Source organism: Nansenia antarctica (assembly GCF_963989245.1).
Source record: "Nansenia antarctica genome assembly, chromosome: 3".
Taxonomy (NCBI): Eukaryota; Metazoa; Chordata; class Actinopteri; order Argentiniformes; family Microstomatidae; genus Nansenia; species Nansenia antarctica.
Genome location: NC_137688.1, coordinates 56,789,722 through 57,078,079, shown reverse-complemented (window position 1 = coordinate 57,078,079; position 288,358 = coordinate 56,789,722). Strand labels below are relative to the sequence as shown.

Sequence of the window (288,358 nt, the reverse complement as noted above, 5' to 3'; positions counted from 1 at the left end):
TAATGTGTGTATTAATTTCCAAAGACGCAGGACTTGGGAGTCTTGGTTGAGGTCAGTGTGTGAGACGGAGCTTCAGAGCGAGCAGTCTGAGCACACAAACAGCTTGTCCTGAGTGGCCAGCCTCCCATTGTGCCGGAGGAGGAGAGCGGGGAAGTTGCAAAACAGCCGCTCCAAAATGGTCCTCCAACAAACATACAGACGGACAATCTGGAACAAATTCTGATCTGACGCAAAAAAAAGAGAAGCTTGGTGGAATTTGCAAATACTGCCCATATAAATATAAGCGATTCAAGAGGGAAATTTGGAGCAATGTGGGTTTAAGACATGCTTTATTTGAGATGCACAGGAGCATTATGAAATAACTTTATCTATTTTGCTGGACTTCTAGTAATGAAAAGAAAAAAATAGTTTCTCAATTGTACTTGATGCAATAGCTTGTTCAACCTAGCAATGTCCTCTCAGTTTTTAGAATATATTTTTCTTGTATGATAAATTGTTGTGCCAATTAGAATGTATTGGCAAGTCTATACATATTTATTTCCCTAATGTTCCGGTGAATATTAATTTCCCTCATTATTTGTGCATTATCAGTGCTCAATCATTCATAATTCAATAAATGCTAACTAATTACTTCCATTTGGGACAGTGTGTAGGAGGTACTACTGGGGTTGTTTTTAACTGCCTGAAGATGATCACCAGCATTAGTTTCAGGCTGCATGTCAATAACTGTATAAAGCCATCCAAGGGCCTGTGCAACCCATAGTACTATTACTACATCGTACTATGTATGACTGCATACTCTCAGACTTCAAAATAAATCTCACTGAATTCCTCTCAGATGAGCTTCGATTAACTTTTACCCCATTAATCTATTTATTCCAGACTCTCTTAATGAAAGAAAAAACTATATTTAAAAAAAAAAAAGCTTGAAACTAGATGACTGAATAAATGTTACCATCGGTTAAATGCTTTAAATTAACCTACAAAATCTGTCTTTTAAGGAAAGCACACTACAACTACTAGCTACTGCCACCACCTCTACTTGACATTCTCCATGGCTCAAGAAAACAATGGTCATTCTATTGACCATTGTATAAAGCTTTTGGCCTGTCATTTTCTCTAGCCTCTAATTAAATCAAAAGAGGCTGTCCAACTCATTGTTAGGTGGGCAAAGTCAATGGAGACCTTCCCAATGTGAGGACCTGTGACTGTTTGCTTGGAGAGTGACTGCTCAATGAGTGGGTCACATGCTTGACAAGGCACAGGTGCCACACTTACACATCATGGCCTAGCCCATCAATCCTGAAGCCTCCTCAATAGGCCTAGGAGCACTTAATCAATGCCTGTCAATGGGACAAGGTTTCTCACTGTTAAAGTGCAGTGGACTGGTGTAATAGTAGAGTAGTAGAGTAAGACCTTCACTCACTTTTATGTCACTATAGCCCAGGTACCAATGAGGCAGATGCTGACATTTGGGCATATCTTGCACATTGATTTTGATTTCATTTCATTTGATTTATTAGGATCTCTTCCTGGGGTCCACACAGAACATATATAAGACATCTACAAGACCTCAGCCCGTTCACTCCGCTCCTCCGCCTCTGCTGGCCGACTGGCCCCACCACCTCTACGCCAGTCACGCTGCCCGGTCACGTCTCTTCACTACACTGGCTCCCCGTTGGTGGAATGAGCTTCCCACGGCTGTCAGAATTGCAGAGTCACTCCCCATCTTCCGCCGGAGACTGAAGACCCTTCTCTTCAGGCTACACCTTAACTGTCCTCCTGAGATATCTACTACCCCCCAGCACTGTGTCTCCTGAGACACCTGCTTTCCCCTGTACTGTGTCTCCTAAGATTTCTACTTACACCCTTGTACTGTTTCTCCAGTGTCTATAAAAAATAAATCTTTCTTTCTTCTTCTATCACGACGACTACCAATGGCCCGTGGCCTGAGCTAGATTACTCTTCCTGTTACAATTGGTGAATTGATGATTCACTTGCTTAGTCAAATGTATCGATTGTAAGTCGCTTTGGAATAAGGCGTCTGCTAAATGCCCAAAATGAAAAAAAATGTAAACATCATCATAAAAACATATAACAAAGAAGAATGACATCAGAGCATATAACAAAGATTCTCTTCAGGACATTAGAGAACATTTAAAGAAATGTTGAACTGAAGGACCATTGATGATTAATATACCACACTGTATGTACAGTAGGTTACTCAGCATTGCTTTACAACAGACAGGTTGAACAACAATTTGAAGTGAAAACATATCCTGTGTGATGGCCAAAGATTTAAGAAGGTGTTGAGAAAAACCGAAGCACAAATAATCATCACTGTTTGTAAAAACGACCAAAACATGAGGGCTTTCAAACTATGATGAAGAACTGAAGTGTTAATGGCTGCTGTCCTAGACTGATGTAACAAGTCCTTGATTTATGGTACGAGTGGCAAAAACATTGTCATGCCCTCTACGTTTCCTCCGCGGCCTGGGTAGGTTTTATCATTTCAATCACTATTGAAACAGTCGAGTAAACAAACACTTCATCCGTTTAGTGTAAGACAATGGCGGCGGCGGTGCTGTTCAGAATCCAAATCTGTGAAATGTTAATCGCTTTTCATGGTCTGAGCCTCCTTGCTTTTGTCCTCAGCGGGACTCCCACTGAGTTCCGTGACTTGATTTGAATAAGTGGCAGAGTGCTGGCACCTCGGAGGAAAGTGAGCTGTTTGGGTCAGACTACAGGGGGAGGAGAGGACCGTTACAGTTCCTCCAACCCTGCTGTCAGAGCCGAGTTATTGATGCCCATGCCACCACTGGCTCCCTGAGTGATTGCTGGACAGACGTCGTCTGATTGATGTGACAGACGATTGGCTTGCTTTTTGAAAGTCCACACCCTCCCTCCCTCCCTCCATCCTCCCCCCTCCCCCCTTCCCCCCTCTCTCTGGAAATACAGTGTGACTGTATTTTTCATTAAATGGAACGTAAAGTGTAACTGTAGGGACTAGGCTTGTTCTACAGGCCGGCTGACACATGCAGGTGATTGATAAGGTGGGTCCATCGATGAAGAAGGACTAGACAGCACTGAGGCCTCCTTGTTTATGGTTCAAACAACAACAGAGGAGAGTCTCTTATCTGAGAGCCCTGGAAATTAAATCAATGATTAGTTGTTAGAAGAGGGTGGATGGGTCTTCTTCTTCTTTTTCTTTTTCTTTTTCTTCTTCTTCTTCTTCTTCTTGTAATTATTTGCATCTCAAAGAGGCCATGAACATCACGAATCACACTCAATTAAATCACACTGGATGTCAGTTGGTTTGAATATAGATAAGTCTGTACAACATGTTGTCAAGAGGCGTCTGTAAAACTCCCTGATTGAGCTGCGCTGATTGTCAGTGCCATTGTGGAACACATTTGTGTCGCAATGTCAAGTTCTTTCATTCACTGTGTCAGAGTCCTGAGTGATCCACTATTACAAGTTATCTTATCTGTTGGAAGCCAGCCACTGGTGTGACAGTTTTCACAGCCCCTTCAGATAGAGAGGCAGTCCCCCTGGTGCCAGTAGAAACATGTCAGGAGCAAAGGGTTATGTCATGTCTACATACGCAACTTAACTACAGTACGCCTTGAGCAATATTGGCATGTAATATGTTTTTAATTAGCCTGGGTGAACTGTAGAATCGAGAAGCATTATTGCACAAACTACTCAACATCCCCTTTTCAGTCAACAAATTCAAAACCTCATCATAAATGTTGTATCAATGTGAAGAGTTTCCTATACCATGACCGATCAGCAACAAGGAGGTACGGCCTATACGGTAATGACTTGGACAAGCATATGTCGTTTTCTATTTGAGCCATGCTATCACCAGATGTCTGCCATACTGACTGGCGTTGATGCAACAGTCATGCAATAAATAAGACCACAGGATGAATGCTGCTCAAGATGTTGACTCGCACTGTACCATCTGGACCCTGTATAGAGCAATGTTGGCAGATACACGCTTAATACACAAGATAAAAAAAATAAATGGCAATTCCTCATTAACATAGGAAAAGCTGAACACTTGGCATTGTGCTTGCGCAACACTGCTATAGGCTCCCAATCACCAGCTGGTTTGAGGATAATTAGACCATAGGTTGAACTCTGTGCACGTTTTCATGGGCAGATGGATGCCTGAGTACAAGCACATCCAGAGAATGATTGCTGTACCTCTGGTATCGGCCATAGATGAATATGGGCAAACTTTGAGGGATGATGGAGAAAACCAAAAAACCTTTACAATGCTGTTGGCATTGGCCAGTGCTCAGGCCAGACTTCCCATGGGTTCCAGACTGAGTGAAGGTCTTCCAATGTTTCTCTTTCCCAGTTGTCTTTTTTGGTCAATGTCTTTTTTTGGACGACATGTCATCTGTTTCGGTTTTAGGGTGAACGGTTTTAATCTATCCATTTTATTGGAGGGTTTGAGTGAATAAACAAGTGAAGAATTCCACAGTGTTTTTTTCGTAAATCTCCTCAGATGCTGCTTATCATGGCAAGGTTATGACCAAGTATTTCAAATGTCCTAAACATTGGCATATGATTTTGTATATGTAGAGAAAATGGGAAACAAACACATTTCTTGTGAAATGTCATTGTTGAAGCATCTTCGTGCCCGTCACTGCAATATGATAATAGGTTTTTGACAACTTTCCTCCTCGCTGAGGCTCACCTGTTGCCTGACTATTAATAGTGAGAGTCAAGGGAAACAAAGTACTTCATGAGCTGTGTACAGAGCATAGAGTTGTGTACTGTACCAGACAATAGAGACAGAAATCTATTGAGAGATCACACCAGAATACCAATTTTATTCTCATGATTAATCAGACCACAGATATTGATACTGTGGAAGATGTGGAGGATCTATGAAAGATGACTCAGTTCTGAAGGAAATTCTTCTTTTTGTTACCTCTTTATGTTTTCCTCCTCGAGCATCAGAAAGGAAAATAAATCAAGAAGAGAAATAACGACAGATGTAGGGCAGAAGAGAGGAGATGCTTAATCAAAGTGCCATTTTCAAGGAAGCACAGAAAAAAGCTGGTAATCCCAATTACTGTCATTGTCATCTGTAGTTTGAGGAAAAAGGTGCCTTTCATTTTGCATTACAGTCAAATTAAATTACATATATAATGAAAACTAATATAAAATAATAATAATAATAATACAGTTATTCTCCACATGAAGAAGTCTGTGATTTCAAAATCATGTTGCTATGTTGGATCATGTTCGTGAGTATAGCACATGCATTTTCTCCTTTCAGTATTCCTATTAACATTAGAAGCAGATTGTAGCAGCGGTGCATGTCAAGGCGATCCACAGGCCACTCGTTGACACCAGCTACATCCCATTTTTCAATGTCAATTTACCAGAGTCACTCATGGAACGCATGGAGTGCCAGAGTGAGGAGAATGAAACAAAAGTCTTCTCCAAAACCTCCATGACAATTCATCAGCGGCGGCTCTGAGAGGTTTCCGCCAGTTTTATCAGCAAACAGCCAATGAATATGCAGTTAAACAAACAGCCATCCAGATATAAGACCACCGTGGCTAACGCTATTATGTCCATGTCCACGGCTTGCCTGTCGGAAGAAAGCGCCAGCCCCCGTTTGAGGAACTCTTATGGGGATTTTACCATACCAGAATTCTGATCAGACTTGGATTCCGTCCCAGAAACCAGAGTTAATAGCCTTTCTCTCCATTGAATAATGCTTTGAATCTCTAATGTGGCTTGTATACGAGAGCGTAGTTTAATGTGCCTCTGAGAGAACTTCATTTCCAATAGTACAATGCAAAGAAGTGCACTGATGCACAGACTAAGGTAAGAACTAGCAGAGGGTAGCATTGGGTGAATAGACAGTATTATCTTCAAATTGCATCAAACTGCACAGTAGACCTACATCATAGAGCCTAGTGCTCTGTGATGAACTCTGCAGTGATAACGGTTACATATACAATGAAAATGGAATGTATTTACACTTGCATGAACATCAATAAACAGTACCCAATATGGATGCCCAATAGGGACTTCTTAAATATGGATGCCCTAGAGGGATTCCTTAAATCATGATAACAGCAAGGAGAGCATTTTTGTCTAACTCCTCTCCCTCTGTTACATAAGAAATTCAACTTGCAGAATCCAGAATAAACATATCACAGGTGCAAAAAGGACTGCAGTAAGTGCCCCACATACTGTAGCTGTAAGGCAATCAATAAAATATCTTCCTGCGCTTCACAACAGTGGGAATGAATGAATAAATAAAAGGACAAATAAATTGAATTCATTTCAAAGAATTCATTTCTGCAAATATGCTGTGCCAGATGGTCCTTCAAACTCAGACAAATAATAATGCTTACATTGAAAATAATACACAGATTTTTCTTGATGTCAATCAACACAAGTTATTCTCCATGCCTGTCAAAAAGTTACAGTTCAATATCAAATCATTTAAATATCAAATAAGCACTGGGAAGATTCTCTATGATACAACAAATTCTGCTGTTTTCGAAATGGCCTTATTTTCTCCTCCAGATTCAAGCCCCTTCGCCTGGGACAGGCCACATGCCACACATTACTGTAAAGGCCACCTGTTGAAATGGTGGGTGGCTAATTCTAGTAGCGATTTAAGACACATGGCTGGGTGTTACACTCCATCTGACAGACCACCCTACACCCTACACTTTCCAACCTCTCCACTTCATACCCCCCACCCTCCACAGCCTGCACCCCCCAGCCGGCACCCTGTTATGGCAGCTCCCCTGATTGATGGAGGAGCCACACTCAGGGTTAATTTACACTCATGAATTATGCAAGCAGTGATGCCACTGCTCCATTCTGTGTCTCTCCAAGGGGTGAGGCTTTTTGCATGGTAGAAATCAAGACATTTCCCTTCTACTCACCACTGTTCAGTACATGAGGAGGAGGATGTGGAAGAGGGGGAGGGCACTTATTTCTTTTCATATTTATTATTGATCTGTTGAAAATAGTAAATACCATGAATTAATAACATACATAACTACAGGACATTTTCAAAAATTCCCATTTCAAATAGTTTTTTCCCGAAAAACATGTTTACCCATTATTTTAGAGGTAATAATGTTAAAATAGTGAATGCCTAGTCGAAATGATATTGTTTACATTGGCTACTGTACTATTGTTGGTCTGAGCAGATAGAATAAATTAGCTTAAATGGACATCTGCTTTTGACACTGTCGGGGATTTTCTGCCGTAAAAAGCAATAGCCTGGTTTTAATAGGAACTCGCTGTGGCTTGCAGACTATGACATCACTGAGCTATCATTTACAGGGTGCCACTTAAATTCACTGCCTCCTGTACATTACATCAAGGATATCTCAAAATAAGATTTAAAATGCCACACTTAAGTGTGATATCTTTAACTCTCATTTTGCTTTGCATATAGTCAAATTATCCATCTCACTCATAAAATACACTTGATAAACATGAACTGTAAACATACTGTAGTTGTATTACTGGTGGGACATTTCTGACAAGATGGGTGGAGTCAGTCACACACCCCTTCACAACCCCTCCACCCCCTGCCTAACTTTGATCTTCAGAGTCGGGTGGGGCGGGCCCAGTGTGTGAAGCCCCTGGTGGGGGAACAGGCTGGTGATTGATGGAGTCCGGCCCAGTCAGAGGCACAGGAACACCCCTGAAAGACAACATGTGCCACTCTTTTTTCTCCATGGTAGCCCTCCTGCTATTTCTGTCCCCTCTACCCTGAGCCCCCATTTTTCATAGATGACAATTGTGCCGCTCAGCACTTTCCCAGTGAGTGCAGCTTGTCACTGTGGGCAGGGACTCTCAAAGGACAATGTCTCAGAAATACATTCAGTCAACAAAACTCACATCTTAGTTTAACCATGGTGGTAAAAAAAAAAAAAAATGTTACATACAAGACAGGAATACAGGATTGGTGTATTTGAATGGCTCCGCTCTTTTGAGAGCTCCCTGCCTGGCAGTTATAAATTACCACAACACATACGTACATGTACATTAAATATCATGGCAGGGAGCCCATACGTCTATCAATCCCCAAAAGATACTGTACAGACTGCAGACAGCAGAACCAAAACAGGTGGAGGCTGGGGGTGGTGGTGGTGGTGGGAACAAAAACAATAGCAACTCTCTCATGCACACACTGTAACAACCAACAGTACAGTACCTGCAACAATATTGTAGCCTACAGAGAAGTGTGTACTACACACACTGTGTAGACTGACCACTTAAATAGGCTGCCATATCAACATGTAACATGTGATTGTGTCATTGGGTGCATACATACACAGACACAAGCCAGACAGCTAGCACAGACTCAAGAGTGTCCTGGCTGAAGTAAATGTCCTCCATTGACTCTATGCTCAAGGCCACTTCATCCACCAGAGACCATAATGAATTAGTATCTCCTCCCTTCCTGTACACCTTTCACTATCAGGACATTTCTGAGGGAAAAACTTGAATCTACAGGCAATCTTGAATATTTCAATGATGGTTATATGAATGTGCATTCATATACATACAGTATGCAGGAAATGTGTGATCGGTGTCAAAAAAGTCAAGCCAAAACTTTAAAATATTATTTAGCTGTTGTCATTGACTACATGGTCTGATGGATTCAATGAACATGATGGGTTTTGAATACCAGTGTATTTTCACACCCAGTAGCAGCTGTCAATTGTGTACCAAGGCTGTGGTTAATATCTGACTGATAGACCACCAATCTCCCCTCTGCAAATGTGTTGTTAAAGTCTAGATATTGACATGGTTCATAAATCAGAGGCAATGAATTGCCAGCTGCTATTTTTACACTCTGACATCTGACCTGGCTGGTTGGGAGCATATCCTAGCGGGTGTATTGACCTGGTGTTATGTGGGTGGAAATGGTTGAAGCTGTGTCGCACGCACACGCATATGCACGCACACATGTGCACACACACACACACACACACACGTGCACACACACACACACACACACACACATGCACACACGTGCACACACACACACACACACACACACACACACACACACACACACACTATAAATGAAGACTACTTGATACTATAGCAAATTAATTACCGTAAGTGAAGTGAGGAAGTCAGGCATGAACATACTGTATAGTATCTTTTCACAAAACCTCCACATTCCAACCGTGCATGCTGTAAACATAAATACAGGCAGAAAAGGAAGGTGGAGAGTGAGAGATGAGGAGATGTTTCCAAAGGGGGGGCTAAACATGCCTGAGTATCATGACAGATCACACGCTCTCCCCTCTCCCAAACACCACATCTGTCAACAAGCAATACCTTCGTTACAGAGGGAAAAAAAAGATGGGATATAGCGAGATGTCTCCCATCTGTCCACAGTCATTATGCTTCCCATTAGGTACGACATCTTCATTTCTTTGTAGAGGCTCTGTGACTAGATTGAGCTGACTGGTGTGCAGTGATGAAGAGAGACAATAGACAGTCAGGTGTCCCATCCCATTCACTCTACCCTGCCATCCATTTTCATTAGGCATGTCAAGAGATACAGATTTTCTATTGGACCTGGAGATAATTTTCTCCAAATGGGAATAAAGTTATAATGTGGCGGTGTGTGTTGAGAGACGAGAGGGGGATCTGTGTGTGGTTATGGCAGATTTTTGCCTTTCAGAAAAACCTCTGGGACAAATGCCACCCATCTTTGTTTGTTTATTTTAAGTATTTCTCCTTGGATGAGATAATGCTTCATTGTTGACCTAGAAATGTCATCTTTAGCCAAATGTATGCATTTGTCATAGTGTTCAGTTGGAAAAGACAGAGCAAATACAATTTATTAATCTCTGCTTATGGAAATTAAGACAAACTCAAACTGCAGTTACAGTATACCCCACTCGTTCCACATCAGAGTTCAGACTAACACAAAATTGCATGTGAACGATTTCCCCTGTTTTATGATTAGGCCTCAGTTACTCAAGTTATTACAACAAATTGAACACCGAAGCTAATGAACAATTGCATTAATTATTTACGCATGTAACCATGAAATCCAAGTTAGGCTCATTTAGTCGTGTTACTGCGCTCCACTTTGTCTGTGATTTCATCTGACCCTGACCATTAGAACGGCTTTCTTTATGATCAGGACTTCAATGAACACTTGAATCTAGATTTAGATTGCATAGCTGCCTGATTTATTCAATTGTTACAGTAATTGCTTACTTTAACAGCCTGCAATTCCATTCAGTTCCAATGTGTTATAGTCTTTGTAATTTGCTTCTATTGTAAGCAATATATTTAGTCATTCGTTCTTAATTGATGTGGTCAATCTCTTAATTATCCTACACAAATAACACTCCAATCGTTTTTTGTTTTTTTTGTTTTGTGTAACTAGCGTTCAACCATCTCTGGGCTTCTTTCATACTACAGTACACCACTCATTGCTGATGTCTCTCAACCACTGGCTTCAAAGCCATCCCCTGGTCACATGCATTCATTCCAATGAATGTGTTGTGACCATGCATGACTGCTGCTGACTGGAAATTATTGGACATCTTGGTCATGCTATGTGGAGCGTACACATGCAATGCATCTGCAGTTCACTATATGTGCAAACTATTGGATCCATAACGTACATAATGTAAACCCCACATGAAAACACTTGCATGGAAATGACAATATTTTATCAACAACTTGAAGTAACTCAAACAAATGAGCCAACAAAGCTTTTTCGAGCGCAACTCGGAACTGCAAGAGCAAATTGGGTTGGACGCGGTGGTGAACATTTGAAAAGAACATGTTACTGTAAATGAGATTTTCTACACTGCTTGCCCATGACGCATGCTGTCATTTTCCATATGTACATAATTTCTTCATGTTCCCAAATCATTTGAACAGAGACTTATGATGATGAATGGTTTCACAGGCTTACCTGAAGAGACATTTCCCAGATGGCCAGGGGATGGTTTAAAGTTGGACCTATTGTAAAGCCCTTTGTAACCTGGCGACGGATGCAAGGGGAAAATAGAGCATGCAGTGCATTAGCCAACAGAAACAACTGATGCTGCTGTCACAGGAAACGATGACGTTGGAGCACCACGGCTGCCTGGGAGGCATGTGTGGGTGAGAGGAGCCAGAGCTAGGATACACAGGCTAATTCACAAAGCAGGTGCATTATGTCCCGGGTTATTTGTTTTGTGTGTGTTTTTGTGTGTGTGTGTGTTTTTGTGTGTGTGTGTGTGTGTGTGTGTGTGTGTGTGTGTGTGTGCGTGTGCATGTGCGTGTGCGTGTGTGTGTGCGTGTGTCTTCACTCAGGCAAATAAAGAACAATGAAGCATTACCGGTACACCTGAATTCAGGTTTAATTTAGAAATGTGATGAAAGTTGCAGTTCATAGTGTCTGGCGAAATTCCAGGCAGTGTTTTGAGAATGAGAACTCTCTTTAGTATGGGATGGTAGCTGGTTGCTGCGTATTGAGGGTAAACTATGACCCCTTGTGTATGGAATAGAACCATACTGTAGGTGTACAATGGTAAAACCATGAGTCCATGCCTTTGGACTGCTCTATAGCCTAAGACTGAATGAAACCTCTACATCAAAACATGTCACTGAGTTCTAGGAAAACAGATGTATTACATTAGGCAGCAAACTATGACACTATTTGTACAGCTACATCAATAGAATTCACCAGAGACCCGACCCATTCATCTGTGACCCATGTTGCAGATGGTGGCATGCTCTCACTGGGTCAATGCTTTTGTGTCAATATATCTATTTCTTCATTCAAATCAATCCGCTAATTAGTTTAGAAGGTCATGTATATTATCAACCTATGTTTTGCAATATGTCACGGAATGGCGTGATGCTGGTTTGGTAATTCCATCTGTGGAAATTTCAACGCATATATTCTACAGTACTGTACACTGTATGTTGTAGCCTTGCTTGAACTTGTGTTGTACTCAGTTACCTTTCACTTCATATCAACCTAAATGTGATTGTTGTTCTTTTGCAGTTATTTCAAACAAAACCATGTTCATGAGAAAGAAATACTATTCTGTTGATGGTAGCTAAGTGTTATTGTAGAGGGAAAATTACTAGTGACTTGTTCATTCCACTGTCTGTGTCTTTACCATGGGAAAAGAAGCTAAAGTATGTGCATGTGGGAATGAAAACGAACCCTACTCATAGGGCACATCATTCAGAAAATATAGCACATTTGTCACAGTACCCATCTTGCCCTGTGAAATGTCTGTCTATATATCACAGGGAGACAGACAAAGACATGAGTGCATGGCACATGGAATCAGTTTCATGGTCCAAAAGATGGAGCCTCTTTCTCTTATCTATGACAACCTTTCTGTAGCCTGAATTCCTGCATCAATACAAGACAGTGAGACAGCGTAGAGTAGCAGGGTACAGCTGATGTATGGTACTGTTTATAGACATGGACATCCCCTTTTTTTTTTTTTTTTTTAACTTAAGACAGTTTTTTTCTCTCTTACCCCCAAATCCCCTAGAAACATGAGACCATCCCCAAAATCTGGCAAATTGTTCATACCAACAACATGTGTCATTGGTTATGAAGGATGTCTTATGGATCACTCCACCATCCACAGGATAGTACTGTAGGCTAGACAAGACACTGGAGACATGTGATATTATATAGATATAGTGTGATATTATGGATATTATGTGGAATTGTGTGTAAATGTGTTGAAAGTGACAAACTGTCTAAATGAAATCTCTTACTTTAAATTATCCTGATATATGGACTTGGGTGAGCCAAATATGTGACCTTACATGATTATTTTCATCACATATAGACCAAAACAATGACAGAGAAGCCAATGAAATGAGAAGATGTTGATTTCTGCTATCAATATAGCCATGCCCCTGAGCGAGCGCTGAGTCATGATTGAGCCCAGGAGGGGCGAATTGTAACGTCGCTAGGTTACAATTCAGGGTTTTATTCTAGATTTCATAAACACATAGGACCGATACAGTTCATATAAAAAGTATTACCATTTTCTGCTGTGGTATATGGTGTTGAGTGGGCCACATGTCAGGATTTTTAGCACCTCGTTAAAAGTCAAACAGACCATGAATTATGTATGTATGAAATATTGTTCCTCTCTCCCTCCATTTCCAGGGGGTATTGTTTAGAGCAGAAACAAATCAAAGAGCACTTCAACTTAGGTATCAATTTAGGTAGCGGTTAACAAGCATACAGACGATAGTGAGGGAATCTGAATCAGGTGAGAGTTATCATATACATGAATAACATAGATAGCCCATAAAGGCAGTAAGTATTATCATCGGAGTTAGTAAGTGTGATGATTTGAAAACCTATGTGGATGTGCTGTTAGGAAATGGAGTGAACCCTGTTGTAAACTTAAATGGCTTTAAGTCTTATTCGAAATCCATTAGCACTGGGCAAATCACACTGTTGGGAGCTCCTTGGACCAGGCACCCCGTAAATCACAGCCCACCCCACAGAAAAAGGTTCAAGTTTGGGGGTTAAGCAGCCAAACTCCCATGATCTCCTCAGGTCATTCCCCTCCTCTTTGAAACAGACAAGCTAGACCATAGATAAACAGTAGCATTATGTGACATTCTTGTAGAGGGGGGCACAAGGAAACAGACTATTTATGTAAATTGTGTCATTTATTTGGAGTGCTGTGAAATTGCTTATTTTAGGAACTGCTTTGGTGATGACTTAGCTCAAGGAATGTGGTGGAGAATGAGTGGGGGTCTTTGCTCTCTCTCTCTCTCTCTCTCTCTCTCTCTCTCGGAGAGAACACATGACACCCTATCACTCTGAGGAAGAGAATTTCCTCTCAGGCTCCGAGAGGTTTACATATGAAGTGTCCTTGAAGTGCTATGCTAGTTATCTGCAGGACACAGGACACATTTATCAGTCGCCAGAAAATGTGTTATGGCATGTGATTACATGTTTTTAATCCACCATCACAAACATGGAAAATCAAGTACCCTTGAATACTTATACTGTACACTAAACTGTATAATATTATACATCTATGTTCTAATGGTTAGCTAAAGAGATAATGAATTATCTGGCCAGTACTGGAGAAGTGATACAATGGACAAGCAGTATATTGGACTCCAAATACTCCCTGAAGTTGCAGAGTTGCAGAGAAATCAGAAACGTTAGTCATACAGCAGCAAACATAATACTGACTTCAACCAATACAAGGCATTAATTCATCAAGACAGGTTGTTGATGGAGAAAGACATGGTAGTAGTTGTCTGTGTGGCAAACAAATTCACACATGTGAGTTTAGTCATGTGTTGAAATACCGGGGAGAAGCACAGAGAGAAAATCCACTTTGCATTGCAAAACAAAAACATTGCTTGTCAGTTGAAAGAAAGAGAGAGAGAAGGAGGAGGGAAGGCAACACGTTGTCAAAGCTTATGCCTACAGAGAACCCATACCAACAAATTGTTTGTGTCAGCTGAGGGATGGAACGTAGGCCCTGTTGTGGTTTGAAGTATAGATCAATGTCAAGCATGAAGTCGTAGCTTTGGCGTGGGGGGGCGTCTAGAATCTAAATGACAGCAGACCCTAGTGATTGGATAATGCTTGAGACCATTGAGAACAGCAGTAAAAGCCATGTGAGAGCCACCGATGGGAGAGGTGTCTAGTTTCGACTGGGCAGGGTTGTGTTCAGAGACTCGGAGCACATGACTTCAGGGTCAAAGGCTCAAGTCCCGGGAGGGACACAGCTGTCTCACCACTGGGCCTCCCTCTCCCTGGCTGTGTTCGGAATGGTATACTAGCATACTGCATACTAGCATACTCAATGAGTATATACTGCATACTACCTACTAAATTCATAATAAGTATCCGAAAACCAGCCGACCATTATGCATACTGCATACTGCCTCCCAGAATGCATTTCGCCGGGAGCGGCGAATTTAAACCTCCATTTTAAACCTCCATTAGCTAAAATATGTAATTTTGGCTTTACAAGTGTTAACATGTCATTTTATGAAGTTTTAATATGTTTTCAGGCGAGAAAGTAACCACATATATTCCCAAAATGTGTCCAGTTTACCAAAATAACCTGTTTATATATCTGATCTGACAATTTTTTGCGTCTTCTGTTCGCTAGCTGCGTTCGTAAATTCGCCCTGGAAATATGATCAGCACTCATGGAATGCCTCTTGTCCAATCAAATTACCTGGTCCCTTTATGACGTTGCACCCAGTGTGCGCTCCGGCGCTCTCAGAGCGATTTTAACTTCTCCCTTCATCCAGGACACCTTGTGCATAGTCTACCCACAAATAGAGTGCTTATATAATAAAGTTCCATGAACAAGAGTGCTCCAGGCACAGGCATATGGATGCTTAGGGTCATGGTCCTCTTGCTCACGGCCATACCAGTCTGAATACGACCTGTCGTAAAAAGTTTGGGATAGCAGCGTGAGCTCTTGGAATTTGTTTGTGTGCATGAGAGTTAAGTGTTTGAATATTTGCGTAGTTTGTGTGAGTGAAAGGAGAGTTAGTGTGTGAGAGTTTCAGTGGCGGGCGGTGCATTTCACACCTAGGCCTTCAGTGATGTCCTACCTGAATTATTCCACCTCTTAATACCATCATTATGACGCCATGGCTCTAGAAACTATACATTTAGACAGAAACGCAGTATAACCGGGCGTTGCCATTGTTATTATAGCGGCACCTTGTCTGGGTGTATTCAATTCATTGCATGAAAACGAAAGCGTCAGTTATTTCCCGAACTTTGCGGTCTGTCGATCTCGATAGGAGAACCGTATCGAGGTTCCATTTAAGGATGGTTATCTTCCTCGTGTTCATACGGTCACGGGGGTGTGTCGTTTTCCATGGTAGCAGCCCGGGAAGTGGTTAGAAGATCGCATTGAAGCCCCACTTACTCACACAACTGAGCCAGGCAACACAACACACATATCTATGGACCCCAGGGTCGCTCCGTATGTCTACATCTCTTGCAGAAAACATTAAATGCTTTGTACTCACCAAAACAACTGATTATTTGAACACAAAATCCATCCTCCTTTCTTTCCTCAAGAAGACTTCAATGTCTCTGTTGTACAGTTGATACCAATAAGTCATTTTCTACATGGATAGCGTCGCTAACGTCGGGGTCGGCCGTTCTCTTCTGATTATGTCTAGCTTTTCTTAGAAGGTTCTTCTTTGTTGTTATAATATCTGCCACCAAATCTACCTCTTCTCCTCCTTCAGCCATTGTGGCTGCTTGTAGAACAAGTTCAGTTTGCTAGCTCCGCCTCCCAATAGTTTGTATCCAATCAAAAGACGTGTAGGTGCTGATCAGGTGCTCCGCCATCCAGCAGGCCCCTTCGTCGGATTTGCTTGGATTTGCTCGCCAACTCGAGATCTGACTACGGCACGCCACAGTTCTTTTCTCGTTCACTTTAAATTACAATCTGTACTCGCGCCACTGTTGAATCTGCAGGCGGGCAGATTTCTTGGTACCCTGGCAACACATTATGGCTGAAATATGATTGGATAAAAGCTAAAGGCCAGCCCTCCAAATGTCTGGAAGCAGCGCAACCAAGAGGAAAGCTATGAAATGAAGAGAATAGACTACGGGAATAATTTAATACATATTTGTAGAAAAAATATATCAAAATTAAATGTATATTCTGATGATGTTTAGGCCAGCAGAGAAGGCCTTGCTGGCCCTGACGGCCCACCACTGGAGAGTTTATTCCCCCAGCAGCTTGCTGTTAGGGGGGATATTTTTTTTTTCCGTTTTGTTTGTACTCGGACGGCTCAATATGGTAAAGGCACGCGGAACGACAGACGACACGGCTAAGAACACGGACACAGGCAAGGCGAAAGAAGGAGAGAAAGAGAGAGAGGAGATGGAGAGACAGAAAGTGAGAGATGAAATAAGAGAGGAGAGAGAGAGAATCGCGAGGAAGAAACAGGCGGCGGAAGCGAGGGCGCAAGCGGAGAAAGAGGAACGAGAGGGAGAGAGGAGAGAGGAGCGAGAGGTGCCAGCCTACAGCAAGGAATTGACGGTGGCGGTGGAGCTGGTCGGCGAGGAGAAGGTGACCATGATGGCGCTGCTCCGGGCTACGAAGGAGGTGTGCGGGCTCGTCGTGGGCTGCAGATACATAGGATTAAATAAGTACGAGATCACGATGAGCCATCCGAAGGGGAAAGAGAGGCTGCTCGACGGCTTCAAGATCAAGGAGACGAGGGTCATGGCGAGGGAACTGTGCGGGGACGAAATGGTGGTGTCCTTCATCGGACTGCCGGTCTACACAAAGGACGGGGACATTCTAAGGAAATTAACAGACTGGGGGGTGCACGCGGTCTCCCCGATAAAGAGGAGGATGTGGCCGGGGACCAGCATATGCGAAGGAACACGGTTTGTAAAAGTGAAATTTAATGATGTTGTAAAATCGCTGCCGTACTCGACCAAGTTCGAGACGGACAATGGGTCTGATTTTTTTCGGGTGATTCATGACAGACAGGTGAAGGTGTGTAGGATGTGTCTGCAGCCAGGGCACATCCTACGGGAATGTCCCGAGTTCAAGTGCAGAAGGTGTGGGCTCAGCGGGCATTATGCGAGGGAATGCGCGACTTTTGAAAACAAGTGCAGGGGGTGCGGGGACCTGGAATCCCAATGTAAGTGTAGGGAGGAGGAAGTAGTGACGAGTCCATCCACTGTTTTTAGACAGAGGGAGGAAGAAGGGAAGGGGGGAAAGGGGGGAGAGGAAGAGAAGGGAGAGGGAGAGAAGGGAGAGGGAGAAGAGGGAGAGAAGAGCGAGGGAGAGGAGGAAGAGAAGAGCGAGGGAGAAGAGGAAGAGAAGAGCGAGGGAGAGGAGGAAGAGGGGATGGAGGAGGGAGTATCGTTGACAGCTCAGACTGTGTCAGAGACTCAGAGCACGAGGTGGCCGGGACTGACAGGAGAGAGTGGGATGGGGGGGGGCATGGGGTCGAGCCTCGACAGCTTTATGGGGGTAACCCAGGCATCGGAGTTGCAAGGGAGCGCACAGACGACCGGGGGGAGAGGTTCCCAACAAGAGCCTTTGCCCCCGAGAGTCGCGCGCCCGAGAGAAGCACAAGAGGCAGGCAACAAATCAAAGGAGGGAACCCCCATGAACTTACGGATACGAGGGGCCGTATCCGTAAGCCCCCCCCCGAAAGCATCTGAAAAGATGTTAACAAACAGTGACGATGGGTGCGGGGAGCAAGACGAGTCTGAGCTGTTGACGATAGTGGGAGGGAGGAAGAGGGCGCTTTTAGCGGGGAAACTAAAGCGCAAATCAAAGCAGCAGAACGTGGAGGGAAAGAAGAAATGAAATAAAAAATGGCAGTAAACATATTTATCCTCCTACACTTGTTTTCAATGGTCACGCTTTCCTCCATAAACATCAATGGGCTCAATAACATGGGGAAGCTGGAGGAGGTGCTGGTGACTTTCACATCTGATGTTCTGGTACTGCAGGAGACAAAGTGGACAGACACCAAAATGACAGAAATCAAGGGGAAATGGAGGGGTATGCTGTTTACAAATAATGGGACGAATAAATCATGTGGGGTAGCGATATTAATTAAAGAGAATAGGGTAGAGAATGTAAGAGAGGTTTTGAATGACGGGAAGGGTAGGGTAATAGGGATATAATTTAATATAAATAATGTTATGTTTAGATTAATTAATGTGTATGCACCAAATAGAGAGGTTGAAAAGAGGGATTTTTTTGTAGAACTGGGCTTGCACTGCACAGGGAATTGTATTTTGGTGGGTGACTTTAATGTATTTTGCACTAAGATGGATGTTTATAGAGTAGATAGTTTTAAGACAGATTCAGCTAGGAGAGGGTTATTAGAAATGATAGAGCAGAGACATTTAATAGATGTATGGAGAGTTAGGAACACAAGTAAGAGAGAGTTTTCGAGAAGACAGGTAGTTAGTGGAGTTTTGAAGCAGAGTAGAATAGATTTATGTTTAGTGTCACAGGGGATAGAAAAGGAAATAGGAGATATACAACACAAATTCACGGGGTACAGCGATCACGCAGCAATCACGTTTCACTTAGGGGGTAGGCACACAGGGAAAGGGGGGTGTGTGTGGTGTTTGAACACGAGGGTATTAGGGGAGAGTGAGTATAGGGATATGGTGAATGAGCATATTAGTGAGCGAATGAAGTGTGGAATGTATGAAGAGAATGTGTGTGAATGGTGGGAGTGTGTTAAGAGACAGGTAAAACAATTAAGTATTAGTTATTGTAGAAAACGAGGTCAGGATAGAAAGAGAAAAGAAAGTGTATTGAGAGGGAGGATGGATGAGGAACTAAAAGAAATAGACAGGGACCCAGATAGAAGCGTAGTGAAATACATGGAGATTAGGGGGGAATTAGAAGCGTATGAAAAGGAGAAGTGTACAGGGGCTATAGTTAGGAGTAGGGCACAGTATACAGTAGAAGGGGAGAAATGCACAGCGTTCTTTTTAGGGTTAGAGAAGCAGAAGCAGGGGAATTGATTGATTGATTGAAAACTTTATTAGAAGATTTGCAGAAGTAGGTACATGAAAGTACATATTACATACAAGGTCAACTAACAGGATAAAAACCCAAGAAATCCACTGGCTTATTTCAATTGGGGTCCTTGATTCTCAATTCATCGTTACATGTAAGACAGACAAAAAAAAACTAGTACTATCTACAAGATAATACAGACAAATAACTAGTACTATCTACAAGATAAATATACATCCATCATGGGAAGAACAATACAACAAAACATTAGGTATGTACAGCGGGTAGGACAGGTGGGGACATACACCACAGGTGGGGGCGGGGGACAAAACACAAAGTATGTACAGTGGGTAGTTCGGGTCTTTTAATCTGATTTTTGATTTAGAGGGTCCAGTTACGGATTGCAGCCTCCTGTAAATGTTTTTTGAGAGTGGTTTTGAAGGTGGGCAGTGTTTTGCACTCCTTTAAGATTATAGGAAGGGCGTTCCACATTTTTACTGCATAGTTTGCAAACGAGTTTAACCCCTTGTTTGTGGTGCAACGCGGTTGAACGTGGTTCGTGGAGCTTCCTCTGGTATTGTATGTGTGGACGTTGTTCACTTTTTGGAAGTATGTTGACAGGTACTTGGGTGTCTTTGTGGTGTAGCGTATCTTGAAGACCAGGCCCAGTGCAAGCTGCTGCACTCTGTCAACTACTCGTAGCCAATCAAGGCTAAAAAAATGAGCAGCGGTTAGATGTGTCCTAGGGTTGAGGCCTAGCAGAAGCCTAACCAGTTTATTTTGGGCTGTCTGGAGTCTTGTTTTATGGGCCTTTGTGGTTCTATAGTACCATGATGTTACGGCATAGTCGAAGTGACATTGAATGAGAGCTCCTGATAGGGTCCTCAGTGTGTTTTTACTGACAAGTGAGGATATCCTGTACAAGAATCTAGTTCTATGGTTCACTTTTTTGATTACTTTTGCTGCCATTTTATCTCCGGAAAGATTTGCCTCTAAGATGGAGCCCACGTATGTAATATCCTCTTTTCTTGTGATATTAATGTTACCCACTTTTATTTTAAAATTTTCAGCCTTTCTGAGTTTAGATGGGGATCCGTATAGGATGGTTTCAGTTTTACCTAGGTGTATTGATAGTTTATTGTCAGCTAGCCAGATGCAGATTCTACTCAGTTCAGTGCTTAGCGCTTTTTCCACCTGCAATATGTCCCTGTCAGAGACCAGCAGAGCCGAGTCATCCGCGAACAGGAACAAATTGCAATCACATGCTGATGACATGTCATTCACATATATTAGGAACAGTAAAGGTCCCAATATGCTTCCTTGTGGAACGCCGCAGGTCACTGGGAGGGGGGGGGACAGTGTTCCGTTCACACTAACCACCTGTTCCCTCCCCTCTAAGTAGGATTGCATCCAGCTCACCGATGTTCTATCGAACCCAATTGCTTTCAGTTTATCTAACAATATGTGGTGATCTACTGTGTCGAAGGCCTTCTGGAAGTCCAGCATGACCATGCCGCAGTACTTGCCCGAGTCCACCTCATGGTTGATGTGGTCGTTCAAATAGAGAAGGCATGTGTCAGTGGAATGGGATGTTCTGAATCCTGATTGAAATTCATACATCAGATTTTTTTCGGTAAGGTACCTATCAACCTGTTCATAAACTATTTTTTCCATAAGTTTCGAGATGGAATTAAGAATAGAAACAGGTCGGTAGTTGCCTGGGTCTAATTTGCTTCCTTTTTTATACAGTGGGGTTACCCTTGCTATTTTAAAGTCAAGGGGGACGTGTCCCTGTTTGATGGAGAGGTTTATTATGTGGGTGATGATTGGGGTAATGGAGGCAGCTGAGTCTTTTAGAAATCTGGCTGGAATATTGTCATGGCCCGTGGCCTTTTCTGAGTGTAGAGCGCCCAGCTTTTTAAACACCTCATCGTTTGACACCATGGAGAGTTTAAAATCATCTTTGCGTACACCCAGTTTATTGTAGAACGCACGGATGTGCTCTACACCATAACGCCCTGAGTGGGGTGGTAGATTGTTAACTAATTTAGTGGCTATGGTTGTAAAGAAAGTGTTTAAGCACTTAGCCACATCCAGCTTGTCTGTAAAGAGAGAATCTCCAGATTTTATGCTGATGTTTGTAGACCTGGTTTTGAGTTTTTGACTGCAACCTAGTTGGCTATTAAGTAGCTTCCAAAGGTCACGTGGTTTGTTTAAGTTTTCTTCGATTTTGTTATCGAGGTATTTTTTCTTAGCAGATTTGGTCATGGTAATTACCTGATTGCATAGTTTGTTGCATTGTTTTTTTATTTTCTCAAAGTGGGTTTTGAGATCTTCGTTTAAGTGTTTCACTAATTTTGATTTGCATTTTTGAACTTCAGAGCATTTTAGGTCTCTGACTTTCATAGCATTTAGAATGTCCGAATTCATCCATGGTTCCGATCGGGCTTTAACCCTGGTGGTTCTCATGGGGGCTATACTGTCAATAATATTTAGGAATTTGGTTTTGAAACCTAGCCATGCCTCCTCAACCTGTGTGCTTTTTAGTTCATCTAACCAGTCTTGATTCTCCAGTTTATGGTTTAAGGCCTCACTAGAATAGGATTTAAGGGATCTAGTGGTTACAGTTTTATGACCGCCAGCCTTGGGTTTATGTTTTTTACGAGTGCAAAAGATCATGTAATGATCACTTAGCCCACATACAATAACCCCACTCTTGGAGATTTTGGACTCATCCGATGTTAGAATGAGATCTATGGTGGTTTGAGTAGAAATACACACCCTAGTGGGTTTGGTAATTTGTTGGCGGAGTCCGTGTAATTCAGAAAACCTAGTGAAGGATTTGAAGACGGATGCTTCATTTCTGAGCATGTCCGTGTTCCAATCCCCAATAAGAATCTTTTCCACACAGTCAACGTCATCCAAGCACCCCTCAAGAATATCATAGAAATCATTCTGATCGGGAGGTCTGTAGATAGTACCAACCAGCACCGGTTTTGCTTTGTTAAAGATAATTTCAACCCAAACAGATTCTAATTTGTCACGATTCAGGTCATACCGGGTGTTAAAGATAAACAGTTTATAAACAGATAAACAAAGAAAACATACATAGAAGAGATAGAGAATGAGAAAGGGGAGATAGTGAAGGACTATGTAGGGGTTTTGGAGACAGTGCAGGAGTATTATGAGAATTTATTCAAAAAAGGTAGTGTAGACAATGACAGTGTAGGAGAAGTTTTAGGGACAGTTGAGCATAGGTTAGCAGATAGTGACAGGGAAGGGTGTGATAGGGATTTATCAGAGGGGGAGGTCACCTTAGCCATTCAGAGCTCAAATAATGGCAAAAGCCCGGGCTCCGATGGCTTACCAGGTGAATTCTACAAGTGTTTTAGTGCAGTGCTTAGTAAGATTTTGTTGAAGGTTTATAAGGAAATGGAAAGGGTAGAGAAGGTTAGTGAGTCGATGGCAACAGGGTTAATTACTTTATTATACAAGAAGGGTAGTAAGTTACAGTTAGGGAATTACAGAGGGATTAGTTTATTGAATACAGATTACAAAGATTTTAGCCAATAGGATTAAGTCAGTAGTAGGGTCCATAGTGTCATCAACTCAAGCGTATAGCATACCAGGGAGAGATATAGCGGATACAATAGGGTCAGTCAGGGATACAGTGAAACACATGAAGGAAGAGGGAGGGATAGTGTTGAGTGTAGATTTCAATAAAGCTTTTGATAGAGTAGAGCATGAGTTTATGTTTAGGACGTTAGAGAAGTTTGGGTTTGGGGAGAGGATAGTTCAGTGGATTAGGTTACTGTATAGTTGTGCAAAGAGTAGGGTAAAGTGTAGTGGCGTTTTGACAGATAGTTTTAGTTTAGAAAGATCAGTTAGGCAGGGTTGTCCGTTGTCCAGTCTGCTGTATAGCATTACAGCATAGCCACTGGCGACGTTGTTAAAATCAGACAAACACATTCAGGGTATACATATTCCAGGGGGTGGGAGGAGTTTAATACATCAGTATGCAGACGACACAAACATAACAGTTAGGGATGTAGACAGTGTGAAGAGAGTAGTCAAGTTATTAGAAGTATATGGGAAAGAATCAGGGGCCAAAATGAATGTAGAGAAGTCAGAAATACTGTGTGTAGGGAGTGTAGACATGAGTGAATGTGATATACCTTTGAAAGTGGCAAAAGGAATGATAAAAGTGCTAGGAGTGAATGTGGGTGTGAATGAAAAAGAAGCAAGGGATGTAACATGGACAGGGATTTTGAACAGGGTGAAACAAACACTGAATTCATGGAGAAGGAGAAAACTGAAACTAAGGGGAAAGGTGACGGTAATAAACTGCCTGATCCTATCAAAGGTGAACCATGTGTTGAGTGCACTAGATTTACCTTTGTGGGTCACGAAAGAATTGAATGGGGTGATAAATAGTTTTTTGTGGGATTGCAAGCAGGCACTAATTAGGCACAGGGTGTTAATAAATAGTTATACGAATGGGGGGTTAAAATTGATAGATATAGAAGTGAAGAAAAGGGCACTTGGGGTCAAAATTGTGAAAAAGGTTTTGTATGGTAGGGATGAATATTGTTGGATGGGTTTCTTTGAGGATTATTTGCACAGATATGGAGGGTGTGGTGTGAATGGTCTTTTAATGGTTTTTAATAAACCACGGTATGAGGGAATGTCACTGTTTTATAGAGAGGTGTTTGAGGCATGGGGGAAATATTTAGAGCAGGTAAGGTACAAGTGTGTAGGGAAAGATGAGGTTTTAAATCAGCCCATCTTTTTTAACCCCAAGATAAAGTACAATAGCAAGATGATAGTTAGTAAGCACTTTGAACAGGCAGGGTTTAGACAGGTAAAACATTTAGTGTCAGAGAACAATTTCAAAACAGAGCAGGAGATAGTGCAGGGAATAAGGGCAGTGAATAGGGATATAAGAATAGGTGGGATTGCAGGAGTGTATAATAGAATTAGGGACAGTATAAGTAGGGAATAGAAAACGTTAATGTTAGGACAGGGAGAGGCAGGTGAGGAAAAAAGGATGGTAGAATTAAGGGTAGAAAGGAAAGGTTTAGAGGTCAAGTTTGAGGATGTGAAAACAAAAGGGATATACATGGATTTACTGGGTGATGGGTTGGTGAGGCCAGCGTCAGAGAAGGTGTGGGAAAGGGTTTTTGAAGGTATTGATGTGGGAAAGGTATGGGCAAATTTGGGTGTGAAATATAATAGCGTAGAATGTGAGCACAATGATTTTAAGATTAGGCACAATAGGGTTTACACAAATGTTGTATTGCACCAAATGGATAGGAATGTAGGTAGGGTATGTGATGTATGTAAAGGGAGGGATGAAAATTTTGACCACTTTTTTGTTGAATGTCCAAGTTTGTCTGTCTTATTTGTGAAAGTAAAGGGGTTGTTAAGTGTACACTGTGGGGTTACCGTCATGAATGAGATTGAATGGAAGGAATTGTTATTGTTTGGGGTGGTGGGAAAAAAGAAAGAAGTGAACGTAGATTTGGTAAATTTTTTGTTGAGTCACGTAAGGTATGCAATTGTATGTAGGAGGAATGTAGCACATTATGAGGGGAAAGTTACCAGGGTGTGGGAGTTGTTTGTGTCACTATTTAAAAAGGATGTTAGGTTAGTGCACACACTGGGGAAAGCAGATTTTTGTAAACACTTTGTCAATAATATATATTATATATATTATATATATATATATATATATATATAATAGCTTTGCTTAAGGTAACTAATGACCTTAGGATAAATGCAGACTCGAAAAAACTCTCGATTCTTGTACTCTTAGACTTAAGTGCAGCTTTTGATACGGTAGACCACTCCATACTTATTGAGAGACTTGAAAACTGGGTTGGCCTCTCAGGTCCGGTCTTAAACTGGTTCAGGACTTACCTGGCTGACCGAAACTACTTTGTAGCCCTTGGTGACCATAAGTCAAAAAATTATAGCACAACCTGTGGAGTTCCCCAGGGGTCCATTTTAGGACCATTGCTTTTTAGCCTATACATGCTACCCCTCAGTTCTGTTATCAAGAAGCATAGCGTTAACTACCACAGCTATGCTGACGACACTCAGCTTTATATCTCAGTAACTCCCAACGACTACAAGATGATCGACCACCTGATAGACTGTATTGCCGATATTAATATTTGGATGACACAAAACTTTCTCCAACTCAATCAAGAAAAAACAGAGGTATTGATCATTGGCGAGAAAACTGGGAGAGAGAAATTATCTGCACACTTGAAAACACTAGCTCTTAACACTAAGTGTCAGGCCAGGAATCTTGGTGTCATAATTGACCCAGATCTAAATTTTGAAACTCATATTAATAACACTATTAAAACATCCTTCTACCATCTAAGAAACATCACTAAGGTACAATCATTTCTCTCCCAGGCAGACACTGAAAAATTAATGCATGCGTTTGTTACTAGTAGGCTAGATTACTGTAATGCTCTCCTGACAGGTCTCCCCAAAAAAATGATAAATAGACTACAAATGGTTCAAAATGCTGCTGCTCGTGTCCTTACTAGGACCAAACGGAGAGCGCACATCACACCTGTCTTGAGATCACTACACTGGCTCCCTGTCAGTCATAGAATAGACTTTAAGATCCTTTTACTAGTTTATAAATCACTTCACTGTGATGCACCTAATTACATGGTGGACATGCTCATAAGATACACACCAGCTAGACCCCTACGGTCTAGTGGCACGGAACTTTTAATAGTGCCAGAGGCTAGGACAAAGAGATTTGGAGGATCAGCTTTTAGCATATATGCTCCTAGATTGTGGAACACCCTACCTGAGGGCCTGAGGTTGTCTAAAACTCAGGACATTTTTAAGCGTGACCTCAAAACCTACTTATTCAATGTCGCCTTTTGATACTAAGGGAGACATTGGACATTATAGAACTAGGATCACTAGGCCATTACACCATACTCGTGTTTTGAGATTTGTGTTGACAGGAAAATGGACCCGGGTGCTGATGAGGCACTGTCAGCTCCAAATAGCACCTAGAACAGTACTGGAACCGGTACAAGGGTGTACCAGGACCACCATCAGGTTGTATTGCTGTCATCTTTATTGTCTCTATTGTGTTGTTGCATCATAACTGTGCTTAAGTTTCTCTTTTGGCAGGACCTGTGACCATACTGGATGCAGAACGATGCAAATACAACACTAAATTTATGGACAGTGTGTACGCCGATAATATGCAAGGAATTTTTCCTGGATACATGGTGTACAGGTTTTTGCCCTTGCTTGCTTGCTTTGTGCCGGTGGTCCTTGGCCTCCCCTGGGGGACCGCTGGGTACTGGTAAGCAAACTGGCTAGTAGTCGCTCTATTGGTAGAGGGCTGCAAGGGAATTTTTCCTGGCTACATAGTATACAGGTTTTTTACTTTTGCCTGCTCGCGGCTCTGTCAGTATTGATTGATTGATTGACTGATTGACTGAACATTTTCATTGTGTGAAGCGCATTGAGTTGCATCTTGTAAGAAATGCGCTATACAAATAAAATTTGATTTGATTTGATTTGAATAGCACTTTGGTGACTATTACGGGATCAGGGATGTTAGGTTTTAATATAGAGGATTAGTATCTGTGTTTGGTTTTGAGTCAGTGTTTATGTTTGTTTTATGTTTTTTCTGAGTTGACCAAGGGCTGCCAGGCATAGATAAGACCTGGTATGCTACTTGGTCTCATGTTGGTTTGTCTATTCTGGTTTAGGTTTAGGGTTTAGGGTTAGGGTTAGGGTTGTGTCTGTCCCACTTTTTGCGCTGTCTGTCATGAATCACCCGTTTTTTATGTGTCATATCCTTTGCTTTATCATTCTTTATCAATCATCCCAGTCCCGAAGAAAAGCACGGTGAGCTGCCTAAACGACTACCGCCCGGTGGCACTCACACCAATCATCATGAAGTGCTTCGAGAAACTAGTCCGGGCCCACATACTCACACGCCTCCCGCCCAACCTGGATCCATACCAGTTCGCCTACAGAGCCCACAGGTCCACAGAGGACGCCATAGCGACGACTCTCCACGCCACTCTATCCCACCTGGAGAGGGGAAACAGCTACGCGAGACTGCTCTTCGTGGACTTCAGCTCCGCCTTTAACACCATCCTTCCAGACAGGCTAGTGACCAAACTACTAGACCTGGGTCTATCACACTCTATATGTGCGTGGATCAAGGACTTCCTGACCAACCGCCCCCAGAGGGTGCGGGTGGGCCCCCACACCTCCACAGCCCTCAGCCTCAGCACTGGGTCACCCCAGGGCTGCGTGCTAAGCCCCATCCTCTACAACCTCTACACCCACGACTTCACCCCCATCCACCCCAGCAACTACATCGTAAAGTTTGCAGACGACACCACCGTGGTGGGATGTATCTCGGGGGGGGACGAGGCGGCGTACTGGGATGAGGTAGAGCAATTGAGCAAGCTGTGCAAGGTAAACAACCTGCTGCTAAACAAGTCAAAGACCCAGGAACTCATCGTAGACTACAGGAGGAAAAAGTCCGAGATCCTGCCCCTGCTCATCGACGGAGAGAGCGTAGAGATGGTCTCAAACCTCCGTTTCCTGGGACACATCATACGGGATGACCTGGCCTGGAAGGACAACACTAAAGGCACCATCAAGAGGGCACAACAGCGGCTATACACCCTGAGATGCCTCAAGAAACAACACAGCAAGCAGGAGATGCTGGTGGCCTTCTACCACGGCGCAGTGGAGAGCATCCTCACCTTCGGCATCTCCAACTGGTACCACAGCTGCACGGCAGCGGAGAGAAACGATCTACAGAGAGTCGTGAGAACAGCACAGGGGATCACCGGCGCCACCCTCCCCTCTCTGGAGAAGCTGTACGAAACACGCTGTCTCAGGAGGGCCTCCAAGATCTCCAAGGACCCGACCCACCCTGGGCACGAACACTTTGTCAAGCTGCCCTCGAACAGGAGGTACAGGACCCCGGCCGCTAAGACAAACAGACTGAAGAACTGCTTCTACCACAGGGCCGTCAAGGCCCTGAACACAGAAAAGGCCTAAGTTCTGGGCCCAGGACAAGTCCGGACGGATTGTAATGGCAGCTAGTGCTGAGGCACAAACATGTACATTTTCAAGCCTGCAAACTGTGACACTTTAAAAAAAATGTGAAAAAATACTTTCTTGTGCAATATGACAACCCTAGTTGACTATCTGTGCAGTATAGTACAGTGGATTGTGTACATAGCCTCTATTGATGTAAACCAGCTCTTTATCTTCTTGTGATTTTATGCATCTATGCTTTTTCCAAAATGTGTTTCTTTTTCCTTTCTTAAACACCAGGGGAGCCTCCCCTCCTAAATTTCGTTGTTTGGTACCTGTACTGTAACAATGACAAATAAAGTCTATCTATCTTTATTGTCTTTTTTGTTTGGATTATTTTGCGTATGGTTTATTTGTTATGTTGACGTTATGATTTTTCTGATTTGACCAAGGGCTGCCAGGCATAGATAAGACCTGGGGGGTCATTCCACTAAAGGTGGATCAGTATAGCGGCGCTATAAATAAATGCGGCGCTCAGGGAACTCGAGATTGGAAATCAAGCCTCAGGTGATTCCTCGAACGAGGATCAGCCTTGTGTCATCAGTGTTCACAGAAGACAGGCTTACAAATCTTCGATATGGGCGCGTGCACGCAGACATAAAAAGCCCTGAAGTGTCGATCTGTCGAAATGAAGATACTCCACTCTGCAGGGGTACTACATTTGCGCAGCATTCCGAATTATTGATTTTTATGAAGACGGAAAAATAAGATGTAAAATAGTGCAATACTGCCGCAATTAACAAGGCGAGGGAAATGGTTTGGCAAGAAATTGCTGACCGATTAAATGCGTAGGTCATACTAGCCCCAGTTATTGTTATATGTTCATATTTTAATAAATGAATATTACTACTGTGGTGATATCCGCAGCAGGCTACAAACCATCATATCACCACAATGGCCTAGTGGTATTGACTGCTGCCATAGGATTTAATCGTCATTTTATATCAGTGGTTCGAATCCCTCTTCAGGCGCACTTTTTACTGCATTTCGTTGTCTGAATCTAATCTAAAATCTCATCTAAAAAAGTATTGTAGGCTATAAAATTATGGTGCAGGCTAATTTACAAGAACTGACACGATTACAATGGTGTTTGAAACCTTTGCATGAAATCTTCGGTTAAATGTAAAAATAAATAAATATGAATGACTTAGTCAAGTCTCGAACTCGCAACCTTTGGAACTCCAGTCCGCAGCCTTAACCACTACGCCAGCCAGACTGCTGTGATGACAGCAATGCAAGTTGAGACAATAACTTTTTTTACACTCTTTTCTTTATTGATATATCGATTTATCTATCACACTTTCAAAATATCAAGTTATCTATCACACAATCAAACTATCTATCGATCGATCACACTTTCAAAATATCAAATTATCTATCTATCACACAGTCAAACTATCTAATCTATCTATCTCGTGTGAAGTGGGAACTAATATTTCCTAGGGAGGAACTATCGTTCGGGATGTAGTTTCCGCCTGTGAGCCTTTTTTGACGCGCGTCTCACTATAGCCTGTGTTTTAGCCTGGTCGCGACCAGGCTAGTTATATCTGACTCAGAAGGAGCTCAACCAAGCAGCGAATTATTTGAGCCAGGTTGATGGCACCGAACGCAAGCTAACATTTTCGAGGCTTAAAACTTTATCGAGGCTTAGAACTTTATCGAGCTTCGTGGAATAGTATGCTACTTGGTCTTTTTTGTTGTCGTCTTTTGTCTATTCTATGCAGTGGCGGGCGGTGCATTTCACACCTAGGCCTTCAGTGATGTCCGACACATTCCTACCTGAATTATTCTACCTCTTAATACCATCGTTATGACGCCATGGCTCTAGAAACTAGACAGAAACACAGTATAACCGGGCGTTGCATCACCTTAACATAGTCAGACAAGTACAACAGAGTTATATTAATATTTCCGAAGCATTTTTAATCAATAAATCCGCATTTACAATGAAGAGTGTTAAACTAACATCTTTAAGATCGCTACATTACCCACGTCTGTCGTCTCGTCCACCATAATAGCGACAAAGGGTGCCTTTTTAATCTCCATTTTGATCTCTTCTCCCATCACTTAAGCAATAGCAAAAATCAGGTCGTTTTGTATTTTGCCTGACGTCCCAGTAAACACTTTGTTTGTGGACAGGTGGTAATGTAAATCTGGGTTTTTTTCAGCCAGAAAAGAAATAAGCTCAACGTAGTTTCCTCTGTTTGTGGACTCGGTGCTTTCATCGTGTCCCCTAAATGATAGTTATTGTTTACCCAAAAACAGGACACAATCGATCAGTATTATCGATCAGTCAACGAAAGCTTTCGTTGTGATGCTCCGTTTCCCTGCGCACTTTCAGAAGTTTCACATCTACCGGCATATACGCATCTCAATAGTGAATATCAATAGTGCGTATCAATAGTGCGTATCAATAGTGCGTATCCAATCAAAAGACGTGCTGGGTGCTGACATCATTGAGCCTTCCAGCAGGCGCCGTTGTTGCTTTTGCTCGCATCTACGTAGGTTTACTAGGAACGCCACAGGTTTTCTCGTTCCAACGTAAAGTTACAGGTCGAATCCGCGGCACCGCTTAACGTGCAGGCAGGCAGATTTTGGAGCCCCCTAGCAACACATTTTGATTGGATAAAAGCTCTAACATAAAGGCCAGCCCTCCAAATCTCAATCGGAGACTGGAAGCAGCGCAACCAAGAGGAAAGCTATGAAATGAAGAGAATAGACTATGGGGAATCATTAATACATATTTGTGGAAAAAATATATTAAAATAAAATGTATATTCTGATGATGTTTAGGCCAGCAGAGAAGGCCTTGCTGGCCCTGACGGCACACCACTGATTCTATGTCTGTCCCACATTCTGTTTTGTGCTGTCTGTCATGTCTCACTGTGTTATTTACGTATCGTATCTGTATGTGTTTTGTGAATAATGTAAATAACCAACTGAACAAATTATCTGTGAAATGTATTTTTGATAATAAAAGATAAAAAATAAATAAAAATACGCCCGATCTCGTCCGAACTCGGATGCTAAGCAGGGTTGGGCCGTGTTGGTACCTGGATGGGAGACCGCCTGGGAATAGGCGGTGCTGTAAGCTTTTCGTTCCTCCGCGTTACCGAGGAGAGGCGCGTGCAGCGGCCGAGGAGAGTGCACTCTTTCCGGATAGACATTTATGCATGCTCTCGGGGTCTCGAAACATAACTTCCCGGGGTGCCAGTGGGTTGGTTGATGGCTCAAAATGACCGTATAGCGATGGTGGAGTTAGCAAAGTAGTATTGTGTTTTTACCACCTTCCTAGCCGGTGTTATTCACGGACAAATACGGTGCCTGGGGCACACTCTTTGCGGGTTAATAACGTCGCTTTACCGGGGCTTACGGTGAAAATTCAAATGTGTCCGGACAGGGGAGAGGGGCGGGATCGTAAATCACTTTGAATGGAGTCGATTGGAGACCCCCATCGATGTCGACACTGCTCGGAGTGAATTTAAGCATTTGACTTATGTTGAACTCCCTGTTCATTGAGTTTACTCCCGGTTCACATCTCGGGGTGGCACCACGGTGGTTCAGTTCACTCACTCAACAGAAATATCGTAACATAATTACAACACGTTGTAAAATGATTTGGGGGGCCAACATCTTTATCTAGCTCAAGTAACTAGCTTACTATATTGTTGTCTTAACAGTTGGTAAAATAACATGATTAAAATAAATATATATGAGCGATAACATATCGTGGGCAAGCACTAGAACCAACTTGTTCGTCTGAAGCTACAATACTGGGATCATTCATGATTGGGCTACAAACAGTCAAATACTAGGTGAACATGTGTGTAAGACACAAATAAACTTGGATTTCATGCATTTCAAGTGGCATATTTGTAATCACGACGATGTAGTCATGTCTAAGAATGCATTTCACCATGTTAATGTTAATTATTGTTAATACATGTTAATTCCCAGTATAGTGAAAATACCACCGCTCATCCGTGATCAGACTTACCTGGGGTGCTGCAGCTGAAGAGTATCAAATAGAGTGCAAAAAAGCAGCATCTGCACACTCAAATATGTGCAAAAAACGATGTTTATTGCAAGCTTTCAACAACAACTCGTCGTTGTTGCTTATCAGGCCTACCACCGTGGTGTCGTCTGAGAACTTGATGATGGTATTGGAGTCATGCACAGGCACACATTTGTGGGTGAAGAGGGAGCAGAGGAGAGAGCTCAGCACACAGCCCTGTGGGACACAGGGTCAGGGTGGAGGAGGTGTGGTTGTCAAGCTTAACAAACTGGGGGGTCTGTTGGTCAGGAGGTCCAGGGTCCAGTTACAGAGGGAGGTGCTGGTGCCAAGGTCACTGAGCTTGGAGCTTGGTGCACCAGGCTATCGGACAATGTAAACAAAAGCTGTATGACAAGTTTGTATGATGCAGTTTGACGAGGCTGAAAGCGCACAGGGTTGCCAGATGGGATTGACAATTTACAGCCTAAACTTTCTATAACCTCAAAATCAAGTAGCCCATTCGGCGGTAACCCGCCCCATCTGGCAACCCTGGACGCAACTCTGCAACCCTGGACGCGAAATGCATTTTGGGAAATAGGACCTGAGCTAGTGTCCATCGTAACCGACTTCAATTTTCACGGAAGTAACTGCTCGCCTACTAAATTTCTCGCATACTCAAATCTCGCATACTGTACAGTGTGAACGTACTACATACTCAAAATCTACGTCATATCTAGTATGAGTAGTATGCTAGTACGCTATTCCGAACACAGCCCCTCTGTTTCTCTTGGCCTGATCAACATCCAACTGTCTCTGCCAGGGCCAGGGACTGATACAATAGAAATCACTCTGCTGATTGAGATTGAATTGTTTTACTTAATTGTTCTGTATATTTTTTCTCAAATCAAAGAATAAAGAATCTTACGCAACTTTATATTGGTGTCATGTAACAGTAAAGACAATTTAAGTAGTTTTGCCTGCAAACACAAAGAAGGGATTCCACAACCCGTTTGATAGACAGTTTGATTACCCTCCCGATAATTAGGTTAGATTAGATTAGATTCAACTTTATTGTCATTGACAGAGTACAAGTACTAAGACAATGAAACGCAGTTCAGCATCTAACCAGATAGTGCATAGTGCAAAAGCCATAAATGTATGGATAGTGCATGGTGAGACAGTAGGTATTACATTGAGTAAATATATGAAAGTAAATTAATATAAAGTCAGTATATGTGCAATGAATATGAATATAAAAAGTAAATATACTATGAGCATGAATATCAATATGATATGTACAGTAAAGATATAAGTACAGTGTGATATGTACAGACAAGGGCGAAGATATGTACAGTTAAGATATGTGATATGATATGTACAGAACAATGGATATCAATACAATATGTACAGTTAGGGTATATGTATGTACAGTGTGGAAAAACAGCAGGGGTGCAAAAGCTGGATGCAATGTTCCTTCTGTTGGGGGGTGGAGTGGGCTGGGTGGGAGGGTAGATGTGGGGGCAAGGCTGCCGCAGGGAGTTTAGCAGCTTGACAGCTGCAGAGAAGAAGCTGTTCGCAAGCCTCCTGGTGCGGGAGCCGAGACTCCTGTACAGCCTCCCATGTGGGAGGAGGGCAAACAGTCCGTGACTGGGGTGAGAGGTGTCTTCCATGCCTCGCGCCCTCCGCAGACACCCACTTTTCCTGGAGGCCTTCCATACCAGGGAGTTGGTGCACCAGTGATGTATTTGGCGTAGATGTTGGCGGCACACCACCCCACCAGGTGCTGAACCTCCTCCCTGTAGGCCGACTCGTCGTTGTTGCTTATCAGGCCTACCACCGTGGTGTCGTCTGAGAACTTGATGATGGTATTGGAGTCATGCACAGGCACACATTTGTGGGTGAAGAGGGAGCAGAGGAGAGAGCTCAGCACACAGCCCTGTGGGACACAGGGTCAGGGTGGAGGAGGTGTGGTTGTCAAGCTTAACAAACTGGGGGGTCTGTTGGTCAGGAGGTCCAGGGTCCAGTTACAGAGGGAGGTGCTGGTGCCAAGGTCACTGAGCTTGGTGACCAGCTTGGAGGGGAGGATACTGTTGAATGCTGACCTGAAGTCAATGAACAGCATCCTTACACAGGTTATTGTTTTTATCCAGGTGAGTCAGGGCAGAGTGTAGGGCCGTGGAGTTGGCATCCTCTGTCAACCTGTTCTTATGGTAGGCAATCTGGTGGGGATCCAGTGTGGAGGGTAGGTGGTCTTTCAGGTGAGGCAAGACCAACCTCTCGAAGCACTTCATGGTGATGGGGGTTTGTGCAGCGGGGAGGAAGTCATTTAGGCCTGCTGCAGTGGGGTTCTTCAGCACCAGCATGGTTGCTGACTTGAGGCATATGGGGACAACTGAATGATGATGCTGAAACTCTATACAACATTAGATGAATCTCCCCTATTGGGTTTTCTGGTTCATAAGAAAATATGTTCAGTCTATGCATGTCACTTTGCCAAGACTGACTTACAGCCTGGTGAATCTTTTGTGACATGAAATCCTTTAAAATACAAAGAGCAGTGAGCAGATTGGACCTTTGACCTTTTGCAATGACAAAGTGCTGCTCTTGCCAGCGCCAAGAACTACATTTAGGTTGTGACTACGAGATGAGTCACTGTTTTGTCAAACACAGCAATTTCCTGCCATTTTTGTGTGTGGCACACTCATCTACTTGAATTACATTTGCAAAACTTAAAACATTTGAATATCTAATGGCTTACGACAGGCGTGAAAACAATCTCATACTGAACAAATAAAGGGAATGAGTTAATTTGACATTTAGCCATAATATAAAAGTTCACCTGTAATTGGAGCACATACTACATTTCCAAGATTCCTTTGCATTTTTTCCTTTGGTACGTTAAACAAACCAGGGGAAAACTTCACTGACATCCTTGGCCATGCAAACTTATGACTGACTGAATGGTGTCAACAGCATAATCTCAGCGTCTTAACATGTGTACATAAGAGGAGGTGTCCATGATGGAGACTGTCATCAACATATACATGTTACAGTACATGAGCATGTGAGGCAGAGGGAAATACTGTAAAAGCTACAGCGCATTAAGTGCAGTGGCTAAATCATATCGTGATTAGTCTCTGGGAAGTCATTAATACTCTGCCTCACTCCCCCTGCAGTTCCAGCATGCGTAATTTCATTTACTATGATCATAACGGATGAGAGGGTCTTCCCAGCTCATCTGTGGCAAATGAATGGTTGCCCTGAAGAATATGCAGAGCAATGCTACAGTCATTACTCTGTCTCACTGTGACCTTTACACAGGGAATACCGAAACATCTGGTATATGTTCTCCTGACAGTTTTATTTTGCCCTGAGAAAATGACTACTTTTGTATTGCTGTATATTCTTCCTATAATAGTGAAATATATATAATACAGTTTGTCAATGTTCTTTAGAGGGAATATTGTAATGCATAGATGTAATACATATTTTAACTAAAAAATATCAGCTGATATGCTCCTCTATGCCTAAAATGGTGTATTAGTATTCAGCTCCTGTGATTTTTACATGGATGTCAAATTTAGACCTAGATCTGTAATTGGGATTGCAAAATGAATCATTTAGTTAACATACACCCTGGTATGGTATTATTATTATAATATTAAAATGATTAAATATGGTATTTAGACACCACAACCAACACTACATACTTCTCAAGATAAAAATATACTGATAAGCAATTTGTTCAAATGCAACCCCTATACAGTATGTGCCTAATTCCGGAGATCTCTCGAAACCAGACAACTACCGAGGCATCAGTCTGACATGTAATCATTGCAAAGATGTACAATCTCATGATACTGAACCGGATACGGTGCCATCGACCCTCACCTGGGGGAAAACAGATAGTAAAAATAGTTTTCGAAAATAGTTTTCGAGAGGAGAGGACCACCGGGGCCCAGATCCTGGCCTTAAGGAGAATCATTGAGGAGGTGAAAAAGAACAACCTGACTGCGGTACTGTGCTTCATTGATTTCAAAAAGGCATTTGACTTGATTCGATACACAGAGGCTCAATGATGAAGATATTTAAGGCCTACGGTGTCCCTCCCAATCTACTCCGAGCCATAGAGACCATGTACACGGGTACAAGAGCCAAGGTGATGACCCTAGACGGCAACAGTGACGAGATTGACATCCTGGCTGGGGTGTTGATGCTCTTCATCATAGTCCTGGACTATGCACTCATGAAGGCCATCAGTGGACGGGAGCAGGAACTCAGCCTCACTATAACACCTGGGAGGTCGAGACGACACCCCGCCGTAGTCCTAACAGACCTGGACTACGCGGACGACATCAGCCTGCTCTCTGACCACTTAGAGCAAGTAGACAGAGTGTGCCAAGGTTGGCCTTCGGCTAAATGCCAAGAAAACCGAGGTAAACTCCTATAACATCCTCCTGGACCATCCACCTCTAACAACAACAGGAGGCATTGCTCTGAGGGAAGTCAATGACTTGAAATACCTGGGCTCATGGGTCAACTAGTCCGAGCAAGACCTTAAAGTGAGGAAGGCACTTGCGTGGAGGGCCCTGAACAGCATGGCAAGTGTGTGGCACTCTAACATCCCCCGACAAATCAAACTCAGCTTCTTCTATGCAACAGTACAGTCCGTTCTCCTATATGGCTGTGAATGCTGGACCCTGAAGCCCACCCTGCAGAAGTCCCTATATGGGCGCTACACCAGATTGCTGCATACAGTACTTAACATCGACAAGAGCGAGCATGTTATCAACAAGCATCTGTATGGGGGTTCACCAAGGGTGAGTGAGAAAATAGCAGTCAAATGAGGCTGACAGGTCACTGCCAGAGACACCAGGAGCTGCCAGCCAGAAAACTGGTGGTGTGGGAGCCAACATACGGGCATCGATCACGAGGGTGTCCCACGTGACATGTCCCACAATAACATAGGTGGACGTACTCAAGAATGATGTGGGAGCGGAAAGTACTGGCGAGCTAGCCAGATGTATGGAGGATCGGGATGACTGGAAGCGCCGATGGAGGGCTTGTCCGAGGACGACCTAGAGAGATGTACACTTCAGTTTGTGAGATTAAACTTTTCTTGTGTACAATATGATAAAATATTGATATCTTGTGGTGGGAGGTGCTCTAATTTCTTTGCAATCTTAATACACTGTACACTGGCGATTGTTTAAACAGTGAGAACTCTGAATTGTTGCTCCAACTGAAAGTTGTCTTTTTTACATTTCAAGTCATTTGAGTAATGCAACCATTCTTTCTGCATTGGCTTATGCCAAGCAGACAGACATATTAATCTTACTCTTCATACTGTAATGAAAGATACATGTCACAAGAAAGTGAACAAGATTTAGCTCTGTACTTCAAATTCAGCATGGTTTTCATCAACTTTTACATCATCTGTATCCAGCTGATACAGGCACCTCTCCTTTGAGCATGAAAGCAAAAGCAATGAATGCATGCCAAAAACAATCCTTTACATCAGTACTTCTGATTACTAGGAAAATAACCAATATCCCAGCTGAGCCAACAACCGCATTCTGAAACACAAGTTAGATATTCATACAGCGTACTAGAGGTGTGTGTGAGCATGCATGCGTGTGTGTGTGTGTGTGTTTCTGTGTGTGTGTGTGTGTGTGTGTGTGTGTGTGTGTGTGTGTGTGTGTGTGTGTGTGTGTGCGCGCGTGTGTGCGTGCCTGCATGCATGCCTGGGTGCTTCTTTCCACCATTTTGTAATGCTGATTATTTTACTCTTGGTTGGTCGACATACAATGGGTACTGACACACATTCTGTGTTTTGTGATGTTGAATTGTGGTAATTATTATGTATGTTATACAAAAGAATTTGATTGCAAGCACGATCATTTCGAAGAAATTGCAAAAACGATTCAGTGCATGGATTATCAGATTAGAGACGTAGAAGGGTGCGTAACAAAAGAGCACTGTATCTCACAGCTGTGTACTATCAGAAGAGTTCAGAAATAGCTTTGTGGGCATGAAGAGCATGCTGTGAGCTTCCTTCCTCTCCAATTGACAAATGTTACATAAATTATTCAAACTTAAATAAACATCTGGACCAACCATGATCATTCAGTGGATGCATTTACTTCAACCTTTTCCCCTAACAATAACGGTCATCAATGAAGGTATTGCTGACAGACATCTCTGGTATAATAGACAGTTATCTCTGTTGAAAATAATTGTGAATCGTGTTGTTTCTTTAATTTGAATAGGACTTGTTCAAAGCAGGCAGTATATTAGACAGTTTACTTACTCTATGAGACCACATCATCACAAACTCAAATAAATGTTGCCTTTATTCACTCTATTAGTAAATGAACCCCAGACCATACTTATGTTGATATCATTTGGGTTTTTAATCTCAAAGTAATTACTTTCCTCCTCCTATTAAGTTAACATTAAACACAATTGAATCTCCCTACTTCTCAGTTTATTTTATACTTGGAAAGTTTATTAGTGCTTGGAATCCATTATGCTTGTGCTCTCCATTGATGTCATTTTAATGAGTGGAAGTTGTGGTTTGCTGTAAAGAGCAGACATGGCACTTTTTATTTTTCCACCATTCACCCTGGATGCTGTTTTGTAACAGACTGAGGTGATTTTACATATTCAAAGGGCTGATAAGCCATGTTCAATTGTGAGATATTTTATAGCACTTTTTTTTAAACTATGCTAAGAGTTATAATGGCTGCTTTGATTGCAAAAATGTTTGCGAAACCGAACTATAGGCTGTGGTTTAATATCCATAAATCAAACGTTAAAAAGGGGCCTTTGAAGGAGTTGTGATGGGGTGGTTGTGATTGAGACACTTATCAGACACTTTGATGGCAGTCTGACACTATACAGAAAGTATTTTTGTTTGTCTTGAGAAATGAAAAGAAAAACGTATTAGAAACATCAGCAAAGAGTGACACAGAAAATGGCTAAGAATTCTAAGCAAAGACACCCTGGAGGAAAGTGTGAATGGGAAAGTCAGACTTCAAATGTGTCAGTCTTGTTTTGTGGTAGTGCCCATAATTATTAATTAAAAGAATATTAAAATAATTAAAGGTGTATCATGATGAAAATTACAGTGGTACTAATTCTTCATTAGTGGATTAGGCAATTATGCAAATGGAATGTCATGAGAGAGGAGGCAACCAAAAAGTAGTTTCCCTTTAAATCCTCTGCAGAAAACAGTTAATTACTGTCTATTATTCATTTAGAAAAGAACAATGATTTGAGTTATTAGTCAATAATGAGTAGTCTTGCAGTTAGACTGGTTGCAGTGGCTTACTGGTATTACCCAGGTAAGTGCTGGGATTTTCCTTACTTCCATAGTTGTTTTATTAGTTGTGGCTAACATTAGCAAACGTTAGTAGTGGCTACTGTATTTATACAACTCTGAACCACTCTAAGGTGAGCCTGACTTGAACCCTTTGGAATATACGACAAATTGCATGTAGTTGTTAAAATATGAGTTATTTAACTCATTCTCTATTCCCACGATCCTTCTTCTCTAACAGTAAGAAAAAAACAGAGTTTGTGGTCTAGATTATGGTTTAACACATCTATAACATTAATTAGACACACTTTGAAACATCTCATAGAACTAAAATTGATATTTGAGTAGCATCAGCATTAGAAACAGATTTTCAATATTAATGTAGATACATTTATTTATGTGATCGATTGTTTTTGCTTAAATGTGGTTGTATGGCATGTTTCACAATATACTGTAAATATAACTCCCTACACATTAAACAGCTATAGAAGCTTGGAATAACTACATATACCATGATGGCAATATATACATTTTAAAGTAATGTACTGTAGTTATCTAAAGAGTAATGTATACAATAATTACAGTACTTATATCTCTGACACAAACGCGCACACATGCACACACACACACACACACACACACACACACACACACACACACACACACACACACACACACACACACACACACACACACACACTATAGTATATAATAGAATAACAATAGTTATTCTAGATAAGTAAAATAATACCGTATGTACAATTCAATATTTTAGTGCTGCCAATCTACATAACACACAGTGTATCACTAATAATTCTGTGATCATGTGATCTGTGATCACCCATGCACAAAGGTGAAAACATCTCTGAGACCTGTTGAATGTTACAACGTGTGAGTACTGTTTACTTTTGAGGGAGCTGGTGTATTTAAACTCCATATTATTGAAGTGAGGGTGGAATTCACTGGAAAAATTAATTAATAACACGGTATTCTTCTCTAAATGCTTGTCTTGGATTAGATGAAGTTGGCTTTAGATACCAAGCAAAAATGATTCAAGCATGCCAGACACAGTAAAAGAAGAAACCTATGTTTTCTAAAAAACATACTGTAATAGCCAAAAAAGTAATCCTTATAAATGTATGGATCTCACAACATGCATACATTACTTGGCTGTGGACCTAGGTATGAGAGAATCCATGAAGGTGCATGAAGGTTATTGTACACTTGATATTGTTTTATATCAGGATCCAACGATAACATCACTGGAGCATAGTGTGTTCTGGGTAGTCTACAAAGCATGTGCACAATAAGCAAATGTAGCATCAAGATAAATGTCCACCTGAACACACCAAGAGGAAATTATGAAATCCTTGCCTCAAGCTCTCAGGCCTTTAGCAGTGCACCCCTTGTGAGAGATTCCCATTGTCTGTAGTAATAAACATGACTAATCACTTAAAACCTGGCCACGTCCCTTGATATGTGCCCTTTGCGCCGTGTTGCAAGCACAGCGAGGTGAATCTCATCCCTCTGAATTTTATACACAAACATCCGATTTTTTCACCCAACAATCCTGGTAAATTAATTATTCATTGGAAAGCGCCCCCTCCATCTGTGTGGTGCATACAAATCCATGCAGTAATGACCTATATAGCATTTAGGAGAGAAGCAGAGAGACTTTTTCATCAACTGAACTTAAGTGAAGTGTGACCCTCCTATCCGTCTGACTTTGTCCTCACCCCATGATTAAGAAATAACCCAGATTTCACAATCGCTTTTACAGAGTTCAGAGCTGACAGGGTCGGGAATGGTCCCTCGTCAGCAGATCTTTATTGTTGTGTGCATTTTAAACAAAAGAGCTACTAGCTGGATAGTACTAAACTCCCACTGATTGATCAGAAGAAAAGCTTCCCCTGAGCTAAGCTTTAAATCTCGTCACACACATAGTCCCAGCTGCTGCCTCACATACCTGCTATAAAGCTGGTGACAATCAGCTACAGCCTCCCCAGGCTTCGTTGGAGTGGGAGTTCTGCTTTTTTGCATAAGAGTGTGTGAGATCAGTGGTAAATCCAATGTAATCTCCCTCTAAGCTACAGACCTGCTCCAAAAGCCCTCATGAGAAAGAGATGGTCTGCTATGACTGGCCCTTTCATCGAGGCGAAGGAGATTACATCTGAGGAACGTACACTCTTTTCAAAGTTTTTCCTCCGAGTTCAAACACAGTTTAATTCTAGTCACATCCGCATCAAGCAAAGACATCAGAGACCTTCAAAACTAACACTTATCTGGAGAAGACCTATATTTTTCTAAAATAAGCAGCACAGTTGGGTGCATTAGTCATGCTTGCACCTTAAGCAACACATTGAGTTTTGCTGCATCCCCACTTAGGTTGTTCGTGCACACACTTGAATTCTGATGCTAAGCCAAGTTTGAAATAGTCTATCTGTTTCCAAAATGAACAAATTCCAGTCATATGGTTGTTTAAAAGGGGGCTTCACACCAGAATGACTTCAGATAAAACCTACATTTTAATGAAATACATTTATGTAGCTCACCTCTTGTATCCTAATGCTGTAGTGAAGAGCTTTTCTAGCTACCGGTACTCACAATTAAGAGAGGTAGACCATCCATTTAGCTTGGGGAAGAGGAAGGAATTCTCTAATTCTTATGGCCTTCACCAACATTCCAACACTGCAATTTAAAATGAGATAACGCACTTATGATTATTGTTCACATCCAAATGCTTTGTTTGTAATTGTAAATCTCCCTCTTTTTGCCTCTTGCCTCCACCAATATTAGGTCACACTCCCAATATGATGATCATACTCACTCGTTTTGTTTTCTAGTCAGAGGCTCTCTCTGGGTAGGATGTGATATAGAGTAGATTTATAGTATGCAGGCACACACAGACAGGGACAGACAGGAGCCCACTGGGGAACATCCCAGCCCGCGGTATTGATGGAGCTTTTTTTAATATGAATAATGATGGAAACCTGTCAGCGATGATGGATGATGGAGGAGATAAGCAGTCGGAGGGGTTTCTCCGCCTCACCACTCATCTGTCTCTGGAACAGCTGCTGTGTGTCTGCCAAGGGGTTAGGGTGTGGCAGGTCGCAGGGGGACCTGATCTGAGCACCACATCCTCACAGACCCAACATCCAACATCACATAACATACATAACAGGCTGTTCAGAGGAGTGCCAGCTCAGCAACAAGGCTTATACGAGCCAGTCTGCTATCTCTCTCTCTCTCTCTCTCTCTCTCTCTCTCTCTCTCTCTCTCTCTCTCTCTCTCTCTCTCTCTCTCTCTCTCTCTCTCTCTCTCTCTCTCTCTCTCTGTTCAATGACTGTAACTCATACCAATGAGGCATTGGTGGTTTAAGGTGGTTTAATTACTCTGTTATGTCCAATTAGTCTTGTAATCATACTGCTGTAATTGTAGCAGCAATTGCAGCTTATACTACAAAGCAACATCCGTCACAACACATTGATTACATCTAAGCTGGATGGTCTTCATCTTTGGTCTCATTGTGTAAAGCTATTCTTTTTTTTCTTGTGGATGTAATCGTCATTAAAGTGGTTTATTCATCATTAGAAAACGCCTGAAACATATTTTTTGCATGAAAACTGTAATGAGATCCACCTGGTTACAATTGGAAGCACATTGGATAAGCACTCATTGTTTCATTGCCAGCAGTCAAACACAACACACTGAGACAAACTTCATAACACGTCCATGGTGGAGACCAGAAATGTCAGGCTGCCAACTGTTTTTTTTTTGTCAAACTCCAAGTCATGTTTTTGAGAACTTCATGTAAGCATTACAACAAAACATTCAAAAATCAAAAAGATAAAAATGTGTTATTTTGATGTCAATAATGCGTCATTTTCATCCTGCTTTCCAGAGATCATGTGGATGCCTCCCCCAAAGCCTAAGACCCACAGCCCAGTCTAAGATATTTCCCACCAGGCTGCTGCTCCCTGGTGCTGTTTTGATTACTTCCCTGACACGCTGGCTTTGTTAGTGATCGCTGTAGAGATAGGATTATGACAGCCATGATCGATGGCATAATGAGAACACTGGAACAGTCTCAAATGCACAGAGACTGGCGTGTCAGGCAGGTCAGGGCTGACGCTCTGCACATGGCCCATAGGACAAGACCGGCACCTTGGAAGACGCACCATAGCTTCATGACACTGGGAACCAAGAGAAATCATCCCTTGCTTGTCCCTTAAAATAACATAAAGCAAACCCTCCTTTGGCGACAGAGAGCGTGTGTATCACTGACATGGAGACAATGGAGCAGAAAACTCATTACCCTTGCATATCCTGGGTCTTATTTGTCACTTGCTGGCAGTCTGGTACCTGTTCTCACAGAATACCCCCAGGTTTGTGTTGTAGATTATCTTTCTGTCCGAGGGGAGGAAAACACATTTCTGTGAGAAGCTCTCTGTCTCTTGCAGGGTGTCTCTCCTGATGACAATCTCACAAAGTAACCCTGATGTCATTTCATTTAGCAATTTGAACAATGCTTTACTGATGCACAAGTGAATGGCGCTAAGCTACGGCATCTCATTCCTTTCCCCCTCTTTACTGGAGAGAAAGTTTATTTTTATTTTGTTCATAGCTATTTTTTTTTCTGTGTTTTGCTGGGTGTCATGTAGAGGCCAGATATTTAAAGTAAAGAGAGCTGGTTTCTGAAGTAGTGCTCAAGAGAGATGCCTGCGTAATTCCACCAGGCAGATGAATAGGATCTTTCAGTCTGCACCGCTGTCAATCCGATAGCTTTGAAGTGTGCCAACTTCACAAGAGATCCCAACAAAAAGGGAAAAAAGGGGATGGGGGGGGGGGGGGGGGGGGTGGATCGGGGGAGAGAAAGTTGATGTCTGTATTCTACATGAGAATATGATGCAGCTTTTCCCTCAACTTTTCTGAAGACTTTATTTATGTGTCTAATGAGTGCCAATGTGGTGCTGGAGGAAGAAAAATGGCTGAAATGTTCCCGTAGGCCTGTCACTATGGAATTACTGCAGACACAGAAAGCTGTTATTTAAATTTGCATTGGTAAATATTCTGATGGCTGTTCTGGCCAGCTTCATTCAAAGTGCAGGGTTGTTGAAGTGGGTGTTGGAAGGAGCATGAATCAGCAAGTACACTGAAGATGCATGGTGTTACTCCCTTCCTTTAGTCACATGTAATGCCCTGCAGCTTCTAAGCAATGACCCATAATTTACAGCACTGAAAAAGTGGACATTATTATTATTGTTATTGGAATAGAGCCTCCCTCTTTGACTTTGAATAAATACTGTACGGTTGTTGTTACGTCCACATGTGTCCTTGTTGTGTTTCCTTCCCTTCTGTGTTCTCCCCTGTCATTCTACATCCAGGTGTCGTCAACTGGCCAATCTATTCCCTCATTCATCATTCTATTCCCATCCAATCAGAAGGCTGCCCATCCTCCAATCAGAGGGCTGCCCGTCTGGTTTAGTTTATTTTCTATTTGTATTGTCACACACTAGCCATGGGAAACAGGCGTAGGTGAGATACCCTTGGGTATACATTACATCACGTAGGCTAATCTATGTTAAATACATTAGGCAAAGGAGCGGCTGTCATTATGTAGAATTGTCATCACTGGTAGGGTCACACTTTATTCATTTGTTTCTTTGGGTTGACACCGCTCATAGTCTACCTGTTGTCCTATGGCTTGTGTTTTTGTACCTCACCACTATTTTCGTATTAAATCATTGCACTTCGTGTTGTGCCTTTTATTAGTTTTTTCCTGCCACATTACAAGTGGCAACATACACCCTTTATGTTACAGCTCCCCCCCTACACCCCCTAGACGTAGAGCCATAAGATCTGGGAGTTTGTAACAGTTGTATAGAGGGAAACACAATTTCGTTTAAGACAGATGGTGATACTGAATACTATAAACCCCAAAAGATAATGCTGTTCACCAAATAATTAATCCATGGTCTTAATTAAAATGATTTTGTATTCAAGCTATAATATTTGGCTTAGTTCTTGAGAGGTTATATTCCCCAAAAGATCACAATTCACAAACCATTATTATATCACTAGAACTATCTACCTCAGTGAAGGCTGGTGGAGGTAGAAATTGGAGGACAGTCTTATTGTAATGATCGTACCATTCCTCATACTATTCCTCATAGTTACATTACATGCATTGCAATGAGCCCACCCTCCGATTTCTACCCCCACCAGCCTCCCCTGATATATATATATTCCATCCACACTGGAAACTTGACTCTAAACATTATGGATTTACATCACAACCTTTCTAAAAACCAGGGGAACAAAGAAGGGCTGAATAAAATGTCTATAATACACATTGATGTCACACCAGGCAGCCCTGTCAATGCATTTTTCAGCAGGAAAAGTCTGGCATTTCGGTCCCCTGATTGACAGTGCGGTAGAGACAGAACAATACACAGCACCACAGTGAACAGCTATTAATATGTGACATTTTCTTCTTAGAAATATACGGTCTGTGGTGTTATATTTTTATTTGTTGTCTAAAATTATAGTTTGCTGCAGCACATTCTTTATAACAAAGGTTACTATATCCTTTGGTACATCTGAGCCAATTGAAGAGATACAATAGCATTAGCACTACAATAGCATGATGCAGTCACTTATACAGTAGGCACTTACTAAACAGAATCTAAATAGAGTCCTGTGGTTGTACATCAGTGCAGCTTGATTTTCAATTAACATGCAGTCTGTCGAATATCTGCCATTGGTTTAGTAAATCAGACTTACGGGAGATTGCTTCTGACTTATCTCGATAACGATTTGGCCAATAATTGCCCCCCTTTTTCAAGCCAATTTGATGACATTAACCTTCACCTTCAACTGAATGATTTTTCTTTTAGTAGGTTAAGGTTCTTAAACATAAGATTACAGTATAGCAGGAATTACACTATTGTGCAGACAGCTGAATATACTGAGACATACTGTACTAATCGCCAGCTTTTCTGTTCTGTGCAAATAAGGTGGAGGAGAATGCTCATGACCAGAGCCACCTGGGACCCATTCTCAGGACCCATTACCTTCCATCTAGGTGTCCTAATTACCATTACCCAGAGATACATCATTCTACACAGCAGTCAGGAGAGATTAGTGAAGTCATAGAAACCTCTCTGTTCCACTAGAAGCACAAGTAAATGCTGCCAATTGAACCAATCAGTTCAAGATTTAGTGTAATTTGGACAGTTCCGTAGCTATACAGATACACATTACATGTGTACACATTACAGGCAATGATAGCCAAAGAGTGAATATCCAAATCTAATCAGTGAACTCATCAGCTCATGATTGACTGTAATTCAGACAGTTCCATAGCTAGTCGGCTCATATTCTAGAGGCAGCCAGTTAAGATCATCCCTGGCCCCTATGTGAACCTATCAGCAGCATTGCTGATATGTCTGGGGAGTGACAGAGTGGACTCAGGATGACTCCTGGGATTGTCACAGGGTGCAGCTGAGGGCCTGTGGCAGCTCCTGGCCTTGGGGAACCCTGTAGACTGACAGTGTTGAGATGCAGACAGCAACACTTACTCCAGGGCAGGTCCATGGCCGTGCGGTCAGCGGGAGGCAATGTGGTGAGGTGTCGGATCTGCCCAGGGTTGCACCACAAGGTTACCTATCACAGAGACAGACAGAGACAGACTGAGAGGTTAGAATCAGTATGCACCCTGTGGTGAGAGCATGTGTCCGTCAAAACATTGTTGGCAATATAATATTATTTAATGACAGTTAAGACTTTCAAACTAAATACAGTTCCTTGCGAGAAAGAACGCTCATCTTCAGTCTTGTCCCGAGAGCACTCAGACTTTCTTGTAAAATCTAAGATTGGGGTTTCACAAGGACAAGGTTCCTTCATCATTTCCATCTGTGTGAAGGGGTACATGAAACAGTCACCTGTGATTTATAGACAATGATGTCAGCTCACAGGCACCAAGCTGCCACCGGTCAAAGGAAACCAAACTCCCTCATAGATGGAACATTCAAATCTTAGCCTGATGAGCCCAGCAACCCTCAGCTAACCTAGACACTTTATCTTCCAAAGGACTGTGATGTGTTTGCTGTAAATACACATGCATCTTACAGTACATTGACCGACTTGTTAGATATTACCAAGGCCTAATGACCTGGCCTGAGGCAGCCACTTTTGTTTGAAGGGTGAAATGTGTTTCTCCTCACAATAGAGAGAGTGGTAATTTGAGGTGTGCTTCAGTCTCTATGCCATCTCAAACAGAGCCCTGCCTAATTGGATTGAAAGTCTTTAGATTCCAGTCAGCCATACAGACAGCTTAGCAACCCCCCACCCCCCCACCCCTCCCCTATCCAACTCAAGCAGGATTCAGGTGTATTCCAGAGGGACAATTGGGGGGGCTCAATACAGCTAATGAAATAATTTCAGTTCAGTCAATTCTACACTTAGTGTCTGCTCACTTAATTATCCTCCAGGTGTCCCATTCTCACCATTTGCCCAGGTCTGGCTCAGTGAGCTGCCAACTCCATCGCAGATGTGCAAACCTTTTCTGCATGTGTAACTGCCAGTTACCATTAAGGTGTTTATCTTCATCTTGTTCAGGTTCCCTCTCGTCCAGGCCTGCAACAAGTTGACAGATTTCAAACTCCACAACTGTTTCTGGAAGAGACAAAAAAAAATCACAAGGTGTTCCATTTTAGCATGACCTCAAATTAATGATTGGGTTCAACAAAAGCATTCACACATTCCAGTCAATTAACATTTCACGTGGGTTCTGTCCGTTTCTCCTCTGGCATAAATGTAATGGTTTTGGTCCCAAAATACTGGTTAATTCTACCCAACACATTGGAACTCCATTTCAAGGGGATTCATTGTTTCTTAGGATTCCAGGCTAAGATTGCTTGTGGGGAGGTAATTCCAGGCAGGTTGCAATAGATCCCCTTGAAATGGAGTGAGTCACTGACTTTAATTTAATTTTAAAAACAGATAAAGGACTGTGATTGATAAAACCCTGGATAGAATTCATCTCAACGCATTGCTACGAATTGCAGGTATTAGGCTAAAGACTGCAATTCACAAGTAATGTAATGACTTAACAGTTTAGGGAGGAAATCTGTAAGGACTTAAAAAAGGCTTTAGATAATGTCACGGTAAGATACGACAGGGGAGCTGTCTTAGATCTGTTTTACTGTATCTTTGTAACTGTTTTGTGAATATTACATGTAAAGAGCAAAGAGCCAACCATTGTTCACTGTATAACAGAAACTTTCAGCAAATCCCATATCATACAGCGTTTTCCTCTCTTTGAGATTTACATTTTAATGTATTTATCAGTTAGTTTTCTCCTATAAAAATCATTTCTAAAGCAGGGAACTCTACTCGTGCCATGTTGGACAGCCCCCTATTGCGTTTGTGACAGGGGCTTTTGTACCACACTGGGGATGTGCAGCATATTACTGCCACTGGCACCGTCTCCACACAGGCCCTGCATTTCAAATTAAAATCACAACACTCCTCATGAAACAGAAGAATACAGGTCACCCAAGGGTCTGGTGCATTTTATTCCGCTTGTCTTCCGTTTATTTTATTTACGATGACAGGTGGAGAATTCCCCCTTCTTTTTCGTTCAACGGACAATGGGAATTGTGCGTCGTGTAAATGTAAACCTTTGCAGAGGTTATGTTTCTTGTGAAAGATATTGTAGCATTCAAAACATTTTGAAATACAGTAGCATTAAAAAGGATGTCGTGTTCCCGACAGCAGACGTTTCTATTCCACGGTCATCCATCATTACAAAGCTTTCTGGTCTGTACAGTATGTATCTATTCCACACAATGACAAGGTACAACTCACCAGAAATGGTCAGAAGTAACCTACAGTTCATTTCAGGGGACTAGATTCTCCATTCTGTTCAGTACAACGATGTGTTCATCTGACATCCTGATTTGTTCAATACTTCCATTAATTCGGGTTGTGTAAGCACCATGAAAGGTTAGCTACAAGGAGTGAGCCACACACTTGAGTGGGAGAGAGCAAGGCTGTCCATTGAAGGCGTCTTTGACAGAGGAGAGTTAGCTATTAGATACGTGCAAAAGAGATTAGGTTGTTACTGAGTTGCCACACAACATTTACTGCTTAAGACTATCTTTTTATAGTTCCTCTCCTGCAGAGCTTGTCTTGGGTCATCCTTTCACTCCTGTAATCCATAGGGAGCATTTCTTACTCTATTTAAAGGGATAGTTCACTTGTTTTGACATCAGTCAGATGGTTCATTACCCTGAAAGTAGTCCAGGGTCAGGAAAAACTGAAATCCATGGTTCAGAGTTTAAATAGCCACTACTAACGTCAGCCACTATTAACTTTAGCTAACTATTAACTTTAGCTAACAAAAAACAATGGGAGTGATACGGACAATTAGACAAAGTAAAAAAATTGCGTGGCCAAATCAACTAAAATGAACTGTCTAACTTGGTTGGTAGTTGCTTTGAGTTTGATTTGGCCACAACTATTGAACTTTGTCTAATTGCCCCCGTCACTCCCATTGCTTTTGTGTTAGCCATGGCTAAACTTAGCTGAAGTTAATAGTAGCTATTTAAAACTAAAACTCTGAACCATGGATCACAGTTTCTCCTAGCCCATGGACTACTTTCAGGGTAGGAACCATCTGACTATAAGGTGTAAAGTGATCTATCCATTTAAGTGAAATTCTGACAAGGGGATTAACCAGTGTAGGATTAATCACTTTAAAAAGATAACTTTTAATTATTTTTTCTCCCTTCAGACAATTGGAATCTGTGTCACATTATAAAAAATGTTTTTTTTACTCTGGAAAGACATACTGTAACAAATTCAAGGATGTCTGGATTTCATCTTCTTGTGATTTTCACTGATATCTAAAATGTGTTTTGATATTGACAGTATATGGTTGACTTTTATTAACATGCTGCACTGTATAGAGCAAGTGAGCAAGACATTAAATAATCTTACTAAACTTGAGGATATGTTGTGTCTTTCAAGGCTGTGTTCACTCTTTTTGCTTGTTTATGTGACAGTGTTTCTGTAGCCATTACCTGTGTAATGTAAATGATCAAAACAGTATTACATAACTAGTCAAATGATTAAAGATAAATAGATGCGTAGCATGCCTGTGCCATGCTAACATAGTAACAGGCATTCAGTGGTGTTAGATAGTAATTGCTTTCTCTCAGCCAATCAATAGAAGGACAGGCACACAATAATACATTGATCAGTTAGAAAAGCAATAGTGGTAGATAGATGGCCTGAGATGGCCCTGCACAACATTGAATCTGTGCGTGCAGCATAATCTACGTAATTGCTGTAGCTGAGGCTGTATGCAGACTGGTCTGCCCTCCGCAGTCTCAGGCTTGCCCACTAAGGGGAGGGCAAACTTGGCATTACTGCTCTAGTATTGTAGAAAGGTAAATCTTTGCAGTCAAATAGCATAGGTAATGAACTCTGACTCTGGCTGTAAACCGTTAACATGGGCACCGAAATGAAAAGCACACACGAGGCTGAGGTTGCTGCTTGCGGTGTAAACGGGGCCTTATTGCGCCAGGCAGGAAATATCTCCTATAGCACTCCTTAGTGCAGTGTGGTTGTAATAGCCTGTTGCTAAAGGAGCTTCTCTGCTCTGCCACAGTGTCATGTAGGGGATGGGAGGGATTGTCCAAGATGGCCAGGAGTTTGGTCCTACCCCTCCTATTGGCCACCTCCTCCACTGTGTCCAAGATGACACAGAGGACAGAACAAGCTTTCCTAATAAGCTTGTTCAGCCTCTTGGTGTCACCTTCCTTGATGCTGCCCCCCCCCCCCAGCATACCACCGCGTAGGACTACAGCACTGCGCTGGTCACCACTGACTGGTAGAACATGTTCAGCAGAGTCACACGCCAAAAGACCTGAGCCTTCTCAGGAAATACATCTGGCTCTTGTACAGGACATCTGTGTTACCAGTCCAGTTTATTGTCCAAGTGTACCCCCAGGTACTTGTAGCTCTGGACCACCTCCACGTCCTCTCCCTGGATGGAAATAGGAGACAGGGGGACCATAGTCCTTCTAAAGTCCACCACCATCTCCTTTATCTTGCTGATGTTGAGCAGCAGGGTGGTTCTGCCCACACCACTCAAGAGAACTGTCCACCAGTCCTCTTTACTCGGTCTCCTGGCCTCCACTGACACATCCCACAATGGCGTCCAAAAACGTCTGCAGATGTCAAGTGTCTGTGTTGTGCCTGAATAGAGGTAGAATAGAGGTAGTTATACCCAACCCTGGACTTGGAGAATCTTAGGCTACGTTCACACTGCAGTGAAATGTGACCCAAATCCGACACAATTGCCGACACGTGACGATCTTTTCAGTTTGTAAAACGTCTTTGAGTGTCTAGAAAAGAGCTATATAAGTCTAATGTATTATTATTATTATTATTATTATTATTATTATTGTAAACAGTGCGCTGTCCTTCTGCACATGCGGGTCTGTTCAGGGCCGTGGAATTTTCACACGGGAGTCAATGTAGGTCTAGGTCAAATATAAGTCACATTTTAAAAGTAATGTGAACTGCCAAACCCAAAAATCGGATCTGTGTAAAAAATCGGAATTGAGCATCAAGACCTGCAGTGTGAACGTAGCTTTAGTGTCTGCTGGTTTTCATTCTTGATGATAGTATTCAAAATTTGATAACAAACAGATGTTATCAGAGTATATTGCATTCCTCCTAAGCTATCACTGTACTATCAATCACCTCCAATTGTATGAAAGATTCAATCTTAAATGGTGCAACAGTCTTCACAGCCCGATATATTGGTAGTATTAGAAGGATTTGGATGCATATGTTTGCTAACACGAGACAGTGTGAAATGGAAATGTTCTTATTTGCAAATTGAGATGTCTCAAAATAATTCTGACAGCCTAATCAGTCGCTGGGTTGGAGCGGAAAAAAGGAACAAGTTTGGCACGCAGGACCGTCCTCAGAGGAACCATCATAATCTCTTTTTCTGCCTTCCAGCCTCTGAAAGAGGATTCAATAAATATGTGATGGGAGAGAGAGAGGAAATCTAACACCTTCCCTCAGTGAAATGCTCCATCTCCAGAGAATATTAAATAGGTTAAAGATGTATATACTGTCCTGCAAATATGAAAGTATACTCAGACTATAACATTCTCAGTATTATCAGTACTAACCCGTGGCTCTCATCTGATCTTTGAGTAGTCTACATCAACCAAAAGGAGACAAAAATAGTGGCTCCCTGCACAGCATCGCACACAGGGATGTCAAACTTTCATTTTCCAGACAGATACAGCCCAAGTCATTTCAGAATCAATTAGAGCCGGTGCCTGCACCGTCCCATGAGTTAAGGGGATTAGTCGGTCACTTGCTCAGCTACACGACGCTCTCTGTCTGTGTTCTCTCAGCTTTTACACTACGAAATGTCTTATATTAGATAGCACAGAGGCAATCGGAGGCAGCAACAACAACAGATGGTAAATAATGATGGTTTAAAGCAAACCGACTGCTTGTTTCCCTCTCGCCTTCTACACAACACAAACGCCCACGAGCAATAGCCACCTTCAAACTAGCATGCTTGTCTGTCTACTCAACCTCATACCTTTTTTAGAACACCACCATTTTATGTTAAGATAAATTCTTTGTGAAAAAGGATTAGGGGATTACAGCGCTGTGACACTCGTCTCCAAGACAGAATGGGTCAGAAGTTCAGTGCTACCCGGGGGTATGGGGCCTGCTCAGCCCTTTCCAAAAGCCTGGGCTGTGATGCTCTGCCAGTGCAACTGGGTTGCCCACCAGCCTGCCAGAGTGAAGAGCTCTGTGCCTGGCAGGCGATAAAGACACCCTGCTGTCAGTCGATAATAGAAGAGGATCCCGAGCCTGACTCACTGTCCAGACCCCCAACACACCACACACACACACACACACACACACACACAAACTCACACAAACTCACACACGCATGCATGCATACACACAAATGCACGCACACACACACACACACGCACACACACGCGCAGACACACACAAACTCACACACACACACACACACACACACACACACACACACACACACACACACACACACACATAAAGACGTGGCCAAAAGACATTCAGTTTCTCTTTTTTCCCTGAACTTCAACTTAATAAGAAGTTTTGGAATCTAATTCAGACCACTCATAGTAGTGAATCAAGAGTAGCAGTAAATATCTGTGTATCTGTCTGTGTGCCCCATGTTAACTTACAGCATCTACTGTTAATGGTTGGACAATGCTGTATGATGTGCATGGTAATACACTCACCGAACACTTTGTTAGGAACACCTGTACACCTTCTCATTCATGCAATTATCTAATCAGCCAATCACGTGGCAGCAGTGCAATGCATAAAATCTTGAAGATACGGGGCAGCAACTTCAGGTAATGTTCCCATCAACCATCAGAATGGGGGGAAAAAATGATCTCAGTGATTTTGACAGTGGCATGATTGTTGGTGTCAGACGAGCTGGTTTGAGTATTTCTAAAACTGCTGATCTCCTGGGATTTTCACGCACAAGTCTCCAAAGTTTACTCAGTTAAAACATCCAGTGAGCGGCAGTTCTGCGGACGGAAACGCCTTGTTGATAAGAAAGGTCAACAGAGAATGGTCAGATTGGTTTGAGCTGACAGAAAGGCTATGGTAACTTAGATAACCACTGTACAATTGTGATGAGCAGAAAAGCATCTCAGAATGCACAACACGTCGAACCTTGAGATGGATGGGCTACAACAGCAGAAGGCCACGTCGGGTTCCACTTCTGTCAGCCAAGAAGAGAAAGTTGAGGCTGCAGTGGGCACAGGCTCACCAAAACTGGTCAGTTGAAGACTGGAAATACGTAGCCTGGTCTGATGAATCCCGATTTCTGCTGAGGCACACAGATGGTAGGGTTAGAATTTGGCTCTAACAGCATGAATCCATGGACCCAATTTGCCTTGTCTCAATAGTCCAAGCTGATGGAGGTGGTGTAATGGTGTGGGCAATGTTTTTTTGGCACACTTTGGGCCCGTTAATACAAATCAATCATCGCTTGAATGCCACAGCCTATTTGTGCTACCCCCTCATGGCCACCATGTACCCATCTTCTAATGGCTACATCCAGTTTGATAATACACCATGTCACAAAGCAAAAGTCATCTCAAACTGGTTTCATGAACATGACAATGAGTTCAGTGTTTATCAGCGGCTTTCCCAGTCACCGGATCTGAATCCAATAGAACACCTTTGGGATGTGGTAGAACTGGAGATTCACAGCTTGAATGCGCACCTGAAAAACCTGCTGGAATTGTGTGATGCAATCATCCATCTTGTGAAATCAATGGCACAAAGAATTTAGGCTGTTTGAGAGCAAATGGAGGCCTACCCAGTATTAGTATAGCATTCCTAATAGTGTTCAGTGAGTGTATATTGCACAGGTATTTCACCATTCTGCTAAATGAAGTGAATTTTAAGATTCAACCCATGGAGGGTGGTGTGTTGAAGGCATACTGAAAGGTGCAGCTAAAACAGATTTCCAAAACATGGTTTAACTTGTTTTTTTAAACGAAAGACTGAGTCAGAGGCATCTACAGGTTTCCTTTTACATAACATGAACTCTGTAGCTGCCAGCTTCTGAAACACATTTATCGAATGTTAACAGTGAATTCAAAGGCAAATATTCTAGGTTTAGGCACGGATGTGTGGTATTTTTGACCGGAGATACTTTGATCAAGGGCTATCGATATGGACACCATTTCCATTTCAGTTCGTATTGACAGTTTCGCATAGTAAATGGCTGTTCTGTGGATATACAGTAGCAGCTTGTAGAATGGATGTGTTCTGTGAACACAGCCTGGGGTTGTCCAACACCCTCTCTGTGACCCTCTGGAGAAGCCCTCTTACTGAGAGAGAACAAAGAGAACATGTACATGTACAGGGGTTCTCTTCAAACAATATGGCCTCTATTTGAATAAATGAGGGCATCATATGCTACTGCATGGTCATGCTGACCAGTGTGCTGTAAAAAATGCCAACACAGTCTCCTAGTGAAATGTGCATGCAGAAACGATAGTACATATACCACCATAACAGTGAATCTGCAGATTACTGTAGAGTGAAATCTGCACATTTCAAGTCTTGGTTTTACACCCTCTCCAACTACCATCCCCAACCCCATCCCCATCCCCACCTCCACTTCCACCCCCAACCAATCACCTAGCGAAGCAATATTTATTCTGTAGCCATCTGCTGGTTTCTATTGCCTGATAGAGTATGTATTAGTGCTGTCCCAAACGACTATTTTTCTAACGATTAATCTAGCGATTATTTTATCGATTATTCGATTAGTCTAACGACTAATTTATCGATAAGTCTAACGAAAATTTTTGTACTGTAAAAAAATAAATAAAATAAACGTATTTGTCTCCACCTCACTGCTATGTTTAGCCAACTTGAATGCCAACATGGCCATTTAGAAGTCTGTCCATCACCACAACACATAGCTAGCTAACGTTACTCTCGCTGCTATGTTATGATTAGCTAAATTGATGCTAACGTAGCATGCGAGCTACGAGCTAGATAACGTACAGTAGGTGCTCGCACCACAATGACAATAGGCTACCGTAGCTAGCCAGCTACATAGCTAACGTTACTAACACCAGAAGACAAGACATACGAACTGTGGTGTACATTGCTTGTGTAACATTAGCTAGTAGCTATCCATTTTTCACTCATACACTTAATTGTCTCGCCTGGTAAAATAAAGGTTTAAAAAAAAAAGAAAAAAAAAACGCCATTTTGTTTATTTACGACTAACCGACGCATATTACGCTAACCGACGTATTGACGTAGTCGATGACGTCGACGACGTCGAATAATCGTAACAGCCCTAGTATGTATACACACACACATAGCAGGAAACTACTATCGTGTGCACGTGCACCAGGGTTGCCCAAAGGCCACTCAAGACCCACCCACAAGGCCTAAAAACTACCGCACATACCCTATAAGTGACTGGCCTGAAAGAAGATTATCAATATTGCTTGCTTCTTGTAACCACATTGTGTGATTAGAGTAAACATGTCTTAGTTGAACAGGTTCACAAGTCTATTAGGTTTTTTCTATGGTGATTGCACTAGGCGTGACAAACTGTAGCACCACTTTGAGTAGTCAATTAGCTTGGAGTTCTGTGGTTTGAGTCAGTCAGTAGAGTACTGTAGTTTGATTCCGTCACCATGTAGCTGTCTGGGGCAGGAATCAGAACCAGAGCACTGGAAACAATGTGCATTCCATTAATACAATTCTACCCAAATCCCTGAAGGGACATCCTCTCCAATTCCCATATTGAAATATTTCTGATCCTATTGCTAGACTACCAACATGGTCATTTGCGACAGCATGCTCAGCAGTTATTTAGCTTGGTGCCCTTTTCTGAGAAAATTGCAGACACAACCCTGTACTTTAGCTGTGCTGTCTCCGGCTAGCCACTCCATAAGTCTATCCTAAAGTAGCAGAAGCTGCTTACCATTCCTCTCACCCAGAGACACTTAGGTTAAGTAGCTGTTTTGGCTGGAGGTAAGTCTTAAACCCTTGAAAAGAAGGAACCACCTGCTAGCCATTGTTACCCCCACAGACGGCCTTGGAGAGCCATTGAAATGCCATGTTACCAATGAAAAGGTGCCCCCACACAGCCAATCCAAACAATACGCAGGAAGCCCATAACATTAAACCTGCAATGTAAATGGTAAGTGCTACAGTATCTTATTATCTACCTGCTGCTTCTTCACACTGAGCAATACCACTTCCTTAATCTACTTATATCCGTGGGGAAATGTCTTAAGCTGCACAAGAGGAGCAAATCAAAGCCTTTACCATGATCCCCCAGTGTGTGTGTGATGCCCCGCTCGTATCCTTGGAGATTCTTGTGAAGATAAGTATCTGGACCTGCAAACACAACATCACAGGGTAGAGGCCTCTGTCAATCTCATATCCACCTCACTGTGTGCAGCACTTCACCGGGTGCCCTTCTAACCTACCCAGTAGAGACATTTTAAAGAGCCTTTTCAATTTGAATATATTCTCTTCTCATATCAATGATGATATTGCATGTGAAGTACATCTCTGCAAATTCTTTAAATGTCTTACAGTGGCCATATCCTCTCTATACAACACATTGTGTGTGTGTGTGTGTGTGTGTGTGTGTGTGTGTGTGTGTGTGTGTGTGTGTGTGTGTTTGTGTGTGTGTGTGTGTGTGTGTGTGTGTGTGTGTTTGTGTGTTCCAGCCCTTTAAATGAAAGTTAATGGCCTCATGAGTCATTAAAAGGCTGGCTGCCTATATCACTATCAATGTGACTATAATCTCCTGTCACCATGCACTGTAGCTTAGTAAACAGATTGATGGTTTGACAAACCAAGTGCAGGAAATGCCTGCGTCACCACAATCTGATCGCCCCAACTTCAGAGGCCAAACATCCACTCAAGTGGCTCATATCAGCTAATGGAATCGAGTAGCTGTTTCTGTCAATATGCTGCCAAAGTTTGAGATTATCTTCACATTATAGGAGCACGTTGCCTGTGTTCACATGATAAGACTGAGTTACCAAAAAAATAACATCAAAGTGAGACAGCTTGGAGGATCACACTAAAGTCACTCTCCATAGATACAGAATTACCAGACATGTATGGCGACTTTTTTCAGGGGACAGATAAAAAGAGTCATGGACCATCTTTGTATCTCAGTCACTCCATGGGAATAGAAGAAAAAAAAATGACAACCCTGTATTTGACAATAGAGGGCTAATAGGTAATTTGTGAACGTAACGTAAGTATGGATCTGTACTGGTAGGTATGAATTCTCAATGACAAAATGAAAGGGGAGCATGTCTAACATGTCATCTATAGTATTATTTACCCTTGTAAAGTGAATCCGCTGGCAGATACCCTTATCTTGGATAAATGAACAGCAGGGCTTTCATCTTGCATAACACTGTGAGAGATATCATGCAGAAATTAAACCTAAAGATAGATCAAGTGTGGGTGTTGTGTTACATGCACTGATGTGTTACTGACAGGGGACAGTTATTACGTTCACTTCTGAGGGATACAGGGCTTCAAATGTCATTATACAATACCAGAAGGTGTACCCGTATGGTACGCACAGATGCTATGATACAATTGCTACACTCTATGTGAGTCCATTGCCTACTCACAGTATTCAAATGTCTTATTCTTAAATCCATAATCCCATTTAATCTTCATTTATTTGTACACCTGTGTGTAGTAACTGTGTAATTCATTCATTCATATGCTTCATTACAATTCAATCCAAGTGCATATTCATGTTTCAAGTTTCAAGTTTCAAGTTTTATTGTTATGTCACATTACACAAGTGTAAGACAATACAATTCTTAGGCTTCAGTTCCTTGACATTGCAGCATAAAAACAATAAGGCAATAAGGGAAGATAGTCAAGATAAATAAAGTGCCAATAGTTACAAGACATAAGTGAGACAATTGGACAAGTGACAAGTTGTGGGAGACAAATAAAATAAATAGACAGACAGGACACAATTTAGCAGTACAAATAGTACAAAATAAAATAGTCCAGAGTAGAAATGTCATGAGTATTGCACTCGGTGGCAGTGGGTGTAAGAGGTAGTATTGAGTAAAGTGACTGTGTGCTTAAGCACACCGTATACATGGGATGTGCTTGGGAATAGTAGTGATTTGTCTTCAGTAGACTTGTTTATGAGCCTGATCGCCTGGGGGAAGTAGCTGCTGGTTAGCCTCTGAGTTTGGCCCTGAGGCTCCGGAAGAGGCTTCGTCTCATGTTTTAATGTTTTAATGTTGTTGTCTCTCTCATTAAGATAATAGTAATATGCTCAAAAGTTTACTTTTATGCTGACATTTTTCAGATAGAGTTCACCTTAGATGAAGGAGTCATGCAAAGTTGAACACCATATCTTTCTCCCACAGCTCAATTCTCATTAATGTCAATTTCATAGTGCTGGCCCTAGGGCAAGTCACTCCTAAAATGTGTGTCAAGAGTGAGACGACATATTCAATACACTTCTTGACATCAAAAGAAGTCCTTAGATAACATAAAATGTTTATAATAAGGTTTTCGGGGGACAACTTTTGCCCTTTTGACTGGATGCATATGCAGCACTGCAGAATAGCAAGGAGACTGGATTGAACATGATCAAGCATTTGAAGAGAACTTGTAGATATGACTGCTCAAAGTGCTAGCTGATAGAGGGGTTTAAAACAATTGGCAACAAATAAGATTGGATGGTTCAATTTTACTCTTACTTCTGACATCACTTCTGCAGACACATATTGATTCAATATAAATAATGTATGTTAAAACACTGCTAAATAATGAATAGGTTGCAGTGTGCGTTCATGATACTAGAGTAAAACAATTATTAGGTGAATGTACGGTCTTGATCTGAAGTGATCTTTTGGTGTGGGCCCACACAATAGGGGAATGAAAGAGACCTTATTATAGCACTTTCTAACTCTATGCTTTCTCGCTGTCCCTTTTATCACACATGCTTTTACTAAAGATTCATATTTTGACAGCATATGCAGCTGTGCTCTTCAACTTTGGTTGCTATGGACACAGTAAAGTTAGGAGAGTTGCATGTAACACTGTCTCTCTGCCATTTATCCTGGGGCGGGGGGGATCTCACTTAAGGGGAAGATGTTTTTTCCTCAAACCTGTGTTAGTCCAGAGGGGAAGGGCCGTGTTGATGGGAAAATGTTTCTCCGGATCAGCCGGCCTGGGAGACAAAACAGACTACAACCAGCAAGCAGATGAGCCTGGCTTGACAGGTCATATGAACACAAGCACAGTCACAAAGAGTCTACAGTTGAACATTGTGTGGCATCACTTCTCCTTCACAATGAGGCTTAGTCTGATGTGTAATCAGGGTATGCAGTCCGTATACATGTGCGTATGCATGGTGTTTTTGCCACTTGGTATTTGCAGAAACTAGAAAAATTTGCATTTGGAGTGTTTTTGATTTGAATTCTCACTTGTCATGATTCCATTGAGATTGCATTCGAAGTAATAACAACTTTAGAGTGCTTCTTCTCTCAAAGACTTTTTCATTCCAAATCTGGTCTGAACAACATCCTGATTCTGAAGTGTTTACCTACACACTTTCCCTCGTGACACTCTGGCGGAAGTTTATCAGGTGTTTTTAACCGTTTGTAATTTCACTATGCCAGTGTTTACATCATTTTTACATGTAATTGCTACCTTGTGAATGCCCAGGCAGAAAACTCAATCCAACAGGAAATGCAGTGTATTGTATCCCATTTCCAAGTCTTTTAAGTGGAGACTTTTTTTCTGATTTTCATCATGACAGATTGAAAGGAAGTCATCTGGAATAGTTTGCATGGCATGTAATGATTGCTAATTCAGTCCCTATGTTGATTGATGGGGTAAAAACTATTTAATTGACATCAGAACGAGAGAGGAAGGGAGACGGTGAAATGGACATTGAAATAGGGAACAGAGATGAGATGCTGATTATAGGCTAAGAAAGACGTTATGCCTTGGTTTCTCTGTGACTGATCAAAAGATGAAACAATACTAACAATTTGCTTACAGTGCGCTTATGTCCACTTCTTGATATAAAAGCCGCATGTTGTTTGGAAAAAGTTTGTAGTGAACTATGACCTTAACCCTAGCAGGGTTATACTGCCCTGTACCAGAGCCCAGAATGATCAGCTTATTACCGCTGTTGGCAATCAAGGGGCTTAATTGTAGTGATGGGTATTCACAAAGGAGTGTTTACATACACGTTTATGTTGTGATGTCCACATAGTGATCTTTATGATCTCCAATTTGATCTCTCAATGCTGTGTTGCATGTATTCTGTTTAATGTGATGTTCCACTTCTTTCAAAATGGTTCCTGGTTTAACCTTGATCTTGGGTGTAGTTGATTAGCCCTAACAGTATGTTGCTTCCTTAGATACCAAATAGTCATATTTTCAGTCCCATAGGATCCCATTCATTATGGAAAATAAGTCCAAAACAGCTTACCAAGCAGACATTCTAATCCAATTGCAATCAACTACAGTACAACCAAGGTCAGTGCTAACCAACACCCAATATCCAGACCACACCAGGAAAAACATTTAAAAAGTAAAAAAGAAAAATATCTATAAGTGGCATACCACATTGAGAGGTCCTGCAGTGAGTGACAAGGGATAGAGACGGTATAGAAAAATCTACATTTTGTCTTCTATCCAAATCCTACCTCTGAATTCTCTGTTGCGTTCCCTGACCCCGATTTCTGAGTTTGCAGCTATGATTAGGATCCCCAGAGGATTTGGTTCTGATGCCGTCTGCAGTGAGCCAACAAGGCTCCGATTTTCAGCTCTCCGTGGAGGCAATGGATCCCTCTGGATGCACATTTTCCAAGTCTGGCTCTAATTGTAGTTGTTCAAGGTCCTGCCCATGTCATGGCACATTTTGCTCAAAAAGTTCACCCCAACAGAAAAGGACTAGCATGATCATTGACACTCATAAAAGAGTTGCGTCTTCCTTATTCATACAGTATATATCAATTCTTACACCCTCTCACCTTGTTTTGTTCGGAGTTTAGATTCATAACACTTTGTTACACGCTTTTTGTACTATATCTATAGGGCATATTATTTATCTTCAATATCTGCCATCTAACATTCAAGGAGAGTGTTTGTGCTCTACTACACATAATTCATAGGATTAAAGCACATAGACCTCTAGACTATAAAAAGATCGTCCTTCACTTGGGTATGATGAATGGCTGGTTCCTCCGGTTCTCATTTTATTTTGAAGGTCAATTATTTTTCTAATATCATAGGCATACAGTACATTAAAGCCTTGTTCATTTTGTTCACGTCCATGAAAAAAGAAAGAAAGAAAAGATCCCATGGATATTAGTTGATTAAGATCCAAATGATTTCAATCCTTTAAGTAGTCCCAATGTGTAAGAGGGAGTTGTGGAAACACCACTGTACTCTCTAATCTTTGATTAACATCATAAGAGAGAATGTGTAAAACCTAGATCTAAATAATCCTTCTTTTCTTTTATATCGGATGACTTCCATCTAAAGCAAGAGCTAAAACAAACAAGTGAAGTCAATCACTTTAGTGCAGTCAATTCTAAACCCAAGCAATGTCTGTTGAGTTTGTACACATGGTGACAAATGACCAGAAGTAGTTGTTTATCATCCAGGTAATTAGGCCATTACAAATGACACAGCTCTCAGGAAAGCATGGCTTGTGTTACTGACTATGTAGTCGTTTGCACGCCTGAAGCCAAGCGGCTTGAAAAACACCATGCAAAAAGGAGAGAGAGATCAATACTATTTTAGCTCAATTAAACTTGCATAACCACTGGTCCCAAAGCTGAAGGTGTGGAGAGAGCAACAGAACAGTCGGCAGGCGACACACAGTATTGGGTCAATTACTAGCTTCTTCTGGGTTATATAGGGATAAGGAATGCAACAGAATTTGTTTCATTCCCAATTTCTCCAACTAAGGAAACAAAAAAATGGTTGATCTAATAGATTAATTGTTTGTTATAAACATATATTCAGGGGGTATATGATGACATTGTATGATAGACTGAATTGACATGATAGATTGAAGTGAATGCTTGGCTTCATGCATATTTCAACACAGAGGCAGCAGATGGGATTGTTTAACAAAGGACTTTTTACTTTTCCTGTCTAAGGGGAAACACAGTCTGATTGATGAAGGTTGATCATCAGATTCATTCAATATTCACAGCCAAATAATTATTTGGAGTGAAACAACTTGTGCAGTCCTATCTATTTTTTCCCTGAGATTACATTTTCCCTGAGATTACATTTCAGCCGCACATTATGTTTTTTTCTGAGTGGGGCATATTTTTCTTTGTATTGGATAGAGTTTTTGAAGATAGGAAAAGTAAAGTAAGGAGAAGAAGGCATGTCAGCAGGGCATGGGCTGGATTCTAACCCATGCTAACATGGGCATATGTATGCACTGTAGACCGCGGTGCTACACCACTGGACCATCCAGGCCACGTCATGTCATGTTTTTAAACAATCACTGTCACTATTCTAACCCATACCCTGTTTTATGAAGAATTACTCAAATATGAATGCATAAGAGTCCGATTTATCCTCACTCCTTTCTTTCACCACACTAAACCACAGATAATTAATCAACATGATTAAAGAAACAGTACTCATTTTCACTGTGATATTATTCATGAGAAATCTCCAAGGCACACCTATTTTTCAAAATATAAATTCATTAGTAATGAGTTCAACCTCGTTCTACACTTTCCTGATATTTGTCCATTTGAAAACATTGTCTAACCTACAATGGAACTTGATAAATGACTAATTTAATGTAATGATAAATGATGCAGAAATGGCTTTGGTTAGGTGCCCATTGGAGGTATTACTTTTTAATTTGATTTATTGCATTTTACTCTGAGCATATGTGAGGACACACCCCTATACTACACACCTACACACACACACACACACACACACACACACACACACACACACACACACACACACACACACACACACACCTACAACACACACACACACACACACACACACACACACACACACACACACACACACACACATATGCATACTGTATAGATACACACATCCCTGTGAAAATAATGTTTTATCATGTGGCAATTCCTTTGAGGTATTATACTGTAGGTCCAAAAAAAACGTTTACATGAAGAAATTGCAACCTACCACCACAGTCAAATAACCAGGGGCCTACAAAGGAAAACGTTCTGCGCAGAAATAGTCCTACTAATACTTTCCTTCTCTTGTGGAGAAAACCATCCAGGTGTACAGCTGCCTAGGCCTATATTCAAGCATTTCCCTTAGAACATTACTCCCACAAATTAGGTATTGCTAGTCAGCTTAGTTTTCTCCTGAGAGATAAGGAATGGGTGGCCAGTTAGTTTTGAAGAAAGACAGTCTGTCAACCCTGAAGGCAGAGGAACTGACGAGCTGACCAATGGAAAAAGGAGAAAAAGTGGGACAGAGGCCAGAAGAATCCACAGACACAAAACTCCCTCACTCCTCGCTCTCTCTGCCTTCCTCTGCCTTTGATAGGGGATGCTGCAAAACAGTGAAGGAGCTTGAAACAAGCTGCACATTAATATTTTAAAAAGGGCACCCGCTACTTTTGATGCGCAGACCATTATGCAAATTAAGCAGTAGATACAGGTCCCAGCAGAGAATGTGTTGCTTTATACTTTGTTCTGGAGTTTTTTCTTGATAAATGAAAATGAGCTATTCCCTCCGCAACCCTGTTTGTCGCATGAGGGAAAGTTAAACTCCTCCGCCTGCAACATGTGTATGGGGAGGAGGGGGAGGGGGTGGGGGTGGGGGCGTGGGCGGGGGCGGGGGCGGGGGATATCAACCGGATACCGGTTGTTAAATCGTGACGTGTTTCCGGGTCCAAAGTTGGCTGAGGCGCTGTCTTCGAAATGCCGCAATAATAATAATAATAAATTATATTTATATAGCGCTTTTCCGAGGCTCGACCGCTGTAGTACACTGGTATTCTGGTGCGGAGAATTTCTGGTTTGGACCCGGAAATTGCAAAACGTCACGTTTGACGTCAGACTTAACAACCGAATAGGTATCTTTGATATTAAATATATCTTTGATAAAATATTAATAACATAATTGTACTCAATTTTCCATAATGGTATGAAATATTGTTGTTTTAAATTTTCACACTATATTATATGAGTGGGCAGAGAAATACACCATAGCGTTCATTCTACTGTGAACATATAAGATTCCCTACCTAGTGTTACAGTATATATACTTTTTTTTTTCAATCACACTTCATATGGTGGTTTCGATTGTAGCTCACAATCCTAAATAAGCTCTTGTGTTCCTGGATTTATGGCAGCTTTATTCCCCCCCCCCCCCCGTGGTGTGAGGTAGCAGCTATGAAAAATGTAGAGTGGACACCCGAAGATAATGGGTTTAATGTGAATCAGGTGTACTTCAAGACATTCGTGTAACTCAACATTCCTTTTAGGTTCACTGATTTCTTTTTCTCAATCCTTCCGGACAAGACAGTCAAGAATCTATTTACAGGCATTTTTAACCACAAGCTTCTCTTGCTGTGAAAAAAAGATCTTAGCTGAGGCCCAGTCATGCATAAACATGAACTCTGGCAGTGCTGCCACGTTTTAATCTACTGTTATTCAGTTTATGAAGAAAAGTATATATTTTAAAGTCAATCCTCCTTATGTCTCATGCAGTATATTTGAAAAATGTCGATATGAACAAAAGTCACTCATGCAAATGTGTTCTTTTCACAATTGGTTGAGGGAGTTGAGGTCCTCTGAGAATAATACACTTGGCAGTGGTATTGAATTTTATGACTTATGTATGTATTTATGTAACTATGTGAGTTCATGTCAACTCATCGGAATAATCAATTGGAAAAAACGATAATGGTAAAAAATCATCATGCTGAATAACCGTGATGATGATGCATTTTTTTTGCAAACCTTTTTTTTAAAATCCTGAATTCATGGCCTCCAGGGTAATTTAATTTAACCACTCTAACATTCTATCCTTTTTGTGTGTTTTAACCACGATTTCATGTGTTAAACATCATGAAAAGTCTTAATTTCACATTTCTGCGTATCCCTCCATCAGAGGGATAGATTGTAGATTGTGACCCAGACTAAGCTGGTTCTCTATTAGTTTTGTGCCAGAGTTAATTTTCTCTGCAGTATGCTTAGTACTGGAATACAAACGATTCACATGTGCCATGTCCAACAACCTTTATATTTGGTGTGTGTGTGTGTGTGTGTGTGTGTGTGTGTGTGTGTGTGTGTGTGTGTGCGTGTGTACTTGTGTAGCTGTAATTTCAATGTAAGTGAGCAAAACACAGAAAGACCAGAAAGGCTTCTGCAACTGGAGAGCATGTTTCTAGGTATCCAGATGGTAAAGAGTAAAGAAGATCTCAGGGATGTCACTGGACCAAGGGATGGTTGGTATTCTTGGTAAATTAGACTCATATGGCGAGGTTAAAGTTACTGTATGTATTTGGACAGAAATGTTTTTGCCATGGTAGGTGACCATCATACTGTCCTCAGGTTATTATGACTTATTATGTGATCACCAATGAATTTTCACCCCTGTCATTGGATGTGTACAGATCACAGGAGGAAGGTGCCACAGTGTGTTTGCTGTATTGTCAAACATGCCTCCACTGCTCTCTGACATCCAGCTGTCCCCTAGAGGTTGAAGGGTTTGTGAGGGTTGATACCTGGGACCAAGGGGCTTTTACTCCTGTCAGCCAATCAACAGATAAACGGCAGCTCAGAGTCCCCGCTGAGAGCAATGCAATCCCACAGAGCACTTCTGCAGCAGAGATAGGCAGCTCACCTAGGGAAGAGAAGACAAATAAACAAATAAATAAATAAGATAGTGAAAAAATAGTCCCTCCCAACTGAGCATTTTTGCCTTTGCTCAAATGGAGACTGTTGGTGCAGCTGACTACAGCAGGATCTCCTTAAAGGATGGCTGGATGCTGCTTAAACACCCCTCTTACTGCAGGACTTGAGCACATCTCTCTCTCTCTCACCCTTCTCTCTCTCTCTCTCTCTCTCTCTCTCTCTCTCTCTCTCTCTCTCTCTTTGACTGTAAAACTGCCTTGGCTAATTGAGAGTCTCATTTACAACAGACAAGCAATGTATTCATTATCAGAAATTGAACACCAAGAAAACAGTAGGTAATGATGTATTTAATGATGTATTTAAACCTGTAATAATTATGATCATATACCAATATTGAATCAGAGGCATCATCCAAGAGAAATATGACATATGTAGTCTTTAAGTTTCTCTCATGCTTGTCCTGTTCTAATTTTCACGTTTAATTTCCTTCTCTGCTTAGCTCGTAGCATGCTAGGAGACTTGTCTCATTACAAATGATAGTTCTGACAAGCAGAATTGCTCCTTACAAGGTTTTTTCAGCATTTCATTATACCTGTTACAGAGTCTAAGTTAGCACGTCAGCATTGTTAGCTTTTTCTTCCTGAGGAAGGCTTTCTTTTTGTTTTACACAATGAAAAAGACAAATGAAGGCATCTTATTGCTACTCCTTCACAATAACCATGTGGTAGTGTTAGTGACCCCAATTTCTTTGCATAATGACAAATGTAAGTGCAGTTTTTCTGTGGGAGGATTTTACCACAATAAATGGCTGCTAACTTGTCTTCTTCCCACATTTCACCACATACAATCAGAGAGGCCTTAAGAAACCAGCCACCCACTTCTTCTTTGTCATTAAATCAGAATAAGATGGGCACCTTTTGGAGGTTGTCAGGAGTCAAACAGAGGGATTTATCTGAAACCATGGTCTCAGTATCAGTCGTTGTGTAACAAACTGAGTGTAGTCGCTGTTGTGGTCAGCACTCCGCACGAGTTAGGGCCCAGATCACTGATCTAACAGCTTCTGAGGTTTTCGCGCGATAGTTAGAAAAGCTTTAAAGATGACACAAAAGCATTTCATTTAACATGTGTTTTTTTTTTTGCTTGTTCTGCTTCATCTTTAAAGTGTTATCTGGAATTATTAGTGACAATATCAGTTGGTTGAAGTAATAGAAAAGGGCTGTTTTCAACTCATGAGATGCAAGTGTTTACTCATGCTCCTCAAATTGATTACATTTCAAAGAGGCAGTCTCGTAATTTCTAATTTGCTGTGGAAGCTTGACCTAATTATTTGAAAGAGAAGCTATACATAAAGAAGCAAAGAAATGCTTTGATGTCGTAGAATTAAATTGGTGAACTTGTGTCCCTCTGTTGGAAGGCGTCGTGATAGAACTAGTGTCTTGTTTATTAAATATTAAAACTCATAGCTTTAGAAGAGTTCTGATGTTATTTGATCATTGACAAACCACTCCCCTGGCCTTGACACACTTTATGGGAGGGTTGACAAGAACTCAAGAAACTCAACTAAAAGAAAATGTGTGACAGAACTTTCTGTTCTATTCATCTAAAAGCTTATGCAACAGGAACAGTAGTATGTTTTTGAGGTATGCCATCTCGATAAAATACACAGACGTCAATTGTAGAGAATGTGAAAATTGGACACTACTTTGGTGTGGTTACAGAAACTGCTTTAAAAAGTACAATAGTGAAGATTAAGATTAAAGGTGCTATACGTAACATGCAATATTTGTAACATTGTATATTGACAATGTTTAATTGGTAGCGATCAGGGAATGAGATCCCTTGAAATAAATTTGCTTTGCTGCAATAAAACCTTGTTTGTTGGTCCCGAGAAGATCTTTCTAAAATGGAATGTCAGTGTGACACTTGGTTTGTTTACAATTGGCCAGGGGTGTTCTAGGGGAGAGTACTCACCGATTTTCATCTATCTGTCTCTGGTGGCTGCCTCTGCAAATCGTGCGTGCATGCAGAAACACAACAGTTAATGTCCAACACTGCAAGTCCATTTCGGGGGGTTATATTAATGATTAGGAAGGATGTTGTTGCAGATTTCCAACAGACTATAAAACGCCCTGGTCCTTTAACATGGAGGTATAGTATAAGCCTGAATGTAAGTATTGTGAGTGTTCATCTCATTAGATAGTGAGAGTCTGACTCTGTATCAATAAAAAGGTAGGTTTTGTGCGTCTGGAAATCCATTAAATTTGACCTTTAAAACTGAGAAGAAGTATATCTATATTTCACATTTTGTGTAATAGGATCATACTGTGTGTGTGTGTGTGTGTGTGTGTGTGTGTGTGTGTGTGTGTGTGTGTGTGTGTGTGTGTGTGTGTGTGTGTGTTTGTGTGTGTGTGTGTGTGTGTGTGTGTGTGTGTGTGTGTGTGTGTGTGTGTGTGTGCAATTTACAAATGCAAGTATGCAATTCATCAGGAAGGCATTATTCACACACACACAGACACACACACACACACACACACACACACACACACACACACACACACACACACACACACACACACACACACATACATGATGAGTGCTTGAGAGTGATGATCTAAATTGATCTTTGTATTGCTGGAAATTGTACCATTAAAGATATAGATATAGAGTTGTGATGGCAGCGCAAGAGGCACTAGTGGAGTCCTTTCAAGGGATGAAAATTAAAAGTATCCAAGTGAAAATTAAATGTCTCCATCTGAGGTACAGCCTGACACATAGGCACAGCAGGGCACACAGGTTCATCGGAGAGAGCGGGAGAGAAGGAACTCTCAAGAGTGTCTAGAAGAACAGGAGCATTTTCATAAATCCTCTCAATTGAAAAAGCCACCACTCTAATCTCTAAAGGAGATTTTGTAAGAAAAATGTTTTCAAAGATCCATTGGTTGTATCAGTAATGTGAGATAGTCCAGGATTTGTGCAGAGCACTTATGAATTTGATGAGCAAAAAACATCTTATAAGCATACTTGTACTTATAGGAACACTTACAATCAGTCACCTCCCACTCTCATTTTAATCTTAAACTAGTTGCCTTGGTGTTGTGATTGTGCTCTGCCTAGGTTCATACAATCAGCATCGCCATCTGTCGACCTCATTGGAAAGAGATTACTTGTCTTTTACTGCCCTCCAGAGTATTTTCTTAAGTACTACAAGTTTACGATAAAAATATTAAGGGCACACAAAATAGTGAATAAATGTGAAAAAATGTGAATGAATACATCACTGGTTTATGTAGTATTTTGAAAAAGCATTTCTAATGACTACTAACAGTTGTTGAGAAGGGTGTTGTTATTTAGCATTATTTAGACATCATAGGGTTGCAACAAATTCCTACTGGTCTGGATATCTTAATTACTTTGTTCATTTTGTGGGTCACAAGAAAGTGCAAAAGGTTTACACGCTTACAGCATGATAATCTATGGAACCGCTGATCCAGGACATGAGCCCGAACCTATTCTAGAGGTCTCTTCTATTATCATGCCAGAAGGGGGCAGCAATTGCAAGTTTTCTCGTATGACATCCTAAACCAAACATTGGTGGACTATTTTGGACATTAAAGAATCTTACTAATCTAGCTAGATGGCTATACTTCATTCTCCGAAGGAGTGGTCACATTTAAAACTAACCACAATCAACAATCAAATCAATTGTGTTCACCTCCCAGCATTGCAGTATTAGGGCGTGTGTGTACCCTGATTATATCTGCATGTTATTCTGCATTGAGATACACAAAAATCAGTAATCATGACTTTCAGAACACAATATTAAGCTGTAAGGCTTTAGAGAACTTTTAGAGAACTTTTAGAGAACAATTCACAAAGACCACATCACCGAATAGCTATACAGACCACTAGGTTCAATGTCAATGGCTTCGAGGGCCATCAAGGCAAGTACAAGTATTTTGACTGGCGTAGAAGTAAAGATGTCTAATTTCTGGTCTGAACACACAACACGCCTGTGATTACATTAAGAAACACAAGGAATATGAAGTTTGTAATAACCTCAACACTTGGTTTTGTAATTGACAGTTAATATGCTCTTACAGTATTGAGGTAGAAGTGTAATTATGTAGTACCATAATCCAAAGGACTTGGTCCTTGGTCCTTGGTCCTTGGTGGTGCCGATCAAGACACACTCTTTATCTTTTGTATTTTTATGAGGAGATGGCTTGTATCATATTTAGTTGCTGTCCTTAGAATACTGATCATCAGCATCAGCATCATCATCATCTTCACCACAGGTTGACTTAAACTATTTGCATATTCTTCTGTCATTAATTTACTTCTGTTTAGTTTTAGTTTAGAGTTTACATTGAGTAGTCAAACTTCAAGTTCAAACCGATAAAATATGCAATTCATACACTTACTATATTTCTAAATTCTGTCATTGTAGGCACAGGAGTTGCTAGATGTTTTCCCAACGATCATGACAGGATGGGTGGAAAAAAAGCAATGGAAAGATGGTACTGTATGGGTTAATGTATTTTGAGCTCTACGGCTCTCCGTAGTCTAATGTCTGTATGTTGACGTGGGATTCTCTAGTTAGTCAGCTAGCTAACTAATAGAAGGCCAGATAAAGCTCTTGAAGATTCGCTGCTTAGCAGTAGTAAAAAGGTGCAGTTTGCTATTTTGACAGTTGTTTTGGAAATACGTGTTTCAACAATGGCAGCCGCTTGGGACGAAATCAGACGGTTGGCAGCGGATTTCCAGAGAGCGCAGTTTGCAGACACAGTACAGAGGTATGCTAATAGTACCAGCTAGCCGGCTACTGACCATGCAGTCTGAGGAATCCTGAACAGTGTTGAAGATAGCAACATCTTTGCTGATCATTTCTTTTGATCTGTGCTGAAATATAACAAAATATGGTATACATCAAAGGTGCACATAGCTAGTCTCATTACTAGCTAGCTAGTCAACTATGTCAGTCTATGTCAACTGTCAATGTTAGGGTTAGGGTGTGACTAGGATTATATATTTATATTTACATTTGAATGTTGTAATAGGTATACAAATATCTTTGGTTGTAGGATTATACACACAACATTCAAATATAAATATAATCCTAGTCATAGGTAGGGCTACTGTCACTGATGAACCCATAACAGCTGCTAGACAGAGTCCATCATCTGTGACAGTAACATAAACCAGATCCAGTTAAATGTCTAATTCATTTTCTTTTAATCTTCCCCCAGATTGTCAGATAGGAACTGTATTGAAATTGTTGCTAAACTGGTCGAAGAAAAGAAATTGGATGTGGTGCACACACTTGATGGAAAGGAGTACATCACGCCAGCCCAGATCAGTAGGGAGATCCGGGATGAGCTCTATGTCAATGGGGGTCAGTTGGCAAAGTAACCCACCCAACACCTAATTCTGACATGTTATTATCTACCAATGTGTTAACAAAACACAATGAATGCACTAACTATTGAGGTGAATAGCCTAGAGTTTAGGAAAATATGCATATGCTTTGCTAACACATGCTTTTTCTTTTATTAGGTCGGGTCAACATTGTGGACCTACAGAAGGTGTGTTGCTACGGTTCTAAACTTCTCATTTGTGTAATTGAATGTGCTGACTTAGCCGAGGTCTAGCCTTTTATTCTAAATCAATTACTGTGTCAATGTAGGCTTACTAGTATATTTATCTTACAGTGAATAAGTCGGTGTTGGAAATGGATATAGATTATTGTGGACTAAAGTGGTGTTATTTCACAAACGATATACCATGGCTGACAATAATGATTTGCTCATGTTTTGTTTTTTTAATTATTATTTTCAGACTATTAATGTTGATTGGGTCCATGTCGAGAGCAGAGCTAGTGACATAGCAAAATCAGACAGAAATGTTCAACTAGTGCTGGGCCAGCTCATTGATGAGTAAGTACCTCTAAATATTACAAGGCATACAGTGTTTCCTCTAGGATTTTTCACATTAGTGGTGGGGTGGTCAGTTTATGCGCGCATAGCGCGCCGCGCACTCAAAACAAAGACGGAATTTCACCAAAAACTAGAGGGTGGCAAAAAAAAACGGTTAAGTCATTAAAGCCGAGCAGGTGATTTTATATAGAAGGTGATCAAATACCAAGATATCCTACAGCTGCAGCGGAACATGCGGAACGCGCATGACACACACACACACACAGAAAGATCATCAGCTCATCGAATATGAAGTACACAAGAGTAGAGTAGGCTACACATGGAACTGGGAACGCGCATACAGCACTGAACAACATCCGTAGAATTCATAGCTTTCATGTGACGTCACGGCATAGTGGAAACGCCCACCTGACGGGCAAAAGGCACTTTTTGCGGGCAAAACCCACTTTTTGCGGGTTAATAACTTTGATTTCCCGTGGGTTAGGAAAATAATTCCAACGTGTCCGGAAAGAGGAGAAGCCAGGGAATCCAAAAGTTTTTGAATGGAGTCGATCCTCCACTCCTATCACCGTGGACAAAGCAAGGAGCGAATTCCCGGATAGAAATATTCCCTCGCCCCGCTAACAGCGGGAGTTGGGAGTTTCGTCCAGCAGCGGTAGAACTCCCGGTTGATCGAGTTTCATATTAAAAGTATATCTTCTCGGGGTGTCAGCGCGGTGGTTAAGGGCTCAAAATGACCGTATACTGATGGTGAATTTAGCAATAATAGTCTTGTGTTTGTACCACCTCCATAACCGGTGTTATTCACGGACAAAGCCGGTCAAGGAGGCACCTTTTGCGGGTTAATAACTTTGATTCTCCGGGGGTTAGGAAAATAATTCCAACGTGTCCGGATAGAGGAGAAGACATGGAATCCAAAAGTTTTTGAATGGAGTCGATCCTCCACTCCTATCACCGTGGACACAGCAAGGAGCGAATTCCCGGATAGAAATATTCCCTCGCCCCGCTAACAGCGGGAGTTGGGAGTTTCGTCCAGCAGCGGTAGAACTCCCGGTTGATCGAGTTTCATATTAAAAGTATTAGTGTTGTTCCGATACCGATACTAGTATCGGCATGGCCACCGATACGCACAAAAATGCTGGTATCGGTATCGGCGAGTACTAACAAACAAAAAAATTCCGATTTTTTTTTTTTTTTTAAAGTACTAAAGTTATTTTGTTTGTAAATGTTCACTTGCTGTTGCACTACTACTACGACTGTTTTATATCTTAAATGGATATTGCACTGATTGGCATCTGTGAGAGCCACATTTCAGGTTTTATAAGGGGTTGATTTTCTTGTCACCATACCAGGTAGACAATAAAAAAAAGTTCTATAGTATTCACTCTCTGTTGGTATTTTTTCCTGTTTTACAAAGGTTTTGAGCAGTGCCAGACTAAGTGTTAGCAATAATTTTACATCGAGGTGAGTATGCGGCTCAAAAAACATGTTTTTTTGTTTTGTTTTTTCAAACGCCGTGGTATCGGATCGGTACTCGGTATCGGCAAGTACTGCACGGTCAGGTATCGGTATCGGTATCGGGATCAAAAAATGGTATCGGAACAACACTAAAAAGTATATCTTCTCGGGGTGTCAGCGCGGTGGTTAAGGGCTCAAAATGACCGTATACTGATGGTGAATTTAGCAATAATAGTATTGTGTTTGCACCACCTCCATAACCGGTGTTATTCACAGGCAAAGCCGGTCAAGGAGGCACCCTTTGCGGGTCAATAACTTTGATTCTCTGGGGGTTAGGAAAATAATTCCAACGTGTCCGGATAGAGTAGAAGACATGGAATCCAAAACCATTTGAATGGTGTCAATCCTACTCTCCTATCACCGTCGTGTATCTTGATAGTTCTTCATGGGTGAGGTGGTCTAAATAGTAGGCAGCCGGTAAATTGCGTCCACTCGCCATGTTGAGCGATGTTGCTATGATACTTTTTGCCCGTCAGGTTGGTGGTTGCTAGGGAAGAAACCACGTGACTGAAAGCTATGAATATAAACTTGTGACTGACAGTCACATACATACATACACACACACACACACACACAATGAAAGATCATCAGCTCATCAATACGAAGTAGGCCTACATGAGAGTACACGCACAAAACCGGCTAACGTTACTGTTTACACAAGTAAAATCACAGTGTGACAGTCAGATGGAGCATTCGGTAAACAACCAACAGCAAGGTAATGCTATCAGCTGAGTTAAAGAAAACCAACTCTTACCTTTGATGACACCGACATGATCTCTGTTTACCCGTACCTCCGCCGTTCTGTTCGTGGTGATTTTAGAGGCAATAGATTATTTTTGCCCCGCGCATATTGCTATGAATAGTTCGAAGCTAGTGTTAGGTGTGAGGCTGCTTGGTTAACCTATTAGCGGGAACATTATTTGTTTCACAAAATAGCCTGATTTAGTTGACCATGAACATCAGAGACATACATTACGAATGTTCATCTAAAATACTCTATACTGAGCACTGGTATAAGAACATGAACCAGAAAACAGCAGTAAATGCAATAACCCACAGTCGTCGCTGATGATGTTGCATTTTCGATTAGGATACGTATGGGATTAAAGGGACTGGCGCCGGGCGAAGCGAGAGAGAGGAGAGTGATTTCCTGAAATCCAAATGTCCCGCGAAATTCGGACCAATCACAAAACTGTTTTGCAAGCGTGTCGCCTCGCGCCGCGCGCCTGTTGAGAGCGATTCAGTCTCGATTGCAGTGCGAACACAAACGATGAGGTTAATTGCAACATTGTAACATATTGTAACTTGGCCTAAATCGTAACGAAATGTAGGTCTGGAAGCGGCCTAAATCTAGCTTCAATCTGCTTTTTTTCTGTTCTCCGGTCATAATAACTGAATCAATTAGTGGCGGAGAAAATTCATTCGATGCATATAGAGGAAACACTGGCATATAACATTATAGCTTCACTTTTACTTTTAGGGCAAGCATTTTTACCGTATTGTTTTTTCCGCAGGTTTTATAAACTAACCTGGCATGCTGACAAAGATCTGTTTGACTTTAAAAAAAAATAATTTAAAAATAAATTCATTGTCAAGCTCTCTGTTATCATCTCTCTTTGCTCAGGAACTACCTGAATCGTGTGTCTGAGGAAGTGAATGACAAATTGCAAGGGGCTGGCTTGATCAGCATTGCTGAACTATGTAAAACCTATGATCTCCCTGGGGATTTCTTGACTGAGGTGAGTTAGGAGACAACTTCCTTCCTCTCTGTTTCATATTTGAGAGTATGGTATTGTAGACAGGCAATACCATACATATTTCCTAGTGGCAATACAATACATGCATACAATACATCCTTTGAAGTTGATACCGGTAGTCTTTTTTGTCAGAATGAATGATGTCTAGCTGGAGTTTTACTTTAAATACATGTATACTGTTTACCTGTATACACAACTCTTTATCAGAGTTGATACATTTTCATAACTGTGGGCCATCCTTTGTGTCATCATAGGAGTTGTCGAAGCGTCTTGGCAAGATCATTCAAGGCGAGATGGACCAGTACAACAGGGGAGTCATATTTACCCCAGCGTTTGTGTCTCGCCATAAAGCCCGCATAAAGGGGCTTTTCAGTGCAATAACTCGGTAAGCTCCTATTCCTTTCTCGTCTAGTTTTTTTGCGTATTCTTTTTTTGCCCTGCTACTGATACCTAATTTCTTTAATTTCCTTTTTTAGACCAACTCCAGTCAGTAACGTGATTGGTGTCTATGGTTTTCAAGAACATCTACTCTACTGTAAGTGCCCTAACTGTGGTAATATGGTAACATAATATAATAACTGTAAGTTAGTAACAAACTGTGCTAAAATATGCTTAAGCATAAGGTGTACAGTGTTGAATTGTATTTATTGAATTATCAAAACCTTTCAGGTATTTGACATTCTGTTGTGTAAAAAGCTATTGTGAAATCATCTTTTCAGTTACCCAGTACATTTTATCTGCATGAATACCATGATGCCAACCATAACATGGTGTGTTTCTCCACAGCTGTTTTGGAGGAGCTGGTGAACACTGGTCGTCTGAAAGGCACAGTGGTGGGGGGCAGGCAGGACAAAGCTGTCTACATCCCTGACATCTACTCCAGAACACAGAACACCTGGGTCGACTCCTTCCTCAAACAAAACGGATATTTAGGTACAATACGTTATATACAATTATGAATTACTGTATGCGAAGATTATTTATTTCTCATTATTTGTCTTTGGAAATTCTGAAGTACCATCGTAGTAGCATGCTTCCTTTGTTTTCCATGCAGAGTTTGACGCTTTGATCAGGCTGGGGATCCCTGACCCAATGAGCTACATCAAGAAGCGCTTCAAGTCGAGCAAGCTACTGTTCCTCAGAGCTGCTTGTGTGGGCCAGGCCTTAGTGGATCAGGTGGAGGCGACTGTGGAAGAGGCTGTAAACTCTGCCACCTGGACCGATGTCCAGGTCCATACAAACAGTCTTTTAAATTAGATAATTTTCTGTCAAATCACTGATTGAATTATTACATACTAATTGAGTTTCCCCTCAATAATTGTGCTACTGCCTTTCCAACTTAGACTAACCCATTCCCTCCTCCACGTTCTGCAATGTAGCCGATTCTGCCAAGCTGTCTAACCATGGAGGATGTCGGAATCCTGATCAACCAGGCCATGAGGACCACAAACGTCCAGTCGTCTGCCAGGGTCCTGGGTGGCACTGTGGTGATCAGTGAGAAGTTCATAAGCAACTGCCTCTCTCTTTTTGATGAGTCCATGCAGCACAAAGCCCAGAAGGTTGGCATGTCTCTGTGTGTTTGCCCTAGTAATTATAGTAATGTATATTTGTATAGCACATTTCATACACAAATGCAATACAATTCATTTTGCAGAATGAATAGAAGAAAGCAAAAGGAGATCGTAAAAATACAATGAGATAAAAAACAAAACAAAGAAAGATAACACAAGTGTTGCAGCCAGTTATACAGTATCCATTTTATTGAGCGTGCTGTTCTTATTTCAGGAAATCAAAAACAATCCTGTTTTCCTGGTAACCGAAGAGGATCTAAAGCAAAGCTCTTTGATGGGAGAAAACATGACAACGTCTAAAAAGGAGAAAAGGGAGGCGGAGCGGAGAAAAAAGACTACAGGTAGTAGAGGCCTCATTCTAACAGTGCCTTTTTTGGGGGGGGGTAATCAGTATTTTATTGAATTTTTCAATTAACACATTTCTTGACTTATACAACTTTTGTATAAAATGGTAACAATATCACCGAACAAGTCTTGCTGTCATCAAACAGAAATAATACAGAGAAGAAAGAACAAAATATAAAATTAAAATTAAAATAAATAAATAAAAAAGCACCCATAGATTACCAAGTAGCCTCCCCATTTTGCTGTGTATTGTTCAGTTCTGTCCATAGAACTGAAGGACATTTGTTCGTATGCTGCCACCTTTGCCAACTCCATAAGCCATTCCTGGAAAGACGGCTCCCCTGCGTTCCTCCAGTGTCTCATAATTATTTGTTTTCCAACCATTATACTGGTCTGAATACATTCTGCAGCTCCACATAGAGATGTCATTTGTGGATCACTGAGAACATACAGTCTCGGACAAAACTCAAAGTTGTCCTGGGTAATGTTTTGCACCCATTCGTGGATCTTTCGCCAGTAATTTTGAATCATAGGACATTCCCAAAGTAAGTGAACCAGGGTCCCTTCCGGCCTGCAACATTTCCAGCAATCAGCATTGTCCTTGAGCTTCAGCCTGAACATCCTGGAGGGGGTCCAGTAGAACCGGTTAAGAACCTTGAACTGGATCAATCTAATTTGAATGTCTCTTGATACTCTCTTAATGTTCTCACATATTTTGTCCCATTCTTTTTCTGTGAAATCAATTTTCAGATCAACTGACCAAGTTACCATCAATGCATAGGATACCTTAACCGTCTGTTGGAAAACCATTTTATCTAACAGTGCCTTCTTAATTCACTCTGGAAATCTGATCAGCCTCTTGTCCAAAGCAAATGACTTGGTCCCTTTATGACATTGAACCCAGTGTGCGCTCCGGCGCTCTCAGACTGAATTTACGAACACACCCTAATGGTTCTATCTGATAGACTCTGAACAACTTGACACGACTAGACAACTTCTACACCTAACACGTTGGTGGTTTTTGTTTTGTTTTGCTTTGTAGAAGGTAGCGGCAGTGTGAAAGCTGGTGGAGGAGGTAATGCCAGAGAGTTTAGGATACGCAAAACCAAGAAGAAGGGAAGGATGAAGGATGAGGACAGCGACGAGGAGACTGGAGGCGCTCCACAAAGTATGATCACGGTTGTTATGTTATTGTGTCCTTTCCTCCTATTACCTCTATCGCTGTGCCTGCCTGCACATTATGTTTGTTCAGTGAGGCAGTTTACTGTAACGAGATCTTATTGGCTGGTTTGGCAAAGATGGCTCCCTTGGGTTATTAGTGTACATCTCTCTGTGTAGGACAAAATGGAACTGAAGTACCCCCTTTAGACCAATTATGTTTTGTTTTACTCTTTTGAAGATCGCAACAAACAGACTGAAGTCCCCTTTATGGCCCTGGCGGAGGTTGTAGCTGTCTTAGAAGAGCGAGTGTGCGACTGCCCTGAAGAAATCCTCTCTGAGTTGGCAGAGCATTTGATCAGGTAGGATCCCCCTGTCAAAATCACTTGTCAGGGCGCTTAGGTGGCGTAGCGGGTTAAGCGCTGACCATGTAACCGCAGGGTCCCCAGTTCGATTCCGGCCGGGGACATATCCTGCATGTCATCCCTCCTCTCTCTCTCACCCATCCTTCCTGTCTAAATCTTCACTGTAACTGTCAATAAAAATGAAAAATATGAGTGGGACTGCCCCACTCAGAAAAAATTACTTAAAAATAAAATCACTTGTCAAAGCGCAACTTGATGGTGTTTTCTCCACTGTACCCCACTTTGCCTCAAGACACTGCTCAGGTGTTTGTGATGTTGTGTTTCTAACTTGCTCTTGCTCTGCAGGCCTTTGACCAAAACCTACCAGGAGGTGGTGAGAACAGTGTTCATGTCCTCCAGTAGTTCTCCGTCTGGAGTGAACAGGAAGAAAAATGTGAAAGACCTGCAAGAGGAGATAACCAATCTGTACAACAACATCAAACTCTTTGAAAAAGGGACGAAGCTCTTTTCAGGTAAACATGTTTTGTCAACCTGTCTAAAGACGTAGAGCATATTCTTATCATAGCTTTTAAACATTATCCCTTTCTAATACAGCTTGAACATCAAACTAAATATTTGACCCCGCAGACGAGACCCAGGTCAACATTGCCAAACACATCCTGAAGACTGTGTGCTCAGATGTCACCAACATCCTGGTGAACTTTTTGGCATCTGAACTCATGATGTCTACAGATAATCCCAGCTCTATAACCAGCGAGGTCAGCTATCAACCTCTCAACCCAAACCTTTTAAGTCATGTTGACTACTCTATGTTCTTGGCTTTGTGCATGTCCATTCATTCAAATGTTTTACTATATCACAATGAATCTCTCCCTTCAGGTAAGACTGAAGATATTGGGAAAGCTACAAGAGGAAACCAAAGGGCCTCTTATGAAGCTGCATAACAGTCTTAATGGAAAAGTAAGTTCCGTCGTTGGAGCTTTACAAAATCATTACACACCACAAGTATTATTACAGGTCATCTGATCTATAGTATGCATAGAAAGTATGTTTTTTTTTCTTCTTTTTCAGTCACTTGAAGATGTTATAACCAATATAGAAACTTCCGCTGAAGTTTGCGGATTCATGCTGAAGAAGGGAGACAAGAAAAGAGAAAGGTAAAACCACAAACATTTTGGGTTGGTAGAGTCACAATTGAACAGTAAAGAAGTCCAAGGTGTATTCAATGAACATTTACCCAGTTCCTGATTTATTTGTATTTTTTTCTTTCATTTCTATTGACTAGTGTCTGAGGTGCCTGTGTGATTTCTTGTTCCCAGACAGGCCCTCTTCTTGCATCGCCAGGCTCTGATGGAGCAGCTGAAGGACACTGAAGATCCAGCCCTGGTGCTTCACCTGACCAGTGTGCTGCTTTTCCAAGCCAGCACCCACTGCATGCTGCACGCCCCTGGTCGCTGTGTGCCCCAGATCATTGGCACACTCGTGGGCCGCGTCTCTGAGGTACTGATCCCCCTCTCCTGCGCTCTTCATCCCTGTAACTTACTTCACCTGCATCTGATCACTTAGAACATTTACTGTGTAGTTGTGTATCCTTTGTAACCTCATAATACAGAGAATACAGTAGATGTTGATCTGTTTACAATTGACATATGTTGAATCGAAGTGTCATGCTGAAGGTTTTGTATGGGCGGGGTTGTCCCTGTGTTACAGGACCAGCACAGGCTGCTGTGCCGCTATCAGACCCTGGTAGTGAAAGAACTCGTGAGCCAGGGCCATGGTAAGAAGCAGGAGCAGGGAGAGGGCCATGGTAAGAAGCAGGAGCAGGGAGAGGGCCATGGCGAAGGGGAGAGCCAAGAGGAGGCAGATGAGGCGGAAACCATCCGCAAGGAGCTGGTGTCCCTGACTGGCGAGGTGAAGGATCTCGTCCTTTCTCAGAAGAAGACGTCTGTGAGTGAAGAGTGAACATCCCAAATCTTGCAAAAAATTATTATTAAATAGAAATACAATATATGAATGATGAAATACTGGAGATCTAGTCTCAAACCACAATTGTCTTAATTCAGCGATTTATCGATAGTCTTGGTGTGAGTTCTATATGTGGTAGCATTGTGAACTTACATTGTGATGCTTACAAATCCAATTCCCCAGCTATTTTAAATGACTTGTAAATTACATTTTTGGATGTATCTCATCTGAATTAACATGAAAATCCTCAATGATGTGATTCATTAAAAAGCTCACCCCCTTTAAAGTGTTTGCTTGTGTTTTGTTGCCATATTTAACCTTAATTCAGACAGATGTCTTTATTTCACCTCAAATGGTAGCTAGCATAGACCAGTTCTATAATACTGTAGCTATATTTATCACCGTATATCCATAACACTAATGCACAAGATACTGGATGATTAACCATTATGGGTTTTACATACACATATCATGAGAGGGACATATTCTATTCCCAAACATTGAACAGTGAAAAATACTTCTAGAACCTTTCAAGGATTATCTTCTCTCCTAGGTTCATATAAGAAATACATCAAATCCTTTTTTTAGCACACCGTCATGTTACCATGTCAACAGTGATAAGCTGTTCTGTTCGGTGTCCTGGAAAATATGACATTACCTGGACTGTGCCAGACAGAAAGACACACATGGTTGAGCCAAAACATTATGACCACCTGCCAGTCATTGTCAGTAGTCATAATGTGTTGGCTTATCGGTGTATATTTACTCGCATAGGGAATGCCAGAGATAGTTTACTGAAAGGAAGAAAATAAACATTCTCCACCTCCATGCTCGTACATACTGTATGAGGATGGAACTGTGATGCTCATGGAGACTCAGACTGCTTTGAGTTTGGAGGAACATATGTATTAAACTGGTTTATATACTGCACAGTACACACATCAGCATGGTTTCATCAGCTCCTATTCACCACACAGTTGTCTGCTGTCTGCAGTCAAGCCCCTGACACACTGGTATTATGATGTTTTCAAGCTCTGCTGATAGACACGCCGCACCTGACAGACTGACTGACAGACCGAGACAGACAAACAAACACAGAGATGGGGATGTCTCTGGTGGGTTTCACACAGACAGCCATAGCACTCCAGAAGCACTGAGGAGGGAGACATGCAGCAGTCTTATACACAGGCACGTGCCATACATTGCCATGGAAACACACCAGAGTTCAAACGGGATATTCTAGCACAGCCTCAAGGGATGTAGCATTCTGCTGTGTAAAACAGTCCAAGGCCTGCATATAATGGCAAACAGGTTATCATAATTGAGGTTTATTTAGGTCTATTTATGTACTGATAAGTCGCTGTCTGCAACTGACCTACGTATGCCATAGATAAGATAGATTTGGATAGATATACTGATAGATGATGTTGTATAGGTTAGGGCTACAGTATCTGTATACTGTAATTCCATAGGCATTAAATGAAATTCTATAGAAAATTCTATAGATAATAGCCAGTTAGCATGTTTTCCCTTGCTTGGTGACACTATATAGATTTGATAAATGCAGGACTGTCATCATGAATCTATTATAAATACTGTACATTAAATCATTTTGTTTACTGAATACCCAGCGATAGTATACGCTATGCTGTATATAATGGAATGTATTTTCCTGTGATGCATAAACACAAGGATCTTGAAGAGAAAAAGAAAAAAGAAAAGAACAATAATACACATCCACCTTCTCCACACCTTCTCTCGAGACAACCCCAAGTTGCGGTTGCTTAGTAATAGTGTTCTGAGCTATGATTAAAGTGAGCTTCAAAGCCCCGAGCATACTCATTAGTCACTGCTGGTAGAATAATGAATTCCAGAGAGGAAACTGATTAAGAATACCATCTTTTATATTCAGAAAGCTGAGAAGAATCACCTCAGAGCAACTGTGTGTTCATTTGAATTATATTTATCTAAATGGACCAAAAGAGCCCCAGAGGCCACCGTCTCTGGGGCTAAATGCCCACAGAAATCAATCTGCTGACCTTTGAGAGTCTGGCATCAGATGCTGGGACCTGTCTGCAACCTCAATTACTCTCTGTTAATGTCCCAAATGTGTCTGCGGAGATTACCCTCTCTTTCATGTCTTTTAAGTATATATTAAAAAGACATGGCTTTGAAATTCAGAGTCTATCACATTATTGATGAACTTATTATGATCTATTCCAGTTAAATGCAAAATACATGAAGAGAATTTACAGTCCAATATCTAAACTCTGTTAGCGTATCAAACGATGTGCATAGGCATTTCCAAATAGTGCATCATCAGACATGACTGCTAATTGTCTCTCTCGTTTCCATATTCAACAACACTGTATTTCACAACAGGTGGTTCCAATACAACACTGACGTGTGATCAAGAGTCAAGATGGATGCAGACCTATTAAAAGTGTGTGGAGAAACCATGCATGAATGCAGTGGAAATATTTCACTGGTGAGTAACCATTCAGTGGAGAGGATGACAGGAAGTCAAGTCCCTGAGAGCCAAGAGAAACCACTGGTGGTGATAGAGAGGCAGCTAATTAATGCCAACCCCATGAAAAACATCAGACATCAGGCTCACACATAATGGCCTTGCTGCATGTGAAATATGTACATTAGCATATGACTAAACAACAAGAGAGTATCTTTTTAATACAGTACAATAACTTTTAAAGAAAAGACTATCTGGATTCAAAGCCATAATGTCCTTTAAAAATTAAAAGCAAACTGACCTCAGCCATTTACATTCTTTCTATGTTTCAAAACACCCTTGACAAACATTCCTCTACTTATTCTAGCCTCAAAATAGTTTCCAGTTATGTCATCAAGAGATAAACTAATTTGAGAACACCTCACCATACAGTATAGTTACAAAGATAAAGTATAATTAGATCAAAACTCTCATAATACCATGATCTAACATGAGAAAACAAAAAACACCAAAGTCATTGGTAGCAATGTAAGAAATGTCTAAATTTTTATTACATTCAAGATAAATACAGTACACTGAAATTGCAAATTTTCACCAGATGTAGCAGCATTCTGACTGGCATAGACTAATCATTAGGCACATACAAAACATTCAAATAGAAATATCAATGACAAAATGTATCCTGGCTGTCTTGTGACCATATTCAAAACCACTTAAGCAGTTAATTTACATGCTTTTGTAAACAAATTCTACACTACTAAAAACATACTGTTGTTGTCAAACAGCATTCACAACTCATCATGATTAGACTGGTGAGAGCAGATTGATAAATGGTCAAACAAAACCCCCCCAAAAAACCTATGATATTGGCAGTGAAGTCTGTCCTGCCAGTCCAGTGTTAGACCACAGAGCGATGCTCCCCACACACGTAGACAGCGCTCGGTCGGATACGTCGCTTCGTGTGGCCTGGCAGCTGAGGGAGAAACTTGAAGTACTTGGGCATCAGATCAAGGCAGGCGTCGCGGAACTTCTTAATCCGCCAGTAGTAAATAAGAGGGTTGAGGGCTGACTTGAGGTAGCACAACCAAAGGAGCCAGGTGCTAATTTCAAAGAAATTGCCCTTGTGGTAGAAACCACTGCTGAAGGTAGACACCAAACTGTAGGCAGTGAAGGGCGCCCAGCACACTGTAAACACAGAGAAGAGGATGAGGATGGTGGTGAAGGCACGCGTCTTAAAGCTCATGTCTATGTTCATTTGGAAGGGCCTTTGGAGGCTCATGAGGCCCAGCTTGCTGGCCTGACTCAGACAGATGCTGTCTGGGTGGCTGTGGATACGGATGGCGTTGTGACGGATAGTGTTCAGGATCCCCATAAAGGTGTAGATCATGACCATGAAGGGGATGAAGAAGAAGACCAACATTAGGAGCAACACATAGGCATGGTACCCGGGCTCACTGGTGTAACCAAACACACACTGTGGGGCCCTAGAGAGGATCTGTAGGGAGGGGTGTCCTATGGCTAAAGGAAAGGAGAAACAGAGGGAGAGTACCCAGGTGATCACTATCAGCACTTTGGCCCGGCGAGGGCTCAGCTTGTCTTGTTTCTGGACTATTATAAGGAAACGATCTATGCTTATTATAAGCAGGATAGCCACGCCCTCTATGACAAAGAGCCAGAAGAACATGGCCGACACTCTGCAGAAAACATCTCCAAAGATCCAGTGAGTGGTAACCACAGTGACGAGGGCGAAGGGCATGTTCAGGATGGCCAGCATCATGTCTGCAAACGCCAGACTCGCCAACAGGATGTTGATTGCCGAACGCATAGCCGATCTCTGATAGACCATGAGGCAGACCACCACGTTTCCAAGGAAGGCTACCAGCAGAATGGATATGATGGCTATGCAGAAGAACACCTGCAGCGACAGGCTGACCCCCTGAAAACTCTCCTGTGCCTCAGCTGTTGGTGTGACAAGGTCCAGAGGTGCCCTGGAGACAATAGAGCTGTTTTCCATTGAGATGCCCTCCATGTCGCCCTGGCTCTGGAGATGTTGCTGAGAGAGGTTCAGCAGCCCCGCCGTAATGAAGCAGCAGAGGCTGGTGTTGGTATCCCCTGCCTCCACAAGGGGAACGATAGTGGAGTAAACCATTCTTCCCCGGGGTGCTCAGGTTTTGGTTTAGGCATCGTCACTGGAGCTCTCTCACAAAACATGACGTCTTGGATGCAGGTATTCTGAGTTGAACTGAAGGTGCCAGCATCTTAGTGTGGATGAGATTCTGAGGAGAGAGAGGGGAAATGTATATATAATTTGTGTTTGTGTTTTTTTCATACATTGAAAACTCTCATTATCTGTAGGTAATGCACTGTCATCATGATTAGGCCCCCAATTCTACAACAGCTGGGGCAACTTGTGTTCTGAATTAATTTCATTCATACGATTTAATTCTCTCCAATAAATGGTGATCATCTGATCATCAGTGAAAGTCAAGACATCAAAGGATTTGGTAGGAGACAAAATGGCCACGGCAAAAGTAGGCTACCCTGGTGAAGTTTAGATTTTTTTTGCTATAGTTCTGCTTCAACCAATTATGTAAGAGGCAAGGTGAACTTCTGCCTGATAGATTCTGTATGTCACTGAACAAAAGCTGATGTTCATCTGGGGACAATTCAAGACTGCAATAAAAAGCTTATAACTTATATAAACATTAGATACTATTATTCTAGACCTGCTGTTGTCATTTACAATGGCTCCACAGCAAATGTCAAACAGTAAATGTTTTAACCATATGTTCTCTGGGGGGGAAAAAACGTTTTCTCTCCAAGCAGTCTCGTCCTTGACAGTGATATGTTTGCAGATTTGCAGCATTTTCAAATGCACTCTCTCATTTCTATTTTAGTACATGGGTTGTGGGTTGATACTGGGAATCCAAACATATTAATGCACTGCCAGTTAAATGTAAACATCCACATAAGCCAATTTGTACACTGCAGGGAAAATTATTATTAGCAGTTATCTGTTAGCTTGTACACAGTAGAAGAGGTCAGAGGTCAGACGTCACTTTACCAGTCAAAACAGAAAATACTGCCTAAAATAAGAGAGCAAGAAAGACTGTTTATGTGACAATATTGAGACAACTTCATTGTGCTCTGCACATGGATCCTACTTTAACAACAGGGAAACACATATGCACAGCTTGTTTACGATTAAAAACCAAGAGGATGTGTGCAAACAAGCCTAGAACTAAAATATATGTCTGCTTCCTGACTGCTCATAACTGACTGCCCAGTATATGTTGTATATATAACTGAATGCCCATCATTACTGATAATATTGTTGCACCTAAAATTCTGCACTTAAGAGAAATCTAAAGCGGCATTTTGAAACAGCCCAAAGGACATATTTATTTATTTCCTCTCCATACAACTCTAACCCATCACCTTTTAAACTGGTCATGCTCAAATATAATGCAAATAATGGGTGCTTTTCTTTCCTTTGACATACAACTCTAACACGTCAAATCAACCTTTTAAACCGGTCATGCTCAAACTGAATACACATTATGGGTGCTCAGGATCTTAAACCCAGACTAGGTCCCTATTCTATTGTTTGGCAGAATAATACAATATCAAGTAAGGTGAGAGAGATATGCAGAAAGGAAAGGAAAACATTATCAGGTAGGCCTACATTTATCAACAGAAACCATAGTAACAGCTAAAAATGGTCTACCTGATACCTTGGAGTCAATGATAACACTGCATGTTGAGTAGTTGTGGAACCTAGCAACAAGAACCTGCCATCCAGAATGGATCTGGTTGCTGTGATTTGTCTTTCAAAATACTTGAGAGGCTTTCAATACCCACTAGAAATTACCTAAACAGTCATGTTCGGATAAACAATATTGCTTTACTGCAGTCTGCAATTGTTGCCTATGTGTTTCTTATAGTCAACATTACAAACGGAATCTACTACTTAATATGATGTAGAATTGTAAATAGCTTCATTCATTACTGAAAAATTAAGATGCATCCTATTCAGTTGTGATATGGGGAACTAAAACATGATAGGAAAGGTACAGTGATATAGAACAGTCTAATAAGAGAGTTGATAAGAGTTGATAGATATGAGTTTGTGATAGGCAGAAGACAAAGTGATGTATAATTGGATGTAGGCCTAACTATTTTATTCACATCACAGGAAATTATTGTATTCATTGTCAGACAAACTGGGCAGGCCTATATAGGCTACGGCTTAAAAAAAAAGAAAAAAGGAGAACCTCTAGCATTTCTATAATCTTCATTTCATACTTCATATTGCATCATTTCTGAAATGCTAGGCTATTGGCATACATATATAATACACATGGAAATGATGGACGTATCACATGATGAATTGAATCATCTATGATAAAACATCAAATAATGTAGAAATAGGCCACCAGATTTGTCTCAACGTTGATGGCAGCGCGTAGCCTACTGAATCGATAACCACAACGAATCCATCTATCATTATGAGGTTAATAAAATGAGTGCATATCATTTACCTTAATTTCTCTATGCTTCAGTTAGAGCAAGATCGACCGCATTAGATCTAGTCCGTACGGACTGTCCGGGCTTTGAATTTGAGTCTTTCAGAGGTTCATCTCGCCATCCAGACGCTTTTTTATATGGATGTATTCCTGGTAGTCAGAAGTCAATAGCGCATGTATAGGCTACAGTAGCCTAACCGTTTAGACCAAACATATCCACCGGCTATACCACCTACACAATTAACCCAACCCGTGAAGGGAAATGGAGCTCCGCGTTTGTTTCACAACGACTGGGTTCTCCACGACACGAACATCATGCACAGCTTACAACTATGCCTTGAAACGGACATCAAAGACATCTACAGTCTGACATTTCATTTTAGTTCACTCCATCCTGTTATTAATGCGAGAACGTGTATGTGTCTTTCACCGTGCGAGGTCCACGGTATAACTGCACCACTGTTGTTAAAAAACTACAATCACTGTGTCGCTGTCGGTATCGTCGCTAACTGGCGGTCTCCTCGCCCAATAGCATGACCAGGATCGAGTAGGGCTCGCTGTTGGGACACATGACTGGGTTCTCAGATGGAACAACGCCTATCGGTCGTGGACAGATTGGTCTAGTTTGCTTGTGGGGCACGTGCGAATAGGCGTTGGACTGTTACATTGTAACAGCAATGAGCAATGACACAAGCATCATGCACTGTAGCCTATGCAGTTCAGCAAACAAACCCAATCAAAAGCAAATGAATTATGACACATGTTCCAGTTTACATTGTAAATGGTACATTTTGATAATTATATTTCCACAATATAAATAAATGTCTGATGATTCCAAACAAAGTGAGACGCAAATGTGCCAAAACATATTACAGACAGACATGTGCAGGTGAGGAGAGAAACTCAAGAGGGCTTATAAATGCAATGCATTTCTATAATCAAGACCTATAAGAAATACATTATTTTCATTGGAAATGTCAGCACTAATCAAGCTAGGCCTATATCATAATATCATGTAGTAGTGCAGTAGTAAAACAACATATACTTTAGGATACATTAAGAAACATTGGTAAAGATAATAGCAAGGACTGTTCTGACAGTCAGAATGACTCATTCTAGCAGTGCTCTTCAGTCACCATCACAGGAACTAGTTATTGGTAAGATATGATGGGAAAACAGCAGTATATAAAGAGCTGTTGAATGTGAACTTAATCCAAGCATGTCATACACACACATGAGAAAGCTTTGGGAACACTTGGGTCAGAAAGATTGTGGATGTAATACTGTAGATCAATGCCATTAGTCACATCCTGTTTTAAAAAATGAGAGTACACAAAAAATATTTATAATTAGGAACTCCATTAAAAAATCCATACTTTATTTTATTGTTTTTAAATGTGCGAAGCAACAATTAGGGACTACTTCACTTAATGTCACTGAATCCCCCACTCATGACATATCCCCATAAATAATCTTAATTATCATTCGACACTGCACGCTGAGGGGGCAGAGAACATTAATTGTAACCCATGTGAGTGTTTTAACCTCTGGCACTTGGACAATACTGTAAATAGCCTAGGCAAAGGGTCAGGGTCAATCCACATTTTAATTAATTCAATATTCAAGGGATCAATACTAAATGAAGTTAATTGCAATTCAATTTGCCTAATGAAAATGACTAGTTTACCATTAGGATTTCACCCTGCTGGATACATTATTCTGTAATAAATCACTACACCCATCTCAAACATTTCACGTGAATTTGGTTGGTGGTTTCATCAACACCTTCACAGAATGTCACTCAAAAATCCATACAACCCACATGTCCATCCCTTTTTCTGTTGACATAGTTCTACTCTTTAGGAAACAGCCTCTGTGTTGGGGGGGTGTAAATGTATAAATAGCATCACACATGATAGCTGTCATACACAGTAAATGAATGTTTTTACTCATATCTGATGTCACAAAGGAGGCATTCTAGGCGTGGAGAATCACCATCCTCTATAGGTGATGATACAGTTAAACATATTCACTGTTTATAAGACAAATCAGGAGGATATCCTTTTATGTTCTGAAATCTACAAAGTGTTGGTCAACTTATATATACATTATATAGACACTATATTGACCTTTCAGATCCCCAGGTTTGTAGCTGATAAGTATCTGTGGCCATGTCATGTATTGACATACTGTACAAGGCCTTTTCAAAACACATTTCTATTAATAACTTACTACCCAAGAATCATATCAGCTGATGTTCAGGCCAGATATACTAACATTGCTTAATTTATTGATTAGATAATAGTCTTTTGGGATTCAGTGGTAATACACAATTCTGTATTTAAAATTCAAAATGTGTTTAGATCTACATTTGAGCACAGACAACAAATATATATTCATACACAGTTCATTTCAAAAACATTTACATAATAAATAATTCATATACAGTGCACTTGGCTGATGACTTGAGTTGTCTTTTGAAGGCCAGGATAGATCTTGGTGCTATGTATCTTTTATCTGTTTTGCCTTTTCGTTCTTGGGTGGTATGATTTTACATTCAAAGGGGATGAAGAACTCTAGAAGTGCTTTTGTGTCTTTCAAGTCAAGAGAGTACTCCTGGGCGACCTTGTCCAGTGTCCATTTTTGGGGAGAACGTTTGTGATTGTTGAGGGCTGACAGGGCCTCAACAATGGACAGCTTGCCTTTGGGAACATCAGTGATCTCTACAATGCTATATGGGTCTCCAGGGAGGCTAAACTTCAGTGGTCTGCGCTCCTCCTCTTTCTCCTCAGTCATCTGCTTTGAAGTCTGTTGGGATTAAAACAGTGTTGAAAATCAAGTATATGAAGTCTAGTTCATGATATAGTTAACATATTAGGATACACCTTGTGGAGTCTGTGTCCCAGTGTGATCAGGTGGACACAAGGTCAACATCACTGAATGAGGTAAACCCATTATAGAATGAACATGATTATCACAAAAGAGGTCTGTAAACTAGCCATGTACGACATGTCACAGACACATTCTTACATCTGCTGTGGGATCCTTTGATTCAACATACACCTCCTTCAGTAACGTCAGGAGGGGATCGTTTCTCTTGTGGATGGCATCAGCTATCTCAGCGACTAAAAGAAAACAGAAAAGTGGTTCAAAGACTCCAATGTCAGTGTCGCAGCATACAAAGCGTGACTGATAATAGCTGAGAAGTTGACGTAGCAATAAAGTGAGCTAGCTGGGTAGCTGATCAGATCACTACTAGCTTGAATTCAACATTTCTTAACTTGACTTAAGTTAGCTAGATGTACAACAGTAGCCAACGCAGAACTCTCGCTATACATGTTTCTGCATGACATACATGTGACATTAGCCCAGACTCTGACCCAAAGATGGGGCTTATCTGACATGACACATCTCTGTAGATACAACATGCACATGACAGGAGCCTGTAGAGGCGACTTTGGCTAGATGTAAACATGCAGTACAGTGCCACCCCAGGGCAAAACCCTCAGTTCGCCCGGAGATGACCCCACGGCCGATTCAAGCTTGAATCCGTTTCAGTGAGCTACACAACTTCTAATGACAAAACGACCAACACTCACCCTCAGTACTTTCAGGTGGGAGAATGTTAGTTGGGTGTCGGGGTGCGACGTCAGGTTTGTCTTTCCCAATCACACGATGAGCCCGGTTTTCTAAATTAAAATTTCTAAACATTCGTGAAACGCGTGCCCCCATGTTTGACATAACGACGTACTGAACTCCGTGGGTGATGAAGGTTGTCCAACATTTCAAAAACAACGGAGAGCGAGAAGGTTTTATCAACGGTATTTAGGAAAGTTACAGCGACGTCTAGTGTTGCGGATCAGACATAGCACGACCTGTGACGAGAAGGCGACAACAGGTGGCAGCATACTACTCGTGTATGTTCTGGACATTTTAGGTCATGTTGGCTAGACGCTGGGCATGGTTCAGTTAAGCTTTTTTCCAAATTCCCCCACAGATTAGGGGAGGGCAAACTGCTAGATCAGGAGGTCACATTTCCATAGGCCCATGTATAAAAATCAGTAGGCCTATTTGTTATAAACTAAATTATCAATTAACTTTAATTAATGGTGCGATCGAAAATGATTGACGATTGACCTTCTCTATCTTGGGTTATTACGGGAGGCTGTGGTGTTTTGTGTCCAGAAGCACATCTGGGGGGTATTCCATCAACGTCACTAAAGGAAAATCCAGTTTTAATAAATCTCATAAATTGACTTGGGGCTCCCTCCCTCTCCTGGTCATAGTGATTATCAGGTGAAGTTGGGTAAAGATGAAAATGTGTCAAAGGTCATGGTCATTCATGAGAGTATTATTGTATCCTGCATTTTCACAACACTGCAGACCGATGATACCTGCTCCCTATTTAATAATGTTAGATAATGTTGTTAGATAATGCACTGAAACTCTTTACCGAATAACAATAAACCTTAAATTACACAAATAGTTTAGATAATGAGTTTATTCAGTAGGTGAAAGACAATGAATTGTGTTGGTTGTAAGCCTTTTGCTTTCTGAACTTAATTGGCTTTACACTGTAGTAGGATATAGAGGATTGAGGCTCACACTTACCTAATTAAACTGACGACACTGTAGCTCCTCTCCCACTTGCAAGCTGAGGACTCATGAGTCTAGACTGTGTTGACTTGCACATTTTCAGCAGACATGTCTGGGAATGTGGCTTTCTAAAAGAGAGTTGTACAGAAGTACTTGGAGTAAAGGCCTATCCTCACATGTGCAAAGCACTGCTGTAGAAGTCTGATTCATGGCTTTGGTTGAACATGCCATTCTGTGGAATTCTGAGTCATGGTTTTGGTTGAACATGCCTTTCGGCAAATCTATCGATGAATGAAGAGTATGACTGTTAATTACGTACTGCATTTTGGTTGTTACTTCGCTCCATTGTTTTGAGTTAACTGTTTACATGTCTCTCCTCTGTTTTGTGTGTGTGAGCACAGGTGAGTGAATATAGCTGCATCACTTTTTCCTGCCACCGTCCACCTAATGGGAGGACAACTTTATTGTACACAATCATTTGAGAACAGATACGGTTGTATGAATATGTACAGTAATATTTACACTTGTTGCAAAATGCCCTCCATTCACCAAACCCCCCCTCTCTCAGAATTCAGTTCTCCCTTTCACAATCTATCACTGACAGTCACTGTTCTCTATTTCGCTCCCACCCATGTTATGTCCAAACATCCTAGCTGATAAACAAAAGCAATACAAAGGCCCTCCTCACATACCCAGTTTCAATATAGTCAAGCCAATTTGGTTGAATGCAATGGTGTCAAGCTGCCACTGTGGACACAGAGGACCAATGTCTGAGGTAACATAGGTATCTCAGTTGCTTAATCCCCACATTCACCAGATGAAAGCAAATACACACCCACAATAACATTGCACATGTATGGGTATGTGTTCTTATTTAATTACAAAGAATAGAAAATAATACCACAAAAATATATCTTGTTTGAACATATATACATTTTTCATATATTCTTTATGACTAAGATAGCATGTCAAATTTATACAGAGACAGACATCTCTGCATTTTAGTGGCTAACCGTGGAGATCTTATATGAGGCAGTCTACATACTGTACATGACAAGTTCACACAGACTCAATTCTATCGCTCCACAGAAGCTTATGATCTTAGAGGTGGTCTGGCTTAATCTTGGTAATCTATCAATTCCTATTTGGAATTAATTTTTCCTGGACACCCATTAGGTAGACTTGGCTCAGACTGAGGTGTATGGTGCATTTCATCACTCATCATGAACTACAACAGTTCAGTAGGTCTGTACAGTGACAATTCCTTGTCACACATTGATGATGTCAACATTGTGAGTGAGAGCAGGAGGAGTAAAGACAGAGTAAGATGAAACTGTCAATGAGGAGAATGCCATAGAAACACCTCTGGGTGTGCAGACTTCGACCTCTCTGGAAGCGTGTCAATAACACAGCCAACAGCAGGAAGAACGTGGCTATGTTAAGAATGAGGAATAGTCTTATGTAAGAGGCTGTGCTCAACGTACTATCGCTCCTTGCTGTGGCCACCATGTGGACCTCCTTGTATTTACGGCCCTTTACGAAGCCCCCCTTTCTGCCTTTGCGGTTGTCTCCGTAATCCATAAAGGCCCGGGAGTCCCCATCTCCCTCTTCTGGGATCTCCTCAGATATGCGCTTTGTGTGCTTCTGTCTCTCCTTCTTCTCACTCACCTCAATCTGTCCAAAGATGTCTGGCAGGCTGTCAGACAGCTTGTCCCCAAAGGTCAATTTCTTGGCCCCTTTGCCCTTGCCCTGTTTTTTAGTGAGAGCAAACATTTTCTCAATGGCCTCCTCTGTCTTCTTCTTATCCGAGAACTGAAGGAGGCGCTCTGCAGTCTTGCGGAAGCTAGCGGTGTTGAGCACCTGCCCCAGGATGTGTCTCTCCAGCTGCTGAAAGACAGGTTTGGCATGTTGAAGGTTGTCCTCCACAACATTGACATACTCCTCCACCTCCTCCGGTGAGTTGTCCTGCACACCTGCTGCCTTCTCAAACACTATCTTCCTTTGGTCCACCAACACCATGGAAAACAGAGGCTTGCTGGTGACCTCTCCGGTAAGCAGGTAGATGGTATAGGTGTGCTCGTTGGTGGCCAGGTAAATATCCACCCTCTGAGCGTCGCCACGCAGGCTAAAGCTCTGTACATCCACCCCAGGCCCAAAGAAGATGTAGGCCACCCTGGTGTGGGGATACCTGAGTGGCATTGTCACATTCACATAGTTAGAGCCGTTATAAGGATATCCACGGGGATAATTCCAGTACCCTAAAACCCCTTTTTCACTGAAGCCCGTGTCATCCATCCAAAACATTTTATAGGAGTCATCCCCGTGTTTGATAAAGGCTCCGTGCACACCGTCGATCTTTGTGTACTGAAATGGAATGTCTGTGTTGTGAAAGAAGGCACTCATGGCCCGGGTTGGGCTGTCCGTCTCCAGGTGGATATGATCCACCAGGACCAGCAGTTGGGGATGGAGCAGCAGGAGGTTCCTCTGGAAGCTTTTGATCTTTAGGTCGGGGTTGTAGGCCGACTGACCTTCCCCACGGATGAACACCATACCCTGCCTCTCCATAGCTGCCTCCACCCTGCCCTGAGTGTCAGCCGCTAGCCCTACCTTGTACTTCAGCCACTTAGAGTCACACGACTCAGTGACCTGACCGTCCCATGGCTTAAAACAGCTGTCTGAGGCAGCCGGTCCGAACATGACTGCATTGTTGAGGAAAGTGTATTTGGGCCCATACAGTGCCTCGGTGATGAATGGCACACCATTGGGAGCAAAAGTGAAGGTGTTCTGATCAGGGTGCTCGTGTCCGGCGTTAAAGTTCCGCCAGCCTTTGATCCAGTCTTTGTATTTGTTCCTGTGAACAATGTCAAATATGGCACGCCCTCCTAGCTTTCCCGACTTGAAGGAGAGAAACGAGTGGTTGGTCTGAGTGGGTAAAGCACTTCCATACGTAACCACTCCCCAGTCCTCAAAGTAATGGAGTTGGGATGTACCGAAATCTGCAGGGGGCTTTGAGATCAGGCTGGGGTCATACCTGGAGAATTGAAGAAGAAAAACACATTAAAAAGTTATAATTTTATCGTTCCCATTATTCAGAAAGAATATTGCCTACAGGCATCAATTAGTATGGAATTTAAACACAATTGAACTATTGACTGCAAACATAAAATCTCATGAAGTTGATTTCTTAATCATTTTTCTTTTAAGGGGCAATCTGGGATTCAAACAATAACAAAGTGGTTTCCCCACCACGTTTTTGGATAAACAGCTGAGAGATGGGGGTGTAGAAATGTAACCACTCTTAAGTCCATAGACGGAGCTATGGATGCCCGACTGAGATCTCTGAGATCAAATTGTTATATAATATATTATATAATAGTGTTTATTTTTTATAGTGTTTATTTTAGTGTTAAGTACATTGTTTACAAACAATGGAGTAAAACAAGGTTGTATTTTGCGTTCTAATGGGGTAAGAGGCATGAGGCATCTATCAGTTATATTCTTCAGAAATCAATGGATAATTAATTGAAAAGTAAAAACATGGATGTACCAATCCCAGATTGCTCCTTGAACTACAAGCTAGAGAAGACTGCACACGTCATGCAGTATCAGACCGACAGAGAGTGACTCACCAGATAAACTCTGTGTGCAGTGTGCACCATCTCTGGCCCTTCCCCGCCTGCCCTGGCCCCTCCACCACCCGGTTCTGATGGATCAGTTCAGCCAGCCAGTTCCCACTGCCGTTGCGCATAACATATCGGTCCAGGAACACCAGCTGGCTCTCTGGCCCATAGAACCAGTTGTAGTTGGAATCTGCAATGGCTACAGTCCTCTGGAACCCTGGGGAGATGGAACAGGCAAGCATCAAGATCTATAATTTGACAGTTAACATCCTGTGCTAAAACAATTTGAAGGCTGCTATCAAAGCAACCTGGGCTTCCCTAACACTTCAGCAGTGCCACAGGCTGATTGCCTCCATGCCACGCCGCATTGATGCAGTAATTTGTGCAAAAGGAGCCCAGACCAAGTATTGAGTGCATAAATGAAGATACTTTTCAGAAGGTCAACATTTCTGTTTTATAAAAAAAAAATTTTTTTAATACTCTGAGATTTTGAGATACTTTTTCATGATCTGTAAGCCATAATCATCAACATTAAAACAAAAAAGGCTTGAAATATTTCACTTTATGTGTAATGAATCTAGAATAAAGTCTAGTAAATAAAAATAATGAACTTTTCCACAATATCCAAATTTTTTGAGATGCACCTGTAGAGGTAGTACAACTTCAACAGTGTCCATTCATACTGGTTTATTGCAGTTATATTGAATAGTGACATCTATACTGTACACTTACTAGTGAACAGAGTCAGATTTTGAAATGTTAAGAACCCAGTTTGGTTGTACAACAACAAACAAGATAGAATCTTGATTAAATAACTTTAATTCAATAATTATATGATTGATTAAATATAATCTAAAATATAATTTATAATAAATAACTGAAATACATTAGAATGTATTATGTATAATTAATTTCCTTTACTGGAGAAAATAAAATTATCTAATCTAAACCATGTTCTAACTTCATTGTCTTTATGACTGAAACCTTTTCCAAACACGCAATGTTCTTATTAGTTAGTTCTTATCTTTTCTTATGAAAACAATGGTAGTTTGGCATGAAATGTGATCCTAAAACCTAGTAAAAAGTAGTCAGTATTTAATAATAAAATAATATAGACAATATTAGACACTGCACAAGTAGTGTGAAACTGCATGTGCGTGTTTCCCTTTAGTAAAGAGTGTCTGTTTACAACATTCCAGCCGTAATGCAAAGCTATACCTTGAACAAACAAATCCCCCAATGTCAAATATTGTGAGGGATACGCAGGACACTGAGGTGATGATGCATTTAAAATGGAGCTAGTGTTTACAATCTAAACTACACCATCAACCCCCCATCAACTGTACACATACAGACACATATAGGGGTCCATGGGTGGAATCACCCATGCAGCTCAGCGGAGAGCTTAAGGATATGCTATCCCTGACTGGCTGTCTGGGGGAGAAAGCTGCCATTGTGGGTGTGGGACTGGGGCTCTCCTGGCTGATGTAATTAGAGCTGCTCTCTGAATGCAGCAGTGCTGCCCAGTCATAATACCCAAACTGTTGGCAGGGGTCTGTGAAATGTCCAGGCCTGACCTGAGGCCCCCTCCTCCACAGCTGCCCTCCCCCTGACCTTCAGACAAGTCTCCGAGGGCAGCCAGGAGAGGAGATGGGCCAGCCTCAACACAGCTTTGACAGGCGTCCAGTAAGGTAATAACTGCACGCATGCATACCCCATATCAGGACAAAAGAGTAGTCACTTACTCTCCAATGTGGGAGTAATGCTCTGATTTTTTATTTTTTTTATTCCTAATCTACTTACATCATGGGTCGCATTGCCAAGTAGGATGCTGGGTGCAGGGCAGGTGCCCCAGGGGGATACACATTTATTTACAGATTGCTGACTCGCACTGAATAGCCAAACAAATCCAATGCAAGTTTGAATCTGCCACATTAAAGTGAATACACATCTGGGGGTAACAAAGCGTAACACAAGAATATTGAGCTAACACAGCACAAACCATGGGGCTTTACCTGGCAGGAGGGTCCTGTACAGGAAGGCAAAGTGTTTGTGTAGCCAGGGGTGGTCAAAGTGGCTAATGGAGAAGTGGCGCTGCACCAGAAACATGTACTGGAACAGAGAGCGGGTGGTGTAGGTCCCATAGGCCACTCCCTCATAGAGCGAGCCGTCCGTCACATCTTGCAGAAGCACCATGGACTTCTCCATAATGGCCAGGACCTGCTTGGTCCACAGGTAGGCTTCCTGGAGATAACCTGGAACAAGGAGAGAAACCAGGCTCAGTTAAAGACCAAGCTTTTACCAGGAAGCATTGTCAGTCATGAGCATGCCTCTGCAGTGGTTCCCAAACATGTTGTTGCTATGACCCACCCAAGCTTTTGAACAGTTTGTCACTAAGTAAACAAAACAAATATACCCAGTATTACACCACGGCCTGCCAGTAGGTCCCAACTCAACATCCGAGAAACACTGCTCTAGAGGTCTCAGCATAGCTACGAGTAAAGCAATGTGTGCTCAGAAGCGAGGTTATTCGTAGTAAACCAAATACAGTTAAAGGTACTCATTCACTCCCATTCCCATTACACAACATCTTTCACACACAACACACTGTGGGTTCTGTAGTCGCTTCATGGAAAGTCTGATTCTACAGTATAGCAGGTTGATGTACAGCGTCTCCCTCTGGATCACACACATAGTTTCATATGAAAAGAAGTGACCACATAAACACTCCAGCCACAGTTCATTGAGGAATCCCAGTGGATCCACGGTGGTTGGCACCCACCCAGTGGACTGCTCGATCCACCCACCCGGAGCGGAGCTGTCCTCCCCCCTGTATGGTTTGGGCAGAGCGACTAGTGGCCTACACAGAGCATGTATTTACCGTCAAACTCTTCCCATACAAAGACCACATTTACACAAACACCGTCTCACTATGCTCACGCTCACACTCCAGGTCCACACATCAGGGCAGGCACAGTGTTTAGACTGTTAGACTGTTTCCATTATTAGACAAGAAGGGTATATATATTGCAAGCATAAATAGGATGGCATGACAATTTTGTTGAATAAACTAAATGGATTAAAAAAACATCAACACTTAAAAGCATAACACAACTCAATGCAACTTAACTTACTTCAGCAGTAAGTCATGGACTAATCTGGTTAACACTACGACGGCGAATGCTCCAAGAATCTAAATGACCCATATGAGGTCAAACACACCACACACACACACACACACACACACACACACACACACACACACACACACACACACACACACACACACACACACACACACACACACACACACACACACACACACACACACACACACACACACACACACACACACACACACACACACACACACACACACACACACACACACACACACACACACACACACACACACACACACACACACACACACACACACACACACACACACACACACACACACACACACACACACACACACACACACACACACACACACACACGCCATGGCTCCATCACAGTCAGACAGTCTAACTCTGCTCCAAAGCAATTCCCTCCAGCCCCCTGGGCTCTAATGATGTGCCTAGTTTACCTAATTGACTGGCCAAGGGGATAATGTTGCTGTCATGCTGAGGGCTTATCCATGCCTTCACCCATGCTGTTAGTGATGTTACTGGCTCTGGAGGTTCTGAGGCTCCCATCAGTACACATTAGTCTTCTACACTTAGAGAGCTGCCTGGGAAAGGTGTTCAGTAAGCCATTAGGCTGGAGTCAGAAGGAATGTGAGAGGTCAATGGATTAACTATTTCTACGGTGCAGTTTGACATGCCTTTTCCTCTTTGAATTTATTATACAGGCAGTCATTGAGAGAAATCTCTCTTCATTTCTAAGAACCGGTGACAAGAACGTTTACTGGACAAAGCCAATGATAAGGGTGTGCCAAGAGTTTCACCTGCAATTAACAACCAAGAAGGAATAGACCATAATAATAGAAGTGAATAGATATCATTGCTTAATGTTATCTAGACATCATTGCTTAATGCATCCTAGACATCATCGCTGAATGCAGCATCACAATAGGCCTGGAGTATAATTATTCACAGTGAACATTGTTGACACTTGATTAACTTCTGGATAATATATATACTACTGTTATCCAGAGGTTAATCAAGTGTCAACGATGAGAAACATATTTTGTAATATGGCAACATTATGAAGTCTGTGCTGGGGACTTGGTGCGTGGTCAGAATTCAATAGATTGAAATAACACCTAGGTGGTCGTTAGGCAGAGGTGACTCATTGGGTTAACTACTGACGAACACATGGTAAACTGCACACACTCTGCAGTCCAATTAGGAGGCCAGACGCCAAGCGGCAACATGCAGACACCTGCATCAGGAATGCACTTATCCCATAAGCCGCAGTCCTGTGAACTAGTCATCATCCACATTCTCCCTGTGGCTCTCCCTTTAGACAGAGCTAATACAATACACGATTTATGTTTCAGAAAAATGCCTTCCTTTCTTTTCATCAGATTGCGCATATCCCACATTACAGTATTCCCATATATTATCCCATGAAGTTCTCAGGAATATTGTATTCTCTAATTCTCAACAATGCTGATCTGTACAATGCAATGGTTCTGGAAGAAAGAAATGTCACATGGAGCCAATGCAAGCTCTTTCATTTCTGGCAGTACTTTAGACCTACTGGCAATGTTCCATAAAGACACTGAGGTCGTGACAGAATAATATTTGCATGAAATGTCATACCATTGGACAGGATATAAATGATACTGTAAATCTATGACAAAGGAATGCAGTAAGCTAATACAGCCGTCTACACACAGTAAAAGAGTTGTGCCTGAGTTAGATCTATTAATTGGTCCAAGAATGAGCAGCTCACAATATGCAACTAAGCAATGTCAATCTATCATACTCAAGGCAAATTGTTAGCTATATTTAGATAAACATTTTGTCACTTGTCCAAAACATAGAAAACATCATCCCGGTCCAACGTCCTCATTGCACAACGTCAGCAGCTCTATATAAATTATGTCAGCACAAAAACAACAAGTTGTGTCGAAAATGTTAATTAGTTTTTCCTCAGGTAACAGAGGAGTTAACAACCCTAGCTGGAGCAAACTGTGTTTTTCCTTGGCTCGAAACATACCAGCTGAAGCTAAACAAAGACAGGGTGCTATAATTCTCCTGAGTCTGCATACCCCCCTTCTCTTTTCCCCTCTTAGAGGGCGTCACTATCATAAAACAGCCTAAAAGAAAACCACGGTGACCACACTGATCTCCATAAGCCTTGCTGTCATTTATTTCACATCAACTGTCATTCTTCTATATCTGAGACAGTTTCTCATAAACGAACCAAGCTGTACTGTAGGACTGCTGGGAAAAAAACAACATAACTTCACCTTCATTTGGCCTTTCTGGATAAAACGTACAATAAAAAAACATTCAGGAAATGTCAACAAAAACTATAGGAGGAACCACTTTAAATAAGCCAGGAAGTAATGAGGCCTTTTTCTTCAGACAAATGTTCCTTACACACTCCCCAAGAAGAATGTCATGCAATCGTGTGGAGAGTCTCTGGCTGGAGAAACAATTATGAGGGATTAGGCGAAGCTATGTAGAATAACCCCGGGCTGACCGAACTGAAATCTCACTCATGTCATATGGAGCTGGAAAGCAGCGACCAATTTAAAATGGGAGTGATTTAAAGTAAAGGAGGAAGAATGTGACAGAGTCAAATGAAGTTAGCCAGAAAGAGGAGACCACAATAATCCACAAAGGACTCGATAACTACCAATCTATCTATGGTCTAAAGCTGACAATGCAGTAATTACAGGGTTTCTGTGTACACATGATAACAACACATGCTACAATGTTGTGCTGCAGATGTGTGACTTCCTGCCTGGTCTGGACCACTCTGACTACGTACTCAGTACTCACCCTGGGTCATGTACACCAGGCTGCCAGTGAGCAGGGCCACACAGTTGGTGGGCTGGTGGTTATGCAGGTACTGGAACCCCCAGCCGCGGATGTAGGACTTCTCGTACATGTAGCGCGTAGCGTTGCCGATCACCTGCAGGAAGTGCTCCTGCTGCACCTTGCTCAGGTACTCAAAGAGGAAGTCGTAAGCTGTGGCGAACCCAACCAGGGAGTGGGCCAGAGGAACCTCGTCCCATGGTGCATCTTTTACCAACCTGCAACACAGATTGAGACAGACAGCTAATTAACTACACAAGAGTAATCTGTGATATATTTTGTGGGATGGAATACTGGTTATCATTGTGCCATTTCATAACTTTGTAAGAGAACTTAATGTGTGGAAAATACCACCCGTATAAAGTAAGTAGTCTTGGACCAAGCAACAGTGCATACTGAAAAGTAGCCTACATATTTTGAGTCTGGAAAGTTAAATGCCATCGATAGTGCAGATCTTTGTCACGCCCTTTCGTCGAGCTTCTTATCATCACCATTTTTTTTCACTTTGCAATAAAACACAAAACAGCATTTTGAAAATGCTGTCAGTACAACTACAACACATCCTGCAGCTTAAAGAGCTGTTTAAGTGCACTATTTGCAATTTGTCTTTAAAAGTAGCTGGCAACTAAAAATGCTGATTTACTTGTATTAGTAAAAGCTACTAATTGTTTAAGTAGCAAAATAGTCCTGACCATGCATTAATGGCATGCAACACCTGCAAAACAGCTCATTGTGTGTAATTATAGAATTACATTGAAAAGACTTCAGATGTGGCAATAAAATGAGAATCCAAAACCCCTGTTTTTCACTCAGAATGTCTTTCAATACAACATAAATGGGTTGAAGACGATATTCCACTTATGAAGTGAACCTATAAACGTAATTTCTTACCAGATATCAAAGCATCTGCTATCCATTAATCCATTCTTTTTTGTTTTAACACATGTCAAAGACATACTGCAGCTACCCTTTGGCACATCTATTAACGAGCTGCTGAAGTTCATGTGAAATTCGTTTGCCTTCTACAGTAACTGGGTCTCAATGAAATTCAATTAAAAGGACCTTTTCTTTTAAAGGTATTCATCAAAAGAAGTTATGATGTTTTTTGATGACAGGCTTTGGTTCACCAACCAAGTTTAATGTACTGTAAAAGGACTTGTAACGACTGAAGAGTAATTCTATGTCACAGCTGAACTGTATAGTACATTAAGCCAAAGCATACAAAACGTCTCTGCTGTATGTTTACACACGGACTGCATGAAAATCAACCAGGGACCAGTATGCCACAAACTGGAGTTTCCCTGTTGGAATATGGTTCTCCTCTCACTCTCTACAAGTTGTTGGAGATGTAATTGAAGGTCATGTATACCACAGTTGACTGATTCCTGGAGCCACTTTTAAGGATCCCTGTGAGTTTCAGAGGCCACAATAAATGTGTGGGTGAAGATAGAACTCACATGGCGTATTGCAATGTGTTTGGTGGGTTTTAATTTTTCAACTGTGGCACAGACATAAATATTGTAAGAAATAGATGTGCAATTTGTACTAATGCTAAGCTGTGCATGTTATGTCACCCATAACACTTATCCTAAGAAAAATCTCCTTTCTCTCTTAACACTAGAACATTTGACCCCTGTGAGTAAAGAAACATTTTATGTCTTTGCAGTCGATCAAATTTCAGGACCCTCCTTTCATGACTTTTCCTAGATATGTGCGTTCTACCACCCAATATCCTTACATTTTCAAAATCACATCAGGATAAGCTAGTATAAAGCTATTTTGCCGTTTTTCTGTGTAGGAAGCAGGCTAATTTACAAGCAGCCAACTAGTGGTCGTTGTGTGTAAATAGCAGCTTGAGCATTGTCATTTGACCCCCGAGCATATTTGACCCCCCTACTCTTTTAGTAGGTAAAAAAGGCACGCCTGCTCTAGTGTTAAAGGGGTGGCTAGCACAAAGTACTGTCATTTATGGCTAAGATTAGGATAACAACTATGAAGCTGAGGTAATGCTTAGCATATATCTGAACATAACATAAAAAAGGGAAGAACAACAAGAGACAAGACACTCAGAGCACAGGCGCCATGACTAAATTGGCTCCTTAAAACCCCTCCTTAACACTGAATTCCTTGGCTGGTGACATACTGTGTGCTACAGTAGCTTCTTATAATGCATTTCCAAACTTAAAGAGAATGTCTGCTGAAGTTTTCGTCCTCTTGTTGTGTAGTCAACGTGAGCCCAAGTTGAGTCGCCTGAAGTAAAGCTTGAGTAGCAAGGCAGATACAGAAACCAAACAATTATAATAAAGGTAGGAAAACTATGCAAATGTTGCGATCTCATGGTGGTGTGAGTGAGTAACCACAAAGCCAAAGATGACCTTCACTTATGTTGGGGGCAACGTGGGACGTGGGATGCAGATGAAATTTCACATGCAACTCTACTGGGACCCCGGGTGAAATGAGTATCTGAGCCTCTCAACAGTCCTGAGCTCCACCAGGCCATCCAGCTCACATCTGAACAGTTCATTTCCTTTGAACGGGGGCATGTTCATTGCTGAATTCAAACAGCTGCTAAACATATTTCCTGGACCACAGGTCCATCGGACCACAATGTATCTCCCCCAGATCTGGCCACAGAGGAAAATGAACACTGATACTCTGGAGGGACTGACTCAAAGGTCCTCTGAGGGGGTTGAACTGGCATGTAACCCCAGTAGGCACATAGTGATGGGCAGATATCAGACAACATGTGTAAATTCTCCATATAGATCAGTATCATGCGTCAACGGATGACTCCCATTGAGAAATCATTGGCTCCATCTGTAATTAACAAATAGCATAGCTTGGTGTGGCTGGGACCTTAAGCTGACTGTTGAGAAAAAAGCATAAAACAACAGGGATCCCGAGGAGGGTGGCTCCATTTGCAAAAGGAGAGGCAAGCAGCATTCCCTAGCTTCCCAAGCTAACATTCTTATATTTCACACAAAGTTATTTTCTTTGGCCCTTCCTCTTCTCCACTGGGGTAAAGAAGACAAATTGATCTCTTATCTCCTTAGGTTACGTTGTCTTGGTTTGATATTGGCCTGCTTTGTATTTGCAACACAATTCCAATACAATTCGGTAAGATACATTGATCGAGAAAAAAAACAACTGCATTATAAATAATGTTTTGACAGTGAACAGAATATAAACATGGCAACTTCAAGAATATCTAGAAAAATATCAAGAAAAAAAAGAGAGAAGCAAAGACAGAAAGTATACCAACTAGGCTGAGCTGCCATTCTCTCCATGTAATCTCTGGCCAGGTCCAGCGCTCCCGCCCTGTGTGGGTAGAGCAGGCAGAACATGGACAGCACTCCTAGGTTGTTTCCGTACACCTCATTCCAGCGGGCACTGAACTCAGCCGGGCTCCAGGGGGGCAGGTACTCATCAGGGTGCTCCAGCATGGCTTCCCCCGCCTCCCGGATCCGTCTGGCCATGTCCCGGTGACTTCCAGCAGCCGAGGACTGCAGCTCCTCCACTTCCCCCTGATCGAAGTACAGCATGGGGTGGCCATCGTAGTTCCCTCCCATGAACGGGATCCCTCCGCTGGGGTCCACGTCCTCCGCCACCACCACTGGGGCCACCAGGGGCCACAGTAGACTTATGAAGAACACTGTGGGGGCCCCACGGGTGTACGTTCTCATCCTCACATCAGAGAGGGTGCCGTGGCATTTCCAGAGGAGCTCAGCTGAGAAGGAAAGGGGAGAAGAAAAGGCTTTGAGAAAGCCAGCCATATTCTCAACTCAGCTTTTTCATACAAAGGCCCTGCATTCCTGGAATAATTGGATACAGCTGTATTCCTGATCATTCTGGCTTTCCCTACTGTTCTAAGAGGTTATACAACTGTGCAAACCGGAGCACTTGCTGTATACATTTTGTGATTGTCACTACTAAGTAAACCTCAGATCTCTGTTGAACAATCCTTAGACATAGACCCCCTAGGCCTCATGTATCATGTATCATGAGAGGAGGTAACAGTGACTGAAAGTGTGCTACCACACCTCAGATAGCTCACAGCTTTCGTTGAGAAGTGTGTTCATCCCTATGAATATAGAGAGCTTATTACTGCATTGGCAGTCTCTCAGGTGAGTCTAGCCATGTACACCCAGATAGCCAGACACGTTGTCCTCAGTACACTGGAGGTCATACAATTCCCTTTATTAAAATAAACTTCATCATTAGTGCTAGAACCAATTGCTTAATTCAAGTACTACAGAAAGCCATTGCTAGTCATCCCTTTTCACAACATGGAGATATTCTATGACCTTACTGGAGCTCTTGGCAATTGCCTAATGGAAAATCATTTGGTAGTGATTTCAAAAATGTCTAGACTCTCGTCCATTCTAATACTGTGGCATGAGTTGTCCTTGGTTTGTTTTGCTACACAATTTACCACAGGATACTAGACCAAATGGAAAAAAGAAGACAAACTATAACATTCTCTAACAATGCTAGCTAGGTCTGTCACTTGACCCCATGAGCTGTCACATTCCAGCATGAGGGCTCACATAATCAAATAACTCATCATGTCATTAAGGACATTAAACCTACATAAACCCTGGAGGGAGAAACCTATACCCCACATGCGTTTAAGGCAACGTGGAACACTTATTCATTTAGGGGGCGTAAAGGAAACCAGATGATAGAGGACAGTTGTTCCTCTCTTGGGTTGGATTAACCTTTGACTGTTTTGATTGGCTTTTATTTTTACAAAAATGAGGGTAACTCATGGCAAAATACTTAGAGAACAATGCCCCCCAAAAGCCGCAAGACTAGCTTGTGAAGACCTTTTAAACATATTAGTAATTACAATTGGAATAGGCGATTCTTAAACATAATGTACTAATCAAGCCTATTCTACACTGATTTCTATTGCTTTAGACTTGGATTACTAGCACCTAGAGGGCTTACATTTACTGTGGCAACCACAAAAATGTGTTAATTGCAAGCCCACAGTACTGTAGTTTCACAACAGGCATTTCATCTCTTACTTCCAGACCTGATTACCTGATCTGAATGGCTGCACTGCCTAAGCTAAGCCATCATTTCAGAGATCATCTCCTTACCTTAGATACCTTCAGGTATAGCCAGTGGCCTGACAAACTTACTACACATAAAAAGTCTCCAGACGCATTTGCCTAATTATCCAGGGTGTACCCTAATAGTTTCTCTAGGTCTCTATGACTTATGACTGTCATATGTCAATACCTGAAGACATTTCTACAGCTTACCTAATATTCAATTGGATCTGTCATAAGGGAAATAGTAAATAAATGTGTCACTTGAGTTTCCAGATATTATTATTCCTCAACAACTAGCTATTTGGAGAAAATATATAATTCTCTCAAGTCGTCTACCATATTATGAAAACGAATATATGTTATATATATATGTTATATATATATATAGCCTAATGTTATAAAGAAGTTTCCACATCATCATTATATTAATCAGTGTACGGCATTAACCTCAAAATATGAATATGCGCAATAAATGGAAGTACTGTACTGTATTTTCCGACCGGGAAAGGCTTGGACTAAAGAATGAAAAAACAAATGATTACCTGTCAAATCCAGTTGTCGTAAATGTGTAGTCCAGACTTGATACTCGTACAACAAGTCATTCTTGCATATTATAAAAGTAATCCCTGCAACATTAATCGATACGTTGAAACTTTCTAGTGGTGAAACAAACTACACTCAACGCAAGCGAGAAACCACGGCTAAGAAGAGAACGTCATTGTAGCGTATGAGGAGGGGCAGTTGGGGGAAAGTGACGGAGACCGAATAAAAGGAGTAGTTGCCCTCCCACCCACCAGCCAGGTAGAGCATTATCAGGCAGCCGAGATTTTGGAGCGATCAACATTTGAAACAGTCAGTCACTTACGATTCGAGTCAACGAGTTTTCATTTTAAGTTTATGATAACACATAAAACACTAGAAAATGGCAAGTGTAACAAAATTGTATAACTTTTTTTATTTCATAGACAGTACATTGAACACTTTCCCTGCGTTTTCTAGAACACAAGACCACTAATGAATTCAACATAAGGCAAATGGGCATATAAAAGTTTCCAGAACAGATTAACAAAGGAAATGGATTACAATCACTAAAGCTGCATTGCATTAAACACCAACACATACTGTAGATACACCAGAAACAATAATTCACTTTGGCTGACTAAGGTATCCTGTTCCTCTTATCAGCTAATACAGTAATTTCTGTCAAAATACTTCTTACACATATGAAAACATGGTCCTTGTCAATACCATAATACAACTAGATGCAAAACAACAAAAGTATAACCATTCAAAAGTCGGTTAAAGCATATCTCAAATTGGTACTGCATATGAAGCATTTTTACACAATCACTCCAAGAGCACTATATTTGACTGCTGCACCAAAATAATACACAGAAAACATGTAGCATAATCTTAACCATTCAGTCTTACTCATTTCATAAAGGGAGAATGATCTTTGTTATTGTATTGTTGTTTTCCATAGAGAGAAAAAAAAGGTAAATCTAAGGATAAGATTGTGCCATTTCTTGTAAAACAATGACTTTATTAACAGCTTCCACATAATCCTTACAGGGGGAACATTTGGCCTTGAACGGCATAACAAGTTACTTTACTATCACGCATAAAGTGAAACAAAAACCCTGATAAGACATAATGACAGTGTTTACTGATGCAAATGAACACAGTAATACCATGGACACTAGACATAATTAACTTTTTCTATGGAGATAATTAGACGAACACTTCTGTAACTATTTAAAGTTGCATCAGGTCAAGTTCATGAGGTAATCCATTTTCTAAGGAGATCCAAAGACAATAAAACGTGGAGCACTTCACAGGGCTTGAAAGGTTCTGTACTGTATCCTGAAATATTATTAACATTACATTTACACTGAGGGGGAGACGGGGAGTATTTATGGAGGATTAAGTTGAACTGGAACATCAATTACCTATCTACATTACAAAATAGTGGTTTTCACATAAAACAATAAGAACACTCTGCCTTAATCAGTACTGTGTGCTGCTGACACACACACGCACACACATACATTTGGCAAGTCACATTTCCACATGTACAATAATCCACATTACAACATTCAAATGTAGCCAGATTACAGGGAGATACTGTGCTTTACATTCACATGGTTTCTATCAATAACAGCATGATTCTTGTTCTCCAGGGGTGGTGTGATTCAGGTGAGGAACTACAGGCGAAATGGAGGCACATTCCTCTCTACAGGCGGAGGTTGAGGGAAGGACTCTTACGACTGGCTCTGGCACATCTTCAGCAGGGAATCTGGAGGTCTGGGGTAGTATCCAGTGGTGCAAGGTTTGTTTGGAGAAAATCGACAGAATTTGTAGTCCAGGGGGAGATCTTTGGTGGTGAGACAGAGACATAATTAGTCACTCTTAGTGAAGCAGTACACATAGTACACTAGATCGAAACAAATGATGGACTACAGGGATTATCAACGATCACACATTAAACAAACTAAATGACCCAATTCCAAACTCTAAGGGCTGGTTTCCCATCTCCAAAGGAGATTTATTGCTATTTACTAAATGATATTTAGTCCAGGACCAGGCTTAATCTGAGTCGAGGGAGTGTTATATCATAGGTTGTGAAAAGATAGAAACAGCATATACCGGTACGATAGTGGGCCATGGCTGGGAGTGGTTCATGACTCAACTGCTTTCTTTCTCACTTCTGGAAATTGAACAATAGCTCTGCCAAAACCAAACCTTCACCAGAAAGAACAGACCATACATTTAAAAAAAGCATTTCCTAATCTTGAAGAACATGTATGGAACATTAGGGATCACATTCCTTGGAAGCACGCCTCTCAAAAAGTAATTCAGCAGTGCCATTGTCCAACAAACCAGAGAGAGTGAATCCCTATAGCCCTCTGTCTCCTACTGTATACTGTACCTGCGATGGCCTCTACACTGGGGATGGCCATTGTGCTGTATTTGTGGATACTTTGGCAGCACCAGGTGAGTTTCTGGCTCTCCTCATCCCCTTCAACACTCTTGTGGACGTCAGTGAAGTAGGATCCCCACTGCTCAGACGCAGCAGAGGGTGTCTTCATGCCCTGGTCCTGAAAGTAGATCATATAGATTAGAAAAGGAGAGGGAGGGAGGGAGGGAGAGAGAGAGAGAGAGAGAGAGAGAGAGAGAGAGAGAGAGAGAGAGAGAGAGAGAGAGAGAGAGAGAGAGAGAGAGAGAGAGAGAGAGAGAGAGAGAGGGAGAGAGAGTGAAGAGGCCAAAGGTAAAGCGGGTAAGGAGTGACCATTTGTCCATCTACAAATGTAGCGATTCAGCCCCTCTCAGACCAGGTCTGTCCTGGTGAGGATCCAGGGGTGTTCCTGTCATCCGGCAACAGATATGCTGACTCATCTCGTTCTCTCTGTCTGGAACAAAACATCCTGCAGCTCGATACTCTCCAAGGAAGTGACCCTACGAAGACTCAGCCTTTCAACCGGCCAAGGCTTGGTCAGTGAGGGAGAGGGCAGAACTGAATGATATGGATGACATCCATTCTATACGTATGTATTTAGAGAGAGAGAGAGAGGGAGAGAGAGAGAGAGAGGGAGAGACAGAGAGAGACAGAGAGAGACAGAGAGAGAGAGAGAGAGACAGAGAGAGACAGAGAGAGACAGAGAGAGAGAGAGGGAGAGAGAGAGAGACAGAGAGAGAGAGGGAGAGAGAGAGGGAGAGAGAGAGAGGGAGATAGAGAGAGGGAAAGAGAGCGAGACAGAGACAGAGAGAGAGAGACAGAGAGAGAGAGAGAGAGAGAGAGAGAGAGAGAGAGAGAGAGAGAGAGAGAGGGAGAGAGAGCGAGACGGAGACAGAGAGAGAGAGACAGAGAGAGCAAGAGAGAGACAGAGAGAGGGAGAGAGAGCGGGAGAGAGAGCGAGACAGAGACAGAGAGAGAGAGACAGAGAGAGAGAGAGACAGAGCAAGAGAGAGACAGAGCGAGAGAGAGACAGAGAGAGAGAGAGACAGAGAGAGAGAGACAGAGAGAGAGAGAGAGACAGAGAGAGAGACAGAGAGCGAGAGAGAGACAGAGAGAGAGAGAGAGAGAGAGCGAGAGAGAGACAGAGAGAGAGAGAGAGAGAGAGAGAGACAGAGAGAGAGAGAGAGAGAGAGAGAGAGAGAGGGAGAGAGAGAGAGGGAGAGAGAGAGAGGGTCCTGACAGGAGAGGGGAAGGAATAAGGAAGATGGCCTTGTTGAAATACTTGATCTGACATGATTTGATTGACAAGCTTGATTTGACCAATCCAGTTCTGTTAGATCAGTGATGTCATGGAAGGGAGGAAGTACTTTTTTTTTCTTCGATTTCTGAGAAATCCCCCACCCCTGTTACTCATAGTTCTTAATTCCACATATCTGACTGCAAAACTACTAAAAGTACAGACCGCTGAAATTATCTCTCCAACAGGAAGTGCCTAGCAAGTATCGACTGATGGTATGTTATACTGTAAGTGTGTGATCTCACACGCCACAGGTTGCAAAAGTCTCGTACATATCCGTCTTTAAATGTCTTTGAAATGTGACCCAGTAATGATATCAAATGAATCCAAGCTCTTTAATGTTAAAAGACCAGGAAAAAAAGATGAGATCCATACTGTACCCCATGAAATTCATCTCTACAATGAGAATAATTCTTCCTTAGATCCCATTTCTTAGAACACAGAACCATCTAAACATATCATTAATAAACTGGTGCACAACATCATGTAGCCTATTCATGTGGAAATTTCCACAAAACATTGCGGGCCAAATTGTGACCAAAAGGAATCTGGGAAACTGATGAAAACCATGTTGTTCTCCATGTGTTATATACACTGTCTGCAGCAGAGGAAAAACTCTGACCTAATTCACAACAGTTGAGGGATCAAGCCTCTAGTAGTCAGGAGATAATGAACATCTATTAAACAAGGAAAGAGGACATGGAGAAACCATATAACCCACTGCAGTTTGTCTCCCAGACTTCCTTCACTGCATTTGAGTCAGACATGGAAAGGGATAGAAATAAACTGCATTAAAGGAAAGAGATAGAAAGAAAGAAAGAAAGAAAGAAAGAAAGAAAGAAACAGAGAACTGAAGAGCGAGAGAGAGAGAGAGAGAGAGAGAGAGAGAGAGAGAGAGAGAGAGAGAGAGAGAGAGGGGGAGAGAGAGAAGAGGCCTAAGGTAAAGCGGGTAAGGAGTGACCATTTGTCCATCTACAAATGTAGAGATTCAGCCCCTCTCAGAAGGGGTGGTCTGTCCTGGTGAGGATCCAGGGGTGTTCCTGTCATCCGGCAACAGATATGCTGACTCATCTCGTTCTCTCTGTCTGGAACAAAACATCCTGCAGCCCGATACCCTCCAAGGAAGTGACCCTACGAAGACTCAGCCTTTCAACAGGCCAAGGCTTGGTCAGTGAGGGAGAGGGCAGAACTGAATGATATGGATGATATCCATTCTATACGTATGTATTTTATCGTTTCCTTCCTAGCAGTGTCAGCTGCCCTAAAACTACTGTAAACTCTTCCTGTAAACTCTTCCTGGCAGAGTTGTATTTGACAAATACAGTCTCACATCAACCTGTTTCAACATGTCTACTTTTACACGTTTCTTCATTAGAAGCAACACTGTAATGAATCATATTATGACACCACCGCAGTATACTTACAACACTGTAATTGCCCACCTTTTTTCATAATGCTTGCTGAAGTGACACACACACACACATGCACACCCACATGCACAGAGCATGCAAACTGCAAACACACACATACACACACACACACACACACACACACACACACACACACACACACACACACACTACAGAGGGTATATTGTGGCACTCAGCCAAGGACTGGGGGAGGGAGGTTCTTTCAGGCTGGGGGAAGGTGGGTGAGTGCGTTAAGCGGAAACAGCTGCTCATGTGAAGCTGCTTACCTCAAACTTTCCCTTCTTCTCCAGAGGCTCCACTTGGGCCTCGTTGGACTTTGCTGCATCGCTCTTCGGGACGCCCTCTCCCTCCATTTCCTCCACGATCATCACAGTCTCCCACTTCCCAAAGCTGCTCCCAGGGAACATGTCCGACCGCATGCTATCCCCAAAGTACACCACCTGTATGGGTACCGGATGACAATCGAGATTGGAACATTATATGAACAGCTGCAGAATAATTCAAGTTTATCTTTAAGAGTGACTATTTCTTTCTGATTTTGTCCAGTGAAGCAGGGTAATGAAATATACATTTGGCTGGATTCCTTTCTGGAGAGCACTCAGAAGTAGTCAAATTCAATAAACCTGACATGTGTCTTACCGCCCCTGAGGGCAAACTAGACCAGACACGATGAGGCTACAAAACTCATCACATCTTCTTTGACCATACCGTCTCTTTTGTACTCTACAACTGGAAAGAAAAAAAACACAGGCTTAGTGGAACAGCATACCGAAACTAACTGGCACCCTGTTTCCAACTTCCAACTTCAAAACTTCAAATTCAACAAACGTTTAAATAACTGTGTATGAAGTACCTCGATGAAGAATATACAGACCAGTGTGCGGGGGGGATAATGAGAACATTTTGGTAGGACACATTTCCAAAAAATGCAGTCCGCCCACAACTCTCCTTTCGAGGAATGCAGGGTTTGTGTGTATGAGTGTGTTTGTGAGGGAGAGCATTTGAGTATGTCTAGATGAGGCAGACACCCATAAAGGGGATAAAGGGTGTGTGTGGGGAATTTGTGGGTCACTCCGGAAACCCCCTCTTCTTCTCAGGCTCTCTGGCTGTATCTGTGACCAGGCCTTCTGCGCATAAACAAACAGGCCAGCCAGCCGGGGCTTGGGAGGTGGGCCCTGTGGAGCTCTGGGGCGTGCCTCAAGCCTCAGGAGTCAGGTTTCCACCAGGCTTTCCCAGAGCTAGCCACGACTCGGCTCCACCAGAAGAGCGACGGCTGTGAAGTGCGCCGAACGCTTTTCAGCGACACACTTGCCAGCAGCATCGAAACAATTATGATAAACATTTACAGGCCCGGGAATTCCGACACAGTAGCAAAACATTTTACAGAGAGGGCTTTGCATGGGGCTAAACACAGTTTCATAAACTGGACTAAAACCAAAGCAGAATTGAGACAGTTCTTTTGAGACCCTTTCCCATACAGTCCAATGTCTTCCTTCCCCCCAGTCACACTCTGGCTAGTTCTCCCACTCAGCGCCCCTCTCCCCGAGGTGGACCCCCCTGTTATCAAAGCATCACTCAGAGCAGCGATTACAGCTAAAGCCACTCCTGGGTAAACAGACCTGGAGAGGCACACAGAGCAGCTTAAATGACTTCATTGTGCTCCACTGTGTGGGGCCTGAGGGAAAGGGAAAGGAGGGGATGGCGGGGGGGGGTGTCACATATCTGACATGAGAGGCCAAGGAGATAAGGATATAATCCCAGGTTACTTAGCCCTCGATCATGACAGAAGCACTGCCTAATACGCTGATAATTAAACTGTAATGTGACAACCAATGTTTAAGAATCGTAAAAGGTGTCTAATATACTCTGCAATTGGCTACTTTGGCTACAATGTTGCCAACATCAACTATGTAATGTTTGAAAACGAATCTACAAATATGAATCTGCGTATATCTATGTACAACCGTCTTGCGTGTTGTGTATTATTATCATTGCCGTCGACACGAGAATTGTAGGCTACTCATCATAACTGAACATCTGATAATAAGAACATCAGGTGAAGGGCAGTATTTTATCCATCTTTACTTTATTGGGTAAATAAACTCAATATGAATGGTTGTACAGTTGTCTAGGTAAGAATAGGCTACAGCTGTCTTCAGAATTCAGTGAAATGCTAGGTGATGTACTGCCAGTGACTGTAAGTGATGTACAGCCATTATCTACTAACCCTAACGTATGCAATTGTAACAGGATATAAAATCATTGATACAGAATCGTTCTCATCATCCAAACATTCTATTAGCATTTGAATTGGGGGTGGGGGGGGCTGAAACAACGGCGCTATTACAGTCTCGCTCAAACTGTAGCGAGATTAGGAGACTACTAATAGTAAATAGTAATCCACAATCACAACATAATATTATTTAATCCAATCAGGTGTTATATTTTATTATGACATCCTGTCTTTGATCATTGTCGATACTTTTCATTAGACATTTACCTTTTCCTCCCCCACAACACACACCCTGCCGTGTTCACACCTCATTCAGTCCCTATAGTCCTGGGCTTTTGCCTGTGAAAATAGCTGTTCAACATCCTCTGGGTTTTCGATGGCAGTAGTTCGAACAGTTTCCGTTTGGGCAGTGCAGTGCAGTTCAGTTTCTGCCCATTTAGGCCTAGGCTACACGGCGCCGGATTTGGCTGAAACGGCAATGATCTGATATATCGTTTGCACCTCACAGCTACACGATTCCGCTGAATTCATGAGCCGAGACTGTGACGAGACGATAACGCTGGGAGGGTGTTTCCGTGTCGTTTTTGGAGTCGTGTGGTTGGCGATTGGGTGCGTTTTTCGATAACGATGACGCGGACGCACATGTATTGTGGTTTACTTAATACTGTTCAGCACTTGACGTTACATTCGATGCATGACTTGTGCTATACAGGCTAAATAAAATTCTGAAAGCGGCAAGTAACAAGTGTGCGCATCAAAAACCTAGGCATTAAGCACATAACATCCATATGCTGTATAAATAACGTTTGATTGATTGATGTATGTGCGCATTGCGTGCGACCCAACCATTCAGCAAGTCTTGCTATAAATGTGCTATAAATAGCCTACACTTGATAAACCAGTGCTGTGATATTATTTATCGTCTTAGAAACATCTTAGCAAGAGGCACTTCAACAATTATCATAAAGTTTATATACAACCTAAATTTACACAGATCAATAAAGTATAAATGCCATATCTTGGATGTAGACATAATGTAAGTGGGGAGAAGATTGATCGGGAGTTGACAATACTACTACTTCGGGCACATGACAGTAGCCTAAGACCCACCATTGTGGGTGCAATGTATTGTGCAAGACAATAATGACATTATTGTCATGTCAATTTTCAAATATTGCAATATTTATTACTATTATTTTTTTATAATGATAATCTTTGTGTGAACATTTTTCAGATTACAGACATATGTGCTGATATTGACTTTCTTTTTGAATTAAAAACTTTCTAGCATGTGACAAATACATTTGAAACTTGATTACATTATATACATTTTATATCTATCTATATATTTATATATATATATCATTTCATTTGTTCCATGTTGCATGACAATTAGTTTTCACCCGACTCACGCTTATTCATGTTAGATTGCGCTAATCATTTTCCCCGCTTCTCTGCGCATAGGAACATTATGCATTTTCATACAAGTAGTGACGTTGTCATTTTTCTCTTCTTGTAAAGACCAATGTACAAGCGGCACCATCATTGTGCGTCAGTACACAGCTTCTCACTGTAAAGAGTGGGGGGGGGGTCATTTGACACTAAAAGTAGGTGAAACAGTGTGGCGCTCGTAGTGTTAAAAAAGTGCAATATTCCTCCTGGCCCTGCTTTAATTTGGATAATCAGAAGGATTTCAACCTCCAGTTGAGGAATGCGAATATATGTGTTACGGTACATGTGGGAATACTATGGAGCTATTTTTGTGCCAGCAGAAATTGAATTGTATTTGACAGATTTAATTGAATATGAGCACAAATTGAATTGTATTTCACAGATCTGAATTGTATTTGACAGATTGAATTGAATCTGAGCACAAACTGAATTGAATGACGTCGGATGGGAGGGATGGGAGTTAGAATCGGTGCTCTATTATTCTACCTAGCCTAGAGTCCCCGGATGAGTGCCTCTAAAACTGAATTGTATTTTGAGAAAAACTGAATTGTATTTTGAGTAAAACTGAATTATATTTTGAGAACTGAATTGTATTTTGAGAAAAACCGAATTGTATTTAGAAAAACTTTATTTGAAAACTGAATTAAAATAATGAAAACTGAATTGAATACAATTCAATCTGTCAAATACAATTCAGTTTGTGCTCAGATTCAATTCAATCTGTCAAATACAATTCAGATTAGGGATGCACCGAAATGAAAATTCTTGGCCGAGGCCGAAGCCGAATTTAAGGAAACACTTGGCCGAATACCGAATGTGTATCGGCAGTTTTTAATTTTATCATTGCATAAACTAAAAACATTTTGCTTTTTATTCATGCTTCTCAAAGAAAGAAATTCAGATCTACAGGTTACCACAGGTTACCTCACCTGTCTACAGGTTACCACAGGTTACCTCACCTGTCTACAGGTTACCACAGGTAGTCGGTGAGACACATTGAATGTAGACATCCAGTCACACACGCACACAGACACGACCAGCAGGTCTGATATTGGTCTGACTGGATTCGTCTCGAAGAGTAGATGTTCTTTGGTGTCTTTGGTGTCCAGAACGGTCATTGTATTCCCCCATTACACTCCCGGACACACACAGTGCCACCCCCGAGCAACCCCCGAGCAATCCCCGAGCGCCGCCACTGTCGAGTGCTGAACGGCGCTGAACGAGTGTATCGTTAGAACTGTCGGTGTGTAAGCCCTACTGAGCTGGGCAGTGACTCCTAGTGAAAACGGTGAATGTAGACACACACACGCACACATCCAGTCATCCAGTCAAGTGAATGTAGACACATTGGTTTTCATCGCGGACACAACCTCCGCGAACTTCCCTGGTGCAGTAAATTAATCTCGTCTCATTCGCTGAGCAGCATGGGATGCTTACACTGTTTGATTGCGTCATCAAAACACGCCCACTATTCGGTGGTAAACATTCGGTGTTTTCACACATTCAGCCGAATACCGAATGTGCTTTATTTAGCGAATATTTGGCCGAATGTTCGGTGCATCCCTAATTCAGATCTGTGAAATACAATTCAATTTGTGCTCATATTCAATTCAATCTGTCAAATACAATTCAATTTCTGATGGCACTAAAACAGCTCCATAGAATACATGTGGGAAAACTAGGGTTAGGGTTAGGTGCTAATAGAATACATGTGGTAAAACTAGGGTTAGGGTTAGGTGCTAACCCTAACCCTAACCCATGTCTAACCCTAACCCTAATCCTAACCCTAATCCTAACCCTAACCCTAACCGTAGCACCCTAGCACCTAACCCTAACCCTAGTTTTCCCACATGTACCGTATTCCCACATGTACCGTAACATATGAATGAATGAATGAATGAATGAATGGTCTTTATTGTCATTGATATAGTACAGGTACCAAACAACGAAATTTGGGAGGGGGGGCTCCCCTGGTGCTAGGAAAAAAAAAACTAAAGAACAAGAAGGGAAAGGAGCTGGTTTACATAAATAAAGGCTATGTACACTATCCACTATACTATACTATACAAATATGCAAAACAAAAGAGGAAAATCTATTGCCATATTTGAACCATTAAGTGTGTGCAATATTTTCCGGACATCCTGGTTGTCTGAGCTGTGATCGTAGATGTACCAAGACTATGCAGCTTAAGAGAGGACTGTAATCTACTCTGAATGCCTCCCATTCAGCCCCCGCCGCATTAAGTCTTGTCAGGTGAAAGTGGAGAGATCCCAAAACATTGACTGCCTCAGGTCACTGTAGAGAGGGGCAGCTTAAAGCGGCCATAAGTGCAGGTTGTACAGGTTGACGCTGCATTCCGCGAGAGCCTTCTCCACGTGTCCGGAGAACAGAGGGAGTATTGAGCCCTCGGGCCCGAGTTGAAAGGGTGTGTGTGTGAGGGAAAGGGGGGGGGGGGGGGGGGGGGGGTGGGGTGGAGTAGGTGGGGGCTGAGGACGTGGATGATGATGGGCGTCCCTAGGTGCACTTGGGGGCTTTGACACAGCTCTTCCTGGGCCTGAGTAGGTGAGGGGCTGAGAGAGGAGCTGACAGAGATTGTATAATGCAGTGTTGCTCTACAGTCAAGGGCCTGTTTATCACAGACCCTCTCAGCTGGCACTCGGGCCTCTGTCAACACTCATGCCAAAGGCCTGCAGGTGTGCACGGCCGTGTTCCCCTCTCCCTCACACCAGTGCGAAATGAATCCCTCCAGGTTGATTTATAGAAGACGTCCGATCTCTATGAGTCTGCCAGGAAGGGGAGCCTGAGTCAACCTCGACGAGAGCCGACAACGTTCTATACAGATAAAGTGATTCGATGACACAATGTCTAGTACACATGCTGTACAAGCTATGTGATTATTCAGGGACATTTTGTAAATAGATCGCATGTCACTTCATCACATGATCAGTAGAATAGTTAGTGTGTCACTATGTGTTGTGTTGATGTTGTGCGCTGTATACTGTTGGGATAGGTGAATTATAGCTGCCTGTATTGACACGGCCCTTCGAAATGCCCCCCCCCGTCAGGGATCGATAAAGTTTAGTTCAATTCAAGAATTCAATACCTTGGGATCCGGTTTCCCAGTCATGGTCTTGAGCAGCTCGTGGAGGTGGGGCCAGTTCCCCTGGGAATACCAGCCAGGCTTGTCCAGGGATGGCAGACCCTCGCTCTACTCCACGTCATTCACTGCAGGACAAAGATAGCAACCTTACCACAGGGTCACCACTGGCGCAACCACAACCGCTCAAGGACATGAACATACATGACCACACTCTGCTCAGCACATGACCACACCTCTCAGCCTCATGTCCACACCTCACAGCCTCATGACCACACGTCTCAACTTACGGCCCACAAGCAAATATGGCAGGACAAATGGGATTCTATCAATGTGGATGTTTCCTTTCCAGTGATTTTGTGAGAGACAAAAATAAATATGTGAGAGAGAGAAAAGTACCTTGTTAAAAAGATATTGTTTTCCTAAGTTGGGGAAATAAGCCTAATTAGAGCTACTTCCATACTGTATGTTTCCTACACAGATACTATTTTGGTTCTCAGCATAAGCTGGTACACATTACAGCCGCCATTAAGTCAGCACAGCAGAGGAAAGAACTTACTTGGACAAATGCATTTGTTGTAAGTCGCTTTGGATAAAGGCCTCTGCTAAATGCTCAAAATGTAAATGTAAAGAAACAGACTGGATAAAAACGGTCATAGACGCTGGCCAGCTTCGTCCATTCATTGGGGCGGCTTTGGCGCAGGAGGTAGAGTCGCCGTCTAATGATCACAAGCCGAGCCCCGGCTGGCCACATGTCGAAGTGTCCTTGGGCAAGACACTGAACCCCAAAATTGCTCCCAGTGAGTGGGCCAGCGCCTTGCATGGCAGCTTGCCGCCATTGGTGTGTGAATGTGTGTGTGAATGGGTGAATGAGAGGCCGTTGTAAAGCGCTTTGGAGCAGCAAAAAAGGTGCTATATAAGTGCAGTCCATTTACCATTTACTTATGCCCCCCTGAGTGTAGGGGCCCTACATACCTACATAGCCCAGTCACCAGCCAAGTTTGGGAGAAGAACACTTCTACTACTTAACAAAAAACTAAAAAGTCTAGACACTCAATCAACCGTCACTCAACAGTCGCACACAGTCATGCAAGAACAATGTAGCAATGAGCTCAAGGGAAGTATTCACAGTTTAACACCACAGAATTCGCCCACAGAATTGAGGGTACATGTTTATAATCAAAATGAACAAATCTGGAGTCATTTCTAGTTCATTGGAGTGAGGGGGGGGGGGGGGGGGGGGGGGGGGGGGTTGGCCACCCAGATTGTGCAAATTTGTTTCTCTGTGAGCAAGGGGCTTGTGGACTACAGCCAAGATAAGATACAGTGAGACTGGAATCTGAAACCACACAGCACCCAGATCATTACTAACACTCTAGAAAACCTTTCCTCTAAGAAAACATATACTGTATCTGACCAATGTTTGGATTTGAATACAAGTCAGTGAAACAGCAAACGTTTTCCCTGGAATCCCCAGTGCAGTGTGACAACAGCCACAAAATAAAAATAGTTTGTCCAGTTAACCCATTGTATTGGGTCCTCCTCAAATGAAGCTGATGTATGACAGCTATGTAATTCTCCAGGATGTACAGTAGCCTTGTTGAATGACCTTAGCAATTGGTGCTAGCTTGTGTTCATCTATGAGTATCCTGTACTTGAAATGGGTATTTCCCTTCTGCACAGGAGAAACTTCAAGACAATTGATATTGAGTATTTGGACCAGGAGAACATCCAATTTAATTTGAAAAACTGACAGAACTTTACAGAGTAAGTTGCACTAGGTTCAAGCTACGGTTAAATAGGCTATAAATATTGTGACAGAAGAGAGAGAAAAAACAGAGGCCTACACACACACACACACACACACACACACACACACACACACACACACACACACACACACACACACACACACACACACACACACACACACACACACACACACACAGTAACAGTAACAGCTGTGAGGAAGTAGGACCTTGAGGGAATGTGGAATGAGTGGTATGTGGTCTCTGCGAGCCCAGAGAAACTGAGAACAGAAACACACACTGTACCACTAAGAATACCAGGCACCTTTCCGGATGTGAAGTCCTATGGCGTTTCCACTGTAACCAAAGTGAGGCTGTATGCACAAGGCAAATATTTAGAGAGACCTGGCTGTTGGCATCCTCTGAGCAAATGGCTACTGAATGCCATACTTATTAAGTAGCTGGAATACATCTTAATGCAAGCCAAAGTAAAGTCAAGAATCAATTTACAACAACCGCCCCCCTTAAATACAGATTTGGCAGGCACTGTACTTCTTATGAATACTATAATGCACTCGGTAAGCCTCAACACAACTTAACACAAGTCTCATTGACACACACACACACACACACACACACACACACACACACACACACACACACACACACACACACACACACACACACACACACACACACACACATCAATTCCAACAGCGGTAGTGGTAAGAAGCTATCATCAGTGCACAATAATCAGGAAAGATAACTTTGTTGACAAACTTCGGTTCTTCTACTGAACACATATCAGGTGCATCTAAAAAAAAAGTAATATTGTGGAAAAGTTCATTATTTTCCGTAATTTAATTTAATTTAATTTAATTTAATTTAATTTAAGTGAAACTTTTATATATTGTATGTAATACTTGTGTAATATTCTAATATTTTGAGATACTGGATTTTTTATTTTCATGAGCTGTAAGCTGTAATCATCAACATTAAAACAAGAAAGGCTTGAAATATAGAATATATTAAAGTTTATATGAAAGTCTATATGAAAGTTTCACTTTTTGAATTAAATAAAAAAATAATGAACTTTTCCATGATATTAAATTATTTTTGAGATGCACCTGTATATATATATATGCAGTGGGGGAAATAAGTATTGAACACATCAAAATATTGTCCAGTAAATGTATTTCCAAAGAGCCTATTCAAGTGAAATGTTATGTGTAAAAGTAAAAGTTATGTGTGATAAAGTGGAATGAAACAGGAAAAAAGTATTGAACACACTAAGTGAAATTAATTCAATACTTAGTGGAGAAGCCTTTGTTTGTAATGACAGCTTCAAGGCGCTTTCTTTATGAAGTAACTAATCGCCCGCAGTATTCAGGTGTGATTTTGGCCCATTCCTCTACACAGATTGTCTTTAAATCATGAAGATTGCGGGGGGCCCTCTTGTGAATCTGGATCTTCAGATGCTTCCACAAATGTTAAATTGGGTTTAAGTCAGGTGATTGACTGGGCCATTCTAACAAGTTGATTTTCTTTCTCTGAAATTGCCAATTGCAAGTTTCCTTTGCTGTATGCTTTGGATCGTTGTCCTGCTGGAAGGTCCACCCACGTCTCATCCTTAGCATCCTGGTGGATGGCAACAGGTTCATCTCAAGAATGGCTCTGTACATGGCATTTCTGGCAATGTACATTTCTCCTCCAAACATGGTGTGTTGTGTGACAGCCAAAAAGTTCAGTTTTGGTCTCATCTGACCAGAGTACATGCTCCCAGTAGTTCACTGGCTTGTCCAAATGTTGTTTGGCAAACCTTAAACAAGCGTCAACATGTCTTTTTTTTCAGTAGTGGAGTCTTGCGGGCTGAGTGTGCACAGAGGCCATGGCGGTGAAGTATTCTTCTGACTCCCTGATCAGAAATCTTGCGAGGAGCTCCTGCGCGTGGCTGGTGCGTTGCTTCCACTTAGGGATAATGCCCCCAATGGTGCTTACTGGAAGATTCAGAAGTTGTGAAATACGTCTGTAGACAATTCCATTTTCATGTTTTGCAACAATCTGGTTGCGAAGGTCTTGAGACAGCTCTTTGCTTTTACCCATCATTAGGTGTTTGTTGTGTGGCACCTTGGTAACAAAAAATAACCTTTTATAGCCCATCAATATATTCTAACCCAGCTGACATTAATTAGCACAGATTGGAGGTAGAAGAGTTGCATCTTAATTAGTTATTTTTTCTAACTTTAACTTAAGTTTAAGTAACTTTTTCTTTGTGTGTTCAATACTTTTTTCCTGTTTCATTCCACTTTATTACACATCACTTTATTTACATATTAATGTAAATAATTAATTATGAATTCATTATTTACACTTTAATGTTTGGATTTGTTCTTGTCTGGATTGTTTGAGTTAATACCAAAGTTCCCCCACCTGTATATATATACATATACATATTATTATTATTATTATTATTATTATTATTAGATGTATTTTTTTTACTGAAATGCTAATCAGACCGTGTGATAGAAAAGTCTAGGTTTCAACAAAAAGTTAACTCAATCTACTTAACAGTGTCCACAGTAACCAAAACAACTGTACCAACATACACTTTACAGAGATGAATTATGGACTCTTCATCTCAACTCAACTCTTGACAGCATCACTCAGACGCATTCCAAAAACAGAAAATAAATACATAAATGCTGCTGCTGCTGCTGCTGAATCCTCAAATGGGGAAGCCAATACTAGTACTAGTATACTGTATAGAATAAATGCAGTCTGCGTCTGAGACTATTTCTGCCAACGTGGCGAGGCTTGGAAGTCGGAAGGGAGGGAATATTTCACCGACTTGGCCATTGTATTTCACACATAACGCATCCCTTCAGTGTTATTCCTGGCAGAAGGAAGAGTCCAGATGGGGGAGCAGCATTCCTGAGCAGCCCCAGTACCAGAGCAGCACCCCTGCCAGAGCACACCTTCAGCCCCCGATGAAATATCAGCTGCCAGGGGGAAACTGGGATCATCATGTGGATTAGAGATCATACGTGTGGAAAAAACAACAACCTGACAGCTAATATTAACCTTGTTATAATGACTTACTTACTTACTTACTTACTTGTTATAATCCATAACATCTGCAAGATGAGGTGGTAAGGCCACCACCTGGTTTGATGTGTTTATTAAGAGATTATGTTTTTTTTTATGTTGTCCCTGGAAATGAACTCTTCAAGTGTTTTCTCAGTGCCTCGTCCTAAAGAGAGAAATTAGCTACAGTAATCCCCGACATGAGGTTCTTCTGAGATCATTCCTTTGAGGTGCACATTATGCAACTCTACAACACTGTCTGATGTAGACAGTACTGATCTACAGGGCTTAAAGTTGGAAGAGTGGGGAAGTTCCTTCATTTCTCCATTCCTGGATAACCCCAGAGTCTGCGCATTTTTGTTTTTAACACACCCATCTCTAACACACCTTAATCAACTAATTACCAAGCTGTCAATTACGTGACAACTGAATTAATTTGTTGAATCCATTGTGATTGAACTGGGCTAGGACAAAAGTGTAGTACACACTGGAGCTTTTCCAGAACTAAATAGGGAAACACGGGCATTGGGCACTGATGATTGACAGAGCAGAAGGATCCTACATCGACATGCAGACAGGGAGACACTCACCCAGGGTCCGGAAGGGCCTCTGCAGGGGGACTAGGGAGAAGAACCCAGGCTTCAAGGCATTGGTGATGGTTATGTCAAATAGCTCCTCCCAGTCCTTCCTGCAACAACAAAAATAGACCAATACACAATACAGGCTTAGTAAGAGGACAAAGACAGCTCTCCAACTGGATTTGTGTAGGACAAGAACAACAAAAAGAAGACGTACTCGTACTAAACATTGGGAAAGTTCTTGAAAAACACTGACCATAAGCAGTTTAGGCTATTACAAAATTCCAGAGGGAAATTCTGGGATGCAAAGTCAACATGTCCAGTGCAAAGCAAACTCATAAAAGGCTAAACGGACACACACGTTTGTGGTGATTGCTAACAGGATTGCATCCTGCCTCCAGGTGCTCACCTGGGTTCCCTCTCCCTTCCACACAGGAGCCACACTTGTGGGTGGACTGACGCTTGTTTGCTGTCCTGGCCTGGCTATGTCTGACTGGAGTTAAAGAGGGAGACAGATCTACGTGGGCAGATACTAAGCTGGAGTTGAGGCAGAGCCCAGGCACACACTGAGAGCACAGCCACATTTTAAACTGAACATATAGCCTGCAGACTCCATTAAATTCTGGATTGGTACATACAGTATACTGGAAGCAGGACCTCATCAACAGTGAGGGGCAGTGCTGTACATAGTATCTCCCAACTCCAAATATCACCTAATACCTACTACGGTGTTCCTCGCTACATAAAAGCATTCTTACCAGTAACGAAGTAGAGAGAGAGTAAGGTAAATAACAATGAGAGCACATTATACTGTATAGATTAATACAGACTGTTATCATTTCAAGTTTACGGTGTCCAATGTCAGAGAGTACATCTACCACTGAAGAAGGCACTGAGCCCTGGAGGGTGCAGGCCTATAAGGAAGGCCTGAGCTTGTTGTGACAGCTCTCCGTCACTGGCTTCCAGCCTGCAGGGGCTGAAAAAACAAACTAACAAAAAACAGAGAAGTGGCGGGTTCTGACGGACGCAGAAAGAATGCCCTCTTCCTGACAGAAATATCACTCAGGTATTTTAGAAGGGGGAAGTGGGTTCTTCACTCTGGAGTGGCTTCGTACGAAAAAGGATGTGGAAAGAAATGCATACTGTCCATACAGGAGAGACAGAGCTCTTGTCTGGGGCTTAGTGCACAGCAGTCAGACAGAGTTGGAGTCCCTTGGCTGTGGGATCAGACAGCAACAACAGAACACAGAGGTTCACATGCAGGCCAGCCAGTACGATCGGGACAAAGCTTACTTCTCCCAGAGCCACCAACAACAAGACGCAGCCTGCATGATTTCCTCCCCTAGTTATCGCAACATAAATCTGCGTCCCTCAGACTTGTAAACTCATGCTCTAAACACACACACACACACACACACACACACACACACACACACACACACACATACACACACACACACACACACACACACACACACACACACACACACACACAGCCGGGCTCCCACTTGACGTGGCGGCTCCTTCTGAGGTGACACATGTTCTGGTGCTAAAGGTCACAGGGAGGGGAGGGGAGGCCAGTGAAACAGTGGGGGGGAGCAGGGGAGAGGGAGAGGAACAACAGAGAGGCCAGGCCTTGCTGTTTGACAGGAAATGGGACTGAGGGGGAAAGCCTCGGCCACAGAGGTCCCCTGAGATGCAGCAGGCATCCAGAACAAACGATTCGCTTTCAGACCCTTTTTCCCCCCTCACTCTCATTACAGAAAACTATCAGCTACCAGCATTATCTGGACGCATGGTTGGTAACCAGATGGACATCAAACATTAAGGTGTCTGGATAATGGCTGGATTAATAGTGATGATTAGGAGCTCCACTGTGAATACAACATTGGTGTGTGTGTGTGTGTGTGTGTGCGCATACGCGATTGTGTCCGTTTAGATAATGGGCCGAAACACCACACACCACCACCACCACGAAACACCACACTCACGCATTCAATAAAGCTTTGCGAACAGCCACCAGAGAACGTCTGCTTTCCCTGGGTCATCTGCTAGCTGCCTGACCGAGTGTGTAAGAGGGTTTAGGCTAGAATAATAAGCCTAAACCACACAGTGTACACTGCAAAGAGTGGCAACAGTGATACAGACACAGTCCAGTCCTCCCTGGGTCAGCCCACAGCTGCAGCTGGCCAGTAATGAGTCTATGGAGAGCCTGTTAGGACAAACAGTACCCTGCACATGTTCAATAGTAAGGGGTCACTCTAAAAGTGGTCTGTATTTCTGCTGGGCTGGTAGGAAAAGAAAGCGGACTGTGCACATCGCTGAAAGAGGGTGTGCTGGTCGGCAGCACGCTGGAGAGGGAGAGTGGTGTGTTATCAAGTGTGTGACGGCGATTGAAACTCAAGACAGACGTGTGAACTGAGAGTGACTGAAGGAAGGAGTGATGGCATGCGGGAGCTGCACAATACAGGACGCGATCGCGTCGGGTGAGCACCCGTATGGGCTGACCCGGTCTGGCCACTCCTCTAGGCCGCCCTGAGCAGAACTTCCCAGACTGTCCAGTCCGGTAATAAATACGGCCGTCTGGGATGTGTTTTTATGGCATCAGGTGGTAAAACAAGGCTGTGTGGCTGGCCGGGGTGCAGTGTGTGGTCTGGTATGGTCTGGTCTGGTCTGGTCTGGTCTGGTCTGGTGTCAAGCCTCTCACCCCAGGACGTGGTCACAGATGAGCCTGCAGTAGTCACTGTGGGAGCTGGTGATGAGGAGGAGGACCTTGCCTGCGCTCTTCATGCTGCGCAGCCATGCCATGACCGAGTCGGAGCAGGGCTGCAGGTAGCGCCCAGGGTCCCTCTTCACATTGGGGAAGTACGTCCCAGCATCCTCTGGAGTGACACACAAACAAACAAATAGCAATGATTGCAATGGTGTAAACAGATGCACATGCGAGAACGTCATGGAAGCCTCCTAGTAGTGACATAGAGCAATGTCATGTCATGTCATAACGACGTTTATACTAGCACCGCCGTTTCTCTTTTCAACAGATGTAAGAAATGTGTGATAAATAAGTAAAACCGTGCATTCCTTTCTGTTTATCAACAAAAAACAAGATGTAGCTTAACAGACCAAGTAAGGCAGGGATGAGAATGTTCCATGAGTATTTGCAAAGGTCATATGGCAGACAGCCCTAGGTGAATGACTATGTGAACGAATACGTGTCACATCCTGGGTGAAAGGGCCAGAATTCAAACACCACGAACTCCACGTCCACCCCGATGGACTGTTTGATGTTGGGAGGCTCTCAAGTCAGCCAGTGGTTTTCATTAGAGCATAACTAGCAGCAGACACACTCAGTCAGTCTTCCCAGGCCAGGGCAAGCAGCCGGGAGACACTATGACATTGCCTGGACTGACATAGGGTGTACAGACGAGGGTGGGGGACAATGAGGCTGACTGGCTGAGAGGCACTGAGTCACCCAGTCCCTCAGTGAGACTCTGGCAGCAGTAGGGGGTGAGGGGGATCTCTGGGTCACACTCCCCCCCCCCCCCCCCCCCCCGTGAGGCACTGAGGACGGGCTGCCTGCTCTTCAAAGACCCCTGGCTGGAAGTCTGTCAGAGAACCAAATACTAAGGGCTAAATATGGTACACCTCTGATCTCTGGTATGAAAGCAGGGACAGTCAAAACATCCCTTTTGACCCGGCATACTGAATACAGCATAATGAATACAGCATCAAAAGCAATGAGTATTGGTCGTCCATTATAACATTTAGCACATCAACAACATTTTTGTTTCCATTTTTGGGGGGAAAATGTCATTTTATGTGTCATGATTTGGTCAAGAAGTGATATTGTGTGAATTAAGTACTGTACTATTTAGTATCATCTTACAAAATAAGAAGGCCTATGTATATTGGGAAGATAAGACTCTACGTATACTGTACGATCAGAAGATAACTCTACATTTACTGTACGATCTGTTTGCATTTGATTTACTGTCATATTCATTTAGTTGCACATGTATGAAAGTCAACTTCTACTCCGATATAAAAGCATACAGTACGTAATCTTATTCAACAGGAAGTGGAGTTGTATTTGCCCTCAGGAGGAAGAATGTGCCCAATATGTGAGAAGTGGCGTTCCGTTTTTTCACAAGCAGGAGAAAAGAAGGCTTAGGAAAACATCCCGGGTGCAGATGATTGGCGTGTATTCATCAGGCCAGGTGTTTACCCTGGCACAGACAGCACAGCTCCCCTTTAGGGAGCATGACTGAGCCCACCGTAGAGACCATGGACTACACACAGGCTAGGAGACACTTAGCCATGTAGCACAGCCACAGTACAGACCATGGACTACACACAGGCTAGGAGACACCTAGCCATGTAGCACAGCCACAGTACAGACCATGGACTACACACAGGCTAGGAGACACCTAGCCATGTAGCACAGCCACAGTACAGACAGCAGACACAGACACAGACATAGACACAGACACAGACACAGACACAGACAGCAGACACACACACACACACACACACACACACACACACACACACACACACACACACACACACACACACACACACACACACACACACACACACACACACACACACTTTCTCTCTCCATAGGTCATGAGGCTACAGAGACCACTGGGTCATGGTTAATGCAAATTAGCTATAGAATGTATGCAATGTATGAAGAGGCTGGAATGCTAACATAAAACTATTAACATAAAAACTCTTGCATACTGTGCATTGAAAAATTACCATGTTAGTCAATTTGAAAAATTTGACCAAACTAAGGTCAAGTCTGTTCTGAGGAAGACATTAAATATGCCTTTCTTCTCAATGATCAGAGGGAGAGCAGCATGATTCTTGATTCGTGATTCTTGAGACAAAACTGTTCAGGGGTTGTTAAACATTTTGAATATGCTGCTCTCTGGTGGCGCAAAGGCAGTCTTGCATCTACTGTGACCCTCATAAGTCATCATCAGATGTGAATATGGATATGGATATAGTTTGACAATGACAAGATACGCATTGCACAGAAAAGCACCTATTTGCTAATGTCAATAAGCTGAACATTAAAATGAGCAGCAAGACACATCGGCGATTGAAGGTCTACACGTTACAGACATTCATCCAGCTAACATTCGTAACAGCAGAGGGCAGTATTGAACGACAAACAAAGAGGGTTCTCCCAAGGCCAAATAGCAGAGTACGGTTCAATGAGAGTAGACTAACGTGATTTAAAACCTTATAAAAAGGGATTAAACAATCAGAAACTTACAGGCAAACAACATATTACAACTGCTGCATATTCAGCAGTTTTATTCAAATAAAGAACTTAAAGGGTATTGGGATCATTTCACACACATCTGGCCCAGTTCTCCTCTGGTTTCCTCCAGTGTATTTTTCACGGTCCATTTGATCTGCAGTTAAACAGAACAGCAAGACAAAGTGTCTGACAACCACAGGGTGGACCCTGCTCTCCCTCTGGGATCTTATCCTGCAGCACAGAGGCATACAGGCCATACAGTTCATTCCTATCCAACACATCACACATTTACAGCTCAAAAAGAGGGCCAACAAACACTTCAAAACACTGTTGTAGGTCTGCACTATTAATATGCAGGCGCTATACAACAACACTGCTCAGTTAGTCTAATGGAATCAATGGTACTTCAGGGGCAAACACTGTGTGTGTGTGTGGGTGGGTGAGAGAGAGAGAGAGTGAGTGAGTGAGTGAGTGAGGTTCATCGCCTGAGGCTGGACACAGTAACAAAAGGGAGGCAGGGCCTGGCTGGAGCACTGCCCACCATCTGTAAGCACCCACTACCAGGAGGCTAGCTCTCTCACACATCAAAGAGCAGTCTGACAGGATGCACAAATCAACAGCCACAGTGAAAATTAGGGCAGAGCCCAGGACCATTTCACTAAGAGCTACACCACCAAGTTAGGATCCAAAAGCTAGATGAACATGCATTTTCCTTATTATCAAGGGAAACAACAGAGAATACGGTAGGTTATCACAATAAAAAATAAACTCTAAATGTACTGTTTATAGTCCTAATTACAGTTAATAAGAAAGATCACAACAACATTCCCTTGTTTGTATACATAAATCACAGAGCAGATCTTTTTTTAGAGCAAAGCTATAATCTCAAATGTTTTCTCTTGAGATGCATCCTGGCCAACCTAACTTACCAATGGGATATTTATTCCTGTACCTGTTTGAACTCTGGGAAAAAGAGTGAAAGCCATCACAGCCAAGGACTGGCCATTTTTAGAAAACCTGCCCGCAAATTGCTGCATCGTGTCCCCTATGACGCATTTTTCTATCTCTCTGGTCAGTGTGAGACAAGAAAATCTTAATTTGTGACCCATGGTAACAATAATGACATGGTTCAAGAAAGCCGAGGGCACGGACCCTTTTTTTTTTGTCATTTCTGGTTTTCATACACAACGAACAAACACAAACATTTTAACAAGATGGTTTAACACAACTCCTTGTGTGTCTTCATGATTGGGTAGTGCTGTCGTCAACATGGTGCAGTACCCTCAGTGTCTGGGATTAAGAAGAGGCTACGCAGGGTTGATTTGCACTGACCACTAGAGACAGTGATGTTGGGAACACAGAGACCTGGGGGCAGCCGTCAGTCTCTGTCTCTCTGGCACCACTGGCGTCAAGACAGCAAGTCCAGAGACAGAGCTGAAATGAAATACCTTTCAATATCAACAGTGTTTGTCACTGAGGAGGACAATCTCTTTGGAGAGAATGGGAAAGACAAAACAGCGCTTTACAAAGAACAATGGATGGCAATTCAGATGAGAAAAAATATGGTGGTTTTGGGACACCAATGTGCATTTAGCTCTGGAGACACTGACGCCAGATCCATAGTCACTCTCCCCTTGAGGCAAACGTGTGGACATTGCAATCTGTTATTATATGAAACCTAGGCTATATTTAGCAAGGATATCTTAGGGAAAAGGCGAGTTGGATGGAACTGTATTTCAGGATCTGATCTCCAATGAACTGTATCTATATAAGATTCGCTACACGATGGAACAATTTGCTCAGCAGATATCATACCATGGCAAAAGATTGCAAACACATAACCCTAACACAAACCCCATCCAAAGACCCACTTTCAAAACCCTAAAACCCTGGCCTTGATGCCACCACTTTTCAAAAATCCTTATGTCTGGCCAAGCTGCCAGTACCAGGGGCTAAACCACATCAAAGGAGCTAAACCACACTGAAATCTGCAGATTTACCTCTGGGATGTGATGATTACCTGAGCTTGGCTAGTGTTCCGATGTACCGTACATTGTAGAGCATGCTCTACCTTCCACTCGAAAAAGACATTGGTTCATCTCGAAAACGTCTTTAGAGATATCATTCAACATTGTAGTTTTGATGCATACTGTAAATATATTGGACTTTTGTGGACCACCTTTACACTAAAAACCTAAATCCAAGCTTCCTAGGATTATGTTAACAATACACGTTTACAGAAAACTACTTTAAATACGCCAACGCAATTGTATGTCATCTAGAATCCTCCCAAGATGCCTCTTCACATAGACATTTCAGTCACCACGGCTGAATACCCCTGAGATGCCCATGTCTGTTTACGTTAACTACTCCTTCCAATTGGAACAGGGTGGAAAAAACTGCTGACGCAAGAAGGGGGAAACTGAAAAAACACAGAAACTGAAAGTGCAAAATCCCAGCAAGTCCAGCCAGGTTCTTTTTAATCACAGGGGTTTATGGCAGTTATGGTGATGAATGATGCTCCTGTCTTAAGGTACAATCTCCATAAACAATGCCTTTCTTTCTGCAATTGCAAATGTTCTTACAGCAGCCTAAAAGAGAGTTAGTTACTATCGTTAGTGTATAGCTATAGTCTGGAAGACACAGTAAGTGTGTTGGGTGGGATTTATCTTTACCTCCTATGATAGGCCTAGGATATGGTAACAAAGAAATATGGTAACATGGAAGGGTTTAGTTCTGACTGGTATTTGAATGGGTTACGGTACACCTGAGGATACATGAATAGTTACAGTTGATAGGCTGAGAACTGTGTGCCAGTACCAATGGAATGGAAAAATGATAGGCAAGCAGGCTTGTTTGTAGTTCCACTGGGAAACCACCTCAAACATACAGAGCTCAAGGTGCTAACACGCCCATCAGCACAATTATAACGGGAGAGATCTACTTATACTTTAATGAATACCAACCACAGCTAGAGGCATGAAAGTCTACAGTGAGACCATATTAATTACAGCCTTGATTGACAGCAGATCTCAGTTTGGCTTTCATCTCCCTCCAAACGTTTAAAACATTGCGCAGAGGTGGCTCCTATTTTATTATGAGTCCTAATTTGGTTCAGGAAAGTGTACTCTATCTACCAATATGTATAGGGGGAGAGGACGTACACTTTTATTGTGTCAAAATACAGAATGGCATGAAACAATCACAACACTACCCTTTTCAATGAAAGTTAATAGAGCAGGTATAAAAAGCATAAAACGGTTATAAACTCTCTTTAGTTTCACTGAAATGTTTCTCTTGGACCACAAATAGTTGAAGCCTGGAAACCAGGAGTTCATGAGATCCACTGACCGCTGACCACTGACCACTGTGCCAAATCATGTCTGCTATACGTCAACCTTGAACAAAGACTACACTTTATAACCACATAGGTCAGCAATGTGGATAAATCATGTGTCCATCCTTCAACTCTACAGTGTAGATCCAGCTCTGGAAGGCTGAAGAATCTCACTTTGAAATCACCCCTATCAAGACCTCATAATGGTTGCATGTCAGTAAAAACTTTGAGAATAAACACTGAAATGCTGTTTCTAATCAAATAAACGTGTCCCTCCTCCCTCAAAAATAAACCTCGGCAAACAAACCTGTAAAAGTTTTAGAAGTACGGCCACCTAAGGCTTACATGGCGTTCTGGTTTATTTGGTTTTGTACAGTACTTCGGCTGTTATTGTTGCATGCAAAGCAGAAGCTTGGCTTATCTCTGAACTAGCACAACACAGATCAAAGGACAAACAACATCAGGACATCATTTAGAATGTCAGACATAACAGTGTACAGTCCCACCCTTCAAAGAATGATGCTTGACCGTAAGTCATATTAACATGACACAGTACTGTATTTCTTATACTAGGGTTAAGGTTAGGGTAAGGTTAGGGTACACTGATCAAACTATTTGCTGTTTTCAAACAATATGAACCATACATACATTTCCAATTGGTAAAAAAACAAACAAAAACATATACAGTATATATACAGTATATATACTATATACATACATCACTTTAAACTTGACAAAGTTGTTGATGCTTACTAAATATACTCTTTCCTTAGAGACGAGCAGAGGTAAATAGTGCCCTTCCTGTATATGGAGGACTGATAACGGCACCCTATCAAAGGCAGCCTAACCCCTGCAAGCTTTACAGTATGTTAAAAGACAAAACAGTGTCGTTAACTTTGTCTACCCCACTGAAACAAACCAAGACTGAATTCAAGAAATAATATAAGTCAGGGTTCTGGGAAATAAAGGCTCAATATCTTTATAAACTTAGATCAATGTCCTCATGTGTTTCTGTTCCTATAGTTCTCATTTCACAGTGGTTGTGGGTTCGCAGTTAATGTAAACACAGACATCTAAATTACCAAGTTCACACACAACTTTCCACTGTCACATTATTTGAGACATAAAAGTATGCGACATAGATGACTTCATTGTTCAAGTTTAACATGTTACTTCATGTAGCTGTAAAAACATGGATACAGTTGCTATGTCAACAAAACTGGTGCATGTACGTATACTCACTGTATGATCACTTGATGACAAGCAGGTTGAAAGATTGAGGTTTGGTAAAAGGTTGTAAAATGTTCGTAAAACAGTTTCACAAATTGAAATTTCACAAGACCACTCCAAAGTCGGTTGGCAGTTTTGAATGGATACAGATGGGTGAAGAAAATGACGACCACCAAGCACACTTGAGAATCACAAGTTGACACAGCCAAGCTGAGAAAAGAATAGCTTTGAAAATAGGTTTATACTGAGGTTTACGCTGCAATGTGTATTGTAGTCAAAAGAACCTACAGTACTATAGCTATTTTTAATCACAAGTATATCAAAACAGAAATATACACTCACCGGCCACTTCATTAAGTACACCTTTTCAACTGCTCGTTAACGCAAATATCTAATCAGCCAATCACGTGGCAGCAACTCAATGCATATAGGCATGTAGACATGGTCAAGATGATCTGCTGAAGTTCAAACCAAGCGTCAGAATGGGGAATAAATGTGATTTAAGTGACTTTGAACGTGGCTTGGTTGTTGGTGCCAGACAGGCTGGCTTGAGTATTTCAGAAAGTGCTGATCTACTGGGATGTTCCTGCACAACCATCTCTAGGATTTACAGAGAATGGCCAGACTGGTTCGAGCTGATAGAATGGCAACAGAAACTCAAATAACCACTCGTTACAACCAAGGGATGCAGAAGAGCATCTCTGAACACGTCGAACCTTGAAGCAGATGGGCTACAGCAGCAGAAGACCACACAGGGTGCCACTCTGTCAGCTAAGAACAGGAAACTGAGGCTACAATTTGCACAGGCCTAATAGAAGACTGGAAAAATGTTGCTTGGTCTGATGAGTCTCGATTTCTGCTGTGACATTCAGATGGTAGGGTCAGAACTTGGCCTAAACAACATATGGACTGCACTTATATAGCGCCTTATATATTCTAAAGCACTTAACAACTCACACACACATTCACACACCAATGGCGGCATGCTACCATGAAAGGCTCCGGAATGCTCATTGGGAGCATTGCCCAAGGACACCTCGACACATGGCCAGCCGGGGATCGAACCGCCGACCTCTACCTCCTGAGCTACAGCTGCCCACAACTGCCCACAACATGAAGAGCATGGACCGATCCTGCCTTTTATCAATGGTTCAGGCTGGTGGTGGTGGTGGTGTAATGGTCTGGGGGATATTTTCTTGGCACACTTTGGGCCCCTTACTACCAACTGAGCATTGTTTAAACGCCACAGACTAGAGTATTGTTGCTGACCATGTCCATCCCTTTATGACAGTGTACCCATCTTCTAATGGCTACTTCCAGCAGGATAATGCGCCATGTCACAAAACTCACATCATCTCAAACTGGTTTCTTGAACATGACAATGAGTTCACTGTACACAATGGCCTCCATCCAGGGCCGCGTTAACCTAAATGGGCAACCTGGGCTGCAGCCCAGGGGCCCCGGACACTAGGGGGCCCCAGAACAGCAGACTCATTTAAATTTAAATAATAAAGTTTTATTGTATTTTGATTGCGCTTTACATTTTGGTGCAGTTTCCCCACGGTCCCACCTGTAGAGTAGCCATTTTGTCCTGTCACAATAATCAATCAATAGTCAGAGTAGTGCGTTTGTAGGATAGCTAGTCCACAGCAATGTCACACACAGGGATTAAAGCAAAAAAAAATCTCCTGACTGAAAATTTGTTCAAGCCAAGTCATATTCTCATTTTAACCTCCACTATATGTTTGTATTTTATAACGTTAGCGTTTTAAGGGAAGAAGATTCTTTTGAACAGCTTTTTTTTTTTTTTCTTTTTTTTTTTTTCCAGATTTTATCCCCTTTTCACCCAATTTGGTAGCCAATTTAACCCAACTTAGCATCCAATTATCCCCTGCCTATTGCGAAGGATCCGCCGCACGACCCCGTGGCCGGCAGTCCCAGAGGAGGCCGCCAGGCAGACTAGGCTGACTGGCTCCTCGAGCCCAGTACCGTTACTCCAGCACCAGACGGGGGCGGTGTTGCGCGACGGATCCTAGTCCAGAAATACTCCTATACCGCCCTCGGAAGCGGCCGGCCAATATGCCGCTTCCCGTGTGCCTCGGCCATATCTGGATCTGGCGAGCCGGGTTGAACAGCTTTTCTATTGCCAGTTTGCTTTTATGTGATACGCTCGGCGGAGAGGGTGATTGGCTGCCCTTTGCCCCCCCTTGAGGCCCTGTTTAAAAGTAGGGCTTTGGGGAGGGCCAGGAAGATCATGGCCGACCCCGCACACCCAGGACACGGTCTCTTCGCCCCGCTCCCCTCAGGCAGGAGGGTGCGGTCCCTAAAAACTGTGAAGGCCCGACATACAAACAGCTTTTTCCCCACAGCCATCCGGCTCCTAAATGCCACTGCCCCCCCCCCCCCTGACCTGACCCCCTATCTATCTATCTACCCTCCCTCCACCCCCACTGGACTGTCTGGATATGAACACTTGAACACTTGATCTCTGCACTTTATATTTATATTAATTATGACTCTTGCACTTCGATGTTGGTTTGCACTGTCTTGTCCTGTCTTGCACCTGTCCTGCTGTAAACCGTGCTCCATTGTTCCAAACCAAATTCCTAACATGTTTACATGTCATGGCAATAAAAGTCTTCTGATTCTGATTCTGATTTATGTGATATCAATGCTGTTTTCAATTCATGAAATAAAATTGATACTTATTGCAAGGGTTGACTCTGACATACAAATAATCAGATAATGGGTGTGGCTTAGACAATTAGGGGGAGTGGCTTGTATGAAAGTGGGTGTGGCCTGTCGGTGGGGCCGAGCCGATTCGTAAAATATTTGAACCGTGTCTGTGGCACTTGTGGTTGCTGAGCTAAAGTCCTTTAACCTTCCTTTAACCACTAGGCCGGAAAAGCCTTCATTAAAGTGGGTGGCTGCTGCTGGCGTACGTTTGGGCCCAGGGAACGGGCATGGAAAGAGTCACAGTCACCAAACTCTACACACTCCTTGATTGTATCCCTACATTGTACCAAATCAACTTTCAGAGTCCTAGGCCATTCCTGGGAGGCCTTGCACGCGAGCTAGCGGGAACCTGTAGGGAGCTCTAATGCTTGATGTGAAGTGCCTAGTGTAAAAAGACATGTTCTCACACGTACAGGGGTACAGGGAGTACAACATGTTGCATTTTCATGCCATTAGGGTTAGGGCTTCCTAGGGTTTCCTAGGGTTAGAGATGCATTTGGACTTCTGGAGTACCTCCACTACTTTCAATGGGTTCTGAAGGTCTGAGAGCAAAGGGCTTTCTACCCTGGGTAACTAACCCTGGGTAGAACCTTGGGTTCAAATCTGGAGTGTGTGGGACCAAATGTGTAGATGTGGTGAGCTAATGAAGCTCTTTGAGATTGAGATGAGAAAAGGGCGCTTGTCTCTTTAAGGCCAGGAGGGAGTTAGCGACTAGCGATGTTAGCTTAGCGCCAGTTTAACAGAAGTAACTTCACTTTTAACATGACTTCCCGTGGTCGTAGCGGGCTGGTTGACGGCTTAAAATGACCGTGGAGACCTGTAGACCTTATCCAGCCATAGTCTTGTGTTTCTACCCCGGGGCATAGCCGGTGTTATTCACGGACAAACACTCCGTAGTAGAGTGGTTCTAGTACACTGGACATATGTAGCCAATTGACGGAAATCCGTCGCGACTTGGAAAAAATTGACGGAAATCCGTCGTAGCGACGGAGAACTTTAATCCCTGCACACAAGGCTATTAGAAAATAATGATAGCGGAGCTACAAAGACAAAACAAGCTCAACAAAAAAAGGAGAGAAATGAAGAAACTATCAGCAAAATACCCAAGCTTACATCCTTCTTCAAAAAGAAATCAGATGATCCCCAGCCCCAGGAGGATAAAGCTAGGCCTACTCCCAATGAGGGGAACGCCGGCACAAGTTCAAGTTCACCCGCCTTCCCAGAATCGGTGCTCGAAGAAAAAAGACAGCAGACGAATCTAGTACCCCTGATCACATCCTCACTGGCAGTGAGACATTTTGTTGCAAGGTGTTTTTTGTAATTATTGACAATCTTGTACGTATGCTGCGTCAAAGATGTGATGTCTATAGAGAGACCTGTTGCTACTTCGGCTTTTTATCCAATCTCAAGAAAATCTCCCCAGAAGAAATGTGCACGGCCTGCCTCAAACTTGTACAGAAGAACAGCACAGACCTGCAGGAAGAACTGGGTGATGAACTTGTTCAGTTTCTAGCATTCTGTATAAATATGAGCAGTGACCTCTTGCCTAGAAATCTGATGACCGCATTAAAAGAGCTCCAAAGTGCCATCCCCAACGTTGATATTGGGTTGAGAATTTACCTGACCCTCCTTGTGTCCAATGCTACCGGCAAAAGATCCTTTTCCAAGCTGGCATTGATAAAAAATCGCCTGAGGACAACTATGACCGAAAACAAACTGAACTATTTGACAGTGATGTCAATTGAGCACGACCTCAATCCAATCTGTGGGCAAGTTTGGTCATTGGTTGCGGGACGCGTCAAAAAGTTGTTGTTTTTCGGACATAGGGCCACGGGAGCTGTTAGCCCTGGGCCACGGGGAGGCTTAACGCGGCACTGACAAGATCTCAATCCAATAGAGCACCTTTGGGATGTGGTGGAACGGGTGATTCGCATCATGGATGTGTAGCCGACAAATCTGTAGCAACTGCGTGATGCTATAATGTCAATATGGACCAAAATCTCTGAGGAATGTTTCCAGCACTTTGTTGAATCTATGCCATGAAGAATTAAGGCAGTTCTGAAGGCAAAAGGGGGTCCAACCCGGTACTAGCAAAGTGTACCTAATGAAGTGGGCGGTGAGTGTAAATCATTTAAAAATAATAACATTTCTTTAAATGGTCAAGGACGTGGTGGGTTACATGAGAGAATTCTGATATTTTTGCATCTTAATACTATGTTTGAGATGCATTAGCTGACTTAAACTAGTCTTTATTTAGATTTGCAGGATTTCCTGCAAACCAAGCACATTTGAGTTACATAAATCACCCTCATGTTTACTGGCACAATTAGGCATTCATTTTCTCTGGTCTGCTGCTCCCAGCCACTCAGTTAAAGTAAAGTGACACACTACATATCTCCACGTTGGATTGAAGCAGAGGTGCATGTGCATTTTAATACAATTCTGACCACTTTAATCCACCTTGAACAACATGCACTTGCATGATAATACATTTTATTTGTCAGTCTTTAATCGGTGTGATAAGCATCAATATGCCAAATACTGAAAATGAAAAACGAATGAAAAGTTGTGAAAAACTAATAAAAGCTCACTGACGTCCTGACTTAATATATCACAATCAGTAAAGAACAACCATTAGGATAACATTTTAAAACACTGCCACTGAGTGAACTAGACTTTGAAGACCTCAGAGTGAGTGATTAAGCTGGGTTTACCAGTGGTCATTAGAGTCCAGTTATAGAGCCATGTGTAATTACACAGGCCTGAGTCATATCTCACTGCTACTCAGAGCTGACCAGCTTTTGCATTATTTGTGGAGGAATAATTTAAGTATTTTCAAGTGCGGGCAGTTCGGCTTTATGGCCTTCACCTCAGCAGACAAAGTTTCCAAATACTGCCACTTACAGTACAGTAGCACATCTACTGTAAACAACCTGGTAGAGCACGTCATTGTCTGCCACATCACGACTGTAGCTTGCTTGCTCCAAGCTACTGTAGGGAAATGAGAGACAAGATAATTAAAGTACAGTATATAGCAGCAGTAGATTTGACAGTAGATCACTTCAACAAGATCATTTTGGGGGGGATTCTATGCATACTGTGCAGTAGTTGACTAATTATGATGACCTCTGCTCACTACGGCAGTGTCAACATCCAACTGCTCAAGTCTAAAACTGTCCAATAATAGCTGTTGGACACATGAAGCACCCATTTTGGGAAGTGAGGGAAACTCAAGACTATCTTTAAATGTGCTGTGCTTTGTGCTCCAACTTTAAAAATCATGCAAGTGCCAGACATTCGGTGTCATCCTCCCACATGCTGTCCTATCTCTTAAAACACTGACTGTAAACAACTTGAAGGAGCCAAGTATGCATTGCTTAGGTTGTTTCAAGGCAGACATGATATGCATCCAACACTGTACAATTGTGGGAAAAATAAGAGAACAAAAATGCCAGTATCTACAAAGGCCTTGATGTTGCTATTTCCGTAACACTAAGAGTAAAAATAAAAAGGAAAGCATTTATCAGGGTCATTTAGCACCATCAGAAATAATTGGGTGGACAGATATGGGATCAGAGTAATCAGGGTACAATACATTTTTCTTCCAAAAAGGTTTTTCTTCATTGATTTCAACTGAGATATGCTGGGTTTATGTTATAAAACAAAAAGCATGAATGTTACCAACAATTCTTCCCACCATGCTAAAAGTAGTTATCATGGATTCTTCCTTACCCACATCTACAATAAAAATCAAACCAACAAAAACAATGACAGAAACCCAGAAGGGGAAATCCAAACATATGACAGTATATTTAGAATAAAGGCTTGCTATAGGCCACCAAGGGTGATACATAGTGGTTTTAGAAGAACCATATAGAAAGATGTGTGCAGAGTGGCAAGGGGACTCAAGTTTAATGTCACTACAGGTATGCACAACAAAGATTATGATCTCAGTGTTTCCTCTATATGCATTGATTCGTGGCGGGCCACTAATTGATTCAGTCCACTAAAGCCCGGTACACACATAAGGATTTTCAAAATCTTAACAGATTTTTTTATCTGAGACAGACCCCACACATGAAGATAAAAAATCTTGGATTGAACAGCCTTGATCGTATTGTGTGTGGTGTGCGCCGATATTCCCATCCGAAAAGAAGTCAGCTCGCTTCTTGATTGGCTACATTCCAACCACGTCACAATCGGACTCGCGAACAGGGTTACCAGATGGGATTGACATTTTCCACCCTAAACACAGTCTAAAACCGCTAATTCCACCAAAAAACCCGAGCCCATCTGGCAACCCTAGTCGGGAGTTGTCGGGAGTTGCCCACACTTAGGCTGTGTTCGGAATAGCATACTAGCATACTACTCATACTAGATATGACGTAGATTTGAGTATGCGAGAGCGTTCACATTGTACAGTATGCAAGATTTGAGTATGCAAGAAATGTTGTATACTATATTTTTGGAATTATTTAAGTGTGATACGACTGTACACTTCTGGAGTACTGATTCCCCAAAATGCATTTCGCGTCCAGGGTTGCCAGATGGGGCGGGGTACCGCCGAATGGGCTACTGGATTTTGAGGTTATAGAAAGTTTAGGCTGTAAATTGTCAATCCCATCTGGCAACCCTGTGCGCTTTCAGCCTCGTCAAACTGCGTCATACAAACTTGTCATACAGCTGTTGTTTACATTGTCCGATAGTCTGGTATGGAGGACCAAGTCTGCCAAAATTATATAGTGATATAGTGATAAATATATAGACACATAAATGAATGTATGAACAAATAAATCAATGAATACACACAGTATAACGCAATACATTTCTATATGTATTTATTCTTTTCCACATTTATTCTTTCTTTTCCACATTCATTCTTTCTTTTCCACATTGTTTTCCACATTCATTCTTTCTTTTCCACATTCATTCTTTCATTCTTTCTTTTCCACAGTTATTCTTTCATTCTTTCTTTTCCACATTCATTCTTTCTTTTCCACATTCATTCTTTCATTCTTTCTTTTCCACATTTATTCTTTCATTCTTTCTTTTCCACATTTATTCTTTCATTCTTTCTTTTCCACATTCATTCTTTCTTTTCCACATTTATTCTTTCTTTTCCACTTTATCAGTAATGTATGCAAATATCTGGGGGCGTATCTTGCATGTTGTCCACGCCCCTACGCATTTTCATTGGTTGATACCACGCGTGACGTATGAAAGCAGCGACGCAGTTATCATCACAGACGGGTAGAGAGTCTTTAGCCCCGTTCTCTCACAGCCTGTTTCTCCCTATAATGTCCATGGAATCCCAAACTATGTCGACATCCCAAGCTATTCCCGTGTTGTCCCCTTTCACACATGTCGGCAATGGTCTATACTAGTCCATCAGCACTGTATGGGAGAACTTGGTGATAACCACAATACCAGTTGACTCAATTAGACATATACGCTCTGGGCTATGCGCGATGCAAGACAGCTGAGAGTGTCTCCACTGCGTTTATATCACAAAATGTACATTTGATAAGTAAAAGTAAGCTAGCTAAGCAGGGGCGGCGCTAGGGGGTGGCTACTGGGGCTCAAGCCCCGGATGTTTTCTGAAAAGCCCCGAATGTTTTACTTAAAAAAAATAAAATAAAAACTCTTGTGAGTAACGTGCAGTACCGGAGTCCAACAGAGAGGCAGCAGCTGCGCGACATTAGCCTGCATACTGCGTAGCCTACCCTGCCCTGAAGAAGAAGTGATCTCAATCAGTGCCTGACTTGCAAAATTGTAAGGATGGATATCCGAAAGTTGTTTTCAACAAAACAAGCGCCAAGAACTGTTGCAGCAGCAGTATCAGCAGCTGACAACAATGACGTCACCAGCAGTGATGACATAGATGATGTTTCAGGTTTGTGAATCTTATTAGAAAGGTGACTGACTCACTGACACTACTTTTCCGGTTTGCTAATGCTAGCTGGCTATCATAACATAACGTTATGTTATAATGAAAATGAAACATAGCAAGGTACTGTTACGGTACATGGTAAGAAATCAAACAAAGGATAATACTTATACAAATAAAGTGAATAACAGGCTGATAGTCTTTGATATCTGCACTCTGGTTGACTGAGTAACAAGTGAAAAAGAATGATGTAACGTTAATGTTACAGCTAGTAAACATGGAGTAACCACATTAAGTATGCCCTTATGGTAGTATGTATGTATACAGAACATGACTCAAATCTATCCTAAGATGTAACGCTAACTAACTAAGTTTGTTTAATGTCCCAGGGGGGATTTGATTTCACAGTACTATACACAGGCCAACAATACATGTAATATATCGTCATATAACACAGGACAAGACTCTAAATACAATATGTGGTGAGCACAGAGTCTGCCCTGATATACATACTGTAACATAACTAGCCTCAATCCATCAATTATGTAATTCTATACAAATATAAATGATGGTGACTGACAGGGGGAGCTACGTGTGCTGACCTCCCTCTGTGCCCAGAACCACCACAATTAGTTTGCTTCATTAAAGGGTGTGAATGTATATGTGTTCTCCAGTGCCTTTTGTCCGCTTTAAGGTGGTGGTAAGTTGAAGGTTGAAGGCAAAATTTTCCGCCGCGCTCTGCGCGCACATTATATTCTCCCTCTGGGCTAAGCCCCGGATCTCCTACGATCCTAAATCCGCCCCTGTAGCTAAGTAAGTAATCTAGCTGACTATGACTGGAAACGAAGTACTATCCAGTTAGAATTATAGAAGATCTAGTTGTGTTTTCCTGCTGGTCTCGCTGCCTGGGTTTGAACAGACTTGTGGTGACTAAAAATGGCTTTAAAAAATGCCTTTCCACCAAAGAATATATATATATATATATGCCATATATATGCGATATATCATACCTCCACTATGATTCATATGCCCTAACCCTTTTTTTTTTTTTTTTAAACATGCTATGATTGGAAATTAGAGTGTCTGCTCTCGGCTGAGGGCTTCATCACGTCTCGCGCAGTATCAACCAATGAAAATGCGCAGGGGCGTGGACAACATGCAAGATACGCCCCTATGTTTGCATACATTACTGATAAAGCGAAAGACAATGTTGTTTTCACCTATCTATTCACATAGAATAGTTTGTCTTTGTCATTGTCAGATGTGCATGCAAATATAGGGGCGTATCTTGGACGCACTCTACGCATTTTCATTGGTTGATACTGCGCGTGACGTGGTAAAGCACTCAGCCAAGAGTACCTGAACATTTCATTACCATCTGGGTGGGCAAATTCTAGATGTGATATTTTTATTCCTATACATCCCTAGAAAAGTCTGGGAAAATGCCTATTTTAAGTAGATAATGTATAATGTGTATATTTAAACTTAAAAATTCTGAAAACAATAAATGTACCCATCCATGGGTTTGACCTTTCATCTTTTTTTTGTGGACCTGAATGCAGGACACTGAGGCCGAGGCAGATGAAAGGTCAAACCCATGGATGGGGTACATTTATTGTTTTCTGAATTTTTATGTTTAAATATACAAATTATACATTATATATAATTTGTATTTTAATCTGTAAAATATACAGACTTTTCCAGAATAGAAATCTAATCAGTAAAAACTAATCTAAAACTAATCTAAGCAAGCCTTTAGAATATGGATAATAACACATACAATACATACAAATCTTACTTACTCCTCTTACTGTAGGCTATTGTCTTTATATAATGTGTGCATATAATGCACTTTGAATTGCCCTTGTCGTATGAAATGTGCTATACAAATAAACTTGCCTTGCCTAAACCCTTTTGGAAGGTTTTGTTTATGTCCAGGTTTCACACATCTCTGTAGTTACATGATCAGTGAGTGAGTCTAGTTGCTGGTGACCGCTAGGACCATAGGCAGATGCCTTGTTGGTAAGTAATTTGTTCAAAGCAAAAAAACAAATAAAGTGTGTGTTTACCCCCTCAAATAAATTAAATTAGCCCCAGTCAGATCCATATTTAGAGGTAAGTTACCTCAGGTAACTTTAGCTAGCAAGCTAGTTTAGAGTTAGTGGTAATGTTTATCTAGCTAGTTACTAAGCGTCCTTATTACATTTATTTTGAACTTATATTCTCAATTGACTTTCACATTGATCTAATTACAGTTTTTCCCAATTGCTAAAACACAAAAGCCAATTCTCTAAACCAAATGACCAGTTCTCTAAACACATTTAATAAAACTAGCTCCCATTTGCCAAAACCATAAACACATTTCACATGAAGACACAATTCACAAAACACAATCCTCCTTTTCTCATAAGTCTAAACACATTTTGTCTTGCTAAAACACAAGTTGCAAAAAACTCTGCTCAAATTCTCAAATTAAAGCTCATGTGATGCAAAATGCTTGCCACAGTCAGCAACATTTGAACACAATGAACACACCTAGCTTCATTCATTAAACATAACGACTCAAAATTTAAGACACTTGTTGCAAATTATTGTGGTGTGTGTGTGTGTGTGTGTGTGTGTGTGGTATAGTTCCATAAATACATTTTAAAAACATCACACCCTGAACATTGTTTTCAGTGAGTATTGTTGTGTGTAATGGATCCTCTGTAGTGTTTGCATTGAGTTGTGCTACAGTACAGTAGTGTACATGTTACGGTACATGTGGGAATACAGTACATGTGGGAAAACTAGGGCTAGGGTTAGGTGCTAGGGTGCTAGGGTTAAGGTTAGGGTTAGGATTAGGGGTAGGGTTAGGGTTAAGGTTAGGGTTAGACATGCCAGCATGTACCAAGTCACCCTAGCACCTAACCCTAACCCTAGTTTTCCCACATGTACCGTATTCCCACATGTACCGTAACATACATACTGTATTTTCTGTAGATTTACATATTGTTCATATGAAACACACACATCTATGAATGCCCAATACTCTACAGTGATATATTCTGAGAACAGATACTGTAAGGTTTCTAAAAATGTGCTTTGGCAGTTGTGAAAAAAAAGAACATTCTCACACACTGAACATTGTGTTTTCAGTTGTTTTGTTGTAGTCTGTAATGATGCATATAGTGTTTACATTTTTGCAGGCTTTGAGCAGCTGTTTTGGTGTGAAAGTTTGAGTTTTGAAGAGAGAAGGTGTGGTTTTGCTTATGTAGCTTTAGAAAAGTGTGTTGTGTTTAGAGTTTTGGGAAAATGGAGGGAAGTTTTGTGAAATGTGTTTTAGCAATTGAGAAAAACTGTATAATCAAAGCTGTAAAGAAAATACAGGTGATGAACAAGAATAGAAATGAAAGAACCAAACTAAGATTGTTTTTGCCAATAGCTATGAAATACATCTCTTAAAAATGTCTGCAAATGCTGAATCACAAAACACGAACGGAATGTACACTGTTTTCACTGTCACTGTCGAAATACAGTATTATGTCTGAAAAAGCTCATATAATTCTGAAATAACACTGGCTACAATTGTGTGTGCATGGGTATGCCTGTCTACACAACACATGAAGCACAGAATGTGACAGTGTGTGTACCTCAAATGTACTTTTTGAAGTTGCTGCATACTTTCTGTACAGAGCAAGAACATAAAAAAATGGTCACATCTAATGTCTTCCCTGGCAATGCATCTAGTCTATTTCATTTCATTGTATATATTCTGCTAATATTTTCTAGACATGTCAATATGATTACTGCAAATAGTGAAAATACCACCGCTCATCCCTTATCAGACTTTGCTGAGGTGCTGGAACTAAAGAGTATCAATAGAGTGCAAAATAACAGTCACTCAAACACTGTGCAAAAAAACTGTTTATTGTGAGCTTTCTGTCATATAGGAATATGATTACTGCAAAAATGCACCAAATCATTTTGTTTTGAATGTGTTCTTCACCGTTTTGAACACAGTATGTTAACAATGAAAAAATGTCAACTTTGTCGCTTTTACCACGTCACGCGCGGTATCAACCAATGAAAATGCGTGGGGCATCAACCAATGAAAATGCGTGGGGACAACATGCAAGACACGCCCCTATATTTGCATACATTACTGATAATCGGGGAAAGAATGAAAGCATGAATGTGGAAAAGAAAGAATGAATGTGGAAAAGAATGTGGAAAAGAAAGAATGAATGTGGAAAACAATGTGGAAAAGAAAGAATGAATGTGGAAAACAATGTGGAAAAGAAAGAATGAATGTGGAAAAGAAAGAATAAATGTGGAAAAGAATAAATACATATAGAAACGTATTGCGTTATACTGTGTGTATTCATTGATTTATTTGTTCATACATTCATTTATGTGTCTATATATTTATTGTTAATTTTGGCAGACTTGGTCCTCCATAGTCTGGGGACCGAAAGCTTGCAATAAACATCGTTTTTTGCACAGATTTGAGTGAACAGATGCTGCTTTTTTGCACTCTATTTGATACTCTTCAGCTGCAGCACCCCAGCTAAATCTGATCTGGTATTTTCACTATACTGGGAATTAACATGGTGAAATGCATTCATAGACAAGGCTACGTCGTCATGATTACAAATATGCCACTTGAAATGCATGAAATCCAAGTTGTGTCTTACATACACGCAGGGGCGCCGCTAGGGGGGGGGGGTAAGTTAGGACGATTCTAAGGGCCCAGCACTGACAGGGGCCCAAGAGAATCTTTTTTAAAATATATTATATTTATTATATATAAGGAAGTTAATGTAGCCGACTTAAAATTATAATTATATGTATTAAAAAAAAGTTACAAAAGAAACAAACTGGAGTTTTATTTCTCTTTGTTTGACAAAATTAAGCCTTATTATTATTTACCCCTCTATTTATTCATGGGATGGTTCAGTCCACCGCGCGCTAGACTAGAGGAACGTTACCACAAACATTCTGACAAGGAGATAGACGATGACGTCACAGGCGAAGTCTCAAAGTCAGGGTCTCAAAAGAGAAAAGTAAAAGTAAAGAACGAGGAGAAAGAAAGAAATACACAAATTAGTGCTGCATGATTGGAACGGTTGTTTTTGCCGACAACAGACTAGATGAAAAATCCAAGCACTCAAGTTCATGAAAGATAGAAAGCTCTCAAACTACATTACCCATCATCCTCCAGGCCATAGAGTTGGATTATTAATCTCGACAACTGATTGATAAATTGCAACACTCTCATTGTTGTGTTTACAGTGTTTCACTGTACAGTTTCAACAAGTCAGTATGCCGGTATGTTTATATGCATATAACATAATTACACTTCTAAACACGTCCATGTCCTGTTCCAAACCGCATATCAACCCTCAGATATATAACAATATATGTGACGCAGACATTACATTACGACATTTCAGCAGAGAGAGAAGTGCTTATAATGCTTATAATCTCTTATAGTGCTTATAATCTCTTTTTTCAATGCCTCAGCCCGCTGTTTAATGTGGCCAGGGTAAGCATGCTTACCAGCCAATCAGTAGTTCGTTCATTCCGATAAGAGCTACTGATTGGCTCTTATCACTTTCAAGTTCACTTAACATTTCACCTTACTTTCTCTCGCCCGGCAGAATAGCTTATGCCAGCTAGCTCAAATGATCTAAATAATAATAATCAATAAGGATAACTTGCTTGATTTTGTGAATATGGACATTACTGTCAGCGACCTAAAGGGATTTCGTAGACTGGACTGGACTGGAAAAACACAACTACTGGCTAAAGGCCGCCCGAAGCCACCACTCACCGATCTTCACACCCAGAAAGGGAGAGTCGCTAGGGGTTACAGCAAGCCTGGTATCGTATGAGCGGTTTATATGATTCGCGAGGCTGGTGGCGATCTGTGCTTGTTTATATGGTTTGAGTACTGCTGTACTGCTGGTTATGGCTCCTTATTTAAGACTTCCTCTGCTTTTACCTTTGAATGTAGGCCTGTGCCGTTGTGTTTGGAGAGAGAGCTGCTTAATCAATCGCTGAGATAGGCCTAATGTCGCTGTCCGTGCCAGTGGTTCTGGACCAAAAGTGTTTGAGATAGTTTGAACAATGAGCACCCCTGATATAGTCGAAACTGGCAACAGTTTTTTTGGTTTTTGGTAATCTGATCACAAAGTGACCCTACAGTTTATTAGCGGGTTCTAGGGCATCAAAATTGCATTTCCTTGAAACTGCGTTCACTGATAACGTGTATGTGTAATTATGTGTATTTCTATATCTTATGCTTACCCAATCTAAAAGCTCACGGCACGTGCCTGTTGTCTAGGTTGATGGGTGGTTTAGGTGGGGGGGGCCCAAAATGATATTCTGTCATGGGGCCCAGAATCTCTAGCGGCGCCCCTGCATACACGTTCGCCTAGTATTTGACTGATTGTAGCCCAATCACGAATGATCCCAGTATTGTCGCTTCAGTTGGTTGTATTGTGCTGCAGCAAGCCCACGATATGTTATTGCTTTTATTTTATTTATTTTAATCATGTTCTTTTACCAACTGCTAAGACAACAATATAGTAAACTAGTTACTTGAGCTAGCTAAAGATATTGGCCCCCAAATCATTTTACAACTTAATTAATTATGTTATGATGTTTCTGTCGAACTCCGTAAGTAAGCAATGTAAGCAACGTATGTAAGCAACGCAGGGTGCGTTCGTAAATTCGCTCTGAGAGCGCCGGAGCGCACACTGGGTTCAACGTCATAAAGGGACCAGGTCATTTGATTGGACAAGAGGCATTCCATGAGTGCTGATCAGATTTCCAGGGCGAATTTACGAACGCAGCGGTAATATAGCTAGCGAACAGAAGACGGAAAAATTGTCAGATCAGATATATAAACGGGTTATTTTGGTAAACTGGACACATTTTGGGAATATATGTGTTTACTTTCATGCCTGAAAACATATTACAACTTCATAAAATGACATGTTAACACTTGTAAAGCCCAAATTACAGCTTTTAGCCAACAGAGGTTTAAAATGGAGGTTTAACTTCGGCGCTCCCGGCGAAATGCATACTGGGAGGCAGTATACTGTGTAAACCAGGTAGGCGGCCCGTGGGCCATTGCTGGCCCATCACCAATAATATTTGGCCCAGCAAATTATTTTGAGAATCCACTTTTCTTTTTCTTCCCCCCACAATATCGGACCAACAGTCCCACATATAGCGGCTATAATGTCCGAATAGAGAATCTACCTCCACCTGAATAATGCTTATTGTACTTTTATCCATGTTGAGAGTGAATGACACAGGGACAGACAATCAGGCAGCGGGGTGCACCGAAGCGCACTGACGCTGAACCCCTCATAGTGAATCAATAAGTAGGTGGACAACGCGTGGTGCTGAAATAGCCAACATGCAGTGTGGTTTGAAAAAAATAACACCAGCTCAGTAAATCATTCAAACGTAATGTTTACTTATATGTGACTGCAACACACATATGAACAGTAACAAAGCAAATTCAGTTTAATTTTCTGAAAAACATTGACAACAAAATCTCCGCAAAAAAAAGCAGAATCCGCTTGATCATGGAGGGCGAAGGGTGATGGTGCATAGGCCTACGCTACTGAAACGACTGAGCAAACACGCTATTAGGGATAATAATTACAATGAGCCATTCATTCAAAATATACAAAATACAATTAGGTTATTCAATTCAATAACGACAGGCTTGGTACTCACTTAATGTGAAAAGTGGCATCTCCCATCGGTCAGTATTTGCTTGATATCTGGTGATATGGACGTCACTTTAATCCGCAGGCAGTTCTCAAGGTTTTTATGCATCAATCGATTCCTCTCGTGCGTCTTTATCGCATTCATTGACGAAAAGGACGACTCGCATGTATAGGTGGAAGCAGTGTTTCCCCTAGGTTTGCTGCCTTGGGGGGGTGGCATGGACCGTGGCATGGACCCCCCCCCCCCCAGGGGGTAAGACCCTGCCTCATACCAGCGTCATGTCCAGGGGTGTACTTGTACATTAAGCCGCCTCACGCTACGGAAACAGGAGATAGGCTCCTGCCCTATGGGCCATTAGGCTCCAGAACCATCGGTTTTCAAGGCTACTTGTATGTGGTCTTGACTACCTATCCACTTTCTCACCTGGTTCTTGCTCTCTCTCTCTCTCTCTCTGGTGTGCCGACACCATCCTGCTCTCTCTCCTTCTCTCCCTCCCTACCCTCCTCTCTCCCTTTTTCTGTCAACCAAAAGGTAAACAAAACAGCCAGAGTATTTATAATCTAATAAGAGGCATAAATTGATCCATATCAATTTATAACATAATTATAATTGAATATTGGATTGCTGTGGGCAATCCAGTCAGATAATCATGTCATTTTGACTTTACTCTCTCACCTGAAAAAAAAATCGTATGTCCAACTATAAAAAACAGACATTTCCAATGCTTCAATCAACTGTCCATGTACTGTAAATATGCCATTATGGTATTACCATGAAGCCCAACTCTAGCAGAATAAGAAAGATAGTATATCTACTTTAAGTAAAATAATAAAGTGCCTCCAGTTAGCTCTTTAGCTGGCAAGTGTGCAAGGAGACTAGCTCATCTCATCACCTCTGAGCTAGCTAGCTTGCTAGTTCTTTGACACTATTTACACTATGGAACTATAGTCAGACACTTTCTAGTCACGATAATAACGACCAATTTTAACCAACTTTCTCTGTCAGAACACTCAGCAATTATATTTGCTAACGTTTGAACTTGCTTACTTTCAATCTGCAAACATCACAGACGGCAAAAACTCTCGCGTCTCGCGCGCACACTTGCGCAAAATCTTGTATTATTCTCCAGCGCTGGCACAGCGCGAAGTGTGGAGATAGGTCTGGCTATGCGAGACTACGGCGGACTAACATTACCAACGAGCCTATGGGCTTGCCACTCGCCAGATTCGGGTTGGGTGCGTTTAAAAAACGCGGATATTTTAGCCTGCTTGTCAGATGTTTGGTGTCTACGTCCGTAATAATTCCTCTTTCTTGGGGGGGCGGGGGGTTCCGTTGGGAGGGCGGCCCGCCCCCCCCAAGGCAATGGTAGGGGAAACACTGGGTGGAAGGGAACATTCATTGTGAACACGGAAAATGTGAGTCTCTCACAACGGCTTTGCATTGATGAAACCAGGTAGGATGAACGCATAGTTCGCTGTCCATTCCTCGTTAAATGCCCTGTTTACACCGTCAACTTTCCTCTTTAGACCTTTGGAGAGTGACATTATGTTTCTCTTGCTAGCTAGCAGGTTAAATGTTTAGCTAACTTCACCCAGCACGCAAACAACCAATCCAATAATAATGTGATTGTCTGGGAGGAGGGTGGAATCATTATCCGAATAAAAGTATGTTAAATAATTCTTAGAAAAAGTTAGGCTGCGCTACATCGTCAGTCCACACATTTATTATTTAAAAATATGGAAAAGGGTGAAACTACGTTTCAACGTTGTTGAGAATCACAACACAAACTCGCTAGTTACGCCAAAATACTGCAACAACACAATGGATTGGACTGCTATCTAGTTAACTATAACACTACTTTACATTGTTAGCAGGCTCACAAAACAAGCTGTGTTAGTTGACTAGCGATGTGTATATTTTTCGAAAGAAAAGTCAAAGCATTAGAACGTGTCATAATTTTTAACAATCAATTACTTAAATTAGCCTTTAATTATGTTCTGGCCCGCCATCTAGTGGCTCATAAAAGATTTGGCCCAAGGCCAAACTTAATTGCCGACCCCTGGTGTAAACGGTCGGCTGGTTTTCGCATACTTATTATGAATTTAGTAGGCAGTATGCAGTATATACTAATTGAGTATGCTAGTATGCAGTATGCTAGTATACCATTCTGAACACATCAGAACATCAGGATTTTTGGTCGTAAATATTGAACACATATCGACCATTTTCAGGATATCTTGGTATTTTATCACCTGCTACCCCTCCCCTCTCTGCTACCCCTCCCCTCTCTGGAACACACGCTGCCTCAGGAAGGCCTCCAAGATCTCCAGGGACCCATCCCACCCTGGGAACGAACACTTTGTTCGGCTGCGCTCAGGCAGGCGGTTCAGGACCATGTTCGCACGGACAAATAGACTGAAGCTCAGCTTCTACCCTAGGGCCATTCAGGCCCTGAACACAGCAAAGACCTAGGTTCTAGGCCCTGGACAATCTAGACAATTTGATGGCAGCTACTAGATTGTAAACATAAGTGCAATATTGAAATACAACTGTGAACATTCTAAACCTGCTAACTGCGACACTTTAATGAATGTGCAACAAATACTATGTGCAATATGACAACCCTTGTGTACATAAGGTTCAGATATAGGAAAAAGTTAGGATATTTATAGCATAGCATAGAGTACAGCACAGTGTTTTATTGTATAGTATAGTAGTATAGTATAGTAGAGTGTACATAGCCTTTATGTAAACCAGCTCTTTTCCCTTTTATATTTTACCCTTGGCCCCCTCGTTTTTAGTCTTTTTTCCAAGCACCAGGGGAGCCCCCCCTCCTAAATTTCGTTGTATGGTACCTGTACTGTATTAATGACAATAAAGACCATTCATTCATTCATTCATTCATTCATTCATAAAACATCACCGCTTGGCTTTAATGGTTTAACCGCTAGTTATATATATTTTTTTATAATGTAAAAAAATAAATAATACGCGCACGCGCTTAGCGCGCGGGGATTGGCCTCACCGCCACTAATGTGAAAATTCCTGGAGGAAACACTGGATCTGTATCATAACCCAGTAATGGGTACTACAGGGAACCACAGTGGTTCACAGGTGTTGGTAATCCTCCATATTATCAATACACTTTCTGGTCAAGGGCCAAAGTGAAATAAGAGCATGTAGAGATAGTCCTAAAATATACTGGTTGTTTACCCAAATGCATGACCAGAGGAGCTCGGATTTTCAATAGTACACGCATTGCTCTTTATTTTTTTCCCCAGCCAACTATAATTATTTTGAGTGGTTCATGTAAACAGGGGCGCTGCTTTCAGAGAAGCAAAAACGAAAAAATGGCTGTTGAGGACGGTGGCTTTGGCTTCCAACACCTATGTCACCACTAACACCAACACAACCTCCACAAGTCAATACTCAGCACAGCCTAGAGCATTCTGCCCAAGCAAGGTTCCCTTGGAGCCTTAGGGGCTGGACACACCATGACTAGACAGAGGTATCTGATGGACAACACAAATGTCATTGGGAAGCAGTCATAGCCAACCCAAGAAGTGGGAAAATAGACAAAATAAATGACAACATCCCATGGTCTTTCCATGAACTGTGAAATTATAAGCTTATGATGAAAATCCCCAAAGCAAAAAACAAGCAGCCACATCATTCTTTATAGTGACCATTAATACAAGGTTTAGCATACTCTGAATTGAACATGCAATGCATCCATCCATGCATCCTTGGTTTGTTTAGGAGTTCTGTCCAACCAAACAGGATACCAGTTTTCCCCGGTAGTTCATTTTAATGGCATGTCACTTCTCACTGTAAAATGACCAAAATAAGCTAAAATACGTTTAATATAGATTGTTCTCATCTTTACAAGTGAGCAAAGACATGGCAAAACGGACATTCTGTAGATGGAGACACCTGGGTTGGCATAATATGAAGTGTGTCATAATAGAAAATATGATGCAAATACTGTTAGCTACATTACATTGGAAACTTTGGGGGAAAACAGCAGGGATAGTGTCACAATGCAATCCATGAGAAAAGCCATGCGATTGCCACAAGCAAACATCTAAGTTGTTTATTCTGCAGAAATGACTATGCAGGGTGTGGAAGGCATAGTCAGAATGAAAGGCACTAGTCATTAAGGCTCTCCTTCTGTGTTGTGTCTTGCCTCAATTAAGATAATTGGCTTCAAACAATCCATCCCCTCCCATTACCTGGGCCTCAAGGAGAGCCTAAAATTGGAGCAAAATCTGATTCGGAAAGGTCTAAAACTTTGGAAACATACTTTAAAAAAAATAATGCTTCTGGCCAGCTTTTCAGTAATTTCTTGATTTAAATACTTACATTTTGAGATGATAAAAAAGTGAAGAGGGATGTAGTTTTGGTTTTTGGTTCCTATTTTGAAACACGGTAAGCCTCAGGTCGGTTACGCTTCCGACCGTGATTTCTAGACGTTTGTCTTTGGGTCCCTATAATTGCACCCACACTCAACCTGGAGGGCCACCAACAATCCTTCCATTCATAAAGCTGAAAGTGCCTCTTAGTGGCACATTTGGTTTATTAAAACGTTATATCTGTATCCCAGTCACTTCCCAGCTAAAACAAGCTATCTTTAGCTACTGTACCACTTTCCACTTAGTCACATCAACCTGCAATTATTGTCTCCTCCTTACTCTCAGGCAGTGTGGCATCCTAACATCACTGGGACAAACTAGAGAGACTCTAAACACAGGCAAACGTGTCTCATTCAGTCTATGCCTCTAAAAGTGAAGCAACCATCACCTCAATAATTCCAAGTAATCTGCCAGCAAAGACAAGCCTACAGACAATCTACACCCTAATAAACTTGACTATTCTCTCGTTAATAAGTTAATCTGATATGAATGATGGGTAAAACCTAACAGTATATTAAGGTATCCTTGCTCTAATCCTGTGTGAACATAAATAGATTTAGTGCAGAAAGCAATAGAATTAGTGCAGAGGCTTAGATCAAGTTATGAACACTTTACAAACCCCTCCAATACCCCCACAGTAGCACAGTGGTCCTTGATCTCTGCTTTTATCTTGTACAAAGATAATGAGATTGACAGAGGCCTATTTTCCCATATTCTGTGAGAAGCCACACAGTAAATAAATGATGATTATAAGACTTGGGCAACATCTTTGTCTATAAATACATTTCACATCAGAAACACTGCAAGAGGTATTCAATCAGTTGGGGTTTCTCTGTTTAAAAGTACTACTTTGACCCATATGGGTTTTAAAAGCCTTTCTTTAATCTGTAAACCGAACCAACTCCTACATTAAACCGAACTCCTACTTTAAATTGCCCATGAGAATGACTGAGCTATGAAATAGATGTTTTGAAAGACTATTTTGCACACTAGACATTAGAAACCATGAAGAAACCAAAAGACCATTTCAATGAAATGGAAAAAAAGATACAGCTATCAATTAGATTCAAAACATCTTTGCTTACTAATTTGGGAAACATAACACAAATTTGATCTATGCTTGTAGTATCTTGTGCCAAGAAAATAGGATAGTCAAATGCCCTTTTTTCCCACGTTGTGTGAGAATCCCAGTCATAACCATTGGAAATGAAACAAATGAAAGTGAACAAAAAGTTAACCTTTCTATCACTGTCCTGTGATTTCGAAAAGGCAGTAAGAATGTCACCACACCATGACAGTGGTTCAAGAGTGATGGCCAACGGCCAACCCTGACCTATAAAGAGCAATGTATAGACGCTAAGACGGTGATCAAGCATGCCACATCATCTTTAAGAACAATGCAAGTATGCAAGACTCTGGAGACTTGACATTGGAGTGATCTTTCAGGTGTTTAGTTAACTTCCATTCTATCTTATGTACTGTACACGAAGATCCTGTCCTATAAGAAGCAAAGATGTTAGCCATGACTGGGTCTTTCCAGGGCACAGGATGTGCATCCAGTCATTAATTTACATTAAATGACACACTGTAATTTTAGACTGGGAGGAATTAATCCTGACACACAAAATCCTGGATACAAATAGAAAAAGAAAAAAAAACTAATGCCACTGAGCTTTCATGGTGAAAATGTGCTAGAGTGCCATGAGCTTGTAAAGTTGTAAAGTGTTGACTCTATCCCCTGCGACTCTGTCATTTAACTAAAGGGGTTTACCAAGGATGCCCATGGCTGAACTGGCTGTCTTCTGTGGGTTGTACAACTCTGAGAGAGTAAAAAGAAATTATGCAAAAAAAAGAACAATTTATGACTTCTGGAAGCATAAAAACACATGGCCTGGTAAATCCTACAACATACTGTATGTAGCTCAATTAGCTACAGCTAAGGTAAAAAACTGCAATGCATATAACTATGCATAAATACAGTACACACACACACACACGCACACGCACGCAGACACACTTATATATATATATATACAGTATCATCAGACAAACAAAAAAGCAATATTGAGGCATACTGTACAATAGCCTCACGATCTAGGTGGCTCTGTTCACTGCATGTGACCAAAATGTCCCGAATGACTGTACAAATTGTGACTGTACAAATATGCAATTATTTGGGGTGTGGGCATTTCCTCCTCGCCTATGATGACATCAATAAACAGTTGAAAGCATAATGGCAAAATCAAAGACAGGTTTATAAAAGTCAGAGATCAAAACAGATAGATGGAAAACGCTTGTATTTTCAACACTGCATAGTCTTACGAACTGAGATTGCGAAAAAAATTACTGGCAGGACAGGCCAGGAGACTATGGTGGAGGCTAAGGACACAAGACTCTCTACAGTCTGCACACAAAGACTCAATTCTGCCCCCTGGTGGAGCCAACTTTTACTGTTGTGTATTGATACACAGGCATGCTGTGCGTACTCCACATTTGACACAGCAACATAATCACATCAAACAGGTTTCTTAAAGGACCAGGGTGGACAGTATGTACAGTAAGTCTGTTGAAAATCTGCCACCTCTGGCCACTATGGCAAAATTCAGTTTGAAGTTCTAAATAGCAACATCCTTTCTAATAATAATATAACCCATCGACTTGCAGTGTCTGACATTAGCTGTTGTCTTTGTGCCTGCACGCACGATTCGAAGAGGCAGCCACCAGAGACAGAAAGGTGAAAATCAACTCCCCTAGCCAGTAACAATATGTTTTGTATACAAAGTGTGTCGGGTAGGACACTCCATTTTAGAAAACACTTTCACAGGACTGTAAATGAAACTTAATATTAAACATTATATATTTGTTTGTTTATTTACAAGTGCACTGGCCTGAACTGCTGACTGGAAAACCCCATAGAGACCAGAGAGTCAATGGTCTGGGCCCTTCTACTGTTTACCTTTACACAGAGGGACTGCAGACTCGGGAGACAGAAGGAAAAAAAGCTTAAATAGAGAAATATTACAGTCTTTATTTTTCCACGGAAATTTCTCAGCCATTTTGTCAATACAATTATTTTTGAGACTATGAATCTACTTAAGGACTGCACAACCAGCTGTATTTAAGAAGTGTAAATATGGATACTGGTAGAACACTGGAACACTGATGTTGCTATTCTTCAGTAAGTCAAATTAAAAACACAGCAATTGAGAAGTCAAGCACATATAGTTATAGTTATATTCATTCAACTCTGCACATCATTATAACTTGAATTAAAGACTTCATACTGTATACCCACAAAAGTCAAAGACCTGAGACAAAGGCAAAATAATTCCCTGTTGGAGGTTTAAATCCCTGTATGTGCATCTCCATTGAAGGAGAGGGAGGAGCCCTGTGTTTAAATGCTATGAGAGGGCTATCATCCTGAAGTGGCATGCCTCCTCTGAGGACATCACACCCTTCATTAAAGCTGACATCAGGGCTGGGAGGGGCTAGTATAGTAGGTAGATCCTGGGTGATGCTGGAGGCATATTTGGTATAAATACCTCAAGCCCAGTGCCTTGGGAAGCAGCAGCGGGACTCCAGATCTAAGGATATAAAGCACCGTACCGGGACAACAGCCTGACCTCACTTTTCTTTGGAGCTCAAGCCTGCTGGTAGGTGTGCCTTGCTTTCAAGTCAGCTCTTGGGGAGTGGGCATCTCACCCTTAGTGCCTTGTGTTGGGATATACTAGCAGTGAACTGTGTGGAGGGTGGAGGGTGGGGGGCATATGGTGGTGGCTGGCCTCATCACGCTTCTCTCTAGTGTGTGGCCTCAGGGCTTCCTTCTAGCTTGTGGCTTCACTATTAGATTAGATCAGATTCAACGTTACTGTCAATGCAAAGTACCAGACAACGAAATGCCAACGAAAAGTCAACTGCAGTAAGTCACCACTATCATGGGAAAGTGGCTGGGCTATCATGGTCATAGGATGGGATTTCCCATGCATGGGAGTCTGAATCTGAAGTAGCTCTGTATGCCAGACTGGAAACTGGGGGGCTGCAACATTCAGTGTTTGTTTCCGACAATTCTGAGACAGAAATACTTGTTTTGCTGGGGCACATGTCCTGCTGTAGAATAGACATCTTCTCACTGTATAGTGAAATATACAGTATACTGTAGGCTAAAAGATGGTTGAAAAGATGTATGTAAATGGTTCATTTGTTTCTTGCAGGTTCAGCTACTGAAGATGGACCTTAGGGTGACCAGCGTCGTCCTCCTCCTCCTGGTCTTGGCCGAGGCAACACCTGAGAGATACTACCATGTGCAAAAGCATGCCAAGCATGTGAAGCAAGTGCAAGTGAAGGCCCATGTTCAGAGTAAGTCCGAACATCTTAATGTTGATCTGTATAGTGTGTTATTCCTCTAAAAAGTTATGTTAACAATTTACATCAAGAAAAGATTAAGGATAAAGGGTTTGTAAGGAGTTTATGATTTTGAATAATCTACGAACAGTTACAACAACAATTCAATGATTAGAACTGTGTGATCACTACTTTGCTGCTAAGGGTACCAAAAGTGGCATGCTCTTATCCTGTGTGCCCTAAAGTACATTTAGTGCACAGGGGATGATGAAAAAAAATCACAAACACACACTTGTCATTGAGTTATAACTGTTGATTACCGTAATATGATTAATCAATAAACTAACAATGGTCTGTAAACTAATTACAAATGTTTTACAAACTTTTAAAAAGTATAATGTAAGGTCTTTACCATCAGCTTTAGGCATGCACTTGATTATTTTATTTTTTATTTAGATTATATCAATACTGTAACTACCAACTCTGAAAGAAGACACTGGGCAAAACTGACCCAAAATATCAAACATTAAGAGGATAGCCTGGCTACAGTAGATTCAATTGCATATATTACAGCTTTATCAAATGGGGATTAAAGCATAACATAACTCTAAACACATATCTAGGGTACAAACTAATAAGCCTGGTTTACTAAAGTGTTGCTAACTAACCTGGTATGCAAGATTAGGAATCAATGTAAAATTGCACAAAAAAAAGTTTAATTTAATCCGTCCAGTAATAAACCTGTGCCTGCTTTCCCAGACACAGATTAAACATAATTCTAAACTAAAATACATCTTGAATGGATAATCTCCAAATCTCCCTATTTGATTTAGTCAAGGTCAGAGATCTCAGACTTCAAACTACTTGGTCACACCTGACTAAGACACTTGTGACAAAACAATATCATGGAGAGGTAATCTTTTGACCTCTCGCAAATACACACTCCTTCATCAACATAATCTGAATCATAAATGTATGATTAGACTGTAACTACTCTCATGCTACAGCTGACAGCTGATAATTAGCCGTGCCTCCACAGAAACTCTATGTACAATAGAGTTTCTGTGGAGGCACGGCTAATTATCACTTCTGTACACCTCATAAAAAGAGCGCCAAAGCACCAATGTATTGCTAGCTCCCACAAAGCAATGCTCCCAAGATGCCAGTTAATTCTAGAAAATCAAAATCTCCCTCTGTAAAATATTCTGATGTTATAGGGGCAAAGCATTGGAAATTAAGTTCAGTAGCTTTGTTAGAGATGTTTTGATGGTCTGTCGTCTAACATATAAATAGAACACTTTTCCACAGTCAACATTGAGGCCTCAGATTTGAAAAATCTCCAAAACAGCTGTTACCACGTAGCACTGGGCACACCCAAACAAACCACTTGTGCCATATTCTTTTCAAAACAAACACCCTAAAAAAGTATTTAATATTGACACCACAATCTATAGATATCTCCAGAAATGTCTATATAGAACAAAACAATGTGATTTTTGGTGCAATTAAAGCGCAAGGTGGTTAAATGTGGGAGTCATGACAGTTCAAGGCTCAACTCTTGGTTATGGCACTGTGCTGACCGCGGTCAGTGCATATTATCACCTCCTGTTTGTGGGGTTTTCCTTGTCTGCCAAATTGTCTAGTTCTGGCACACACCACTTCACTGTGGTTTTAAACCTACTCTTCTGTGGCCTTAAAATGACAGCCCTGTCTCTACATTTTGTTCTCAATGTACTGTTTTCAAAGAGAAAAAGACAAAGATGTTTTGATGCATACTCCACGAATCATTCAACAGAGTCCTTACTCTGACAGTAGCCTGAAGTTTCAAACTGATTGTTGACATTAGCTCACATTGTATGGGAAGACTGTATTATATAACATTACTAATGACATTAATAATATTATTAATAATATTATTATTATATAACATTACTTGAGGAACAGCGATGTTCCTGCTAATGAATCATAACAATTATCTTTTCATCATTTAACAGTTGTAGGTAACTGAACTGGGACTACAGTACCAATTCAGTCAAATGGTTGGGGTCATATCAATAGGTATTGTACAAAATAAGCTACTGTATTAGAAAAAAAGACACAGAAAATGGGGACCCATACTGCCAACACAAAAAGTGATTTTCGGTCTGATTTTCATAGAATTCAGAACTTGCTACACATTTGAACTTTAACACTGCATCCCAATATGACCCTGATTTACCTTCATATAACTTACCCTCTGCTTCCTCTGCTGTAGAAATTCAACAATAAAAGGTAAAAATGGTTTAAGGTGACACACAAATGTCAGCAACGAGTATGCCACTAACCATATATCATGCAATAGAGACAACCTGGGTAAATTAAAGGGTTCTGTAGTGTGGGCAAATTAAACTGAATTAAATGGCTACAGTAGTGAATGTCAGTCTCAACATGGTGAACATGAACCCCAGTGTTTGTGGGAACATCCTCTTGCTGGTGCTTTCAAGACTACCATGGGAAAATAATCTTGTCCCCACAAACTCTAAATACATAATCATAGAGCCATCCCTCCCAATGGTTTTAAATTAGGCTGTGATGTTTCAGAGTGAAATACCAAAGCTGAGGTTACTCAAGGATCAAGGAACAAATAAGCAGTTGAAATTAAAGTGTTCTAAGAGATTAATGAAAAGAATCATGTGACTAAAAGGTGTTTGCATCAAGCTTTTTGAAAGGCACCAACAGTAGGTATTACTGATATCGTGATTATACAATACATACATACATACATACTTAATTTGCTACAGTGAGTGTTTTTGCACAGGATGAACATCTGAATGAGACGTACATGCAAAATGTAAATCTTTGTATGTGTTTGCAATAGGACTCAATAGGACAAACAGAAGAAAAAAAACATGATTGGATCAATGAGTGTAACAACTGGTGCATGACAGAGTTGTTCATCAATACCAATACAAAATAGGGCACATATATGAGATTCATCAGCTTTCCAAAACATCTAAAATCCATTTGGGGGCATCACTGAGAGTAAATCAACAGATTATTAAATTTAAATTTAAATACTTTACTAGATTCAGTTGTAAAATAAAAAGAGTCATCAGTTCAAAAAATATATGACTCCAGATACAGTATGTTAATCTTAAATGGAAAATGGAATAAAACTCTAACCATCAATCTTCTTCAGAGTATAAGAACTTGAACTTAAATCAATTACTGTATATTGTAGTTGTTACCTGCATCTTAAGTAATTACACATATCCATTTTCCAGCTGTTGTAGGCGAGCCAGGTATTCCAGGCTCCCCTGGTGAACCTGGACCAATGGGTGCTGTTGGGCCTCCTGGGAAAAGCGGCGTGGGACATTCTGGACCACAGGGCCCACCTGGGCCTTCCGGTCCAGCTGGCTACTCTTCAGCTGGTAAGCCTGGCACCCCAGGTGGCCCTGGGAAACCAGGTAGCAATGGCTTGACAGGTGCTCCAGGCCAGCCAGGTGGAGCTGGACCTATGGGTCCAAGAGGGTCACCTGGTTCCCATGGCAGCCCCGGAGCTGCTGGACTCACTACTGTTGGCAAACCTGGCGGACACGGCTTGCCTGGAGCAATGGGACCAAGAGGTGAGACTGGACTGAAAGGACATCCAGGTATCCCTGGTCTGCCAGGCCAGAAGGGGCAGACAGGACATGGTATTCCAGGGGCAACAGGTCAGACAGGTCCAAGGGGCCCAGCGGGTCCATCTGGTATCCCTGGCTCACCTGGAGTTGGCAAAAGTGGTGCTGCTGGATACCCTGGGGAGCCTGGAAAGTCAGGTGCTCCAGGTAGGGACGGAGGTCCAGGAGCCAATGGTATGCAAGGGCCAAAGGGCCACACTGGGGCCCCAGGGATGGGAGCACCAGGAAAGGCAGGTCAAAATGGTACCCCAGGTTTGTCTGGGCCGATGGGACAGAAAGGTCCCCAGGGACATCCTGGACAGCCTGGAGCATCTGGCTTGCCAGGTGTTGGCAAATCAGGTGCACATGGTATGCCAGGAGAAAGAGGAGCTCCAGGCACATCAGGAACCACTGGTCAGAAGGGAGAGCCAGGGCCAATGGGTTTCACTGGTCAGCCAGGTGTTGTTGGGCCTGTGGGCCCAGGTGGTCCAGCGGGTGCTAGAGGAGTCATGGGAGAGCTAGGTATGGAGGGACCTAAAGGTGATATCGGTATGGTAGGAGCACCAGGGCCAAAGGGAACCAAGGGAGACCAGGGAGCTCAGGGTTACGGAGGAAAATCTGGTTTGCCAGGGGCAACAGGCGCTCCAGGACCACACGGACTCCACGGACCTCAGGGTCCCAAGGGTGAGCAGGGCCATACTGGCGCTACAGGTTTTTCAGGTGCAAATGGGCTCGCAGGAGCAAAGGGACACACAGGAGCACCTGGAATCCCAGGGCCTAGAGGTGAGAACGGAGTGCCAGGGGCGAAAGGACATATGGGGCCTTCAGGGCCAGCTGGTCAACCAGGTCTTAAGGGCCACACAGGTCATCCAGGACAACCTGGCCCTGCTGGGGCGACATCTAAGGGAATCTCTGGTCCCCAGGGACCACCAGGAATTACTGGGTCCAGAGGTCACGATGGTCTTCCAGGTGCTCATGGACCTCCAGGCCCACCTGGTGCCCCTGGTGAGGTGGTCTACCATCACGAGAAGAGCATGCCCATAAAATCCCATGAGATGGTGATGCCTCATCATGAGATGATGAAAGCCCCAATGTCTGCCTTCAGCGCTGTTCTGACTAGGGCTTACCCCGAGGCAGGAACACCCATTCCTTTTAACCAGGTTCTGTACAATGGAGAGAACCACTATGACCCACACAGTGGCGTATTTACCTGCCAGGTTCCAGGTCTCTACTATTTCGCTTACCATATGCATGTCAACGGTGCCAACGCACTGGTAGCACTCTATAGAAATGGCGAGCCAATCATGTTCTCCTATGATGAGTACAACAAGGGTTTCTTGGACACACTGTCTGGCAGCACTGTACTCATGTTGAATGCCCATGACACCGTCTTTATTCAGGTACCTGATGAGGAGACAAATGGCATCTTTGCTGCCGATAACGTTCACTGCTCTTTCTCTGGGTTCCTGATTGCCTCGACGTGATGCACTAAATAAAACCTCAAAACCTTAACAATCTATGAACTACTTAAGGAGAAAGTCCAGTTTACAACTGCATTTGAGATTGGGTTTTCATTGTAGAATGAAGAAAATGTTACATATTCTACAAGTTTAATTGTCACAAGCACATTTTGGATAACTGAAAAGAGCATAAATTCTCCGAAACAGTCCATTAAGAGAAGCATTCAGTTCATGAGGTATTCAAAGTAATGAGGGGATGGATACAATTTAGGATTTTATTGGTTTTTCACCATTCCCTTTTCTTCCCTTTTCAAAATGGTTTGAAGATACAATGGTGCTTTATAACTGCCTGTAACATTTACAGCAGATTTTTGTTTTGTTTTCAGTGTGTTTGATAAATGTCTGTCTCTAAAAAAGTTTTACCTGTAATATACATGCAAAGGAAATCATGCTTGTTGTTGTTTTAGCAATGTCGTTACTCAGATCCCAAACACACTTAACAAACGAGCAGTGTGGTATTGTATCACGCAGGATGCATAACAGTAACTCAAAATGTATTTTCAAAGAACAACTAGGCTATACCCTGAAGATGCATTTGGCTATGTACAACATATTGACCAACATAAAGAATAAAGTCTTAGTTCCAAAGTTGACAGATGTGTCTTGTGTTTGTGTCAGCCTGTGTCTGTTGATACTGTGAGGTACTGTATGCTGAACCAGTAGTGGAGTGTGAATGAACCATAGACAATCTGCCTACCTTTAAATGCAGAGGTGTTGTAATTGTGGTCTATGGCTGCAACCATGTCTTTCCAGAAGTTTGAATTCACCTCATTTCCACGCTGTGACAAAAACAAAGTGAAGTTCTTGAAATGCATTAATAATTAAAACATTCAACATGTAATCTTAATTAATGTATTTCTCTATAATTTACCTTGTGCAACATGTCTACAACCCTTCCACAGAGGAGAGCCCCAGGTAGATCAAAGTAGTTGTCATAGAAGTAGTACTTTGCTGTGGAACAGTATAAGAAACATATTAATTGTAACCAGCAATCTCTTCTAATTGTTCAGCTTAGCAGTGAGAAAGGGAAACTTTACATTGTTTCAGAGGACCAAATGGTTGAGTTTTCAAAAAGTACCAATCATAAGAATTGTATTACATTGTTTAAAAAAAACAATAACAATTAATGGAGCATTCTGATTCAAGAAGATAGACATACCAGATCTTGTATATGAGGTGTTGAGGCTGTTGAAATGTTTCCATTCCCTTTTTGGCCCATAATGTTTAATGATTTCTTCTGTACTGAGGTTGTTGGTACCATGGGTTGCTCTAATCAGAACAAAAACATTAAAACATCTAGTCTTTGGTTCATTATGGTTGCAAATGATACTGCGACTGAAAAGAGCTGCCAGAAATGTGACATAAAAAAGAAATACAATAATCCAGCATTTTACTGTATCATTCACAGTCCTACCGTAAGACGGTTCCATCTTCAGCCAACTTAACCAAGTTTCCATCTTCAAGGTCCACTACTAAGCCTTTGAAACTGGACACAAACAATAATTAATAGTCACAATAAACATCATTCTCAATCAATAAAAGGGTCAAAGATGAATAAGGATTTCAAAATGTTAAATAAATGAAATTGGCTAAAAATGCCAATTTCAGCACTTTCTATCTTTATTAGTGTTCTGTATACAACTCAACAACGGGGATTCATTGTAAGAATGCAATTAAACATTTTCAGTGAATCGTATGATTTCTCCCATGAAAAATGTCCTTCCTGGGTAACGGGATTGAATTTAAGAATTATTAAAATGTCTGCCATTGTTGGCATATAAACGTTTATAGATAGCCATAGATAGAGCTCAACAAACAATTACTGCTCAGAAAACTATATTCTCATCACAATTAATGTAATATATTTGGGTATTTATTCTGAAATGTGCTCATTAGTTGCTGTTGATCACACAATATTCCATGCCAAAAAGAGAAAAGAGCTGGAGCTTAAAATGCTTTACAGTAAAGGTAAACATGTTGTTATTGTGTCCTCAACCCAAGAAAACATGATGTGTAATTACAGTGTTTCCTCCAGGAATTGTTACATTCGTGCGCGCGCGCGATATTTTTTCGCGTGCACGCGCATGGAACGCGCACGCGCGCTCAAAATCCAAAAAAGGATGGCAAAAAAAATAAATATATATACAGAATATAAACTTGTGATACCGGTTTCCATCCATCAGCTCTGAAGGTTTACGTTACTCACGGCAGTGTTTTTCAACCAGAGATCATCAGATGTGCCGTGGGAAATTATCAAATTCCACTTACCGTATTGACCCGAATATAAGACGGGGTTTTTTCCCCAGAAAAAAGTCTGAAAAAGTTGCATCGTCTTATATTCGCGCCCTAGACTTTTACACGTCAATATTAATTCACAACAACGTATGGCGCCAAAAGACTGTTCCCCACGCGAGCCACCGTGTTTCTCCCTCTCACACACACCCCAGTGACGGTGCCTGGAGAGATGGAGACACACTCACACACCAGGGTTTCCGTTAACCGGTAATTACCGGTCTTTGTCCGGTAAAATTTGTTGAAGTCCGACAAATTTAAAACTCGTCGGTCATATTGTCCAGTGAAAATAATTCCCTCTAAGCACAATTTGAATACAATTCGCTAAAGTTCACATTCTGATTCCTTCTATTTTAAAAAAGACGAATATATAGGCTACGTATTTCTTTTATTATTATATGATTTGACGCCGGCATGATGATGACTCCTAATGTGTAGGCTAGCGGCTGCCTATGCGAAACAGCGGCGGCAGGGTTGCCAGATGGGATTGACAATACAGCCTAACCAGTCTATTCATAGCTTTCAGTCACGTGGTTTCTTCCCTAGCAACCACCAACCTGACGGGCAAAAAGTATCATAGCAACATCGCTCAACATGGCTGCCTACTATTTAGACCACCTCACCCATGAAGAACTATCAAGATACACGACGGTGATAGGAGTGGAGGATTGACACCATTCAAATAGTGTTGGATTCCCTGTCTTCTACTCTATCCGGACACGTTGGAATTATTATCATAACCCCCGGAGAATCAAAGTTATTGACCTGCAAAGGGTGCCTCCTTGACCGGCTTTTCCCGTGAATAACACCGGTTATGGAGGTGGTACAAACATAAGACTATTATTGCTAAATTCACCATCAGTATACGGTCATTTTGAGCCCTTAACCACCGCGCTGACACCCCGAGAAGATATACTTTTAATATGAAACTCGATCAACCGGGCGTTCACCGGCTGCTGGACGAAACTCCCAACTCCCGCTGTCAGCGAGGCGAGGGAATATTTATATCCGGGAATTCGCTCCTTGCTGTGTCCACGGTGATAGGAAATAGTGTTGGATTCCCTGTCTTCTACTCTATCCGGACACGTTGGAATTATTTTCCTAACCCACGGGAAATCAAAGTTATTAACCCGCAAAAAGTGCCTTTTGCCCGTCAGGTGGGCGTTTCCACTATGCTGTGACGTCACATGAAAGCTATGAATTACCGCTAAACCCAGTAGCCCATTCGGCGGGAACCCGGCCCATCTGGCAACCCTGCGCAGCGGGCCACTGCGCAAACGATATAATACACAAACGTTGCAGCTCAAAGTGCATCATAGCGAGCGATTAAATTAAGGTAAACATGGCAAAACAAAGTAAGCTTAGCAATTACTTCATGAAACCAAGCAACAATAAGTCTGAGGAGAAGTCTGGCTCTGAAGAGATGGAGGCGGTTGCGCGAACAATTGCAGGCCCTCCGCCGGGAGTTCCTCCGGGACAACGCGTGCGTGTCCGACGCCCGGCTGGAGGAGCTGCTGGCCCGGGCGCTGGAGGTAGGTAACCAGTAACTACGGCGTGTCCGTGCTGGGGAACTCCAGCGAACCCAACTGGGATTTCATCTACTCCCTGTTTTTCACCAGCACCGTGCTGACCACCACGGGTGAGTGCGTGTGTGCGTGTGTGTGTGTGTGTGTGTGCGTGTGCGTGTGTGTGTGTGTGTGTTTACATTTACATTTACATTTTTGGCATTTAGCAGACGCCTTATTCCAAAGCGACTTACAGTGTGTGTGTGTGTGTGAGAGACAGCGAGTGAGAGAGAGAGAGAAAAAACCTAATTAAAATGTCATCGTATCCCAACCTGCCTGTCAATTGTTTATCAATAAACAGTTATGTTCTCCTCATTGTCATACTCCCGAGTCCGATTAAGTATGATTTGACAGGCAGCTAAACTAAATGCCTTCCCAACCAGCGAGACCTGGTTATAGAAATGACGTTGTTTTATTGATTAAAAAAGGGTAAAACTGGAAAGAGAAAATAGAAAACTCACATTAATCCCAAACAATTTAACAAACTTCAGTTAACGTAATGTGGAGTCCGTTCATTGATCGATGCAGTCTGTTCAGTTCCCAGTGTGGCACGCGTTCAGCGCTGGACATATGCATAGCGCGCATGCAAATCATGTTATATTATTATATATTATATAGCTCGCATCTAATCGTATCGGATGAGAAATAGACATTAAATGGCATATATAGGCCGCTACACAACAGTAATCACCGCGACAAACAGCTATATTATATTTTAATATGATGACCGGAATATATCACGTTTGTCCGGTAAATCGAAATCTTCCCGGACACGTTGTCCGGCGGCAATTTTTTCTAACGGAAACCCTGTCACACACACACCCGCGGAGAGACACCGCAGAGACACACTCACACACACACCCGCGGAGAGACACCGCAGAGACACACTCGGACCAGCTCGAAAAAAGTGGCTCAAGTGGTTGGTCAAACAACAGAGGAGGAGTTACGATGCCAATTTTAAGACCATGGTGGTCAATGAAGCAGAGGCATCAAACAACTGTCCAGCAGCCAAGAAATATGATATTACAGAGTGTAATGTTAGAAGTTGACGAGCCCAAAAAGATCGACTTAAGAATGGTAACAGTCAGAGAAAAGCGTATCGCCATCCGCAAAGCGGCCTCTTCCAAGTGATTGACAGGAGGGTGTGTGAATACGTGACTGAAAAACCTAACGATTGTATGCCCATACCCCAAGATTATAAAAAATAACCTACATTGTTTCATTCATTCATTAAGACGATTGCCAGACGCATTGTCGAAAATGTTGTTTTGGAGAAGATACGTGGCAGTGGGCAGTTTGCTTTGCAACTTGAGTCTTGGCTCAACTCTTGGCCAATGCACGCTTTGTGGATGGAGACACAATCACAGAAAATGTCTTTTTTGCAAGACATTGCATAAAAACAACAACAGGGGAGGACTTCAGTGGGACAGCTGCGTAAGTGTCTGCACTGATGGAGCAAGCAGCTATGTTGCCGAGACTTCCCAGCGGAGATATCTGATGTGTTGAATGCTGTTGTTCGTATGGTAAACTTTGTAAAAACAAGACCTCTGAAAAGCCGCTTATATGCAGCATTATGTGAAGAGACGGGAGCCCAGCATAAGACGTTATTGCTCCATACGGCGGTCCGATGATTGTCCTGCGGAAAAGTGCCGGCCCGCGTGTTTGAGTTACGGGAGGAGCTGAAAACCGTTTTAACTGATGAGAAGTGTGATGACGCAAAGCTGCTTGCAAGTGACAAATTGTGGCAAGGCTCGCATACATGGCCAACATACAGGGCCAGGCTTCGCACTGAGTGAGTATTACGACAAGTAATATATGTTATATAATGTTACGTATATGATAGGCTACTATGTATCATTTTGTAACATTTGGGATGGCGGTGTGCCGTGGGATTTTTTCAAGGTAAGAAATGTGCCGTGGCACAAAAAAGGTTGAAAAACACTGACTCACGGATCCAATGTCCTTCCAAACGAGCAGTCTTGGCTCCGTCTCAAACACAACAGGAAAAGTATGTCCAACTTGGCGAAAGTTTCCCAGTGTTTCCAACTTGCGCGAGTTCTTCAATTTGCGACAGTTTTTCAGCAGGGATGGTTGAGTCTGCACGGTTCTCATGCCGGTTCACATTTAGACCAATCAGGAGTAGCCCTTGTGTCACGTCGTCAACTGAATGTTTAATGTCATTAATCTGATTTTGGATCAGCGGTTAGAGAGAGATGGGCGTGGATTTAGGTGCACTTATAGTCAACATCCATTATAGCGCTGATCTAGGATCATATATATTTTAATCAGCAAAAATGTTCAGAGGTGGATTTTTTTTTTTTGGGGGGGGGGTTTTGTTTTGTTTGTGGACTGAATCAATTCGTGGCGGAGGAAATTAATTCGTGGCGGCCCGCCACCAATAAATGCATATAGAGGAAACACTGTATATAGCATAAACATCTGGGTTAAATTACTTGACTGTGTCATTGTTACCCAGAATAACATGCTGTTAGCCAGGAATGACATACTGCAAGATTTCAAAGTATTATTATTATAATATCATCATTATTAAGGCCAATGCACACGGCGTGCGATTTTTGTCGCCGGACAACATTCGATTGCAATGCACACGGCGTGCGATGCGATTTTTGTCGCACCGCAAAATTCCATTTTCAACTCACACCATTGAAGTCTATGAGAAAATCATAAAACATCTCATCCCAATGCACACGGCGTGCGATGCGATTTTTGTCGCACCACAACATTCCATTCTCAATTGTTACTTTATTGTTACGTAGTGGACCAGGCAGGCTGATTACAATAGGCTCTACCAATATTGCTTGCCTCGCTTCCACAATTTCTACAAGATACAACTGGACATATTGTGCTAAAATATGTGGGTCCCCTGATTTAGGGGTATTGGTAAAATGTCAGGAGAGGGAGTGCACAAAACACACAGCCAGAAAGGTGTATTATAAAAGCCACTTTATTATTATGGGCGATGATCAGGCAGACATAGATTCGGAGGACGGAGACAGTCCAACATCTAGCTATTCGCCCCTAGGACTCAACTTCCACCACTGATCATGCATCTCAATTAATCATCATAAATATACAGTAGTACAAATTCATCTCATTCAAATAATCATAGGCCTATAAATAAGACAAACATTGGACATATTGGCTGAATAGTAAATAATTAAAAGGGCACGTAACTCGCAACTTGACTTATGAATATGACTCGAGGACGTCTGAGTGAGAGCTGCACGCTAACGTTAGTTATCTGAGGTAGCTAGCTACTTAGCTAGTCTGAGTGAGAGCTGCACGCTAACATTAGTTATCTGAAGTAGCTACTTAGCTAACTTACCAGAGCATCCAATAGCAAGAGATATTGCTCTCCATGGTTGGTCTCTTTTATTTGTGTCCTTATACCTCTCATAGCTGGGGTCGTATAGCTCCCTATGGCACTGAATAAACGTGATGAGCTTTTCGTCATCCATTTTTACATACACGACGTAGCCTACGTACAGTAGAGTAAATATACATTTTGGGTTGCCAGATGTCCGGTTTTCAGTGGACAGTGTCTATACAACATGTGTATAATTTGGCTGGTCATTCAGTCTTTCTAGATTAGAAATCTGGCAACCCCGTGCAGCCAAAAACGATATCGTAGATGAGTAAACTAATATAATATATATAGTAATATATAGTAAACTAATATAATATATATAGTATAGTATATATTATAAGTATAAATAACGTTACTTGTTCAAAGATTTACGATAGCCTTCAACCTTCAGCACGTCATAGAAACACACAGTCAAGAAACAAAATATGTTTACATGTCTCTGATTCCTTTTCTGTTTCACCCTATCCTGCCTTGCAAAGTCACACATTGTTTTAGAGAGTTAAAAATATGTTTTAAAATAGGTCATTGATGTCGTCATGCAATTAGCGAAAAGGCGAGAAATTGCTAATGACAGCTGTGCCACGGATTAGTGAATGATGTGCCTGGCACACTGAAAAGACAACCTGGTCTCACACGGCAGACGTCAGGATTCGACGTCTGTCGTTCGCATCCAAACGTCGAATTCCGACGTGACATTGGGACGGTAGCTTGTTCTGAAAGCGCAGGGGTGCGCCTGTTATGTGCGCCTGTCGGGCTGGCATGGGTGGCACAATTTTGAGAATTTAACACTTAATTCCCTGCATTCTGGTCAATTTGTATGCACCATTTTGTGCTTTTTATTACCATTTCTGTCTCCACTACTTTAAACACAACAGAGTGGCACCATACAAATGTAATATTAAACTCCCATATTTATTCTTTAAACAAACAAATCTGGGGGAGTGGTCGGAGTTAACGAGATATTGTTCCAATCCATTACCTGGCCATTACCTGCCTGTGAAAAGTATGAAAAGTTTGCATTGCCTAGCGTGTAGGCCCGTGAGAAATTGAGAGCATATAAATCACTAGATGCCTACAACTACGCAATCTGTGGTCATGTACAGTACATCAAATACCATGACATAGATTCAGACTTTTATGTCTTGAAATCAGAAGTCCTCCCAAGCCAAAGACAAGATAGGTTGTCTTACAATCCGTGCGTTTAATTGCAAAGTTCCACATACAAAACCGCCAGTTCACCGAAGCTCTCCTTTCCTCAACGCAACACCCGCCCCCCCCCCGTGACCTCCACCAATCACAGGAATGCATTGGCACACAACACAGCTCACAGTAACAGTGCTAACATTGCATTTCTGAGCATTAATTGCAACATTAATGAACATATTATTACACGGTTGCTACAATACTTTACCTGATATAAAATGGGCGGCACATGCACAAGCATTTTTTTTAATCTTGTCCTCAGTCCAGTTGACGACGCCGGTTGCTCTGAAATGGTCTGATCCTGATGGAATTCGGTAGAACTTGAGTCCGATAGTCGTGGAATATCGATTCTGACAACCGAACACGCAACAAGCAGACATTTCTTTATGCTAGTAGCCGTTGTAAGCTATTTTAAGCGTACCTAACTCTGGATCAAGAATGTTGTTTTTGTCCACGCTTCCGTTGCCTAAACGCGCGCGACTGTAAAAGGGGCGGGGGCATCATTCACCGGGGTTCTTCTCTGGTGGAGATCAAGTGAGAAAGATTGCTTTACCTTCATCAGATCCACTTGCCTTTGGCTTACCTGTATATTTTGGTCTATACCAGGACTTGAGAAACGAGATGCCCAACATTGGATTTGACAAACTCTGGCCCATTTTGCGCAACAAGTGGAAGAGTTTGAAGCAGCGGAGATAGGGTTGCCAGATGGGCTGTTTTTTTGTGGATTTAGCCGTTTTTAGACTGGTTAGGCTCAAAATTGTCAATCCCATCTGGCAACCCTGAGCGGAGAGTCTACAGATAGTATGTTTACAGATATCGCACTGCTGGAGATGCACTCCACACGTTCTTAAAATAAATAAAGCTTTATTGTACTTAAAACAATATTTCGTATGTGTTTTTTGAGAGTTCTTTACATCAAATTATATACACCATGTCAGCTGTGTGCCAATCAATCAGGGGGGTGGCACCTGGGGTGGCCAATCAGATTTCAGGGGTGGCACGTGCTACCCCAGGCCACCCCCTGAACACGCCCCTGGCTGCACTTGCATTAATTAGTTAGGCCACATCATTAGTTAGGCCACATCATTTTGAGATACAACCAACGGAGAACAGATTTTAATAGGCCACATTTTGAGATACAACCAACGGAGAACAGATTTTAATAACAACAGCAGAAACAATTGTCATCTTCACTGTTTTATTCGCTGTCAATAGGCCTATCAAACTAGGCTATTTTACAACCCGACGGCAGTGCGCTTCAACGTTCATTCATTGGGAACTGCGAGAATGAGTAACGTTAGCCGATTGCACTTGCATTAATTATAGGCTACATTTTGAGACCGGTCGGATCTATTCATACAACAAGGGACACAGCACTTTCCCGTTTTCCCCATATTGTCAGGGTATTTGAGCCTCGGAAAAGCGCTATATAAATATAATTTATTTATCAAAGTGGGTGTGGCTTAGACAGTTAGGGGGAGTGGCTTGTATCAAAGTGGGAGTGGCTTGTATCAAAGTGGGTGGAGCTTGTATCAAAGTGGGAGTGGCTTAGACACTTAGGGGGGGTGGCCTGTAGGGAATGGCCTAGGAGGGTGAAAGTTGACATGGTACAATGTCCCATGAAGGGGAAGGAGTGTGTAGAGTTTGGTGAGTGTGACTCTTTCGCAGCCCGTTCCCTGGGCCCAAACGTACCCCAGCAGGAGCACCTTTCAGTCAAAGGGCACAGACCTATGAAGGCCTCTAGGGAATGGCCTAGGAGGGTGAAAGTTGACATCCTACAATGTCCCATGAAGGGGAAGGAGTGTGTCAAGTTTGGTGAGTGTGACTCTTTCGCAGCCCGTTCCCTGGGCCCAAACGTACCCCAGCACTTTAATTCAGGCTTTTGGGCCTAGTGTGACATTAAAGGTTAAAGGACTTTAGCGTCGCAACCGTAGGTGCCACAGACACGGTTCAGATATTTTCCGACTCGGCTCGGCCCCACCGACAGGCCACACCCACTTTGATACAAGCTCCACCCACTTTAATACAAGCCACTCCCCCTAAGTGTCTAAGCCACTCCCAGTTTGATACAAGCTCCACCCACTTTGATACAAGCCTCTCCCACTTTGATACAAGCCACTCCCCCTAACTGTCTAAGCCACACCCACTTTGATAAATAAATTCTATTTATATAGCGCTTTTCCGAGGCTCAAATACCCTGATAATATGGGGAAAACGGGAAAGTGCTGTGTCCCTTGTTGTATGAATAGATCCGACCGGTCTCAAAATGTAGCCTATAATTAATGCAAGTGCAATCGGGCTAACGTTACTCATTCTCGCAGTTCCAAATGAATGAACGTTGAAGCGCACTGCCGTCGGGTTATAAAATAGCCTAGTTTGATAGGCCTATTGACAGCGAATAAAACAGTGAAGATGACAATTGTTTCTGCTGTTGTTATTAAAATCTGTTCTCCGTTGGTTGTATCTCAAAATGTGGCCTATTAAAATCTGTTCTCCGTTGGTTGTATCTCAAAATGATGTGGCCTAACTAATGATGTGGCCTAACTAATTGATGCAAGTGCAGCCAGGGGCGTGTCCAGGGGGTGGCCTGGGGTAGCACGTGCCACCCCTGAAATCTGATTGGCCACCCCAGGTGCCACCCCCCTGATTGATTGGCACACAGCTGACATGATGTATATAATTTGATGTAAAGAACTCTCAAAAAACACATACGAAATATTGTTTTAAGTACAATAAAGCTTTATTTCTTTTAAGAACGTGTGGAGTGCATCTCCAGCAGTGCGATATCTGTAAACATACTATCTGTAGACTCTCCGGTCAGGGTTGCCAGATGGGATTGACAATTTCGAGCCTAACCAGTCTAAAAACAGCTAAATCCCCCCAAAAACAGCCCATCTGGCAACCCTGTCTCCGCTGCTTCAAACTCTTCCACTTGTTGCGCAAAATGGGCCAGTTTGTCAAATCCAATGTTGGGCATCTCGTTTCTCAAGTCCTGGTATAGACCAAAATATACAGGTAAGCCAAAGGCAAGTGGATCTTATGAAGGTAAAGCAATCTTTCTCACTTGTTCTTCACCAGAGAAGAACCCCGGTGAATGATGCCCCCGCCCCTTTTACAGTCGCGCGCGTTTAGGCAACGGAAGCGTGGACAAAAACAACATTCTTGATCCAGAGTTAGGTACGCTTAAAATAGCTTACAACGGCTACTAGCATAAAGAAATGTCTGCTTGTTGCGTGTTCGGTTGTCAGAATCGATATTCCACGACTATCGGACTCAAGTTCTACCGAATTCCATCAGGATCAGACCATTTCAGACCAACCGGCGGCGTCAACTGGACTGAGGACAAGATTAAAAAAAATGCTTGTGCATGTGCCGCCCATTTTATATCAGGTAAAGTATTGTAGCAACCGTGTAATAATATGTTCATTAATGTTGCAATTAATGCTCAGAAATGCAATGTTAGCACTGTTACTGTGAGCTGTGTTGTGTGCCAATGCATTCCTGTGATTGGTGGAGGTCACGGGGGGGGGCGGGTGTTGCGTTGAGGAAAGGAGAGCTTCGGTGAACTGGCGGTTTTGTATGTGGAAGTTTGCAATTAAACGCACGGATTGTAAGACAACCTATCTTGTCTTTGGCTTGGGAGGACTTCTGATTTCAAGACATAAAAGTCTGAATCTATGTCATGGTATTTGATGTACTGTACATGACCACAGATTGCGTAGTTGTAGGCATCTAGTGATTTATATGCTCTCAATTTCTCACGGGCCTACACGCTAGGCAATGCAAACTTTTCATACTTTTCACAGGCAGGTAATGGCCAGGTAATGGATTGGAACAATATCTCGTTAACTCAGACCACTCCCCCAGATGTGTTTGTTTAAAGAATAAATATGGGAGTTTAATATTACATTTGTATGGTGCCACTCTGTTGTGATTGGTAGCACTGGGACTTTTAAACAGGGATTGTAATGTTAGTAGCCTAATTAAAGTATACAATGGGTAGTGGAGACAGAAATGGTAATAAAAAGCACAAAATGGTGCATACAAATTGACCAGAATGCAGGGAATTAAGTGTTAAATTCTCAAAATTGTGCCACCCATGCCAGCCCGACAGGCGCACATAACAGGCGCACCCCTGCGCTTTCAGAACGAGCTACCGTCCCAATGTCACGTCGGAATTCGACGTTTGGATGCGAACGACAGACGTCTGCCGTGTGAGACCAGGTTGGAAAAGAAGATGAGGTTTACCAAATGGCATCCATTATCCGTTGTGTCCAGTATGTATTTGAAATATATGATATGAAAATGAAATGATAATGTTGTACATCATAAACCCTTCATGTACCGTAGATGTATGTCCTGTATCAGACCTTTTGGGTCAGACCTTCAGCCTTTAACTTCTCTTCAAAAAAGGAGACAGTCAAAAATCTCCAGTCTCTCTCCCCGTTATGAGTGACTCAATTAATTTAGATAGACCAGTTGAAGTTTTCCCAATTGTCCCATTGTGATGCAATAATCCGTCGCACCACAAACTTTTACAAAATTTGCTAAATTTGACAGTGCGACAAAACTCGCACGCCGTGTGCTTTGTCCCATTCAAAACGAATGGAATCGAATTTTCGCGGTGCGATTAAAATCGGGGCCGTGTGCATTGGGATGAGATTTTCTCATAGACTTCCATTCAAACTTCAAAATCGAATTTTGTCCGGCAACAAAAATTGCACGCCGTCTGCATTGGCCTTTAGGCTCCCTGGGTTGGTGTGGGTGTGGCCGAAGTTCATTTGGCTCCCTGGGTTGGGGTTCAAGTTGGGGATCTTCAAGATTGGATTCATTCATAGAGACTGGAGTATCGTTCATTAATTAATTGGTCCGCCTCAATATTTCCCTCTGATTCCTCTTGTTTATCCTCCACTGATCCCTTGTCTTCCTTGTGGCAGAAGGAGTCACCAGTCGTACAGGGGTTTTGGCCTTTGATTTGGACTTATATTTGTAGTAGCTTGACACTGAAATAATGAATATTAGATACAGGCTGTAATCACACTGATTCCATTACTTTAAAGGGATAGATCCGTGAAAAACGACATAATATTGTATTTTTTAAGCACCTTGATCCAAATTGCTCCATAAGAAATGGCCCCCAGCATAATCTGATACATTGCTCAACTAAAACATCTAGGCCTTTTGCAAATGAGTGTAAACCTATTTTGATGAATCTTTTAATTGTTCCTTTTTACTGATATGCCTTATCACTTCACTACTAAATCACAATACCTTGCTCTCTTTTGCTCAAGAAACTCAGCCCTAGCTTGTGGATCTTTGTTCTTCCTGGCCCTAAACAGTCTCTACCTCTCTTTATTAGACAGTGGCATCTGGAAGGACAAAACTGACCTTGAAGCATCAAAATCTATACAAAAACTTTATTAAAAGCTTAAATATTAGATTTTTATTAGATTATTTGTTCATTATTTGGACAATAACCTCACAAAAGTCAATGATAATGACCTTTGTTGCTATCATTGAATCTTATGTATTCAAGATAAATAACAACAAAAATGCCATAAAAGATCAGAAATACATAATTGTGTTATTAATATAATATAACAATATCACCTCAATGCCTAATAAGCTACAAATACAAATAAAAATATATATATCCATTTTGAATAACAGAGGACATCCTGAGTAACAGAAGATCTTTGTTATCCAGGGAGGACATAATATTGTTATCCAGGAAGGACAAAAATCCTATTTTCCCAGCTTTTTTGTAGCTTAACTTGGCCTACTGTGGAAAACTATAACTTAGCCTTCAACACATCAATGTCATATTTCACTTGAAAGAGGCAGTTTTTAAATATAAAAACAACATAAATGTTTTATTAGTGTTATCCAGAAGGACACTACATTTTCGAACATTTTAAGAGAGACTTAATGACCTTTCAATGTTTAGGGAGTCCTTCAGAATCTTCTTGATGACGCAATAGCCTGTCACATGACTATCCAAATGCATTATGAGTAATACATATGTAAATATGTCTGTTACCCAGGAAGGATGTTAGGGAAATCCAAAATATGGAGATAATGTAAATAATAATAAAATGTTAAATAAGCTTAGTATTGTTACTATATGTGTAGGTATCATTGCAAACATCAACACAATTATGCCCAGGTAGATAATTAATGCTTTTATATGTTTTTTATATATTTTTAATATATTTGTATACTTAGATTTTTAGTCGGGACGTTACCCAGGAAGGACAGTTTGGTACTTTTGAGTTCAATAGCTCCTTAAATGTTAATTTCTGACAATGAATACTCATATGAGTAAGTAAAGAGGGGAGAGTTGAGTAACATAATAGTGTTTTAAAATGTTTAGATATTTTTTACATTATAAATATGCTTGGGGCACCAAAATTGACATGCCACGTCTTTGACCCAAAAACAGTTGGTTTTTGTCTTACACTAATCAATGGACATCATGCAGTGGGGCAGCACTCTTAATTGGCAAATAGCAAATAATTACATTAATCATACTCAACACTACCTGGCTTGATCATAATAACTACAAACAACATAATATGCTTTAGTAACAACACTGTATGAACATGTTAGAATATTTGTAGGCTAATTGCCTTGTAGATGAATAGTAATGGAGTTGAGTGGTTCATGTTAGTAGTGGAATAACACTGTTATTGACCGTAAAACTTCCATTGTAGCCTGATTTTTCTTTCACTGTAATCTGAAGTTAGCTGCTGCTTGTGACTCACCAGAAATCCCAGGTAGCAGGGGTCAGTGTAAGAAGGTCCTTGTCATAGTCTTTATGCTCCACCAGGTACCTAGCAAAGCTCTCATATATCAGCTGCAAGGAAGCACATTGTACATAGTCACTGGTATAATTTATTCACAGGTGTGAAACATTGAGGTAAATGATTGTGTAAAATCATAGCTACATTGTGTTTTATGGATTCCTAACTGTTAGGATTGCAATTGAATGTATGTGGCTGGCAGATGTCATACCGTTCTGTGACTCATTCCAGAGACCTAGGGCCTGCTAGTGCTAAATAATTTGCAGGAATGTTGCGATTGGGCTGTATAGCGGCATAATGTGTACTGCAATCTATTACATTAGATAATAAACGCGAAGGACAATAGGACTTATCACTATCAGTCAATCCAATACAAATGTCGTAGGTTTATATCACGTAGAAAGACTGCAACACCTTGCACATTAGTCACCATGCCATGCACATTCCTACTGTTCAACATACATTGTGCAAATGAATATTCCGATACTGAGCCGACTTGACATGTGTGCTCTAGATAGAATGGATGATTTTGCATGCAAGCGTCATTTAATGTCTACGTTGTTACTGTATCGTAAATAAATCACAAGAACTCGCTAACGTTAGCTGTATGGGAGCGATCAAATAAACTCACCCTGGAGGTCTCCTTCAAATGGTACCGACAGAGAGTGTGGTCCAAATCAAACCCAATGACATCACAGTCTGAAAGGCTAAAATATTCGCTCATTGTAACGAGTGCGCTGTAAAACAGGGATTGCACCGTACACACAAACTTGCACGCCTGCACAACTGTATCTGTCAATGTCTATGACGGGGTCTGCAGCTTCCAATGTGTTTGTCTGTATGGCAGCACGTGGGGTGCTGTTACAAAATGTATGGGGGTACCTCAAATAATGTCCCACCAATTGCAATACACTATCATTATTAAATTAGTTAATATATTGTGGGAATAAGTTATCAATTGTTCGATATTATTTCGAACGCAAAGAGAACGAAGTAAGTGTCAATCAAAAAGGTCCCTTCGCGTTTGCCTTACTTCCTGGTTTGGTACCGTATTTAATAATGTAAAGGCGCAATAATATTATCCTCATTATATTATTCTCTGCTCGTGATAGCTGATGAGGCCCCCCTCCTAGAACCTTTTTTATAGGTAAGATGTATTTGTTTATAATTTCTAGTGGCCTACTGGCAACACAACACATTTTAGAAAACAGTGGCCCATCACTCATATGGCTACAGGTAGCCTATTATCTTTGCAGGCGGTGCATTACGCCCCTACACGGAGGAAAGAGAGGGGCTGAGAGCGGGTGTGCTCAAAGTGCACTGCTCCAGGGAGCAGGTGAATCGTGAATGACAAATAAAAGTAACCAGGAAGCACGGGGAATTGATCGCGGACAATAAATCACTTGGTTTTACTGCCGACCAAGGTGTGTTTCTGTGGTATACACAATCGCTTAGTCCAAAGACCAGGTCTAGCAATTATTTTATAAGTAGTGAGTGAAACTTTCTATTCCTAAACCATGATGTGAAATTCGCCCATGGCGGCAATGGGATAGCGCAAAAAAGGTGCCTCAATTTTTTTTCTTCTAATTATCTTCAATTTTGTGTGACAGACTTGCAATGGAGATTCGAGAACAATGCTTGTTGTGTTGTCAGACTGTTTTCCCGTGTTTTAATAAACCTTCATCAAGCGCCGATTCCGGGAATGAAAAGAGGGAAATCGTGGTGATTAAAAACCTTCATGCGGAGGAACACAGCAGTAGGGCTTTGCCATCTATACCCCGTGAGAAACCGGCATACGTTTATATCGCTTTATATGACTATGCCGCCCGAACGGAGGAGGACTTGAGTTTCAGTGCCGGGGACAAGTTGGAAGCTTTGGACAAAAGTGCTGGTGATTGGTGGTACGCAAAAGCACTCACTGGAATTTCTGCCTCGAAGAAGGGTTATATTCCTGCCAATTATGTGGCACCAGTGGAGAGTCTTGGTGCTGAGCCGTAAGTATTCCTTGACCATTTCCCTCTGTTGAATGATGTTGTTTGAATGATGTTGTTGGGATATGAATAGGCTGACAGGCACTACTGCAACGCACTAATTCAAGTTTGAAAATCTTTTTTCCAATCGGGAGGAAAGTGTAGAACATGGGAGAACAGAACATAATGGTTTATGTTTACATGGATGTTTGCTCCCGCTGGCATGTCCTACTTCAGCAATGAACTAGGCCTATATTATCGAATATCGTGAATAAGACAATTTGGATATGGCCCGAACTACTACTACTACACACACACACACACACACACACACACACACACACACACACACACACACACACACACACACACACACACACACACACACGCACACGCACACGCACACCCACACACGTTTTCACCCTCAAGCAAGGAATTATTCGAAACATTTCCCACTCAGATACAAGTCACTGATATTCTTCTTGGAAGCCTGGCACCATCCCCTACCGGCAGATAAACAAATGCATGCATTTGGAGCATTATGTCACTGGTTTTGAGTGATGCTCAACACAATATCGATTTGAGCCATTTTTAAGTAGCCTGTAGTGAGTTAGAACACTGACCCAGCTGAATACAACGAGTCATGTTTCCTTATTATGGATCCCCGCCCTCCGATAACCTAGTCCAAGAAGCCTCTGATGTTCAGCCATTCTCTGTCACTGATGGCGGTGTGTTAGCGCCTTTACACTTAAAGTTATGACCAAAATAATGATGCCATATGATAGCATTATGTTGATAATGAATGCACAACTACAGTAGTATACAGTAGCTGTGGTGTGTTCTAGAGTATAGATACACTTAATGTACTCTTGAACATTCCCTGATTGTACTCCTTTCTAACAATCAATTTGATCCACATTGATGTAAGGATTCTCAAGATCAGTATTTTTTTAAATTATTATTCACACAACCAACAGTTTGGTTTAAAGTTTGTAGGCTAACTTTGGATATTTGGAAAATGTTGTTGACAGGTGTAGGGAACTCTCTTGGTGCTGTGTGTTTAGACTAAAGTGGTTGGTCTAACTGGTTAATTATTGGCAATGACCAGGAAGTAAAATGCATGGGTTAATAATTTATCACCAGGAAAATAAGTCTGTTAGTATCAGAGCCCCGACCCAAAACACATGCAGTGTATTAAAGCTGAGATTTCTGCATTTGTTTGTCATTTGCACAACATCTAGCATCAAAATACCAGAAGAGGGTTCTGGCTAACGATGGTAAGAAACTGGTTGAGCAAACCAATTGAACTTGGCATGGCATGACAATGTGAAACGTCAATTAGACTAAACCAAACATACTGTTCGCTGGGTTTCTCAGACGAGGCATTTAGGGGAAAAGCATTTCTATTTTGTGACTAACTGAGTGCTCAAAATGGAAAACATTTGTTCAGCTATTATTCCCAATAGAAACAGCAACAACTACAAACAAACTATACACTATCCCGTTTCACATCCCATTCCTCTGAAACCAGTTTCAGCTCACCTGGAGTCAAGTTTTTCCAGTTCTGTTTGTACTATTTCTGCAACAGCCTTGAAGGGTTTTTCTCATTGTAATCTGGTCTGGCCCAAAGAGAACAAGACACAACCTGATGAACTTTTGATGAACTTGATTTGTGGATGAATAGAATATGAATTAATGAATACATTCGTGTTTCATGCCGCATAATGTGACCCTCCTATATGGGGTAATTACGCCAAAAAGAAGGGAAATTCCGGTGTGTCAACCTGTGTGTAATCTAATGGCACCAGACACTTGCAGCAGCACTGGCCTAGGTCCGAGGTTAATATGTGTGTGATTTATAGCCAAAGCCCTAAACTGTTTGGCTGACTGTGTCCACTGTGTAGATGTCAACCTCCACTGTAAAATCTGCACCTGTGTTTTTATATGAATTTAATGTATTTGACAGTATTTCATAGGGCATGTTGCTGTTTACATTGTGATTTACAGATGGTATTTTGCCGACACCAAGAGACTAGATGCGGAGAAGCTACTCCAGTCTGAAGGGAACCACCATGGATCCTTCCTCATCAGACACTGTGAGAGTCAGAAAGGAGACCTCTCACTCTCAGGTAATCTCATCAGTCTTATGGGTACACTTATCTCCATGGAGATTCTGGGGGTTCAGGAAGTTAAAAAGTGGGAACAACAAGTCTCCAATCTGGTTTTCGATGCCATTTCACAAGTGAGCAGTAGGAAGAGGGAACTGGATACACAAAATACACATTTCCTCATTCCAGAGCAATCCTAATTATGCTCTTGGTGAAGCCTTACTTTCCTACAGTCCTCTGACGTGATGGAAAGGTACAAGGTCATAAAGTCAAACAGTCCACTCCCATAAAGGAACACAAGGATCCTGCCGTTCTGAAGAAAGCTGCTTATACATTAACAGCTGGGCTGTAAACATAGTCATGACAGGTGCAATCACATGACATCACAGAAACCTGATTACAAGTACAATGATATGACTATCTGCCGCCTACAGTGCTGTACCGTTTTAATGGCCATACTGTACCACGGTCAGGGAACAGTGCTTGTACCATTCATTTACTGTAGCTAATCTATGGCACACATGTCCATGGCCTTGGTGGACTATACTGTGGAGTAGAGTACCTTACCTCATCCTAGTTGATGCTTTTATTGTGCATTCATTCTCTCCTGCACTCATTCACACTTTTGTATGTATTATCTTTCAGTATTGGACAGGGGTAAAGTGAAGCACTACAAACTGAGAAAACTGGACAATGGTGGCTACTATGTGTCAAGGTCTAAGAGCTTTGAGACCCTGAGGGAGTTAGTGGAGCATTACTCCAAACACGAAGATGGCCTGTGTGTACGTCTTGGTGAACCATGTAAAAAGGTACAACATAATTTCTTTTGGACTTTCATCGTTCACCATCAAAATGTGTTTTGTGATGGGATAAGAGTTGTCTGTGTTTATCCATGAATCAATGTGTATTAGGCCATTCTTAATCTTAATTCATGAGCCAAAGATTTGTATTATTTGTTGAACGATCAAGCATGTAAGTGGCAGATTATGAAAACTCTCCTCAAACAATGCGAGAGTGTAGACTGTTAATGCTCCCAATGTGAAAAGCCTATGTTGACCATTTAGAACCGCCAACCCTTTACCAAATGACATACAAACTACTGAGCAAATACATTACAGTACGAGCCGAGGTTGTGTTTTAGAGAGCATTATTATTCATAACTGGACAGTGTTTGAGCAGTGTACTGTAGCAGGGCCCATATTTCCCTTTTAGATAAAGAGTATAATAATAATAATAATAATAATACATTAGACTTATATAGCGCTTTTCTAGCCACTCAAAGACGCTTTACAAACTGAAAAGATTGAGTAGTAATAATAAAAAGACACAAAAAGTTTAAGGTAGTGCTGGGGACACATGGGAAGGGGAGGGGGAGAGGGTTAACTGGTGAAGGCAAGCTTGAAGAGGTGGGTTTTGAGGGCCTGTTTAAATGTTGAGAGGGTGTTGGCCTGTCTGATGTGGTTGGGGAAGGCGTTCCAGAGGGACCGGGCTGCGGCTGAAAAGGCCCCATCACCCCAGGTCCGGAGTATAGTTAAAGTGTACTGTTTCGACAGATTGGACCTGACCCTAGATCAGCCCTCGTCTGAGATGCTTTGTGAATAGCGGCCCTGGGGCCTCATTCATAACGGGTGCTTAGATCAAATGTTGATCTTACCCGTGTCGTACGTAGAAAACCACGTCAACGTAGTGATTTATACAATTTCAACGTGAGTCAATTTGATCGTGGAAACGATCGTAGCTCGACGTCGAGTATTCAACTTGCTTACGCACATTACCTACTGGTTATGCGGAGTTATTACAGGCATGTGAGCCGCACTGCCTAGTGTAATTCATGCAAGTGGCTCGTAATAAAATTAACGATGTTGTTATCAGCCGAGAAAATGAGTTTAATTCAAGATTTAAAAGGAACTGATGTTTCTGATTGTATTTCAGTCTTCCTTTATATCCCTCCGGAGCTGTCTATCTCCCCTTCAACATGTCTAGTGCGTTCCACAACGGACCTTGCCCGGCCAAGCTCTAAATTATACTGGATCTTCTCCGGTGTCAGGGAGTGAGCAGCCATATAAGAATAAGACCACCTGATAAGAATAAGACCATTATATTATTACAGTATAAGCAGCACTCGAGTTGAAATAAAAACAGTCAAAATCACCCCCCTCTTTCCATACTTAATGTCATTTTATCAATGAACGTGGTATTACTGCTATTTCAAGGTGCGAGGGGGCACGCACACATGCAATGACAGTTACTGACACTGAAGTCACTGGCGAGGGGATGCTAAAATTGTCCTCTTATGATAAAATCCACCACCTCCCCTGATTTTCTTTTACAACTTGAGTAGAGTATAAGCATGTGCCTGTGTGCCTGGTTAGTTGTCATGATCAAACGTTACAAATGCAACTTACAGAGAAGCCACCCTTCTCTGCCCTCTCCCACTTCCAGACGAACGCCTACCCTATATTATAGCACTTGTCTTAATTCAGCCGCTATAATTCTATAATTCAGCCTCTATCACAGGGTGTTAATACAAACCTCATTCACCTGCGTTCATTTTTACCTGCGTTGGTATTTATAGAAGGAAGCACGTACGCAACTTTAAACCATCTCAGCCCGTTTTATAAATAATGCTTACGTCCGTTTAGAAAACTGTGCTTACGTGAAAGTCAAAGATGACGTGAAGTACTTCTTTATGAATGAGGCCCCTGGTGTCATTCTGCCTGTAATTCAGGTCATTTGGGCTGATGTCTCTGCTGATCTCTCCGCTGTCAGATGGAGGCTCCCCAGACCCATGGCCTCTCCTACAACACGGCAGACCACTGGGAGATTGAGCGCAGCTCTGTGAGACTGTTGAGGAAGCTGGGCGCTGGCCAGTTTGGAGAGGTCTATGAAGGCCTCTGGAACGACACCACTGCCGTGGCAGTGAAGACCCTCAAACCTGGTAATCAGCTGGTACAGTCCTACAGTATAGCTTTGCTGTAGTTTGTCCTATTAAATCTGTAAGAGGGTAAAGCATGTGCATTTATCCAACATTAAAAAGCTTCAATCCCTTACTCGTAGAATTATCGTCCATCAATAATGTCACTTTTCCCCCTCAACAATGCATCGATGAGACACAATAAAAGTGATTTTCTCACTGTGCAGGTTCGATTGTAATGGTAAATGGACTGCACTTATATAGCGCCTTTTTTGCTGCTCCAAAGCGCTTTACAACGGCCTCTCATTCACCCATTCACACACACACACATTCACACACATGCAAGGCGCTGGCCTGCTCACTGGGAGCAATTTTGGGGTTCAGTGTCTTGCCCAAGGACACTTCGACATGTGGCCAGCCGGGGCTCGAACCGCTGATCTGCCAACCTTGTGATCATTAGACGGCGACTCTACCTCCTGCGCCACAGCCGTCGATTGTAATCCACCCCCTGTTACATTCATAAAGATATAATACATTCTCTTCTCTCTCCTAGGCTCCATGGACGCTCAGGACTTCCTGAGTGAGGCCCAGATGATGAAGAAACTGCGGCACCCCAAACTGATCCAGCTGTATGCAGTCTGCACTGTGGAGGAGCCAATCTACATCATCACAGAGCTGATGAAGAATGGGAGTCTGCTGGAGTACCTCCAGAGTAAGAGCACTTTTTTGAACTGCCCAAATGCCAGAGCACTGGACAAGGTTTCAAGAGCACTGAACCCCTGGATGTTGTGGTTTCTCAATAACACAGATTAGCGTGCCTACTAGCCAGGGTTGAATTACAGTGCAGGTTTATGTTGCATATTTACAAGTGGATGTCATAAGGATGTGTTTGTAATGGACATTACATACCGTAGTGAGTAAAAGCACTTAAAAAAAAAGAAGTACAATTTCACTTTTTATGATATGATTAAACTTTTTTTATGATTATATTACATCTTAATTTTGTTGAATGTTCTAATCCCCTAATCCCCTCAAGAAGGAAGTGTCGAGACTTCAGAGCGGGAAGGGATGAAGTCTGAGTGAAGGAGAGATCTTACTTGATGTCTGACTGACTACTGTCCCCCTGAATATGTATATTCCTTACTGCAGAGCTACAGAGGGGTGACGTGGTAGAGGGAGGATGGGGGAATAATGTTTAGCCCAAGGCTGATGGCAATGACAGCATCAGACAGCACTGACGAATAACAGTTGCACTTCATTTTATTCCCATCAGTTTACTCTGAGTCATTGTGTGTATGTGCGTGTGCATGTGTGTCAGTAAGAGAGGAAAAGAGGAGACTCAAACAACCTCTTGTCAGACCATTTGCAATTGTAGGTAGAGCGCCATGTGTGCATGGTTGAACATCATTACATGCATCAGTGACCACAGGGTTTTGTCTGGCTTGTAACCTGCCATGAACTAGCAGCCAAATATGGTCTTACATACAGTATGTAAGGGAGCGAAGGACGTAGTCCAAACAAACTGCCTTAGATAACAGAATAGGAGATCTCTTTTAGATAAATGCCTAGAAGTGGATACCCATTTGATATGATTTGAATCCATTGTGCTTCTAATCTATACTTTGTTGCTGCTAGTGTACACTTAATTAAGACCTTGCTTAAGTACATTAGGGTGCAAAAATGTGGGCACCCCTAGTCAAAATAACTTTTACAATTAATATCTAAGTGAAAAGAAACAAACCTAAACTCTAAATGGTACAAAGTTAAACATGACACATTTCATCACATTTTAAAGATCACAAGATTAATTTTTATAACTTTTTATAACTTGTTTGATAACTTTTTACAATTTCAAAATAATAAAACAAGGAAAAAGGCAAAAGTTTGGGAACCCTGTCAGCTAGTACTTTGTAACTCCTCCTCGGGCAACTATAACAGCTTGCAAACTGAAACTGAGTCTTTCAATTCTTGTTTTTGGAATTTTTACCCATTCTTCCTGGCAGAACACCTCTTGCTTAGAAATATTCTTCGGCCTTCTTGCATGCACTTACATGCACGGCAAGTTCAATTTCGGTTTCGTCAGTCCAAAGCACATTGTTCCAATAGGCTTCAGGTTTCTCAAGATTTTCTTTTACATACTTCAGATGATTAATTTTGTGTTGAGGTCGTAGGAAAGGCTTCTTTCTGGCAACTCTGCCATGTAGGTCTTTGTTGTTTTAGGTACGCTGTATTGTTGTCCTGTGAACAACAAGACCGGTGTCTGCTACTCTTTTTTGCAGCTCTTTTGCAGTGTCGGTTCTTCTGAGCATTTCTCACCAGATCTCGGTGAGAACAGATCTGAACATTTTCTTGGTCTTCCAGATCTTGCCTTGACTAGAATTTTCTGATGTTTCTGACAGTGGAAATAGGTAGTTTGAAACGTTGAGTTTTTGTAGCCTTCTCCTTGATGGTGGAAGTGAACTTGGACAATGATCTTGATCCTTGGACAACTCTTTAGAGGAACCCATGGATTTTAACACGAGACACAACAGCCACTGCAGTCAGATACTTTAAAAGGCATGGAGTTACTTATATAGTTCAACCCTGGAATTATATTCACCTGACTCATTGAAGCCCTAACGAGTAAATCACCTTGGTCTGGGCCTTAGTAATCATCTTCTCAAAAGGTAACAAAGAATAATGCAAAAGGGTTCCCAAACTTTTGCACAGGGCCCTTTTCCTTTTTTATCATTTAAAAACTCTGAAAAAAAAAAAAAAACTTTGCTTTAAAATTTGCAGAAAGGTGTCATAGCTCAATGCAAACTTTGTAGCATTTGGTGTTCAGGTTTGCTTTCAACCACTTTGAGATTAATTGTAACAGACATTTAAACCAGGGGTGCCCACATTTTTGCACCCCACTGTATATATAAAGTCTATGGTTCTCTGGTGACTACAAAACATCTTTTGAATTCATATCTCATAAGAGATGGCGTGCCATGGTGTGAAAGATGCAGTGTCATTGCCTGCCAGAGTGATGGTCACCTCTTGGAGCGGTCATGTTAAATTGATGTCCGTGGCCCTGAGACAGTCTGCACTGCATCCACCATATTTCACCTGATGCCCCCACACTGTGGCCCAAAGTGTCATAGTCTTGACTCTCTCAAAGTCAAGCCCACATTTTACTTTTTATTTTTCAGTCAGCGCTACTTAATTTGTATATGGCAAATCAAAGCCATATTCAGATATGCTCGCTGCTAGTACGTTTTGTTATTCCAGTGTAAAAAATAAAATCTGATTTTTTTTTCTTCTGTATCCCACTGATCCAATGTCATTGGCCATATTATACTATCTTCCCTCCTCCACAGAGGACAAGGGTGTGAAGCTGGGTGTCTCTGACCAAATAGAGATGGCAGCCCAAGTGGCTGCTGGGATGGCCTATCTGGAGCTGCAGAACTACATCCACAGAGACCTGGCAGCCAGAAACGTGCTGGTAGGAGAGAACAACATCTGCAAGGTGGCCGACTTCGGCCTGGCCAGGGTCATTATGGTACGTCTCTCTTGAAATCAAACCATACTGTTCTAGCTCAGATCAGATACCACTCCGAAGTCACTTGCTGCGAACGCAGCTTTTAAACTGAGCCCATTAAAGATACCGATTTTCATTTCTGCTATTCTCTCTGTTAGATGGAGAGCGAGAATGTGTATGAAGCTAAAGAGGGCACAAAGTTCCCAGTGAAGTGGACAGCTCCTGAGGCCATCCATGGGAACAAGTTCACCACCAAGTCTGATGTATGGTCCTTCGGTATCCTGCTGTACGAGATCATGACCTTCGGCCAGATGCCTTATCCACGTAAGACTTCATATTCACTATGGATTCATTGATAAAGCTTAATCAATAACTTTGAGTGAATAAGGTATGAGTTGAGTGTATGTGAGGAGGTATTGTAGGATTAGAGAAATTCATTTGGGAAACATAGCATGCCTTCCAGATAACAGGTAGAGAAGACATTTGGTACTGTTTACTGTTTCTCCTGAGACATCTACTACCCCCCTGTTCTGTTTCTCCTATGTCATATTTAAAATAAATACATAATAATAATAATTCTTCCTTCTCCTAGCACGACGACTGACAATAGCCCCTCGATTGAGTTTAGATTACTTTTTCCTACTAAGACTGATGGATAGATGATTCACTTACTTAGTCAAATGTATAAGTCGCTTTGGAATAAGGTGTCAGCTAATGCCAAAAATGTAAATGTAAAATCTGAGGTTTGTGTGAATCATACATCACCTGATATGCAGTAGCACCCATCATTGGATTGAGTGTGAGTGTTCTTAAAGTTTCTCCAGCCTAGTCTGATAAGAAATCAAAATGTACAGATCCAGAACATGTACAGTGTGCTAATCCCGCCAGGTTTGAATTACTGTAAGAGATCAGTTTAGTTTAATCTGCCACTGCATTTTGTTGTCTGGTACTTGTACTCTGCAATGACAATAAAGTTGAATCTGATCTAATCTAATCGTTGCTGTTATCATTCCAGGCATGACCAACTACGAGGTGGTCCAGCAGCTTCCAACTGGGTACAGGATGGCTTGTCCACCAGGCTGTCCCAAGGTCATGTATGATATTATGACTGAGTGCTGGAAGGAGACTGAACAAGAGAGGCCCACTTTCGAGACCCTCCAATGGAAGCTGGAGGACTTCTTTGACCTGGACGTGACATCGTATGACGACGCCAACCGTTACTAGCGGTTCAAAGCATGTTAAACATGCTCTGCTCATTGCAAGGGTCAGTAGTGGAAGATAGAAATGTCCACTCTTACCACAAGCTGTAGAAATAATCCAAAGATGTACAGTATGACATTAAAGTCTCCCAACAGTGTGTATCCAGAATTGTCCACTTCCTGTTGATTGAACATCTACTGTAATTATGAAGATTATGTTTATTTGCCACGTCCAGACACGCATGTCCATTGTAGATATGCTTTGATCTATAATAGTGTTCTTTGGCTACTGTTCTACATGAGAATAGTGGAGATGCCTGTTGTGGTTGTTGTTTATGACACTCCCTAGTTTTGCTAACTTCATGCACTTTTAAATGGTTGAGAGATGAGTGATGTCATGTCTCAGCTCTAGCCAAACTCTCAAAGAATGCTCTGGTCTAGGCGTCCACAAAGCCTTGCTGTGGCAGAGCCTGCATAGCAAGGTGGCCATGCATGCTGCTATCCACCCGGACGAACCGGTCCCGCATACAGTCAGCATACCAGCATTCCATTACACTGACTGGCTGCCAAGTGTTCTCCAGGAGTCACCTGTGAGGGTGAGGTGAGCTCTGTTTGTTTGTTTGTTTTATCCATGTTTCCGAAACCCTGTGTAAGAATGGATATCTTCCGTGGCCACTCATGAATATATTGCATAACATACCTGTAGGAATGAGGCTAATGAGACCTGTCAAAGTGTTGGAAGGAGTGTCCTTGTCTTGTGTGAATGATGGATTGAAGGTGTTATGTGTTGGAATGTCATTGTATATAGAGTAATGCCTCTTTTATGGTTCAGTGACTGAAAAAAATAAAAAAAGTCTTACGTACTGGACTTAATTAGTAAGATTTGAATTGTAGAAGTACTTGATGATTTTGTCTAACATTTGAACAATGTCTCATTAATTGTACTGTAACTTGTAATGACTGCTCACTTGATCAGATAGATGCATATGCTTCATTTTGTTCATTGTAGCATTCATTAAATATAACATTTGATACAAAATAATAATTAAAGAAAATGTTTTTGTATGACACTTGTTTTAATTATTGATTTGTGGTGATTGTCTGCAATACATTGCAGGATGTCACTGTCCTATGTGCCATCCATTGGACTAATAGTTTGCCATATTGAGTGATATCATACTTACTTACATAAATGCAATCGATAAAATGTAGACCTGGATTGGTCAAGGTACACAATCCTCTATAATTCTATTTTTCTATTTCTAAATAAATGGTTTCAAAGTTGAATGCATAGCAGTGATCATTTTGGCTCAATTCCTCCCTGACTGTAACTTACCATGCTTGCCACACGATGGCGCTAACATTCTCCTTGTGCTTAGAATGTGCTAAATTTACCCTTGCCTTGCTTTGAAATTAAATGACTTTGAAGATGGTAAAACAGTTTTATCTTCCATTAACTGAGCCAGGCCATTTAAGGTAGCTAAGTACTGTACATCTCCTCAACAGAGTCTAGGTAGCCTAGTAGTTATTGTTGAATTAGGTGTTTCCGGCTTCAATGCTGAAATCCCAGCCCCATATATATTCATTTAATCAGAGTTGTCACCCATGTGTGCGCTGCATAAAATGAGTGTCGCTGGAAGCCTCATCATTGCCACTGTGACTCCTGTGACCTTACCATGACTCCTCATGAATACCTGGTGCCATATATTTCACTTTGTGTGCACAGACACTCATCTCAACCGTATATAATGTATTGGTGCCAATTCTGCTATGAATTAGCAGGATTTTCATGCAGAGAAAGTATCCGAGGCTACTGCATCACACCCATATATCTGTTAATTGTTGATTAAAAGGGTTGAGCCTAAATTATCATGATACGCACATGTACACATAATGTACACACATGTACTGTTTGTGTTTGTGAGACAACCTTTTTTCCCATAGGTCAGCTAGTATGAAACTGATGGTTTCCCATGGCACTGATCTGTGTTATGGTAAGACTAGCTTGTCCTACACTTTATGACTTAGACATAGTCTACACATATTAAGTGGAGATGATGCGCTTAAGAACATTTGACAGACTAAAGATACTGGCAATGTTATACTGTTTGTTGGAAATCAAGTGTCATGTAGGAGAACACAGTCCTTGTCCACACTCAATCACTGCTCCACTGAAGTCTTTGTCCAACTCCAATGACATTCTCTTTCTGTGGTGTGTTAGATGTTCTTGTCTATGAGGACAAGGCTGTGAGAGAATGAAAAGTTATCTTCAAATAAATGTTTTCCTCCACTCCATTCTGTCGGGCACCACTCGTGTTCATCACAAGGCACCTTACGTTTCTCTTCTGTTGTTCTGTATGTTCTCACGATCTCACCCTCATCTGTACAGACTGTCCTATTTGTGGTTCTGAAAATAGTTCCACTGATGCATACAGTATACTAAAGTCCTGACTTTCTGCTAATGGAAAATGATGCTCACAGGTCTTTTATACTTTTCCCCTCTTTGTTAAGATAACATTGTGATAGACACTACTGACTCTCATGGGATTCTCTCATTGCTTCTGTACTAATATGTTGAAATGTTGTCATTTGATTAAACAAATAAAGGACAATGTTTTGAATAAATGCTGACTATAAACTGATATTCAGACAAAACTGTATTTAAAATACAGATATTGATGTTTTTAAACTGTTGAAATTGATTAACTATTTGCATAATTTGGATATGATACATTGAAGAGCACAAGGAGTAATGTCGAAATAATCAATCTTCCTTTTTAGTGTCTGAGCATAAGGGTGGAAATCCACTCTGCAAACTACAGTACCTGTCTGTTACCATTAAAACAATTATTTTTCCCCATTTACCATAACACTTCACAATACGATACAATATATAAAATATGTTTCCCTATGCATCCCTGTAGAACCAGGGCACATTTGACTGTGGTCATAAATTACAAACAGACAAGGGGTGATTGCTCCTCAAAGGGAAAACAAATGAATGTGACAGATTTAGGGAGTATTATTCAAATTAATTGCTTTGTTTCTTTTTTCCAGCCAACATATTTATGTGTACAGAGTTAATTCCCTTATTCAATGAGACAAGCTGAGAGATACTCCTTACCATCTCCTCTGTCTGCAGGCGTATGATTGACTATGACAGAGGAACAGTATAGGGAGCGAAACAGCATGCATTTAGGAGCTCCGTTCAATACAGAGGTTAGTTCAGCTCTATGACTTACATGTCTTGCGTCAGCATTATGAGGCCCCCATATCAAAAAATCTATTTGAGGGACAATAAAACTGTATTGAAGTGAACATTCCCTTTCATGGTGTAAAAATGGAAATTGTATTTGTCATCATAAATCTATTGTTTATCGTTCAGATGTAAATGAAATATGCCAATAATAAACTTTGATGAAATTAGGCCAGAGTTTTTAATTGTTTGTTTTAGGATTTTCACATACTGTATGCAAAATAAACCATTGACCATTTCAACTTTGAAATATTCTCTCTGTCAGTTCCAACATGTAAATCTGTCTTCTGGTTTAGCATATTCAGAACATGCAGTCTAACCTCAGGAGGAGAGGTTACAAACAGCTACTGTGCCTCTTTGGCATCAAGAACCAAACCTTGGCTTGTGGATGATTTGTTTGTCTGCTCCAGGTGGTTAACTCACTGATTGATTCCCTCAGAAATCACATTCTGCCCATTTTTCTGCAGATCAATCAATCATTTAAAGTCTTATCTGCAAATGTCACTGTGCGTCTGCAGGCAAGCGTCCAGGGAAGAGAGACAATCAGACTCTCTCTGCCACCATCCAAAACCTGGCCTTTCCTTATCAGAGAAAAAAGGCACGGGAAGGCGATTTCTCAGTGTCCCTAATGGGGTGGCTAAAGTGGGAGGATCAAAATGTTTCATTATTTTCAGTAGTACAGTATTTCATGATAAAAGCAACGACAATGGACAAAGTCTTTTGTAATGTAATAAGCACTTAGAGAAACATTTCCTAGGATTCTAGGCAGCAGCCCAAAGAAAGGCAAAACAACTGTCAATTAAACTGGACAGTAATGGTCAAACTGCTGTGTTGAAATTGGATTCAGACATGAATGTCCATCTTGCATCCTTATTACACCAATTTTTTCAATTTGCAATCGTGATGAAATCAGAAGTACAGTTGACATAAATGGAGGGTTATTAACCAATCATGATTCCCAATCATATCAATTCTCCCCCTACCCCATATGTGTACTCTGCAGGGTGAATGTAGGTCGATATCTAATCTGATATGGTACTACAGATATGCTTTATTTGATAAAGTCAGGAATGACTCTGACCAGGATACCAGTAATTCTCTTACAAGGGCTTAAGCCTTAAGGAGTCCAGTGGAAACCAAGCAATGTGATCTTTATAGATTAATGCCATTTCATATTACCTTTCAGAACATCACAATCAACACAGATACAATAGGAGGCATGCCACGTCAAAGCAGTAAAGTATGACAGACAAACACTCCCCAAACATGCATATAATTAGATCACTCTCATCAGTCAATTAACCTTTTTTCTATCTATTTTCCTTATCAGTTAAATAAAAATAAACGTATAAAAATGCAAGTCTAACGTATATGATGTGAATGTCCTTAATGAGTGTTTTGTCAGAGAAGGCAGAGGCAGAGTGTAATTATATTTGCGGTGCGGGGTCAGGGCAGGTTCAGGGGGCCAGCTCCAGTGGGGGACAGCGTGGGGTGTGTGGGTGACATGATGGATGGACTTCCTCCTGGGCTGGTCACATTGATCCCAGCAGCCCTAATGGCCCGCAGAGAGGGGGCCAGGATGGAAGCAGTGTACTCCCAGAGACGGATGGCCCTAACCCAGTCCTGGGCCCTCATTTCCGGGCCCCACCATCACATCTTCATCACGCATCGATTGGCGGCGGCGACGATAAATGCCTCGCCGCGGTGGCCGAAAGACGACCATCAGAAAGCAAGTGGGCCCTGCCTGGCTGTGCGCTGGCCTTCATTAATGGAGCTACAGTGATCCTGACCCGCCATTAGGGACCCTTATTCAATTCTCTCCTCTCTGTGGATTTGTTGTGGTCTCAGAGCAGGTGTGGCCTTTGTGAAAGCAAGGTCATCACCAGCCCAGCATAGGACAAAGGACAGAGCCCGGGTGCAGAGCTGACGTGGAACAGGCTGGTGACTGAGACAAGTGACAGCTTTCTTTAGATCCCATCCCGCTGGCATGGCTGTAATATGAGCATCTGGAACTACATCAAATGTGCACTCAGGAGAACAGGCAATATGATCTAAGGGTGCAAATGAAGATTGAATCTCCACTGTGTATCTTTGTTCTGCAGGTAGGGGGACTGGAGACTGTTTTGAAACCCTATTTACTGGGTGATCTAAACAAGACATACGTCTCATTCAATCTTTGATTGACACAACATTACACCGTCCCCCTACACACCTTGGCTATTTTTGACTACTTTTATACTTCAATAAACAACACCAACCATGCTAAGTAACATGATATAAAATAGTCCAAGGCTCACAAAGTTGGCTGACATTGATAGAAAGAGTACACCTAATGTTTTACTTTTAATAATCTAAGTATTGAAAGTTCTGACCTCTCCCAGGGTCTCTCTATCTCTGTTTAAACATTCAGAGCATCCGTTCCAATCACTCACATCCTCAATTAAAGATCAAATGTCTATGCATGTTAATTGGAATTATATTAGCCAATTTAACAGTTTGTGTCATTAAATTCTTATTCGTTATTAAAAAAAATATATACTAATCTTGGAGACAAAATGTCTCATAATGACATGTAGTTAATAGGGCAAATGACATTGGGGTTGAGCTGTAAAGTGTCATTTTTCCAGACCCAGTGACACCTTCCCCAGTCCTCCCACAGTGTCTATCTGTTGCCTCTGTGTGTGACAATGGCCACCTGCTCTACCCATCCACAACCAGACCGGCAGACCCCCTTGCAGAAGGCCATGGTCTGGAGAAGACTTGCTCAGCCCCTGCTGAGTTTGCCCTCTCTACAGACTAGGCAGCCCTCTGGTCATACTCTTTGCTTGATTTGTATCCTCGTAAGAGACATGAGACACCTGAGCAGGAAATACCTTTTGAAGGCTTGCATGTCAAACCTCAAAGCTGTGATGGTGTGCTGCTGTGCAAAGCAAAAAATATGTGTGGTGGGGGGGGACAGCCCCCAAAATAGGTGTGGGGGGGGACAGCTTCTCCCATGCCAGAACTCACCCTCCTTACTTCAAACATGATGGTTATCCTGGTCGTATAAATGTACAGATGTCCAAAGTGCAGTGTTAGTTTTGCTGTGGTGTGAGGAGGCCTGATGTTGATCACTAAGGGGTGTGTTAGGACAAAAAAAATGTTTCCAAGCAAAGTTTATTTGCTCCTCGTAGATCGTAGCCAGGCTTCATTCTCGTGCAGAGCCATGGTTGCAAAGGGGGCTAAATTACCCAGAATCCTGCTGTGTCACCATATGGTTGATCCATTTTGTCAGTGCCTCACATTAAGGAGTGGTCTGCTGCTAACTGGATGAGATCAAAGGCAGACGGGTCCTGCAGATAGAGGTCCATTAGCAGAAAGAGAAAGACAAATACTCTACCAAAGTGTTATGGGATGAAATATTCTTCCAGTGTACTGTACCAAAACAACTTGGACTGATTCTATTTGTTTTGACATGCCCTCTACTTCAAAAAGATGTATGCATTGTATCTCTACTTTATGATGGATATTGTAATGATGAATACCCAGGTAAATGTGACATTAGGTGGTCTAAACAGAATCTCAAAGTCCTTTGAAACATTTTCAAAACAGTAGACCATCAAGCATGTTGATGCAGTGTGTGACTCCATAAACCTGTAATCAACTTCTACCCATTTGAAAAATGAACTTATCAACAGATGTTGATAAAACACTAAGTGTTTCTTCTGGAAATTAGAACCCCTGAACAAAAGCCAGAAACATCCCCCACCACCCCTGAACAATAAACTATCCGCCCTGCCAAGTCCTCCCTGACATTGACACAGATGTCCAAGTCTATCAAATGGTGTTCAAGGACTTCCATGATCATTGACAAAGCTGGCCAAGAAAGCACTTGGATATTCTAATCTGCGGGAGGCTGGTCTCAATTTGAATGAAAGGAGTGTCCTTCGACTTGGATGTCCTCTCATTTTTCATTTGCTAGAATGGGCTGGACATGGCACCGTCAGATATGGTGGAACTGATGCCTGTCCAGCCACTTCAAATACCTGCGGTTTTTGAAAATGATGTGTGGATGAACAAAACATGAATTGCCTGGCACATACAGTACAGTAGCTCTATGCATGCTCAGACAGTAGTGCATGTGGGAAATAGAGTGGGGAACATGGTGAAAGAGATTTTAAAACCCAAAGACAGCAGCATCGTTGCATTGCTTATTGTTAGGGTTTTGAATAAGAGAGTGTAGGGCCAGGATGAAAGTATTTGAATGAAAGCTCTTGGTTAGTTCTTGGTTAATCATCAAACTGATCTCCCATCTCTTGGGGAGGATTTATAAAATAATTTAACAGTCTTTATTCTAGGTCTAACCGTCATGTTTCCATCGTCTCCTCTATCTTCAATGCAAAAAGTCAGCTCTCAAAAACAAGAAGAAAAAAAAGTAATAAAAAAAAGCAATAAAATGGGGGAAATATTATGTAAAATAAGCCAATTTTTGTTAAAAGTAAAAAGTGAAAAGAAAATCTAGTCTCAAAGAACCCACAGATACCTTAAAACTAGTGCAGTCAGACTAAAAACAAGTCCAAGAACACATTTTGTATGGATACAAAGAAAATAATTATTTTCTCACTATGTAGGAAATTTGCTTAAATGCTATTGCAATCGTCTTGAAGTAAGGCTATATACCCTCCAATTTATTTGAAAAATAGCATATTGTTCTTAAAATAAGTGATCCTGACTAAGGATCTAAATATACTACTAGAAACGAGATTGACTTGCTTAAAAAATGAATGAATCTCATTTCTTTTCACTTCTGTATTGAGGACTATCCAGAGGCTGCATATGGCCAGAACAAAAGATGCAAAAACAACAACAACAAAGAACATTGGTACAAACGTAACAATGCTTTAAACCTTCTTAAACACAATACACACAGTTCTGTTATCGGGACCAGAAATGAAACATTTTTTATTGTGCAACCCTAGTCAGTAAAAATACTTTTCCCACTCAGCCAATGCCTTTTTATATGAATATGTCATGTCCCGGTCTTGGTTGGCGTCCAAGAGGACTTGTCTGTATTGGACTAGTCAAAAACATATTTCTTGTCGATTCTAGGCTTTATTGTTTGGAATATCAACCATTTCAAACTATATGCGTTGATAGAAACGTCATGGCTTATCAAGTTGCGTCACACACCTTGCACAGGCCACTGAGTTAGTGGATGCTGAAAAGCTGGTTGATTTGACCTCTTATTACACTATTAGCAACAAGAGCCAAACTTATGTTAAGTCAATAGCATCTTGGGGAAGTAATACAATTGTACAACAGTTCAAATGACTCATAGTGTGTTACGCAGGTATGAAAAGTGTACTGTCTTTGTTCTGTACTGTATTTTGTCTACATGATTGCTGTGTTGTGTATACGATTGACAATAAAACAGTGAATTCCATTTGGTCATTATGTGTTCTTAATGTGAAGAGATGAAAAGGATAAGATGCTTGAAATAAGACATTTTGATAAAGCAGTTTTGTACTTGATCCACAGCGTTGATCAAACAGCTTTATAATAGTAAGAAGTATTATTATAATAATATGAATTACTATTATTAATATAATTATCTTATTAAGCTAATTAAGGACAAATCTTGAAACAAGTGAAATGCTCTAGGATTTTTTTTTTTTAAATGCCTGGAAAGAGAAATATCTTGTCAGACCCTAACCCTAAGTACATTTGCTTTTGATTTAAGGTATTTCATCTTATTTTACTTCTTGCAGCGTATTTCTATTATCCAAGCCCTGAAAAGAGTGAGGCTACTCATGGCCACGCTTTCAGTACAGGATATCTGTTTGCAACTCAAGAGATTCAACATCAACGGATGTTATCATTCCTTTAGCACTGAATATAAATATTAAGGTTTTTATCCCACTACTACTCTGCATATTTCTTATTCAGCATTGTTGCTTGATTTCTCCCCCAAAGCAACAGCACATGAAATCCTTCAAAACCTGTCCCAAATCCCCCTAATGCTATCAATCCTGCTTTTCCTCATTCCACTTCATTGTCTCTTTATTTCTGCACTTTCCTGCATGGGGAAGCTTGATTGATTTGGCTTTATAAGCTGGGAGACAGGCAAGTTGGGGGCTAGGCAAAGTGTTTGGGAGCATCGCATAAACTCTGACACAGACAAATGACTTCTTTCCCTGAGATGAATCATTTGACTTTCTCAAAATTGCCATGGTTTCCTCTCAGACAAGTGGCTCGTCATGCCTTTTCACCAGCCAGATAATGTGGTGACATGCACATCTGTTTTCCTTTGGCCCATATTACTTAGTGCTGGCATGGCACATGATGAGACCCTTACCTCCTGGTGCTGGGGAGAGTCATTTCAAAGTGACCATGAGAAAGTGTCTCTCAAAGGGGCAGTACAAAAATGTACTTGAACCATGACCCATCTAAAGCCACATCTGTGATCTGAGAAAGAAGCTATTTGATAAAAAAAGAGAGAAAGAGAGACAGACAGACAGAGAGACAGACAGACAGACCAGACATTTCAGTTTCTGATCACCACTTTGTATCCTTCTCCCCCCCCCTAAAATCCACCTCTTCCCTTTCAGTCTCTAACCACGTACCCACGTACCCACGTACCCACATAGTCTCAACCTACGTACCCTGTCCCCCACCACTCTCTCTTCCTCTGTCTTATCCTCCCTACCCCCTGTTGAATCCTTCTCCCTTCTATCCACTGATTCAGCATCCTCCACCCTCCTGTCCGCTCTCACCTCATCCTTCGACGCCCTCTGTCCACTAACCTTGTAGCCAGTACGATCCTCTCCACGCACTCCCTGGCTCTCTGAAACCCTACATGCTTGTAGAATAGAGCTCAGGGCAGCTGAGAGGAAATGCAGAAAAACTGGCCTCCCAGATGACCTAAACCTTTACCACTCTCTCCTCTCCAACTACGCCTCCTCTGCATCAGCTGATTAAGCATCCTACTATCATTCCAATGTAGCCAGGTAGCTTTAGGACCCAGGAGTTAGGCAGCCTCTAGAGTTCCACTTCTATATCAAGCCCCGCGATAATTCAAGTCGTGTTTGCTAATGGAGCTTGTTGCTTGTTGACGAACGTGTCGGCATTGGTTAACGCGCTGAATGTCTCAGGCAGTAACCCAGTTCTACTAAGCAAGACTTGTGCAAGACTTGTGCTGACTCTGGGCAAGTGCAGGAAAACTGGGTTTTAAACCTAGCAGGTCTCGGAGTCCAGCGACTGCCACTGTTTTTCCCCCACTGTGATTACTACTGCCACACCAAAATACATTCTTCTGCCTCTAATCCTAGGAAACTGTTCTCCACATTCTCCACACTTCTCAACCCACCTCCTCCCCTTCTTCCTTCCTCCCTGTCTGCTACTTTGAAAAAAAGGTTGATGACATTAGCAGCAACTTTTCTCCTCCTCCTACCAACGCTGCTAACACCCCTTCCAGACTCTCTGCACTACACTCTGTCTCTGGCTTATCATCTTTTTCCCCCCTCTCCCCTAATGCGATTCTCACACTGATCACATCTAGGCGGGCAATCACCTCCCCTCCCCTCTTCTCCAATCCATTTCCTCTGACATCCTTCCTTACCTTACCATCGTAATCAACTCCTCCCTATCTGTCAAGCCTCTCCTCAAGAAACCCACCCTTGACCCATCCTCTGTCCACAACTACAGACCGGTATCCCTTCTCTCCTTCCCTTCCAAAACCCTTGAACATGCTGCATCTAAACAACTGACTGACTATCTCTGTAAAATGGAACACCTGGACCCCCACCAATCCGGCTTCAAGGCAGGGCACTCCACTGAGACTGCTCTCCTTGCTGTCACGGAGGCCCTCCACTCTGCTCAAGCTTCCTCCCTCTCCTCTGTTCTCATCCTCCTGGACCTGTCTGCTGCCTTCGACACAGTCAACCACCAGATCCTTCTCTCCATCCTCTCAGAACTGGGCATCTCTGGCACCGCACACTCCTGGTTTGCTTCCTACCTGGAGGGTCGCTCCTACCAGGTGACTTGGAGAGAATCGTTGTCTCCACGAACCCTCACCACTGGGGCACCCCAGGGCTCTGTCCTAGGCAATCTCTTCACATGGGTTCTCCTACCACAGCTACGCAGATGACACTCAACTCTTCCTGTCTTTCCCCCCATCTGACCTACATGTGGCAACACATGTCTCTGCATGTCTCACTGACATTACATGGATGTCAGTCCACCATCTCAAGCTCAACCATAACAAGACTGAGCTACTCTTCATCCCTGGGAAAGCCTGGCCTCTCCAAGACTTCTCCATCACAGTGGAGAACTCTACTGTAACCCCCTCCCAGACAGCCAAGAACCTTGGAGTGATCCTGGACAACCCCCTATCCTGTGTGGAGAACATTGCAGCGATAGCACGCTCCTGCAGATTCTTCCTTTACAACATCAGAAGGATTGTCCATTCCTCACCAGAGAAGCAGTGCAACTCTTGACCCAGTCACTGGTCATCTCCCACCTAGACTACTGCAACGCACTCCTGGCTGGGCTCCCTGCCTCCGCCATCAGATCACTGCAGCTCATCCAGAATGCTGCTGATGGTCTGGTGTTCAACCTCCCCAAATGTTCTGATGTCACCCCCTTCCTTCGCACCCTGCACTGGCTCCCGATAGCAGCTCGCATCAGATTCAAGACCCTGGTGCTTGCCTACCAGGCAGCAAAAGGGACAGCCCCAGCCTACCTGCAGGCAATGGTCACCCCCCAAACTTCAGCCCGTTCACTCCGCTCCTCCACCTCTGCTGGCCAACTGGCCCCACCACCTCTACACCAATGTGGCAGTCACGTCTCTTCGCTACACTGGCTCCCCGCTGGTTGAATGAGCTTCCCACGGCTATCAGAACTGCAGAGTCATTTCCAATCTTCCTTCAGAGACTGAAGACCCATCTCTTCAGGTTACATCTTAACTGCTCCCCCTGAGACATCTACTACCCCCTAGCACTGTGTCTCCTGAGACACCTGCTTCCCCCTATACTGTGTGTATACTGTGTCTCCTAAAACATCTACTTTCCCCTTGTACTGTTTCTCCCGTGTCAAAAAATAAATAAATACTGCTGAATGCCCCTGGCCTGAGCTAGATTACTCTTCCTGCTATGACTGGTGAATTGATGATTTACTTGCTTAGACTAATGTATCGATTGTAAGTCGCTTTGGGGCGTCTGCTAAATGCCAAAAATGTAAATGTAAACAGACAGACAGACAGATAGACAAAAAGAACGTGTGTTCAGAATTGCCATTGAGTTATTTGTATGTCGTTGCAGGATTAGACCAATAAAAGCCCAAGCTCTCTCCTGTGTCCCACTGACTTTCCCCTCCTTCTATTGTGCAAAGTACAAACACAATGCTTTACAGTGTGTGTCACTAGGCCCTATGGATTAAGTAACGTGGTGAATGTTAAATCTGTCTGGCATCCACCCTCACCCAGTAGTTTGCCTTGTTATAGAAATCACAGCGACATTGATGAAGTCTGTATTCAGATTAGTCAAAGGGAGCAGAGGGGCCAGTGAGAGCCACAATGTTGGACAGGGACTTGGAGGCAATTAACAGCACTGACACCATTTTGTGTGTCGAGCCTGAGCTGGGTTTGCACAGAGAAGCCCTGCAGGCGCCATGGAGCCCTCCCTGACTAATCCTCTGCAAGATTTCCATTTTTAATGAAGTTCATTTATTTTTGTTACAACCGTTTCAACATTTCAACAGTTTCTCCCCAATGCAGTAAGCTTAGCTCGATGTATTTAGAGCTGGGGCTTAGCCACAAGCGTATGAAATCATCACCGACACGCTCCAGGATGGTAACAGAACGCTTATGGTTCGGATGACACCTAGTTATGCTGATTTTCAAATTGTTTATAATTGTAATGAAGATATTAGTCTGTTTCAGTATGAAATGACATGTATCAAATATCTAATGTATCTGTATCATTAAGGAAGACTATATCAAGACTTTATGAGGACACAGTATTATGACATCAGTATAGTATCAAGTATATCAAGTATTAGTTAGAATTAAGACATTGAGTTCATCCATTGCTCTATGACTGATTCAGATACAAATGTAAATATGTTTGTTGTTGCTCAATCCAGTCTCAATGTGAATAGACATGAAGGCTTTTTACACAATATTAATCTGTTGAGCGTCCTCGACGTGCATGGGCCTAATCTTCTGGCTGGCTGAGAGGGACCTGAGGGCTCTCTGCTATCAGTGTGTGACAGCCAAACACAAATTAAGAGGGTCACTGGAACTAAACGAAGCCCTGGTCAAAGAGGAGTAGGGGAAGGAGTAAAGAGGCGAGCAAGAGGAGGAGAGGACAGAGTAAGGGAGAGGAGGTGGAAGAGAGGGGAGCAAACCCCTTGTTCGCATGGTGCTGCCTCCTCTGCTCTACTGTTTGACTCACTGAGTGGCCATGGGTGTGCTGAGGCTTAGTTAGGGGGACACTGGGCAGGGCTGCCCAGGGCAGACGGACAAGAAGGGCTAACTGGGGGCACCATCTGCGGAGGGCCAGGCTGTGCCCTATCTCCCCTGGGCTCCGGGGGCCAATCAAAAACATTTATTGTGACTCATCCTCCCTCTGCTCTCTTCCACACGCCTCTTTAGAGGGGCAATTGGCTGAATGGAGAAATAAAGCATTATGAAACTGAATGTTTTGGGCAGGCGGCCGAAACAACATTATAATAAACACGGGCAGCTGCATAATGTTTCCTTCTAAAAACACAGATTTGTTAATGTCCTGTCATGGTTATGTGAATGAAGTGTCCCAACCCCAATCATATTTTTACACTTACTGTAATTAATGAGCTTTCAAATACAAAATGGATTTATGTAGAGCCATTGGCTTGTGTTGTCACAGCTCTGACCCACCGCTCTGTGACTAGAGTGCTCTCAAGATGGTGACGACTCGTCTAATCAATTCCATTGATCGAAGTAGCCTGCTATGGATCATTGTACTGTATCCCCACCACTCTTTTGTGATACAGTGTATCATGCAAGCTCCAAAGAGTAATGCCAGTTGTGAGCTTATCCCTTAATAGAAAGATCAAGACGCCCGATTGAATAAACAAGCTTTTAACATCAATCAAGCTTTAGATCTTTAGTCCCTCATGAGCAGACTGTGAACACCCCCATACTTGTATAGATGGTAAATACTGTACTGACATCTGCAAGATTGACCAACTATTCAGATGTACATTGTTTAACTTTGAATTTATAATACCATTAACACATGTTTCCCTCCCAAGTAACACTGTTGTCTGACATGTGACACTCAACCTTGTCCAATCCTCAATAAAGCTGAGACATAGCTGTAATGTTGTCAGTCACTAATGAGAGTAAAGGTAATTGAGCTTGATTTGTCTGGCCCTTTGCCACATCATTAGAGTGATAGATCGAATTGGCAGATCAAACGAGGAAAGGCGGGAAGCACTTAAGTCATAAAGCAAGGTCGTTTTCACCATGTGACTGACTCATTTGCAATGTTTGTTTCCAGTTGCCTTGGCACAGTGCGTGGAATGTCAATTATTAAAATGCGGGGCAGATATTTCACTTCCAGGGGTGACCATCTACTTGAGCATTGTAAATGTAAATTGAAAACAAGAGCGCCCCATGAATCAATATGCATGCGTACGTATACTCACACTGTTCATGGATGGATGGAGGGAAACACAGTCTGTGACATTTGAATATCACATCAGCACCAACTATATGATCATGTTGTGCATCATTGCACAGATTTGAAGCATCAGAATTTCGAACCATGTTCATCTTGTGATATATATATATACTGTATGTTACGGACCGGTACATGTGGGAAAACTAGGGTTAGGGTTAGGTGCTAGGGTGCTACGGTTAAGGTTAGGGTTAGGGTTAGGGGTAGGGTTAGGGTTAGGATTAGGGTTAGGGGTAGGGTTAGACATGCCAGCATGTACCAAATCGATGTAGCACCTAACCCTAATCCTAGTTTTCCCACATGTACCGTATTCCCACATGTATCGTAACACATATATATATATATAGTAACTATATATAGTATAGTTGTTATATAGTTTTATATTGCCAATGGCCCCGGGCCTGAGCTAGATTACTCTTCCTGCTACGACTGGTGGATTGATTATTCACTTGCTTAGTCAAATTTATTGATTGTAAGTCGCTTTGGAATAAGGCGTCTACTAAATGCCAAAAATGTAAATGTTAAATATCTGATAATGGCCCATTGTCGGCATCATGGTGAAGTTGCCCCTAGGCACGAGAGCGGAATCTAGGATCTGCTTACTCTCCCAACATTCAAAAAATAACCAAGAGGGAGTGTGGGGAGCATGGCGCGTTCTGGCCTGCAGAGGGAGCCAGACTGCCGTTGGGGGGGGAATAATGGGCTGATTACAGACAGGTGTCAGTGATCAGACTCGTTATCCCACTGGTCTATTTAACCTGTGTGTGTTTGTTCCCTCGGGAGATGAGAAGGGCAGGAAGTACCTGCCGCACGGAGACGCACTGGGAGAGAGAGAGATTCTTAATAGGACTGGTTGTTAAAATCCCTAAATATTCAGCACAACAATTGAGTGGAGTTGGAGATGTCCTCTTGGGTGGAGTGGAATTTGGCAATGATCACGTGGTGCCACCAGTACGACACATCTTCAGTTGTGGTCCCCGACCTCATTGGGTGTTTCGGCCAGTTATCACAAGACACCCTCTGCCGAGGTTGGCCCACCACAGGCTGATCAGGCCTGGGTGTGTGTCGCACGGTGGCACCACGTGGTCATTTGGGAGCCCATGTTGGGTCCCTACGTTTCAGCCACAGCCAGTGACTGCTCCGTTCTGCTGCAGTGGACAGTTCTCTGATTGCCTTCCGTTGGGCCTGTACTCTGATCCCTACTGCCCTCAGGAGCCTTGTGGTGGAGCTGGCTACAAAGCCTCTGCAGCCCACCTCCACTGGCCACACCTTCACGTTCCAGCCCCGCCCCTCTGCTTCGACTGCTAAGTTGGCATACCGCAGCCTCTTCTGTTCGAATGCCTCATCGATGGCCTCCTCCCATGGGACCGTCAGTTCTACGATGAAGACACGCCGGCAGGACTTGGACCAGAGGACTAGGTCTGGGCGCAGGTTGGTCACTGCAATTTCGGGTGGGAAGGTGAGCCTCTGGCTGAGGTCTACCCGCATTTCCCAATCCCGGGCTGCGTTCAGTGGGCCTGAGTCTGGAGGTGATGGCTTGGTCCGCTGTTTCTCCCCTTCCCGGATGAAGGTTGTTTTCTGTGGAAAGGTAGTCTGGGCATTTAGAGGCATGGCGTTGGTGGTTACCCTCTTGTGCTCAAGTTCGGCAGCCAAGCACTTTAGCACTTGGTTGTGGCGCCAGGTGTATCTTCCTTGAGTTAGACTGGTCTTGCAACCCACCAAGATGTGTTTGAGGGTTGCTGGGGCTGCACACTGGAGACAGGCTGGGTCCTCTCCATACCAGAGATGTAGGTTGGTAGGAGAGGGCAGGACATCATATGTGGCTCTGATGATGAAACTTAGCCTATTAGACTCCATGCTCCACAGCTCGTTCCACGTGATTTTCCTCCTCTCCACGCTCTCCCACTTCATCCAGCGGCCTTGCTGGGCTTGGGAGACTGCCTTGGCGCACCTGGCTGCTTCCTCCTGGTGGCGCACCTCCTCAACCACCATCTTCCGCCGTTCGGTTGGAGTAGCCTTTTGCCATGTGGGTGTTGTTGTTTCTAAGCCAAGGCCCCCTCTGCCATGTTGGACATGCCCCACTATATCCCAGTGTCTGAGACCGGTCTTTGCCACCGCAACTGCTGCAGATGGCTTCCATTTCCTCCCCGTTGCTAGGATTGGAGCAGCACCTCTGACGAATGGATCCCGGGATTCTGTGAGTCATTTCCAGCCTTGATTTGGCACATTTGTACTCCTCCACCAGGCTTGAGATTGGTAGGGAGAGGGCTCCGTTGCCATACAGGCCTATGCTGCTAAGGCCTCTCGGCAGTCCAAGCCACTTCCTCACTTGTGCATTCACCAGTCTCTCCAGCCGGTTGGCATGGGATAGTGTGACCTCGTAGATGGAAATTGGCCACATGAGACGGGGCAGCAGTCCAAACTGAAAGCACCACAGCTTCAGCTTCCCAGGGAGAGCAGTGTTGTTGATCTGCTTGAGGCCACTGATTGTATCCTGCTTGAGTTGTTCCACCTGCTTCGAGTCTTTGAGTTCTGCGCTATACCAGCGGCCAAGGCTTTTGATAGGCTTCTCCAGAACTGTTGGTATTGGCTCGTTGTTGACGTGGAACCTCTCATTGGCGAGCTTGCCTTTGACAATGGAGATACTGCGGGACTTACTGGGTTTAATCTCCATTCGTGCCCATTTGATGTTTCCCTGGAGTTTATCCAGCAGGCGTTTGGTGCATGCGTTTGTTGTTGTTATTGTCGTCTTGTCATCCATGTACGCCCTGATTGGAGGAAGACGCAGCCCGCTCTTCAACCGTTCCCCTCCAACAACCCATCGGGATGCTCGAATAATGAGCTCCATTGCCATGGTAAAAGCCAGTGGAGAGATGGTGCAGCATCTGGCGCCAGAGTAAGAGTCTCTAGGCACAGAGGGAGGTCGACACAGAGGAACAGTTGCAGAATAGGTATTTATTGTCTACAGCACGGCTCAGCAACGTCACTGACGTTCTGAGCCCGTTGTTCAAAATAATAAAGAATAAATAATAAGTCCAGCGTGCGGCCGTCCCTGCCGTCACGGCCGCTGCGTCCCCTTTCGGGATCTCGCTCCCGCTGCTTCTCCCTTTCGGGACCCGCTCCGCGACACGCCCCCTCTCGGGACCCGTTCGCTCCCGGCAGAGCCCTCGCTCTCTCTCCGCTGCTCTCCCTTTCGGGACCCGCTCCGTCTGCCCGGCTCCCCGCACCTCACCCCCTTTCGGGATCTCGTGCGTCCTCGCCGCGGCTCTCTCTCTCTCTCTCTCTCTCTCTCTCTGTCTGTGTCTGTGTCTGTGTCTGTGGCAGGTACTTCCTGACCTTCTCATCTCCCGAGGGAACAAACACACACAGGTTAAATAGACCAGTGGGATAACGAGTCTGATCACTGACACCTGTCCGTAATCAGCCCATTATTCCCCCCCCAACGGCAGTCTGGCTCCCTCTGCAGGCCAGAACGCGCCATGCTCCCCACAGGGAGAAACATGTCAAACTGATCCAAGACCAGCATCTAGGGGCAATGTCACCCTACTCCCCACCGTCTCTCATCTTAAACATATCAATCCAGTGAATTATATTGAAATACCTGGTACTGAAATGGTCTAAGTTATGTTTAATAAGGCGGGACCACCAAGTAGTAGGAAGCAAGAAGGGGCTTCATATTGCTAATGGATACTTTTCACCCCTCGAAGTTCACAAGGTTATCTCTTCAATATTAAGTAGCTGTATGAGTTTATGAAAACACTTGATAGATCTCAAGGCTGCTTTGAGAGACACTCACACACGATGCTAGCCCAGGTAATAAAACAGTTTCTTAGTAAACGTACATTGAGTTCAGTCGCGAAACCCTGGTCTGTACTGAAGGAGAAGATTGTTCAAGTTACAAAATTCATATTTAGCATTAAGTATGCCAGTCCACTCTCGATTTTTAGCAAATGGACATGCCTGCATGCCTGTTTCTCCTTCATTCTAGGGGAGAGGCATTAGACAGGAGTCGTTCAGAGAGCACATTACTGGTGTTTATGATGTGCTGGAGGTGGCACTGATGGCGCCGTTCAATGTTTATGCTGTTCATGTGGGAAGATTTTTGGAGTAGAAGATTACACTGATCTAATTAATTACCATCATAAAAAACAGCGAACATCGTTAAAGTGTAATTCCATTAGAGTTTCTCATTCCACCAATGTTCATTAGCAGACAAGAGTGGGAAATGGGGTGCACTGAGGAACCAACACACACACACACACACACACACACACACGCACACACATGCACACAAGAGGACTCTCGGAGTGTTGTGCAGAATTGAAATCGATGTTAAGCTTTTACAGACAGAGATGGTAAGATGGAGGAATGAGGGAGATATGCTACTGTTTAAATGCATTAACAGTATGGTATTTCTTTTATACAAAGTGATGCTGAATCACAGTTAGAAACCAGCTATGGTATAATAAGAGATGATTCCGTTTTTCCACTGCATATGGCTGTGGCATACAAACACTTTTCAACTGTAAATTATTCAGCTAGAAAAGCCCTCTCAGACATCATGCAGAAGTAGTCCCCAGCATGAAGAATTCCTCACCACCAGTCTGCAGACAGATGACTGTGTGCAACATTGAGCAGAAGTTGAAGCCACTGCCTTTGGAAACTCATTACAAGAGCTAACTAAGCTAGTCAAATATGGTGTCCATGACAACACCTGAACCTAGACTTGGGCCTTGCACACCATCAGCATCAGATAAAACAGCATCATTAATCAATCTGTGTCGGCAGCACTTGGATGAGAGAGTGATAATAAGAGGATCTATGATCATATTAGTATTCCAGACAGACATATTCATCAAAATACAGTGCTCAAATATTTGATGGATGTCACGATAGGCTTTCCATCCCAAAATGGCTTGACAGTTAAGGATAATACTATAATAATTAATAATAATTCTGCTAATAGAAAACATTTTGCAGTGGTAACATGCCATTTCCTCATATGGACAAACCTCTTAAAATGTGTGTCTGCAGGGCTATTAGTGCTATCTTCTCAGTACAAATAAGAGGCCGACATTTCACCATGACCTTTGAAACATACAGAGCAGCTTTATATAATGCTTTGGAGCAGCGTAACACACTTAAACCAAAAAGGTTCCATTACAGGAAATGTGGGCTTGATTGCCAGCTCTACTGGGCCTCTTGTGTTGAGTGCCCTTGATAGATACTGTAGGTGGTCCTTTAAGGGCCCTTCTTCATAGAATGAGGGGGCAAACCTGAGAACCTCAGAGAATACTCTGTCACCTGCATTGTACCCCATGCACCTTGTCACAGTCAGGTGGAGTTTTAGAGGACCTGATATTTCACGCCTACACACAGGATAGAAGGTATTTTTAACTGACCTAAGACATACGTAATGCTTATTTGAATGTTGGTTCATCTCAAACCAAATACTGGAGAAACTCGCTCTGAATAAAAACACACCAAAACAGCTGCTAGTAACTAGCAGCTAAGAAGAAACATCCCTATGAATATCTAACTGCATGTTTAGCACATGAGACCCTGCGACATACCAGCGTCATGTCCAGGGGGGTGTACTTGTACATCAAGCCACCTCAGGAGATAGGCTCCTTCCCTGAGGGCCGTTAGGCTCGAGAACAATCGGTTCTCAAGGCTACTTACTTGTTTAGCACATCACAACATGCTGATAGAACATCAACATGCTAAAAACGACACATCATTGATGATCACATAGACCTTGCTTTTGATTACCTCCTATAACGTAAGTTTGTTTACAAGCCATGTATCACTTTCCTAGTAGCCTACGGCAGACGATACAGTGAATCCAATTCACAAATGATTTACATAAGTATTTAGTGATCCTAAAACTGTTGTTTGTTATATTGAGTGGGCTCTTCAACACTTCAACTTTCGTAATGCAAAAAAAAAAAATATATATATATATATATATATATAAAACATATATTATTATTTTTTAAAGAGCCTTTTTGGTTTGGTCTGGTGACCTTTTCACCAGACCGTGTCACATTTTCAAGTTAGGCATTAATAGGACAGGTTTAACAGGCTGAACCAATACAAGTTGGCCATGTTTGGTAGGGTCACTGCGGTTTGCCCTCAGTGAGGCACTTGCCCAGGTAAGGGGATTCCAAAAAGGTCAAGAAAAGACAACCGTTCTATTGCTTATGTCTCGTAGACTTCTATCTCATCAGATGTTTATCACTTGATCCATCTGCTTGACCTTTGCTAGAGCCTCCAAAACTATTTCTTTTAACAAATTTTGCATTGAGTCTTGGAGGATCCCGGAGGACAGCCAGGGCGGTTTCTGAATGATTAATGCCTGGCTTTGTTCTGCTTGAAGAAGCTTTTCTTACAAGTACCATTCAGCCAGAGATCAGGGAGGGGGGGGGTCGGAGTAGGGTGGGCTACACTGACAATGCCGCAGGAATAAATAAAAGTCTCAGGCCCCATAGTCATATCTCAGAGGCTATTGACAATAAAGAGAGTCTTTCAGGCTATGATTCATTACAAAAAGAGAAATGCAAGCGGCCCACAAGATATTTTTATTCCTCAAATTCGAGCACAGAAATGTTGTTAAGAGAGATCCAGCCGCTCTCAGCCTTTGTCGCCTTCTTCATGTCAATAAGACAAATGGTTACAACCTACACACAAGCTGTTGGCTTGAAAGCAATAGATGAAGAGTTGCTATTTATAGTGGTGGAACACATGTACATTAAATCCATGCTGTAATCTCGCAAAGTGTATCAAAATGGAATTGACAATATCATATTACATTCAGTAATACATATGGCAAACGCAAATAAATAATCAAATGGAAATGTCACTTCAAGGTGACAATGTAGTGTTCCGTGCAACTTTGCTATGGACGATTATGCTTCCAATTTTAAGTGATGAAACAAAGCAGCCATTATCCCAGTCCATCTGGTCAAGTGTTGATTGGCTGAGGAATGATATTGCCTGAGTGGCACCGGTCCTGAATGCCACATGGGCTGCGGAGGGTGACATCTTGGCACTGACCCCTGGTACAGCCCAGATAGAGGGAAGAGAGAGAGAGAGAGAGACAGTGAGAAAGACAGGCAGAGAGGATGCAGTACGTAGTCCCAGTTTCTCTGTCTTTATGGTTATAGTCTTGTTCTGTGCTCCATGTATCCTCGAGCTCTAGCAGCAGCAGCAGCAGCAGTAGGTCAGGGAGTAGTCTGAGGCCGTCTGAGACAGACGTTTGGCTACAGGATCACAGCGTACTGAGTAAACCGCCTTTGGCTAGAGAGGTTAATATGAAGCCTTTAATGAAGAGCTGTTCATGCCCGGCAGCACCACTCCACCTCTGTAGGCCGTGTTAGTGAGATTGCTCGCTCATCAGCCCGCCAGCTGAGCTGTGCAATATTTATGACAGAAAGCTTGCATGGTGGACGATGAGCGGGGGCCAGGGTGTCCAAGAGCAACGGTTCGGCTGGCGTTCCTTTGATGGTCCATTTGGCACAGTTGAACGGAGTCTATAAGGTGTGCTGACTTGAGTTACTCATCTAATGTAAATGCTGAGGGAACTTTTTTTTACGGGATTCCAGAAATGCCAGCCTACCAGAGTTAATTCAATTTCAGGAGAAATCATAAAACTCATCGTGACAGAAGAGAAACTGATATTCTTTGCAAATACATTATTTTGAGAGAAAATACAAAGTTTAGATTTTACGAGAAGGAGTCATTTCAAACATCTACCCTAGTGCATTGATGATTTAGTCCATGATATGTGGAAAACAAAGTTAATCTGTTGATTTGCATGCCCTCTGTATCATTTGAGGACCTTGATCTCAGTACCACACCAATATCTGTGCTCTGTCAAAACACTGTAGACAGCAATACATGAGCCCTAATCCAAACCATCTTAAAAGAAAGATGTGATCAAAGGTAGTTCTAGTGTTTGCATTTCAAAATACATAAAAGTAATATTTAGTCTATTAAACCTGAAGGTGAAAGAATCTGGTACAGATAAGATACAGGGTACAGATAACAGGATATACTCAAATAATATAAGAATTATAAATCCCAAATGTGAAGTTGCCTACAGCAACAAATGAAATAGACAATATGAATCTAATATGAATACTGTATGTACAGTACAGTATTTAGTACATGTTTTTGGTGCATTGATATACCAGTATCATTGATTTACAGAAATAAATCTCATATTTTGCTCATCAGATAACAAGGAATAAACAGAATCAGAATTCCCACAAGTGAGGGAAGATCTAGAGAGGGACAACCACTGTGACCAGCTGGGAAACCAGCCATCTACTCTTCTGCATGATTGTGCCCTGAGCTCTCTGTCTCCGACTACGGGACGAGGATAAGCCTTATATTCAGACTCTTCAGCCAATTTCTCCAAAGTAGCCCAAACAAGATGGTGTTTCTCCTCTGTGCTAGCAAGACTCATGGAGCTCAGGAAATCTGCATAACGATGACACAGGGAGGTTGATACTGGAGCAAACATTCATTGTACGATGATTATGAAACAGCCCAGACGTGACAAAGCAGTACAACATCTTCAAATGACTCTGGGGGTTCTACTTTAAGTCCTCCATGCTGACAAGCAGGAAACTAATCGGCCATGCTTTCATAATGATGGGGATGCTGCATGCGCAATTAAACCCCTCGATCTCCCAGCTCTATTTGGTCTACATGCGCTAGATGAGTTAAATATCATGGAGGGAGGATCATGAGAGTTCATCTGTGCAGTTTAGTCACATAGATATTCCCGTGCAGCTTAGTCACATAGACCCTAAGGGGAGGCTGGCGGAGGTTGAAATCGGAGGAGGGGCTCATTGTCATGCATGAAACGGAATGAGGAATGGTATCACGTGTTTGATACTATTCCTCATTCCAGTCTGTATTATTCCTCATACCATTCCATGCATTACAATGAGCCTTTGCTCTGATTTCTACCTCCACCAGCCTCCACTACATCACCCCTACTCATCCATACCTCTACTCACACTGGGCTGGAGGCTTTACCTCTTTGTCCATGTAGGAAGGACAGTTTACCTCTTAGCATCTGCAGGCATGTCATGAATATAAAATGTGTATTTGAATAATCGTTCATACTCCAGAACTCCCTGACACAAGATGGAGGAGTGCTTTTGACCTTCACTGACATTGTGCTCCCTCCACTTTGGTGAGTTTATGCAGGAGGTCACATGCCTGTCCATCTTTCACGCGGCGCATCAGTCTGTGTCTGGGAAAAATGAATTCAGCTGATTTGCACAGAGACGCATGGCCTGCTGACCGGGGAGGCGGCTGCCGCTCTTCATCACGAGCGCTGGCAGGAGCAATGTGTCTCTGCGACATTTCCTGGGTCTCTCGGAATTCTCCAGGTCCCCTGAATGGGAACGGTCTCGCCCCCCAGAGTCCCCAAGTGGAGGGTCATGTCTGTCAGTGCTCCATCTCCTTCAGACTCTCAGGTCTCCTGTGTAACCTTGGAGAGAGACCCCCACCTGCGCTCCCAGTGGACATACAGACAGACAAACTGACAGACTGACCGAGACAGTGAGACAGACCCCCCCAACGGAACTAATGCTAATGGAGTCGTGGCTCTCAGGCGTCGGTCGGTAACGACGGCGGTGTCAGTGGCACATCCTCCCATCCTCCTCGACACTCGGCATGGCCAGCATATTTTTCTCACTCCCACCGGCAGCTTTCATTTTCCACACTACTGGTAACAGGACACCTTCATCTGTTATTGGATTACTGGCTTGTGTCGCCATGATAGGCTGCGGTCAGAGCCTCCACTGTATGGGAAATGCAATGTAGTGCTTTTAGTTGTAGTAGTGAATCACATTTATTTGCGAATAGCCAGTGAGTCATACAGCACCTTAAAGTGTGCTATTATAAACTGACTCATTCATCTATTTTCATTGTTGCATGTTGTTCCGACGGTGCAAATGAACTTGAACTGCAAGGGTAGATTGAGAATCATAGCCTGCAAATTTCTGTGGCAGCCTAACTTTCACATGAACTTGTAGTGACCCCTTCAACAGTTTGACCTCAATAGCTTTTCTCTCAATAATTTATTTCCACTCTAAGCATCGATTAAAGCCAGTTAAGAGGATCGTTACTATTCAAACCCAGTGATGGAGCATTATAAAAAGATACCTTGACAGACAGTTGGAGATTCAGTGGATGAATCAACATAATAAAAGAGCAAGACATCCATCATCTCTCCAATTACCTTTCAGACAAAATTAGAACATGTCACAGAAAAGGTCAAGGTTGGTTTGGCATGTGTGTCTGTCACCCACAAATGGCCCAGGAAGTCCAACAGTTTTTTGCTAAATACTTTTGGTTCAATGGCTCGTCCTCTAGTGACGTGGCATTCTAACGCTCAGAAGGAATGCCAAAACGCGATCTCTGTCATAGACAAGTGGAGACCAGGACAGTCCTAAATCATATCCTGAATAGCCCCACCAGTGACTGGCAGTGTAATCAGAGAGGAAATAAATGTGACATGTTACCTAGGGCCAATTTAATAATATCTTGGCAAGCGATGAGTGTGTTCTATAATACAAATAAATGTCATGTCACACAACGTAGTGCTAAATCAACAGTAAACCTTTGCTTTCCTGAGACATTGCATACCCACCTACAACGTAAAATTCACTGTCTCACATGTTTCATATTACATATAAAATAGTGTACAGGTAGCGACTAGATGGAACCAAAAGTAAATGTCGCTGAGAGATGCGAGGAGGGTCTTGATGGTATTTGTATGACACGCCAAAACAATTCCCTGAGGTGAAAAAGTATGTTTTAGAGCATTTATTGAAAAAGGACAATCAAACTTGGCAACGTACAAAAAATATTCATAGAGATCAAAGCTGGAAATAACAATCAAAGCGTTCAGATGCATAAAGACATGATATAAAAGTTTAGATATGCAAATCCATTCAAACAATGCGACCATGACTCCCCTCTCTCTCTACTACCGCCATGCAGATGAACTGGTCACAATATCACCGCCCAAACCACTTCCGGAAGGTTTCAAATACTGTGATCAAAGCAATAAACAAACAATAAAAAATAACCAAAATATAAACCCATTCGCTTTTTATACTAAATACACAATAAATCGCATTCATGGCTCCTACAGTACAGTATGTACAATAATACCTGTATAGAGGGTAGTGTCTTATTCTACATATAACCAGTGTATTTGGCAGTCGGCCTATTACTTTTACTGCCACCAGTCACCTACAGTATGAGCATGCCTCTCCCATCATAAGGTAGGCTACAGTATGGGAGGAGGTCTTCATTTTACCCTACGAGTCCTTGTGGTGAAATAGAGAGCTGGACTGAAAGGAGTTTAGTGTCTTCATTTCTGCCCCGCGCTCCCTCCAGTCCTTCTGGGGGCAACTGCTGGAGACATTAGATACATTTTTCTCTCTCCTAATTACACTCTTCCCTCACAGGAGGAAATCCCCTCTGCCAGCCACTCTGCTGGCCTTCCCGTCTCCTGGTAACCAACATGACCAAGAACATTGTGAAGTACTGTAGTACATGGGCTGAATTAAACGACTGCATATGGGGAGGCTGGTGGAAGCAGAAATAGGAGGTTGGCTCATTGTAATGCATGGAATGGAATGAGGAATGGTTTGAAACATGTGTGTGTTTGATTTCTATTCCATGCATTACAATGAGATACATTCTCCTCTCAAAATAGCATGTTTGGCATGTTAGCAAAAGTTCAAACTGAGTCAGGAGCCAAACTCATGACAAGACATGAAGCCTCATGCCGTGGCACACAGTTGGTAAACACTGTGAGTAAATTATCCACAGTCTGGTGTGCATTAGCCGAGGATCTGGTCTGGAGAGGACGGGTAGCAGATCAGCACAGGAGAGTCAACTAAATTACAGATAGAGAGAGGGGGGAAGATGGAGAGAGAGAGATAGAGAGAGAGAGTATTTGTAAAGGACTGTAACCAATTTTAGGGTTTTTAGGGTTTCCATGTAACTTCACTATGTAACTTATTTGTAACATTTACTTGTCAACATTAGTCATAGAATAGAATCAAAAGTCAATGACAATAAATGGGAAAGTCAATGACAATAAATGGGAATCTAAAGATTCTGTATTTTCTGATTTTAACAATTTAATTTAGATATTTTTGAGCCCCCCCTAACCCGGTCCCCGCCTAAATTGATATAATTAATTGTATATAGTTGTACAAACATTTTCTCTACTAATAATAACAAGACACACATATCCAACTATAGTTTTATATTTTATTATGGGTTGAAAAGGAACAAAAGCAAATGATCCTGTGCCACTGTGAAATAATTAGGCCTAATTGAAAATGTAGCAGTAGCCTAGTGGGCCTACTTAATTTATGAAAATAATATTCATCAACATTAACTAATTTCTATTGCATCACTATTGTTATTCCACACATTCCTATCACAATACGACCAGCGACTTGTGTGTGCTTGCTTTGCCTTGCAAATCTTCTCAAAGCGGGGTTGTTGTTTTGAGACTGCCACTCTCAGTTCATTCTCAATGTTCAACTTCGATCTGTATTTGGTTTTGATAACAGCATTGCAACAGCAAAAAAGCCTATCTCACACAGGTAAGCTCAGGTATTGGTCTTCCATTGTTTATCACTCGCTGTTTCGATTGAAAGTCACATTTTTAGACATACTTAAGTAAGGTTAGATATATTAGATACTTTTAAAAATGTTGGAGCGCTAGACGTTTGCTGCTAGATAGCTGGAAAGAGGGGGAGGGAGAGTGCGCGTCAATGACGTGATTATTATTATTTATTTTTTACAGTTTGTAACTGTTACGTCTGTAGTTTTACGACAGTTGGGACTTTACTACAGTGCCGTATTACGTTTTGTGTTACACACGTTTGTTGAATAAATGGAGTACCAGCTCCGATTAGAAGCTCTGCATTCAGGCTCCGTTATTGAACATAACATTGGCGACGAGGATGGCTGATTGTTCTCTACCAACACCCCCTCCTTTCCTAGCAGTCCCGGCAGAACCACCGATTCCGTGGGGCCGCTGGATTTCCTCTTTCGAAACATACATCCTAGCTGCCGGCTTGGAGGACGTATCAGACAAGAGGAAATATGCGCTGCTGCGGCACTGCCTGGGAGCGGAGGGTCAGCGCGTGTTTGAAACTCTCGGCACTGCGGCGAGATACACAGACGCTGTGGAACTATTGAAGCAACACTTCGCCCCTCCACAAAGCGCTCTTCTCCGCCGCGTCATATTCAGACGAAGACACCAACGTACAGGTGAGACAGTGACACAGTATGTGGCTGATCTGCGGGGTTTGGCGAGCTTATGCAAGTTCGGGACATTACAGAACGAAATGATAAGAGACCAACTCATCTTACACACGAACTGTGACAAGATTAGGGAAAAACTGTTACTGGAAAATTATGAACTTACATTATCAGCAGCTCTGAACATGGCGGCCCAGGTTGAAACAGCTTTGGAATGTGCAGTTAGTTTTTCAGCCTCTCCCAGCTCACCGGCAGAGGGCGCGCACAGCCTACAGGTGCCCCTCCTCCACGTGAGTGCAGCCAGCGGCGGGGAGAGCGTTTTACTGGCCTCTCGGTCACGCGACCAGCCACACCAGCCGTGTGGGAATTGCGGCTCTTCTGCACACAATTCAAGAGCTCAGACATGCCCAGCCCGTGGTAAAACCTGCTCCAACTGCGGGAGACTAAACCACTTTCACAAGGTCTGCAGGTCTGCCCCAGCTAGAGCTTCCCAGTCACCTACCACAGTCATCCATAATGTCAGCTCAGGACGAGCGCCATTCAAAACATGCTCGTTGATGGTTGGTGATGTCACTCTGCCGCTCCTCCTAGACACTGGAGCCACAGTGTCCCTTGTGAACTTGACGACCTATACACAGTTCTTCTCCCATGTGCCCCTGGGGTTGCCCTCCACCACCCTGCGTGGCTATGCCAACTCTAAAATTGACATTGTGGGCTCTTTTCAGCTGCCTGTGAAGTACGGGGAGAGGACACTGCCGGCTTTCAGGTTCAACGTTGCACGCCACGGGACCAACCTGTTAGGCCTCGACCTGTTCAACGCCCTCGGTTTCACCCTGCTAGACACAGCTGGCTCAGAGATTCACACCGTTTCCATCCCCTGGCAGCAACAGTGGCCTGCGCTGTTCAGCGGTGTAGGCTGCCTCGACACTTTTGCCCACCAGCCTCTGTTAGATCCTACAGTGATGCCTGTTATACAGCCCCTCCGCCGCTCCCCCCTGGCTCTCCGCGATGACATCTCCTCTCAACTACAGAGCATGCTCGATAGCGACATCATTGAGCAGGTGAATGCATCGCCTTGGATCTCCAACCTGGTGGTGGCGAAGAAGAAGTCTGGGGGGCTGCGCATCTGCGTGGATCTGAGAGCGGTAAACAAGGCCATCATCCCTGACAAATACCCCCTGCCAACGATAGAGGAGCTCACCGCCCAGTTCTACGGGTCCAGCGTGTTCTCTAAACTGGACCTCCGTCAGGGTTACCTCCAAGTGCCACTACACCCCGAGAGCCGCAACCTCACAGCGTTCATCACTCACAGAGGGGTTTTCCGCTACAAACGCATGGCTTTCGGTTTAAGCTCCGCCCCCAGCTGCTTCCAAAAGATCATGGCCTCCATCTTCGCTGGGATCCCAGGTGTGGCCATCTATCTTGATGACATCGTGGTTCACGGGGCCACTGTCGAGAGCCACGACGAGCGTCTCCACAGTGTGTTCAGTGCATTGGCCAAGCATCACCTCACACTCAATGGTGAGAAGTGTGTATTCGCCGCCCCAGCCATTGACTTTGTGGGGTTCCGCCTCTCAGCTGATGGCACGTACCCGCTGCACTCGAACACCGAGGCCATCCATCATGTCCCGGAGCCCACCACAGCCGCTCAGGTGGCCTCCTTTCTAGGCATGACGGCGTACTACCTCCGTTTCCTGCCACAGTACTCGGCCACAACCACACCACTGCGGAAGCTGTTGAAGCATGACGAGCCCTGGCTCTGGACGTCTGCCTGCTCAGACGCCGTACGCCTCCTGAAGGCCCAACTCACCTCGCCACCGGTCCTGGCGCATTTCGACCTGGCCAGCCCCACTCTTGTCACGTGCGACGCCTCTGCCACAGCCATTGGTGCGGTGATGTCCCAGCTGCAAGGGGGGGTGGAGAGACCGATCGCCTTCGCCTCCCGTGCTCTCAGCCCCACGGAACAGAAGTACTCGGTGGGGGAGCGGGAGGCCCTAGCATGCCTCTGGGCATGTGAGCGCTGGCACATGTACCTCTATGGACGTTTATTCACACTGAGGACAGACCACCAGGCCCTCATCACCCTCCTGGCCATGTCTGGCACCGGTCACAAGCCACTCCGCCTCCACCGCTGGGCCGACCGCCTGCAGCAGTACAACTATCGGCTACAGTTCACGCCAGGACGAGACAACGTGGTAGCCGACTTGCTATCACGCTCAATCCCCAGCCCACCCACAGCCCCAACCTTGACCCCCGGACTGGACCAGGCTGAGCATGACCTCGTCCAGCTCCTCCACACACCCCTTCAGGAGACGGTGTCGCTGAAAGAGCTCCGGGATGCCTCAGCCGATGACCCCACCCTCTCTACACTCTCAACCTACATCACGCAGGGGTGGCCGGCAAGAGTACCTGACGAGCTACTCACTTACTCCAGGATCAGGGAGGAGTTGTCGGTTTGGAATGACACCTGTGTCGCTCGCGGGTTCTGCACTGTGGTCCCAGGTGTCCTTCGGGCGCGTATCCTTGCTATGGCGCACGAGGGTCACCTGGGCATAGTCAGGCTCAAACAGCGCTGTCGTGATGTTGTGTGGTGGCCAGGCATCTACAGGGAACTCGAAACCCTGGTCAAGGATTGCACTGCCTGTCTCCTTAGTGGTAAGACCAGGGCTCCAGCTCCACCCCCGCCCATGCAGCCGTTGGACTGGCCATCTCAACCCTGGGAGCACCTGCAACTGGATATCTGCGGCGAGCTGCATAGGGTACCACATCACCAGCGTTTTCTCGTTGTGACCTACGACCTCCACTCTAAGTGGCCAGAGGTGACACTTGTGGGCTCGGTCACAGCAAAGGTGCTGATCGACATTCTCGACGCTCTGTTTGCACGTTGGGGCCTGCCCAAGAGGATCACGACTGACAACGGTCCTCAAATGATTTCCCATGAACTGTCCTCCTATCTAGTGGGTAAAGGGATCCACCACATCCGCACAGCGTTCTACCACCCTGCTGCGAACGGGGGGGTGGAACGGCTGAACCAAACACTGAAAAATGGCATCAGGGCCCACCTGGCACAAGGGTGCACGCTCACCACCAGCCTCCTCCAGACGCTGTTGCATTATCGGGCCACGCGACACGCCACTACAGGAGTCTCCCCAGCCTCCCTCATGCTGGGGCGGGAGCTCCAGCTGCCTCTCGATAGGCTCCGCCCTACACTAGCTCAGCCCCCGGTCCATCCAGTTCAAGCCACAGTCACCAAACACCAGCGCTTGATGAAGGATCGTTTCGACAGGGCCAGACGTGCTAGGCCACCTGTCATTGCTGTGTCGGACTGGGTCAGGATCCGACGACCTCATCGGGACAACAAACTCCAGTCGTTTTGGTCTGAGCCTGTCCAGGTCAGCAAACAGCTTGGCCCGGCCTCGTTTAGGCTCGCCGACGGCACTCGCTGGCATGCTACCCGCCTGCGTAAGGTGCAGCCTCCCCCTGGCCCAGCGCTGGGTGTGGCCTCTTCCACAGTCTTGCCAGCCGCACGGTTGGATGAAGCAGCAACCCCGGCCTACCAGGCTCAGCCCCAAGGCGTGGAGCCGCCACCAGTGGCTGTGGCTGCACCAGAGCCACGTCTGGTTCGAGCACGCAACAGGCCCGATTACTTGCGTGACTACATGACTGAATATCACACCTAGGTTGTGTGAGGGGGGGGGGAAATGTTACGTCTGTAGTTTTACGACAGTTGGGACTTTACTACAGTGCCGTATTACGTTTTGTGTTACACACGTTTGTTGAATAAATGGAGTACCAGCTCCGATTAGAAGCTCTGCGTTCAGGCTCCGTTATTGAACATAACAGTAACAGGAACGCGATTATTTTCGGTTCTGAGGGGTTACGCAATCAGAGGAGGTTGAGCTAGTCGCTGTGCCCTTCTTACCTCTTCCTGTATTTGCAGCCTGGCTGCACACATTTGGCAATTTTGACAATAAAAAGTGATTGCAATCATCATGACATTCATAACACAAATCAGTGGGAAGCGTGTCATACTTGAGTGCTAAATCTAACACGAACTGCTTTGAAGTCAGCCGCTTTAACAGACCTTCATACAGTTTCCTATGCATTTCTCATCTGTCTAGCAAAGCTAAAGTGAATGATTCCAAACAGCAGACACTGTGCGAAAAGAATTGGCCACCCATCTCGCGTTCAACACACGATTCTTTTTCTACTTAACTCTGCAGCAACTCAAAAACTCGCATATTTTTGAGGGGGGAATAGTTTGGTTTTATTAAAATTATAAAATGTATATGTTTATTACATATACATTATTGGTGAGGTTTGCTTGATGTGTTCACTTGTTGTTACCCTTCGCAATAACACCGTTTTAACATAAAATCGTCCAACGCCCACTACACCCCTTCTTTCGTGTAACGTCAGAGGTCCCTGATGGTAACCTTAAGCAAGCAGTGTTTCTTTACAGCTCTTGTGTGTGCATTATTATTTATTCTTTCCTCCCATATTATTTCCGAGCCCCCCCATGCAGTACCCCCGCGCCCCACTAGGGGGGCGCGCCCCACAGTGAATATCCCCTCAATTCATAGCTTTCACGTGACGTCACAGTATAGTGGAAACGCCCACCTGACGGGCAAAAGGCGTTCATACCGCACCAGGAAACACAGTAGCATTGGTTAGAAAACAATCATGCCAGATAGTTGCTGTGCAATCGGGTGTACAAACCGGCGAGGAGATAGGCAGAGACTCACCAGAGATTCATGCTTGGCCATGATAAGTGTGAGATGTGTGTTGTGTTGTGGTATGTGCTCTTGTGGACGTAACTAATGAGTGACTATACATACGCATCCAATGTCCTTCCAAACGAGCAGTCTTGCTTCGTCTCAAACACAACATGAAAGGTATGTCCAACTTGGCGAACGTTTCCCAGTGTTTCCAATTTGCGCGAGTTCCTCAACTTGCGAGAGTTTTTCAACTTAATGTGATGGCTATCATGTCTGTCAAATTATCAAATTAGCCATCGTCCTGGCATGAGTGGGTGTTGGTTTCAACGCACCTGTTTGTTTGTAGTTCCTCCGTTTGCAACAAAGACTCTGGACCTTTCCATGAATTGAAGTGGTCTTGTAATCCAAAGTCCAAATAAAAGTAACAAACGAAAGTAATATAATATATTATGTTAGTGTGGTGTGGTATGTACGCGTATGTAAATGTTTGTTTGTATGTGTGTCACTTCTGGGTCGGGCCTATCCCCGATCGGAATTCAAAAGCAAAGTTGTCAAACAAAATAACTTGTATCAAACCAAAACGTGTATCAAACAAAACAATACATATTTTCTAATGTGGTGGTTTATCGTGATGGTTGAAAAACTGTGTCGCACCCTCACGTGTCAGGATCAAGCCCAAGCAAGGAGTACATTAAATCAATGAAACGAAAATATGATTGAACATGACTGACTGGTTGATATTAAACTGGTTTAAAGGATTATTGACACAATTAATGTATGGATTGTCATTCGATGTTGTTTCTCTGTTTTTGTTGTAGCTAATTATGCATTCAGTATTGATAGGTGTGCAATGTGAGATTACAAATAAATTGCACTACTCGAACCAATGATTAATTAGTCTGTTCTCATTTATGTTGACCATCGTGTAAGGGTTTGAGTCAATAACATTTCACTTGAATATGCATGCCTACACATTATTCCAAGTGCCTGTTAGCTGCGACGTTTGCAGGAAAAGTGCTATACAAATAAATGTTATTATTATATTATTATTATCGACATCGAAGCTTACACTTATTCAACGTCTATGCGTTTTACTCAAGTGGTTTTTTTCCGTCTTTTTTTTTTTTAAATGTCTTTTTGTTATCAGGATATGGGCTATTGTTTAGCAGGAGTCAGCCACCTGTTTGGTGGTGGCGTTGTGTTGTGTGTAATTAACAAGCTCTAAACGGAGATAGAACCTTATCATTCTAAACGGAGATAGAACCTTATAATTCTAAGATCACGATACATAGCGACCCAGACGCACGCTGCTTTTTGGCCATGCTTCCAGGCGACTAGCCTACACGTGCTGTCGGAACCAAAAGTGACAAGTGCACTGTAGTGTTCAGGTAGTGTTCAGGTAGTCAGACGCGTCAGATGTGGCCAGGGACACGGCCCAGCTGACCGGGCCAGGAGACACTCACACACTCACACACTTTATAAAACTGACTCAACCTAAAAGGAGTTCGTTTTGTTTGGGTCTGTGTTCTTATTTAGAATATGGGACACATATTGGCTTGAGGCTCTGTTGAACCAAGCATGAAGCATCAAGAGCAAAACAACAACCTGTAGCGAATACCCTGGCAATCTAACAATTATATTAGAGTGTATAATGCATAAACTGGGCATAGTCATGGTCTTTGCTTGGCTGGCTGGCTGCATTAACCTGTTGTTGTTACTTGTATGTTCATTACGTTACTTCAAATGAATGCCCCCTAAGTCAAATCCATCAACTGAAGATAACTCGTGAGTTTAGAATGATAAGGTTCTATCTCCGTTTAGAATGATAAGGTTCTATCTCCGTTTAGAATGATAAGGTTCTATCTCCGTTTAGAATGATAAGGTTCTATCTCCGTTTAGAATGATAAGGTTCTATCTCCGTTTAGAATGAGAAGGTTCTATCTCCGTTTAGAATGAGAAGGTTCTATCTCCGTTTAGAATGATAAGGTTCTATCTCCGTTTAGAATGAGAAGGTTCTATCTCCGTTTAGAATGAGAAGGTTCTATCTCCGTTTAGGGTAATTGTGATATCTTCCTAATATAATAATGATGAGCGGACAGCGGGTAAACATTAACTGGTTTATAGTTATAAGTGCAGAGCATTACAGAGCATGGCCGTTCCCCACATTAGACTAACCCGGAAGCTATACTGCCCCCCCACGGGACCTTCCTGACCCGGCAGATAACCTCTACTACATTCCTCCCCCCTTAAGCTATGAGCTTCTTCTAATAAAATCCAAAAACAAATACCCACACAGTATATACTCCATGAAACAAAACAACTACCTGTGCATAACTACCATTAACTGTCCCCTTCCCTATATATATATATTATTTTTTTTTTTAAACATCAAAGTCCTTCAAATAACTTGGCCTGGACACTCTTCTATGCGACTGTCGCACAGGAGTGATCCGCTGTTGTGACTGCACTGGCGTGCCTGGAGGTAGGTTGTCAGTCACTAATGTTCCCGACTTGTCCGGAGCAGGTTCTGCAGGTCCGGGAGAGTTTTCCCCTGGAACACAGCTGTTTCCCTCAGGAATGGAATTATCTGACATTGCAACAGCTGCTGATGGCAATTCAGGCAGCCCCGGAGGGTCTCTAATCTTCAGGTCCATCAAGTCCTTGTCCTCAGGTCTGGCCAGTATCTGGTCGACGTGTCTGCGCACAATGTTGCCATCTCCCAGCATGACCTTATAGGAAACAGGACCTGTGATTTTGATTATGATCCCAGGTATCCACTTAGGCCCATGACTGAAGTTCCTTGTGATCACTGTGTCCCCCTCCTGGAAACTTCTCCCTGAAACTTGCTTGTCATGATGCTTCTTTTGGATGCCTTGTTTTCGTTCCACCCTTGTTCGACGGTCTGGATGAATTTGGTCGAGTGTGGATCTTAACTTTCGACCTTGCAACATTTCAGCAGGCGACAGCCCTGTGGTGGACTGTGGTGTAATGCGATAACTAAACAACACTCTTGACACCTTAGTGTTGATGCTCCCTTCACCTGCCTTTTTCATCATTGACTTGAATGTCTGGACTGCACGCTCAGCACAGCCATTGGAGGCAGCATGATAGGGAGCAGAGGTGATGTGCTCAATGCCGTTTTTCTGCATAAATTGTTTGAATTCCGTGCTTACAAAACATGAGCCATTATCAGACACAATTGTCTCTGGTAGCCCCTGAATGCTGAAGCTCTTCCGTAGACATTCAATGGTGATGGCTGAAGTCGAGGCTGTCACCGGGTAAGCATCCATCCATTTTGAATGCGCGTCCATCAGGATCAAAAACATGTGTCCCATAAACGGACCTGCATAATCAATGTGCAGCCTTTGCCATGGTTTGCTTGGCCACTCCCATGGGTGAAGTGGTGCTGGAGCTGGCGAGTTGCGGTGTTCTTGGCATGTGACACATCTCTTGACTACAGCCTCGATGTCCGCATCCAACTTTGGCCACCAGAAGTAGCTCCGCCCCAAGGCTTTCATTCTTGTGATGCCAATGTGACCTTGATGTAGCTGCTGTAACAAAGCGTCTCGTCCAGGCGGCGGCACCACCACCCGTGAGCCCCACAGTACGCAGCCATCTTGCACACTTAACTCTGTTTTCCTAACAGCATACGGTTGGAAAGCTGGGTCTGGGACTTGTGACGGCCAACCATGTTGGACAAACTCTGTCACTCTGGACAACACAGGGTCCCTGCTTGTCCATTTCCTCATTTCCGCTGCCGAGACGAGGGTCACATTCTCCATCATCAGCACTCGTTCTTCTTGCTCTCTCTCTGTGGACTGATGAGGCAGAGGGAGTCGACTCAGGGCATCTGCATTGCTGTGGTATTTCCCTGGCTTGTAAACAATCTCGTACTCATACGCTAGCAACGTTACTGCCCACCGCTGAATACGAGGGGATGCCATTTGAGGCACAGCTTTCATCTCATTGAAGAGAGATAGTAAGGGTTTGTGGTCAGTGCAAATGACGAACTTCCTTCCATATACATATTTATGAAAGCGCTGGATGCCAAACATCACCGCCAGACCTTCCTTGTCCAGTTGTGAATAGTTGGATTCAGCCGACGTCAGTGTCCGCGACATGAAGCTGATGGGCCTCTCCTGTCCATCTGGCATGCGATGTGACAACACCGCCCCCACTCCATACGGAGAAGCGTCGCATGACAGGATCAGATCTTTTTGGCTGTCATAATGCATTAACACCTTAGATGACTGCATTAGTCGCTTCGACTCCTCAAAAGCTCTCTCCTGTTTTTTCTCCCATTTCCATGTTGTCTCTTTCCTCAACAGTTCATGTAAAGGCGATAACAATGTTGACAGGTTTGGCAGAAACCTGTTGTAGTAGTTGAGTAGGCCAAGGTATGCTCTCAGTTCTGTGACATTGGTCGGTGCTGGTGCCTTCTGTATGGCACTGACCTTGTGTGGTAGAGGATGTAATCCCGAGGCGTCCACCTTATGTCCTAGGAACTCTGCTTCCTGTTCCATGAATGCACACTTGTTGCGTTTCAGACGAAGGCCAGCTTCCTGGAGCCGCGTCAACACCTGGTTTAGTGTGGCCAGGTGATCTTGGTCGCTCCGCCCCGTCAGCAAAATGTCATCCAGATAGACGGCCACATTTGGAATGCCGGCCACCAGACTCTCCATCATCCTTTGAAAAATTGCTGGGCTGGAGGAGACCCCGAATGGAAGACGATTCACCTGAAAAAGACCTTTGTGCGTGTTAATAGTGACAAATGGCTTGGATGCTTCATCAAGTGTCACCTGTTGATACGCATGGCTCAGGTCCAGTTTGCTGAACTTCTCCCCGTCGGACAACTTTTCAAACAAGTCCTCCAATCTTGGGATTGGATACTGCTCGAGCTTCGACACCTGGTTGACAGTGACTTTGTAGTCTCCACATATGCGCACTGAATTATCAGACTTTAACACAGGCACGATCGGTGCTGCCCACTCAGAGAACTTCACTGGTTCAATAATTCCCTGGTCTGTGAGTCTCTCTAACTCGATCTCCACCTTCTTCCTCATGGCGTAGGGTACTGGTCTAGGTTTATAGAACTTTGGGGCAACGCCTTCCTTGACATAGATTTTCGCTGGTGGGCCTACCCAGGTTCCCAGTTCCTCTTTGAACACATCCTCATGTTGCTTTAGCACATCCTGTAATGTCAGTTGTAGCTGCTCCATTTTATTCACCAGCACACAGTTCATTCCTAGCTCTTTGATCCATCCCCTGCCTAACAGATTGGGTCCTGTGCCTGCTACGACCACTACTGGTAGCTGTTTTACTTGGTCTCTGTACTTTACAGTCACTTCTGCTACTCCCAGTGTAGGTACTTTTTCACCTGTATACGTTTTCAGAGTCACTGAGCAATCCTGCAGCTCTTTTGTGCCCCCTGCTGTCCATAGCTTGGCATATTCAGTCTTTGTCAAGATTGTCACACTGCAGCCAGTATCCACTTCAAATTTAACAGTACTCTCATTTATGTTAAGCTGTGTGGTAATGGGATCAACTTTTGTTAACTTGGACTCTGTTAGATTGTACATAGTAAACACATCTTCGTCGCTTGAAACATTCTCAGGAGATTCACTTATGTGATGGGCAGACTGCTTTTTATCATTTCTAAAACTCTTTTGCTTGTACTTCCCTCCTCCCTTAAGCTTAAGTTGATCCGGAGTTGAGGATTTGCACATTTTCTTCACATGCCCATTTTTCCCACAGCCATGGCACTTTTCATTGAGAAAACGACAGTCCCTTGCCATATGTTCACCCCCACATCTATAACATGCCAACAATGGAGTTGTTTGTCCTTGCCACTTCTGTTTTTCCTTCACATTATACACTGGCTCATGGGGTACAGCTTTACTCACAGTACTGTCCAGCGTTCTCGGTCCCAACTGCAGATCCTGCACATCCCTATTTGCAGTTTCCATGGCTTGCGCGACTGTCAATGCTCTGTCGAACGTTAGCTCCGCCTCCGCCAACAATCTCCGCTGTATGCGATCATCTGCTATGCCACATACGAGCCTGTCGCGTAGCATCTCTTTCAATTTGTCACCGTAGTTGCAATGTTGAGCCAGCTCTCTTAGTACTGCCACATACTCCGTCACAGTTTCCTTTGCCGCTCTAATCCTTGAATTAAATTTAAATCTTTGGACTATCTCGCTGGGCTTCGGGTTATAATGCGACTGAAGCAGTGCGGTCAAGACGTCATATGTCTTCTCACCAGGCTTGTCCGGGCTTAACAAGTTCCTCATTAAACTGTATGTCCGACTGCCTACAGAGCTTAGCAATATTGCCCGCTTCCTATCCGCATCCGTAATCCCATTTGCAATGAAAAAATGTCCCAAAACTTCGACATACTCCTCCCACGTCTGGGTGTTACTGTCAAAAGCAGTGAGTGTTCCGACCATCATGGTAGCCATCTCGACGTCTGGGTTATCACTATTAGCTCCCTCGTCCTCCGACATTAAGCTTCGTGCACACCGCGAACCGTGACCCACCGTTCTGACGCAACCTGGTGGGATGGGCTTGACGCATGTCGCATGCGATGCAGACGCAACATGTGTGCACAGCGGGGGAAGTTTGAACAAAAAGTGTTAACAATGGAGGAGCAATTGATTCTTGCCGTCTCTGGCCAACCAAAAGTTTGATACAGCTACATGCTGATACAGCTACATGTTGATACATATGTAAGGTGAATAGTGAGTTAACATGTTTATTAGTTGTATCCCTTCCTTGTTGTAAAACGTGTTGTTGTTCGCAATGCTATGCTATTGTTATGCTATGTTGTGCTATGAATGGTGTACTAGTTTTCACTGAATAAATCGCGATTTCTTTCAAAGAAGGTAGCAGGTGTTTATGTCCATGTCAAGGAGAAGGTACGACTTGTATGACAGTAGTGTGATTAGGACATAAGTTGAGGATATTAGTGTAGTTGTACTTTAGCCTGTGGAGACGCGATAGCATTAGCTCCACACGGATTTAACATTAACAGTAGTCATAGACACTTGTAGTAGTAGTAGTTGTTCAGCTCTCCCTCTAGTTAGCTGAATGGCGTCTTTTCTGCTTGCTCCGGCAGTACGGGTGAAATGATGAGATGACACAATTCGGTTTGATTTCCTTCTTTCTCTAATAAACAGATTGTAAAACTAAACACAACACATTGATATCAGTACATGTAAATAAACAGTGAACAAACTAACAGAAAAAGATTTAACAAGCTACACAATCATACAGAACTCCTTACCAACTCCCATCTCTCTTCACACTGTCATTCCGATTCCCTGCCACCCAGATTACCTCCATTAAGCCCGCCCCCATTTCTATCTAAGCCAATCACTCTCTGCATGCATACTTTTACCCAATCAAATGAATCAAACAATAAAATAAACTCCCAATCAAATACCCTCCCATGGATTAGCCAAACACCTCCCACTTGGTCCATTGGTCCTTTGTGCCTAAATGGACCACAACTTTCCCTCTCTTTAATACAGTTATTTTCTACTGCTCCTCCACGGGAAGCAGCACGACCACCCGCCCAACGTCTCGGTCGAGCGTTGGGAAGAGATCGTGGCCCTCGCTCCTTCCTCGTCCTGAATCACCCACGCCTTCTTGCGCATCTTCAATAGGGTGCCAGCCAACCCCTCGTGGTTCGCCCCATGGGCCTCCCCTGCCAACAGAGTGCTGATCCATGCAGTGTAGGGGACAAGTGGGATTCCCACCTCCTTCGCCTCCTGGATTCCTCCGGAACACACCAGCAGCCCCGGCCCTTCGACCCTCTCAACTACCAGTCTGTCCCAAGTCGTCTTAGGAAACTCTGTTCCATCCTGTGCAGCCAGACACAGGTCGCGGAAAGCTGCGTTCAGCTCCTGGACGCCGAGGCTAACTCCGCTTCTTGTCTCCCTCGGGCGTGTAGCCTCCCACTTTGCGTCTTCTGGAGCCCTCCTGCAAACCAACCACTGCCTAACAGCTCGCCGGACCCACCCAACTACCCGAATGAGCCTGCCTATCTCACTGAAGCGTTCTGGCTCAATCAGGCCCATGAGAGCAGCGCCCCAGAGCCTCTCCCTCTCATGCTCGGGGTCCCTGGAACTCCCAACCGGTGTGGATGTCCCCTTTGCATTTGCTTCCTCCTCAATGCCGCATTTCGGGTCCAGCCCCTTCCTCGCCTGAGCGCGTGTTACAGCTGCAGTGAACGCTTTCCGTTGCAGCATGCTCACGCTGTCTCGAGCACTTACAGCCACTCCCCTGGATGTTTCCTCGCTCAGCTGATCAGCCAGCACCAACACCTCTGACTCTGGCTCCACATTGGCCCTCGTTTCTGCAGGCTGGCCCTCTTTGCTCCTCCCACTTTGACCCGACTGGATCCGTGGTTCCGGAGCGAAACCTCCAGCGTTGAGCGTCCTCTCGATTCCCTCCGTGATGCTCCTCAGCTCTCTCCTGTCGCCATGAGACGCTAGAATGTCGTCTACATAGGTGTCCTCCTCAAGTGCTCTCCGCTCTTCTTTTAGGTGGGCGACCTCTGGCAGCCTTGCCGTCTTCCTCATGGCCAGCTGGGCGATGCATCCGGCTGGCTTGTCCCCGATGTTGACGCGGGTAATTGCGTAGGTTTTGATCTTCTTTTCCTCTGCGAGAGTCATCTCTTTCCCGCCCGGCTGACAACTTCCGCAGCGACACCCTCCACACTTTGGCTCGCACGCGGCGCTGATGCTATCCCAGCTCCACCACTCGAGGACCTCTTTGCTGCTTGCAGCTGTTCTCCCGGTCTTTTCATGACCTTGCGGCTTCTGGTCTCCATCCTCTTCTTTTGCGCTGGGCGTCTTGCAGGGGATCTCCTCAAATCTTACTGCCTCCGTTCTCAGAGAACGCGCAAAGTGCGTCTGGGAGTTGTGTGCGGATCTTTCCCAACTTTCAAACAGGTCTGGGTGCGTTCCTCCCACGGTCTTCCCCAGAGGCCCGTCCCACAGCACCAAGTCTCCCGTCCCTCTTCTCCACCGTGGGGCGAGTCGTCCCTCTCGGTGGCTGATCAAGAGCTCGATTTCCTTAGGTCGGACCAGCTCTTCCTTCTCGACCCCAGGGAAGAACTTACAGAGTCGCTCTGGACTGATGACCTTGTCTGCACGAGCGATTGTGTCGAGCCCGTAGCATACCATCTCGTGGGGACTCCATCTGTTGTTGCTCCACGCTCTGACCTTTAGCAGGTACTTATTAGTCTTGACCTTGACCTTCATTCCACCGACTCCATGCACAGTCAGTGTTACTTGCTTCCGCTCCAGTCGGAGCCGATCGGCGGCCCGGTTGGTGATATAATTTGTGTCGGAGGCGAGGTCTATGAGAGTTCCCAGGTCATATCCATCTTCTGTTTTGACTGTCAATATCATCATTAGTACTGGATGTTCCTCTGGCCCATCCTCTGCGAAGAGACTTCCGCCTTCTGCGCCCGCGCTCAGCGTCATCGAAGCCTTACTGGTGAATGCCTTCGCCCTCCTCTCCTGTTCAGGGTTGAGTCCCAAAGAATCCAGGAATTCTCGTTGCTTGTCAGCGAACCCTGGCCCTGTCCTCTTCCCCTCACTCCATTCGGGACACAGAAGGTAGTGATGACTTGCCCTTCCTTCATCCCGCTTGCACACTCTGCACAGGTACCGGTTACTACACTCCCCGTCGGCGCCGTGCATGCCCAAACATTTCTGACAGGCTTTGCTTTGCCTTACTATGGCTCGTTTCTCTGCCAGACTGACACTCTTGAACTTTTGGCAGAAGAATATTTTGCCACCGTGCTGATCGCTTCCACAGATGTCGCACTCTTCTCTTCTTTCCGAGTTCCTGCCCGTGACTCTGGTTTCACCTCGATGTTCCTCCTCTTCTTCATCTACCGGTGAGTCTCTCTCCGTGGCCCTCGCGAATGCCCTCTTCTCCCATCTGACTGGCCTCTCCGGTGTTCCCTCAGAGGTCTCCGTGGAGCCTCGGATTCGCGCCATCCTTTCGAGGATTACTTCCTGCCTTTTCAGAAACAGAAGAAGAGCATCGAATTGCTTGTCTGGGGTGACTTGGTTTTCGGGTTCGGTTACAAAGGTAAACCAGCCTTCCTGCACGCGATCTGGCAGTTTGCTCTCGATGGCCTTAATTACAAGTGGGTTCTTCATAGCGCCCACTTCTCCTAAGTCAGTCAGGTCCATGAGGGCTCTTTCCACTGCCTGAATAAGGTCGATCGCTTTCCTCGGCTGGTTTCCTTTTACCGCTGGTATTCTTTCCAATTCCTCAATAATTTGCAGCGCGATGGTTGCCTTGTCTCCAAACCGATTCTCCAAGGCTTTGAATACGTCCTCCGCTGAGCGGTAGCTCGAGAGTTTGAGTTCCTCGAAAACCTTTCGGTCTATGCTCTCGAGGAGGTGGAGTTTCTTCACCTCTGGCGACCCCGATGGGTCTCCCTGCTGCTGCAGGCTCTCCCAATCTTTCCGCCAGCGATGAAAATCTCTCATACACCCGCTGAACACGGGCAGCCTTGTTGGAGGGAGTTTGATCTTGGCTCTAGTGCGGTTGCCTCCATATGTGGCGCTCTCCAGCCCTGCCTCCCGGGCTTGTTCCCATGCTTCCCGCTGAGCCTCCAGTAGTTTGGCGCGCTCTTGAGCGGCTATTTCTGCTGCCTTCAACTCAATCACGGCCGCCTTCTGCCTTGCCTCAGCGATCTCTTCTTCGGCCCCCAATTTCACCTTCGCTGTCTCCTTCTCAAACTCGGCCACGCTATCAGCTGACTTCAGTCTTGCCTCAGCGGCTTTCCTTTCCAGCTTGGCAATGGCTTCTTTATTTTCTCTATTTGTCGCTCGATCTTTGGCCTCTTCTTCGGCGAGAGCGTCGGCCCTTTCTCTATTCGTCGCTCGATCTTTGGCCTCTTCTTCGGCGAGAACGTCGGCCCTTTTCCTCTCATCTTCGGCGAGAACGTCGGCCCTTTTCCTCTCATCTTCGGCGAGAGCGTCGGCCCTTTCTCTATTCGTCGCTCGATCTTTGGCCTCTTCTTCGGCGAGAACGTCGGCCCTTTTCCTCTCATCTTCGGCGAGAGCGTCGGCCCTTTTCCTCTCATCTTCGGCGAGAGCGTCGGTGGCCATTTGCTTTGCTGCGGCGGCCTTGTCGGCCATTTTGTCAGTATTCTCCTTCTCAACTCTTCCAAATTCAGTCACAAACGTTTCCCAAAGTTCATCCCTTTTGTCCTCCAGCTCCTCTAGTGACTTTCTCGTGTTGCACGCCTCAACTACAGGGATCCACTCCCCCCAGCTTGATAGCAGACTTCGCGCTTTGATGATGAGGCTCTCTGTGAGTGTGCTTCGTTCTCTACAAACGTCGTGGGTTGCCCCCTCCAGACTGATCCTCTTCACGCCTTCGTGACTCCTTTCTGCTCGTCTAATTGTGGATGAAAGTTCGACCCCCGCGAACCTTGTCCACATGTTGGCCTTTAAAACGTGACCGACCTGTTCAACCTTCTGAGCTCTCTCCTCAGCGGCCTTGGTGATGTCTTGAAGAAGCTGACTGTTACCTGTCTCAGGTTCCTGACTTGCTTTGGCCTGCAAACCTTCCTCATAATTGTCGTCTGCAGAGTTTAGGTCTTTCGCGTTTGATAGGAGCGCTATCCACTCGCGTTTCATGTCATCTTCGCCCATCAATGCCACTGACCTGATGATGTGGCGATATCCTCTCTCAAAAGTGACTGCCAACTTTTCCCTTTCGGTCTTTAGTGCCTCCATTCTGCCTGTGACTCAGAAATAACTTGTGTGTACCTGTTTCGTCTTTCTATCTTATATCTTCAGCCCTCTCTGACTCCCTGAGCTGATTTGCGCTGGTCCCTGCACTTCCTTAACTAGTCTTCGGCAGCGGAACCAGGTTCACCGTGGGGTCATCCCAGGGATACTGCTAAAAATAAAATAATAAAGTGGGAGAGGATTTTCCTCCCCCCGACGACTTAATACCCAGGTACACACAAACCTATTTTAATGCAAACAGTCAATAGAGTCACAGAGAAGAGTGCTGGGTGTGGGTAGCTCTCTGGGTAGCTGCTATTAGCTCGCAATTCCTTTCTTGGTGGGTCTTGTAGGTTAGCCTAGCTGGCTGTGGATTCTTGCAGTTGGGTTAACCAGTTGAAGCTAGCCGTGGATTGTTTCACTCCTTGCCTGCCTAGCTAGCTGTAGCTTTGAGTGCTATAAGCTCTACCGCGTGCCTGTGCGCTATTGCGACAACAGGGCTAACGCTAGCTTAGTTTGCTAATGCTACGCTGGCTAGCAAGTGGCTAGTTAGCTACGGTCGCGGGTGAAATGATGAGATGACACAATTCGGTTTGATTTCCTTCTTTCTCTAATAAACAGATTGTAAAACTAAACACAACACATTGATATCAGTACATGTAAATAAACAGTGAACAAACTAACAGAAAAAGATTTAACAAGCTACACAATCATACAGAACTCCTTACCAACTCCCATCTCTCTTCACACTGTCATTCCGATTCCCTGCCACCCAGATTACCTCCATTAAGCCCGCCCCCATTTCTATCTAAGCCAATCACTCTCTGCATGCATACTTTTACCCAATCAAATGAATCAAACAATAAAATAAACTCCCAATCAAATACCCTCCCATGGATTAGCCAAACAGTAGTAGTAGTAGTTGTATAAGGTGAATAGTGTGTTAACATGTTTATTAGTTGTATCCCTTCCTTGTTGTAAAACGTGTTGTTGTTGAACATGTCTGTGACTGAGATAGACTAGATACTACGGAGGATGTTATCATAGTGTCTGTGATGCTAACGGCGCCATCTTTGCTAGCCTGTGGAGACGCTATGATAGCATTAGCTCCACACGGATTTAACATGAACAGTAGTAGACTACACTTGTAGTAGTAGTAGTAGTAGTAGTAGTAGTAGTAGTAGTTGTATAAGGTGAATAGTGACTGGTTATTCAGTACCCAGTCTGGAGACTAGATAGAAAATGAGCTCCTACGTGGGTAACATCATCTCTTATAAGCCCAGGATACATGATAGCCTTTAGCTAGGCTAGCGAAGTTTCCCACAGAAGTGGGGGAAGAAACGTCAGATTAGATATATAAACTGGTTATTTTGATAAACCGGATACATTTTGTGAATATATATGGTTACTTTCTCGCCTGAAAACATATAAAAACTTCATAAAATGACATATTAACACTTGTAGAGCCAAATTAAAGATTTTCGCCAATGGCGCATTTTACATCTAAAGGCGAAACCTCTGGTCAAGAAACTACTTCCGGTTGTTTTGACGGACCCAACGCAACGCAAAAGCTGAAATATTTTGACTGATTACCGCACCCTGACGGACAAGAAACGCAATGCAGAGCAACGCAACGGATCAACGCAACTGCCCCATTGAGATGAATGACTTCCGGTGCAACGCAATGACCTGGTGTGCATGAAGCTTTAGCCGAGTTGTCCGCGTTCTAGAACTCACAAGTTGTTCGTCTTTTCCACAACTTCCTTCAAGTTCACCGTTTATCTCGTCGCCAGATGTGATATCTTCCTAATATAATAATGATGAGCGGACAGCGGGTAAACATTAACTGGTTTATAGTTATAAGTGCAGAGCATTACAGAGCATGGCCGTTCCCCACATTAGACTAACCCGGAAGCTATACTGCCCCCCCACGGGACCTTCCTGACCCGGCAGATAACCTCTACTACAGTAATTCAGAGATATTGAGCGTCAAAGTTTTGACATTCCATTATGTTTTGTGAGATGGAACCTTTGTATTTTATTAACCGTTTGCGTCCACTCGCCATGTTGCGCGATGTTGCTATGATCCTTTTTGCCCGTCAGGTTGGTGGTTGCTAGGGAAGAAACCACGTGACTGAAAGCTATGAATAGGAAAACAAAATGTGAGGAATAAGCAACAACCATGCCTTTAGACAGAGAGAGAGAGAGAGAGAGAGAGAGAGAGAGAGAGAGAGAGAGAGAGAGAGAGAGAGAGAGAGAGAGAGAGAGAGAGAGAGAGAGAGAGAGAGAGAGAGAGAGAGAGAGAGAGAGAGAGAGAGAGAGAGAGAGAGAGAGAGAGAGAGAGAGAGAGCGAGAGAGTCGAATTAAGGATTCTTGAGGAATCTAGGTTGTAAAGATGCTGGTCGGCTTAGCGATGAAGAGAATCAACGAGTTCTGTTTCTGTTTTTATTACAATCACCATACAAAGCCAATCACATCACTTCAGTGCCCTGCCAAGTGTAAATTACATTTATTTTGGAAAGAATCCTAAATTTATGCAGTGGCCGCAATTCCATGAAATAGTTGTTAATGTAAATGGAAAATCAGAGAACTATATGACAGCCCTCAAGGCACAGATTAATGTCCCTTTAAAGCATTCCTAAAGAATATGAGGAGGAGAGAGAGAGAGAGAGAGAGAGAGAGAGAGAGAGAGAGAGAGAGAGAGAGAGAGAGAGAGAGAGAGAGAGAGAGAGAGAGAGAGAGACAGACAGAAAATGATGAAATTATGCCTGTGTTACCTCTGAGAGTGCATTCCCATGTTCAACACCTTGAATTACACCCCTCTGGGTCATTTCCAAAGCTACTGTAAGAATGTTTGAATTGGAAATCTATTCATCCGCTTTTTTCTATTGATTTGTTGTGGCTGCCCTTCTTTTGGCTCCTCTCCCACAGGGTTATTCTGCTACTGATCTGTAGAACCAACCCTGCGAGGAACCCAGGTTCACTAATGGTCCGTAAACTCCTATAGGTCTCTTAAACAGTTCACACTCTCGGCAGTGGACTGTGTGTGTGAAGCAATACATCTCATATCACACACTATGGGAATAACGCAGCAACAGCATCCCTCTTTGTCATCATATAATGAACATGGCATGCGGTTTTGTGTTTTACTGTGCTTCAGTGTTCAGTGGGAATGCTAAGATAGTGGGAGCCATTTCAATCCATCCACCAGAGACACACTCCCAGTAATGAGGCTGTAAATGGAGCTGCCTGCCCGTCTGCCTCTCTCCCCCATCACATTCCCCCTCTCTCTTTTATTTATTTCTTTCCTAATGTCTCTCTGTAATGATAGTGGCAGAGCCTCTCTCTGGGGCCCACCAGCCAAATGGCATTCTCTTTACCAGAGACTGATAAACACATTATAGAACTTCCACTTGATTTATTCACCTGTTGTTGGGGTGTTTTAAGAATTCTTCCTCACAACTAAATCAAATTACTGTACCTTGGTGATCTGTTGGGTTACAATATGGCTCATCCATGGTGCAAGTTTTACATTCTAAATGAAGAAGGGTATTTATGAGGGTGGAGTATGCCAGTGATCACATTAAATCATCCTGTTGGTTTTAGCATTAGTCTGGACAGATGATACATGCATACTACATGACCACTGCTATAATAGCCTCAGAAAACTCCACCCGAGACCTCAAAGTGCATACATTAACCGTATATTCCATCTGACATGATGTTCCCAAAAGTATTGCTGCAAACTCAACACATCCGCTTCCTCTTGTGGATGTACTGTACTACTGTACTGCATGTGCCACACAAGGCTCTAAAACTTTAACATGTTGTTATGACTCTACAGACACTATGCTCTGGCAAATATATTTTGTTATTTGATAGGTAGTACTGTCGAATGTTCATAGGTTGTTGCTTTAGCAATCATAGTGTTAGTACAGTGTACTGGTATAGAGGTATTTGTGAGCTTAACAGCGTTCTAATGTTGGCATGTAACCAGTTTCACTGTCTGACTGTCTGACAGTCTGACCTTTTTTCTAGTGTAACATTAAACAACAGTGGAGTCCTTTCCAGCCCCACAGCAATGCAATAATTGAATGACATTTTTTTATGGAGTAAGGCTGCAGATGCCGGCACACAATAAGGTTTCTTTATGTCTGAAAAGGTGGTGAGGCACATTGATGGAAGAACAATAAAGAAAACCCAATATGGGACCTCTGAGTCTAACGGTATGACCAGCAATAATAACCTATATCAGGAAATTGAAAACATGAGATACTGTAGACACAGTTTTAACCAACTCTAAACTACTCTATTTCTGTAAGATTGGAAATAGTTTGAAATATGAGTTTGAAATACCTCAGGTGGGAGTTTCAGCTTTGCCAGGGTGTCAGGAAAATAGGTAATAAAGAAATGAAGGTTATCATTTTCATTTCATTTCTTAATAAAGCTGAGTTATAGGTCATTTAGCATCCTTTGGAGGTCAAACTGCTGTAAACAGACCTGGATTTACATAAATGTATCATCCAATGTGTTAATTAGTATTGCTGTACGTATTTAATATACCACATGATTAATACAGCTGGGAAACAACCAGATCTGTTCATTTGTGGCCCCCTATCCACCACAAGTCTATAGATCAATTATGAATTAAACTGTTATATAAATGATATGCCATCACTGTCTGGGGAAGCTCAGTAACCCACAATAACATTTCCATGCAGCTGGTGGGGTTATTTGTTATTAGTTTTCTTGCTATTTCATTTAAATGATTGTACTTTTCTTAAGATTTCACTAGTAACTGTCAGTACCGTATTAGAATAAAATAAAGCTATTCATTTCAAACAACAACTTTGAAATTAATTTTCAAATTGTATTGAGTGCCTTTCAATACAATGCAGTAGAGGTGTGGGCACATCGCCAAGACCGAGCGCTCCGACATTCACCAGATGCAGGGCGGTTCTCCTGCTGGTTAAGGCAGATGAAACCTAATTCACTCTGAGTGTGATTCTGTGCCGACATCCCGTGTAGATGCGTCCCCCTGCTGTTGATGATAATGGCACGTCGGCCCCCTTATTGGCCTGTCAGCCATTACAGATGTGCTTCTCTCTCCTGTAGGTCACCCTCAGGCTGCAGCAGCTGCCTCTCTGCCTGCCTTCCTACCACCCACTCCTCACTCTTCTCACCCCCCCTCCCCCTCCTCCTCCAGCACTGAGACGGAGCCAAGCACAGCCCCCGCGGCCCGTGGCCCCGCCGCTGCCCAGGGCGGGAGATGGACGGTCATTTAGAACTGCCACATACAGACCGCGGGGGTAGCTTTGCCACAGCAAAGTGTTTGCTAATCAAAATCCCATTACTGTTTTTCTTTTGATTTCCCCAAAGTCTGGCTCTCTGAGACTAGGGGTTTTCAGTGGCCAAGACTGATGGGGTGTGGCAGGAAGGCGCTGGCGGCAGGTGATGAATCAGGGGGATGTGTGTGAGTTGGTGTTGCTGTAATTTTATTAACTGCAGCCCGTGATGGATCATCCTCTCCTGACTCGGCTCCCAAAAATAAATGTCTACTGCATAAACAACAATTTGAAGAAAAAAAAACACAGGATCTGGATGATGTGGTTGTTAACATCAAGCTAAACAATCCCCTTTCTCTAATGAGCAAACACCACTGATCAATTTCCTTGAGCTTGGTCTTGATTTTAAAAAGGGAATGGATTGGTTTTGTTCGTCCTAGGGTGTAAGTTCAATACACTCAACTCATGTTATGCAAATAGGCTAGACTAGAGCAGGGTATTTCTGCCATAAGCATCCTTGACTATCTGGGTTCTAATTCCCTTCCTCCCACAAGGTACATATCCATACATCTATGTTGTCACCGTATGTATGCAGAGCTGTCCATTCTTCCTTCCCTCTCAAACATAATGCATTATTCAATCATCTCAGCATTCCTCTTGGGTAGTCATGAAGATTACCACCATAAGTATTCCATAAAGGAATGGAGCTGGTGCATAGACTATGGAAGGCTTTCGAGTACCAATTGTTTTTACAAAAAAAAAGAAGAAAAGAAAATTCATGCATTTGAATGTGCGTTTTATTTGTTCTCTGTTGTTCTGAGATCGGCCTTGCACAGGTACAGATGTCAGAAACATCTACGAAGCTTGAGCATTGCTGCTGAGCGTCTGATGAAAAGTGTTATTACCCTACTGTGCCTGAGAGTAGTTTTACAATAATCTCTCTAGAACAGATGTAACTATCAGGTCACTGTCTGCTCTGAGATTTATGTTCATGATAAAGGCTAACGTTACAAATTAAAGATGGCCATGTTAATTGACCCTGTGTCCCCTCTGATGCTTAAATCATGAAACTATTGATGATTGAAATGATGAAAAGTGTCTCGCTTGAAAACTGCCATCAAAAAAAAGATTGACACCCCAACCCTGTTTGTGCCAAGAGGAACCAGTAATGACAAGTGGGCCTGATTACTGGACTGATCAGCAGAACAGAAGATGAAAAACAGTTTATTGACTGTATCTGTGAGACAATGCCTGTCAGTGTTGATCAACATTTGCAGTGCTGGTAATTTCCCAAACTGCATCTGAATTAATGACAGGCATTGATAGACCATGCTTAATGCATCAGTGGGTCCAGAGCAAACCCTTTACCGTCACTGATTTGAGTGAGTAAATATTTAGTATATCCACACAGTGATTCTAATGGCTCACTCCCGCATTTGGCACCTCCATTGGCTTATATTCAATACTCTGACACTTTTTTATAGTGCTTCTTAAATGTTCATCAGTACAAGGAGTCATATTGCCATGTTGAGATAATATGGATTTCCATTTCTAATCAGGGGAAAGCGTGTGTTCAGGCTTCTACTATACCTGTATCCCCCCCCCCCCCCCCCCCCCCCCCCCCCCACACACACATGTGAACAACCCCCCCCCCCCCCCCCCCCCCCCCGGGACACTGTGAACAATCCAATTTTGCACTACTGCTGGTTACACACCCCTGGTCAGATGCTAAACTGCATTTCATTGTCTGGTACTTGTACTCTGCAATGACAATAAAGTTGAATCTAATCTAATCTTCATACTGCTGGAATACAGTGTTGCCTGGTGAATGTGTTTCTCCCCTCGAGCCTCTGGGTCCTCTTGATACTTGGACACTGCTAGTCACTATAACTATTTCACCATATTGCCTTGGTGTCCTTACTGTATGTGGTATTCAGTATAGTAGAGTCTGTACACACTATCATGTTGGCTACTGTGTTAAAAGTAGTCTTTTCCGTTGTGATCCTGCAGTGAAATATCAATAATAGGAGAGACGTTTTTTTTGAAATACTGCATTGCTTTTGGCTTTTCAGCTGGTCCAGTAATATTCCCAGGAGGGAGGTGGTAACTTCCGAATGTTTCACTTTGAGCCTGTGAATTACGGTTAGGGAGAAGAACGGAGAGGAGGAGGCCATCATTTTACCTCTCCTCCACTGGGGTCAGAGGAGTCATGGGGCTATCATGCATGTCAGAGGCTCCAGCCTTTAATCACAGAAGGGGACACTCTCCCACTTTGTCTCCAGTCACCTCATCACTTACACCGGATCAACCTCCCAATCTGCCAGGCTCCTGTCCATAGATGTGCTGACTCAGCTAACGGATGGGTGTCTGAGGATCTGCCTGCAGGACCTGCTGTGATTAGAGGTGGGCCGCGCCAACTTCACTCCGCCCCTTACATCAGTCCCTGAGCTTGGTGTTGCTACTACTGATCACTTTCAATTCAGATGATTAATGAAAACTCTCAAACCATATTTGCTTCACTTGTGAAATTAGTTTAATGTGTGTAGATACTGTTTGTACATACATATAAGGACAGTCTCTTGTTTTTCCATATACTAGACTTTACTCTGCCTCCTAGATGCTCTGGTTGGACTTATTCGTAATAAGACAAAGGAGCACAGCATGGTGTCCTTTAAAGTTCACTTAAGGTAGTTAGATGATCATTTGGCCTGGTCATTCTGTCCTTAATCGACCCTACTGCATAACCCAAAATGTCCCTGTTGCTATGACTGCCTGGAAGGGGAAAATATATACATTTTATGCCCCATAAGTTTGATATAAATGATTAGACCAGTGGCTATATAAAAAGCTTCAGTGCATGTTGCTTGATGTCCCAGTGGAAAACAGATAAAAGAATGTAGTCAGCAGATAAGTATTTTTTTACATGCTTAAACAGTCTGCCCCTGAAATCCAACATGCAAATAGAGGGTGTCAGATGACTGCATGAATCGCTCCACTTCCAGACTGAAATTAAATACTGCTGATTACCCCCCTTTTCAAGGCGATGAAAATACAGCCGAGCGGCTTTTCAGCTCTCTCAGCTTTGTACTGTTCTCTGATATATTAATAATGTTTCATAAGACCCCAAATTAATGAAAAAGTAATAAATGAATGGTAGCTGCAGGGAAAACTGTGAGACTCCACCACTCTAATATCACACACCCACACGCACACACACACACACACACACACACACACACACACGCTATACTCTTGCTGTAATTGTTTTCACGTGTTGCTCTCCACGCCTCATTTATTTACTAAATAAATTGTGCATGGAGCCATGCAGTATTTTAATCGTGTAGCTACCACCGTCGCCAATGCCTGAGGGCAACTTCTCATGGCGAACAATAGTCACTTGAACAATAGAAAGCCAGTGTCTCTGCAATAAGAGATTATGCTGTCACAGTCTTTAAAACTCCCCATTAGGGGGGGCATTTAAAAATATAGAGCAGGACATTTGACCAGAGGATGTGTTTAATGATGAGCTTTTTCTTTTTAAAGTATTTTTTTCTGAGTGGGGCAGTCCCACTCATATTTTTCATTTTTATTGACAGTTATAGTAGAGAGACAGGAAGGATGGGTGAGAGAGAGGAGGGATGACATGCAGGCTATGTCCCCGGCCGGAATCGAACCGGGGACCCTGCAGTTACGTGGTCAACGCTTAACCCGCTACGCCACCTAAGCGCCCCCATGATGAGCTTTTTCTCTGACCAGACATTTTTCTCTGACTCATCCAAACCCCTCCATTATACTCTGCCTCATCCAAACCCATCCAAACCCCTTCAGCCTTCTTCTAAAACCATGGTGCCAATTTCTATTTCTACATTAGTCAAAACAAAATATCTACACAAAGTTGGGCGATAGTGCCCTAGAACTGGTGTTTATCTCAATGACTATGATATTAACTGTAGTGTGGTAACCTGTGCAGTTGGAGTCCATAGTTGTGTCCTGAGTGACACTGGGAGTGGAAACTGATTTGAGGAACCAATTCACCCCCCCACTCAGAGGTGATGAATTAATATTTTGTCGCAGGCATGTCTTCATTTATTCATTGAAACGGAGTGGCGTGATGTGAGTGTGAGTCACTCTCCTACTGACTAGAGTGCTGCTTCGCTCCTTAGGACCCCGTCGCTGCTAGCCAGCGGTCCAAAGGGGCACGCAGGTTGCATTAAATCAACCACACGCCCTAGCCAAACAAAGTCTGTGTCATGGAATGGAGGAGGGGGCCATAAAAGATGAGAAGCCCATGGGCCTGACGCTGACGTAGGCCTCTCGCTTAACTCTAATGAAGGGGGAATTAACAGCCACATTGAAGAGTGTTTTATTGCCCTCTCACAAGGACAACTCGCTCATCACCTATGCAAATGAGAGTGGATGACGAGGATCTACTGTAGGCAACCACCCAGCTAGCAGGGAATGTTCCCACAACATTGGCTAACATTCCCTACAAGTTCTGCTAATGTTTTAAAGAAAACGTTTTCATCTAATGTTCAAAGAGCATTTTAAGGATGTTTACCATTTCAAATAATGTTCCTATAATATAACGTTAAATGTTAACAAAGTAAGAACGTTTTAGGTGCAACATTCTGAGGATGTTTTGGGGACATTGTTTAGGTAACAGATTATAGAATGTTCTTTTATAAAATGTTCCCACAATGTTACATGATAACAAAGAATGGACATTTTCAAAGCAACATTCGGATAATGTTTTCAGGATGTTATTGATGCCTCAGATCACAAAACGTTTTTTCTTGAATGTTCCTGTAATGTGATATGTAAACAAAGGAAGAACGTTTTACCTGCAACATTCCAAGGATGTTTTGGGGACATTGTTTAGGTAACAGATTATAAAATGTTCTTTTATAAAATGTTCCCACAATGTTACATGATAACAAAGGAAGGACATTTTCAAAGCAACATTCGATAATGTTTTCAGGATGTTATTGATGCCTCAGATCACAAAACGTTTTTTCTAGAATGTTCCTGTAATGTGATATGTAAACAAAGGAAGAACGTTTTACCTGCAACATTCCAAGGATGTTTTGGGGACATTGTTTAGGTAACAGATTATAGAATGTTCTTTTATAAAATGTTCCCACAATGTTACACGATAACAAAGGAAGAACATTCCCAGCTAGCAATTTTTTGTTCTAAAAATGTTCAAAGAATGTTACCTAGAACGTTCTCGTAATGTTTTCAGCGGGAAGTTTTCTTTAAGTTCTCAGAATGTTCTAGGATAATGTTCTCTTAAAACATTTTTTAAATGTTGTGTGATAACCTTCTTAAAATGTTAAGTGACAACATTGCTAGAACATTATGCCCTAATGTTCTTGAAAATGTTTTCAGCGGGAAGTTTTCTTTAAGTTCCCAGAATGTTCTAGGATAATGTTCTCTAAAAACATTTTTTAAATGTTGTGTGATAACCTTCTTAAAATGTTAAGTGACAACATTGCTAGAACATTATGCCCTAATGTTCTTGAAAATGTTTTCAGCGGGAAGTTTTCCTTAAGTTCCCAGAATGTTCTAGGATAATGTTCAAGTTTTAGACTTGCACCAATAACCGAGGAGGCTGAGGATGTGGCAGACCAATCAAACGACTCTGATTAGATTGCACGCCTGACTGAGATGTTCAGTGGTCGGGCACAGGTAGACGGTTTTAGTTGAAGACAGCACAAGGGAACGGGACACTGTGGATTAAACGTTAAGGTTACAATAACTGTTTTTAATTGATTAACGTTACTTTGTATGGATACATTTACTTTCTTGACCACAAACTAACCGTTAATGCGAATAACGTCGAGCTTGTGTGTTGTCAGAAATTGCTAGGAAGCTGGGCGCAAAATTAACTTTTATCCACCGTCCAAATCGACAAATTGGTGAACGTTCAGATTTGACCAGCCACTCAATAGATTAACGTCATTGTTGTTGGTTTTTTGGCTGGTGAGTGAAGCAAATCTACCAGCCCAAAAGTTTGGGCCAGGTTTGGGAGCTAGCTAGCTAGCTAGCTAGCAAGCTATAGCAATCTAGCTAGCACAATTACTAGCATTCTACATGTCTATTTTACATGGATATTACTTGGTTATTTACAGTAATTACTGCATAATTAACGGCCTGTAATTTAAAGGGCTACCAAAAAGAAAAGTTATAATGCAGGTGGATAATACAGGTGGACCATCCATGACTGAGGACAGTGATACAGGTGGACCATCTGTGACTGAGGACAGAGTTCAGAGTAAGGATGTGTCCAGGGATGATGTTTAAGAATGTGTCCAGGTGCAGCAGCAGGACTTGAGGGGAGCAGAAGCCCCACACTGTTCGAGGACTAAATCAAGAACTACAACACTTTGGGAATGCCTGTCTGTCATGAGGATATGTACTGTCAGAGATATGTACTGTTGCAGTGATGATAGGTTCTGACTTCCATGTTTTCAGTATGTACAGTATGTTTTGCTTTTTTTAAATTTTTATATATGTTCTCAAATGAAGCTGTGGCTGCCTCTCCCTGTCTCACCTCTGTTGTTAATGTTAATAAATAATGATACATTATGTTGAAAGACTTGAATATTGATGTTATCAAACTTTTACATGTGTTAATACGTTTAGCTAAAAACATTTTAAGAATGTTTGGGCATAATGTTTTAACAGGGTTTTCAGTAAACATTTTAAGAATGTTAAAAGCAAACGTTTTTAGAATGGTTTTTAGAGCACGTTTGTTACGAGGGGGGTCAGCGAGGATCCCTCCCCGATGCCTCTGCTGGTTGAAGAGCAGCATCACTCCAGCCCTGGACTAATTACGTGATTATTGTCACCTGTGAGTGGTTGTACGTGTATTTAGGTGTGTCCCATTTCCCTGTTCCCTTGTCAGTTGTTCGTACTTGTTAGCGTCTTGTGAACCCTCGTCTTTCCCTTAAGAATATTGTGCATGATAGCAGTAACGTGCAGTGAGGTCATTGGCTGGGTAGGCAGTGAGATATATAAAAAAAAAAAAAAACATGCGAGTAACGCAGCAGCCAGACTTCAAATGGCATAGCGCATACTAAAGGCAATCAATAGCCCTTATATCTTTTGCCGCAAAACTCACTTCTTCAAGAAGTAGGCCTACTACCAGGATCCTCCCTCTTAAGCACCTATTGTATTGTTAGTTTGCTATTCTTCTCTATGCTATTGCTATATTGCTATACTGTATTTTTAGTTTGCTATTCTTCATTTTGCCTTAAAAAAGCAGTACACTCCTATGTTAAATGCAATTAGTGTAAGTCGCTTTGAATAAAAGCGTCGGCTAAATGACTGTAATGTAATGTAGGCTAATATACTATACTATAAAGTCAATCACATAGCCCATATATACTATACTATCAAATAGCTGGTCAAAAATGTCATGTATTGTTATCTCATAACTACACATAGCGTAGCGCAACAGCCTGCATGGCATTGCCTAATGCCTACATTCACCTGCATCTCAACAGGATTTACAGCAGCACGCAAAACAGCTCAATGACAATATAAATTCACCTGCATCAACAACACAGGATTTACAGCATTTGAACCGGCACGCAATAGCATACATTATCTTAAGCATAATGTAACATGCGTAGGCAAATGTGCGGCTAATTTCTCATCCTTTTCTGCCATCAAATGTAAACGTTCGACATAATTCCCACGATTGATGGAGCTACTGCTGGGGAAATGTAGAACCGCGGCGCGAACAGCAGAGGATGCCGCTACGGCAAGCCAAACGCAAACTGTCAATCATGCTGTCAGAGGCAGCCTGCACGGTGCCTCAACGACCATCAATGAAGACAATGTGAGAACAGACTACGCATGCGCAAACCTACGAAACTGTTGGTCTATCACTTCGCATAGCACAGAGGCACTGCCTCAGCCTCTCGCCAGCAATCAGCTAGCTTTGGGAGCAAACTCTCCTGGTGCCAGGGCATGCATTATATTTTTTTAAACAACACATTTTACATCATTTATTTTTATTTTAACAACATTTTAACACATTAAAGTTAAGAATAATGAGTAAAATAAAATAAATATATATATATATTTGAGATAAAAAAATTATAAAAAAATATTTTAAAAAGACTGATATTCTTTTTCTTTCTTAAATGCCTGGGTGAGGCACTGCCTACCCTGCCTCACCTGACTGCACGCCACTGCATGATACTTGTCCCTGTCCTTTCGGTCCTGGAGGACTTTACCTTACCTGTCGCTACTTCCAGGTATTATTGACTATATGTGTGTTTTGATTTGTTTGTGTTTAAGTGAAGTTTGCTTTTAGTAAAGCCTTGTTTGCTCATCTTTTGTTTTCGCTACTCGCAAGTGTTTTGTTTTTGTTATTAGTTATCGACTCGCTACAAGAGCCTTGCTTGCTCTCCTTTATTTTTCTGTGGTTCTGTATCACGGTCCTATGGATATTCAGTGTATTCATCTCAGTAAAGAGAACTTTATTTTATTCATGTCTCGACCTCAATTCCTCTGAGTCGCACCGCACCGCACATGGGTCCAACACCACTCTACATTTAGAAAATTATTCCAAAACGTAACACACGTTATCCTAAAACATTTTGGGAACAAACAAAAAACTTAAGCTGAAAATGTTTTGAGAACATAAGGTTTAATGTTCTAGCAATATTGTCAACTCACATTTTAAGAAGGTTATTACCGAACATTATCCTAAAACATTCTGGGAACTTCCCACTGAAAACGTTTTCAAGAACATTAGGGCATAATGTTCTAGCAATGTTGTCACTTAACATTTTAAGAAGGTTATCACAACATTTTAAAAATGTTTTTAGAGAACGTTATCCTAGAACATTCTGGGAACTTCCCACTGAACGTTTTCAAGAACATTAGGGCAATGTTGTCACTTAACATTTTAAGAAGGTTATCACAACATTTAAAAAATGTTTTTAGAGAACGTTATCCTAGAACATTCTGGGAACTTCCCACTGAAAACGTTTTCAAGAACATTAGGGCATAATGTTCTAGCAATGTTGTCACTTAACATTTTAAGAAGGTTATCACAACATTTTAAAAATGTTTTTAGAGAACGTTATCCTAGAACATTCTGGGAACTTCCCACTGAAAACTTTTTCAAGAACATTAGGGCATAATGTTCTAGCAATGTTGTCACTTAACATTTTAAGAAGGTTATCACAACATTTTAAAAGTGTTTTTAGAGAACGTTATCCTAGAACATTCTGGGAACTTCCCACTGAAAACGTTTTCAAGAACATTAGGGCATAATGTTCTAGCAATGTTGTCACTTAATATTTTAAGAAGGTTATCACAACATTTTTAAAATGTTTTTAGAGAACGTTATCCTAGAACATTCTGGGAACTTCCCACTGAACGTTTTCAAGAACATTAGGGCATAATGTTCTAGCAATGTTGTCACTTAACATTTTAAGAAGGTTATCACAACATTTAAAAAATGTTTTTAGAGAACGTTATCCTAGAACATTCTGGGAACTTGAAGAAAACTTCCAGCTAAAAACGTTTTCAAGAACATTAGGGCATAATGTTCTAGCAATGTTGTCACTTAACATTTTAAGGTTATCACACAACATTTTTAAAATGTTTTTAGAGAACGTTATCCTAGAACATTCTGGGAACTTAAAGAAAACTTCCCGCTGAAAACATTACGAGAACGTTCTAGGTAACATTCTTTGAACATTTTTAGAACCAAAAATTGCTAGCTGGGCAGACCCTGGAGGGACCAATGGGGGCCACCTACAGCTTCCTCTGGTTGGGGGTAAAGAATAGTTATGATTATGGTTGTCATCCATGGTTATGACATGTTACTAATAAAACACATAATAACAAGAGCCAAATGCACTGCTGAGTTATTCTTAAATATGATCTCCCAAAAACAAAAATAGAACTGGCCATAGGAGAACACTGTCATCATAAACAACAACGTAGTAATTGCAACCACATTCTCTGGTCCTGGTCCCAATCTCTATGCCAAGTTTAAAGGTTTTGATTTGGAATATGACACATTTCTTGTCATTTATTGATGGTATATCAGCCGTTTATGTATCCGTTTAAGTATTTATATACTGTATCTTTCACCATGCCAATAACTATTTTCTTGCGGGCAAGCAGATGGCAAATTGGGCTCATGTTCAATCATGGTGCTTAATATATTTTGGCAAGATTAGTTTCATACCACTCTATTTGCGGAGGTAAGTCTGACAGCGTTCTGCCCTCACACCAGCTTTACGAAGTAAAATATTCAATAGGCTTTGCTGTCATAACTCTGCAACCTCGTTTCAACCGCATGTGGATTAGTAACACTCAATCGCTGTCACCTCAGGAGACAAGTCACATAACATAGTTCAGCTGTACCTGAGAAAATAATGTTCTACAGCTACTAAAAGGGTGAAACAGGCCGGCTATTCTGAGTTTTACATTTAAATGCAAATTAAACATTTAACAACATGTTCTCTTAAGGAATGGTTTATTCCTGACCTTTCTTCCTCCTCAAGGCAGTGGCATAAGGAAGTGAAAGTACCTCTTCCATACTGTACCTCTTCTGTGCTGTTGTTGTTGCGTCTTCCTGGGTCTCTCCTTCTTCACCACATATTTACAGGTCTGGAGAGCAGTGACTGTTTGATCTCATTTCTGTACTGGTGATTAAATGGACATGCATGGCTGGCCGGCACCATGGTGAGGGGGGAGGCCCATGGTTCACCTAGGCTGAATTAGGACCTGCTGAGCACTGCAAATATTTGAAATGTCAATCGATTTGAGAATGTCACCAGGCCTCAAAGATCAGAGTTTGCACAAAAGGGAGCATACGCCAGAATATTACCAGCTTTCTCTTTCTTTCTCGTTCCCTCCCTCCCTCTCTCCCTTGCTTGCACTCTCTCTGTTACTCCAGGTTGCCATCGGAGACCAGGGCCGAAGCAGGCCAGGGGGTAAGATCAGAACAGTATGCTTGATGTATGATGGACATATTGCTAAGCAACAATAATACTTTGGCACTTCACTCCTCACACGTTCACATGTGTTTCTCGCCAGATGGCAAACATGACAACAGTTTGTTACAGATTCTCCGTCAAGGTTGACTCCTGCATGATGAAACACTTATTAAAGGGCTTAGTTTAGTCGCTGAAAAGGGATACACTGAGAGATGCTGACTTTAGCGACCCGGAGACCAAGCTTCTGTGGTTTCTGGTATGATTACATTTATGGAAATAACAATACAGTACGTGTTTTTAAGGACAGCACAAATGTTAATGTATGCCACCTAGTATTGAAATGGGGGCAATCCATCACTTAGAGCATTCCCTAGAAGACCAGGAATCTTTTTTTCTCTGATCCAATATGAATCCCAGCAGAAGCCCAGCTGTGAATAAATCACCTCGAGCCGCTTTCATTTGTTCTGTGCACTGGGACATGAATGCCGTAATATACAAAATGATCAAGTTTTCTTCTTCATTTTATCAGCATAAAATAAATCTACATGACATTTTGATAAAAATGTATCTGTGCAGGATAGTTTTATGATCCTGAACTCAAGTAGGGGTGGGTTTTCAGATGAGCAACATTGCCTTCTGCACCAACTTCATTTTTCACTGACTGCTGCAGAGAACAATGCATTTTATTGCCATTACAAAGTCCCCCAGTCTTGTGTGAAATTCCCGTATGCCCATGGGATAGTGAGGAAGGCTGAATACAGTTCTCTGGTTGTTTGTTTTACTGTCATCATGAAAATGAATTTATACATGATGTGCAGATTATAAACTGGTCTATAATGTGCCTTATCAATTTTCTGTAGCACAATGAATAATGATGATGATAAACATATTCATCTTAAGCGATTGCGTTTAAATGAATGGACCAAAGGCATTTACAGATCAAAGAGATAAATTACACGTTTTCATTTGGTGCACTTCATCTACCCCCTCTACAGACAGATGCACATCGAGGGCAATTACTTTCCCTGAAGCTGATGTCCCTCTTTCATTCATCACGTCATTAGAAACAATAATAACAACACAATGGGATTGATGAAACAGATGACAGCTTGTTTTCTTTTTACATAGACAACTGTTCATAATAGCATGCATTTTGATAGACAATCCACACAACAACTTTTCCCGGTGCACCAATTTCAAAATGGGGACTTCTAGACCCTTCTACAGTATGTAGAAGCATTTGACAATTCCACCTCTTTCCAGTCAGCACATAAAAGCACACAATTTTACATTTAGAAACCAATGGCTTGCCCAACACAGAGCTCAATAAGACCCCATGCTTGGTGAGTGGCAGTGTCCAGGCAGCATTTCTTACAGTTACTCCAGGTTGCAGGAAGGACATAATGTAATTCCAATGAAATTCTCTCTAGCCTATAAAAGCTCAGCAAGAAACCTGTCTTGTCTCACCAAGACACACAGAGGAAATAGAACAATTTATAATGTGCGCCTGTATAAAAACGATAATGACCATGATTGTAAAAATGCCACTGTGTCAAACGGTCCCATTTCTCTGTGGGAAAGGGCTCAGTGGGAAACAGAGACCAGTGGGGGGCTTAGCCAGAATGGATCTGCATTAGGGATGTGTGTCGACAGAAAGCCCCGTCTCCTGGGCAGCTAGCGTTCACAGAGAGCACACACAGATGGCTGCCATGATTGGATTCAGATCAGGTGTCTGAGAAAGGTTGGGCTCTGTGGTCATGGCAATGGTTGCTTCCTCTGAGACTGTAACCGTGCGCCTCCATCTCTCCCGGCAACCATCTCTGAGTGTATAAATGATCAGAGCAGACAGAGGGGCTGTCTCCGTGGTGAGACACTGACCCTCCAGGTTTATTTCCTGTCATTAGTGTCACCTCTCTGTTTAACTGGGGCTCTCAAAGTGGGTGTGGTCACCGCAGAGTCACTTCCCTCAACATTGGAATGTGTCTATTTGGGAGAGATATAGAGAAAATGAACAGATCAGGTCATTTAGTGGTTACAGTGCATTCAGCATGGCTGCTGCTAAGTAGAAAAGGTTTTGTATACATTATTCATGAGCTTCATTTCTTTTTCTGAAACTTTTCGCTATGATCTACACAGTATGTAGTGTATCTGTTTTAATTTCCCTCCATAAAACCACAAAGGAGTATTAAGAGTGAAAAACAATCTTCCACAAATCCTAATCCTGCAGCAGTCCAATTAGAGAGATCCTTTAGAGGTAAAATCTATAGGTGCTCTCCTCTGCCCTCTAATTAATCCAACTTCCTGTAGATTGGACTCAATTAGCCTCTTCTGTTCTATCGTTATCATTGATTCTTGGAAATCCATACATTTTCTCACTGATGAGAATGGTACAACATCTAGAAAACAAAAAAGCATGGATTTAAGGTAATTAAACAAATTCTAGAGCGCAGAACATTTCACCAAACAATAATCTTAATCTACAATATGATTTTAAAATATTAATACAATACATTTACCAATCTTACTCTAGAAAGGGGCCAGACAGATACTTTTCTATTAGAAAGTGCTAGTTTGGAGTGTGCTTTTCCAGATGCAAATATGTATTGCTTCACCATGACACTTATCCATAGTTAAGGCAATGTTGGTTCAGGCAGATTTCTTACTCTCCTCCTGTAAATTCTGCCGTTCCAGTATCACCTACGAGATCAAATTGACTGACACGTGGGTCTCCTTGGTGTATTTAAAAAGGAACCACCGTGCCCGCACATAGTGGCACATCCATTAACCCCCCAAGAACTTTCACATCGCTGTCAAAGCTGTGAAAATGTATTAAATGTATTCACATAATCTCTGAATGTAGGGAACCATCATTCCTCAATCCTCACTGAGTAGCATGGTCATGTATTGTAATGGTTGCAGCAGCGGTAGGTAGCAATGAAGCACAGCCATTCTTTAACACTCTTTCTATTATATCAGGAACACAGTAAAGTAGTACATATTGTAAAAGTGCTGCACATAATGCTTCACTTAGCTCTTCAGAGAAGGATCAGATGAGTGCTCGCAAAGTTTCCTGTGAGGATAGTGAAAGTGACTGAGATGCCAGTGAAGGGGAAAGATAAGTGTATACTGACAGTGAGGTCCAAGGGATTTGCCCTTCAACTGAAATAACTGACAAGCCTTGTATTCTACAAAAGAGCAGAGAAACAAAAGCTTTCTTGAAGATTACGACTGCAGCACTGTATCATCTTTTGAGACTATTTGTTAGACCCTTTCGCTTAGTTTAGGTGACGATAGCATGGTCTTACAGGGTTATCCAAAACATCACTTCCATAAGCAAGTGCTTTGACCCTCTCTGCCAATAGAATCAGACATTATCATTTCCTAAGCATTTCTTAGCCAATCAGCTCTAGCGACTGTTTTCCGATCAGTTTTGGATAATGGTTTTTCATATCTGCAACGTTTATTAGCACTTTGGTTGATTGCCATATAGTTCCTCCTCAATGAGTCATAATATTTAGACCCAAGTTTAAGACTCATCAGCATGTTTCCGTAGAGAGGTGCTTGTTAAGATTTACAGGCCATTCCCTGCTCTCATTTCCTTTAGTAGGTAATATGTGTCACTTTTTATAACATTGAGGAGTTGAAGTGTTGAGGTGAAATGTTAAGTGATGTTTCCGTGATATGTAAAGGGAAGAGATTGGCTTCGCCTTAAGTGGATACGCTTCCCCTCGTCCACCGCTCGGATCATCTGGATCACAGCCCTCGTCTAACTCCAGCATAACATGAGCCTGTCCTCCGCATTTGTCCTTGAGAGGCCTGGATGGTGTTAAGCAATTTGAAAAGATTTATATATATAATATCAAAAACAATAACAACTTCATTCTTGTCTTGTTACATAAGTCATTGTTCTCCGGCTCAGTGATGATTGCCTTGACAAGTTCATTTGATATTTTTCTCAGTAGGTATTGTTATGGATTTACCTGTTGTGAAATCTCAAGATCACAAGCTCATTTGTATTCTATCGTTTATATCACAAGAAAAATGAGTATTTCAAACCAACAAGCACCAACATCATTAATACATGTAGCTTTATAAATGGCTTGAAAAACACATCCACCACTCTGCATGGCAGGGGGTTGTTCATTATTTCTGATTGAACTAGATAGCCTGTGATGTTTTGATGAATGCTCAATAAGGACATTTTCAACATTTTCAACTTTCAACATTTTATTCTGCGTAATAATACATTTTGACAATACTTAAAGTGCATGGAGTCAAAAGATTCACTTGCCGTTTTCCACCTTCAATAAATAATTACTGTGTGGAAATTAATCGTGCTACTTCCACTTTCACTGAGTGATAAAATGAAATCCATTAGTCTATTGTGTCTTGCCTTGCCAACCAGTGTGTGTGTGTGTGTGTGTGTGTGTGTGTGTGAATGTGAATACTAAAGTCTCATCTTCAGCACTCTATTCCGATTGATGGTTCAATTGGTTGGTTGGTTTTTGGATGATTACTTGAAGAATCAACTGGTTCATGCTGTCTCACTTATATCCTATATTTCACATGTGTACACACAATAGAGTATGTGGTCATATACACCGATGTTGCAATACAGCTGTATATACTGTACATACTGTATCTGTTATGTTATTGTTACAGTAAAAAAAACATTTGCAGCAACTAGACATCAGTCACACATATCATGTAAACATATCCTGGATTTTTAGCAGGTAGCCTTTATTAGACTGGTTAAATCCCTTTGCTGTATGTAACACTCAGAGACACCACTCAGAGGTTGACTATTCTGGAGATTTAGAGTCAGATCAAACACAAAGAAACTCTTGGTGGCATTTCAACCATATGCCCCTCACACTGGGAGTCAGCAATCGCAGGCTCTTGCCTGAACTGACTTTTTGCCCTCTTAGCCACTTAAATCCTGACATTTCCCCACCCCTTTGCTAATGAACATGCAAATAAACGTATGAATTATGGAGATGGTTGACAACACAGGTTAATTGGCCTGAAATTGGTGGAAATGTAGAAACAGATGGAACACAACGATCGATGTGTCAGTCTGTCAATGTGTTTTTTTGTAACTTGTAACTTTCTCATTCCTGTGTGAGTGTGAGTGAGTGTGTGTGTGTGTCTATGTGTGTGTGTGTGTGTGTGTGTGTGTGTGTGTGTGTGTGTGTGCGTGTCAGTGGTGCAGCACTTAACTCATTTTTGTGGGTACTTTTCTATGGTGTGTGGAGTCGTTACATTAATTTACAGTGGCTGATCATGGGCATAATTCACAGTCTAATTGAACATCAAGTCAGACATCCCACTCGTTTGATTCATGGGGATGATCAGAGCTACCCGTGTCTTTCATCTGATATAGATTCTAAGAGCAGCTCCTCATGTCCATGAGCAGGAACCTGAATGGCCTCCATATCACTATGCTCTGTTGTACAACTTTATAGATTTATCTTTGAAATGTGATTTGATTTTGTAAGTCTAACTCTTGTTTGTTTGTAACATACATATGTACATATTTTTCTAAAAGCTTGTTGATTGCTTGGTACTCATACTCATAGAACACATTGGAAAAAGTGCAGCCAGGCATAAATGCTAAAAAGTTTATTATGACATTTGAGTCTGTCATCTTTCATAACAATGGGGCCCAGAATATTCCTGATAAATGTGCTCCAGGTGCCCCTGAAGACATCCCAGCCCCTGTGTTCAGTCTGCTAAATGAGGGCTCCGTGAAAGATGGAGTGTACCTTCTTTTAGACTCCGAGGTGACGAGACAACAGAGGCCTTTATAATTTTTCTCTGACATTTCTAAGATTCTGTATGACTGCACTGCATGCACTTAATGTGCCATTTGTCTCGCCTCTCATATTGGTAATGTTTTATGAAGGACACATCTCAGTCAATATTATGGTACATTGGGCTCTGAATATGTAGTCCTTTGCAGTAAACTACACCAAATGACCTGCATTACCTGAACTCACCTCTTTCCAGCCTGAGTAAGTAAAGGAGTATCTAGTTTTATGCTTGGGGTACTGATAGTGTGATAGGTGTTAAAAGCTGTTAGCCTATTAAGTACTTTCTAGTGAAACCACTAGTTTCTGAGGCCTAAGGAGGTGTTAATTTGCAAGTGGGAGGATTTACTTGCTTAGTCTAATGTATCGATTGTAAGTCGCTTTGGAATAAGGCCTCTGCTAAATGCCAAAAATGTCAATGTAAATGTTAAGTAAGGTGGTCCATAGTTCTCAAGCACTAGTCAAATAAGGAGCCAAGTCTTTCAGTTTACCAATGCTTTGGTCTTCACACGCTATCAAATGCGATGCCGTTTTATGCTTGTTTGAACTGTCAGGGCCAAAATGGAAAATAATAAATCAAATGTTCAAGTGTTGGAAGGGGAGACCGATGGACCACACAAGGCTCCTGTTGTCATTTTTCACGAGCTTGTGACGAGGCCCACTAGGCCACAGAGTGGCTACTTGGTATACAAGGCCGCAGTAAAAGGAAATGGATCTTGATTGTCACGCTCTGTCAACCCACTACCAATTTCCTAAGCCGTATTTCTCTCTAATATTGTTAGGAGCCAATAACCCTTGAGGGACAAGTGACAGGGGCCGGCGATGCGGAACGTGATGCACCAAACATGACAGCACACAGTATTGAAACAACTCATGCCTGTAATTAATTTCTATCTTTAAATTCCCATCAATAATATTCAGATGGAATAGAATGACAATGTTGAAAAAGCTGTGGTCATGGTTTTCAATAGCAAAGTTACGTAATACTACTCAAAGAGACAGTCAAGAACTGAAGGTCAGAGATTTGATGAATGCATTGATTGATGTGTTTATGAGAATAATCATAATTCATGCTGTGTATGTGTGATGATGTGCTTGATGCCATTGATAAATGACAACGGCAATCATCAACCGTGTTTCATTGAACACCGGTTCAGAGTTCTGAGAACTTTGAACATGCTGTAAACAGGTGGAATACTAATTTAGAATTTTGGGATACTTTCAGAAACTACAGTGTAGTTTACAATACATCACCATGGATTCTAACACCTGAAATCCTGTGAGTATGGTACATGTGAAGCTTCTCATAGGGGACCATGGCACTTCTCTCAAGCCACAGTCTTGTTAACTCAATGGCTTCTTCCACCAGTGAAATCCTCGGTCAGAGCATCTATTAAGCTAATTCCCCTCTGTGCACATGTTACTCAAATGAGATCAGACGGCATTAAATCAGCCCAATTGAAAGATAGAAAAAAAAATAGATTGTCACATTAACTCATGCTTGCACATCATTTTGCCTTTTGAACATTGATGTAATGACTCACACTGAAACCCCATCAATTCACTGAATGTGTTTCAACAGTATGAATCCATGTTATGAGACCTAAATATAATACTAACAGCATCCAGTATGCTATCAAATGTGACATGTCACAGATATATTTCATTTAATAGAATTGACTTATTGAGGTCTTTCAATACATTAAAGGGGAAATGATGCAAGTCAGCGAGTTTAAACGGCCTGCAGATCTGCAAAGGTATAGTCTTTTCTCTCTGTGTGGCTTAAGGTTCAAGTCTGCTTTGCAAGGGTTATTACAGTAGTTCACTACTTAGTAGATGGTACCACCTCCATGGCCTTCTCCTCTCTCTACAGTACCTTTTGAGGGATGACGCCACCGGTCTGCCTTCAATGTCTCATCCACATCATGGTCCATTCTCCGACGGTGGCTTATCCGTGAGGAGCGTGGCCCGCCATTCGTCTTGATCCTATGAAAGGTTTGTGATGCCAGGTGAATCAGCAGAGACTAAAGGAATATATGTTGGTGCTGTGAATCCAAGTTTGACCCAATGTTCTTAATCTTTGGGATTAAAACACCAAATACTAACCCTAACCCTAACCCTAAAACACTGAATATACATTCACCGAACACTTTATTAGGAACACTATACTAATACTGGGTAGGGCCTAACTTTGCTCTCAGCCTCAATTCTTAGTGCCATTGATTCCACAAGATGTTGGAAACATTCCTTTGAGATTATGGTCCATAATGACATGATTGCATCACGCAATTCCTGCAGATTCTTCAGGAGTACGTTCAAGCTGTGAATCTCCCGCTCTACCACATCCCAAAGGTGTTCTAATGGGTACATTGTGGCAATGAAAGGATGCACATGGTCAGCAACAATACTCAAATAGGCTGTGGCATTCAAGCAATGATTGATCAGTATTAATGGGCCCAAAGTGTGCCAAGAAAACATTCCCCACACCATTACACCACCTCCACCAGCTTGGACTGTTGACACAAGGCAGGTTGCTCCTAATAATGTGTTCGGTGAGTGTACGTTTCTGAAGGCCAAAACTTCTTCAAAGTCTCTTTGCCAGGGTTAATACTGTAGTTCACAATCCACTCTATCGCTCCACCAATTAACAAACTGCACAGTGGTCCCAGTACAAGCTCAGTCCCAGTACAACCCCAGTCCCAATGGCTCATAATTAGTAATGTCATTCAGTATCACTTCAGAGGAGATTTCACATCCAATATAAGCAATTATACTATTGAACTATTGTGTTAGTAGACAAAAGCTAGTTTACAAACAGTGAAACACTGAATGGCTGTAGTGCAAATGGAGTATCAATAAATTAGTCTCATTGAGAGGGTATAATTGTTGTCTGTATATTCTTCTTCTATGGCATTTATTAATGCATTCCTAAGCAACATTAGTCTGCAAGGGCTCTTCCTCTGTCAATTACCTTTTGAGCTGCTCTAAGCAGAAAGCAATATCATTAACATCAGTAGCCAGGCATCATTCCTCAACAAAAGTAAACATGTGTCAGCACCTTTTCACATAAACTGATTTTATTAACAAATTTCTTTCGGTGAAGGGAATAAATGAGAAACTATATAACAAAATGCATTCAAAATGCATTCAAAATCAGAACACCGTTTGATAAAGGCCTGAGGAAAAGGGGGAGAGTTTGAAGGGGAGAGGAGAGGGACTGATTTGAAGTATGTGCACACTTGAAAGCAGCCAAGCCCTCTAAGGGGTGATGGGTTTCAGGGGTTGATGTGTGAGTTGAGTTGAGCTCCACATGTAATCATAGAGGCAGTTACTCTCACACTGTCTGAGGCAGGGAGAGAAGAATGAACATCATTCTGTGTGTGAGTAGCTTGTCATTCATGAGATCCCTCTCCTCTCCAGGTTTATCTGTTCACAGATTATTGATCCAACCGACCCGGACTAGGTGGAATGGTACCATCATCCATCAACGCGTTGGCTAAGGACAGGAGATGAAAAACACTGGCAACTCCTCTTATCCTTCCCTCCACAATCAGTCAAAGGGTCCATCCCCTAAAGATGCAGTAGAACCTCCACTCCCAGCCCAGTCCAGCAGTCAAGGACATGAGCCTCTCTCTCCCCCGATATGGTCCTCTACCTCTGGCCACTTGAGGGATTGCCTCTGGCACCCCCAAATCAGTCCACATTAGTGCTCATCCATCTTCATCAGGCACTGGTGTGGAGGCCTTCAGCGAAAGACCTCTCAGCTCGCCCACAAGACAAAAAAACGGCACTATTAGTCTTGATTCCATTTCAGGTTGGAGTGACTTCAGGTGTCCGGTTGTGACCAAGGACGGTGCCACCTCTATGGCCTTCTTGTCTCCCTCCTACAGTACCTTTTGAGGGATGACGCCACTGGTCTGCCTTCAATCTCTCATCCACATCATGGTCCATTCTCCAGACGGTGAGTTGTCCGTGAGGAGCGTGACCCGCCATTCATCTTGATCCTATGAAAGGTTTGTGATGCCAGGTAAATCAGCAGAGACTAAATGAATATATGTTGGTGCTGTGAATCCAAGTTTGAGCCATGCTACTGTAGTTCTAGTCTAGTTCTAGATTAAAACAATAAAGACATAAAACACTGAATAAAAAGTTTTGAAGACGTCCTAGCTCTAAAGGCTTGAGGTTCTCCATTTAAATACAATACATTTAAATTATAAGCTGATTGATTGATTCATTTAGTAGTGATCTGCCTATTCAACTGGAGACTAACTGTGTTAGTTAGTTATGTAATAAAGACCTGCAGCATATTATCCAAAGGTGCATCCCCCGAAGACCACTGCACTTTCCAGCCACCTTTTAATTTGTAAGCACTTTAACGCTTGGCTGGACATCATGTCCAAATAATGGGTTTAATTAAGCAATTAGGAGAGATCTGTTTTTCCTGAGGAGAAGAGCCATTCATTCCTTTATCTAGCAAGCAGAGTACTGGGAACCTTAAATTCCTCCAATAACACAGTGTAAATATGCCTTGCAAATCTCATTGAGATTTCCAAATTTTCCCATGGTGTCTGTCTTGTTGACCTGGAAACCAATCAGAATATTAATTGGAAAGATATGCAAATAATATGTTCAAGTCCCCTCTAGAAGCGTGATACCGAATGTAAGCAGCAGGGGGGGTTAGAGGGCAGACTCCATAGGGTGCCAACTTGTAGTGGAAATGTTCAGTAAAAGTACCTTATGGTCCAGTCTCACATTTTACAATTGCTTGATTTCAAACACAATGGTAATGATATCACCATTGCAAAACAAAAGAGAAAAGGCATTGTACGGTATTTAGATTTTGTAATACTTTAAGGGTGCATTAACATTAAAGCTTTCTAAAAGCTTTCTAATGGTTGTAATGACTATTTTTAGTCAGGGAATGAGATCCTGATCCATACTGTTTTGGCTTGAAAAGTGACACTCGGATTGTATACAAACATGTTGTTACTGGCCAGGGGTGTTCTAGGCGAGTCAACTTACTGATTTTCGCCTTTCTGTCTCTGGTGGCTGCCTCTTGCAGCATGCACGCATGCAGAAACACAACAGCTAATGTCCAACACTGCAAGTCAGTTTCGGGGAGGTTATATCATTATTAGAGAGGATGTTATTGTTTGGAACTCCGAACTGAGGTGGCAGATTTGGCCAACCACACACCTGGTTTGGGTGATATGAAGATAATGGCATATAGATAGAGAGAATTCCATTTTCAAGTTATTTTCATCCCAATAGAGGCCAAAAGGGGTCACATTTCCAGCACAAAGGCCCTTGCCAACTGCTGCTCATTTCCTATTAGGGGAGAAGACAGAGAGGGTAATTACTTGTTTATACCCCACGCTTCCCGGCTCCTCTTGCATCAGGACAAATTGATTTCACTCCTCAATTTGCTGAATTCCTGCAGTTTCCTTCACTCCACAGTGATATTAATCATGGTAATGTTCCTTCTAAGTGAAAAGAAAATTAATTTTCACTGCCATACTGATCTAACTAATAACGGGGTACAAGTGAGGAGAAGATGGGAAATCATTACTCAGTGGACATTAGCTTTATTATTTGTACCCACTCCTTGTCACACATGAACAGAAAATGAAGGGGCAGCCAACGAGGAAGTTGGGGTGGATACCTTGAAGTGTGTCTGACTTTCAATAGGATCCTGGAGAAAGCATTAAAAAGACAATTGGCCATTGATTGCTTGCTAATGCCAAGGGAGAGAGAGGGAGGGAGGAAAAATCATTGCAACTATTTCGTTCTATTTAAAAAAAAAAAAAAAGCCTATGCACTCATGCATGTTATTAAAATCATTGAACTGAAATCCCCATTGAAAGATATGGGGTATGGGATATCGATGACATCTTGGGAAATGAAACTTGAACTTGCCAGAGACTATGAATTAATACACAACTTTTACAACATTTATGGTGACCATAAATCAAAATGACACCACACTGAAATCCCCACTAGTGATGTTAAGCAAACATCAGGAAAATATTGAGCATCTCCATTTCAAACATCTATTCTGCCAGAGACAGTGTCTTGATTTCTCAATCATCAATGCCTGTCTCTTCAAACTGTAGTTTGGTCTGTCCTAGTTCAGAAAAGTGTAAAAAAAAAAAAAAAAAAAAGTAAAAAGGGAAAAAAATCATTAGAAATTATCGTAGGTGTTTGTATTACATCTATTGATTTTCGTCTCACCTCAAATTGTACTTTTTAACCAAGATAACAATGCCATTTGGGAAATCATTCTATAACAAAGATTCTTTATTCTTTCTTTTTTCTTTTAGGGCTGCATCGATTCCCAGACCCCACAGTATAAAAAAAAAAAAAGGTGAATGTCATGTGTGAGAGATCAATGACAGGAGCTAGTGTACTGTAGAAGTACAGGACTGACAGATACACATGAATATTTACCAGGTTGCCATTCCCTCTGCCTGCAGGTGTCAGACAGATCTTCCCCTGTTTGAATTTGACATAAACAGGATTCTATGCATGTGAGATAGTCAATACTGGTCTAGAGATGGTAGGGGAGACCAGGGGCAATTGTAAAAAAAATTTGCAATTAACTCTATTACTCAAAGACCACTCAACCTAGATCAGTATTTATTTATTTTATATCAGAAACTTACAGTACATCTGTCTAGTAATCATTCATAAATGTGTCTTATATGGCTTACGAGGATGCTGGGATCACAGTATTCAAATCTAAAACCTGTAAGCGGGGGCAATTGTAACACTGTAACTTTTCTGAATTCCTGCATGGCAATTTGTTCATGTTAATTTCACTTATAGAATGTCTTCATGCAGGGACTAAACCTAACATGTACTGAGTATATTTCATCTCTCTAACTTGTTTCTGATTGGAGAAAAGCATTGTGTTCCAATTGGCCCCTGTTACATTTGCCCCCAGTCTCCCCTATATACAACATCTATATAATCTCCTAAACCCATATTGAATCTAGGCACATAGGTCATTAATGCTAATAAATGTAAATGGCATCAACTCATGCATTAACTATGTATTTATGTCTTAGTTTTAAAGTGTATAACTACCTTGTTTCCTCCTTGAATAGAATAAGTACTAATTTGGATGATGAAAATGGCACACTTATTCAAAATGAACCTCATATTTCAGCTCCATGTACAGCATGATTGGCCTCTTATTCAAGATGCAATATATACCCCATCCACATAAGATCTCTACATTTTAATTTCAAGTGATTCCTAAATTATGTGAGGTTGAGAGTCTATAGCACTAGAGCCGCTGAGAGAGAGAGCAGAGTGCCACCCCCAATTGGATTACTGTCCTCCTCTCAAAGTGATTACAGCAAAGATTCAGGTGTACACTGCAGAACACCACCCAGAGAGGGTCTCCTCATCTTGTTATAAGGATTAACCAATGTACAGTTGAAAGCAGAAGAGGGAAACAGCCTTATTCAATGTTATATTCAAAACAAAACATATTATGTACATAGTATCTCCTGGTTGTGGATTTGACTGATACTAGAGAGATAGCTCTGAGAAACAGATGATCTTGAAATGATATATCACATCACAACAATATTTGAAAACCACTTTTATTCATAGTGTCAGTGGTTCTATTAATGTGACACAAGCTATCATGTTAATAGTCTAGGTATAATCATCATACAAGCAATCAGTAAAACTTCAGTCTAATATCACTAATGGCCAATATGGTAATTGTGGACCATTAAATGTCGTAAGCCTCACATGATATCTTTGAGTGAATGTATGTCCATGTTTTGTTTTATGGCTTTTCACACGTCTTTTGATCATTTCCAGAATTGCATTTGACATACCCTGACTTTATGAGATGCATTAGTGAATGGAGCAAACATTGTACACAGTAGCCTAGTGTGTATTTTGTAGATGTGCAGATAAGTGCTGTGCTTAGTATTCATTTGGAAAAGTTGGAGAGGGTGAATCATTGATCGTTCTTATCCCCTGCAATGAAAACATCACACACTTTTCATTGAAAAACAATTACCGGTACGTAGCTAAATCTTGAGCAGCCCCCACATAGGCTGCAGTAGTGAAATGTGCATGTACAGTTTCCAAAATCGGTAACAACTTTCGTCTAGTAGTATTATGTACTGTATCCCATGGCGTTCTCCAGCGCAGGAAGAAGCCAGCCAAGTTGTCTTACGCTTGACAGATTCAATCTGCTCTGGGATGACTGAATAATTGAAAGTTCTAACACAGGAACAGCTGGCAGCTCCTAGCAGCACCACAGAAAAATCCAGACTTCCTCAAAGCTTTTGTAACCAAACTACCTACTGAGTAGTACGCAGGCTACAGTACCTACTACATTATCCTTAATTGGGGGTTAATCGTCCTCTTTCCCTATTTCCCAATTTGTGTCACGGCATGGCATTTAAGTTATGATGCCAATTTTTACAAATCGTTTTCCTCATTCGAGCTCAAGCATTGCTGACATCAGTCCCCTTCTTTGTCGAATCATGACTCCAGTGCCAAGTGCCATTGTCAGTGGAGCGTCTTACATTAGAATTATAATAAGATACAGTTATTGGCATTATATGTCATGATGGTGGCATACATAATATTGATGGCGGTAACTTCATTTCCATTTCCCAGTTTGGTCAGTTTTACGAGCTCTGATAATTAGCCTACCACTGTTGTCTGAGTTGAGCATATATTTTGCGCATCCACCTCGCTCCTCCAAGAAACACGCCCAAACTCACAACAGTCGTCCGTCACAAGTCTGCTGCTACTGGTCGAGGGATCCGATGGGCGCTCAGCCTCCTACTCTATTTAGAACTCAAAAGCTTGAACGCGCATACTCCACCAGCAGTGTTATTTCACAAGGTCCCCTGAAAGCTGGGAGAAGTGGAGACTGAACGCATTTACCGAAGTACAGTTTGCACGGGACATCTCTGAGATTCATCGACACCGTTCCTATCGCACATAGGTCCACGTGATGTGACAGTTACTCACTTCAGAAGATCACCCGTGCCTGTCTTGGAGACTAGACTTGGCGTGCGCGCGTCCCGACTGGAGCCATCAAATGACTGTCAGTGTCTAGAATAGTTTGAGACCACATTGAAATCGTTTCAAACATTTTCAAAACGAGTCAGCCTGGGACACATCACTTGCGGTAGTGTGTGTTGGTGTTTGAGGCGACGTAGCACCTGTTCTTTAGCCTGCGGGAGGATATGTGGACGTGGGGACGCTTCCTGACCTCTACCGCCTCTCGGCCGTTCTTCTTGAGCATTTCGCCTCGTTGAGGATAGCCGTGTCCCGTGGAGGATGCCGAACAGGTAGATGAACGTTTTGTTCGTTATTTATCGACAGTTTTACAGGGCATATTTTATTCTACGAATTCGCATGTGTGTGTGACGTGAAATGGAAGTCCACTTAATGAGTAAACATAGTCAAGTAAAAATGTGGTTTGGATAGGTAGATGCGTAAAGCCGAAGTGAATTTCATATATTTTACTTAACTAATTGTCTTACCTGGACAAAACAATTGGCCTCGTTGCATGATAACCTACTGCATGCTTTAGCATGTACTTGGACAGCAACCTATTCTCTACCAGAATGAAACCATGGATCCTATTTGAACTCTTTTGCTCTACTAGTGTAGAACAGCCTACAATTATACAACGAGGTGCCAGTAACAACATGGCAGGACGGATGGCGGCTCACAATTACTGTGCACTGCTAGACATGTAGTTACTCATACAGTAGCAAACAAAAGTTGTATAACTTGTCTAAGCTTATACCAGGACTTCAGTTAATATTTACACTAGGCATGTGTATCCATATTGCAGAAACAAAAGTCTCAAATTCAGTTACTGTGAATTTACCCTGTAAAAATGAAGTAAGTAGGCTAGTACGTTTTGAGCAAGGTTCCACCTTGATTGACATTTCCAAGAAATGACATCTATTGACACATTTGCTATGTGTCAACATTTGCATTTGCTATTGCTATAAACCCCCTGTGTGTTATACATTATACATGTATGCAGTAGGCATATTCATTTTAATAGGTTGTTACAAAGGAGCTATATGCTGTTGTCACAAGTGTTATAATTCATTACACGACCTGTGCATTCATGTATGCAGGAAAGAATGCTTACTCTATATTTCATGGCTTACATTTTACCATGGGACTGATAGAAGGCACCAGAATGTGTTATACACAGATGGTCCAACAAAAGTGTTACTGAAATGGTAAAACAAAGCATCATAGAGGCTGCTTTTCAGGTAGCTACAGTAAAGTTTTAGATAGACTTTTAGGGATGTGCTAAGGAATATTTCCTTTGTGCTGATCTCAAAGTTTCCACCCTTATCTGTGAACTAAAGTCAATAGAATCTTTCTGATATGCACACTTGAAGTCTCATATCGGACATTTGCTGATCTTAAAACAGGATTACGGCTTCTGATGCCAAGGGAATCCACAAGAGTACAGTGATACAACATATTTGGTTCAAACTACTCTCTCTCTCTCTCTCTCTCTCTCTCTCTCTCTCTCTCTCTCTCTCTCTCTCTCTCTCTCTGTATTCTTTTTTCTGCAAGTCTGTGTCTCTTTTTGTCTTCTCCCCATCTCATCTTTCTGCAGTGATTTACTTTCATTACCATCTACAGATGTTATTTGCAGTGTGGATGAGGCTGTCATCATTACTCTGCATTTACTTTTTAATAGGGTTTTTATAATTAAAGTTAAGTCCCCAACCTCATTTATAACAATCTGTGGAAAAAAAAGAAATAACCCACATAGGACAATACTGAATAATGATCATTCGGATGTTTACATTTCCAACATAGTATACACAATGTGTTGTGCCATTTTGGATGCTCAACATTGGTGAAAATACGACTGAATGACAATGCACCTATAGTAACTTCCCCAAGCTGTCTATTGCTCCCAGTTCTCCGGTTCAGTCTTGCACAGACTTTGCGCATTCCGCTAGAAAGCTTTACTTCCCACTCCACTAGCATTGCTTTAGAGGGAAAGTTTAAACTGTAAATAAAGGATGGATCTCATAAAGGGAGTGAGTCTGTCCACCCGCCATACACCACAGGGATGAACTCGAGGCTGCTGTGTTGTCGATGGTCTAATTTGAGATAATAAATGCCATCATGGCAAACAGTGAGAGGCAGCCAGGGCACCATATTGTTCTATTCATCTTAATGACTCCACTGGGTAGGGCTGCGAATGAGCTTTGAGGGAGGAGGCTTTGGCTGCAAGCAGGGCAGTCTCCAATGACCTTCTGGGAGTAACAAATGGAGCGCCCTGCACTAGCTGATGAAACAACTGGCTTGGCTGAAGAGGCTGCCAAGCACTGTTAAACACTGTGAAAAGAAAGAGAGAAAGCATGAGAGAGAAAGATAGTACCCTATCACTCAGACGTTACTGTCCTTTTACAGTGCATCAATTCTTCCATTCCCTCATGTCCAGGTTGGTTATTCGATTTTATTCACGTATGGCAGTAGAAGCATTCATTAATTCAAATATTCAAGCAGTAGGCCTACCTTCAATGTTGACCTTGGCCACTGGCTCTCAATAAGTAAACAGATAAACTAGTAAATAACACACACAGTGGAAATACCACTGTAAAGCACTGTGTCATCAATATTGATCCTTAATCATCCATAGTCAAATACCAACCAGCGATGCGTAATTTGAACAGACATGCATTGGGATTAATTGCTTGCATACCATGCAATTATGTTGAGACAGGCATTGGGCGACTCTATGGGATTGGAAGCCCAGAATGACACAGATATTTGTCAGTCCTCCGGGCTGACACCCCTATCTAAGTCATCTTCCTGTGGCTGGTGATATATAGCTAAGGTGACCGTGATCATTATTCACAGACCGATCTGCTCTTCCCTTCCATTCTGTTCCTCCTGGGTCTGATCAAATGTGCTCTATTATCCTTCCCAGTAATGATTTGTGGAGCCCTGGCTGTGTAACATCTGAAGGACAGCACATTTTAGCGCCTTTGAAAACAATATCATAATCCACATCCATTAGCCATATGGGTTTCCTTCTCCAGATTTGCCTGGTGCAATTTAGACACCCTTCCCTAGGAGTGCCACGGTGGTACCTTTGATTTTTTACCTCTGATTTTCTTTTCTTATTATATTATACATATTATATTTCAAAGTCTCGTTTTGATTTAACATTTCAAACAATGCTATGGGTGTTAATAAAGGAGCAGGGCGTACGTTTGTGGGAAATATGCCAACTCTGGCCACAGTGATGAAATTCAGCTTGAATTTCAACATCCTCAGTGTTACCATAGCTTAAGTTTATCTATATTTTTCTACAAGTTTATTTACATTTTGTAATTGCAGGCTATCAGGAATTTCCTCTACATTATTGCTAAAGAACAATGAAGTGTGATCCATCTCCATCTGCATTGCTTGTGGTTTGAAGTCTTGAATGAAAATGCACTCTATTACACATAACATGGATCCATATTTACTACGAGAGCTCTGTTATGTGTGTAATTGACTTCTGAATGCATAAATAATGATGGTGGCTCTGTCTCTGTGAATGATGCGTATCTCACTCTCTCCGTGTTCGTCCTCCCTGGTGGTGCAAGCACTTACTGCTCACTTCCTTGTCACTCTCTCATGCCCCATCCTCTCCTCAGTGTCTGTTTGAAGCCACACTAAGCTGTAGAGCAGATCAGTGAATAACCAGAGATCTCATGCTCATGGATGTCTGAGACATATAGTGTAGTGACCTGAGTTGAGGGAGTTTTGTGTCCACTGTGTGTTCTGTCCTGTGAAATGTACAGTGCAGGTGGCAGATAGAGGGTCAACATTCCTCTCAGACGTTATCCCTGCTAACATGTCAGTCATCCCCTCTCTGTGTGTCGAACATTCAGTTCCTCCTCTCTGACACTACTGAATGACTGAGTCCTGAGATTTATGTGTAATTACATGTTTATTATATTGTTATTGCAAGTCACTTCTACAGAGAGTCGTGAGAACAGCCCAGAAGATCACCGGCGCTCCCCTCCCCTCTCTGGAAGAGCTGTACAACACACGCTGTCTCAGGAAGGCCTCCAAGATCTCCAGAGACCCAACCCACCCTGGGTACAAACACTTTACCCGGCTGCCCTCGAAAAGGCGGTACAGGACCATGGCCGCAAGGACAAACAGACTGAAGCACAGCTTCTACCCCAGGGCCATCCAGGCCCTGAACACAGCAAAGACCTAGGTTCTGGGCCCTGGACAGTCTGGACGGATTGATGGCAGCTGCTGGACTGAAAAAAAAATCAGGTGTAGTGCTGAGGCACAAATATGTACATTTCTAGCCTGCAAACTGCGACACTTCAAATGAATGTGCAATAACACTATGTGCAATATGACAACCCTAGTCGTCTATCTGTACAGTATAGTATAGTGGATAGTGTACATAGCCTTTATTTATGTAAACCAGCTCCTTCCCTTCTTGTTTTTTTTTTTTTAGTTTTTAGTTTTTTTTTCTTTCCTAGCACCAGGGGAGCCACCCCTCCTAAATTTCGTTGTTTGGTACCTGTACTATAGCAATGACAATAAAGACCATTCATTCATTCATTCACTTTAGTTGCTTGTGTTTATTCAAATTAAGTATCTCTTTGCTGCTTAAGCTGTAAGTAAAAGTTTGAATCGATGAATACAAGTCGAATCGATGATTAATACAAAGCTGATTCTATTTGATCTTTCGCTTGGCCAAGTGTCTGACAAAAATGATGAGAGCAGTGTCTGATTGTTGTCGGCTCTGACTAACTGCAGGCATTCATTACTTCACAGACAGAGACATAAGCTGTTTTGTTTTTTTATCCCTGTAGTGTGGTGTATCTCTGGTGCATCAGGGCTTTTCTTTTCTTTTTTTCTCAGCATTAGCGATCAACGCTGCCAAAGCTTGACCATAACAAAGATAAACTGTTGAAGCTTTATTGATGTGCTTGGACAGAATGCCACGGCACATAAATGCAAAAATCATTTCTAATTATATTTTCAACAGAAAACTGATTTACTTAAGTCATTTTACCAGACTCCTGGGCAGACTAATGACAGACATAACTAAATGAGAGTCAGGTTCATCAATTCCAGAGAAAGCACCATCCCCCCCGTAGCCACCAGCAAAGAAGGGGGATAGGGCTCAGAACAGGACCTCTCATTTCTCTTCTTCAACTCTGCTTGTTCTCTGCTGTCTCATGGTTGTCTCCATATGAGAACTACACTATGACTCATGCACTGGTAAGGCGACGTGTCCCTCGGATGCGTTTATTCAATCCGCCAGCGATGGAGAGTTGACACCTGTCCAAATGATCAGAATTTAGCAAAAAGTTTGGTAAATCCGCACCAAACGAGGTAGGTGTAAAAGCGCCCTTAGTCTGACTGAACATGCAACACAAGTGACACACTCGTGGCTCTTAATTCCTCACTGCTATCAATTAGAGGGTTTATGGGGAGGTGCTGTCAGAGTTGCCATGGCAACCAATGTCTTTGGCAGTGCTTTGCAGTATCCTGCAGGCTTGTGGATGGAGTGCTGCAAGTTTTACTGCTCTGTACCATTTTAAAGATTCAAAATCTTCAGTGCCCAGGGACAGAAACAATAAGCATGAAATACTTAGCAATGTTGGCAGACCTTAGTGTAGACCTAGTTTCTCCATTCTCTGCTGTGTTCCCCTGGCTTAGTACGGATTTCTGAGGCTATTTACATTGCTAAAAGACGGCTTTGACAAGTTTGTTCAGTGGCAAGAGTGTTTTGGAGTCCTATGCTGTCAGTGGATATAAACCCAGAGTATGTTGAGGTTTATACTGCCATTTTGCATCAGGAAATTACCTGCGATGACTTGCTGCTTACAACTCCTTAAATCAATCTTTTTCAAATGAAAATGTATGAATCTACAACCTTATTCTTATGAACAATGTAGTATAAGCTAGACACTTCTACAGGCCTACACATACAAAGACAATAAGCCTCAGGCTTCTTGGCAGATCTTCAGAGCAGTCAAGTGAAGATCTGCTATGTTTTAACCCTCAAACCTGAGTTTCAGAAACATCCAGGAGTCTGTCTACCGAAGAGACTGCTACTGTCTGCTACTGATGGCCAGGAATCAGGATAGGTCGACCTGAAACATGCAGAGAGGGGGAAAGGGCTGGGGCTGGAGTGCTGGAGTGCTGGGTGTCCGTCTAGCAGAGAGGTAAAGCCACTAGAGAGTGATGCTGATGACGAGTAATTTGAACCCTCCTCAGACAGTGAAAAACACCCCAGCAAGCCCTCTCTCTCTCTCCACTGTGAGTTATGGGTAGTATTTATCAGATGGAGCACTTAGTCTCTGCTTGAGCTTTGTTTTCCAGTATTCTTTTCACTTATGTTGTATCGATCGCTGTTGCAGAGTGTTAATGATGAGTCATACTAGTAAATGTGATGACCTGCACCGTATTCAATTACCTACCTCCCTTTGTTATAGAGATGGTCCCTTGTAATTAAGGGTTAAGCTAGATGATTGTAGAAACAAAGAAAAACACAATCACAGAGAGAGCCTTCACACTGATACCTTTGGAGAAGAAATATTGCGAAGAATAAGGTTATGTAACTTTATAGTTCTCGTGTTTTATCGGTTACTCTCACAAAAAAAGATTAATGGTTTTGTGAAAGTAGTGAAATAAAATACTGCGGTGTAAGTGACAGGATAATCATTTACGAAAATTAATAGCGTGAGTATATCCTTTTTTATTTTTAGTGCTAGGATTTTTCTTAGCTGACTCTAGGTCCTGTTGGAAATGTGTGTTGGTGGCTGCTACTTGGTGCTAAATGTACTGTAGTGTCAAGGGCCTCTGGTCAGATTATGGGTTTTATTTACATTAATAATTTAACATAATTGGGCAGTGTGTGACAGAGTTGTGTAATTACAAGGCGAAGTGCTTCCCTGTGAGCATGTCGTATAACAGTGAAAAGATTCTGAAGTAAAGTACTGTAGTTAGAGCATCTTTGGAGTAAATGGTTATGTAAAATGGTCATGTGATATGCAAAAACTGTTACAGTTCTATACTGACTCAGACTGATTAGCTGTGTTTGTTGGAGATGAGTAAGAGGAGAATGACGGGTGTGTAATATTCCTGACCCCACATCTGGGTGTGTCACAGGCACTGCGGGCTGAGCTGGAGGCTTTCATGACTTTCGTCTAATGGCAGGCTGAATAATTCACATGACAAGAGCAAACCAAGGATCTTAGCCAGAAATGGGCATGTCCGGATGTCTCCAGTGTCTCTCATCATACAGTATATGGGCAGAGTAAGAAGAACTCACTGCCCCCTGAAGACCCATTAGAACTATGTTCTGAGAAGAAGTTGCAATGTCGACCAAGGTGTACTTCGATGTGAACATTTTTAGCCTAATGCATTAGAAAGCTGGTCTCTGGACCAGTGACATTCATATGTAATCTTCAGTCCTCAAGTGGACCAGCTGTTATAAAGGAGATTTGTTTTTGTGTTTTGCTTGCTGTGTGAAGAATTATGATCATGAACATGATTTCTCAATATTGTTATGCAAGCTGGTTCTCCCACTAAATGGATTCTTTTTGTAGTGTGTTTTCTTTTCTGAAAGGGCAGACTCCTCTCTGCTAAGTTTATTACATTCTCAGGACAATCCTCTGTCTGATGTTGTATTCAGGTCACCCTGTGATAGCCTGAGGGGATTTAATAAGGGATGTGTCAGAGGCCATAAAGGATGGAAAACTGGAAAGTATCCGCAGTCAAAATAGGAAAATCACATTTATATTCAATTTGTTCTCATATAGTAGAGCTAGGTGCAATTACAGCATTCCTTTAACCATCAATTAGCCCATGGGGCAGGGCAAATATTGCAGCCAGAACCTACGTCAGAGCCCAACACAGTCACAACATCAGCATGGTTCTGTACTCTGACTGTCTAGATTCTGTTGCTACTCAAGGACTTTAACACTGTTGAATATGTTGCACATTTTTGGACAATACACAAGGTTCATTTTGTGATAAAAAAGAGAGAGAGGGAAATATTTCAACAATAGTTGTTCCTATAATTATGCATTCTCTAAAAATAAAATAAAATAATGCTTAGTCCATCAACATTACCAGCTGAAAGATACACACCTTAATGGTCCAATATGGCTCAGAATGGTCCTCTGTGGCTCGGTTGGTAGGTCATGAAGCTAGCAAAGCCAAGGATGTGTGTTCGATTCCCGCTGTGACCATTAATGCACTCTCTTTGGATAGAAGCGTCAGCTAAATGGCATATATTATAAAGCAGACAACTTGAAGTATTCTATTCCAGTGGAAGACACTATTCCATTTAAAAATATATATATATTAAAATCATCCCGAAAGCTAATTCTGTCACTTTTGCTCAGAAACTGATCTTGTGTTTTACATTCTGAACCCTCTCCAAGCCTGGATGCTGTTTGAGGTCAGTGAACAAGAACACAGACAGATGTAATGACTCTCACTGTCTGTTATGACAGTTATGAATTCCTCCCCCCCGTTTCCTGTTAAAAATGTACTCAAATCTGCATGATTGTTTTATGGCTAACTGTATCTTGTATTACTGCATGTACCTCTTAAGTGGTAAGAGGGACACTAAATGTCATACACCTCGGGAGTATTCCATTGGAGAATATTGGTTTGGTTTCAGAAAGCTTAGAATGATCCAGTGGCCCCTTACAGCCCTGCTCTCCCAGGTGCACACACAGTACAATGCATCATTGTTTTTTTGGTTTTAGGATAGAATGAGGTGGAAGTCATTTTCGGTACAAGTCAAGGCACAGAGCATCCTCAGGGATGTAACCTAAATGTTGTATCCTCTCAGATCTGCAGCCATGGCTGCTCTATAGAACTGTTTCTCTAGCATTACTTCTAGCTTACTCAGTCTTTAGGGTTTCATAAGTTCCCAGCCATTAAAAAAAAAAAAAAATGTTTTGAGTCATTCTATTTTTTCCAATGTAGGCCTAGTTGTTTTTACATTATAAACATGTTCTTTGAGCATTTTAGATATCCCAGTCTTTGCAGACACAATTTTCACCAGTAATATCTAGTAGTTATCTCTGGTCTCTCTCTCAAGCTTGTTTTTCCTGCGATTTGTAAACTCTCAGAGGTATCAATTATAAGTGCTGCAGGAAACACAGTGGGACTGGAGTTTTCACTCTTCAAAGCGGTTCTGCTGAGTTTCAGCTTTCTCTGTTTACTGTGCTGTGCAATACACTGCATCAGCCATCCCATTTTGCCATTTCAGCATACAATACCCTTTGTCTGTTAGATGATATAACATCCTATTTGCTGTTTTTATATATATATATATATATATATATATATATATATATATATATATATATATATATATACAGTATTTACACTTGTAATGATTTCACATCACAGGCAGAAGTCTGAACTAAAGGCCAATGCACATGGCGTGCAATTTTTGTTGCCGGACAACATTCGATTGCAATGCACACGGCGTGCGATGCGATTTTGTTGCACCGCAAAATTCCATTTTCAACTCACACCATTGAAGTCTATGAGAAAATCATAAAAAATCTCATCCCAATGCACACGGCGTGCGAGATTTTGTTGCACCACAACATTCCATTCTCAATTGTTACTTTATTGTTACGTAGTCGGACCAGGCAGGCTGATTACAATAGGCTCTACCAATATTGCTTGCTTTGCTTCCACAATTTCTACAAGATACAACTGGACATATTGTGATAAAATATGTGGGTCCCCTGATTTAGGGGTATTGGTAAAATGTCAGGAGAGGGAGCGCACAAAACACACAGCCAGAAAGGTGTATTATAAAAGCCACTTTATTATTATGGGCGATGATCAGGCAGACATAGATTCGGAGGACGGAGACAGTCATCAACGAAAGGAGACAAACGAAAATGGGTGATATGCTTTTATGTAATGATAGCAAGCTTTTTTGCTAAACTATAACTATATAAAAAGGTATGCTCCAGTCTCTCTCCCCGTTATGAGTGACTCAATTAATTTAGATAGACCAGTTGAAGTTTTCCCAATTGTCCCATTGTGATGCAATAATCCGTCGCACCACAAACTTTTACAAAATTTGCAAAATGTGACAGTGCGACAAAACTCGCACGCCGTGTGCTTTGTCCAATTCAAAACAAATGGAATCGAATTTTCGCGGTGTGATTAAAATCGGGGCCGTGTGCATTGGGATGAGATTTTCTCATCAGAGATTTTCTCACACTTCCATTCAAACTTCAAAATCGAATTTTGTCCGGCAACAAAAATCGCACGCCGTGTGCATTGGCCTTAATACTAATGCAGCACTTTAATTTTATGTTTCTTTTGAATTGGTCCACTCCATACCTGTGTTTCCTACTACACTACTTACATGAACATTGCGGAGCACATACTGTATACACCCTTACATACCCATGGATGTATTATTCATACTTCCATGTTTCCCCCCCCCCTCCCCTTTTTTTAAGGGTAGTGGAGGGGATAAAAGCAGAGGCAGCAGAAAGTCCTTTAGAATAACAGTTTGCGTCCAGGCACAGGAGATGGTGACCTTGGGGTCAGCAAATGCATCTACAGGTCACAGGTGCTCTCCATCTCCGCAGCCACTTCCATTGAGTTGCAGACAGCTGAGCATCTTCCATGATTAGGTGCTGCCTCTGCATTGCAAGCATAATGGAGCTGGAGGGAAATGGTGGGGGACACTGGAGGGATGGGGGGAAGGGGGGTATATGCAGCGAGGTCATCCATTCTGGAACCCCAGCGACTGCCTCGATCAGTAGATCTCAAACACATACATGAGAGGCTTGACCTACAGCAGTGTTCCTGCATGGACCACTGACCTGGTGCATTATTCTCTGGAGTACACACGTGTGTTTGATACAATTTTTCATTCCATTCCATGCATTACAATGAGCTTCTCCTTCAATTTCTACCTGCAACAGCCTCCCCAGATACTGTATGTGGTCGTGTGGATACATTGGTTTAGGGTTAGGGTTAGGGTTATTTTCTTTTCTATTTTCACCTTTTTCTAAACCTAGGTTTTTTATTTTTTTTATATTTAGACAATGGGGGGCAAGGGGGGCAATAAAAGTTGTTAGGGACACAGTAGAGGGGAAAAGCGGTTGTCTTCAGGAGACGCAGTGCTGGGGGGCAGTAGATGCCTCAGGAGGAGGAGCAGGAGCAGGAGGAGCAGGAGGAGCAGTTATACCATAGTAATACCATAGATGTAATGGGAGAATAATCTCTTACTACACAGAATATCGCCTTGGGATTTCCAATATATTGCGCTGCCTCTCAATCAGTTGTCTAATGAATAGGGACATTTCAAAGATTCTAAATGAAAAATGGAACTATTAACGTCCAGCAACAGTGAGTAAGCTACACATACAATAGACCCTGAAATTGTTGTTGTTGATGTTGTTTTCATCTGAAACTGAAAGACATTGCTTGCCTGTGCGCCATGATAAATATGTAGCCGGTGCAAACACACAGTCCCTGAGGTATGATAATTTTCCCCTTGACTGATCAGTCTTCTGTTTAATGGGGCCGACACCTTCACCCTCCACATGATGAATCCACCTGTGACATCATTAACTCCTGCTGCTCACACTCTGTGTACGTATGGTGAAGTATGGTGAACTTTGCTACATCATTCATACAAATTAATTGCGTCATTCATAATTAGCTTTCGCATAGTCTCTTAGTAATCATAAAAGTGGATATTTAGGGATGATACTAATCAAATAAAAAGCATAGAATTAAAGTGATTCTACTGTTTTGTCGATTTGTGGATTCGTTGATCAGCTTTGATATTGTGGTATTTCCATGAAAGGATTAGAAATGTTCATAAATGGAACACGTTGAACATAAGTGTGAGTATGAGATGCAGTCAGGAACTTAGACTGAGGGACTGACAGCTTGTTGTCTCCTAGGCTGTTGGGCACTTCAGTAGCCTTCTCCTAGCCCAGGGGCAGGAGAGTGCAGGATCTACAGTATGACTGAAAGCAAGGCTGACTGAAGGCACTCTGCTGGTACGCTGTCTATGGTGCTGATTCATCCCAAGGAAAGGAGAGAAAACTATCATCCTAGAACTCAGCATAACAAAGAACAAACTATGAAGACTTGAACTGAAATGGAGATACAGTACTAACTGGCTTTTTATCTGAATGATGAATATACTTTGTGTTGGAATAGAGCTGTAACTCAATTGAATCCCCTGTGGTGATGTTGAGACCCATGTCGTCTGACAGGTGTATTTATTTAAGCCCAATTCTTCAGTGAGCAGCTGCACATAGTTCATTAACAGTGTTAATCATCTGTGTAAATACAAGTGGTTATTCTGCTGGAATGTCATATCAGGGAAACACTACATCATATTATTTGCTCAGCAGAATTAAATACATAAGAGACGTGCCTTCCGTGATTCGCGGAATGATTTGTGGGTTAGGCAGCAGCCTCTTAACACATTTTTACGGAACAGGAGATTATTGATATTAAGCCATCAATATAATGGCCTGTGGTGTGTGGTCAGCGAGGAGGGACCTGTCACACGTACAGGAGGATTGATGCTCGCCAAGCTGTGGCCAAACACATCCTAGCTGTGTCCAGGAAGCCATGGCCACAGTTAAACTCCCAGTTCATGTATAATTGTGCTGCTTGAAAGTGTACAGTGCTTACAGTGCTACTTGAAATTTTGTGAACCCGACAGGGATGGTCATTATTTTTGGATAACATCTTAAAATGAACTTATAAAATCTTTATCTAAACCAATCAGTCTCTGACATCTGTTTTGAGGAATTTCTGCCCACTCTTCCTTACAGAACTCAGCCAATTGAGTGAGGTTTGAGGGGTGTCTGGCATGAACTGCCCACCTCAAGTCCTGCCACAGAATCTCAGTTGGATTTAGGTCAGAACTTTGACTTTGGCCAATCCACAATACAAATCCACATACAAATCTTCTTTCTCCTGAGCCATTCTTTGGTAGATTTGCTTGACTGCTTTGGGTCATTGTCTTGTTAGAAGACCTATAGTCAGCCCAGCTTTAGCTCCTTGACTGATGGCTTGACGTTCTGTTCAAGAATTTCCTGATATTCATACCTCATGATATTCCCACCACCATGCTTGACCATGCTGTGCATAAGGTTCTTTTCGTACTAGGCAGTGTTGGGTTTTTGCCAAACCTAGTGGTTTTGATTGTGACCAAAAAGGTCAATTTTGAACTCATCTGTCCAAAGGGACGGGAACGGACTTCCAGAACCTTCAGGCTTGTCCAGGTGGTCTCTGGCAAAGTTAAGACGGGCAATTTGTTTCTTTTTTTTTTACAGCAAAGGCTTCTTCCTAGCAACACTCCCATGAGTGCCATTTCGAGTCAGTGTTCAGTGCACAGTTACCTGTAGGGATGTCCCGATCCGATCCACGGCATCGGTATCTGTCCGATATTGGTCCAGAATGTTGGATCGCAGATCGGACATGAAAAAAAATAGGCTCCGATCTGCGCTCCCGATCTGGTGTGTCACTCACATGATGACAACAGTAGTAGCCAGTGGTTATGGGCATGAGAGTTGGCTAGTAGCTACCTGTGTGTAATGAGACTGACGCCAGCTGGTGAAATCATAAACCATTTGCCTACGTAATGTTTCGGTTTTTTACATATTCTGAAACTACAGATTGTAAGCTTTCAAATGATGAGTCATACATTGAAATCTGATTTTTTTTAAGATGACATGAGTATTTGAATGTTGGTGCACCTCAAGAATGGGAATGCGACAGAAGAAAAGTGACTGATCAAACCACAACAACAAACGCTGCTAACAGCTAGCGGCTAAAGCCTGATTTATACTCCTGCGGCGAATTTATGCGCGGCTACGCCGTAGCCTACGCGAGGGCTCTCCAATTTTATAGTTCTACGTTGGTCCGCGGACCGCGTCGCGTTGGTCGGTGTACTCATAGCGGCATAATAGCGATCAAAAAACGTATTTTTGTTATGCTTGTTGTAAAGAAAATGTCTATAATGCATTGCAGTAAACTAAGATAATAAGATGGTTATCATACATTTTCAAATCTTTATTAATAAGTAATTACAGAAATAGTAAATGACATTTCTGACATGACTTCCGCATTTACGAGAGAGTCGGAATGTGACGCTACCAAGCGGACCAATCACAGTTCTTATAGATAACTTAACATTAAATATGTCTATCATAAATATAATTTAAACCCAACAAACAGCCATGTTTGTAGCCATGTTTGTAGTAACTAATCATTACACTGTAACTAATCATTTATTTCTAAATAAACAGGATTGTACATCTCGTAAATGTGAATCGCGCTCCTTATAGGAAGGCTGTGCCTGACGCTTCCATAGGGCTCTCCGTTGGAACTCAACGGAGCTCAAAGCGGCATAATAGCGATTTCTTTTTGTTATGCTTGTTGTAAATAAAAGTTCTATGATGCATTGAAATGACATTAAACTAAGATAATATGATGGTTATCATAATTTTTCAAATCTTTATTAATAAGTTATTACAGAAAAAGTAAATTACATTTCTGTCATGGCTTCCGCATTTTGGCCGACGAGAGAGTCGGAATCATGTCGGAATCATGTGCTACCAAGCGGACCAATCACAGAGCTTACGGTTGCGTAGGCACTGCCACGTACTTACATTTTTGGAGAGGTGCGCGTCAATCGACGGCGTAGCCTACGCAAGGCTACGCGGGCCTACGCAAGCTACGCCGTAGCCTACGCCGTCGATTTTACGCAGAAGCATAAACTGGGCTTAACAGTGGTACATAGCTACGAACGTCTAACTGCGTTTTTAGAATATCACAACATGCTGAGAGAACATCGACATGCTAAAAATACATAACTACACATAATTAGATGAACAGTGAACACACTGTCCTTGCTTTTGAACACGTCCTAAAACGAAAGTATGTTTACAAGTCTTTATCACTTACCAGTAGCCTACGGCAAACAAGAACAGTGAATCCAAATCCACAAATGTAGTGATCCTGTAGTGATCGTTAAACTGTTGTATATTATATCGAGAAAAACTTAAAACTTCAACTTGCCTGTTATGAAAAAAAACGAAAACCAGATGTTGTTGACACAATAACTTTCACTTTTTTACCCCTTCGATTCTGCGACTGGTTTATGGTCTCACCAGCGGGTGTCACCAGGCTACACTTTAAAAAAGGGTGCTATAATTTCTTTGCCATTTGTAAGAGAAGATAAATAGAATAAAAACCTGAAGGCAGTAAAACTAGAAATCAGACAGTCACTTTTTTCTACAAGGCTGAATGCTGCTAAATTGTTTTAACTTTAAACCAGTTGGTCACTGAGTACTGCAGAGTACTGTTTTTGTTGCTTGAATAAAGGCTGGCCGTCTTTAATAGCCAACTGTTGTTGTGGACTATATAATTGGGAAGTATTTATTATTATTTAGGAGTAAAAAAATAAATACAAATATCGGATTGATATCGGTATCGCAGATAACTGAAGGGATTGGGACATCCCTAGTTACCTGAGATGCAGCAAGGGAGGTCTGCAAATCTCTGGATGTTATGTTTGGGTTGGCTGTTACCCGATTTATTATTTTTCTTGTGGCTCTTGGGGATATTTTGAAAGTCCACTTCTAGGCTGAGTTGCTGTCATGTTAAATGCTCTCCATTTGGAAATTATTTGCCTCACAGTGGACTGATGGAGCTCAAATCTTGTTGAGATGATTTTATAGCCTTCCCCAGACTGTGCACTACTACCCTCTTCCTGATGTCCTCTGAGATCTCCTTTCCTCTCTGCATGGTGTGTTTTGCATTCACCTGTCTGGGTAACACAAAACTGACCAGGTTTCTTAACTCTATTTGAGTCCCACCCAAACCTTTTCCTAAAGATCTCTCCTTTGATTGGTTCATTTGGTACCCAACTATTTACCCACCTGATTCTACTTATGTAGTTGATTTAACCAATGCAACTTGGGGTTCACTTATTTTTGCACAAGTTTGTACTGAATTATAATAATTTTTATAATTTTTTTATAATAAGTTTTTCTACGACACACATGATTTCCTCTAAACCAACATATGGATTTGGTAAATATGGATTTGGTAATGATGAATGAATGAATGGTCTTTATTGTCATTGATGGTTCTTATTAAATAAAAATGTACAAGGGGTTCACATACATTCAAGCAGCACAGTACATCCTGTCTGGCTGTCTGTGCCCAAAGTAGTGGGAGGAAATTGTAAATAAGCCCATTTAGATGTCCAACAGTATGCATTACATTAATCAGTCTAGACATGATATACACATAAAAGAATATAGACATGATGTTGTATCTGCAACTCAAAGCAAAAAGATGGCTATCAACCACTGGGTTATGAGGCTGACTTTATATGAGCTCTGTGATCATTGGGATGCCTTTTTATGCTCAGCTATAAATAAACCAATGGGAAGAGTGGCCATGGTTAGATGAGCCTTCGTAAAACAGCGGAATCCTATTACATTTTTTTATAAAACCAGCTATGTTTTATGAAGCCAACTCCACTCAATATTATTTCCAAGGTTCATAGCTTGGCATTGGGACCTGGGAGTAGCTGACATAATCCTATTACAAAGGGTGTAGCAGCACTGTACAATAACAATCCATAGATCTCTGGGCACTGGACATTGAAGTCAACTTTTTTGGTTACGATGTCACTTCTTTTTGACTGTCAGTGTTGTATATCAGCGTCCTCTCTTGTGATATGATTGAAGATCTGTGTCCTTTAGTTGAGTTCTGAAGGAATATGATGATCTTTGATGCAGTGCCTTAGAGAAACAACGACATCACAATAACAAGTGAAATAGAGCTATCCACACTTGTTCCCACCTGAGAGTTCATCTTCCCACCTGCATGTTTCTTAACCAGTGACACCTCTCGCAATAATGCCACCTTTATGGAAAATAGCTTGTGCTCTGGCTTCAGCAGCATGACGTGTGGCTGCGTGTGTGATTTGATTTATCCAGGCCCCAGATGATGCACTCTATTAATGAGTTCTTCATGGTTTATTAAGCTCTCTGTCAAAACACTTCATTGGGGACTTTGGGAAAGTTCCCCCTCTCTCCTCCCACTGATGATCAAACTCTTTCAAGCTGAAAGAAGAAGAAAAATGAACTGGCCCCTCATAAAAAGTGTCTTGTTTGCTTTACTCACAACAACTTACTCACCATGTTATGGTCAGATAGGGAACCCAGGCGCAGACACAGACAAGAGACAGATGTAGGAAAATAAAGTATATTTATTAAAGGGGTTAGGCAGAGAATGGTCGTAGGGCAAGCGGGGGGTCAGGCAGGGGGAGAAGTCGGCAGGCAGGCAGGGGGTTAGGCAGGAGGGGTTGTCGGTAGGCAGGCAGGGGGTTAGGCTGGAGGGGTAGTCGGCAGGCAGGCAGGGGCTTAGGCAGGAGGGGTAGTCGGCAGGCAGGCAGGGGCTTAGGCAAGAGGAGTAGTCTTTAGGCAGGCAGGGGTCAGACCGGTAGGGCAGGCAAGGCAGGCAGGCAGGCAGGCAGGCAGGCAGGCAGGCAGGCAGGCAGGCAGGCAGGCAGGCAGGCAGGCAGGAGTCCGGTAGGGGTAGGTAAGCTGAAGCTACGATCTGGCAGAGTAGTGAAGGCTGGACCGGGTCTTTATACAGGGCTAACGATTTGGTAATTGAGAACAGCCGGACACCTGCACACCTGACTCCACTCCTGCCAATTAGGGAGAGAGAGGGAGAAGGAGAGGGAGAGAGAGAGGCACTGCCTACTACCTCGAGGTAGAGGGCGTGACACACCACCATCGATCCTGTGTAAGGGCATCGATACCTCATAGCACCATTATGGAAATCGATTTGAGGCTATAGGATTGGCATACTTATGTTGTTCTGTTAGCCATAAGAATCTTGGAGCAGATTATCCATGTTATAGCAAAGCTGTGTCTGCTGTATCACTTGACATAAGCAAGGTCTTTGGCATGCTTACTCATTATCAGTCAACCTTCAGCTGTAGATGTCCATTTACAGGCAATCTACAGTTATCACCACCTCACCAGGGGGCACCACCATGCCAAATGGCCCCACAGGCTGCCAACAGAAGTTCAGCCCGCTCCCCTGCCACCAAGAAAGGCCTGGTTATTTTAGGCATGCCTCCTCTCCCGTGCCCCCTCCAGTCGTTCCTGCAGAGGTGCTGTCAGCTTTATGAATGTCACTAGCTGCAGCACATGGTCCCATGCCTGGTCTGGGATGTCCTCTGGACTGGATGAGGGGGGGCTATGGATTTGGATGTGGCTCTCCTCCATTACACTGGGGTATGAGAGACATATGCTTCCTGATCCTGTTTGCTACTTGGGATATGTGCCAGCAAGCCAAGTAGACCTCTTTCACTCTGCTTACGGCACTGTCTAGACAGCTCCCACCTTGAACACTTTGAGCCCTCTGCTTCTTCTGCTTATTAAGTTGAGAAGACATTAAAAGCAAAATTGGCAGGCAGAAATGTTGCTGTGTTCAAAAGAAAATGTCTCATTGTGAAACAAAGTTAGTGGTTTTTATCTAATGGCAACTCAGACAAACACCTTGTGTTTTTCTTCTCTACACTCAGACAGTAGTACTGTAGACTGTAGTAATCTCAGCAGAATGACATGATCGAAGACAAGAGAAAACAAACTAGTTGGCTCTCTCTAGGGAAGTCATGCAAGAAGATGGATCCTGCTTGAAAGGTAGCTCAAAATACTGAAAATACTTTCTCTGTCAGTTCAAAACAGATTAAGTACAGTATATTAGATGTTGAGTCTTTGTGCCTGGGTGCCAAAACACAGCGTTTTAGTGTGTTTTAGGAAAAAGTAGACAGTTGCACTTACTGTGGTCGGTTGCTTTGATAGATAGCACTTTGAGATGCCACTCTTGATGGGCTGTATGAGGAAAAGCAAAAAAAAAGCTTGACTGCTGAGTCATAATGAGCCTAAATGGGGCTAAATGTCGGAGAACAAGAGCATTCGGTGAAGTCTCCCAGACTCCTGTCAGGGTGGTAATAGTTGACTGCCACATGCAGTCTGCCACGGGAGCTGGGTAATTACGCGGGCAGACAACCTACCTTATCTCTAATGAACACTTGCAGGCGCTTTAAAAGCTTTCACATCTGCCGTGGAAAGAAAAAGAAGTGGAAAAAACATCCTGGTACTCACGCACCATTTGCCCT

At 42.4% G+C, this 288,358-nt stretch overlaps 7 protein-coding genes across 8 annotated transcripts; 3 read left to right on the top strand and 4 right to left on the bottom strand.

The window, feature by feature from the left end:
- Positions 1-72,085: 72,085 nt before the first annotated feature.
- Positions 72,086-82,361, top strand: ufl1 (UFM1-specific ligase 1). Its single transcript, XM_080527826.1, has 19 exons — positions 72,086-72,272; positions 72,726-72,871; positions 73,033-73,061; positions 73,315-73,412; positions 76,555-76,669; positions 76,942-77,072; positions 77,164-77,222; positions 77,474-77,620; positions 77,742-77,917; positions 78,067-78,246; positions 78,473-78,599; positions 79,646-79,771; positions 80,003-80,123; positions 80,472-80,638; positions 80,754-80,884; positions 81,006-81,086; positions 81,198-81,283; positions 81,446-81,626; positions 81,837-82,361. Exons 1-19 carry the CDS (start codon positions 72,196-72,198, stop codon positions 82,086-82,088), a joined length of 2,430 nt encoding a protein of 809 aa, XP_080383952.1. The 5' UTR covers positions 72,086-72,195; the 3' UTR covers positions 82,089-82,361.
- A 2,798-nt stretch (positions 82,362-85,159) lies between these two features.
- Positions 85,160-86,707, bottom strand: gpr63 (G protein-coupled receptor 63; the record flags this gene model as incomplete). Its single annotated transcript, XM_080525801.1, has 1 exon — positions 85,160-86,707. The coding sequence occupies one exon, from the start codon at positions 86,705-86,707 to the stop codon at positions 85,457-85,459; it is 1,251 nt and encodes a 416-aa protein (XP_080381927.1). The 3' UTR covers positions 85,160-85,456.
- Positions 86,708-90,487: 3,780 nt separating this feature from the next.
- On the bottom strand, positions 90,488-92,825 carry ndufaf4 (NADH:ubiquinone oxidoreductase complex assembly factor 4; the record flags this gene model as incomplete). The annotated part of the gene is made up of 3 exons (XM_080525324.1): positions 90,488-91,892; positions 92,115-92,209; positions 92,684-92,825. 3 exons carry the CDS (start codon positions 92,823-92,825, stop codon positions 91,587-91,589), a joined length of 543 nt encoding a protein of 180 aa, XP_080381450.1. The 3' UTR covers positions 90,488-91,586.
- A 2,139-nt stretch (positions 92,826-94,964) lies between these two features.
- On the bottom strand, positions 94,965-107,009 carry dse (dermatan sulfate epimerase; the record flags this gene model as incomplete). Its single annotated transcript, XM_080527765.1, has 5 exons — positions 106,558-107,009; positions 103,264-103,517; positions 99,316-99,555; positions 97,310-97,517; positions 94,965-96,711 (listed from the first exon to the last, which is right to left on the bottom strand). The coding sequence occupies exons 1-5, from the start codon at positions 106,980-106,982 to the stop codon at positions 94,965-94,967; spliced, it is 2,874 nt and encodes a 957-aa protein (XP_080383891.1). The 5' UTR covers positions 106,983-107,009.
- Positions 107,010-109,628: 2,619 nt separating this feature from the next.
- On the bottom strand, positions 109,629-182,327 carry nt5dc1 (5'-nucleotidase domain containing 1). Its single transcript, XM_080526128.1, is given in 13 exon segments — positions 109,629-110,733; positions 111,289-111,457; positions 114,309-114,482; positions 120,832-120,936; positions 120,940-120,953; positions 126,248-126,345; positions 128,943-129,117; positions 167,040-167,121; positions 167,214-167,293; positions 167,502-167,611; positions 167,757-167,828; positions 181,555-181,646; positions 182,225-182,327. Coding segments are annotated over 13 exon segments (1,377 nt in total). The 5' UTR covers positions 182,318-182,327; the 3' UTR covers positions 109,629-110,620.
- Positions 161,070-166,306, top strand: col10a1b (collagen, type X, alpha 1b; the record flags this gene model as incomplete). The annotated part of the gene is made up of 2 exons (XM_080526127.1): positions 161,070-161,199; positions 164,448-166,306. The coding sequence occupies 2 exons, from the start codon at positions 161,070-161,072 to the stop codon at positions 166,304-166,306; spliced, it is 1,989 nt and encodes a 662-aa protein (XP_080382253.1).
- A 648-nt stretch (positions 182,328-182,975) lies between the features above and the next one.
- Positions 182,976-194,557, top strand: frk (fyn-related Src family tyrosine kinase). Of its 2 annotated transcripts, XM_080525429.1 has the most exons (9): positions 182,976-183,587; positions 185,571-185,692; positions 186,317-186,480; positions 188,441-188,609; positions 189,139-189,297; positions 191,930-192,111; positions 192,249-192,414; positions 193,106-193,354; positions 193,731-194,557. In XM_080525429.1, the coding sequence occupies exons 1-8, from the start codon at positions 183,211-183,213 to the stop codon at positions 193,312-193,314; spliced, it is 1,548 nt and encodes a 515-aa protein (XP_080381555.1). In that variant the 5' UTR covers positions 182,976-183,210; the 3' UTR covers positions 193,315-193,354; positions 193,731-194,557. The 2 variants fall into 2 exon arrangements, with proteins under 2 accessions (XP_080381555.1, XP_080381554.1); XM_080525428.1 differs by having other exon boundaries at positions 193,106-194,557.
- The last annotated feature ends 93,801 nt before the right edge of the window (positions 194,558-288,358 follow it).

Excerpts from the sequence above, each read along its gene's own strand:
- ufl1 (XM_080527826.1), top strand. The coding sequence starts at position 72,196 with ATGGCAGCCGCTTGGGACGAAATCAGACGGTTGGCAGCGGATTTCCAG. Across the intron at positions 77,918-78,066 it reads CCACCTGGACCGATGTCCAG|CCGATTCTGCCAAGCTGTCT; the intron begins GTCCATACAAAC and ends TCTGCAATGTAG. Across the intron at positions 80,124-80,471 it reads TTGGCAGAGCATTTGATCAG|GCCTTTGACCAAAACCTACC; the intron begins GTAGGATCCCCC and ends CTTGCTCTGCAG.
- frk (XM_080525429.1), top strand. The coding sequence starts at position 183,211 with ATGGAGATTCGAGAACAATGCTTGTTGTGTTGTCAGACTGTTTTCCCG. Across the intron at positions 183,588-185,570 it reads GAGAGTCTTGGTGCTGAGCC|ATGGTATTTTGCCGACACCA; the intron begins GTAAGTATTCCT and ends TGTGATTTACAG. Across the intron at positions 192,415-193,105 it reads CGGCCAGATGCCTTATCCAC|GCATGACCAACTACGAGGTG; the intron begins GTAAGACTTCAT and ends TTATCATTCCAG.